Source organism: Bos grunniens, chromosome 7 (genome assembly GCF_055505025.1).
Source record: "Bos grunniens cultivar Pamir isolate PY7600 chromosome 7, Bosgru_T2T1.0, whole genome shotgun sequence".
Taxonomy (NCBI): Eukaryota; Metazoa; Chordata; class Mammalia; order Artiodactyla; family Bovidae; genus Bos; species Bos grunniens.
The window spans coordinates 57237309-57525666 of record NC_141171.1 but is presented as its reverse complement, the minus strand read 5'-3'; the positions used below and the strand labels follow the sequence as shown (position 1 = coordinate 57525666).

At 40.2% G+C, this 288358-nt stretch overlaps 3 protein-coding genes and 1 long non-coding RNA gene across 9 annotated transcripts; 2 read left to right on the top strand and 2 right to left on the bottom strand.

Annotated features, from left to right (window-relative positions):
• The first annotated feature begins 1685 nt into the window (after window positions 1-1685).
• On the top strand, window positions 1686-2548 carry LOC147369603 (uncharacterized). Its single transcript, XR_015168475.1, has 2 exons — window positions 1686-1804; window positions 2165-2548. It is a non-coding gene; the product is annotated as an uncharacterized LOC147369603 (long non-coding RNA).
• Window positions 2549-69723: 67175 nt separating this feature from the next.
• Window positions 69724-71512, bottom strand: POU4F3 (POU class 4 homeobox 3). Its single transcript, XM_086413673.1, has 2 exons — window positions 71121-71512; window positions 69724-70805 (listed from the first exon to the last, which is right to left on the bottom strand). The coding sequence occupies exons 1-2, from the start codon at window positions 71238-71240 to the stop codon at window positions 69909-69911; spliced, it is 1017 nt and encodes a 338-aa protein (XP_086269799.1). The 5' UTR covers window positions 71241-71512; the 3' UTR covers window positions 69724-69908.
• A 57659-nt stretch (window positions 71513-129171) lies between these two features.
• RBM27 (RNA binding motif protein 27) lies at window positions 129172-190131 on the bottom strand. Of its 4 annotated transcripts, none has more exons than XM_086413666.1 (21): window positions 189889-190131; window positions 177673-177791; window positions 175363-175487; window positions 170848-170939; window positions 169987-170180; window positions 168827-169090; window positions 167070-167357; window positions 162916-163050; window positions 155588-155752; window positions 153585-153734; window positions 151436-151580; window positions 150860-151013; window positions 148352-148648; window positions 146906-147046; window positions 142379-142498; window positions 141429-141503; window positions 141124-141288; window positions 139456-139560; window positions 139152-139343; window positions 134463-134573; window positions 129172-132560 (listed from the first exon to the last, which is right to left on the bottom strand). In XM_086413666.1, exons 1-21 carry the CDS (start codon window positions 189945-189947, stop codon window positions 132477-132479), a joined length of 3180 nt encoding a protein of 1059 aa, XP_086269792.1. In that variant the 5' UTR covers window positions 189948-190131; the 3' UTR covers window positions 129172-132476. The 4 variants fall into 4 exon arrangements, with proteins under 4 accessions (XP_086269792.1, XP_086269794.1, XP_086269795.1 ...); XM_086413668.1 differs by having other exon boundaries at window positions 168827-169087; XM_086413669.1 differs by lacking the exon at window positions 146906-147046.
• Window positions 190132-190218: 87 nt separating this feature from the next.
• Window positions 190219-287159, top strand: LARS1 (leucyl-tRNA synthetase 1). Of its 3 annotated transcripts, none has more exons than XM_086413665.1 (32): window positions 190219-190281; window positions 224222-224340; window positions 226618-226705; window positions 227099-227179; window positions 229286-229423; window positions 232166-232327; window positions 232965-233077; window positions 233733-233796; window positions 235390-235457; window positions 235556-235781; window positions 238786-238873; window positions 238957-239033; window positions 240257-240310; window positions 241393-241533; window positions 244770-244847; window positions 248430-248515; window positions 248609-248674; window positions 248906-248988; window positions 249384-249522; window positions 250426-250638; window positions 252026-252083; window positions 254830-254893; window positions 259245-259428; window positions 261137-261227; window positions 262479-262619; window positions 263637-263777; window positions 264018-264128; window positions 266299-266409; window positions 271613-271717; window positions 273693-273788; window positions 275236-275368; window positions 279933-281866. In XM_086413665.1, the coding sequence occupies exons 1-32, from the start codon at window positions 190219-190221 to the stop codon at window positions 280136-280138; spliced, it is 3588 nt and encodes a 1195-aa protein (XP_086269791.1). In that variant the 3' UTR covers window positions 280139-281866. The 3 variants fall into 3 exon arrangements, with proteins under 3 accessions (XP_086269791.1, XP_086269789.1, XP_086269790.1); XM_086413663.1 differs by lacking the exon at window positions 190219-190281 and adding an exon at window positions 209650-209811 and having other exon boundaries at window positions 279933-287159; XM_086413664.1 differs by lacking the exons at window positions 190219-190281; window positions 275236-275368 and adding an exon at window positions 209650-209811.
• Window positions 287160-288358: the final 1199 nt, after the last annotated feature.

Genomic DNA, 288358 nt, shown 5'->3' with positions numbered 1-288358 from the left:
TAAAGTGCCAGAGGTTATGCTAGGCAGTGGTAGACAGGACAGTCTTCTTGAAACTAAGTTGGCTGCAAAGAGCTATAAACCAGCATGTAACTAGAAGCACAGTAGTTACGGAAGTTCAGGGGAGGGATCCAAGCCTGAAACTGTGGAGCTGGATCCTGGTAGGTTTCCGGGAAAGGGTAGTATCTAAACTGAGGTTTGAGGAATGAGTAGGAGTTTGTCCAGGTCCTTCTGGAAGCCACTATGGTTGTGACTAATTTCAGCTAGTTTTTAGGTCCCTTCTCTGCCCTGCTACACTTTGTTCACTGATTCTACCGGTCAACACAAGCTATTTAGGAACAAAAGTGCTGACTTTTTAATTATCCATTGTAGCCATGAAGGTGTAGAAAGAATAAGTGGTCCATCTCATGATATAAAACTGTATCAGACAGAGGGACTGGATTTCAGGCTTTGGGCATTAAAGATACGGACAGATCCTACAGTCATTTTACATATTCACAGCTGTTTAATCAAGGGGAAGGGAGGAGGGTGAGGCATACTGCATTTGCCTGCTGGGCTGTGAACACAAAGGAAAGAAAATATTGTGAAGGGAAGAAGCAGGCTCCTCCTTGCAGTAGTATGTTTTTTGGTTGTCACACAGTAGACGGCAGAGCCAATAAGCCAGTCTGCAAAACTGCCAGCTAAAAAAACCAAACCCTTTGAAGTAGATAATGAATACACTCTTTTTAACTTACTCCGATCTCATCGCTGAGAGCTGTGCAGTTGCTCCTGGGCAGAAGTTTCACTAATGTAGGGATGTTGACTGGCCACTGCATCAAATATTTATCAAGTCACAGATGGGAATCTACAAAGAGTTTGCAGAGAGGTTTAGTGTCTCCCTTTGGTTCTAGGGGAAGCACGTCAGCACTGCAAAATGCAAGCCCTCAAATACACAACTTTAAGCTTAGGTGTATGGCTGCTGACCCATTTAAGCAGGTTAAGTGGAGCCCAATTTAAAGAAATCACTTTTTTTTTCCCCCTTAAAGTAAAAGTAGTACATTTTTACTGTAGAGATTTTTAGAAAATATCTTTACACACTAAAAGAAGAAAAGAGAACTTACCCATAATGTCACCATCCAGGTATACTGTATCTGTCTTTTAAATCAAAACTAAATCATCCTTCATCCAGTGTTCCATACCTGTTTCACTCTTCTGCTTTTCTCGTTTAACAATATATTCTTAACATCTTTATAAGACATTATGTATTCCTCTACAGCATATTTTGATATATTTGCACTATTTCAGTCTATCAATGTGCCATGATTTACCCAACCAATCTCTTGGGATTGGATATTCAAGTTGTATCTAACTCTTCACTATTTACTGTAAATGATGTCCTTTGTAAGTAGCCTTATAATTAATTACTTGTGCACAGTTATATTTTCCCAGGCAAATAAGTGGAAAAGGAATTGCAAGGTCGAGTTAGGCTGACACACCAGTTTGCATTTCCATCATCAGAGTATGAGAGGAAGTGGGGCTGTCCTTTTAAATGGGCTATCAGCTCGCCCATCTCAAGTGAGATGGCCTTTGAGGCCACTGAGAGCTACATATTGGTATAGGAGTTTGGGGGTTGGTTTATTTGCATATTTGTTTGTTTTTGTAACAGTCTCCTTGAAACTTGAACTTTTTTCTTCTTTAATTTAACAGCTATCTTATTTCGCTAATCTTCCATCTTTATTTAGTTACACTGGAGAGAAAGAAGGATCTCTTCAATGATAAACATCAGTGCCTGGGTTCAATAAGGATTTATGGCTTGCTGTTTTGCATTGTTAGTAACCACAACTATAATGCTGGACCTATCAATACCTTTTTCCTCTAACTATAGAAGGCAGGCTGTTTCCTGCAATTGAAGTCTCCTAGAGCAGAGATTCAGTGATATATAGAAAAAAAATACTGTTAAGATAAGACTGCCAGCTTTTTATTTTGCCAAGCAAAGCTATTAGAATAATTACAAGAAACAGTGGTCATCTACTATCATCAAGCAACCACTAAAGCATGAACATTTAACACACGGGCACTTGTACCAAGACAAGAACACAGTTCCAGAATAAAGTACTTTCTTACCTAAGAAAGAACAACTGGCATTCTTGCACTGACATATACATTGTCCTTATTTTTCTTCTCACAGAGGATTTGGAAACAGCATCTTGGATTGGCATCAGTCAGTGGACCCTGGCTTTAGAACCACAGTCTCCCAGGCTTCTATGGGCAGCAGGACCTGACCAAGTCCTCTTCCTCCCTGGAAGAGAAAGAAGCGAGAGAAACCCTGTAATTCCTTCTATGTGTCGCTTCCTACTTGCCTGGTCTATGGGGTGTTCTCAGGCTGCAGTAATTTGGATATTTTTCTCATGACTTGCCCATCTCCACAAACCACCTATATATTATTTATTTAGCATTTGTTTTAAAACAACACTCTCTTAACTTCAAATATAAATTTATTTCAAAGAAAAAGTTAATATCTTAAACATCAATGGAAAAACCAACACTGCTTGTAATAAATAAAGCAAAATAATGTTATTAGATTCTAGATCAAAAAAATTACCTGCCAAAGGTTCTGAGACAGAGTCCTACACCTCCTTGGTTTCAAAAGAGAGAGGTTAGCAAATGAAAGGTGTTATAAAGATATAAAGGAGACTTTGCCCTAGGCAGAACAAAAGGGATTAAAAGAGAACTGGAACAGAAATAAACTTCTTGCCAGGTGTGGTCATGTACTTTGATGCTCTGTCTGTGTGCCCCTGGTAGGGGTCCCATAGCTTGGAAAGCACCAGTAAAATGGAAATAGAGTTGGACGTGGTTTTGAGCCATGGCCTGGCCACTTGTTGATTAAAAATCCTCAGGCCAATCACTTCACCTCTTCTAAAAACCTCAGCTTCCCCAGCTATAAATGAAATGGTAATAATCTCTATCTAATAGGGATATAGTGAGGAATACAGGAGAATAGTTAGAGCATTTTGTAATTTCTGAAATACTATATACACCATAAAGGATTAGCCTCACTTGTAGTGTTTTTATTTATGGGGATCAGATATTTTTCCCTGGCCCAGGATATACTTCCAGGCCAGACATCGCACTATAGCCTAAAATACATAAGAGGATTCAGTTAAGTTCAGTTCAGTTGCTCAGTCATGTCCAGCTCTTTGTGACCCCATGGACCAGAGCCAGGCCTCCCTGTCCATCACCAACTCCCAGAGTTCACCCAAACTCATGCCCATTGAGTTGGTGATGCCATCCAACCATCTCATCCTCTGTCGTCCCCTTCCTGAGAATTAAAGCCTTTAAAAGTGAATTACTGGGTCCCAGATCATGTAGGATAAGTTCTAGTGAAACCGAACTAAGCATTCTTCAGAACTGTAATTATGGGACTTCCTTGGTTGTAGAGTGGATAAGAATCCACCTGCCAATGCAGGAGACATGGGTTCATTCCCTGGTCTGGGAAGACCCACATGCCGCAAATCAGCTAACCCCGAGCGTCACAACTACTGAGCCCACGCTCTAGTAGCTGTGAGCTGCAACTGCTGGGCCCGCATGCTGCAACTGGTGAAGCCTGTGCCCTAGAGCCCACGCTCTGCAACAAGAGCAGCCACTGCAAGGAAGAGTAGCCCCCCTCACTGCAACTAGAGAAAGCCCATTAGCAGCAGCAAAGACCCACTGCGACCAAAAATAATTCAATTAATTAAAAAGAATTTTAATTATATGATCAATGGCTCTAATTATCAGGAGGGCAGAACCTTGCTTGGCTTGTTCACTTCTATGTCCTTTGCACCCACTTCAGGGTGTGGTACCTCAAAGATGGTCAGTAAATGCTGTGTGAATAACTGAATGAGTGAATGAATGAATGAATGAGATGACATCCCTATGTTACACCTTCGTCTTTGCAGTAGCTATCTATCAGTGGCTTTTTATCATCCAGTACTGTATTCATCATGTCTTTACTGTTCTATATTTTATGATGCTTTGACATCTGAGGGCTTGTAGACCCAGGGAGGAACTGCCCCTCCCAGGGGTAGCTAATTCCTAGAGATAGCAAACAATTTACCAGTGAGTGCATCTTTTATCATGCAAACCAATCAATCCTGAGTCTCTATCCTTTCACCAGGCTCCTGCCTTCCTGGACACCATCCCCCTATGCTAAATCACCCAGGACTATGTACCAGACAACTAAGGACCACCTCTGTGGTCTACAGTCCTCCAAATTATTCAAACTCTCCAATCCCAAACCTGCTCAGCTGTTTACCCTTTCTAGCCCATCCCTTCCTGTGCAAATACAGGCTCTTACCCAAGCTCTCCCTTCCTCCTTCTGACTCCTGGTGCTTCGTTGCTGTGGCCTGGCCTGGCACGCCCCATCCTCTTGGGAACTCCAAGTAATAAACCATCTTTCCAATGGCAGCCATCTCCTGATGTGTTGGCAGCCGTCTCCTGACGTGTTGTCCATATCTGAACAAAAACAAAATCCTAAGTACATTTAAAGACAAGTTTCAAGCCTGAGAACCCATGCCAATTCCAATCTCAATTCACGATTTCAGAGAAGCTATTCTCACCTATGGCTCAGGTAGCAATACAAGCCAGTCAACTTGCCACCTCCCGAGTGTCTCAGAGATGGATCCATGACCACAATAAAGTTGAAACGAGTCTCGTACTGGGACAAAAACTTCTTGCTGTTTTTTTCCTGCTGGATTAGAAACCGCAAGAGTTTAGGTCCAGACCTATGCAGCCATTTTGCCAGCTAGAGGCAAACAACCTGTTTGAAATGGAATCAATCAGAAAAAGTTGAGCCAAATGACAGAGGAAGCGAAGTCAGTTCCTGACTTCACTGGAAGCATCACTGGAGGCAACCCCACTCCTGGACTTTGCAGTTACCCGTGTTTAAGCCCACTGATACTGGGTTTTCTGGACTTAAAAGAGACCTAACCTACAAGGTTTTCTTTCCCCTTTTCTTAACATCCAAAGCCACCTGTGGAGATATTTAAAACTGCAATGTGAATTAATCCAGTTGCACAGTTAGTGTGTGCCGATCACCGTGCTGGGCCCTCATGATGCTACATGCTTCAGTTTAGGTGGGAAGACAGACATGCAAACAATTCAGGGAGAGTAGAAGAAGAGCTTTCCCAGAGGCCCCAGCAAAGGCTGTGGAGCAGGGAAGGAGTAGTAACATCTGCCTGGAGGCCTGCCCTCCTCAACCCAGGATGAGTTACAGCCGTGACTTAGCCGGTTCCTATGGGATTGGCTGGTGCGGAAGGTCGCCGCTTCAAGAAGCATCAACTCTGATGAGTGCTGACACGAAGGGAGGATTTCCTGTGTCGCTGTGCCATGCTTATTTCATTCACTCTCTTCCTTTATAGGGCAGATATTATTACCCCCAGTTTAGAGATGAAAATTCCTCCATTCAGGGGCTTAGCTCAGGTAAACAAAATCTTACTCAACTCAGTGGTAGAACCCAAATGTAGGACATGACTCTGAAGGCCAAGTGCTTCCTTGCCAATCCACTCCCTTGTATTTGCTGAGAGCTCCTTGTGCACCAGACTCCACCCCATAATTGCAGAAGAGAAAGCAGCTCTCCAAAAGCATTCCTTACTTTACAAAAGAATTTGCCATACGATTCTTTTACTGTATTGTCATTGTTCTTACTTAGCCTCTAAGTCACGTCCTACTCTTTGCAACCCCATGGACTACAGCCTGCCAGGCTCCCTTTGCCCATGGGATTTCCCAGGCAAGAATACTGGAGTGGGCTGCCATTTCCTTCTCCAGGGGATCCTCCTGACCCAGGGATCGAACCCATGTCTCCTGCACTGGCAGGTGGATTCTTTACCGCTGAGCCACCAGGGAGGCTCCTTTTACAATACAGTACATGGACAACAACAGTCAACTTAGAAAAATCTTTTTAACACACAAGTGATTCTAAGGGCCATATCTAGTGAGTAAAATAAAGCCCACTATATGCATGCATTCTGGCTCAGGACTCCAGCCTCTCATTTGAGATGTCTCCACCTGGCCGTCCTCCGAGAGATGGTGCAGCCAGGTGCAGCGCTAAGTAGCAAAGACCCTCCTGGGCCCCAAGATCAGGATTGCCTGAGGTTGGAAGGGGCCGGGCGAGATCTCCAACTGACATGGTCAGTGAATTGTGCCTTTGCTTCCAGCAGAGCATGTGGGGCTTCTGAGAATTTCATCAAGCCTGATGGAGGCACCAGAGGCAGCCTGAGCCCCAGGCATATCGGCCACCTTGGCAGATTTCCTTTTTAAGCTTCATGTTGCCTTGTCAACCTCATCAGCCAAACCAGTTCAACAAACAATTTATTAGGCTGGCAGCCCCTCTGGATGCTGTGACTTTTCTTTAAGAGACAGTTGGCTTTTCCATTCCACTTTCATGATTGCCTTTCCAGAGGAAAAAGGATGCATCTTTCAGCTTGGGTAACAAGTGTATTATATGAATATGGACACGCAGTTCATATACTAGCTATGAATATTCATAGGCTCTCTTGGACATATCACATCAAATTTGTGTGAGGGAATAAGTATTTGACTTTAAAATCAAAGCTGAATAGGATGCTTTTAAATTGTCATTAGGTTCTTATTATAAATGAATGCATTTATATTAAATTTGGATTAGAATTAGATATAATTCACACAGTACATAATTAGATAACTAGCTTTCTTCCCTAAGTGGTATTTATCCAAGATCTTTTTATGATCATTTAATTTCCAGTCTTTTGAAACAGATCTGAATAGACAGATTGAATTTTGTAACACATTATTGCCTCTTTATTTCAAAATTGCTATTTTAGGTAAGAATAGCCTTATTTTTTTATGGCACTTTTTGCAATGGTCAGCAGGAAAAATTGGGAGGTCACTGCCTTGTTTTACTCTGCTTGTTCATAGATCTTCTCTGCAGTCAGTTTTCATGCCTGTAAAACTCTTTTATTGTTCACTTGTCACATGAAATATACAAGGCTCGATAATGACAGTCACTGCCATTTGCCAGTGCTCACCCTGTGCCATCCACTGAGCTACATACAGCATAGTATGTTCAAATCTCATCTGTAACCTAGAAGGCAGATATTATCTTTTCTTGCTTTATAGTTGAGGAAACCAAAGCTCAGAAAATTCAAGTTGTCTTGCCAAAGAAACCTAGCTCATGAGAAAAGGAGATGGATGGCCAATGAATGCCAAGTCAGTACACTTATCTTGCCTATTTATTATTTGATTTCATAGAGTTCTGTTTCTAAACACTGGAGAAACTCTGGGGAACAAGATAAAGACCCCTGTTCTCAAGGAGCTTGGGATCCACCATGCATCCCGATCCAGCCTGAATTCTAAGTCAGGACTCCCATCCACAGATGTTGTAGAGGATGCCTGTCTTCAGCATAACTGAATTCCCCAGCTGGTTTGAATCCACTGCTGAGCATGTCTCATTCTCGGGGGTTCAGGTTTATATCAATGCCTAACTCAGTGTCTATATCCTTATAAATTCTTAATAAGTAGTTGTTGCTTGACATTTAGGCTTCCAAAAAGAGGTGGGAGCAGGTTGTTTCCGATGAAAACACTTCCTTTAAATATCCCTTTTAACATGTTCCCTCTTTTACTCTTGACCTGATTTCTCTCATTCTTCCTTGCCTGCAAGTGCCTGAGATGACTTGGAGGATGATACCAAATGGACTGCCATCTTATGCCTCACACAGGCATTATTATTGCACCACCACCCCACCGCACTGCAACCTGAGGACCAGGGCGAAACTCCCCAGGCTGGGTCCCTCCCCTTCTGAGGCTGCCTGAGAGTCGAGGCCTGGCTGGCTTCCCATTCCTTAGTGCCTCCAAAAAAACAAGAAGGGAGATGAAAAGAGGTTTGCTACTGTCTCAGCCCTTGCCATCAGATTTATAATGCCTGCCTCTTGATCAGCCAAAGAAGGGGAGATGAAAAAGGCCCATCAGCCCCGCCTGCGCTCTCCTGTCTATGTCAGAACTGCTTCTTCAGCCTCCAAAGCATTTGGAGCTTTCTCACGGCAGGAAACTAAAATGCTTTTTTCCCAGACATGATCGCTTAGGTCCTCCCCAAGCAGTGGGACCTGCCTGTCTTCCATTGGCATCTTTCATCTTCGTTTACAGTCCCTCTTTTGGAGCTTCTTCAATTATTGATGGTGTTCTGAGTGGAACGTCCATGGCATCTGCAGGGTTGAATCGGAGTGTGAAGGATGGGGAAGAGGAAGGTGACATTGCTGTGGTCCCAGCCTCAGTGGTGGCCGGTGTCCTCTTCTCAGTACCCCTTCCTCCACTGCCCCTGCCCAGCACAGCGTCCGTGAAAGAAGCTTGCAATAAATGAGTTTCTCTGGATGCAGAGGCCCAGATGGTGATTCTTGTGTAAGTGATTGAGAGGGACTACCCTCAGAAGAAGACTCTAATAGGGTCAGGGAGAGGGGTTAGAAAGAGGGAGATTAGGCGACAGGACAGGAGGAGCTGGGCAAAGACGGGACTTAGGGAAAACCTAGCCTAGAAGCGATCTCCCTGGGATCTCTGTGGAATGAACTGCATCTCCGAGGTTATCCTGCCCAGGTAAAGGGGATGAACTGTCACACTGCCCGTCAATCAGCCAGATGCCATGCCATTCCCACCTCTGGAGGCATCTCCCACCATGTGGCTCTCTGCAAGTGTGGACAGTCCTTTTGAGCAGATTACAAATATGTGAGCCAGTAGCAGCCAACCTCTGCAGGGCTGGGGCATGGATATACTGGCCTGGTAAAAGGATCCAGGTTGGGTACCAATTGCATCTGCTACAATGCTCGAGAAACAGTTTTTGAGAATGTGAGAATGACTCAACAGTTCTGTTCGTGTTGAGAATATCTGTTAACAAGGCTCCCTCCCTCCTTTCCTCACTCCCTTCAACAGATACTTTAGTTAACTAGTCCTCAGGGAACTTAGAGTCTAAAAGTCAGACAGTGAACGAGGAAATGAATAAGCGTACAAATAAAATAATTCCAAATTGTTACCACCACCCCAAAGAAAGTCCCGGGATAGAGGAAAAGAGATAACGGGGACAGGCAGCTATTTGAGGTGAGGGGGTCACCGAAGGCTTTTCTGAGTAGGTAGGTGACATGTAAGCTGAAGCCTGAAGAGAGAGGAAGATGTAATTCTGAGAATGCTGGACAAGGCAGTTTCCACGGAGGGTGGCATCAACGTCATGTCCCGTGGCAGAAAGGTGCGTATGCGCTCAAGACTGACGGGAGAGAGGTGCGCATGCGCTCAGGGTTGACGGGAGAGAGATGCACGTGCGCTCTGGATTGATAGGTGAGCGGTGCACAAACTCTCAGGATTGACTGGAGAGAAGTGCATATGCTCTCAGGACTGACGCAATGTCAGACGTGAGTTATGGGGGAGTTTGACTTGGCCCAGATGATGCTGAGCCTTGTAGGCCACGGGAGGGAGTTTAGATTTAACTTAACTGCAACTGGAAACATGCTCAACTGTTTTTGATGTGTAAAGAAAATGTTTCTCTATTTCCTCACATGGATCCAATCTTAACTTTTTCCTAACTTCAGTAGAAACTTGACATTTCAATATTTATCGTGCAAACTAGTACAGCCACTATGGAGAACAGTGTGGAGATTCCTTAAAAAACTGGAAATAGAACTGCCTTATGATCCAGCAATCCCACTGCTGGGCATACACACTGAGGAAACCAGAAGGGAAAGAGACACGTGTACCCTAATGTTCATCGCAGCACTGTTTATAATAGCTAGGACATGGAAGCAACCTAGATGTCCATCAGCAGATGAATGGATAAGAAAACTATGGTACATATACACAATGGAGTGTTACTCAGCAATATTTATCGTATCTTGGTCTCAGAAAATGCCAGGAGGATTTGCCTCCCCTCCCCCACCAATGGCCCCTGAGGTATGGGAGAGGACAGACAAATCCTTGTGGGGGGGCAGGGGAGGGCCTTGGACCAAACGTGGGTCTTAGTTAGGGCCTCAGAATCTTTTCTGGAGAAGGCAATGGCACCCCACTCCAGTACTCTTGCCTGGAAAATCCCATGGACGGAGGAGCCTGGTAGGCTGAAGTCCATGGGGTCGCTAAAAGTCGGACATGACTGAACGACTTCACTTTCACTTTTCACTTTCATGCATTGGAGAAGGAAATGGCAACCCACTCCAGTGTTCTTACCTGGAGAATCCCATGGATGGAGGAGCCTGGTGGGCTGCTCTCTATCGGGTCGCACAGAGTTGGACACGACTGAAGTGACTTAGCCTCAGCAGCAGCAGAATCCTTTCTAGACTCTGCAGCAGGAATGGGCCCTTGCCTTCCTCTCCTTTCCTACCTGCTGCAGAACTGAGTGAGCATGCCTGTCTTACTACCCCTGGTGGTAAAGCCCCGACACCCCAGCCCATCTATACCAACTTCCATCTTCCTGGTACTACAGACCTTGCAGCCTGCTCTTGAGTCCCATTCAACTCTGGGTTCAGGGGTCAGCTTGCAATCCTTAGTTTTTCCATGGTCAATATGCTTTCCAAACCATTCCACTGCAGCCCTCCACAGAGCACAAGGGAGCTTCTGGATACTTTCTGTGCTATAAAGGGCCAAGGTTAGATTGTTTGTGATTTAACTCTATCATTCCATGCCCTTGGTTTTACCCTGAGTGACTCTTCCACATTTGGCATGGGCAAGGCGGTCTCCTCCCAGAGGCCAAATCAGAATGAGGAAGCCAAGTAAAAGTCTCCTTTCAATCCACCTAGCGGGAGGCAGGCACACATGTTTCACCATCTCTGTCCCCTAATCTTACCCCCAGGTCCCCTGGAATAGAGGGCGTCAGCCTCCCTCTCCCTCTCCTTCTCCCTCTCCCTTGGTGTGGACTTCCTGCATCCATTTTTCCTTCCTCCAGGACAGACATCCCCATTCACTCTCACCAGAAGTTGCGTGCAGTGGCAGATAGCTATTTGAGACTCTTCATGGGGAAAAGAATGGTATGTTAGTTTAAAATTTCCAAATTATTACTCCTGTTACAAATAGTATAAAAAAAGACACTGCAGTCGCAGTGTGGAAATGGAAGAAACAGTCGGAAGCCAGCTTATTGTTCTCCAGGGGAGAGTAGCCTGAACTTATTAGTAGCTTGAACTGGAGTTACAGTGGTGTTGGAGAGAAGTGAACAGATTGAATACATATTTTGGGAGTAGATCTGATCAACAGTCTAGTTAACAAGTCTTCATTGAGCACATGCTCTGAGCAAGGCCCAGAAAAGACACAAAGATGGGGAAGACATGGTCTCTGAATTCAAAATTCTTATAAAACAATAGGTAAGATACATTCTTTCCTAGCCACTTTGTCTTATTTCCAAGGGGGATGCCAAATAACTTGATAAATATCAAAAGTAATGAAAATGTGAATGTTAAAATACAGTAGATAAGAGAAGACATGTAATAATATTTTATGCTAGGTGAACACTAGAATTATATATAAGGAAGATCAGAAGTAGGAATTACTAATGGTAGACTTCCTAGGTCCAGTAAATGGTTAATGGGTTTTCAATACCATCATCCCCACAGTAGTTATGTGACCTTGGATGAATTACCTAACCTCTCTTAAGTCTTATTTTCCTACAGCCAAAAAAAGAAAAAAGGATGCACTAATAGAGTCTACTCACAGCGTTGTGTGAAGACTCGGTGAGATTATATATAATAGGCACTTTGGATATGCACTGACTCACAACATATACTTTTTTAGCTATCAACTTAATTGAGCATTAGTCACATACCTTTACTTCACTTCCCTGAAATGCACTTCCCCTGACTGGATCCTTCTCCATGTCGATAGGAGAGTTTCCAGACCATGCAGTCTTCCATGGCAAAAATGGCTGGTGTCAATCAGCTGCTAATATCCACCCAGCACTGTCTACCTAACACTTGCATAGAGGATGAGAACTGACCCGTTATGAAACCTCTGAGCTGATGGGAAATATTAGTCGTTAAATATGTGAATAAGGAACAACAAAGCAGCATGAGTGGCTTCCCTGAGGGCTCAGTGGTAAAGACTCTGCCTACTAATGCAGGAGACACAGCTTTGATCCCTGGGTTGGGAAGATCCCCTGGAGAAGGAAATGGCAACTCACTCCAGTATTCTTGCCTGGGAAATCCCACGGAGAGAGGAACCTGGCAGGCTACAGTCCGTGGGGTCACAAAAGGGTCAGACTCAACTCAGCCGCTAAACAACAACAAGGCAGCGTTACACTTAGTGATTCTTTCAACAATTACTTAAGGCATGTAGAATGATGGATAACAGGCTTATTCAATCCTCCCAGCTGCCCTCCCAGGAAGGCATTATCAACCCATTTCACAGATGGTGAAACTGAGGATAAGTACTTTACCAAAGATCACACACCTAATAAATGTCCAATGTCAACTTGACTCCAAAGCTCACACTTGAATATGTGTTACCAGCCAGTCAATAGATACTTGACTGTTCCACCCATGGACCAAGACACTGCTGAGCTCAGGGTACTCAGTTTGGGCAAACCTCCAGGCTGTGATATAGATACTCAGAGGATAGAAAGGTTAAATGTGTGTCACCCTGGATGGGAGGACACTGAAAAGGCCCAGAACAGCTTGTATGACTCTGAAGAAGGTTTATAGCATGGCTTAGAACCAAGCCATGCTTCCTTAGAGTTTAGAGTCAGACAAATCTGGGGTGAATTCTAGCTCTGCCACTTAACAAGCTGTGTGCCTATAGGCAAGTTGGCTTTACCTTTCTATGCCTCAGTTTCCTTATCAAGAAAATGGGAGGAAAATCTACTTCTTAGGGTAACTGAGAGCATTAACTGAGATATGTATGTGAAGTGCTTTGTCAGTGCCTCACCTAGAATCTGTGCTTTTAAATGGTAGTTGCTTTTTGATAGGGCTTCCCTGGTGGCTAAGACTCTGCCTGCAATGCGGGAGACTTGGGTTCAATCCTTTGGGTCAGGAAGATCCCCTGGACAAGGGAATGGCAACCCATTCCAGTATTCTTGCCTCGAGAATATTCCATGGACAGAGGAGCCTGGCAGGGTACAGTTCATGGGGTCACAAAGAGTCGGACATGACTGAGCAACTAACACTTTCACTTTTATATGATGTTGGATAAAACTGGATATAAATGATGGTGAAAATCATGTTTACAGCATTGCAGTGTTTCTTGGTACGACACCTGACCCCAGGAAAGCTTATATAACTATTTTGTTAAACAAGTTCATGGGATGTAATCACAAAGTAATTTAATGTTGACCCCTCTGTTCATTTACACCTGCCCTGTGGGGTGAGTTCTTCTTCCATGGGATAAATATTTAGGCTGGGTCCCATGACTGTTCTGTTTACTCTTAGGCAACTTATATTTACTTTAATTCATAAAACATGGTCTCAATTTGGTAATTAAGATACCCAGTCACCATGTAATAAAAAGTATATCTAATATAACTTAAATGTTCAGCTCCCCTGCCTTAGCGCTGGAGTTGGGGAATGGATCTGATAGACTTCTGTAAATACTTCTCATTCCTAACTCCACCTAATTCCTACAGGAGAGGCAGGCTGAGGAACAGAGATAACAGGATGTTGGGCTGGACCCCACAGGTCTGCAAGGCCTGCACTTGCCCAACTTGAAGACTGAGGAAACAGCCCAGATTCAGCAACACAGACATCAGTGATTTGATGGACAGGGAGCTTACATGTCTGAAGCAAGGTCCTGGAGCAACACCCCAGTGTGCAGTGGACAGTGGGCAGGACAAGGCATTAGTCTTCACTCCCTGGTGGGGGGAAAGAGATTGCCAGTTACAGGGAGAATTGACATCAGGTTGGCTCATTAGTTACCAGGGAAACCAGCAGAGGCGCACACGACTCACTGTGCTTTGATAAGAACAGTCACTAGTTGGGGCCTGGGACAAGTACATAAGAAGGTCAGTCAGTTGTAAGTAGGGTGTAGGAGAGGCAGGCTGGTCAGGCAGGGGATGTACAGAGAGCAAGAAAGAGCCATCTTGAGTGGCCTGATCATACACAGAAGAAGGAATCTTCTCCCTGGACAATGCTAATATTAGACTTGGCAGAAGTGTAAAGCTCACTCTCTTGAGAGGTTTCCTTGCATTCATTGAGACCCACATCAATGCAGATTGCTTGCTTAATGCCTCCTATTCTGTTCATTGCTTATGGCTCCACCCATCACCCCTGGGCATCTTAGATTTCACTTCCAGGTTTTTTGTCTACCAAAGCCCCCTTGCCTCTTCTGGTGGACTTTTGGGGCAGAATCTGCAATGGCCCCAAGCTGACTTTTTCTTGCATGTGGTCCACATCTGATCATGGGAAATACTCAGGTATCCTTTACTCCATTTAACTCTAGGAGAACAATGATTTCCCAAGTTTCAGACCTCCATCATCAGAGGCCACTAGGCCAACCTCATCTTCCTTAGATCTCTCTAACTTGGCTCACACCTGTCCACTGTCCACTAGAAACAGCAAGTGACTCATTTTAAGTTCTTTGATGGTCCTGAAGTCTTTTTCCTTGGGGTTGAGGTGAAGCGCAGCCTCCATGCCTCCCCTTGGGGTGAAGAAATCCTCTTCAAAACTCCTCTCATCTCCAACTAATGGCCCTTTTATACCCTTGAGGTGAGCGAGGGGTTTCTCAGCCACCCCCTTTGAAAATGTTTGTATCTTGTTCCAGCACCTCACTTTAGAATGTGCCTTGGCCAAAACTTCCCTTTTAATGTCCTGTTACACTTACAACTCAGTGAATGAGCTAATGACTCCTTCTCCCTCAAGGCGGGTGGGAAGGCGCCCTTAAACAGCCATTACCAGCCCCCAGTTCTTCTCCTAACCTCAGCCCAGTTTCTCCAGGTGACCTTGGGGCAGCCCTTTCATCGCTCTGGGTCTCAGCCTCTCCTCTCAGTGAAATGGAAATCAACTCTCTGTTCTGGCCCTCTCTCAGGGGAGGTATTGTGAGGAATAATAAGGCAATGCCTATAAAGTGCTTTAAGTACTTCGGGGAAAGACGTTGGCTAAATACCAAATGATAATAATAACGCCGTCATCATCATCCACATTATTATTCATGGGTTGAGAGGAGAAAGCGGTTGCTGATGGTGTCTTTGCTCTGTGGGAAGGAGGACTACAGGCCCCAGGATGTTCTATCGATAAGTCAAAGCCAATAAATACAGAGCGCTGAAAGTGGAAGTTATCTAGCCATAAAGGCTGAATGTACATGCCCATTTGTATTTGAAATGACAAAAACCGACTCCGTTTCTCATTTAGTATTTTTATAGTCAGTGCCCAGAGCAGCTAGAATTGAGGGGAAATTGCATTCCTTTTCTGGTAGATGAGGGAGCAAAGGGATTATATTCTTTTTTAATATCTTATATTTGACTACCCACGTGTTCTTTTTTTAAAAAAAATTTATTGGAGTATAGCTGCTTTACAATGTTGTCTTAGTTTCTGCTGTACAGCGAAGTGAATCAGCTATATGTTTACATATATCTCCTCCTTTTTGGATTTCCTTCCGATTTAGATCACCATAGAGCATTGAGTTGGAGAAGGCAATGGCACCCCACTCCAGTACTCCTGCCTGGAAAATCCCATGGATGGAGGAGCCTGGTAGGCTGTAGTCCATGGGGTCGCTAAGAGTCGGACACGACTGCATGACTTCACTTTCACTTTTCACTTTCATGCATTGGAGAAGGAAATGGTAACCCACTCCACTGTTCTTGCCTGGAGAATCACAGGGACGGGTGGGCTGCCGTCTTTGGGGTTGCACAGAGTCAGACACGACGGAAGCGACTTAGCAGCAGCAGCAGCAGCAGAGCATTGAGTTCTGCGTGCTATCCAGTAGGTTCTCATTAGCTACCTATTTTATACACAGTACTCACCCCTCTTCTTATCATATTTTTTTCCCCTATACTTCCCATATTTCTCTCAGCTCTACCCTCCAAGCCACCCACCCCTAAGTGGAAGTTCTAATCAGAGGCAGGGGAGGAGTCAGGTAGGGGAGAAGAAGCAGAGAGGATCAGAGGTGAGCCATATGGGGAAACAGACTTGAAGCGTGGGACAGAGAAGGAAGGGTCTCTCTCCTCTAAAGCTCTGAATCAAATTCATTCATTCTTTTGTTCATCAAGAAAAGAGTGTCACATTGTGTCACCCACATGTTAAGGGCCAGAGCTAAACCTAGAATAAGAGGCAGCCCCTGGCCAGATTTCAGCCCTTTAATGTCCTGCAAAATGTTCACTGGAGGCCAGGTAGGACAGCACAATTCCCCGATCTGATGATCTTTATCCAATAATGCAACTACGTGGAATTGATCATGTATTGCCTTCAGAAGCCTTTGCCTCAAATGATTCCCAAGTTTACGTTTCTGGTTCTCAAGGAAATTTTTCTCATCACCACTCCAAAGGAGCAGCATATAGTTTGAAATTCACAAGATGATTCCCAAGTGTGCACACATCTTAAAATATGTGGTGGTAAATGCTTGAAGACAAGTTTCAGGCAAAGCTACTCCTTACCTCCTACATTTCTCTAGCCTCAGTTTCTCCATATGCATATTGAGAATAAAGATGACTGCTCTGTATACTTCCCAGAGAGGCTGTGGGATGCAATGGATGAGGAAAGTAGTGCTATGCTGTGACTCTCTGTCCAGTTGGACGCTATTATCACTGAACTCTGGTTCACGCCACGCTAAGCACTGTGCTAAGTGAACTTGCCCCGTGAATTCTACACACCTGGAGATTTGACCACTAAGTTGCCTGGGCAGTTGAGAACTTGCTGTTTTCTGCTCTAGGAGTCTGTAGGCACTGAGGGGCTAGACACCCAGCTTTGTTCTTTTGTATTTTCAAAGTTTATACAGATAGCATTTTTGTGGTTACAATGCAATACATGGGGTCTTTGCAAAAAATTCAGAAGATAGAGAAAGATAAAAGGAAGAAATTTTAAATCCTTATGATCTTAGAACTGTGAATTTTAGGGAGTGTAGCTTGCTAAAGTTTTTGCTATGTATTCGCACACAATTTTTTTCCAAGGATGGGTCTTTTATATGCATTGTTTTGCACCCTGCTATTTGACCTCAAAAATATACTCTGGAAAGCTTTCCACCTTCCTTTGCTTCCAAGGCTTGCTGGCCAGATCTGGAGGTTTCTTATTGAGACACAGCAGCCCCTTTGAGCTCTTCCAACATCCTTTAAGGTCCCTTTGATGGTGTACAGTCACTTTCAGCAGCCACAAAAAACAAGGAACGTCCCCCCTGCTCAAAGCAATCCAGATTGGGTACATTTGCAAGCACCACTTGCTGGGTTCAGAGACTTTGACATCTTGTCATTTCCCCCCCTCTTTTTCAAATTTCAAGTTGAAGTTTGATGTTGAATTTAAAATGTTGCCAGGGGCTGCCTGCAGGGCCCTCAGGCTAAAACAGTGGCAGCATCTGCCAGGGGAGACCCACAGGTCCTTCTTCGGACCATGGCAACATACAGCTGGCATCTAAGCCCAGCAGAGAAGGGGAGAAACGTGCCTGTGCAGGGAAATTCAAGGATCACTGCCTTAAAAAAAATCAATCTTGGCAAGTGCTTACTCATTTCATTTGGGTTTTACGACTAAATACCTGTGGGACATTTGTGTTCAGATCTAAGAGTATGGAAAGGGAGCAGAAACTTGTGGCAGAGACACCAGAGCTCATTAAATGTCTCAGGACCCTGGATAAATGCTGTGAAGGGGACACACGTGCAGGTAATCAGCAGGTTTCCTTCACGCAGTTGGGCAGTTTGCTGAGATCAGGAGAGAAGATGCTCTCAATGTGGATGTGCTCTGGAAGCAGGAAGTGCTCTCCAGATGAAGTCCTGAATTCACCGACATGGCTGTGCAGAGGGACTGGAAGGACTCCCATGGAACTGGAGAGAGGAGTGTCTCTTAAGAGAGAAACTCAGTGACTGGGAGAAAGGAGAGGGAGAGAGACTTACTTCTCACTGTAGGTCTTTTTTTTTTTTTTTTAAATTTTGTGCCATAAGTATGATTTGCCTTTCAACTAAATAAATAAACAAGCTAAACGGAATCTTGACTCTGAGGACACATCCTTTAGGAAAAACATTCTGGTAAAGGCAGCTCTTCCTCATGCCTCAGAGCGTGTTAAGTCCACGGAGTCTTTTCATTGAACAGAATTGCTGGCCTCATTCTTTCCTGAAGAGTACTTTTCCTTTGAAAATAAAAAAGAACACTCCAATCAGAGAATCAGCCCAAAGTCTTAAATTATTATTGTCTCTATGATTTGATGTGCTATGTATTTTCTGACTGTGGGAAAGAAATGAGGGGCTCAGGTGGCATTTATAGCTGTCAATTAATGAGACTGACTTGTGCATGGGTCTTGTGATTGCACTGTATTACTTAATAAAACCTTTTATAAGTAACACTATATATAAGAGGGCTTCTCAGACGGCGCAGTGGTAAAGAATCTGCCTGCCATTGCAGGAGACACAAGAAATGCAGCTTTGATGCCTAGGTGGAAGATCCCCTGGAGAATGGAATGGAAACCCACTCCAATATTCTTGCCTGGAGAATTCTATGGACAGAGGAGCCTGGTGGGCCACAGTCCATGGGGTCACAAAGAATTAGATGCGACTGAGCATGAGCACATATTACATACTCTAATATATGCACATTAACATCCTTAGTCTGTCATTCCAGCTCATTCACACTTCCAGTTATGTGGCCTTGAACAAATTATTTAACCTTTCTGAGCCTATTTCTGCATATCTAGGATGGGGACTAATAGTAGGACCTACTTCCCAAGGCTGTTATGAATTAAATGACAATGCCTATATGGGCTCAACAAAATTCTCATTATTCGTTTTTCTTTTTCTTTTTTTAATCATTTACTGTCTTTGGACAGAATCAAATGTTGACACCTGAAACTGATTTCTAGGTATATTGAGAAGGAAAGATGGCTGTTCAGGGGAATGAAAGCTATACAGAAACAGACTCAGTGTCCCAAGGTCTATAAATCCTCCGAACAAATCCACAGAACTCTCATAAGCATACCTTCCGAGACAGTGTGCCTCTCTGTGTGTCTTTCTTCAGATGCCTAGTTTTCTTTTACTATCCTTAACTTTACACCTTTCTCTCCCACAAGTTGTGTTGCACAGAAACAAGAACAGAACCAGCCATTGTGTCCTATGAGTGTCTGGGATTTAGCTTTTACTGCTCAAGGGTGAAAGCTGCTCCTGTGATGACTGTGGTAAATTATGAATGCTGGGAGACACCACAAGGAATACATGGATCTAAAACTGCTCATCCTTTTTTCCTTTCTTTCAATGAATAATGATTGAATGTCAGCCAGGGGTAGGCACTCTTCTCTACCCTAGTTCCCAAGTGGGGACTACTTTGCTCCCCAGCAGACATCTGGCAATGTCTGAAGATGTTTTTTGTTGTCACATTTAGGGGAGCTATTGGCAACTAGAGGTCACAGGACATTGTTGTTGTTGCTGTTCAGTCCCCCAGTCGTGTTCGACTCTTTGAGGCCCCATGGACTGCAGCAAGCCAGGCCTCCCATCCCTCTCAATCTCCTGGAGTCTGCCCAAGTTCACATCCATTGCATCGGTGGTGCCATCCATCCATCTCATCCTCTGGTGCCTTCTTCTCCTTCTGCCCTCAATCTTTCCCAGCATCAGGGATTTTTCCAGTGAGTCAGCCATTCGCATCAGATGACCAAAGTACTGGAGCTTCAGCTTCAGTGTCAGTCCTTCCAATGAGTATTCAGGGTTGATTTCCCTTAAGATTGGCTGGTTTGAGCTCTTTGCTGTCCAAGGGACTCTCAGGAGTCTTCTCCAGCACCACAGTTCGAAGGCATCAATTCTTTGGTGCTCTGCCTTCTTTATGGTCCAACTCTCACAACCATACATGACCACTGGGAATACCATAGCCTTGACTATATGGAACTTTGTCAGCAGAGTGATGTCTCTGCTTTTTAATATACTGTCTAGGTTTGTCATAGTTTTTCTGCCAAGAAGCAATCATCTTCTGATTTCATGGCTGCATTCACTATCCACAGTGATTTTAGAGTCCAAGAAGAGTAAGTTTGTCACTGCTTCCACCTTTTCCCCTTCTATTTGCCATGAAGTAATGGGGCTGAATGCAATGGTCTTAGTTTTTTTAACATTTAGTTTTAAGCTGGCTTTTTCACTCTTCTCCTTCACCCTCATAAAGAATTTCTTTAGTTCCTCTTCACTTTCTGTCATTAGAGTGGTATCATCTGCATATCTGAGGTTGTTGATGTTTCTCCCACCTGTCTTTATTCCAGCTTGTAACTCATCCAGCCTGGCATTTCTTACGATATGCTCAGCATATAAGTTAAATAAACAGAGTGACAATAGACAGCCCTGTTGGACTCCTTTCTCAATCCTGAACCAATCAGTTGTTTCATAGAGGGTTCTAACTGGGCACTGCTTAACATCCTGCAAAACACAGAGCAGCAGCCCATCACAAACCTAAAGACCAACAGTGTTGCAGGTGAGAAACCCTGTTCTAGAGGCTTGGGAAAGTAATACCCCCAAACAGTCAAAGATGAATAAATTCTACAAGAAGTCAGAAAACAGACTGTTAAAATAATAAGTAAATTAGAAGGTGACAGGTACCATAAGACAAAAGATAAAGTTGAGCAAGGTAAAAAGAATCAAGAGAATAGGACGTGGCCCATATTATGAAGGTGAGTGGATGAGATCTGAGCAAACATTTCAGGAAGGTGAGGAAAGCAGGCAAATAATGTGTGGAAAGAACATTCCAAGAAGAGGGAACACTGACAGCACAGAGTGTTCTGGCACATTCACATAACAGCAAGGAGACAAGCGTTTAGAATGGAGTGAGCCCAGTAGAGGATGAGGACCAAGAGGGAGCAGAAATTTAGAGCACACAGAGCTTTGTGGGTCACTGTATAGATGTCAACATCTACCCTAAGGAAATGTCTTGAGTATAGATAGATATGACCCGACTTGATTTATATTAGCTGCTTTGCTGAGAACAATGCAAAGAGGGGCCAGCGTGGAAGCAGGGGAACCCATTTCTTAGGAGCTGCTGTATGAGAATGCTGACAGCCTGGGTTAGGGTGGTAGCCATGAAGGCAGTGGTGGTAGCCATGAAGGCAGTGGTGGTAGCCATGAAGGCATGAGAAATGGGCAGATATATTTCGAAGGAAGAGTTAACAGAATTTCCTGATGACCAGATATGAAGAATGACTAAGTTTTTTGACCTGAGCACCTGGAAGGATGGGATTACAATGAACAGAGATGGAGAAGGCTGGGGCTTCTCCATGGAGCAGATTTATTGAGGAAGATTAGGAGTTCTGTCCTTGGACATATTAAGTTTCAGGTGTACATCTGAATAGAGATGTCAAATCAGCAGTAGGATATGCAATTTTTAAATTCAGAAGAGAGATAGATGCTGGAAATTTACATGTGTGAGTCAACAGACTTGAGATGGGACTTGGTGAGATGGCCAGTAGAGAGCAAGTAAAGACAGAAGTCCAAGGACTGAACCTGAGGCACTGCAATTAAGAGCTGGGAGAGAAGAAGAGGAACCTCAAAGGAAATTGTGAAGGATTAACCTAAAGGTAAGAGAAAACCACGAGAATGTGTCATTCTGAGAGCAAAGTAAAAAGTGAATCAAAGAGGTGATCAACAGCTTAGATACTGTTGATGGGTTTAGGATGCTGAGGGCTGATTAATTAACCAATGAATTTGACCAAGTGCAGGTCATTGATTAAATTAATGGAGCAGTTCAGGTGGAGCTTGACTGAACTGGATGCAAGAGAGATGGAAAGTAGAGGAACTGAAGACAGGAAACACAGAGAACTCTAGAGAAGTTCTAATGAAAAGGGGAGCAAAGAAGTGGGACAGCAGTAGCTGATGAGGGGAATGGAGTCAAGGGAAGGTTTTTGTAAGATGGGATTAATATGCTGTAGAGAGCATAAATTGGTTATGTGGGGAGTATGGACAGATTTTTCTAATTTATTAATATGTCTTGGGGTAAGTGAGAGGAGAGAGGATTTAGTACAGAAGCAAAGGCATTGGCTTTGGATAAGACTATGGAAAGCTCCTCTACAGTAACAAGAGGCAGAGTAGGAGAATGAAGATGTTGGGAAGTTTAGGTGTGGTTGCTTGTTGCTTCTATTTTCTCAGTGAAGCATAAAGCTGACCTGCCAGTTGAAAATGAGGATTGTGGAGGAGGTATTAGAAACTGGGAGAGGACATGTGCAAAATAATTGTCTAGGATACAGGAGGATGAATGAACCAAGGGCAAGTGATATGATTGCCTGGTGGGGCCACTTTAGTTTCAAAGTCATCTTTTTAAAGTGAATCCAGTCAAGGGGGTGATGGGCTTTCATCCAGCACATTCAGTGGCATAGACACAGGCTCAGAGTGCATAGGTGTTAGACTGAACAAAGCTGGTGGTTTTCATCAACCATGAAGAAGTGACAGAAGAGCAAAGTGATTAAGGATATACAAAAAGGAAGCATTATAATGATTCCTCTCAGTACTTAAGCTATTTATCTTTTCAAAATGTGTATTTTCATAATGAAGGTGTGATCATGTAACATAGAAATGGGTAAAAAGCACTTTGTTGAGTCAGCCAGAATCCATATTTGCAGCTTTTCATGAAGCTTGAAGCTTCACCAACATGAAGATGTCACCTCGTCCCATCCTCTGTCTGCTTTCCTAAGCAAGTGAGACTCTCTTTTGTATTTTGTGTTTCCTAGGAAGATGCCACCATTCCCCAGAGAAAGCTAAGACTACTGTTTAATAACCCACACTTACAGAAATTTTCCCAAATAGCTTAATCAAACTTCCCTCGCTCCTTATTTCCCTATCTTGTATTTATGGTAGTGATAAAAAGTGAATTGCCAACTTTTCTTACATTATTTTATGTTATTAGTTAATTCATGAAATGTGTAATGAGTACCAGTGATGAACTAGATACTAGGGTAGAATAGTGGGACGCCATGGTCCTTTATCTCCCTAACTATACAGGCAAGTGGTTAAGTACAGGTGATTTCAATATGCTGTGATAAGGGATGTGACTGGGTGGAATGGAGTCTTATGTGACACATGACAGAGGCACTATTCTAACTGACGGGGAGAAAGAGGGAAGGAGAAGCACACGGATGGCTTCCAGGAAGAAGAGACATAGAAGCTGAGCAAGACTAAGTGAAAAGCAAAAGGGATGTGTATGAAAGGCTGAAGGAGAGAGAGAGAGAGAGAGCAGGGTGTGAGATGTTCAGTGTGCCAGGAGTTCAAGGAAGCAGGAGAGAAGCAACAAAAAGATGAGGCTGGCACGGCTGGCAAGGGCAGTAAGGAAGGGCTAGCCAAGAATCCAGACTTGATCCTAAAAGCACTGGAAGCATTGACGGGTTTTAAACAGAAAAATGACACCATCAATTAATTTATGCTCTGAAAGATTCACTCTGGCTGCCACACTCTGGTGTGGATAAAGAGTTGAAGGAAATCTCCTCTGCAGATAGCTGAACTAGCCGGAAGGCCATGCAGTGCGAGTTGATGGTGACTTGGAATAGGTGCATGGCAGTGGTGCTACAGAGAAAGGGATGGATTTAAGAGATGTTTTAGTTGGTTGAACTGATAGATCTTGGTGATTTATTGGCTGTGGAAAGTCAAGGAAAAGGAAGAGTCCAAGAGGATGCTCTAGTATCTGACCTGAAAAACTGGGTGGCTGGTGATGCCATTTGCTGAAATATGCTACACAAAAGAATACATAAATCAGTTTTGAAAATTTAGACTTGAGGTATCCATAACATATTCAAAAGAATATTCTCGAGGGCTTTTATACACAGGGTCTGGCACTCAGGGAGGTGAGAAAGAGAGATATGTACATTTAAGACTTATCTGCAAATAGATGCCAATTGAGGCCATGGCAGTGAATAAAACAACCCATCATCTGTGTGGAGTATGAAGAAAGGAGGACCTAAATCAAACCCCTGAAGAACACCAACATTTAAGGGATGGGTAAAAGAAGGAGCTTCCAAAAGTAGCTGAGAAGAATCAGCTGGAGAAGAAGGAGGGAAAAAAATCAGGAGAATGTGAACTCATGGAAGCCAAAGAAAGAGGTGCTTTAAGATGGAACGAGTGGTCCCCAGGGCAATACCTCCAACAGGCCAAATAAAATGACATCGAGAAAAGGCCCATTTGACTTGACTATGGCAGCTGTGAAGGTAGATACCAGACTGTAGTGAATTAAAGAGAAACATGGACATGAAACATTGCAGACAACAAATGTAAACAACCCTCTGAAGAAGTTGTCTCCATGGAGAACTGAGTGCAGATTTTCACACAATTTCTCTCTCTTTTTTTTTTTTTTAAATTTTGGCATTCTTTTTTTTTGAATTTTATTTTATTTTATTTTATTTTTTAAATTTTATTTTATTTTTAAACTGTACATAATTGTATTAGTTTTGCCAAATATCAAAATGAATCCTTAAAAGACAACTTGGTCCTGGGGGAAACATTTTCACATGAGTTTCCAATATAATTTCCTCAATCCTCCATCTCGTTAGGGAGCACAGGTTTAGTCGAAAATGGTTATTGTAAGTCAGCACAAATTTCCTTTCTTGGGACAAAATGATATTTCTTGAAGTGGGCCCCGCAAATCTATCATCTGCTAGTCGCTTTTGTGACTGTCCTCAGAATGCTTTGCAAATTTTTCAACTTTCTCTTTAACCACTGAAGCATCATGTAATGAAAGCTTTACATGGTATGGATTCATTAGCTAGGTGAAAAAAACAGACTGGTTAACTTAGGCCAAAAAGCGGGGAGCTTTTTTAACAAAAAAGCTATGGAGGAGCTCACACAAATACACAAAACTTAAGGAACTAGAAAGGGCAGAAACCATAGCAGTTTGGGGCATCTATGTGGCAGGAGCTGATAAGAACTGTCTCTTGAGGGTAGAACTCTCAGGGAAGAGCATGGCCTACCTGGGTCACAAACCTAGCTTGTCCAAGAGAAGCAAGGACACCTTGATTGATAGCTTTATCAAGAGGGGCAGTGGATGTTCCCCAAGGACAAATGAAGTGCTGGAATAGGAAATAGAGGAGGCACATTCACCACAGCCCTGGAAGATTCAAGTCCTGGAGAACCTAGCTGCACACAAGACCTAATATGTGCACGTATGCTAAGTCGCTTCAGTGGTGTCCGACTCCATGAGACCCTATGGACTGTAGTCTGCCAGGCTCCTCTGTCCATGGGATTTTCCAGGCAAGAATACTGGAGTGGGTTGCCATTTCCTCCTCCAAGGGATCTTCCTGACCCAGGGATCTATTATCTACCAAGTCTATTAAGACTTGGGTCTAATAGACCCAAGTCTATTATGACTCCTGCATTAGCAGATAGGTTCTTTACTACTAGTGCCACTGGTGAAGCCCAGGACCTAATATAGTTGACCCTTGAATAATAATTATTCAAACAGTGTGACTTTTCTCACCAACACTCCTTTGACTATGGTTTCCACCTGCCTCTTCTTTCTCTATCTCCTTCCTGGGCTTAAACATACAGGCAAGTCTTCAACACTACAGCAAAACATAATGTTGTCATCTCTCTGGCCAATCTTCCTCATTCCTCCAGATTAGAGTTTCAAATCTCCAAAGTCAGCCTGGGACATTGATAGATGGAGAATCTGAGCTCTGTACTTCTCTTACCTGGCTCATTTGATTATCAGAGACAGCTGAAATAGAAAATTCAGACCCCAAAGTATGTTCTGAGTCTGGATGATTCCATTTGGCTGAATCCCCAGACAGAAGAACTGGAGAGCTATCAAATACCCATTTTCCTTTGTGCTGGGCACATGCAGCCAGCTGAAGAGTCCTAATGCCTTTGTAGTAAATAACCTCACACAATTCATTGTTATCCCAGACTACAATTGTCCTTTGTATATCTCAGTCATCTCTTAATTGTGTGCAAAAAGAAACATCAAGATCTTTCTCTTTTTAGCTCAATCATGGAGAAAGAGTTGCTGAGAAAAAGGGTTATAGGCAGATAAGACTCCTTAAACAAGGGTCTTATTTTGCAAAAAGATGTATTTCTGCAAAGATACATGTAAATGATTTGAGGATTGTTTTGTTTTGTTGTTAAATTAACTAATACTCATTTTTCCCCTTGGCTGAGTTCAGGGGCTTCCCTGGTAGCTTAGCTGGTAAAGAATCTGCCTGTAGTGCAGGAGACCCCACTCCAATTGCTGGGTTGGGAAGATCCCCTGGAGAAAAGATAGGTTACTCACTCCAGTATTCTTGGGCTTCCCTGCTGCTTCAGTCAGTAAAGAATCTACCTGCAATGCGGGAGACCTGGGTTCAATCCCTGGGTTGGGAAGATTCCCTGAAGGAAGGCATGGCAACCCACTCCAGTATTCTTGCCTGGAGAATCCCCATGGACAGAGGAGCCTGGTGGGTACTGTCCATGGGGTCACAAAGAACTGGACGTGACTGAGCGACTAAGCACAGCACACCACCATGAGTTCAGACAGTTTCCTTGCTGCCCAAACTTCAGTCTTTCAAAGCATGATAATGTGACAGTAGTGTTCTGGCTTTTGAAGCAGCCAGCCCAAGAATCAACTCCACTCTTTACTAGTTACGTTCCCTTGAGTTACATTAACAAATGTTTCTGAATCCCGTTTTGTGTATGAAACAGAGTTTGTCCAGGTCTTAGCAAACAGTGCATAACAACACATAGTACCTGGCACAAAGTAAACATCCAATGAATGTTAGCAGTTATTGTTACTTTTAGCTCTTATTTAAATTTCTGTGCTCTCTTGCTATGCTAAACACTACTTGAAAACCTTTTTTTTTTTTTTTTGAGTAGAGATAGCTCTTTGGACAATTACCCAAGGTAGAATAAAAGCAGGAATGGGGGAGAATGAGATAGAAGAAGCATGGTCATCATTAAGATACCTGCCACTGTAATTGCTTTGGACAATGAAGGCGTGTTTCCATCAGAGTGTCCTGAGAAACCTCTCTACCTTGTCCCCAGAAAGATCTGGAAGCTGGCACATTTATCAGTAGTTTATATACACTCTTCACTATCCTCTGAGGATAGTATCTACTCTACACTTTGCGGCATAGCTTATGTTCTGCCTGAGCAAACTCATGTGGGCTGTGCTGGAGAAATTCTAGGATGAAAGATAAAACAAGAGGTGCTGTCAGTGTTAAGCGTAATTTTCCATGGAACTGTCCACCCCAGGTGTGACTAAATTTAGACGTTTGGACTTAACATCAGAAGTACTTGTGATGGAATCAGAAAGCAATTCTTTAAAAAAAGTTTTTTACTGTAGAATTAGAAAATGCTTGTTGTAGAAAACTTGGACAATATAGAAAAATAAAGAAAAACACAAACTAATGACCCTGAATCCCACCATGAGAGATAATCATTGGTAACACTCTAATGTTATCCATTAACATATTAATAAATGCCCTTTTTTGTACTTGGTTCTTCCAAGTATTAAAAGAGCTTTTAGTTAAAGGAACCTTGATCATATAGGTGAATCTTTTTTTTAAGGATTTAAATTTTTTTTTAAATTTTTGTTGAGATTTAATTATTATACCATAAAATTCACCTTCTTAAACTATAATATTCAGTGGGTTTTAGTATATTTTTCTAGGTTGTGAGACAATTACCACTAATTTCAGAAATTTTCATCATCTCCACCCAAATCCCATAACCTTTTCCTTACACCCCCAGCTCTTGGTAACCACTGGTCTACCATAAGGTAGACTGGATCATAAGGCTTCCTCTATTCTAGATATGTCATATAAATGGAATCTCACAATATAAGCCTTTTGTGTCTGGCTTCTTTCACTTAGTGTAATGTTTTCAAGGTTTATCCATGTTGTAACATAAATTAGTACTATATTTTTCTGGCTGAATAATATTCCATTTTATGGCTATAACACAATTTTTTTTATCCATTTATTAGATGACAGACATTTAGATTGATTTCACTTATTGACTTTTATGAACAATGCTGTTATGAACATTGATGTACAGTTCTTTTGTGGACATATATGGTGAATCCTTTGAAAAGTATAAACTTTTCAAAAATAAAGTAGGTCTCCAAAATGCTTTCCATAAATGGTGTTATGAATGATGTTTCCATGAATGGTGTCTACCAGAAAGAAGTTGAAGTCCTAACCACTAGTCCTTGTAAATGTGACCTTGGAAATACGGTCTTGGCAGATGATCAAGTTAAGACTGTGTGCTTATTTAAAGGGGATATTTGGACAGCGAGATAAGCACCCAGGGGGAAAGCCAAGATGAAGGCAGAGGTTAGGGTGAAGCATCTCCAAACCAAGGAATCCCAAAGACAGACAGAAAAGCACTAGAAGCTCAGAGAGAGGCCTGGAACGGTTTCTCTGTCACAGCCTTCGGAAGGAACCAATCATGCTGACACCCTGACCTAGGACTTTGAGCCTCCAGAACTGGGAGACGCCAAGTTTCTGTTGTTTAAACCACCCAGTCTGCAGTGCCTTGTTACAGCAACCCCTGGAAACTCATGCACACTGGAATGAGGAAAGATCAATGATCTGAGGTTAATGGATGTCAGCTTTGGCATCAATTTCTCTTCCCTTTGTCGCCATGGATATTTTTTAGTGTGGTTTTTTTTTTTTTGGCTTAGATGTGTTTTGTCTTTTAGATGTGTTTTGTCATTCTTTTTTTAGCTCTTTATCATTCTGCTTTTTGTTCTGAAGGCCTAATTCTAATCCACTGAGCCCTTAAATTTCCTTTGAGCTTACAATATTTGCATGGCACTTTTGGAAATTAGCTACTATTCAAGGTCACTCTTACCTTGTCCCTACTTAGTACGTTAGATAATTATTCCAGTTTCGGTGGTCAGTGACTCAAGCTATGTATGGGTATATATTAGACATAAATGGCATCATTGATTCTAAAGTATTCCTGGATTCAAGGGGAGAATCTTAGGGAAAACTTGCCTCCAGAAAGTCTGAGGGAAGAAAATATTAGTCAAGGGTATTTTTTTTCACCTAAATTTAATGCTTAAGAAATGTTGATCCACTGGGAAAATAATCCTGGGATCCTGGCATGTGCTCCTTACTAGAAAATCAAGTAGAAAATCCATAAAAGAAAGAATGAAGGGAGATTCAGACAGTGTGGGGGCTATCAGTAAAGCAAGGGAATTAGAGTGGCCTAATTATTATATATTTTTATTTTGAATAGCAATTAAAGAACAGAAATATCAATTATAGGATTCTGCTTAGCAGAATTCACAAATGAACCAGAGTTACATATAGTGACACAGACAAATCTCCAAAACAGGAAGTTTAAAGATACTAATATAGCAAAAAAAAAAAAAAGAAAAAAAATTTTTTTTTACTTTTACTGTGCATGGGTAAAATACACCCAACTTTAGCAGAACAGTTACTTCTGGGAGAATATGAGTAGCATAAAAAAATAAAACCAAATGTGGAAGCACTTGGATAGTGTTAAGTTAACAAATACTAACTCTGTTAGGTAAGTTTATATTCATCATCACCAAATCACCCCAAGAGTCTCAAGAGGTAGCTAATTTTATCATCTCTGTTTTTAAAATGAAGAAGCTGAGGCAACAAGACAGTTGGTAGGTTTCCATGGTCTCAACTGCTGGTGAGTTTCAACTCCAGAGTCTGTGCTCTTAAAATCTACTCTAGGGCAGGGGTTCCCAACCTCCAGGATCTAATGCCTGATGATCTGAGGGAGTGCTGATGTAATAATAATAAAATGCACAATAAATGTAATGCGCTCAACTCATTCCTAAACCATCCTCCTGCCCTGATCCCTCTTCTCCGTGGAAAAACTGTCTTCCGCAAAACCAGTCCCTGGTGCCAAAAAGGTGGAGGACTGCTGCTGTAGGACCATCTACAAATGTTAGAAATACTAGATTGCTGGGGATATTATTATTACAGATGGAAAGAGCAGTTTCAATTCTTATGCTAGAAACTCCTCTGGAAAATCAGGCAGTTTAAATGGATCAGATGCCCACTCAAACCTCAAATATTACACTTGGCTTAGAGGACAGCTAAGCTCTTCCATGAAGCTGGGGGAGGAGGGGTAAATGGCAGCATTTAGCTTCTGTGACTGAACCGTGCAGGCGTTGGAACCCTTCCACCCACTTGAAAAACGGTCACCCATCTGACATTAATAGAAAAAGACCATTAAAAAGCTTTATGCTATTCTGTTCTCCTGGTTCTGGTCCCTCTTTGCCTTTGTTGCTGCTGGCATTTTATAAATTATGGATGTGCCTAGGTGCTGCTGTTCCCCTGCTTCCTCTGTAGTGCCGCTCGCTCCCCGCGCCTGCATTGCATCCTTCCTCTGAGCAAAGGACCGAGCGGCCCAGACCCCACATCAGTGTAATTAGCGCGCCGCACACAGCTCGGGTGTCAGGACTGCTTCCACTCACTGCCAGCCCTTCGCCAGCCCCTGTCACTCACGCGGAAGTCAGCCAGGCGGCGGCAAGGCCAGCGGCGCAGGCCCCGCAGTGGGGAGGGGACGCTCAAGGCGAAAACTCGGGGTCTCCTGCTGCTAGCTTTGGTCCGGGGACAACTCTGGAGTTGGGCGGCTGCCTCTGACAATGTGGAAAGCAGGAACGTTGATATCTGCCCCTTGACCGGCCCAGAGGAAGCAGAGGAGGGAGTAGAAGGAAAGTGGGGAGAAAGTCTTAAGAAGCCCAGGGCTGGGATGGATTTGCGGGAGCCACCAGACCCATGTTTCCGGAAGTATGCTGCTGGCCAGATACCCAGTATCCGGTGGTAAGGAATGTTTGGGGGTGGTACACTAAGGAGCAGCTTTTATTTGAATGGTTTTGCATTTATTTTAAAGTTGATAAACAGAGATAGAGATAGAAACTGATGGACTCATCAGACCCACACTCATAGTTTCATGATTATTGTTAAAGCAGACATACTCCTGTGTTCAACTTTAAAAAAAAATTAAACTACACAGTTGATATGCAAAGATGGCAAACTTGATAAAGACACAAATAACAGAACTGCAGGGATTCTTAATAGTTTGGAGGGTCATGAATTCCCATAAGAACTTGATGGAAAAAAAAATTTTTTTTAACAATTTGATGAAAGTAGAGGACTTGCCTGCGCCACCACCTCCCCACACTGGAATACAAATACTCATAAATTTAGAGTGCAAACGCAAGGGTTTTGCAGGTCCCCTGAAGGCCCTTCTCTGACCACAAGGATTACATGGACCCCACACTGAGACCCTCTGAGCTATACTAGGAATTCTCCAAGGCAAGAATTGGGCCTTTTTCCTCACTGTATCCCAAATGCATCGGAAATGCTCCAAAATGTTTGCTCAAGAAATCCATGAGCTGTAGTTCAAATCCTTTTTCCCCCACCCAGAGGACCCCAGGAAGATCAATGGGCTTGTCCAAAATCACAAAGCTTAGGCAAAAGCCCTGTCTCCTGATGCCCAGCTACTCCACCAAGTGTTTCTGTCTCCTCCTCACTTTTGTCCCCTTTTTAATCACCCCCACTACTTCTGCCTGTGTCGCCTCCCAAGAATCCGTTACATTAGGAGTCCAGAGATGGACCAGAAAAAAGTAGATGAGAAGGAAAAGCAGGATAGATGCAAAGAGGATGTCAGGTTTGGTCCCAAGCCCTCCCTCCTGACACTTCTGCCCCATCTTCCTCCCAGGCACCTGTGGTCAATAGAGGAGGTACAATACAAAGAGGGTAGTGAGCTGAGGACCGCCCTCTGTGCCTTTTGTTAGTGATGGCATGGAAGAAAGATACAGGTATATAGGTTTATTTTCCTTGGAGTGTTCTACCTAAGTCCTTTCCCGGATAGTTATGAGTGAGATGTACAAAGTTTACATAAGAGACCCATTAATGCTCCATCTCTGGGGTTAATATTTAATTAGACAATTTTTTAAAATGAATGCTATTGTAGGGGAAGCTGCTTCAGTGCTTGTCTCTTTCCTCTGGGATTCAGTGCTCAGACACAGAATTCTAAGTCCCTCATGGTTCCCATAGAAACCCTGGTGACTCCAAGCCAGTCACGGCGGGCAGCAAAGGCCTAGTGGCGACCCCAGGTGTAGGAGACTTAAAAATACTCTTGAATCTCCTTTAAGGATGCAGTCAGAGACCATCTGGCTGACTACCTAGGTCCAGTGTCAGGGACACCACTATTCCAAAGGCAGTCTATCCAATATTGGGACCATTCTGATGGTGCAGGAGGCTTTTTGTAGATTAAGATCAGATTACTAACTTCTAGTGGTCTTAATTCACCAAGTTGTGGCCAAAGAAACCAAGTCTAATTCCTCTCTTATGTAGGATTCTAACTATCATTATTATTTGAGTACACACGTAGGTAGGTACTATGCTAAGCAATTTACATACACATCTCACTTAATCCACACACAAGCATGTGACATAGGTATCATTAGTTTTCTCATTTTTCAGATGACCTGCACAGGGCCATCAATAAACATCAGAATGGGACTACAACAAATCCAGGTGTGCCTGATTCTATACTCCATGCTTTCTGCCATCATGCTATACAGCCTCTTTCCACTTCCCCTATAATATAGCTCATGAGATACTTGAAGTAAGCACTCATGTTCCCCATTCTATCCTGACTTGCTGAGGCTTCTCTTCCTAGTCCCTTCATCCCAAAGTGAATGGTTTCTGCCTCCTTATCACTGGGAGCAAACACTGGTGATTCTCCTGTACCTACTTGGTCTATGTCCTACTTGAAGGGGGGTTGCCTACAACTCAGCCCAGCATTCCTGCTGGCTAGTTCATTCAGAATACCATGGCCTTTATACTCCCCACATTCAATGCAGACATTGAAGTGTGAAATAGAATGAAATTTCTTTTTTTTTCTTTAGATTTTTTGATGTAGACCATTTTAGAAGTCTATGGACTTTTGTTATAATATTGCTTCTATGTTCTGTTTTGGTTTTTTGGCCCCGAGGCATGCGGGATCTTAGCTTCCCTATCATAACCACTGGGCCACCAGGGAAGTCCCAGAATGAAATTGCTATTGGTTCATATTTTATACTGAGGCTTTACTCAACCCACATGTGTTTTGTTGCATGAAATTTTCTTTTGTTAAACTGTGTTTTCCAGGCCTTTTTCTTTGCAGTTGTTTGTTTGGAAGTATACATTTTTAATTTGCACTTCTCACTCTTTCAACCTCATCCTAAAAGTTGGTCCATCATTCCAACTTCTTGAGATGTTTCAGAACTTGACATTCATTGAATTTGTTCTCATCTCCCAACTCCATGCTGTTCCCACATGTGATCAGTTTCCCTTTCAGGTTTCTAGATCAGATCAGATCAGTCACTCAGTTGTGTCCGACTCTTTGCGACCCCATGAATAGCAGCACGCCAGGCCTCCCTGTCCATCACCAACTCCCAGAGTTCACCGAGACTCATGTCCATCAAGTCAGTGATGCCATCCAGCCATCTCATCCTCTGGCGTCCCCTATTCCTCTTGCCACCAATCCCTCCCAGCATCTGAGTCTTTTCCATGAGTCAACTCTTCGCATGAGGTGGCCAAAGTACTGGAGTTTCAGCTTTAGCATTGTTCCTTCCAAAGAAATCCCAGGGCTGATCTCCTTCAGAATGGACTGGTTGGATCTCCTTGCAGTCCAAGGGACCCTCAAGAGTCTTCTCCAACACCACAGTTCAAAAGCATCAATTCTACCGCGCTCAACCTTCTTCACAGTCCAACTCTCACATCCATACACGACCACAGGAAAAACCATAGCCTTGACTAGACGAACCTTTTGCTATCTAGGTTGGTCATAACTTTCCTTCCAAGGAGTAAGCGTCTTCTAATTTCATGGCTGCAGTCACCATCTGCAGTGATTTTGGAGCCCAGAAAAATAAAGGCTGACACTGTTTCCACTGTTTCCCCATCTATTTCCCATGAAGTGGTGGGACCGGATGCCATGACCTTCGTTTTCTGAATGTTGAGCTTTAAGCCAACTTTTTCACTCTCCTCCTTCACTTTCATCAAGAGGCTTTTGAGTTCCTCTTCACTTTCTGCCATAAGGGTGGTGTCATCTGCATATCTGAGGTGATTGAGATTTCTCCCGGCAATCTTGATTCCAGCTTGTGTTTCTTCCAGTCCAGCATTTCTCATGATGTACTCTGCATATAATTTAAATAAACAGGGTGACAATATACAGCCTTGACATACTCCTTTTCCTATTTGGAACCAGTCTGTTGTTCCATGTCCAGTTCTAACTGTTGCTTCCTGACCTGCATACAGATTTCTCAAGAGGCAGATCAGGTGGTCTGGTATTCCCATCTCTTGAAGAATTTTCCACAGTTTATTGGGATCCACACAGTCAAAGGCTTTGGCATAATCAATAAAGCAGAAATAGATGTTTTTCTGGAACTCTCTTGCTTTTTCCATGATCCAGCAGATGTTGGCAATTTGATCTCTGATTCCTCTGCCTTTTCTAAAACCAGCTTGAACATCAGGAAGTTCACGGTTCACATATTGCTGAAGCCTGGCTTGGAGAATTTTGAGCATTACTTTACTAGCGTGTGAGATGAGTGCAATTGTGCGGTAGTTTGAGCATTCTTTGGCATTGCCTTTCTTTAGTTGTTGACAAATATTAAATAGCAGAGAGAAGAGAGCCTGAAGTTGCACGTGTTTGGATACTGCAAGGGCTTTGTGTGCCCTGCCCAGGCCTTTGTCCACCTGATTTCAGCACAGAGTGTGGATAGCTCAAGGCACATGGTCTGCATCTAGCGCCCCCTCTGGTGTCTCTGCTCTTCTGCCTCCAGGCTTTCTTCCAAGCCAAGGATGACCACTTATTCCTGGCAAAGCACAGCCTGGAAGTTGGGAGGGAGCTGAAGTTTCCAAGAACAGTCCTCTGTCAGTGGTGCATGCTGCTGCTGCTGCTGCTAAGTCGCTTCAGTCGTGTCCGACTCTGTGCGACCCCATAGACGGCAGCCCACCAGGCTCCCCTGTCCCTGGGATTCTCCAGGCAAGAACACTGGAGTGGGTTGCCATTTCCTTCTCCGGTCAGTGATGCATAGGTGTGGATAAATGCCCAGCTTCCCATCTTTCAGAGGAGAGGGACCATTCAGCTGAAGCACAAATCACATGGTTCTCAGAGGTTTGCAAAGGAAGCTGAGCTCTGGTTGCTCCAGTGATAACCAGCTCACAAGTACACCCTGCGTGTATTAACTTTTCTTCATTGTGTCTCACTTTCCTCATTCTCTCAGTCAGTCTTTTGAGGATCACCTCTCATAGAAAATATCTGCTCCCAAGTTTGTATCTCGGCTTTCAAGTAACCTAAATGGAGGCAAGTATGAAGTTGGGCAAGCAAAGAGATGGAAGGTAGATCATCTTTGTTTGATTCAGGACTTTCAGAAATAGTTTATGTTTGAATTCTTTGTTAAGAAAAAATATATATTTAAAAATCAAGAAATTTTTGAACTAGAGAACTAAAGGAGGAAATCTAGCCACAATACCATACCACCTTCAGATTACTAGCCAATGTTTTTGTATGCTATATTTTTATGTAATTTTTTAAAGTACATTCATTTTATTAGTTAGGACTTCTTACACTGGTAGTACAAGAGCAATACAAGCATAATCTCTTTCTAAATTATGAATTATAGGCATCTTAATCCATTAATTTTCTCTTTTTTCCTAGTCCCACACATGCACTTTTTTTTCTTCCAGTTTTGTTGAGAAACAATTGACATAAAGCACTATATAGGTGTCCAGCATAATGATCTGATATACTGTATTTCTTTTCAGTCTTTCCAAAACCGTCCAGGGGCATGGGGTCTTCTCAGAATAGAAAAGCAACCAAAGGAGAAACATACTCCACAGAGTGCAGGCCATCTTCAAAGGTGAGAGGCCCATATCTTACATTTTTAACTTAATGTTTCCTTATTTGTTAAATGTCATCAAGTAGTCCAAAAACCATTACTTTCAATCGCACTCACTGTTTAATATTTATCAGTTTCCCCAGGGGTCCTTGACCTATTGAGGGCTATGCCTTTGTTTTATTTTTGTTTTTCTTCTGAGCACTAGCTCAGTGCCTGACACACACCTAAGTGTTCATTAAAGCTCATTAAATTAATGAGCAAACACATCATACTTTATTTTGGCCCTTTTGTATGGCTACACATGAATTTTTTCCAAATTTTCAAGACTTTCATTCATGCTGTTGTGTACATATGGTATTTAGAACATCTTGGGTTTTCCACCACCCATTCTCTCCCTGCATTTATATCAGCCTCATTCATATAATGAACTTTGGTAATCCACTTCAGATGAAAAGCAGTGGAGCGAACAGCTCGCAACATGTTACCTATTCCATTGATTCTGCAGCCCAAAAGCAGGAGCAGTTCAACTTGGATAAACAAACCAAGAAGGTAACCCTAAACTTGCCATCCCTATTGGAAATTTCCATTAGGGTTATTCCATGTTAAGTAGCACTCCACATTCTCTGAGAAGACACATGTCAATTTCTTCCACCGATCACAGACCTGAGAATGTCCAATTTATTTACCTGCTGACATCACTTAGCTTTATAAACACTATGCCAATGAATAAATGACAATTCAATAATAGTAATAGTAGATTAAATTCATTTTTCATCTCTAATATGCCAGATACTTTACATATGTCATCAATCACATATAACTGTCACAGTATTACTCTCTGAGGTAGCTGTTATTACTATCCCTATTGAATAAATGAAGAAATGGGGGGTAGAGATTAAACAAAATCTAATTGCCTGGGGTTACACTGAAGAATAATTTAAAATATAATTTAATGTTATAGAATAAAAATTTTTCACCAAGAATCAAATGTTAACAGCTAGAACTGGTTTTATTAATAGGGATAAAAGTTACATGATTAAATGGTATAACCTGAAGGATTATTAAAATATTGTCCTGACACCAGAACTTTACCTATCACTTTATCTTGCCAAAGAGATGGCAAGGTCTCATCTTGATGGGGATCCCATCATGAACTTACTTTTTGAGTTATGGCATTGCCTGCAGACCAGTTCTGAAGGAGAACCAGAACTGCCCTGGTTGGACCAGTATATGAAAACATTTGCATGTTAGATTTGGCATGTTAGATTGGCATGTTAGATTGGAATCCAAGTTAGATTGTCAGACTAGCTGGCCATGTGGTTCTCAACTCTGGCTACACATTATAATTATTATCTTGAGAGAGCTTTAAAATACACTGCAGCCCCGACCTCGGTTGTTCCCCTAGAGATTCTGATTCAACTGAGCTGAACTGAGGCACAGGCATGAGAATCCCTGAGCCAACTGGATACTTTATAAAACCATGAAAAAATGTAGAACAAGTAAGATTTGTTGAGAATGTCTATTCTATTATGATCTCAAGTAAAAAGGCAACTCTCCAGTTCAACATGTATGTGGAAAATACTTAAAAACAAAATGGGGATTGGAAGACACTAAAGATAAATCTTCTCTGTGTTTGCCTTAGGCCATCCTATTTTGTTAGAGCTTTGTCTTGGAATTCTCAGTACTTACATGGTTTCTTTGATGACAAATGGGGTCTTAGGCTCCACGCTAAATACAGGGTTCAAAGGCCTGGGCTGGGTGTGAAATAGGAACAGTACTAACCAGAGATAAACCAAGATGAAGCAGACAGTTCATTCAATTCAGGTCTCACTATGACAGGGGCAAACAGAGACTTAGGAATTTGGCCTGAAAGCAACAGGAAGGGAACTGAAGAGTTCAGAACAGAGAGGAGAAGTTGAACCGAGAACAGGTAGAATGGCCTGCAAAGGTTCCCTGGAGCACTGGTATATAGATAAGGAGGGCTGTTACAGGCACCTGTGCCATGACCTCAGGTAGAGAAGGAGCCATTGGTGGCACTGAGGCCACTGAGCTGGTAGAGAATTCTCCTGTCCTTGCAGGAAATTCAGTCCAGCACCTAAAGAAACAATCTTTCCCTTATCTTTAGAAGATGAAGCATTGTATTGCACTGAAGGAGTAGTGTTAGATATAATTAATTTATTGTTTGTCTGCTTTTTGCTGGTGCTCAAATTATTTCATTATCTCATTTAATCCCCACAATAAGTCTATGACACAGTTATTATTATTACTATTTTCTGGTCTAGATATGGCCAGTTACTCAGTATCAATTTCCATCTTCTTAAGGTAGCTTCCTGTTTTGGAGAGGCTAGAAAGCTAGTAATTCATTTCCAGACTCCCTTGCAGCTACGGTTCTAGATGTGAGATAGATTTCATTATGTAGATGCACTCAGGCAAGATTAAGAAGGCAGAAATAAAGTAAAGTGTCATTTCCTACTATTGTACTGTTTTCAGCTGGCAAGAAAAAGTATGGAGATGCTAACATCTCATCTCAAGCTTCCAAAGGCAGCTGTGGTGGTAGTGGCAGCTGGTTTCAGTGATCCAGTGTCCAGATCTGACATTGCACTGGCAATGGAGGCTTTCCTGAATCCTGGACAGCAGCCAAGATGGTGTGTTCCAGGCCTCAGTTGTTCCAGTGGTGAGCTGCCAATTACTCACTGCCAAGATTGTGACAAAGATTATAGCTCCCCTAATATTCTGAGAGTCATCCCTACATGTCCAATCTACAGCCTAAGCATTCAGCCCTCCCACCAATTCCATAAGTACTTCATTCCCAGTAATAAAACTCAGTGCTTCAAAATTCTTAGGGTGATTTCTGTTTCCTGCACTGAACCTTTTTTTATGGATGAGGAAACTGTCTTAAGGGAATGTAAATAGATGTTCAAAATTGCACAGCTAAGAACACATGGATCTAGAATTCTATACTTCATTCAACAGAAAGTATTTCAGAATTTAGAAAAACAAGAGTAAGGCATTCACGGGCTATATTTCTTATAGATTTGACAAAACCGAGTAATGCAAAGCCAAGTTCACATATCCTCTCTTCCCACTTTTAAAGCTATGAGTTGCACTTGTGATTGCGGTAAGCGCTTAACTTAATTGGTTTGCATCCATGCCGGGACCTCTGGGATGCCACTTACATAACTCATCTACAGGAGTCTGTCTTGCCAATAAGTACTTGCAGAGGCTCTCACTCAATCATAGCCACATAAAACACAAAGCTCAGTCCTCTGCAACTAGCTACTTGCCTACTCTAATTCTTGGGGTTCAGAGGAACTAAGGGCAAAGGAATGATAATAGCTGCCACGTAGTAGGCACTTCCTGTGTGCCAGGTACTATTCTGCTATTTTACATTATTCTGGTATAATCCTTACAACAGCCCTGGGAGGTCAGTGTGATGATGACCTGCAGTCTAAAGATCAGGATGCTGAGATGCACGGAGCTCAAGTCACTCACCCAAGGTCAGGTAGCCAGGGGGTGGCAGAGCCTAAATACCAGTTCAAGCACCCTCCTATTTATCATGCTACGCTGCCTTCCAGTCATACTGAGAGTGCTTTAATTTTGTGTGTAAACAGCATGAGATCCTCTCTGTAGGAAGGTCAGGAATGAACAAACAAACAAACGAATCATGAGTGATGGCTTCCCTTGGGATCAGCCCTCACGCTTGTCCCACCCCAGCCCCCTCAGGATGCAGCCTCTCCCAGATGCCACTGGTCTGGAGTCTCTAACTGCTCTGAATAAGTCAAACCGCACATGATCAACCTCACTGCAATAGATTGTGGGGCTACATTTGTTTTCTCCATCCTTCTCTCTGTCAATACGTTACAGCCATCTCAGACACGATGGTTTCCCTTTCCATAAGCATACAGGGCACAGATCTGGATAGTCAGAGCACAAATGTGTTGGCACAGAGAAAGAAATCAAAGATATTACTAGAAAATGGTTAGACCCTCGGCAGGCTCATGAAAGTTTAAAAATCAGAGTAAACACGAGGCTCTCTAATTAGATAGCCCTCTTTCTCCTGCCCAGCATTTCTACCCGATTCCCATTTCTCCTAGAAATAGATCTTCAGGAAGGCAAGCATCTTTTTAAAATTCTGTGCTACAGAGAGCCAGACTAAGATGGTTCTGTCGAAATTACAAAACACTATACTTTCAAATAGCTGCTGAATTATTTAGTGACTTTACACTGTCCAAATGCGGGGCTCTTTGGGTAGACAATGTCTTGGTTTCCCTCCTATTTCTTTTGTTATGACATTCAGTAAATGGAGAGATATTGCTCTTCTTAATAATTTATAAAATAATAATCCACACCAAGGATCAAGCTCCACTCTTAGGTTTGGGGTTTCGACTCGGGAAGCCAAGAGAATGAGAAGCTCAAAATTCTCTTCCAGTTCTGTAAAGTGATTGGTGCCAGCAGGCTCAGGCTTCACTTCTCAGGATTCTTTCTCATGTCAGTGTTTTCTCTTCCCTATAACTCTTCCTGTATCTTACTGTGACTTCTTGAAGTATGAACTGTATTTGCTATCACTTCTTCCTGGGAGCCATCTGATTTGGTCTTAAAGTGAAATACATACATTAGAAGCAGAAAGCAGGACAATGTGTTTTGTCATGCACCTGACATTTCAAAGATTCCTACATACTTTGGCAAAGTTGTTTTTTTCCTCACCTGTTCCAGAAAAAGAGAAAGACGGACAGAAACAGAAAGGAAGGAAAGATGAAAAGGAAAGAGAGAGGGAAGGAGGAAAAAGGAAGGAAAAAGGAAAGGAGGAAAAAAGAGAGAGAACGAGGGAGGGAGGGAAGGAGTGATGGAGGGAAGGAGGGAAAAAAGAAAAAAAAGAGAAAACTTATTTCAGATGAGGATGGGCTTGTTTACGTGCCTATTCTTTTATCTCTAGGGCACACGTACATTCCCTAACTTCTGTGTACAGTTCACTGCAAGGTTGACATGAATTCTGTGATGGTTATGGAAATGATTAAAATGAACAGCTATCCACTTATCTAAGATGAGAGAGTTCTGATAAGCTCTGTAATTCCCCAAGAGCAGGGATCCTGCCTTTTTTCTCACTGTATCCCCAGTGGAGTTTAGTATAGCACCTTGCACGTCCCTCCAGTAAATACTAACTCAGTGCTTACAGTTCTTACTGAGGACACACAGATGAGTATGACATGGAGAGTAAGTACATAAACAAACATGATTCCTGTGATGAGTGCTATACAAATGGCAAGTCGGGTGGGAGGCCAGAGGAAGGAGCTCCCAGCTGACTCTGCTCAGGAAGACAGGGAAGCATCACAGAGGAGATGGCCTTGAAGTAAAGACTTGAAGGGTGGATGGAATTATGCCAGGGAGAGGGAACAGCATGTGAAAGTTACAGCAGCAGAAAAGTATGACCCAATGAGGAAAAGGGATACTTCTGAATGTCTGAAGCAGAGAATCCATGCAGAGTCTGAGCACGTGGAGTGGAGGCTAACAGATGCGTAGAGGGACTTGTGCAACATGCTGAAGATGTCCTGGGAATGCCAGCCAGAGTGGGAGACAGAGGCATTCTCTCACAATGCTGTCAGGTGCATTCAAGGCACATGCTTTGTGGAGAACAAATTGACAATATCTATCAAAAGTACAAATGCATAGCCCCTCCAACCCAGCAATGACACATCTAGTAATCGTCCCAAAGAGATAAATGGTGACGTCACATAGGTACAAGGTTACCAATCATAGCATTGCTCATAAAAGCAGAAGACTGGGAAAAAACCTGCAGTTCCATCAATGGGGATTGGTTGAATAAATTATGATAGATCCCTAGAATGGAGTACAATAGGAAGCTGTAAAAGAAAGAGAGAGAGAGAATGAACTCCTTATATACTAACAGGGAATAAGCTCCATGATGTAAGTATAATAAGAAAAGCATAAAACAGTATACATAGTTTATTACTATCTTGAAAACAAAACACAGGAAAACACCTATTCATAAATACATATTTATACATATGCACATGTAAATAAGCCAATATATATGCTTAGAATTAGTCAACTTCCTCTAACAAGAGGAATAATAAGAGGAAATAATAATTTCTAATAAGAAATTGACAGTAGCTCTGGGTGGAAAGGAAGAGGAATACAAGGGATTTTTAACTGTATTCCATTTTGCATCTCTTCAATTTTGAACCATGTAAATGTACTGAATGTACCACTGAGTCCAACAAATTGAATATGATTAAAACTGAAAAAAAAAAACAAACAGGACTTTCTTGGTGGTCCAGTAGTTAAGACTCCATGCTTCTGCTGCAGGGGGTGCAGGTGTAATCCCTGGTCAGGAAAGTAATATCCCACATGCCACGTGGTGTGACCAACAAAAGAAAAAAAAATTACGAGGCTACTGACCCACGTACACATGAAGCAGTGAAGTCGTGGAGGTGAGCTTGGAGGGAGGGCTCAGGTGAATGTGATTTTACCTGTCCTATTTTGTGCATTTACTGACGCCAGGCACTTTATACACAGTGAATCATTTCCTCCTTCCTACCAGCATGGCACAGTGATAAAGAATCTGCCTGCCAATGCAGGAGACACAGGAGAAGTGGGTTTGATCCCTGGGTCAGGAAGATCCCCTGGAGGAGGGAATGGCAACCCACTCCAGTATTCTTGCCTGGAGAATCTCATGGACAGAAGAGCCTGGAGGGCTGCAGTCCATGGGGTTGCAGAGTCAGACACAGCTTAGCGACTGAGCACACACACACACCACCAGAAAAGATTTTACCAGCCCCATTTTACAGATGAAGAACCTAAAGTTCAGAGAGGATGCATGACTTACCAAAAGTCACACAGGCAGAGGAAATGCTAGAACCAGGATTCAAACCCCTACCCCCATGCCGCTCAGGAGGCTTCCGGAGCAGAAGAGCAGGTGATCAGATCTGGAGGCAACGTGCTGTGAACAGAGAAAGGGAGAAACCTCGGATAGAGCATGAAAACCTTTAGGCACCTCTGAAAGATGGTGCTGCAGAGGCTCAGGAGAAGAACCAGGGCAGGAACCTGGGTCTGTGGGCTGGAAACCTTGAGGAACAGATGGTTCCTTTGTCCTGAGACTGACTCTGACACACCAGGAGAAGCCCAGACAAACTCTCCCAGCTCACCATCCCCTGGGGTCTGCTAGGGGAACATGTGCCCCTCCCTCTCCAACAGGAAGCGGTTCCCTGGGGTGCCGTTTAGCTGGACCGGGCTCCATATTTTCCTCTCCTATCTCCCTGCGGTATCAAGTGTGTGACTATTGATTTCCTCCCTGCATTTGTTTTTGTTATCCATTATTTATGGGATCATTTTTCCATCCTTCGTGCATGAAGGCAAATTTTGTGTAAAAATCAATTGAGTGAGCGCCGCCAATGGCTCGTTGCATTTTCTTGGCTTTCATCTCTGAGGCACCAGTTCTCCGGAGAGGCAGAGCAGAACATGAGGGAGCATGCCAAGATAGGAAAGGGAGGTGGGGGACGGGGCAGAGTTCCGAAACCCGCTTTAAGAGACCTATTCTTTTGGTCCCTGGATCAACACACTCTGTTGAGCTCACCTGGAGTCTAAGTAAGGATTAATGTCTTCTTGCCCTGATCAGATCCCTCCTTCCCTTTCCTGTTTCCTGGACCAAAGTCTAGAAAAGGGTGGGGTCCCAGCTGCAGAACCTCTTCCATTTCATTTATATTTATTTCAATGTAGAACTCCTCCAGGATCAAGGCCTGGGGGCCTGCTCCCTAGTGGCTTAACCTCAGGACCCCAGGAAAGTCATCCCAAAAGAGTAACCGTGGAGGAGTGGTATTAGGACAGGACTGATATTTAATAAGCAGGCCAAGCAGTTCACATCTATTCTTTTTTGAGCTTCAGCACACTTTGTGAGATAAGCAGAATGAAAAAAACAGCAGAGCATCTGGTGTCAGAAAGTCCAAGTTAAAGTCCCTACTTTGCCCTTTCCTAGGCTATATGCCCTTGGGTAAGATATTTAACCCCTCTGTGCCAGAGTTTTCTCACTTATAAAATGATAAGGCCAGTGCTTACCTCCAGTGAGGTCCTGCATTTAAGTGCAGGTATCTGTTTCATGGTAAGGACACAATAAAATCATCCTCAGCTTAAATGTCAGTTATACAAGGAGCCCATCCCTTTTTACCCCAACGAAAGTGGGCACTTTCAACCCTGGCAGTTATTTTCCATTGTATGCATATCACACTTTGCAAGTCTCTACATTATTTGTGTGCTGCCTGTCTCTTCCTATGCTCCAGTTAAAACATAGGCTCATTCAGGGTGAGCACCTTGTCTGTACTAGTTGAGTGACCACACAGCACATAGTGGAGACTCAATGAATGTTAGTTACTTTTATCACCTTTCTCATTTTCCACATAAGTACAGAAAGGCTAAGCTATGAGTCCTGCCCAAGGTCACATAACCAGTAAGTGGTACAGCTGGCATTCATATCCACCTCTTTCAGACTGCAAAGCCTGTGATCTTTCCACTCTCTCCACTTTCAAGTTGTGCCTGAGGTCAAATTCAGGTTAATGGTTGGTTAAACTAGAAACCGACAAGGTGTCTCCTAAGGCACTGTTCTCCCTGCTGCATCCTCTGCCCTCTTCCACCTTGCCTACAGTTTAGCAGTGGCCAACATCTGGGGCTACATTTCTTAACAGGTGCTTCTGAGTCATCAGTCCTCCAGAGAATGTCCTCCTCCACTCTCCCGCATCCTGAAGCTGGAAAACCAGCTGCCCCAGAGTTAGCCCATCCACCCTCCACACTGGGCTCAGGACAGGTTTCGGTAGGGTACAGTGTTGTCAAAGCGACAGCTCTGCACATGACGATGAGGCACAGAAGTTTCAATGGCTCTGCTCCAGGCTGAGTCTCTCAGAGATTAGGAATGGATTTTTGTAAAACTTGGCATTATCCTTCATTTCTCCAAAAGCCTGAGCTATATCACCTGCAAATTGGCACTTGCCGTCTACCTTCACTAGGATCAAATTATGAGCCACTACAGCTGACCATCAATACACCCTGAAAGGAGTTTAGGGTGGAGACCAGGAATGAGGCACTCTGTGCTCTGAGGGGGGAAAAAACTGGCAGAACAGGTCTTTAGATACTTATTTTCAGGAAAAGATTTTATAAGCCCAATTCTTGTGTCTCCTCATACCTAGAAAAGCAATAAAATCCTTCATGGCAATGTATGCTCCTGGTGACTAGTAATAACCTTCACGAGACTAGCAGAAACCTACAAAAAAATATGTGCTTAATTGCATGTACTCCCCTTTCACCAAAATCACAAATACCCTGATCTTCCCCCTTTGGGGCAGTTTCTCAGAGCTATCTGAAATGCTGTCTCCCAGGCTATCATCCTGATTTTGCCCCAAATAAAACTTAACTCACACATTGTGCTTTTTGTTTTTTTTAGGTTGACAGGGTCAACCACAAATTGGCACTCACCATGGATGCTTGCCATCTATCTCTACAAGGATTAAATCATGTGCTGCTGCAGCTGCTGACCTCCACCACCCCCTGAAGGAGTTCACGGTGGAGAGCAGAAATGAGGCACTCTGTGCTCCAGCAAACTGGCAGGATAGGTCTTTAGATAGTTAGATATTCTCAGGAGCTGATTTTATGAGCCCAATTCTTGTATTTCCTCATATCCAGAACAGCACTAAAATCCTTCATAATGATGACTGTTTCTTGTAACTAGCAGAAGCTTCATGAGACCAGCAGAAACTTTCTACAAAAAAATACGTTCTTGATTGCATATACTCCCCCTTCACCAAAATCACACATATACTGTCTTTCCCCCCTGCCTCTTTGAAGCAGTCTTGTAGAGCTATCTGAGGTGCTTTCTCCGGGGCTGCAGTCCTCACACTGCCCCAAATAAAACTTAACTCGCAACTCTCCCATTGTGCACTTTTTTTAAGTTGACAACAACAACATAGAATTTCTCATTCAACCCAAAGTTTTGTTTGATAAGATTCTGTCCCACTTCTTTTCTAGATGAACAAGATATTCTCTTTTTGAAGGGACTTTTTAAAAGCAAAAGGCTCAAGATTTGCTGGAGGGATGCTCTGTGAGCCGCAGAACTTTTTTAAAGTGAAAACGCTTTAGGATTTTCCAAGACCAAGATGTCTCCCAAAGATCACTCAAGGATGTGTGTATGATTCAAAGGGTAGGAAGCAAACCATTCAGGAAGCCTCTAGAAGATCTAAGAATTGCCAAATATTGGGAAAGATTTTTTAGAAAAGACCCAGAAAAAGTCCAGGAGACCCTGGAAGAAACCTTAGGCCAAGGGTCAGGAAACAATGGCCTGCAGGCAACATGCAGCCCACTGCTTGCTTTTATAAGTAAAGTGTTGCAGAAACACAGCCATTTGTTTCTATTTTACCTGTGGCTGCCTCTGCATTACAATGGCAGAGTTAAGTAGTTGCAACAAAGACTGCACAGAGGCTACTGCTGCTGCTGCTAAGTCACTTCAGTCGTGTCCAACTCTGTGCGACCCCATAGACAGCAGCCCACCAGGCTCCCCCGTCCCTGGGATTCTCCAGGCAAGAACACTGGAGTGGGTTGCCATTTCCTTCTCCAATGCATGAAAGTGAAAAGTGAAAGTGAAGTCACTCAGTCATGTCCAACCGTCAGCGACCCCATGGACTGCAGCCTACCAGGCTCCTCCGTCCATGGGATTTTCCAGGCAAGAGTACTGGAGTGGGGTGCCATTGCCTTCCACGCTGTTTCCCAAACTGGGTTATAAAGAAAACTGCTGCTAAGTTGCTTTAGTCGTGTCCGACTCTGTGTGACCCCATAGACTGCAGCCCACCAGGCTCCCCTGTCCCTGGGATTCTCCAAGAATCCCCACTGGAGTGGGTTGCCATTTCCTTCTCCAATGCATGAAAGTGAAAAGTGAAAGTGCGACTTCAAAAAATTCTGCAGTTAAAACAGAAACAACAACAACAAACCTGCTTGAAAATTTCCCAAACTTATTTTACTTTCTGATGTGATACTTTTATATTGAAATAGTATTTTATGAATTACCAGTGGTATGTAAGACCACAACTTGATAAAAATCCATATAGTCCCTTGTTATTCACATTTCAGTCATTTGCATGACCTTTATGAAATTTGTCCTTTGTATATACCAACCATATACTATTTATTAAACATTTACTAAAAAATTTTACTAACATTTCTTTTTAACTAATTTCCTTTTTAAACTTGATCTCAGCCAGGCAACAGTATCCATGAAATCATGGGCTTGGGGGGTGTGTGTGTAGAGAATAAGTGTCGCTATAAATGCAGACTTGTTTTTCAGTCTTAATTATCCACATGTCACCCACAAAGGAAGACAAAACATACTTTAAGATATATTGGTCTATCTCACATTGCCTAATTCACTAGCCATAGTTAACTTCTAACTTTAAATTTAGCCCTTCAGTCAAATTAGCCACATTCCAAGTACTCAGTAACCACACGTGACTAATGGCACACAGACAGAGAACATTTCCATAATCACAGAAAATTTTATTGGCCAGCACTGCACCTTTCAAGAATTTTTTGAAATTCTTGTTTCAAGTCATTGTTGCCTCCTTCTCAATCCCCACTCCTGCCCAATTTTATATAACTCTCCCAGCAAACTCTGAGAAGTATACTTATGGGGGTCAAAGTCAACACTCTCTGTTCATCTTATTGCCTCACCAGAGTCCTTTCCTCTCTCCCTTCATACTCTACCTCTCCCTCTCACACATACACACTCCAATGCCATCAGCTCCCACCCTTTGGTCTACATTCAAAAGACCCAGGGCTGCCCACAGAGATCCAAGGACCAGTCTAGAACATTCTCCTGGGTAATAATGACACGGGAGCTTCATCATTCTGGGCAGCTGGATCCTAACATGCAAAAGAAGATTGTAGTAGATCAGATATCACAAACTGGCGCTCTGTGAGCTAAATCTGGTTGTATGTGTGTTTGGTTTACTTGATTTTTTTTTTTCACCTTTACTTTAAAGAAGGAATGACAAGGAGATATCACATTTTAGAAATCTAGCATTCCAAGGAGTTCCCTGGTGGTCCAGGGGTTAAGAATCCACCTGCCACTGCAGGGGACAGGGGTTCGATCCCTGGTCGGGGAAGATGGCACATGCTGCCAGACAACTAACCCTGCACGCAGCAACTACTGAGCCCTTTTGCCTAGAGCCTGTGCTCTGCAATAAGAGAAGCCACCATAATGAGAAGCCCTCCTACCACAACTAGCGAGTACCCCCGCTTCCCAAAACTAGTCAAAGCCCATGCAGCAACAAAGATCTACCACAGACAAAAACAATTTCAAAAAAAGTCTAGCATTCCAGCTTCTCTTGGAAAATCAGATTTGCTGACCGTACATGGGGCTCATTTCCCACATGGCAGTCACTGGCTGATGCTGAATAACTTCTGCCCCCTTTAGTGGTGAACTGCCCTCCAGTTCACCACAGTTTCCACATTCTCTGCCACCTTGTGTGGGGTTCATTGTTCTCCATGGCCTTCTAGCATTTGAGTCTGTTACTCTGAAAGGATCATTTCAAAGGTTTCATCAGTTACTTTCCACCTATGATTTCAAACATGTGGCTGTTCTCTCCTCAGGGATAGTGCAATGTTTCTTTACAGACCTAGGACAAATGGTGTAATGAATAGGAATGAACTGGTTTTCAAGAAATGTCCAGTCTGTGGAAACTTCATCTACTAGCAACATTGACAAGTTTTGGGCTAGTCTTAAATTGAAGAAAATAGGGAAAACCACTAGACCATTCAGGTATGACCTAAATCAAATCCCTTATGATTATACAGTGGAAGTGAGAAATAGATTTAAGGGCCTAGATCTGATAGATAGAGTGCCTGATGAACTATGAAATGAGGTTCATGACATTGTACAGGAGACAGGGATCAAGACCATCCCCATGGAAAAGAAATGCAAAAAAGCAAAATGGCTGTCTGGGGAGGCCTTACAAATAGCTGTGAAAAGAAGAGAAGCAAAAAGCAAAGGAGAAAAGGAAAGATATAAACATCTGAATGCAGAGTTCCAAAGAATAGCAAGAAGAGATAAGAAAGCCTTCTTCAGCAATCAATGCAAAGAAATAGAGGAAAACAACAGAATGGGAAAGACTAGAGATCTCTTCAAGAAAATCAGAGCTACCAAAGGAACATTTCATGCGAAGATGGGCTCAATAAAGGACAGAAATGGTACGGACCTAACAGAAGCAGAAGATATTAAGAAGAGATGGCAAGAATACACAGAAGAACTGTACAAAAAAGATCTTCATGACCCAGATAATCACGATGGTGTGATTACTGACCTAGAGCCAGACATCCTGGAATGTGAAGTCAAGTGGGCCTTAGAGAGCATCACTACGAACAAAGCTAGTGGAGGTGATAGAATTCCAGCTGAGCTATTACAAATCCTGAAAGATGATGCTGTGAAAATGCTGCACTCAATATGCCAGCAAATTTGGAAAACTCAGCAGTGGCCACAGGACTGGAAAAGGTCAGTTTTCATTCCAATCCCAAAGAAAGGCAATGCCAAAGAATGCTCAAACTACTGCACAATTGCACTCATCTCACACGCTAGCAAAGTAATGCTTAAAATTCTCCAAGTCAGGCTTCAGCAATATGTGAACCATGAACTTCCTGATGTTCAAGCTGGTTTTAGAAAAGGCAGAGGAACCAGAGATAAAATTGCCAACATCCGCTGGATCATGGAAAAAGCAACAGAGTTCCAGAAAAACATCTATTTCTGCTTTATTGACTATGCCAAAGCCTTTGACTGTGTGGATCCCAATAAACTGTGGAAAATTCTGAAAGAGATGGGAATACCAGACCACCTGATCTGCCTCTTGAGAAACCTGTATGCAAGTCAGGAAGCAACAGTTAGAACTGGACATGGAACAACAGACTGGTTCCAAATAGGAAAAGGAGTACGTCAGGGCTGTATATTGTCACCCTGTTTATTTAAATTATATGCAGAGTACATCAGGAGAAATGCTGGACTGGAAGAAACACAAGCTGGAATCAAGATTGCCAGGAGAAATCCCAATAACCTCAGATATGCAGATGACACCACCCTTATGGCAGAAAGTGAAGAAGAACTAAAAAGCCTCTTGATGAAGGTGAAAGAGGAGAGTGAAAAAGTTGGCTTAAAGCTCAACATTCAGAAAACGAAGATCATGGCATCCAGTCCCATCACTTCATGGGAAATAGATGGAGAAACAGTGGAAACAGTGTCAGCCTTTATTTTTCTGGGCTCCAAAATCACTGCAGATGGTGACTGCAGCCATGAAATTAAAAGACGCTTACTCCTTGGAAGGAAAGTTATGACCAACCTAGATAGCATATTCAAAAGCAGAGACATTACTTTGCCAACAAAGGTCAGTCTAGTCAAGGCTATGGTTTTTCCTGTGGTCATGTATGGATGTGAGAGTTGGACTGTGAAGAAAGCTGAGCGCCGAACAATGATGCTTTTGAACCGTGGTGTTGGAGAAGACGCTTGAGAGTCCCTTGGACTGCAAGGAGATCCAACCAGTCCATTCTGAAAGAAATCAGCCCTGGGTATTCTTTGGAAGGAATGATACTCAAGCTGAAACTCCAGTACTTTGGCCACCTCATGCGAAGAGTTGACTCATTGGAAAAGACTCTGATGCTGGGAGGGATTGGGGGCAGGAGGAGAAGGGGACAACAGAGGATGAGATGGCTGGATGGCATCACTGACTCGATAGACAAGAGTCTGAGTGAACTCCGGGAGTTTGTGATGGACAGGAAGGCCTGGCGTGCTGCGATTCATGTGGTCACAAAGAGTCGGACACGACTGAGTGACTGATCTGATCTGAATATTCTGCTGAATATGAATATCTCCAAGCCTATGCCATTTTCACTCAATGTAACATATTCTTGGCTTCTAGAGAAATAATACTTAGATTTTGAGGTCACAGATCACCTTGAGAATCTGATAAAAGCTAGAAGGAAATGGCAACGCACTCCAGTGTTCTTGCCCGGAGAATCCCAGGGACAGTGGAGCCTGGTGGGCTGCCGTCTATGGGGTCGCACAGAGTGGGACACGACTGAAGCAACTGAGCAGCAGCAGCAGCATATATAGACTCAGTGGTCTTCCCTGGTGGCTCAGTGGTAAAGAATCTGCCTGCTAACGCAGGAGAGTCAGATTCGATCCCTGGGTTGGGAGGATCCCTTGGAGTAGGAAATGGCAGCTCAATTCATTATTTTTGCCTGGAGAATCCCCTTGGACAGAGGAGCCTGGCCGGCTACAGTCCATGGGGTGGCAAAGAGTCAGACACGACTTAGCGACTAAACAACAGGGTGGAAATATACACATAAAAACACATAATTTTGCATATAGTTTAGTTTCATGGGGTACAAGATTCTCTTTAGGAAAACCTATCCCTGATTCTTTGAGGAGCCCGGAGACCTTAGTTCCGAATCCCGGTACTGGAGACTTCCAGTCAAAATAGGAGACTGCACACAGCACACAGCTCCATTCTCTCTCCGAATCTAACCTTAAAATGATGAGTAGGGACTTGCCTGGTGGTCCAGTGGTTAAGAATCTGCCTTGCAATGTTTAAGGGACGTGGGTTCAACCCCTGATTGGGGAACTGAGAGCCGACACTCCTGGGAAGCAACTAAGCCGGCGCGCCTCAACTACTGAGCATGCGCACTCCGGAGCCCTCGCTCCACCATCGGAGAGTCGCTGTGCTCCAGCGAAAGATTCCCGGTAGCACACGTCACTGGAGTTAAGACGAAGATGCAAGTGGATGGCTTGGTTGAGAGTTTATTTCAGAAGCATTTAGACTCTCAGTTTACCTTACCCACTTGGCACAGGTAGGCAACTGTCTCACTGAACCTGGAAGAATACTGGTTATTTATTCACTAGAAAAAAATGTTTGTTTATTTTTTTTAAGTCATTGTATTTGAGATACCAGCCATACTTAAGGGTTGGAAACCATACTGAAAACAGAGAAATTAAGTAAAATTTTACATTCTAAATATTAAAAACCCCATTCCTGTTCCCTCACTGAGCACCTTGAACATCAGCTGCCTGAGGTATATCCTCCAAATAGGAAACTGGGAGATCAGCCATTCCAAAATAAAAGAAAAAAAAAAATCTGCCATTAGACAATCCCAAGATCCCAAGGAAACAGCCCAGCCATGTTACTATAGATAGAACCAAAATGAACAAGGCCATCTCAGATGTGCAGAGCTTCCTATCAACTTTTTACCTAATTAACCGAACAATATCTAATACAAAGCACAAAAACCAGGGTAGTTCATACTGAAAACAAAAGCACTTTGGAGGAAATAGATTTTGAGGGAAGAAGAAATTAAAGAGAAACTATTACCAATATTAGAGATATAACTGAATAGAACTCAGAGCTCCAACTAAAAAGATAGCACTCATAAAATTAAAAAAAAAAGATTTTTTTCCCCTTAATTTAAAGGAAAAAGACCTATTAGATTTGTTTTTAATGACAGGATAAATTTAAAACTCAATAGAAGGGTTGAAATAAAAAATTTAAGAAAACATCACACAAAAGAACAAAAAGACAAAAACAGTAGAGAAATGATAAATCAGGGAACCAATTCAGATGGTTCAATATCAAAACAATAGGCATTCAGAAATATGAAAAAAAAATGGGAAAAAAACAGAAAACTTCAAAGAAATAATGCAAAAGAATCTCCCAGAATAAAAATTGTGAATATCAAGATTGAAAATTGCTCAGCAGAATAAACAAAATGAATATGCTGTATGTAAGTTTCCAGAGAGATAAAATAGGTTTCTTACAAAAATCAAGAATGTGAATGGTCTTGAATTTTCTATTGTAACACTGAATGCTAGAAGGCAATGGAGTAATCTCTCTAAAATGGTTCAGTTCAGTTCAGTTCAGTCGTTCATTCTTGTCCAACTCTTTGCGACCCCATGAATTGCAGCACACCAGGCCTCCCTGTCTATCACCAACTCCCGGAGTTCACTCAGACTCTTGTCCATCGAGTCAGTGATGCCATCCAGCCATCTCATCCTCTGTCATCCCCTTCTCCTCCTGCCCCCAATCCCTCCCAGCATCAGAGTCTTTTCCAATGAGTCAACTCTTCGCATGAGGTGGCCAAAGTACTGGAGTTTCAGCTTGAGCATCATTCCTTCCAAAGAATACCCAGGGCTGATCTCCTTCAGAATGGACTGGTTGGATCTCCTTGCAGTCCAAGGGACTCTCAAAAGTCTTCTCCAACACCACAGTTCAAAAGCATCAATTCTTCGGCGCTCAGCTTTCTTCACAGTCCAACTCTCACATCCACACATGAACACTGGAAAAACCATAGCCTTAACTAGACAGACCTTTGTTGGCAAGGTAATGTCTCTGCTTTTCGATATGCTGTCTAGGTTGGTCATAACTTTCCTTCCAAGGAGTAAGCGTCTTCTAATTTCATGGCTACAGTCACCATCTGCAGTGATTTTGGAGCCCAAAATAATAAAGTCTGCCACTGTTTCCCCATCTATTTGCCACGAAGTGATGGGACCAGATGCCATGATCTTCGTTGAGCTTTAAGCCAACTTTTTCACTCTCCTCTTTCACTTTCATCAAGAGGCTTTTTAGTTCCTCTTCACTTTCTGCCATAAGGGTGGTGTCATCTGCATATCTGAGGTTATTGATATTTCTCCCGGCAATCTTGAAGAAACTTGTGCTTCTTCCAGCCCAGCATTTCTCATGATGTACTCTGCATAAAAGTTAAATAAGCAGGGTGACAATATACAGCCTTGACGTACTCCTTTTCCTATTTGGAACCAGTCTGTTGTTCCATGTCCAGTTCTAACTGTTGCTTCCTGACCTGCATACAGGTTTCTCAAGAGGCAGATCAGGTGGTCTGGTATTCCCATCTCTTTCAGAATTTTCCACAGTTTATTGGGATCCACACAAAGGCTTTGGCATATAGGGAAAGTTAGTTCTAACCTAGAATTCTGTCCCTGGTCAGATAACCATTCAAGTGTAAGAACAGAATAAAGACAGTCTTTGATGGCTTTCAAAAATACTGTCGCCATTGCACTTTTTCTCAGAGAACATGTGTACCACCTAAATGGAGCATAAACCTAAAGAGAAGATAGAGACTTCTGGGAAACAGAGGATTCTATACAGGTCCATCTAGTCAAAGCTATGGTTTTTCCAGTAGTCATGTATGGATGTGAGAGTTGGACTATAAAGAAAGCTGCTGCTGCTGTTGCTAAGTTGCTTCAGTCGTGTCCGACTCTGTGCGACCCCATAGACGGCAGCCCACAAGGCTCCCCCGTCCCTGGGATTCTCCAGGCAAGAACACTGGAGTGGGTTGCCATTTCCTTCTCCAATGCATGAAAGTGAAAAGTGAAAGTGAAGTTGCTCAGTCATGTCCAACTCTGTGCAACCCCATGGACTGCAGCCTACCAGGCTGCTCCATCCATGGGATTTTCCAGGCAAGCATACTGGAGTGCTTTCTCCATTGCCTTCTCCAAAGAAAGCTGAGTGACAAAGAACTGATGCTTTTCAACAGTGGTGTTGGAGAAGACTCTTGAGAGTCCCTTGGACTGCAGGAAGATAAAACTAGTCAATCCTAAAGGAAATCAGTCCTGAATATTGATTGGAAGGACTGATGCTAAAGCTGAAGCTCCAATACGTTGGCCACCTGATGCCAAGAACTGCCTCCTTAGAAAAGACCATGATGCTGGGAAAGATTGAAGGCAGGAGGAGAAGGCGACAACAGAGGATGAGATAGTTTGATGGTATCACTGACTTGATGGACATGAGTTTGAGCAAGCTCGGGAGTATGATGGAAAGGGAGGCCTAGAATGCTGCAGTCCACGGGGTAGCAAAGAGTTGGACATGACTATGTGACTGAACTGAAGATCATGGTGAAGGGGGATCCCAGGATGACAACTGTCAGCAGACCTGGAGAACAGCTAGCTCATCCTGAGGCAGGTCAGAAGACTCCAAGAGAGGTTTCTTTGAGGAGAATACACTGATAAAACACTTTAGGTGTTTGAAAGTTTTGAACAGAGGTTTGTATAAATGGGGAACATTTGGGGTGCATTTCTGAAACAGATGGGAATACCAGACCACCTGACCTGCCTCTTGAGAAATCTGTATGCAGACCAGGAAGCAAAATTTAGAACTGGACATGGAACAACAGACTGGCTCCAAATAAGAAAAGGAGTATGTCAAGACTGTATATTGTCACCCTGCTTATTTAATTTATATGTATTGTACATCATGAGAAACGCTGGGCTGGAAGAAGCACAAGCTGGAATCAAGATTACTGGGAGAAATATGAATAACCTCAGATATGCAGATGACACCACCCTTATGGCAGAAACTGAAGAGAAACTAAAGAGCCTCTTGATGAAAGTGAAAGAGGAGAGTGAAAAAGTTGACTTAAAGCTCAACATTCAGAAAACGAAGATCATAGCATCTGGTCCCATCACGTCATGGCAAATAGATGGAGAAACAGTGGAAACAGTGGCAGACTTTATTTTGGGGGGCTCCAAAATCACTGCAGATGGTGACTGTAGCCATAAAATAAAAAGACGCTTATTCCTTGGAAGGAAAGTTATGACCAACCTAGACAGCATATTCAAAAGCAGAGACATTACTTTGCCGACAAAGATCCATCTAGTCAAGGCCATGGTTTTTCCAGTAGTCATGTATGGATGTGAGAGTTGGACTATAAAGAAAGCTGAGTGCTGAAGATTTGATGCTTTTGAACTGCGTTGTTGGAAAAGACTCTTGAGAGTCCCTTGGACTGCAAGGAGATCTAACCAGTCCATCCTAAAGGAAATCAGTCCTGAATGTTTATTGGAAGGACTGATGCTTACGCTGAAACTCCAATACTTTGGCCACCTGATTCGAAGAGCTGACTTGTTTGAAAAGACCCTGATGCTGGGAAAGATTGAAGGCAGGAGGAGAAGGGGATGACAGAGGATGAGATGGTTGGATGGCATCACCGACTCAATGGGCATGAGTTTGAGTAAACTCTGTGAGTTGGCGATGGACAGGGAGGCCTGATGTGCTGCAGTCCATGGAGTCACAAAGACACAACTAAGCGACTGAACTGAACTGACCTGAATAATAAACATAGAAAACAAAATTTTAAAATGCAATGATTATTAACATCTCCCCAAATTAAATATTATGCAGGAAAGGAAAAGTAACTATAGTATCTCACATGGCTCAGCAGCAAAGGATTTTGAGAGTAAAACAAATGAATTTTGATCTACTCAAATTTGAGATTTAACTATATTGGAATGGTGGCAGAATGAGAATTAGAGTAGGGAATGAGAGACAGCTTAATCTTCATCTCACTACAGGGAACTAAACAATAAAAAGAGAACAATATAGACATGATATTTAAAGATAGTGAAGTAAATAGCAAAAGAACCAGTTTCAAGGGTTGAAAGTGATTGCCCTGGGGAATCAGGGCATTGGGGAGGAGACTTGGGGGACAGCTCTTTATCAAACCAAGCCTTCCTAAATTATTTGAGTCTTGGAACAATGGAACTTTTATTTCTTAAAAAAAGTAAAAAGAAAATAAATCTTGCTTTGACTCTTGGGAAAAACATAAGCATCACCAAAAAAAAACAAAAAACAAACGTAAAAGTGTTAGTTACTGAGTCATTTCTGACTCTTTGTGACTCTGTGGACTGTAGCCCGCCAGACTTACCTAGCCATAGATTTCTCCATGCAAGAATACTGAAATGGGTAGCCATTCCCTTCTCCAAGGAATCTTCTCAACCCAGGGATCGAACCTGGGTCTCCTGCATTGCAGGCAGTTTCTTTAACGTCTGAGCCACCAGGGAAGCATCACCTAGCTCCTAACTAATCTCAATGCTAGAACACAACCTCTGTTCCCTGTTGGTATCAAACCTTTCATCCTTCATTTGAAAAGAAGCACCTCTTCTCACACTGTTCCCAATTTAGAAAACCATTTAAACTGGGTTTAAACTCTGAGGAGTCCAGCTACATTACATACAGGTCAGCAGTTGGTTTACTCTGGAGAAGAGGCATCCATCTCAGCACAGCATGTACAAAGAAAAGGGCCACCTAAAAGCTGGATTCATGCAACAGGGGGCCCACAGAGGGGCACCATCATTGTCATGATCCCATGCAGCTGCCAGGAACACACACCTTCTGCTCCACTTGACTATTTCTTCCTCTTATCATTTTTTTTTCATAGTCAAGCTCCACAATTTGCGACCAACCACTGTGATGCACACTCACCAGGCTTCAGAGGTTATTTTCTCTCTCTTCAGTCTCCCATTTCTCCCTGCAGAGGAGGGCAAGGGTGGGGGAAGTAGAGAGCAGTATTAATAAGGTTAAATAGTCTGCTAACAGAGATATTCAGAAACATTAGCACTAGTTCTCCCACACTACAGACAAGTAAAGGTCAGATGAACCTGGCCAACTGCTCACAAAGAAATTGGTCCCGAGTCCCAGAAATGAGATATCCTAGTCCCCAGTCTGAGTGGAAGCTCTTTGCGGGAGGGGCCTGAGTCCTGAGTTCTTTGCTGAATCCCCAGTGTCTTGAATAGGGCCTGTCACAGAGTAATAACATAACAAATATTTGTTCAACTAACATATTTCTAGACCTCAGTTATTTCCTTTTTATTGAAGTATAGTTGATTTTACAATGTTGTGTTAATTACTGCTGTATGGCAAAGTGATTCACTTATACATATTAATATATATATGCCTTCTCTGTTTTATAGTCTTTTCCATTATGGTTTATCACAGGATACTGAATACAGTCCTCTGTGCTACACAGTAGGACCTGCTGTTTATCCGTCCTATACATAAATGCTTAACATTTGCTAACCCCAGTGTCCCACTCCATCCTTCCCCTAAGCGCCCCTCCTTGGCCACCCCAGTCTATTCTCCATTAGACCTCAGCTATTCCTGATGAAATCAAACATCTACATGGAAGCCAGAAGAGACCTCATTCTTCTTCATTCTTTAGTGTACTTGTGCTAGACATAGTACAGTATTCATAAACACTTTTATAATTGTATTATAAATGTTGGATCAAATGAAGATCTTTAGAGGCTTGAAACACTGAGTATTTTATGTTACCTGTCCTTTCCGTATGAAATTTAAAACACTACCTCATAAAATACATGAGAGGAAGTTCAGCACCATTTTGAACTTGATAACTAGTATACTTTTTTAAATACCAAATACTGAGGTCTTCCAAAACACCCTTTGTTATGTTGGGGTTTCTTTCCTTTGCAAGTATGCATAGCACATGTTTAGACTGCCTTCTGGTAACTGAGCCCTGGCTCAGAGGGTTCTCTTTAGCCTGTTGCTTCTGGAGCATTCAAGGATCCAAATGAAAAACTTAAAACCAATAGCCAGTCCTCATAAGCACTTTGACGCCATGATCAGGGAAAGGAAGACAGGGAGGGAAAGAACTGAAGGATCAAAAGAAAAGAAGCTTTTTCTTAAGGAAGAAAAGATGGGAGAGAACACAAAGCCTGTAGGCAAAAGGCAGGCAGGGCCCCCAATCTAGTCCCTAGGCTAGAAATCCATTTTTAAATAACAGCTCCTCAGGGATGCTCCCATTCTTCCCTGAAGTCTCTAGTGACTCCCTCTGCTCACACTCAGTGAGTCATCTGTTGTTAGATTCTTCTAACATAGTAAGTTGATAAAGGAGCAGAGCTCAACATTTTAATTTTTGTTAGTTTCAAGTACATTATCTTGGCCTTCCAAAAGGCAAATGCAAAGGACAAATATTTTTAAACAATATTTGCTTCCCATGCTCCTTTAAGGGAGTTGTGCATTTTTTTTTTAAATGAGATAGTTCCTTTATATTTTTCAGTGGAGGGATCCAGGAATGAACAACCATCTAGAGAGGAACTGGCTCTCGGGTCAGAAGGAGATGTCACCTCTTTGCAACCACGTGTCTGAACTGAAATCTACTCTCAGTGTCATTCACTAAAATCTCTGTTCAGGTCCTCCACTCAAGAACTCATAGTACAGCCCCCTCCTTAGACCATGGTCACAGCCAGAGTTTTCTTTTTCCTATGAAAATGAAAAATTTCCTCTCTGTGACTTTCTACTAATTGTACCCTTTGTGCCCTACAGAACAAGAATAAGGCTTCTTTCACATAGGAGTCCTACAGATTTTACCTGAAAAACATAAGTCCATCATCTTCTGCAGGAGCAAGCATGGTATAGTGCACAGAGTTCAGTTCTAGAGGAAGACAATTCTGGGCCTAATGCTAAGTCCTTTCACTTATTAGTTGTGTGACCTTGGACATTCATAAAATATGGGTTAAACTGGGTTTGTAGACCATTTTAGAAGGGGCAGTGCATTGAATGTAGGAACATTCCATACCTTAAAATTTCATCCTTGGGATTTCCCTGGTGGTACAGTGGTTGAGACTCAGAGCTTCCACTGCAAGGGACATGGGTTCAATCCCTGACTGGGGAACTAAGATCCCACATGCCATGCAATGAAGCAAAAAAAAAAAAAAGAATTTCATCCTTGCCTTCAGTCACCTTTAAAGTGAAGGGATGTGGTCACGAGAATAATAAGTAAGAATGGCTCATTCATGCACTCAGTGTCAAATGTTTGCTAAATCCCTATTATTCTAAAGTGATCAGTAGAGATATTGCTTTGTATTGTTGTATACTAAATACATTTTACACTATATATTTACTAAATTTCTTTTAGGTCTCATTTTTGCCCTACAGCAAAGAGGTTGCATGAGATTTATTTTCAAATTAGGCTGCCTGTCAGTCTGCAGGGAGTGAGTGGTTGTAGCCAAAGGTTCTGGGTGTTGCAACAGTTTACTCTGTGATAAGTAAACTCCCAGAGCAATGGTCTGGAGGCCAAAACAGTAACAGCTGTGTTGCGAATGGAACACAACATTTATACCACCTTTAATGAAATAAGAATTGAATTTTGTGTTTCAGGCTATATTCTCAAATTCCAGGGTGGGGGCATTTTGGGTAGAAAAAAAAAATACTGTAAGAAACATCTTTCTAAATCTGAGCAAATAATCAGAGACACATGGAGAGATGGTGAAGAACATAGATTCCTGGGCCCCTAGAATGACAACACCATATTCTTCAGCCAGTGAATCTCTAAGAACTCATCTCGGCTCACCTTCTAGGATTCCATGGGTGACAATGACAATATAAAGCATTTGAGTAAATATTATTAACACTCTTTCTTTGTGATGGAAAAAAACCCTACTGCGACAGTCGAGAAATACGAACCTTCCCCTCAATGACCTACTAGAATTAGTAGAAGATCAGAGCCATACTACACAATGCCCTAAGTTACAGTAAAGAACTGACAGTGAAAAACTCAAGAAGTAAAAGCTTGGAATTAGGAGAAGGTGGTCAGAAGATTCAAACTTGCAGTTATAAGATAAATAAGTCCTGGGATATAATGTACGGCATGATGACTAAACACTACTGTGTATTATTCTAGATTTGAAAGTTGCTGAGACGGCAGATGCTAAAAGTTCTTACCACAAGGGAAAAATATTGGAACTATGTAAGGTAATAGAATCCCAGGGACAGGGAAGCCTTGTGGGCTGCTGTCTCTGGGGTCGCACAGAGTTGGACACGACTGAAGCGACTTAGCAGCAGCAGCAGCAGCAGCAAGGTAATAGATGTTAACTAATCTTAGTGTGGTAATCATTTTGCAATATATATCAAACTGTTATGCTGTACATTCTAAACTTACACAATGTAATATGCTAATTGAATCTCAGTGAAACTGGGAAGAGGGGAGCACCATAAAATCAACTGGAGAAATTCTGGTTAAGTCAGAAATGGAAGAGTTGAAATTGAAATAATGTTTCTATCATTTCACTTGAGCGATGTGACCAGTAACGCAGACCCTCAAAAGCTGAGTGAGCTCACAGCTGCAAACATTAATTCAAGTCAGAAGGCAGAAAAAAGTGAAGATCCAAGAGCAGAGAACAGGAGCTGATCATCATTCTCTTATTTGTGGATTCGGGCCAGAGCTGTGATAGGCTTCGGTGCCCTGCCCAGCCCACAACAACCGCCTTCTGCTCCCCACTGGGCTGAGTCTCCCCTGGCCTTCCAGAACTATTAGTCTAACAAAACGTTTTAATTTCATCCGGCCTCCTACTCCCACCCTGCCTTTAAAATTTAAACTTACAAACTGCTGTTGTTTTTATTTTTCCATTAAGAAGTAGAAGTTGTGTTTCTGCCACATGGTTTTAGAAGCCTCAGTGCTTGGGAACCCAGAAACTTGGAACTAACTTTTTGTCCATCACCACTTTTTTACAACTATCCTTTTGAAAACAAAATAGAAAGATAAAATAAGCTGAAACAAATACCGAATATAAGACATGCCAGGGTCTTTACACATAAGCTCACATAAAGTGAGCAGTGGCAGCTTCAGAAGTCATGTGGTCCAATCCTCTCATTTTACTGAGAAGGAAAGAGGGGGCCAAAGAAGGGAAACCCCCAGCTCAAAATCTCAATTCTAAGTGTTAAAAGGTTGGTTTAAAAAAAAGGCCTAGATTTTGACCCCTAATGTAGTGCTTTTTTTCACTCCATCACATTACCTCTTGGGAGACTGACTATTGATCTGAAAAATAATTTTGCTAAAGCCATTTGGAATCTTTATTGACAATTGGCTCATGGTCTAATTAACACTTTATTTTTGCCTTCACTAAAGTTCTTTCCAGTTTCCTAAACTGATTTCAGTGTTTATGGGTATTTGACTATAAATTCAGGTATACAGTCACATAAGGAAAAATCTTTAGATCATCTAGTCCAAGAGGTCTTAACCTTGGATCCAAAGCCTCCTGGGTTGAACCCAGGGATTCCAGGGTTGAACTCTAAGTAAAGTTAGCAGAACTTTTGAGAGCACAGATGTGCATTTTTCTGGGTTAGGAGAACAATTTTCCTCAGATTCTCAAGGAAGACCGTGAACCCTCACTAAAACTGAACTATTATCTAGGTCAATTTCTTCAAGTTAGAGTTGTGGAAACTGAGAAATGAATAGAGTTACCAACACCATGTAGAACAGAATAAGGCCTGGAATTCAGACCTTTTTGTGCACCCTCCAGGAATCATGTGACCTGTGGTCTGCCTGCTGACCAGAGATGATTCCCATTCTCCCCGTTAACTCTCTTCCAGTACAAGCTTCTCCCTACAAGAGGAATTCATTGAGACAATATGCAGGACTCGATACAAACCCACCCTGCCCTGGAACAATGGTTCCCAGTACCTCTCCCAGCAGCCAAGCAGGATCACAACCTAGAACTTCTGACAGAGACAGAGTTCGTATCCCAAGGCACTAGGCTGTCTCTCATGTGGGTGCTCAGCTGGAGTTTCTGCAGTCTGATGCTCAATCCCTAACCTTAGGTAGATTATTAAATGCTGTCATCCACATCATCCCCAGATAGACTGCTTTAAATTCTATTTGGAAGGCTAGAACTCAAATCCACCTATATGCATGCTTCATCCTCACAGGCAGTTCTTATGTATTTGTGATGTCCACACCTCCAAATTAGTTTTTGCTCACAAAAAAGAAAAAGAATAAGAATTTTCAACTGCATACACAGTTCATATTTTTAATTATTGATTTTATACAAAACTTCTTAGCATACTTGGTGTGGGGAGATTATTTAGGATTATTGTATCTCTAGTTCTCTGATATCATAGCAAGAAGTTAATGCACAGTGACTAAGAAGGACAAATCAAGAAACAGTGGCTCATAAAACATCTCTGGAGTATATACAAGAAATTGATGTTATTTGCCTTGAAGAAAGGGAACTGTGTAACTTGGGTCAAAGGTGAGAGAAAGATTTTCCACTGCAAATCTTCTAATTATTTTGAATTTGAATCATTATTTAATTAAAATCTTAACATTTCTTAAAATTCTTAACAATCTTAATATTAAAATAAGCCTTGCATTGAGAAATAGTGCCAGCAATATATATTTTGATATGATTTATTTCCAAAAAAAAACAACTAAAAGTGGCTGAAGGAAAGCCTTGGTCATGTGGCCCTTCTGTATTCAACTTTTTAAACTATGTGCATAAATCACTTTGACAAAATGTAAAACTAATTTAAAAAGAAACAAAAATCATCCCAACCAACTTGTCTTATATGTAAAGCCACAGGGGTGGGAGAGACCAGTTTCCCAGGGTGGTGGAGCTGGGATAACCACTCAGGTTGCTCTATCTCAGGCTGGACCTTTCCTTAACATGAACAGACTCTTGGAGTAGCTGGTGTCTACTTTTGCATTCTTTTAATTATTCTTAAATTAAGACATTTTTAGAATATTTGAATAAAATTGACCTCTCCTCATTCTGATCCTCTGTGCTAATAATTGTACCCTTTTTTATTCATTCAATTACAAGCAAATTGACAGGAGACATTTATATGAGGCAGCTTAAACCCCAGCTAATGGAGTGCCTAATGACTAATTGATCAGATCCCAACCCAGAGAGCAGCTCTGAGTGGCCTAAAGGAATTTATGCAATTAGTTTAGGTTTGGTAGAAATTGAGTGCATATGAAAGCAAGCTTTTTATGGTCTTGATTTATGAGGGCTGGGCATTAACTATATCTGCCAAGAGGTGAGCTGCTTAGCAAAGCCTCAGGCATTGGGGGCCACTGAGGTGGGGGGGGATGTTGGGTCGGAGCTGGGTTGATGGGGGCAGGGGGGTTGTGAATATAGGAAAGAGATAGTGGCCTCAGGAATGGGATTCGGGCAGAGGGCTCTTGAAATTATGGTGGTCCCCACTCCCGATGTAATTCAAAGTAGAATCAATATTAAATCCTAACTATGTATAAAGAAGTCCAATGAAATACTGATTTTCCCAGGATGAGCAGTAGGATTTGTGTGTGTGTGAAATTCTGAAACAAACTCAAAACAGAGGGAGTACTATTTCGGAACCAGTTTACCTCCCGCGTCGGACTGGGTCGGATTGGGCCTAGGATGGCGCAGAGGACTGATGGAGCAGAGAACTGATGTTTTTTAGAGACAAGTCTCCACGCGTGGAGGACCGGAAGCAACAGTGGGAAGGACTCCCTGGAGGGGCCAGGGACCCGCGCGTAACCCTCTCTCCGAGATGCTCCTCCCCAAAGTCCGAGGGGGTGGGGCGGGCTCCCGGGCGGGAACGCAGCGGAGGGGAAGCCCCTCCTGAGGCGCCAGGCGGAGCCGGGCGAACCTTGACCCCGCGGGGGAACCCGGGGAGCCGGGCGGGTGCGGAAGCGCCGTCACAGGGCGGAGGGAAACCTGACCTGATCGGAAAAGAGCGATCGAAGGCGAGGCTAATTTGTCCGCTGGGGTCTTCACTGGCTCCGTCTGCCCGCCGGGCGGGTTACGCGGGGGCTCCCGCCGCTCCAGGGAAGAGCAGAAAGATGGGGAGAGGGCTCTGTGCGCGCCCTGGGGACGCGGCCCGCCCACCCCTGCACTTTGGGGCCAGACTTTCGCGCCTGAGAGGTCAGAGGGAAGCTGAGAGAGGGTTGTGTGAGAGACCGGTAACAGAAAAAGGAACAGAGATGTGAGAGGCGCGGAACGGAGACGGGAAGACCTGCAACCCGGCGAGGACAGCGGGCATCCTCGCCTTCCACCACCTCCCCAGATCGTCCGGCGACTCCAGCCTAATATGACACGACTGCTCCGCCCCCATTCCTGGAGGCTCCCCTGCCCTGCCCCTCGCCAAGGGTGAGGCGAAGAAGCCAGTTTTTGCCAGCTCTCTTCACCAAACTGCCAAGTTCACGATCCGCCCTGGGAAAGTTACAGAAACACTCAATGCTTCCAAGTTCTCATCTGTAAAATGGGCTTAAAAAGGATACCTGCTCATGGTGTTGTTGAAGGATTAATAAATTAACGCACATGAAGTGCTTGGAACAAAACCTCACATATAGGAAGACCTCAATACATGTCAGATACCATCATTATTCATTTATCCAACGAACACTTGTAGAGCGCTCACTCTGTGTGTGGCCCTGCGCTTGATTCAGGGAGGCAGGAGGGAACTGGGTCTACGTGGTGCTTGCTCGCCCCAAGTGCTTTTATTGCTGAGTAAATAAACAGGGTGCTATCAAGGAGTGATAAGACTAAGACAGAAATTCTACAAGGTAGTCTGATAAAGGAAAGAACGATTTAAGATAGAAAGAGTCGGCTAAATCCCTCCTCCCTTCTCTGGGCCTCAGTCTCCGGGCTCTGCGCTCCTCATCCATGCTGAAGCAGTCTAACCCCGGGCCCGACAGTGGCTGGAGGGCGGAGAGAACAAGCCCGGTACCCCATACCCGGCTCCTCCACTGCCCGCTGGAGCCCCACCCCTTCGGGTGAAGCCTGCACCGAGTTTTTGTCACTGACAGTTGATGTTTGCCAGGAGTCTACAGAGGAGCAAGGCTTGGGTCCAAGGAGCTGTCAGAGGGTCAAGCCTGTAGTGGGAACTATATATACATTGGCACCATGGACTTCTGAAAAGCGAATTCCTCCTTCCTTTCTAGCTAGGATGCACAGAGTGCAAAGAGATTTCTTTTATGCTTTCTAGCTTGCCTCGGACAGACACAGCTCTCACTACTCTCATTTTGTACATGATCAGATGGTGGCTTACAGAGGGAAACTGTTGATCCCACCTGACTCCAAATCTGGCAATTTGCCCCTGCAACATAGCCTCTCATTTTTCTGAGTAAAAGTAATACTTTAAAGAGAGTATCCAGTAATGCCTACTATGTGTCAGGCCCTGGGCTTATGTGATTTCATTTACTCATCAAAGTAATCCTGAAAGACAGTCTTTTTTTTTTTTTTTTTCCAATTTGACAGATGAAGACACTGAGGCTCAGAGTGTCAAGTCACTTAACCAAGTAAGAGATGGAGGAGATATTCCACCCTAGGTCTGTCCACTCCAGAACTGGAGCAGTTTATATCTTAGCAGGAAAGTAAAATAATCCAGGCATAAAGTAGGGCCAAGAGAAGGTCAGGCACACTCAATAGGGCAGGGGTCACCGCCCCCCATCCTGGAGATTCCTCTTCAAGGTTCCCAGGGCCCATGTCACAGAGGACCCCATCTCTACCCATGATCAAAACAGAGGGAGGCAAAGCCTCTTCTAATTTAAACAGGAAGGAAACATTGTCTTTGAATGGAAGCTTGATATGTAGACCACCACCTTGGCCCTGGCCCTACTCCTGACTTGTCTATTCTTGATGGTCTCTGTTTCTCCTCATAGTCCCCAGAATCCAAAGAGGATTGTGCTAGAGAGGTCCTTTCATTTACAAAACTTCATTCATTCAGTTATTCAACAGATATCAATTGTCTGCCACTCTGGGCCAGATCCTGAGCTGGCATTGAGCTTGTAACAGACAAAACTCACACTACCTGAGGCCAGAGGAAGTTCCTGGCCAGAGATCACACAGCCTGGACCCAGGAGCCCAGAGTTCCTACCTCCACATTCTGATTGTCAGGGCTTCAGCCATGCTGACTTGTGTATGTCTGGCTCATTGCAGGTCAGGCCCTGGTTCCAGCCAGGCAGGGGCCTAGAAGCCTTACTCTGGTCCACAGGCAACTCTCAAAGTCCCACCAGGAGAGGCCAAATGCAGCTTTCCATACAAAAAGCCCTGAGAACTGGCCTCCCCTTCTCTTGGCACAGGCTAAAGAAACCCCTAGCTGGGCCTTTGGGCAGTGAAGGCCTCCAAGTTGATGGGACTTGGGAAAAGCAAATTTGCTCCACAATGCTTTTCAACTACTCTTCAAAAAAATTTTTGTGCGGTTTTACAGCCATCAGCAGAGCCTTAGAGGTGATGTGACTTGCGCAAGGTCATACGGTTAGGAAATGATCCACCAGGATGCAAATCGGGCCTGCTTGAACCCCAAACCGGCTGGTACCCGGACCACCCCCCACCCCCACCGCGTCCTGCTCCCGGCCACACACTCACTCCACCCTTCAAGAGGTCTGTGCCTCCACCGGACAAATAACAGAGGCGACTGAACAATTCCGGAGAAACCGCAGCTCCCAGTGCTTCCTGAACAAGCCCAAAGAGAGAGGCAGCGGCGCCGGCCGGGCGCACTCGGGGGGTGGGAGAGGGTGGGGCGCGGCGTGGACCGGGCCGCAGCTCCCGCCCGCAGGTAGAAACTTGTCAAAAGTACGGTGCGCATACCGTCCAGGACGTCTGAAGCCGCTGACGCACAAAGGCGCGGGTCCCACTCAACACCCCGCCGGGCCAAGACTGACACAGACCTTGCATTCAGGCGACTCATCGCGCCCTCTTCAAAAAAAGTCTCCCAAACTTTTGATGTCATTAATACAACAAACAAATAAGCAAATAAAAAACAGCAGGGAACTTTTCGAAAAAGGAGATGGAGGCGGATATCGAGTTCTTCCCCCATCCAAAAAAGCCGAAGGCTCTTACCTGCAGGAAACCTCGCAGCCCGCAAAGGCGCGTCTGTCTGGAACGCTTCGCATCGGCGCGGGACTTTCACGGCCGCCTGCTCTGCAGCCCGGCTGGGCTCCGGCCCTGTGTTTTATACCACTATAGGCAATTAATATTGCATCAGCCGTATTTTAAATTTTCAAAACCCACAATATAATGTAATGGCATAAGGGCATTTATTATTAAAGGACACCCGATGGAGGGGAGGTGGAGGAATCGCTGGGGCTGTTGCGCAAGGCGGCGGCGACGAGCTGAAGTCCAGGGATTGGGGGCGATCCCCAGGTTTGCTTTTGCAGTAGGGGGGGCGTGCTGCGCGGAGGGGAGACCTGCTCTGCTTCGAATTTCAGGCTGGACGCGATGACCCAGAGTTCTTTGCAGACACGGTGGGGAAATGTACAGAAGACTTCTGGGCTTGGAACATTCATTTTTAAATCATGAAGGTGTTTCTGCGGCTCACAAATAAGATTTCTTCCCCCTTTTAGAGTGTGTCGAAGAGAGAGTGAGAAGGAAACCGGCATCTGTTAAGCACCTTTGTGAACAAGCACTAAGATAGGATCTTTGCGGAAGGTATCTTTTTACCACCGCCACCCCCATACACCCCCCATCTCCCCACCCCTCCCACCCTCCCCCCCACAGAAACCAAGATAGACGCTGGAATAACCTCCTGGACGATAATTTCAAATGAATTTCTGAAGTAATCCCAAAGAAGTCCTAACGACTCTGTCCCAGCAAAGAACACCTTCCTCTTTGCATCTCTCTGTTCACCTCCCATCTAGCCGTTTGAATCTTTTAAAATAATGTTTCCTACTAAGAGCCAAGCACCACCAGACGGCTTAAATAAACAATCTTACTCAATCCTGACAATAACCTTGTGATAAGTATTAGCATCTTCATGCTGCAGACAATCAATGGAGACTCAGAGAAGTTTAAGAAACTGGATTCAGGATCATTCAGCCAATGAGTGGAGGTACTGGGGGGCTCCTACTCCCATTGCTGCTGCTGCTGCTAAGTCGCTTCAGTTGTGTCCGACTCTGTGGGACCCAGAGACGACAGCCCATCATTAGTCAGGCCTAAAAGTTTTCGGTCTGAGTCAAGTTGAACAAATAGAAGCTGACAGATTTGCACTTGGGGAAGTGTAGAGGAAGGATCTGGAAACTCTGAGGTCTAGGGAGGGTCTGGGTGAGAAGATAAGGCACCCAGGGAAAAGGAGCAAGGAGAAATAATTGCAGGAGATTGACCTGCTAGAAACGATAGTTCAGCCCTTCTGGGTTCTCACTTCTAAATGCTTTCCGAGACTAGTACTCCTTAACCTCCGAGAAAGTAAAGCACCGCGATTCGGGTTGAAAAATAAAGCATTTATTTTAGAAGTTAATTCAAGGGGTAAAGAGAGAAGGAAACAATATTTTATTTGCATCTATTCGGACAACAAAACCAAAGGTCACACGGCAACACACAAATTACATGAAGCAACGAAAGATAAAATGTGACGGGGCCAGAGGCACTGGGGTGAAAAGGACTCAGGCCAGTGGTTTGGCCCCACAATCAGCTCAAAACTATGAGTGAACCTCCACCAAGAGGTTGGGGGATGGAAAAAAAGTGGCGGTAAATAAATAATAGTAAACAATGATGCGAACAGTAATAAAAGCGTAACGAGGTGAGCCTTGTTAGAAGGACTTGCATATGCTCCGGAGAGTTACAGTTACTTTCGTTCGGGCAGCCGCCTCTACGCTGCTCTGAGAGTCTGGCTGGAACAGTGAGCAAGGGTCAGAGAGTCCTCAGTCCGACCGGAAAGCTACCAATCCCCCGCCTTCCTTCAGGCAGTCTTTACCCCTCGAACGGCCAGCAGATCGTGGAGGATGGGCCACAGCAGGGGCTGGCTGCTGCTTGCAACCCAGTTACAGGATTCCAGCATTTTCAGTCGCTGAAAAGGGCCCACTTTTTCCGGAGCCCACCCTATGGCGGAGAACAGCTTGGAGCCGGCAACTCTCTGCACATTTTCCCTGAACCTAATTCATGCTACCTTAGAGAACGTACAGCAAACCAAAGGATGAGATGGATAGAATTTAGGTGGAGAAGGGAATATAAGGCTATCCTTTGGAAACATACGTGTATTTTATATACTCTAAATAAATCTCCAGTACGTTTGTACCCCACTTAGACTTTGTATTATTACTTATCACTTCCTTCCCATCCCTTCACCCCTTGTCTAATCACGCTAAGCAAACTGATGCCTTCAAGCCAGAGTCTTGCAGTCGGGCTAATTGACTATCCCTTACTTTTGGGCTCCTGCCCTGAGGTCGCGCAGTCCTGGGCGCGAAGGAGATTTTCAGCACCACGGAGAGCACAAGTCCCTCCAGGCCTGCCTTTCCTGAATTTTTTTCTTAGCGCCCAAACTTTTCTGGTGGGAACAGAAAGGAAAGAAGGGAAAGGGAAGGCCGGGAGGCAATTAATTAGGATAAAGGGGAAAGTCTGTGACTTCGGGGGTGAGAGCCTGACCTGCCAGGAAACGTCTTGGAGCCCCCATACCGTTCCCCCCAACTCCAGGGGGACATACACTCAGCTCTCCCGGCCCCGGACGATGTGCCCCGTCGCAGTCAGTGGACAGCCGAGTACTTCATTCGTTTCTGTTTCTGTCTCTGGTTGCAGAACCAGACCCTCACCACGTTCTTTTTAAGGTCCAGTTTCTCGGCGATGGCCGCGATCTTTTCGGATGAGGGCCGCGGCTGGATCGCAAAGTAGGCCTCCAGCGAGCGCTTCTCCGGCGCCGCGATGGACGTGCGTTTGCGCTTCCGCTCACTGCCATTGAAGAGCTCCGGCTTGCTATTTTTCTCTCGATAGGCGGCCTCGGCTTCCTCCAGCCAGGCCTGGAGTACCGGCTTGAGCGCAATCATGTTGTTGTGCGAGAGAGTGAGAGACTCGAACCTGCAGATGGTGCTCTGGCTGAGCGAGCCGACGCCGGGGATCTTGAGGTTGGCCAGGGCCGCACCCACGTCCGCCTGGGTCACCCCTAGCTTGATGCGCCGCTGCTTGAAGCGCTCAGCGAAGGCCTCGAGCTCTCGCGGGTCCGACTCCACGTCGCTGAGGCAGGCAGGCATAGCGCTGTGAGGCGCCACGGCATGTGGGTGGCTCATGCCCATGGCTTGATGCAGGTGGCCCATGGCGCCCAGGTGGTGCGGGTGGATCTGGGCCGGCATCACCGAGTGCTCGGGGGCGCCCAAGCCGCTCACGCTCAGCGTGGGCGAGATGTGCTCTAGTAAGTCGCCCTCGAGGCCCTGGTGCACGGCGTGATGCGGGTGCGAGGTGAGCGCGGCCGGGTGGGAGATGGGCACGGTGGACGAAGTGGACGTGCAGGGCACGCTGCTCATGGTATGGTAGGTGGCGTCGGGCTTGAACGGATGGTTCTTGCCGTGGGAGACGATATCCACCGCCGCCAGAGCTTCGGCGCGTGCCAGCAGGCTCTCATCAAAGCTTCCAAATATATTACCCTGCAGCTGCAAGCGAGAAGGCGCACAGCACGGTCAGTGGGGAATACTGTCAACTCAGGATTAAAACACATTTTCAGGCAACCGAGATGCCTCTCCTCAAAGCCCAGGTCATAAAAATTAATACGGAGACAGAGGCTCTGCTGGAACAGACGTGTGGATCAGAGACATGAATGAGAGAGAGAGCGCGCCGGGAGAGAGCGCGGGGGAGACAAGGAGAGGGGTTCAGACAGCGGCGATTGTTCTGGGCGACATGAAAAAAACATGAAGCAAGTGCCTGTCAAAAAATGTGCCTTAGAGCGGTAATTATGCTCCACTACGTACCTGCGGGGCTGGGAGACAGACTCGGCGCATGGCCTCGGAGCCGGAGTGCAGGCTGGAGAATTTGGGTTCTTGAAGCACCGGGTGCATGCCGAAAGGCTGCTTGGCGTTCATGGCCATCATCTTTGCGCGCCGGGCAGGGAGGCAGCGAGGGACATGGATCAGGCTCTTCTCGCTGGCTCGCCGCGCTCCAAGTGAGCGCCGCTCAGCGCCCGCGCTCCCCTCGCCCTCTCGCTCGCTGCCTCCCCTCTCCCCCACCTGCTTCTTCACTCATCTTACAAGCAGCCTGCCAGGAAGGGCCCGGGCGCGCGCAGGCGTGCTCACGCGCCCGAGACTCGCAGGGGCGGCCCGGGAGGCGAGGCCAGGCGGCCGCTCTCCGCGCGCCTCTCTGCACCGGCCCCCGCCGCCCCCGCCCCAGCATTTATACCCCTGCCGGGCCGGGCCTCCCCGCGTCCGCCCCGCCCCGCCCGGCTCCAGCCAGCAGACCTTCCGGAATCTTACTTCTTCTTTGCGGACTTTTTCTCCCCTAAGTCCCAACCTTTCCATCCTGTCCCAACTCGCACAAGCCAGACAGAAGGGCAGCCGTGGGCCAGGAAGCTGACCCTACCCCAACCCACCGCGCGCACGGGCGCGCGCACACACACAGACACACTCACTCACTTTGTCGGCCCGGCTGCCGCCAAACTGCCCATTTCCAGGGCGCTCCTGGCCACACGCCCGAGCGGTCCACTAGAGTCCGGCCCAGCCGCGCAGCGAAGAGGCGCCTCCAAGCGCCCAGACGGGCTCCGGGGAGGATGAGAAACAACCAGGAGGAGCCCCCAGTGACCTCCACCTCCCAGTCGGCCGCGCCGGTGCATGTGGGGAATGAACTGCCTGCCCAGGCCAGGAGGCCTGAGGTCTCCTCCCCGCACTTAGCTTTCTTGCCTTCGCTTGAAAGGACAATTTGCCCCCCAGCTCCGTCTCCCCAACCAGCGGACCTAAGGACAGCTGTATTTTTTAGAGTGGTCACCGTTCAGGACTGCCCACCGGCCTTGGGAGTGGGTGAACAGACTTTTCTTGGGCCGATGACGCTTACAAGCCCTATTCCCCAAACAACAGCTTTCACTTTTAAGCTCCTACTATGTGCTGGGCAGTTTTGCGTGTTAGCCCCTGGTGTCTTCACACCCTGCAGAGCTGGGCTGTGATGCCATTTTACAGACGAGGAACACGCGTGTCGGTGGGGTTTGTGCCCAAGGCAACACAACTGGTTGGGAGCTGAGCCATTCACTCACTTGTTCCGTGCTCGTTATACGTTTTCCACATGTATTTACTGACAGCGTCCTATGTGCCAGGCGCCACGTCTGACGTCCCAGGCTCCTAACCGCTTGGTACTTTGTCTTCCTTCCCGAAGTTTCCTTCCCGTGCGCCCCGGGGTTAGTGTGGCCCCGCCCCCTCCCCTCTGCTCCCGGCTTCTTCCCTAGTTTCTCCCCGTCTCTCCTCGCCTTTCCCCGCGCTAGTAAACAGCGTGAATAATGCATGGGGAATCCTAGGCCCGCGGCCGCCCGCGCCGCCCTCCGGGTTGGGAGAGAAGCCCTGTGGGCCCAGCTGAGCCCACCTCGCCGCCGCCTCCACCGCGGGGCGGCCTTCGGCTTTCAGTGATGCTGGAGGCCGCGCCTCAGGGTGTGAGTCGGGGTTCCCAGAAGGTTAATGGAGTGGGGGTGGGGGTGGCGGTGGGGTGAAGGGGCCACCCCCAAGCCTAAGAGGAAACGCTGCCAGGTCCGGCCTCCCCCACCTCCGGTCCTGCCAATCCGCCATCTCCGAATCGGAGCCTGTCTCCTGGCCTGGATCCCGTCCTCCAACCCCAGAAGCCACGTGCCGCCCTTTTACTAACCCTTTCTGGGCCTCGGTTTGCCGAGCTCTAAAATGGGAGTTGCCCTGCTGTTTGTTTGCCTTCTGGGTTCTGGTGAAGACGCTTCCACCTGGAGTAGAACGTAAAGCATTCAGTCAACTTCCTGACTGCCTGATGCTTTGGGGCGCAGGCTCTAACCTCGGATCTTGCTGGTGGAGAGTCCAAGAGCCACCTTAGAGTCTGCATATAGCACTTTCCTCATCTGTTACTCTCCTCCTCTGATAGTTGTGGGGAATGCACAGATAAGCATTTGGTACCATGCTTGGCACACTGAAATCATGGACTGAATGCTTGTTCCTTTCTTCTTTCTCCCTCAACTTAGAAATCTGTTGGGAGCAGGAGTGGCCTAGGTTCTCTGTGGAAAATGGTTTGTCTGCAGGAGCAAACTGGTTCCTTGCTGTCCTCTGTTCATCTGCTTTGCACCACACTCCATGGTGAGGGCTGGGACACAGATGCGAATCGGACACCATCTCTGCCCTCACAAAAGCACCAGTCTAAAATCCACTTCAGGAAATAGTCTGTCTCATGCACAAGAAATTGACTGTCTCAGCCACACAGAGCAAGGCTGATGGGATTCTTGAAGTATAGAGTACACATAAAAACCATGGGCCTCGGGAAGACCAGGCGTAGGATAGTATTCAAACACTGGATGGATGTGACCCTGGCTGGGCCTCAGTTTACCCAGGAGAGAGGGCTGGACTAGACCATTGCTAAGCTCTTCCAGCTGAAGCAAAAGACTACTGTTCTGGTTAATTTAAATGCAACACATTGTGAGCAAGTCAGGAGCTTCTCTCCAGGAATTCTCAATTCCTTAGTAGCTAAATGTAGCATTATTTGATCACTCACCAGCATTTAGGACCACTTGTTCTTGTTTTCTGCACAATACTAGAAGCCAAAAGGAAAAGGGGAGTGGGAACCTGGGGATACTGGATCCTCCAGGGAAAAGAATATATAATTTGCCTGGCCTTATGGAGAAGGAAATGGCAACCCACTCCAGTGTTCTTGCCTGGAGAATCCCAGGGACGGCGGAGCCTGGTGGGCTGCCGTCTATGGGGTCGCACAGAGTCGGACACGACTGAAGCGACTTAGCAGCAGCAGCAGCATGGTGCCCTGAGACCCTAGTTGTCTGTGAAGTGGAATCCCCTCCCCAGAAATGGAGGGAAAAGCCCATCTACATCCATTCTTCCCTGTTTTGTTTCCCAGGGGCCTGGGACATGCTGGCCAGGGTCGAGGTCAAGCAGAGGTCAGAGAAAGAGTAAAGCTAACTAGCCCTCTTAGGCCTCCAGTGCAGACCTTTGGCTCACCAACCCCCACTCCAACATCCTGAGGCATTAGAATCACAAATCAAAAGCCACGCTTGCATCAGGCAACCTGTGTTCCCTGGGTTTTTCCCACTCTGCTCTTCAGGAGGGTCTACCAGCAGCTCTAGGCGGCCAGCAGTAAGATGACACCCATCCTCAGGGACCAGTCTTACTGAGAAGGCTCTGGAGACAACAGACTCAAGAAGAAGGAAGAGACCATTTAGAAAGCAACTGGAAGGAGAGCCCCAGAACACAGTCAGTAACATCATCTATACTGTACAGAATTTGCAAATTTAAATTGTCAGGGGCAAGTCTGATAAAATTAATTAGCTGAGTGTATAAAAGGGAGATTATGATTATGATTATACAGTGGAAGTGAGAAATAGATTTAAGGGCCTAGATCTGATAGATAGAGTGCCTGATGAACTATGGAATGAGGTTCGTGACACTGTACAGGAGACAGGGATCAAGACCATTCCCATAGAAAAGAAACGCAAAAAAGCAAAATGGCTGTCTGGGGAGGCCTTACAAATAGCTATGAAAAGAAGAGAAGCAAAAAGCAAAGGAGAAAAGGAAAGATATAAACATCTGAATGCAGAGTTCCAAAGAATAGCAAGAAGAGATAAGAAAGCCTTCTTCAGCGATCAATGCAAAGAAATAGAGGAAAACAACAGAATGGGAAAGACTAGAGATCTCTTCAAGAAAATCAGAGCTACCAAAGGAACATTTCATGCAAAGATGAGCTCGATAAAGGACAGAAATGGTATGGACCTAACAGAAGCAGAAGATATTAAGAAGAGATGGCAAGAATACACAGAAGAACTGTACAAAAGAGATCTTCACGACCCAGATAATCACGATGGTGTGATTACTGACCTAGAGCCAGACATCCTGGAATGTGAAGTCAAGTGGGCCTTAGAAAGCATCACTACGAACAAAGCTAGTGGAAGTGATAGAATTCCAGTTGAGCTATTTCAAATCCTGAAAGATGATGCTGTGAAAGTGCTGCACTCAATATGCCAGCAAATTTGGAAAACTGGCCACAGGACTGGAAAAGGTCAGTTTTCGTTCCAATCCCAAAGAAAGGCAATGCCAAAGAATGCTCAAACTACCACACAATTGCACTCATCTCACATGCTAGTAAAGTAATGCTCAAAATTCTCCAAGCCAGGCTTCAGCAATATGTGAACCGTGAACTTCCTGATGTTCAAGCTGGTTTTAGAACAGGCAGAGGAACCAGAGATCAAATTGCCAACATCCGCTGGATCATGGAAAAAGCAACAGAGTTCCAGAAAAACATCTATTTCTGCTTTATTGACTATGCCAAAGCCTTTGACTGTGTGGATCCCAATAAACTGTGGAAAATTCTGAAAGAGATGGGAATACCAGACCACCTGATCTGCCTCTTGAGAAATTTGTATGCAGGTCAGGAGGCAACAGTTAGAACTGGACATGGAACAACAGACTGGTTCCAAATAGGAAAAGGAGTATGTCAAGGCTGTATATTGTCACCCTGTTTATTTAACTTATATGCAGAGTACATCATGAGAAACGCTGGACTGGAAGAAACACAAGCTGGAATCAAGATTGCCGGGAGAAATCTCAATCACCTCAGATATGCAGATGACACCACCCTTATGGCAGAAAGTGAAGAGGAACTCAAAAGCCTCTTGATGCAAGTGAAAGTGGAGAGTGAAAAAGTTGGCTTAAAGCTCAACATTCAGAAAACGAAGATCATGGCATCCGGTCCCACCGCTTCATGGGAAATAGATGGGGAAACAGTGGAAACAGTGTCAGCCTTTATTTTTCTGGGCTCCAAAATCACTGTAGATGGTGACTGCAGCCATGAAATTAAAAGACGTTTACTCCTTGGAAGGAAAGTTATGACCAACCTAAAAAGCAGAGACATTACCTTGCCAACAAAGGTCTGTCTAGTCAAGGCTATGATTTTTCCTGTGGTCATGTATGGATGTGAGAGTTGGACTGTGAAGAAGGCTGAGTGCCGAAGAATTGATGCCTTTAAACTGTGGTGTTGGAGAAGACTCTTGAGAGTCCCTGGGACTGCAAGGAGATCCAACCAGTCCATTCTGAAGGAGATCAGCCCTGGGATTTCTTTGGAAGGAATGATGCTCAAGCTGAAACTCCAGTACTTTGGCCACCTCATGCGAAGAGTTGACTCATTGGAAAAGACTCTGATGCTGGGAGGGATTGGGGGCAGGAGCAGGGGATGACAGAGGATGAGATGGCTGGATGGCATCACTAACTCGATGGACGTGAGTTTGAGTGAACTTTGGGAGTTGGTGATGGACAGGGAGGCCTAGGGTGCTGCGATTCATGGGGTCGCAAAGAGTCGGACACGACTGAGCGACTGATCTGATCTGATAAAAGGGAGAATTGGGACTATGGTAAACTGGAGAGCACATGTCCCCACTCTCACCCTCATGGCGTTAAATTACAGTTAAAGTACTCACACAGTCAAACATCATGTATGGACTAAACAAAACCTGTCTGAGGGCCAAGGAAGGACCACATGGCCATTTACACAAATGGGGGGCATAAATGGGGGCATTCCTTCATTGTACAATCATTTCCAAATACTTGCTGAATACATATTGAATCTAGAAAAAGGTACAGATGAACCTATTTACAAGGCAGGAATAGAGATGCAGATGTAGAGAAGGGACACGTGGACACAGTGGGGGCGTGGGGGCAAGGATGGGGAAGGTGGGATGAATGGGGAGAGGAGCACTGACATATATACACAGCCATGTGTAAATGCACAGATAGTGGGAAGCTGCTAAATAGCACAGGGAACTCAGCTCAGTGTGGGGAAGGAGGCTCAAGAGGAAGGGAATATATGTATACATATATTAATAGTTGATTCACATTGTTGTATGGCAGAAACTAACACAACACTGTAAAGCAATTATATGCCAATAATAAAGTTTAAAAATAATAATAATACCTGCTGACAGCTGGGCCTTGTGATAGGTTTTGCAGGTATAGAGCGCACTGCTGGGGGGCTTAGAGTCAGTGGGGCACTAGAACTGCTACATGTAACTCTAAGTCAGGACACAAAGCACTATGTTCTCTGGAAGGACTAGCCCAAGAGGAATGCTGGGAAGGGCAAGGGAGGCATTTTCCCTGCTGGTCACTAGTTTTCAGCTTTACTGTGAGTAGGAATCATCTGCGACCTCTTAAAATACAGCATCCTAAGACCACACGCAGAGATTTGACTACAAGGACTAAGGTGCTTTTTAATAGACATTCATGATTTGCATACAGATGTTCTGGGACCGTCAACTCAAAAAACTTGCTCTGGACACTTGTTATCTGATGAGGATGGTGTTAAAGCCCTGACATAATTAAGTTTGACCAAGATTCCAACAGAGAGTGTTCCTTCTTTCAGTCTTTTGCATCTTCTTCTATTATATCTTGGGAAGAACATGATGTTTTATGGTCTCTGCTTCTTGAAGGACCCTGGGACTTCTTTGAAGATGAATCTTATTTGTCACTGTGTTTACAGGTACAAGGCACCACGCAGGATCTTAATATAATGATTTGTGTTGAATGAATGAATGCATGGATAACATCCTCTCCAGGCCTCTGGCCTGTTATGATGGTGACAAGAGGAACCACACAAGAGGTTCCTTGTGTGCCAGGCTGTTGGCTAAGTGCTTTAGAAGTATTGTACACTGAATCCCCACATCAAGCCTGTGAGGCTGATGTCATTATCTCTATATTACAGATGAGAAAACTGAAGCTCAGAGCGATTGAGTTGCCTAAAGCCAGTTAAGCATGGCAGAGTAGGGACAGGAACTCAGGTGTCTGACTCCCAAGCCCATGCTGAAAGTTGACTAACATACTGGGCTGGCACCACCCCAGCCCAGGGGTTGAGGGAGTGGGGTGAGCTGGCCTTCACTTCTTTCTCAGAAGGCCTTGCTTCCAGAGGCTCAGAGTCTGGCCCTGCTCCAGGCATGCTTCCGCTGAGGCCAAAGAGAAAAGACAGCAGCTACCCCCTCCCACCTCCATCTCTGGCCAAGCTCTACCCTCCAGAGTTGGGGAGAGACAAAAGGGATGGAATGGGAGATGGCCCCGAGAGGGTGGCCCGAACTCAAGATGCCATCGCGGGGAGGCAGCTGGCGGGGCTGCCTGGCCAGGTGTTCGCAGCCGCCCGCCTCGCCTGCCTCTCTCTTTCTCTCATCTCCTTTCACAAAGTTCTCACATGTACCCGCCGCCTGCGCAGCTGCTGCGGACTCACCTGTCGGCCGCTCACCTCGCATTGTCTGTGCGGACTCAGACGATCCGAGATGCCCAGAGGGACTCAGGAGCCTGGGGCCGAGCAGCCCCTCCTTGAGGGACCAGCACGCGCCTGGAGCCCTCCCTTGCCCCTGGGGTCCACACTGCAGCCAAAGCGCTGGCTGTCAGACTCCAGGCAGGGCCTCAGTTTCCTTATCTGAAAAATGAGTGGACCAAGCCAAGGGATCCCCAAGAGCCCTTCTCCATCATGCATTCTTTTGGATACATTTATTGAGTGCCTACTATGTGGCAGCCACTACGTTAGGAGACAGGAATTCAGCTGCAAAGGAAACAGTCCCCAGCTTTCATTTACGACCCCTACCACCCCTACCCACCACCAGCTGATGCTTCAGCAGAAGATGAGCAATAAATAAAGAAAGCCTTCAGTAGTGAGAGCTGCTACAGAGAAAATAAACCAGGGTGATGGAACAGAAAATGCAAGGACAGAAAGGGGAGGAGTAGCCTTTGAATCAAGACCTGAAGGAGAAAATAGAAGATAATAGGGAACAGTGTATGTGAAGGTCCTGAAGTGGGAGCAAGTTGGGGGCATTCAGGGAAGAGCAGGAAGGCTGGTGGGGGGTGGGGTGGAAAACTGAGGAGGGACATGGAGGATGGCAGAAACAAATAGCAGCTGCTGGATTTTACAGCAAGGTTGGGTTTTGCTCCAGGGAGAGTGGGGAGCCACCCGAGCATTGAAGCAGGACAGTGATAGGATTTGAGGTCTACTTCTGGTTGTTTAGGAATTGGGTGCAGTGATCCAGAGTGGAGGAAAGAGATTCCAAGTTTTCTAGGTTTAATCCGTGGCTTTATGGGGAATCTGGGTCAATGGTTTGCATCTGAGGTGCCATTCCCTAGGGAAATCTCCACCACTCCCCACCCCCCATACCCAGTGTAGTTCCCCTTTGTCTTCTTTTTTGAGCTCCAGACACTGTCACATGTGTTGTGAGCAGCATGGCCAGCTCTGTTTGTCCTTAGGAACCTGGACTCAGTAAACACATGGGGACTTTCCTGGTGGTCCAGTGGTTAAGTGCCTGCCAGTAGAGGACACAGGTTCAACCCTGGTCCAGGAAGATCCCACATGCCATGGGGCAACTAAGTCTGTGTGCCACAACTACTGAAGCCCACACACCTAAAGCCTGTGCTTTGCAACAAAAGAAGCCACTACAGTGAGAAGCCCACACACCACAACTAGAGAGTAGCCCTGGCTCACTGCAACTAGAGAAAGTCTACATGCAGCAATGAAGACCTAGCACAGCAAAAAATATATAAATAAAAAGTAAACACATGGTCCTTGCACATGAGGACTGGATTTGCCTTCCTCTTTTCCAGTTCATAGGTAACTCAGAGTTCAAAGTCATAAAGTCAATTCCCCCATGGCCTGGTTGGTTGTCATCTCTTCCAATGCCAAAGGATTAGGCCATTTCTCTTACCCAACCAGCTTGGCTGTGAAGAGGCAAGGGGTGGTGGACAGGGTACAGGAGATGTGTATTCGAACGTGAATATATAACTAACCTGCTGCATGACCCTGGACAAGTCACTCTAGGGCTCTGGGCCTTCTCACTACAAGAGGGTCAGGGCTGAAACAAGTGATCAAGTGAAGTTGCTCAGTCGTGTCTGACTCTTTGTGACCCCATGGACTGTAACCCACCAGGCTCCTCCATCCATGGAATTTTCTAGGCAAGAGTACTGGGGCTGAAGTTAGGCCTTTTCAGTGTAGATGTGTCAAGGTTGTAAGTGTAGATCTTGGAGAAAGTGTAGAGGCTAAATCCATCGCCATGAATAGAAACCACATTCTGATGGTTCTCCATGTGCTCTGTAAGCAAAGCAGGGGCCTCCATAGCTTTCTGTATCCACCACATGCTTGCTGAGCACCTACCAGCTGTGCCTAGAATGTGCCAGGCCTGGAGATATGATGATAAACAAGGGATACATGGTCACTGCTTCAAGTAGCTTGGCGTCTACTGTTATCTTATTCAGTCTTCAAAATACTCCCTAGAAAAAAGCATCATCCCTCTCCCTTTTCTTTCTCCGTAAGGAAACTGGCTCAGAGAGATGAAGTAATTTGTCTATCAGTGCACAGTTCAGTGTTTCTTACTCAGCCTGGTTCTGTGCATTATGTCACTTAGTCCCCACAGCCACCCTCTTTAAGAAGCAGGTACTAATTTTACCCCTGTTTCTCAGAGGGGAACCCTGAGGCTCAGTCAGAGAAGTTAAGTGTGTTCCTCGAGGTCACACAGGAGTAAGTGGCAGGACAGGAATAGGATTTGAACTCAGGTCTGCTGCCCAGAAACCACAAGCTTTCCTGCGCACACTAGACTCTCCAAGAAAATGGGTTGATACTTTCTGTCACTTGTTTACTTTAAGTCCTGGACACAGCAAAGAGAAATGGAGCCATTAACCAGCCTCTGTAAATTAAAAAAGAAAAAAAAAGGAGAAGGAAAAGAAAGGTAGAAAAGAAAAAGAGGGAAAATAAGTGAAGGCTTTGCTCCCATCAGGGGGGAAATCGGCGTCTTGTCGCCTAGCTCCATGCCCTGATTTATGATAAAAAATTTAGAGGAAATCATTTATATTTTAAAGGATCTAAATAGCTGCATGAAAGTTTTATCTAAAGTGCCACTGTATTTATAGGCAGTTCTTCCATGCTGGAGGTAATTAATAGATGTATAAATCGCAGGGCTCCCGGCTCTCCTGCCTTCAGGGCTGGATGGCGACTCAGGCCTTGGCACTTGGGGACCAAGTGGGAGGGGGCAAGGCGGCAACTGTAAAAAGACGTGCTCCAAATAACAACCCCCGGCCACATCCCCTGTTTTTGAGACCTGTTTTGAGACTGGGACCAGGAGCTATTTCATTTTAGACTGGCAAATGCAACTTCAAGTTGGGCTACAGTTCCTGGCCACCTGATGTCTAATCTCTTTTCAGGACTGTCCAAAAAGAGCTCAAAGGTTCAGCCCCCTTCCCTCTTTCCTGCCCTGGGGCCAGCGCCAGGGGATAGACTGCAGCTTTCTGGAGGGCTTATAAGTCCGGAAGGTCCTGGCGAATGAAATCTTGGGATCCCTCGCTCCCCCTCCCCAGCTTTAGCCAGACTCCCATTTCCCTGTGTGTGCCCCCCAGCTCAAGGACACCAGGCACTTGTTCTGGAAAAGGAAGCCAGTTGCGAGAGGCCCGAGGCTCTCGACTTACTTTAATTAAGGCCCTGAAATATTGATGGTTTTGGCTCTCTCTGTGGCTGCCACACCTTACAAGCCGGGAGAGAAGCCCAGGGATGAACAAGTTAAGGAGAGCCAGATGGTTTCCCTTCAGAAACACCATACAAAACTTACAGAGGTGTCACCACCCTAGTTTAGCCTAGAGCCCTAAATAATTGATGGATCTCCTGAATTCGAAAAGAAAAATCCACCAAAGTGGAAATAACAGTGATGACTCACTCAAGGTTGAATCTTTGGGACTGGGGAAGGTGTGCTTATCTAGTGGCTGAGAGTGGACAGCCTGGGGAACAAAGAACAGTCCCTGTGCCCTCTTCCTCCATTTGGGTTCCTTCCAGTAGCGCCATGTTGAACAGCTTTCTGTCCAAAGGTGGGACAGATAGAACCTTCTCCATCTAAACACCCTCTTTTCTTTTCCTTGTGAGACCAAGGGTGGCCTTCTTTACTGAGGACAAACTGTCTGACTCCCTTTTGAAATCTCTCTAATGTCCCATGCTCTGATAATGTACCCCCCAAAGGTGGACTTAAAAGAAACTCACACAGTCATCTATTTACTCCACCATTAAATTTAAGCTGGAGGATAAATATGTGTCTGTGATTTTTTTTTTTTTTTGCTTGTCCTGTGGCTCTAAACACAGCACAATTGAAAGGGTTGCCATCCTAGGGCATCGAGAGTATCTTCACCAAGTAGATTCACCTATGAGATTTAGAAGGGGAGTGATGTTGATGCTAGAGGTGGTGGTGGTGGAGACCTTGTCTTCCAAGGCCCATGTCTTCTGAACTGGGGTCAAAGGTTACCTCAGCTTTCAACATAATTTGATCTTGCCATTGACATATTTTAGTATATTAGTCCAGAAGGGTTTTACAGATGGCTGCTTTCTCTTTGCTAAAATTCATAATTTTACAAACAATGCAAAACACTATAAGCAAATACTATCCCCTTCCACTTCTTCCTGTGTATATTTATCTATAACATTTTATTTCTTAGTTTTTCAATATAACAAAACAAGGAAGGTCTGACCTTATGAATTGGTTTAACATCCGAGTTCTAGTAGGTTAGAAATATCACTGGTGGGTCAGCCGGTAAAGAATCTGCCTGCGATGCAGGAGCTGCAGGAGACGCAAGAGATGCCAGAGCTGAGGGTTCAGTCCCTGGGTTCGGAAGATCCCCTGGAGTAGGAAAAGGCAACTCACTCCATTATTCTTGCCTGGAAAATTCCATGCACAGAGGAGGCTGATTGTCTACAGCCCATGGGGTTGCAAATAGTAGGACATGACTGGGCATGCACACACACACACACACACACACACACACACACACACACATACACACTCACACACACACACACACACAAAGAAATACAGGTAACCTGGAAGCTCATTTCTACTGTTTTTTCAGAGGTTTTTTTTCCCTCTGAAAATGGCAGTTCATCCATTTCTTCTGCTCTTGTGTCCTACTTCCTGAGCAGCGGCGTAGAGATTTTTGCATGCAAATGGGGTCTTTTAAAATTTAAAAGCAGGTCTGGTGGTAAATAGAAGGATCTGAAAGTGAATGTCATATTCTAAAGGTCTGTAAGTCTCACGATAGAGTAGGTGGGTCCTCTGTTACATTTCATTTCACATTTATAACCTGCTTATTCTCCAAAGAGCATATTATACATAATTGGCCAGATTCAGTGCAGTAGGAAATGACTACATCCTTTGTGAATAAGTGGTAGGTCTTCCAGATAGTTGAGACTTTGATAACGACTATGAGTGGGAAGTGGCCATGTGATAGGGAATGGGCAGAGGATTTGGGGAGTCATGGAAGCCTTTTCTGAGTTGCTAAGACCTTAATGAAAAGAAGGAACCAGTTATATGAAAAGCTCTGGGGAGAGTTTCTAGGCAGAGAGAGCAGTAAGCTGGGGATGAGTGTGCACGTCCAAAGACCAGGAAGGAGGCTACTGTGGCCAGAGCCAATGAATGAGAGGGAGGAAAGGGAGAGGAGTTTGGAGAAGTAAAGGGGTTAAATAGGATGTTGTAAACCGTGCTTAGAAATGTGTGCTTTTCTCCAAGTACAGTGGAAGGTTTGAAGGAGGAGAGTGATACATATTGATAAATGTCTTATAAAAGGGGACACAACCCAGGGTAGAGGGAGGCTGGAGGCAGGGAGGTTGTCCAGAAAAAGGGGGGTACTCTTGCTGCCTCCTCTGTCTGGCATGCTCCTCTTTGGACAGTCACAAGGCTCACACTCCCTTCAGGAGGCAGCTCAACTGTCCTCTACTCAGTGAAGCCTTCCCTGATGTATCTACTTAACATTTCGACCATCTTGTTCCCCCCTCATTTCCTCTGCCCCTCCTGGCTTTATTTGTCTCCATAGCATTCATCAGGCTTCCCTCCGTAGCACTCATCGGGTAGCTCAGCTGGTAAAGAATCCACCTGCAATGCAGGAGACCCCTGTTCAATTCCTGGGTCAGGAAGTTCCTCTGGAGAAGGGATAGGCTACCCACTCTAGTATTCTTGGGCTTCCCTGGTGGTTCAGATGGTAAAGAATCCACCGGCAATGTGGGTGGCCTGGGTTCAGTCCCTGGGTTGGGAAGATCCTCTGGAGGAGGGCATGGCAACCCACGCCAGTATTCTTGCCTGGAGAATCCCCATGGACAGAGGAGCCTGGTGGGCTACTGTCTGTGGGGTTGTGAAGAGTTGGACACAACTGAGCGACTAAGCACAGCACAACACAGCACATAGAGTTCATTATCCTCTATATTTTACATAAGATATGATTACTTTTTATTATTTTATTGTCAATTTTTCAAATAGAATATGCTTGATGAGGGCAGGGATGTGGCTTTAGTCCCTTCTCTACACCTAGTGTCACAAACACATGCTCAGTAGATATATGCAGAATAAATGAATTAACCTGATGTGAGTTTTGATGGCACCTGATTATATAGATGAAGATGACTCAGTCTGCACCACCAGTAAGGTATGTATTTTGAAAAAGTTAGCTTCATCCATATCCCTCATTCAGGCTCTCATATCTAAGGGGAGGCCACACAGTTTTTTGTGATCTTGAAAGATATCAAAGGTGGGGGGCATCAACCTCACCTCATACTTTGCTCCCCATCATTCTGCTGTAGCCCCATGGCCTTTCTTTGTGTCCCTCAGACATGCTAAACCCATTCCCATCTCTAAACCTCTGCCTTCATGATCCTCTATCTAGAATTATCTTGCCCCATTTCTTTCTTTTTAAAATATGATTATTTACTTATTTTTGGCTGTGCTGGGTCTTTGATGCCGCACAGGCTTTTCTCTAGTTGCGGAGAGTAGGGGCTGCTCTCTATTAATAGGCGCAGTGCACAAGCTTCTCCCTGCAGTGGCTCCCCTTGTCGCCGATTACGGGTTCTAGGGCACAGGCTCAATAGTTCTGGTGCATGGGCTTAGTTGCTCCACAGCATGTGGAGTCTTCCCGGATCAGGGATTGACTCTGTGTCTCCTACATTGGTAGGCGGGTTTTTTTCTTTTTCTTTTTTTTTTAACCAATGAGCCAACAGGGAAGCCCCTCTTTCCCCATTTCGTTACTTGGCTAGGTCCTTGTTATTCAGTTCTTAGCTCAGATGTCCCCTCCTCAGAGAGAACTTCCCTGACTTTCCCTGACCATCCAATCACAATTATTTCCCTCCATCTCCTTCCCTTTACTGGTCACGTTTTTATGCCTTTACATTTGTACTTTTCAACCTAGCTCTCCAATTATCTGAAAATGACTCGCTCCCTTATTTGTTTACCTGTTTATCACTCATGTACTTTCACTGGAATGTAAGCTCAGTGAAAGCAGACAAGGTCAGCTTTGTTTTTCATGGACTGTCCAGTGCCTGACGCATGGGAGGTGCTCAAAATGTGTGTTGGATGAGTACATAAATGAATAAATAAGTCAAACAAGCTAGGCTTGGCCTAAAGGTGAGGAGTAAGTGATTGGCATTGCCTAGGAAATCCAATTCCCATTCCCTCCTCCCCTTTAGACCACATTGCCTCCCCGATGTATGTGGGAAAAGATACCTGAAAAGATAAACAAGAGGGACTGAAACTATCCTCAGCCCAAACTCCAGGGGAAATGCCGAGCTCTTGCACAGGAAGGAGGAAGCAGGTCCCAGCCTTGGGAGGATCACAGCCCAAACTCCAGGGGAAATGCCGAGCTCTTGCACAGGAAGGAGGAAGCAGGTCCCAGCCTTGGGAGGATCACTGCTTCCGTTGTTCACCTGAGCCTTTGGGTCAAGAAAGCAGATTTCTGACATCATAAAACCGATTAGGACAAAAAAAAACAAAAAAACTCAACACTGGCTATGACATGACTGTTCCATTGTACAATCTGATCGAGGAAATGTATCTAGGATTACCCAGACAGTCAATTATTCATGAGCTAAACGTCCAGGCATCAATTACCTGGCCTGATGCTCTTATTCATTAAGGAGATTGAACAGCCCAACTTAACAAAGCAGGAGAAAGTTGCTAAGTAACAGAAGTTACCTGACCAGCTCACAACACTGCAACCTCCACAATATGAGTCTTTTCATGGCAAGAAAGTGCCTAGGGATCACCAGAACAAGAGATCAAGTGGTAAACGCCACTGGGGCTAGTTTCAGCTTCAGAAACAGGACGGGGGCTGAGGGTAGATGAGCTGGATTTAGAGACAATGTACAAGACAGAAGCTAAGTTCATTTGCATCATTTTTTTAGATTCCACATGTAAGCTATATCATATGATATTTGACTTTCTCTGTCTGGCTAACTTCACTTACTGTGATAATCTCTAGGTCCATCCATGTTGCTGCAAATGGTATTATTTCATTCTTTGTTACGGCTGAGAAAACATAAATAGACTCACAGACATAGAAAACAAACCTACAGCTACCGAAGGGGAAAGGGAGGGAAGGATAAACTATGAGTTTGGGAATTAAAGTATACACACTACTATATATAAAATAGATTAGCATCAAGGACCTACTGTATAGCACAGGGAACTATACTCATAGTTTTGTAATAGTCTATAATGGAAGAGACTAAGAAGAATATATATATGTATAATTGAAACACTTTGCTGTACATCTGAAACTAACACGATATTGTAAATCAACTATATTTCAATTAAAAAAAAGTTTTTAAAGACGTAAGCAAAGTTACCTTTTTCCAAATGAGAGTAATATTTACCAGGAAGAGTAAGAATATTTCACAATACACATTGTTAATATTTTAGTTAAAAGTCATAGATGCTTATTTCAAATATAATTGAGCAAGAATAGACTATGAGCATAATTTAAAAAAATCCCCTGGGTGCTACAAAGTCTTGGATTTTTTCCTCTTCAGGCATCCATATGAGACTGGGTCTAAAAATCATTGTTAAGGACAGGGAAATGTATAAGGAGGATACAAAAGTTTATATAAGATCTATACATGCAACATAATTAACTTTCTCCCTATAAAAAGTTGTTCTACTATAGATAAAAATATAATCCTCTCAACTGCTACTCCAAGTATCTTTCTGTGTAACTTTTGTAATCAGAAAGAAAAATTTAAAAAGGACTTACGGGGAATTCCCTGGCAGTCCAGTGGTTAGGATGCCAGGCTCCCACTGCTGAGGGCCTGGGTTCAATCCCTGATCAGGAAAGCTGCACAGTGCAGAAGAAAAACAAAATCAGATTTGAATACCAGGATTGTAAGGAAAGGAGCTTGTGATTCTGGCTTTAGCTCATATAGGGGTTGATGCAGGATTATAAAAAAATTAGGACGCTCCCCCTATCCACTGCATTGTTCCAGGGCCTCATGTGGTGTAGACAGGACCAATTACATAATTTTGGGGGACCAGTGAAAACCAAGAATGTGGATCCTCTTGTTCTAAAAATATGAGTAATGTCAAGATGGCCACTGCAGAGCATTAAACCAAGCACAGGGCCTTTCCAAACAAGAGCCTTGGACAACCGCTCAGGTTACACACCCTTGAAGCGGGCCCTGGGTTGCAGGTTGCTCAGGCTTCAGAGTGAGACACACTCTGGTGAGGCCAGGCTTCACCTTTATCAGCTGTAAGGTCTCAAGGAGCCTCCATTTTCTCAGAGGTAATAATGGGGGCCAAATGAGGATTAAGGGAGACTTGCCTGGCTCATACTGATCACTCCTTTGGAAATAACTACCTTTAATGCTGTGGAAATGTTAATGACAAGTAGTGACAATGGTGGAGAAGGCAACGGCATCCCACTCCAGTACTCTTGCCTGGAAAATCCCATGGATGGAGGAGCCTGGTAGGCTGCAGTCCGTGGGGTCGCTAAGAGTCGGGCACGACTGAGCGACTTCACTTTCACTTTTCACTTTCATGCATTGGAGAAGGAAATGGCAACCCACTCCAGTGTTCTTGCCTGGAGAATCCCAGGGACAGGGGAGCCTGGTGGGCTGCAGTCCACGGGGTCGCTAAGAGTCGGACACGACTGAGCGACTTCACTTTTCGCTTTCATGCGTTGGAGAAGGAAATGGCAACCCACTCCAGTGTTCTTGCCTGGAGAACCCCAGGGACGGGGGAGCCTGGTGGGCTGCCGTCTATGGGGTCTCACAGAGTCGGACACGACTGAAGCGACTTACCAGCAGCAGCAGTGCCAATGGAGTGGACCCTCCCAAGCCTGGTGCCAAGTGTTTGCTGGAGGCACGCAAAGAGACTCCACAACAAGGCAAACCACTTTCCCTCTGCACTTGAGTATCACTTGGTCACAAGGTTCAATGGAATTCCTTTCTTCTCACAGCTGTGAGCACCTGAGAAGGCCCTGATTTGGGTTGATGTGAATTTTTCATGCAAAGTGCAGCTGTTACAAGAGTTTGATGGCTGAGGTTCATTCTGAACCAACCAACATGGCTGTTTCATTCACTCAGTGAGTGTGGCTGTGAGCAAGAGATACACGGTCCCTAACCTCAGGGAGCTGACCTTCTAGCAGGGAAGACAGACATGACAGCAGTCCATAACGACTTATGTTTAATCATTAAACAAAAATAATGAAAGGCATTGCAATGAAACATTACAGAGAAAAGCAGTGTGATGAGAGTCTGTAACAGGGAGAGCTGCTCTGGTCTGGGGATTAGAGAAATCTTCCCTGACTTTCAAATCAGTCCTAAAAAATCCATCACTTTATGTCAAAAATTAACTTTAATTTTGTGTACTAATTGGGGAAAAATTCTCACATATATGTTGACAAGTTCAGTAAATCCATTCCCAGAAAGAAACATTTGGTTTGATGCCATTTATAAAGCATGCAAAATATTATTGTCTATCGATACAAACATATAGCATAATGGCATGCATGGGAATGAAAAACACCAAATCAGTGTAGTGAATCCCTTGGGGATAGGGGTGAAGGTTGGAGTAAAGAATATCACTGGGGAGATTGAAGTGTATTTATGATATTTTATTTCTTTTATTTTATTTCTAAGTGTATTTATGATATTTTATTTCTAAGGATAGATACATGGGTTAATTTTATTCTCTATGCCTTTTCATATTTTTGAACTATTTCAGTTTAAAAACATAAAGTTAACTGAAGTCTGCACAAAATATTTTTTATTAGTTCTCATTACCACAGAAGAGATGGTAACGTCTATTCTCCAAGAGAGTATAGGAAATGGAAATACATATGTGATATCAATTCTAGCACATATTACAGAGTAAATAAACTCTAAGCCCATAAAAATGGTTATTAGGTCAAAAAATTTCCTGGGTCCTATAAGTTCTTCCCAGAGATCCTGTATATAAAACACAATGTAAGTAAAGAAAAGAAAGGCAAGTTTTAGAAAACCAGTCCTTGGAAAAGCAACTGTTCTTGTAAACTAAGATTCTCTGATGACTGTCTGGACCTCTTGAGAATTTCCTTTATCTTTATTTGGGAAGGAGGCAACTAGAAGGGAAAGCAATCCAGGGAAGGCAGAAGTAACTGGAACCTCAAGTTCTCATCAACAATACCAGAGCCAAGGCGCCAGAAGACAGCACCCTGATCAATGACTAAGTGCATGGGAATGGCCCAATCTCACCCCCATTGTAAATGGCTTTCAGGGGTACCCCTTGGAAGGGACCCCTCAACTTGCACACGTCCCTGGGCTCTGAGACCGAGGTCAATGCTGGAATAGGAGAAACAAGGAACTTCCTTGATCAGAACATTGCCTTCTGAGTCCGAGGTGGGTCTCTGTGACAGTCCTTAAATAGCCATCTAGGAGTAACTGGACTGGCAGCCAGTTATCGATCATTCAGCAGAGTGCTACAGCTGTCATCAGGCCAGAGTAATAGAGAGACCATGATCCTGCCCTCCCCTGGCCGAACACATTTCCCCCAAATCCTTATCACGGACCCAGAACTAAAAGCCCTAACTAATTTGCTACCTCAGCATCACAGTGTCCAATAATAACCTCTGATAAATGGAAATAAATAGTGTTTGGAAGGTGGAAAGTGCTTTCCAGATTGACAGCCCAATCCTAGGAGACACAAAGGCGTCAAGCCATCATCCGAAGTAAAAGTCTATAAAACCATCAGCAGTAGAGGCTCTTTCCCACCCTGGGCCTGTTTCTATGGGCCTACTCAATTGGTAAATCCATCTGTCCATCCATCAAAGCATGGCTCAATGTCTATCTGCGTCAGGTTCCGTTTCAGGTTATGGGATATGAAAATGCTCAGGATTTTGGCCCAGAAGAGCACACGATCAATGTTGACCACATACCCACTGGAAATAGGTCCTGGCCTAAGGTTTCTAAGGAAAGATCTTCCCTCCAGTTTTGATATGCCAAGTGAATTAGCTAATGAGATGAACAATGAAGGCCAGATAGTCTGGCCCAGGAATGGCCAATAAGTTTGCTATATTCCTGTGTCATTTATACTCAGCTGGTGATGCTTGTCAGAGTACTGTGATGAGAATGACTCTGAGCACACACTCAGCTGGTTGGAGAGAATCTGACGGTTGATTAGTGATGTCTGTGACAAGTGACAAGTGAGACAGCTGCTGCACGTTTGCTTCTCTGGTGCAGTGAAAAGGCACTAGAAGACTCTAGGTAGAGACTCTGGTTTTATTTCTAAAAACAACTGTGTATCTTAGGCAAGTTAGTTGCTTTCTCTCTGTTTTCCTAATCTATAGAACTATAGATTATCTATAGCAGGGGTCCCCAACTTGCAGGATCTAATGCCGGATAACCTGAGCTGATGTAATAATAACAGAAATAAAGTGCATAATAGATATAATGTGCTTGAATCATCCGGAAACCATCCCCCTCCTCTGTGGTCCATAGAAAAATTGTCATCCATGAGACCAGTCCCTGGTGCCAAAAAGATTGGGGACCACTGAATAGGATGGTGATGTATGCTCTGCTCTATCTTCCTCTCAGGTTTGCTAGTAGGAATTGAATGAAAAAAAAATATGAGAAAGTATTTATCACCATATATTTATAATTACATTGTAGGTTCATACTGTACACAAATAATTAGGCTTTAATTGGGGAGGATAGAAGGGAAGCAGGCAGAATATTTCCTATTTTTATAGATTTAATTTTGGCTTTCTGTTCTGTCCATACTACGGAAAGCCCTTGCACAAGGCTGGTCTTTTTGATGTCAAGTAACCTTCAAAGTAGGAGAAGAGCACCAGAGAATTCAGATGACCATTTTATCTACTACTGTGGGCAAGAATCCCTTAGAAGAAATGGAGTAGCCCTCATAGTCAACAGAAGAGTCTGAAATGCAGTACTTGGGTGCAATCTCAAAAATGCTAGAATGGTCTCTTTCCGTTTCCAAGGCAAACCATTGTAATCCAAGTCTATGACCCAACCACTAATGCCAAAGAAGCTGAAGTTGAACAGTTCTATGAAGACCTACAAGACCTGCTAGAACTAACACCAAAAAAAAAAAAAAAAAAGGTCCATTTCATTGTAGGGGACTGGAATGTGAAAGTAGGAAGTCAAGAAATACCTGGAGTAACAGGCAAGTTTGGCCTTGGAGTACAAAATGAAGCAGGGCAAAGACTAACAGAGTTTTGCCAAGAGAACGCACTGATCATAGAAAACACCCTCTTTCAAAAACACAACAGACATGGACATCACCAGATGGTCAACACCAAAATCAGATTGATCATATTCTTTGCAGCCAAAGATGGAGAAGCTCTATACAGTCAGCAAAAACAAGATGAGGAGCTGACTGTGGCTCAGATCATGAACTCCTTGTTGCCAAATTCAGACCTAAATTGAAAAAAGTAGGGAAAACCACTAGATCTTTCAGGTATGACTTAAATCAAATCCCTTATGATTATACACAAACAAATTCAAGGGATTAGATCTGACAGAGTGCCTGAAGAACTATGAACAGAAGTTCGTGACATTGTACAGGAGGCAGTGATCAAGACCATCTCCAAGGAAAACAAATGCAAAAAGGCAAAATGGTTGTCTGAGGAGGCCTTACAAATAGCTGAGAAAAGAAGAGAAGCAAAAGGCAAAGGAGACATGGAAAGATATACCCATTTGAATGCAGAGTTCCAAAGAATAGCAAGGAGAGATTAGAAAGCCTTCCTCAGTGATCAATGCAAAGAAATAGAGGAAAACCATAGAATGGGAAAGACTAGAGACCTCTTCAAGAAAATTAGAGATACCAAGGGAACATTTCATGCAAAGATGGGCACAATAAAGGACACAAATGGTAAGGACCTAACAGAAGCAGAAGATATTAAGAAGAGGTGGCAAGAGTACACAGAAGAACTGTACAAAAATGATCTTAATGACCCAGATAACTACAATGGTGTGATCACTCACCTAGAGCCAGACATCCTGGAGTCCAAAGTCAGGTGGGCCTTAGGAAGCATCACTACAAAACTAGTGGAGGCAATGGAATTCCAGCTGAGCTCTTTCAAGTCCTAAAAGATGATGCCGTGAAAACGCTGCACTCAAGATGCCAGCAAATTTGGAAAACTCAGCAGTGGCCACAGGACTGGAAAATGTCAGTTTTCATTCCAATCCCAAAGAAAGGCAATGCCAAAGAATGTTCAAAGTACCACACAATTGCACTCATCCCACATGCCAGCAGAGTAATTCTCAAAATTTTGCAAGTGAGGCTTCAACAGCATGTTGAACTTCCAGATATTCAAGCTGGATTCAGAAAAGGCAGAGGAACCAGAGATCAAATTGCCAACATCCACTGGATCATCGATAAAGCAAGAGCGTTCCAGAAGAACATCTACTTCTGCTTTATTGACTATGCCAAAGCCTTTAACTGTGTGGATCAAAACAAACTGTGGAAAATTCTTAAAGAGATGGGGATATCAGACCACCTTACCTGCCTCCTGAGAAATCTGTATGCAGGTCAAGAAGCAACAGTTAGAACTGGACATGGAACAATGGACTAGTTCCAAATTGGGAAAGGAGTACATGAAGGCTGTACATTGTCACCCTGCTTATTTAACTTATATGCAGAGTACATCATGGGAAATGCCAGGCTGGATGAAGCACAAGCTAGAAAAGATTGCTGAGAGAAATATCAATGACCTCAGATATGCAGATGACCCCTCCCTTATGGCAGAAAGCAAAGAGGAACTAAAGAGCCTCTTGATGAAGGTGAAAGAGGAGAGTGAAAAAGTTGGCTTAAAGCTCAACATTCAGAAAACAAAGTTCATGGCATCCGGTCATATCACTTCATGGCAAACAGATGGGAAAACAATGGAAACCATGATGGATTTTATTTTGGGGGGCTCCAAAATCACTGCAGATGGTGACTGCAGCCATGAAATTAAAAGACATTTGCTCCTTGGAAGAAAAACTATGCCGAACCTAGACAGCATATTAAAAAGCAGAGATATTACTTTGCCGACAAAGGTCCGTATAGTCAAAGCTACGATTTTTCCAGTAGTCATGTATGGATGTGAGAATTGAACTATAAAGAAAGCTGAGCACCAAAGAATTGAGGCTTTTGAATTGTGCTGTTGGAGGAAACTCTTGAGAGTCGCTCGGACTGCAAGGAGATCAAACCAGTCGATCCTAAAGGAAATCAGTCCTGAATATTCATTGGAAAGGCTGATGCTGAAGATGAAGCTCCAATACTTTGGCCACCCGATGTGAAGAACTGACTCATTGGAAAAGACCCTGATGCTGGGAAAGACTGAAGGCAGGAAGAGAAAGGGATGACAGAGGATGACATGGGTTGGATGGCATCACTGATTCTAAGACTATGAATTTGAGCAAACTCAGGGAGTTGGTTATGGACAGGGAGGCCTGTCGTCCTGTAGTCCATGGGGTTGCAAAGAGTCGGACATGACTGAGTGACTGAACTGAACTGAACCACAGGATTCCTTACAAGGAGGGAATAAAGTTCTCACAAGGACCATGCTCCTGGAGACTGGTCCCTAGTTCAAGACAAGGGAGTTGGTTTATGATCAAACACACCCTAAGGCCTTTCAGCAACAGGTGTCTGAACCCCCACATCATGATAACTCTCTCATGGTTACTCCTTTTCATGATGCTGGTGATGATAATGATGAGAAGGATAAAGATAGCAAGTGATGCTGTGTCAGGCACTTAAGCACAAACTTCCTTCCAACTGTTCCATGAAGTATTCTCATTTTATTTATTTATTTTTATTTATTTACTTATGTGGCTGTGTCAGGTCATAGTTTTGGCATGCAGGCTTATCCCTAGCTGTGGTACTGGGGCTCAGTAGTTGTGGCTTGTGGACTTAGCTGCTCCACAGATGTGCGATCTTAGTTCCCTGACCAGAAATCAGACCTGTATCCCCTGCATTGCAAGGTGGATTCTTAACCATGGGACCACCAGGGAAGTCTTAAAGCACTCTCGTTTTAGAAAAGAGTTGAACAAAATCTTAGAAGGCTGAGTAATATCCATCACAACAATGTTAGCGAGGGCCATCTGAAAGCAAAATCTGTTGAGGTCTCACTCTTTGCATTCTATTGCCACCTGTTCTGGAAGTCTCCAAGACAGATGACATAACCCCCAACAAAGAGGAGTTCATACCCGAGGCTAGAAGATGGACTAACAGCCCCGAGTGCCTCATTAAACTGGGATTTCTATGATTCTAAACCCAGGAACACCTGTGGAAAGGACCATCACTTTAAGCAGAAGGGTTATTTCTCAGGAATAGGCAACTTGAGCAAGTCAAGGTGAGCACAATTAACCCAGGGATGTTGTAGTTCTAGTATTCATGATTTTTTAATAAAGTACTTTGGATTAAGTTCTAGCAAGGCAGCAAAAATTAGAATTTTCTCCCATTTCACTCACATCACCTGTTTCTGTTCCCAGAACTCGTAAAATTTCCATTTTCTAATATCATGTTTTACAGAGCCCTTGTCCATAATGTAGACCACATCCTTTTAGCATTTACATCCTAGCAGGTAAATAACATTAATTTTAAGAAGTTCCCATCATATGCTTCTTAAGAACTAGCTAAAATCTATATATAGTGCAAATGCTTGGGCCTGTCTAGACCACCAAGAGGAACTACTCTGTCATAGAACATGGGGTGAAGTTTGTTGAATTGACAGCCCCATCCTATTCACTGATTTCAAAATGTCTTGTGGAAACTTCATGTCTTAAATTGTGTCTATTTTGCTCACCAAGTGGTTACAGGGACTTATGGGTGGGGAGCATGGCCAGATGGCACTCAGCTATTCAGTCTCAAATCCAGCTCAGGCTTAGGAGCTAGACAATCGTACCCTTAGGTAGGAAAGCTTCAGAGAGTAATTCATCTGCATTCAGAATATGGTGTTTATCAATATAACAATCATAAGGTTGTTTTAAGAGGAAAACTCAATCCACGTGTACAAAGTGCTCAGGGTCTAAAACATGTAGGTCTTCATTAACATCAACACCTGCTGCCCTTGTTCTGGTGGTGATGGTGGTTATCATGTCTATCTTTGCACTTCAGTACATAAAGCTCTGTCTTAGTCCTTTTCATGACTGTATAGTATTCCATTCTAAGAATGTTTTGTGATTGATTTATTATCTGTATTTTCTCAATTTCTGTATTTTCTGAACTTCTTATGCTGCTGCTGCTGCTGCTGCTAAGTCACTTCAGTTGTGTCTGACTCTGTGTGACCCCATAGACGGCAGCCCACCAGGTTTCTCCGTCCCTGGGATTCTCCAGGCAAGAACACTGGAGTGGGTTGCCATTTTCTTCTCCAATGCATGAAAGTGAAAACTGAAAGTGAAGTCACTCAGTTGTGTCCGACTCTTAGCGACCCCATGGACTGCAGCCTACCAGGCTCCTCCATCCATGGGGTTCTCCAGGCAAGAGTACTGGAGTGGGTGAACTTCTTATAGGTAGCAACAAAAACATTTTTGAAGACTACTACTTGCAGGTCATACCTGAATGGTCTAGTGGTTTTCCCTACTTTCTTCAATTTGTCTGAATTTGGCAATAAGGAATTCATGATCTGAGCCACAGTCAGCTCCTGGTCTTGTTTTTGTTGACTGTATAGAGCTTCTCCATCTTTGGCTGCAAAGAACATAATCAATCTGATTTCGGTGTTGACCATCTGGTGATGTCCATGTGTAGAGTCTTCTCTTGTGTTGTTGGAAGAGGGTGTTTGCTATGACCAGTGCATTTTCTTGGCAAAACTCTATTAGTCTTTGCCCTGCTTCATTCCGTATTCCAAGGCCAAATTTGCCTGTTACTCCAGGTGTTTCTTGACTTCCTACTTTTGCATTCCAGTCCCCTATAATGAAAAGGACATCTTTTTTGGGTGTTAGTTCTAACAGGTCTTGTAGATCTTCATACAACTGTTCAACTTCAGCTTCTTCAGCATTACTGGTTGGGGCATAGACTTGGATTACTATGATATTGAATGGTTTGCCTTGGAAATGAACAGAGATCATTCTGTTGTTTTTGAGATTGCATCCAAGTACTGCATTTCGGACTCTTTTGTTGACCATGATGGCTACTCCATTTCTTCTGAGGGATTCCTGCCTGCAGTAATAGATATAATAGTCATCTGAGTTAAATTCACCCATTCCAGTCCATTTGAGTTTGATAATTCCTAGAATGTCGTCATTCACTCTTGCCATCTCTTGTTTGACCACTTCCAATTTGCCTTGATTCATGGACCTGACATTCCAGGTTCCTATGCAATACTGCTCTTTACATCATCGGACCTTGCTTCTATCGCCAGTCACATCCACAACTGGGTATTCTTTTTGCTTTGGCTCCATCCCTTCATTCTTTCTGGAGTTATTTCTTCACTGACCTCCAGTAGCATATTGGGCACCTGCTGACCTGGGGAGTTCCTCTTTCAGTATCCTATCATTTTGCCTTTTCATACTGTTCATGGAGTTCTCAAGGCAAGAATATTGAAGTGGTTTGCCATTCCCTTCTCCAGTGGACCACATTCTGTCAGACCTCTCCACCATGACCCACCTGTCTTGGGTGGCCCCACGGGCATGGCTTAGTTTCATTGAGTTAGACAAGGCTGTGGTCCTAGTGTGATTAGATTGACTAGTTTTCTGTGAGTATGGTTTCAGTGTGCTTGCCCTCTGATGCTCTCTTGCAACACCTACCATCTTACTTGGGTTTCTCTTTCCTTGGGCGTGGGGTATCTCTTCACGGCTGCTCCAGAAAAGCGCAGCCGCTGCTCCTTACCTTGGACGAGGGGTATCTTCTCAACACCGCCCTTCCTGACCTTCAACGTGGGATAGCTCCTCTAGGCCCTCCTGCGCCCACGCAGCCATTACTCCTTGGAAGTGGGGTTGCTCCTCGCGGCCCCTGCCCCTGGCCTCCAGCGTGGGGTAGCTCCTCCTGGCCGCTGTCCCTGGCCTCAAATCCCTTATGATTACACAGTGGAAGTGAGAAATAGATTTAAGGGCCTAGATCTGATAGATAGAATGCCTGATGAACTATGGCCTGAGGTTCGTGACATTGTACAGGAGACAGGCATCAAGACATCCCCATGGAAAAGAAATACAAAAAAGCAAAATGGCTGTCTCAGGAGGCCTTACAAATAGCTGTGAAAAGAAGAGAAGCAAAAAGCAAAGGAGAAAAGGAAAGATGTAAGCATCTGAATGCAGAGTTCCAAAGAATAGCAAGAAGAGATAAGAAAGCCTTCCTCCGCGATCAATGCAAAGAAATAGAGGAAAACAACAGAATGGGAAAGACTAGAGATCTCTTCAAGAAAATTAGAGATACCAAGGGGACATTTCATGGAAAGATGGGCTTGATAAAGGACAGAAATGGTAGGGACCTAACAGAAGCAGAAGATACTAAGAAGAGGTGGCAAGAATACACAGAAGAACTGTACAAAAAAGATCTTCACAACCTAGATAATCACGATGGTGTGATCACTCTTCTAGAGCCAGACATCCTGGAATGGGAAGTCAAGTGGGCCTTAGAAAGCATCGCTACGAACAAAGCTAGTGGAGGTGATGGAATTCCAGTTGAGCTATTCCAAATCCTGAAAGATGATGCTGTGAAAGTGCTGCACTCAATATGCCAGCAAATTTGGAAAACTCAGCAGTGGCCACAGGACTGGAAAAGGTCAGTTTTCATTCCAATCCCAAAGAAAGGCAATGCCAAAGAATGCTCAAACTACCACACAATTGCACTCATCTCACATGCTAGTAAAGTAATGCCCAAAATTCTCCAAGCCAGGCTTCAGCAATACGTGAACTGTGAACTTCCTGATGTTCAAGCTGGTTTTAGAAAAGGCAGAGGAACCAGAGATCAAATTGCCAACATCTGCTGGATCATGGAAAAAGCAACAGAGTTCCAGAAAAACATCTATTTCTGCTTTATTGACTATGCCAAAGCCTTTGACTGTGTGGATCACAATAAACTGTGGAAAATTCTGAAAGAGATGGGAATACCAGACCACCTGACCTGGCTCTTGAGAAACCTGTATGCAGGTCAGGAAGCAACAGTTAGAACTGGACATGGAGCAAAAGACTGGTTCCAAATAGGAAAAGGAGTACGTCAAGGCTGTATATTGTCACCCTGCTTATTTAACTTATATGCAGAGTACATCATGAGAAACGCTGGACTGGAAGAAACACAAGCTGGAATCAAGATTGCCGGGAGAAATCTCAATAACCTCAGATGTGCAGATGACACCACCCTTATGGCAGAAAGTGAAGAGGAACTAAAAAGCCTCTTGATGAAGGTGAAAGTGGAGAGTGAAAAAGTTGGCTTAAAGCTCAACATTCAGAAAAAGAAAATCATGGCATCTGGTCGCATCGCTTCATGGGAAATAGATGGGGAAACAGTGGAAACAGTGTCAGACTTTATTTTTGGGGGCTCCAAAATCACTGTAGATGGTGACTGCAGCCATGAAATTAAAAGATGCTTACTCCTTGGAAGGAAAGCTATGACCAACCTAGATAGCATATTCAAAAGCAGAGACATTACTTTGCCAACAAAGGTTCATCTAGTCAAGGCTATGGTTTTTCCTGTGGTCATGTTTGGATGTGAGAGTTGGACTGTGAAGAAGGCTGAGTGCCGAAGAATTGATGCTTTTGAACCGTGGTGTTGGAGAAGACTCTTGAGAGTCCCTTGGACTGCAAGGAGATCCAACCAGTCCATTCTGAAGGAGATCAGCCCTGGGATTTCTTTGGAAGGAATGATGCTCAAGCTGAAACTCCAGTACTTTGGCCACCTCATGCGAAGAGTTGACTCATTGGAAAAGATTCTGATGCTGGGAGGGATTGGGGGCAGGAGGAAAAGGGGACATCAGAGGGTGAGATGACTGAATGGCATCATTGACTCGATGGACGTGAGTCTGAGTGAACTCCAGGAGTTGCTGATGGACAGGGAGGCCTGGTGTGCTGGGATTCATGGGGTCACAAAGAGTCGGACACGACTGAGCGACTGAACTGAACTGATTACTTGCCGAGAGTAATTCATCTGCATTCAGAATATAGTACTGTTACTGTCAATTACTTGTCCCTGCTACTAATTAGATATTGAAAGTCTTATTAAACACACATTTGTAGATAAGTGCTATATTAGAGTTGTTGAAGAAAGTCTCACCTAGCTGATCTTTAAATAACAGACAAATCAATTTTCCCATATCGCTACTAATTAAGCATTCTAGAGAGACCTAGCACATACATTTTAGAGGTATCTAGATGGCATCCCTCTATTTCAAGAAAATTCCATGTGTTTATTCTTTGTGATGTTTAACAGTATTCAGATTGCAAACATTCAGGTTATGGTCAGCTAGTTAAATGTCATTAAGAATCTGAGTATGAATTTCAGCCCAGCAGTTACATAAGCATGATGTTCCAGACAGTGTCTCCTATTACACTGCAATGGGCAAGTGCACTGCCTAAAAATCCCACATTCACATGCAAACAAGTATATACATACATACACACACATACATATATGTTCTTTTTCACATTATTTTCCATCATGGTTTATCACAAGATATTGATCTATATTTGTGCTATAAAGTGTCTTATGTATTTTAAATGTGTAAACACACATATTTAAAATATTCCTTGATGGTCCAGTGGTTAAGAAGCCACCTGCCAACTCTGAGGGCACTGGTTCCATGCCTGGTCCAGCAGGATCATGCATGCCAGGAGCAACTAAGCCCCTGCTCCACAATCACTGAGGCCCCGCCCTAGAGTTCCTCCACTGTGACAAGTGGCCCTTGCTCACTGCAACTAGAGAAAGCCCTAGAACAGCAACAAAGACCCAGGGCAGACAAAAATTCATTAATTAAAAGATTTTTAAATGATTAAAATGGAAAAAATACATCACATACACTCTTTGGACTTCCCTGGTGGTCCAATGGTTAAGATTCTGTACTTCCTTCCACTGCATGAGGTATGGGTTCAATCCCCGGTGGGGAAGCAGTGAGCATGGCTTAGCTCCCTGTGTGTTGTGAAGTGGCAGCCATGCGTGGTAGCAGTAGAGCAAGTGCCTTGAGTCTGTCCCATACAGCAGAACTGGATGAGAGAGAATTGATGTATCCAACTCCCATTAAGAACTTGTGGCATGATAGTAACCTCCAAAAAGTCTTTAAATCCACAGACTTGGAAAACAAAATGTTTGGATAAGCACTCCTGGATCTGCCCCTGCTTAGCCCACAGTAATGGCCAGTGCTGGAATGGTGAGGTGCAGTTAAGACAGCGAGTCAGGCTCTGGCCACGATCTGAGGTTAGGAAGTGTTCCATCAGCACGTGTTTGCAACAATCAGAATGGCAGCAGGTAACAAGGAATACACTTTCCTAAACAGGGACCCAGAAGATGCAAGCGAAAGACAGCATGCATTAGATCAGCCGGGAGTCTGTGTGCAATAATGGCTTAAGAACACCAGCATTACAGACAGAGGGACAGGAGCTGGACTCCTCGTTTTGCCTCTTCTCAGCAGTGTGACCTGGGACAAGTTAATTAATCACTCTGGGCTTGAGTTTCCTCATTTGTAAAATAAGGATACTATTAGTACCTACCTTCCAGGGTCAGTGTGAGTGCTCATTACAACAAGTACCAAAAAATAGGCAAGTCCCCGTATGAGAAAGTTATCTTCCCTTGTTGTTCTTGTTGTCCAGTCACTAAGTCACGTCCAACTCTTTGTGACCCCATGGACTGTAGCCCGCCAGGCTCCCCTGCCCATGGGATTCCCAGGCAAGAATACTGGAGTGGGTTGCCATTTCCTTCTCCAGGGGATCTTCCTGACTCAGGGATCGAACCCACATCTCCTGCATTGCCAGGTGGATTCTTTTTCGCTGAGCCACCAGGAAAGCCCTTTGATCTATCTGTTCAGTTCAGTTCAGTTGCTCAGTAATGTCCAACTCTTTGCGACCCCGTGAACCACAGCATTCCAGGCCTCCTTGTCCATCACCAACTTCCGGAGTTCACTCAAACTTACGTCCACTGAGTCAGTGATGCCATCCAACCATCTCATCCTCTGTCGTCCCCTTCTCCTCCTGCCCTCAATCCTTCCCAGCATCAGGGTCTTTTCAGATGAGTCAGCTCTTCGCATCAGGTGGCCAAGTCCCTCCCAAAACTCACATGGGATAACAACAGCAACTGTAAGGGTAGCCAGCATTTACTAACATTTATAAAGGGCGGACGTCATGCTCAGCATTTATGGCACTATTGAATTTGATCCCTACAGCAAGCCTAGGCAGCTGGTATTATTTCTCTCCCCACTTGCCAGAGTGAAAATAGAGGCACATATTGTTAAGTAATTATGGTAATGGAGAGAGGAAGTATCAGAACCTGGACTTGAACCTGGGGCTGAGTGACTTCAGAAGCTGCCCTCCTGAGGACACTGCATCCAGCAATGAGGAAAGCCATTAGAACAGGCAGAGATAAATTCATGCATAACTGGCGGGCTCAAGCATGTGCTAGGCTTATGCGGTTTTGTAGTTAAAAATTCATTTTTACTATGGAAAATATTATTTCTATAAATAATACTTGCTCCCTTCAATTTCTTCCTTCTCATGCCATAGTGATCACTGACCTGGGAATATTTCACAGTGAGTGAGTACTGCTGAATGAGAAAATTACAAATTTTAAAATGTTACAGAATTGGTGAGGGCTATCAGAGAACTTTGCTGGACTTCCACAATCCCCTAGTTATAAATGGAAAAAAACGCAACTTATCTCTAAAAAAATGTTTTCTCGTTGTGTGCACATTATAGAACCATTAACAATATAGAGAAGCAGAGGCAATAAAAGCAATTCACAACCCACAAATACTCTTTTTAACATTTTAGTATATGTCATCCTGCCCTTTTTTATCTTCTAGTCATGTTCATTCATACAACAGTTCATTTCTACCATCTTTCCCCTAAGTTCTCCCCTCACTCAATTCTACCTGTGCCCAAAATAGTACCATCATCTGTCTAGTTGCTCAGAACAATATCTTGGAATGACGTTTGATTCCTCTCTTGAACACCCCACCTCCAACCCACTACCAATCTCATTTCCCACTTTCTAAACACATCTACTTCCAAGGTCATCATGTCTAGACCACAACCTACCCTTGCCTTCTAACTGACCTGCTGACTTCTGCCTTTATCTCCCTGTCTTTCTAGTTAAGTCTCCAAACAATAACCAGAGTAATCCTTTTAACCCTGGAGAAGGGATAGGTTACTCACTCCAGTATTCTTGGGCTTCCCCGGTGGCTCAGATGGTAAAGAATCCACCTGCAATGTGGGAGACCTGAGTTTGATCCCTAGGTTGCAAAGATTCCCTGGAGAAAAAATAGCATCATCATATCATACCTTTGCTCAAAATCTTTCCATCACACTCAGAATAAAATCCGAAGACTTATCCAGGGACCTACAGAACCTATATGACCTTCTCCCTTCCCCCACTGCCCCTACAATCTTCATCTCCACCCCTTCCCACTCTCCACCCTGCTTCCTGCACCCCAGCATCAGGAATAGCAGGACCTCCCTCCTCTCCCCCAAATTCACTCATCCATCTGTCTGGAGCCCTCCACTCTCAAACAAGTGTACTTGACTTGTTTTCATGCAGATCTCTGCTTTATTTTCTCATGATCTGTCTTTCCCATCAGAATGAAACTCCATGAGAGCAGGGGACTTTGTGTACCTCGTTCACTGCTGAGGTTCTATGTTCTAGGGCAGTTCTTATGTCTGTCAAATAAGAGATATACACATAGATGAGACTAAAAACTATGCAAGCAAATGTAAAACTACACCTACGATAAGTGCATGTACTAGTCAGGATAAACATGGTTATGCTGCAATAACAAATAACTCTCACCTCTCAGTCATCTCAAATAACAAAGAATTGTTTCTCTCCCACATTCTGTCCATCCTACTCCAATGGGGATGGGAGGTGGTCTCTGTCCGGGTCACCTCACTCAGCAATAAAGGCTGAGTTTTTACTATTGGACAGTTCCAAGCCCATGGGAAGGAAGAGAGATTAGAGCAAACCAGACTGTTTTTTAAAGGCTTTTAAAGGGAATTGGTGCATGTTTCTGCTCCCATTTCTTGGGCCAAAACAAGTCACATGGTCACATTTAACTCCATGGAGGCAAGGGATGTGTGATCCAAAGGTGTCCCTAGGTGAGGGAAAGCAGAAGTACAGGGTGTCTGCAAAGTCTGAAAACACTGAAGAATCATAATGAACAGTTTACTGATATCATCATTTGTAAGAGATTTATATTTTCTTGCCTCCAGATTTCTGAATACCTTGTATTTGGTCAGCAGCACTCATGACCCTCACCACGCTAGGCAGAAAATGTCCTTTTCATCTGTGGTGACTCTGAGAACATAGAATGGGGATCTGATCCCTATTTGTGGGAGAGGTGATATTTGAGCCAAGATCTGAAGGATGTGTAGCTAAGGGAGAAGGAAGATTTCTTGGGCATTAGGCCTGGGGTAGTGGGAGAAGAGTAGGAAATGTAGCAAGAGAGACAGACAGGACCACAGCCCTGCGTGACGTGCATTTGTGTGTGTGTCAGGGGTGCACATGCATGTCGTATTTTTACAAAATAAGTATCAAACTCAAATTGTTTAGTAGCTTGTTTTTTAAAATTTAGTTTTATATAATAAACAACTTTCCTTGTTATTATAAACACTAATACAACTTGTGTTTAATGACAGATAGAATAGCATTATACAATCAACTCATAATTCATTCAATCCATCTCCTATTGTTGAGCTCTGAAATGACTTCAATTTTTTCACCCCTGTAAATGACACTACAGAAAAGATTCTTGTAATTCATTCTTCACACTCCTCCACCATTATTCACTTTGAATACGTTACTCAAAGCACAATTGCAGGGTAAATGCTAAGTCACTTCAGTCGTGTCCGACTCTGTGCAACCCCATAGACGGCAGCCCACCAGGCTCCCCGTCCCTGGGATTCTCCAGGCAAGAACACTGGAGTGGGTTACCATTTCCTTCTCCAATGCAAGAAAGTGAAAAGTGAAAGTGAAGTCGCTCAGTCGTGTTCGACTCTTAGCAACTCCATGGACTGCAGCCTACCAGGCTCCTCCATCCATGGGATTTTCCCGGCAAGAGTACTGGAGTGGGGTGCCATTGCCTTCTCTGTGCAGGGTAAATGGGTACACACAATTTTTAATCATTTTTTTAATGAATTGACAAATCATCTTCTGAAAAGCTTCTGTCCCTCTGTACTCCCACACACAACCAGTATGGCTTTAAGCGTTCAGACCTTTGAAACTTCTTGTATTGCACTATTTTCTAGCACAGCACATTATACCAGAGTCGAGGGAGAGTTGGGAGGAGAGAGATCTCCAAGTGCACAGAGATATTTCATTGAGACAAAACAGCCAAAGTCATCTATCAGACAATAGTTTCCAGTAAGTACCCATCATCGCATCCACAATATAGATCTCTCTGGCAGCAAACATTTAGGGGCCATATAATTCAGGAGTCATTGCTGAAACAGATCAATGGGTCCAGCACATGATAACAAGCTTTCACCCGCAATTGAGAGCGGGGGCGTCTGTGCTTCTCTTGACTGAGTGACCTGGACTGTGAATGGTAAATCACCATTCAGCCGTCCGCGGGAGGCACTTTCTTTTCCCAGCCCAGCCCTGAAGCAGCGGAAGGGGAAGCAGTGTGGCTTTGCGGTTTCATGAGAGGGCTGGGCCATTAGAACTTCATGTCCTCTTTGGGGCTCTGCTGGTGACTTCTCCCCGAGTCTCCATACTGTCGGTCTCCTTTTCCTTAGTGGTAAAATAGAGACAGAGATGCCAGCCTCTCCCACAGAAAGAAAACACACAAGTGTTTAAAGACTTTTAACACAAGTGGGCATCCAGAAAAGAAACTTGGGTGCCCAGGGCAATTAATTAATTTTTCAAAAACACTATTGTGTCAGAGATTCTGTTGTGTCACTTTAAAAAGAATCTAGGCTTCATGGTCACATAAAGAGGGCAAGTCAAAATGAAGGCACTGATGGAAAATAAGGTATGTATGGAACTTCCCCGGTGGTCCAGTAACTGAGACTCTGCACTTCCAATGTAGGGGGCTCAGGTTTGATCCCTGGCCAGGTAACCAGATCCACATGCTGCACCTAAGAACTGGTGCAGCGAAATAAATAAGTAAATATATTTTCTTAAACCCTATATTTGTATATATACATACACATACACACATATATCCACACATATAATAAAGAAAAATACAATATGTGGCAAATTTTCTTTGTGCCACAATGAACCAGTAAGCAAAATGATATTAAAATAAGAAGCTCATTAGATGTATGCAAACAATGTAGAAAAAATACTATTTATAATTATGGCAAGATAACTTATTACTGAAAGAAAAAGATGATGAAAGCGGCATGATCCGCATGATTTTTATGTTTTAAAATTTCGAGCATCCATATATGTAAATACATGAAACACAGAGAGCAAAACTCTAGAGGCACATGCACACAACTATCAAGTGGTTGTCTGTGAATTTTCACTTTCTTCCTTTTGGCCAATCTCTATTTTCTGATTTTTCTACAACACACATAAATTACTTGAGCACTAAAAATTACTTTAAAGTAAGTGATGAATATTTTAGAGGCCAATGATCTTTGTGAACCTAAATAGCAAATAAACCGGGAAGCTTTCATATTATGTATATGGACACAATCCAAAACTGAGTAATATGAAATATCTGTTTTCATTGGAAAGATACAAGTAAATCAAAGGGAGAAGGCATTTCCTGACTCGAAGTAGACATATTCAGGGACCTGATTAGGAATAGTTATTGACTTTTGTTTCACCACTTAGAAAACTCTGTCTCCAAATATCCTTATAGATCAGAGTCTCCTTCCCTGCCGATGATGCAGAATTTAGTCTCAATCATAGAGCCGATTCTCTCTCCTTATTAGCAGCAGTCATCAGTCTGACCCCCAGTACCACACTGTCCCATGTAAGTCTGGAGGGGTCTCATGGCCCATCAATGCATCCATGTGCACCAAGTACAAGCCTACTGTGCCAAGTAACACTAAGTGCTAAGAGCAGTGGATCCATGACTACGACTATAGATGAAAACAAGACTATATATGGCGGCTCCTCTTGTGGACTGCTGGGGAAAGGAGACAGTGAAATGTGGAAAGAACAGGAAGAGCCAACTCTTACAAACCTGATCATCTTCCATCACTGCTTCGGTTGCTTTACACTTCAGCTTTGCTTTGGGGAACTCACCTTTCCTGAGTGGATACAATCTTGGTGGGACTGTCAGTCAGGAGTCCTGCCCTCTTCTGGCTGATGGTTTGGTACAGGACTCCAGGAGGGCTGGGCATGTGTTCTCTACATGGACACTGAATGGATTGATAAGGGCTAAGGAGCTCACTCACAACAGCTGCAACACCCCAAAGTTGAGGCTTTTCCTTCCAGTTACCTCAGAACTGCCTAGTCTCCCACTCCTCGAGATTTTCAGGCTTTCCTTCAATTCTGTATGCTACTCTATATTTCCAGTAGTTCTTTTTTTGTTTCAGTTAACCAGATTTAGTTTCTATTGCTCACAACCAAGGAACCAAAGAGATACAAAGCCCCCTTTTCATGGACCACTTTCACATCCAGTCTTCTGAGTCTTTGAAAATCATGAGATGATACGGGATAATGATAAATGTATGCCTGGAGTCTGGTGACAAGTGGTCATAAAATATCTATTATTTTATAATTATATAAAATAAATACAAATACACACACACACACAAATATATATATAATACAGTGCTCTGAAAATAGTACACTTTTGAAATTAAGCATAGTCCACCAGCACCATCTGCTCTAAAAAGAAAAATATTCTGATTTACAAGTAATGCAAAATAAATTGAAATCCTGGAAAACATAACCCAAAGCAATGATGACAGAGCAGCAAAAGTTTTGTGACCCCACCAAGTCAAGAGCTCTGAATGGGAGAGGGGGATAAAAGAAGCAAAGATGGGATGACATAACCTACGAACTGCTCTAGGCTGAGAATCAAAAGAGCTGGTTGTTAGGATGGAATGATAAAGCCGATGACTCCAAGCATTTCTAAATGACAACACCAAGGTCTAGAAAGGAGATGTCATTATTCCTCATCCTTCTCTGTCTTTGTCCAAATCCCAAAAAGACAGTCTGGCCAATTCTGCCAGCAGAATCCAGTGACTGCTTTTCTCTGGGTCAGGTGTCCATCTATGGTTCAATCACCTGCGGTCACAGGAGAACAAAGTTATGTCACAGAAAAGAAAGACACAGAAGCCCAGGCCTATGGGAGGAAAGAACAGTTATGCAAGGGGAAAGGTATTGCTGGATCATACGGTAACTCTATTTTTAGTTTTCTGAGTAACCTCCACATTGTTTTCCATGTGGCTATGCCCTGGTGTTTTATTTTTATGAGATATAAAAATTTTATTATTATTATAGCAGAAAAAATGTAGTTATGAATAAAAGCACTTCTTTCTCTCTGCCTGATATCAGTTTCCCCCCTAAACTCATAATCTGATATCAACTTTTTGCAATATCAATCTGATCTTGGAAATAATTCTTCATTATGATGAGTTCTTAGGCTAAAGCAGAATGAACAAGCCAGAAATCCCTCTTTCATCATATAAGCATTGATAATTGATTTTTTTTTTAGGTGATGAGAGAAAAGGGAGCACAGTGCTCACTAAACCTTGATTCATACAATGAATATTAACATGAAGCAACCTCCTCCCTTTAGCTCCCCTGCCTCTGCCCCCACAGCCTGCCTCCCTCCCTCCTTCCTGTGTGCATATCCCTAACATTGTCCCAGCTTCTGTGATGTACCCTCCCAGGACCATCTTCAAGAGCCAAAAAAAAAAATACACTTTTTATTGATTTCATTTCATATACATTTATGCTGTTGGTTGGCTGCTTTTATGTTACATGCAACCTTCAGAATTCAGGCTGGATATGTCGTGCCACGGTGTGCAGGGGCCCTGCAGAGAGAGCGCCCCTGGACTTTAATGGGAGCCGAGTACATTCAAAGGAAGAATTTTGCTTTCAGTGTATTTAACATTGTTTGCCTAGAGTTCTGCCTCCACAGGGGCTGACATCTGTGTAAGACAGCAGGGAGGGCAGCTCCGGGCCTCGACCCTGCTGAGAACAAAGCCAGGACACCTGAGAATGAAAGGGCTCGCGTCCTTCAAAGCTTTCCTAAGCCGGCATCGGTTCTCATTCCCTTGTACCTCTTGACACGCTTAACCACCTACGTCTGCCTCACTAGACAGCTCATCTGCAGCATCGCTGTGCCAGTTTACAAACTCCCTATAAATGGCATCATATTGTATGCATCCCACTGCCCCTTGCTCTTGTGGATCAACATTCTGTTTTGGAGATTTATTCACATCTCTCAAGTTCATTCATTTTAATAGCTATGGGGCACTTGATTGTTCATCACGTTTTATTTCTTAAGCTGAGTGATGGGTACCTCTGGTGTTTGCTGGATTCTTCTCTCAACTTTGGAGGAAGTCAGCAATATTTCATGGTTTAAGAAGAATAAAGTGAGGGCTGAATTGTGGGTTCTCCTGACATATAATGCTGCTGGCAGTAACATGGGGCTGTCCTGGTAGACAGCAGAATGCAGCCGTCCACTCACCCACTCTCCTGACTCTGGAGGCTTGAGTCCAGCAACTCATAGTTTTATAATAACACCTAGTTGTGTTTACTGAATGTGGATGTGGTACCAGGCACTGTGCCAAGTGATGTGAGAGGCTTATCTCATACAATACTATGGCTTCAGGGGTGTCATTATTATCCTGTGTGTATAGCCTGGAAGTTTGGTGACTTGAACAACATGTGACATGTGGGCAGATATGGAGCCAGTATTTGAAAGCAGGCCTGTCTAGGCACTTCCCTGGTGGTCCAGTGGCTAAGGGGCTTTCCAAGTAGCACTGCTGCTGCTGCTGCTGCTAAGTCGCTTCAGTCGTGTCCGACTCTGTGCGACCCCATAGACGGCAGCCCACCAGGCTCCCCCATCCCTGGGATTCTCCAGGCAAGAACACTGGAGTGGGTTGCCATTTCCTTCTCCCAAGTAGCACTAGTGGTAAAGAATCCGATTTCCAAGGCAGAGAGACTCAAGAGACTCAGGTTTGAGCCCTGGGTCAGAAATATCCGCTGGAGGAGGAAGTGGCAACCCACTCCAGTATTCTTACCTGGGAAAGAGCAAGGACAGAGGAGCCTGGTGGGCTACAGTGCACAGGGTTGCAGAGGTGGACACAATTGAGCGACTGAGCAAGCACATACACACCCCGCAGTGGCTAAGACTCTGAGCTCCCAAGGCAGGGAGCCCAGGTTTGATCTCCAGTCACGGGACTAGATCCCACATGCTGCAGCTAAGAGTGTGCATGTCACAAGTAATTATTCCACATCCACAATGAAGATTCAGCATTCTCAATGAAGACCAAAGATCCTCTGTGCCACAGCTAAGACTTGGCACAGCCAAATAAATAAGATAAATTATATAGATAAATAAAAGAAAGCAGGCCTTTTTGATCCCAGGATTTGTTTTGTCACCACTATCCTGTATTTTTCCATAGTTGGGAGAGGCCATCGGCTTTTCCCCCCTCAAGAGACTCTCACTCAGATGCCACGGGTAGGAAGGAAGGATTAAAGTAGCCATGGGATTGTAACTCTGCTCAAGCCCTTCTTCACTCTAACAATAAGCTGCTTTGATCTATTGATACATAATCAAAAGGTTCAAAGTGCTTCCCTGGTGGCTCAGAAGGTAAAGTGTCTGCCTATGATGCAGGAGACCTGGGTTCAATCCCTGGGTTGGGAAGATCCCCTGGAGAAGGAAATGGCAACCCACTCTGGTACTTTTGGCTAGAAAATACCATGGATGGAGAAGCCTATAGGCTACAGTCTATGGGGTTGCAAAGAGTTGGACATGACTGAGCAACTTCACTTTCACTTTTCACTTTCACCAGATAACATCCACACCCGCTCCCACGCCACCAAACACAGGCCTGTGCCCAGTGTCTGTCCCCTGACACTAAGGCTCAGCATCTACTCCATGGCAGGCCAAGAGGATCCTTTGGGGGAAGGGGACCTTTAGATATTCACGATTTTTCTCCAAATAAGCTTACACTGAGAGTTATTGCAGGTTTTCTTTTCCCTCTTCCTGTCATTTCTTCCTATTCTTCTTCCTCTTCTTTAAATGCTAAAGCATTTATATTATTTAATGTGATAATTTAAAATATTCTGACTTCATATTCTCACGTTGGTACTTCTTTTACTTTCTAATACAGTAGGGCCCTTAAAAACAGGGCAGTGGCTTCAATGCTGAGAAGCCTTGCTTAGCCCCGGGGGAAGGGGAAGGCCAGGGTCTTATAGGTCACTTGCCTGTATGCTGGCAATCCCCTCCGGTGCTGGGAAGAACCCTCAAGATGTTGCAACTACCACACAAAAAGAAGCCTCTGCATGCTTCTGTACTCACCATCTGTAGAAGGCCTGATAGAAGGTACCGTGGAAGATGCCTGGATTTGTTTCCTTGTTTGTTTTTACCATATGTTCAGTCAAAATCAACACTGGGTGTAGATGAGCAGCTACTGAAAATTGCTGTTGCAGGACTAAGCTGACAAGTGACACCTCTCAACTGCAACCTTCCCCCCAACCCACTCTGACAGCCTCGCAGCTACTAATTCTATTTTGTGGCTGTGCTACCAACCTCCAAACCTCTGGGTGACAAAAGGAAATAAACTTCACGCCTCTGAAAAAAAAATCAGCATTTTATTCATCAATCAGTTGGACAAGATTGCTTCCTAGTCAACGATCTGACCTGCTGTTTTAATAATTCCAAATGTCCTGAGGAAGACCGCTGCTTCCTCTATAAGACGGCTGTAACTTCAGGCGCTTGCGACAAAATCTGGGTGGATTATTAGACAATTTCACGCTGGTTTGCAGAGTGATTAAAACAAGTGGCCTTGAATGATAGCATATGTTATAAAGAGATGGAGCCTTTCAGTTATAAAAGATGTATCCATCAAGGGAAAGCAAACACAAATTAAAGTTTGATGAGCAATTGGATATTAATTGGTACTAACTCTGCTTTTTATGTCATTTTGATGTGGAGTGGATCGTAAACATGGTAAGCGATGCTAATAATGTATATTCACTTCAATACAACTTTATGGTGCCATTTATTATAGAAACCAATATTGCAATGGAGTTGTGAGAGCACTGGTGTGCACTTCTCCTGTCGTGCACCTTCACCTAACTCTTGCCAAACAGACTCTCAGTCACAGCCTGCTGGCTACATGGCAATTGGTTAGACAGCTGAGAGTTGTTGCCTGAACGGTGAACCAATTCTAAATTACAGTGGAAACAAATTTCACAGAAAACTGTCTTTATAGATTTCCCCAGAATTTTTCAACAAGTTGCCTACTCTTTTCTGAATTTAGACAGCAAGCTCAAAAAAAAGGAATGGCATCTCAACATCATTCAGTTCAGTTCAGTCGCTCAGTTGTGTCCGACTCTTTGCGACCACATGAATCGCAGCACACCAGGCCTCCCTGTCCATCAGCAACTCCTGGAGTTCACCCAGACTCATGTCCATCGAGTCATTGATGCCATCCAGCCATCTCATCCTCTGTCGTCCCCTTCTCCTCCTGCCCCCAATCCCTCCCAGCATCAGAGTCTTTTCCAATGAGTCAACTCTTCACATGAGGTGGCCAAAGTACTGGAGTTTCAGCTTGAGCATCATTCCTTCCAAAGAAATCCCAGGGCTGATCTCCTTCAGAATGGACTGGTTGGATCTCCTTGCAGTCCAAGGGACTCTCAAGAGTCTTCTCCAACACCACAGTTCAAAAGCATCAATTCTTCGGTGCTCAGCTTTCTTCACAGTCCAACTCTCACATCCATACATGACCACAGGAAAAACCATAGCCTTGACTAGACGGACCTTTGCTGGCAAAGTAATGTCCCTGCTTTTCAATATGTTATCTAGGTTGGTCATAGCTTTCCTTCCAAGGAGTAAGCATCTTTTAATTTCATGGCTGCAGTCACCATCTGCAGTGATTTTGGACACTAAATAGATACTGTAGTGCAGTCCTAGGGCTTTCCTGGTGGCTCAGTGATAAAGAACCTGCCTGCCAATGCAGGAGACTCAGGTTCAACCCCTGGGTCAGAGAGATCCCCTGCAGTAGGAAATGGCAACCCACTCCAGTATTCTTGCCTGGGAAATGCCACGGACAGAGGATCCTGGTTGGCTGCAGTCGGAGTCAAAAAAGAGTTGGACACAACTTAGCAACTAAACAGCAACAACAGAGTGTAGTCCTATAAAGAGCCAACATGCTTTATGTGAAATATAACCCAACACAGTTTATCTCAAATGTCAAAGCAATTTTTTGCACTTTTTACAAAAGTGATAAACAGTAAAAGAAGAAAATAAAAACTGTCTAAAAAAAAAAGTTTAAATGGGAGCTTACTAGATAATCAGTTCCATGATGTCTTTTTCTCCTTTAACAATCCATTTGGACACTTTTATTTCATCTTACCTGGATTCTTAGGCCAGCTCTGCCATTTCTTCACTGTGTGACCCTAGGCAAATTACTTAATCTCTCTGTACTTTAGTTTCTCATTTGTAAAGTGAGGCTTTATTAGGATGCACCTTCAGGATGATTGTAAAACTAAATGAGATATTTTTTTTTTAATGAGATATTTTATAAACATCTTTAAAGCTATTATTTAATACTTAGTGCTTGTTTAATGTGCTCAAAAAGTTAGCTGTTTTTATTATGATAACATTATTTATAATGGATGGGGTCTATTAAGCTGTATTGCCAAACTATAATTTATTTAATTAAACTACTAATAATGCTGGTCTTTCAGGTCGACACCAACATTTCTCATCAGTACCTGGCACTGTTACTTTGGGATACATCTTCAGAGGCCACATGGCTAAGAAAACATCTAACAAACACAGCTTTTCTTGCCTGCAATGGTTGCCATTACTTAGAATTTTAGCACAGCCCTACAGGAGAGACACTTTATCAGTACATTGGAGGTACTTACTTCCGTATTATTCTACTAGCTTTAATGTTTTTAAATCAACCACAGTTTGCCTTGGTTGGGTGAAGTATAGCTAGTTTAGAGCTAGTTTCAGCCAGTTTAGAGCTGGGCTGAATAATTTTTTAAGATCCTGGGTACTTTGTTGATATTGGGGTAGGAGGACCTTTGCCTATTTTGGGTGTCAGAACCAGGCAAACCCTGATGTGCATTAGATTTTTTTTTTTTTTTTGCATAGGAGGAAATCTAACTATTAATTAGGCTAAAGTGCTCAGGGAAGTATTTCATAAGTATTTTCACTGAGCTATTTGCTTCAGAACCTATATTTTTACTATCTGCCAACTAATTTGAACAGATTATTTAAAGTGCATGTACATGAATAAATAGCAAGGGAGGGAAATAAAGGTGAAACTGGGCTGAGGTTCTACCTGTTTATTCACCAAGAGGGAGCCCCCAGCAGGTAATGACTTGTGGTTGATTCACAGTAAAGAAGGAAGAGGATCAGTGCAGAGACAGAGGGGACCTTTGGGTTTTGGGTTGGTTTGATGAAAAGGCAAGTTTGCTGTAATATTGTATAACTATTTCAATACAATACATAGTTACTATTTGCATTAATTTTTTTTTAAAACAGATCTGCATGGAAATGAGGGAACAGATCACAAAACAGACACCATGTGATGGAAGGCCCTTAGCAAACAAAAGATGCTTAGCATCTCATTAAAAGAGGTTTTGTTTTGTTTTTTCTTGCCATGGATGGACTCACATGTCATAATTTCCCTGCATAAGTAAATGGCCTGTTTTCAAAATAGGCAGAGAACCCCTGTTCTTTAGATCTGCCCTTAATTCAAGAAATATATCTAACTGCAGTCTAACAAGAGTCGGTTTCAGAAGAAATTAATGAGGAGCAGCCATTTATTATTTATGCTCTGAAACAGTAGGTCTGCTAATGTTCTGCTAATCACCAAACTGAACAGATGTATCTTCATAGAGACATCCTGAAGAATAGAATGAGTATAAAAGAAGCACAAATAGAAAAAAAATACATATATGACAGGAAACAAGAGCAGTGAATGTATCACTTGTCCCCGAGACAATGTGTGTTCAAACTGCAAGGCACAATAAAACTATCAGAGCGAGTTCTGTTCATGTTTTCGAACATTTAAGGATTATATTAAGCAATAATAATAGAAGTTGAATGTAGGGGGCTACACTAATACTGGAGAATGAAAAGAATGAGCCTGTTACTCTTGAAAACAGCATTTAGCAAACTACCCAATTGCCAGAAAACATTCAAAAAGCAGCCTCTTTTGTGGAGGTTATGTAAGTAGTAAGGTTGTAAATTCTGAAATCATTATATCCAATTCTGAAATGATTCAAACCTTTGTTTTTTTGCCTTCATACAAAAATCTACTGGTTCCTCCTTTGAGTTGAAAATGTTGAGTGAAGCAGTTCCTGTAATTCCATGAGCCACAGTCCCAGAGTCACAGTTAGAGCGGGGCCTTTTCTGAGAACTAGGATATCTGGATTTAAATCCTGGCTCTTCCACCTAAATAGCTTTGCAATCAGGCAAGATGGCCTCTCAGTACCTCGATATCCTCCTTGGCAAAATGGAATAATAAGATGACCCACCTCAAAAGGTTATAAAATGAATTCTCAGGGCAGCCCAATATATGGTGGTTCAAGACTGGGTCTTCTATTATATTGGCCAAAAGTTTCTTTTGGGTTTTTCTGTGACATCCTATGGAAAACATGGAATTCACATTCTATCTGGTCACAGCTTCCACGATGAATGAATAGTGACCGGCTCCACCTTGCCTCCTAACTCGTAGTCTCAGTCATGCTGATGTTTCTCATTCTTCCAGTAGAACACAGTTCCTCACATGTTCCACAGAAGGTTTACAAGATGGATGTATCAACATACGACCAAAATGGGAGCTGATAGCAGATGGGTCTGCTATCCATGTCCTTTTTCCACTGTTCCTATTCTGGCCCACCCTGGAGACTAAAGATTAGAACTTTCCAAAGACATTTGTAGCACTCAGAGCTTGTATCCAAAGAATCACAGGGGGACTTCCCTGGTGGTCTTGTGGTTAAGAATCCTCTTGGCAGTGCAGGGGATGCAGGTTCGATCCCTGGTCAGGGAACTAAGACCCCACATGCCCAGGAGCAGCTAAGCTCACAGGACACAGCTAGAGAGAAGCCCATGCACAGGAACAGAAGATCCCTCACGCCACAGTGAAGATCCTGACACAACCAAATAAATAAATAAGTTTTTCTTTAAAAAAAGAGTCACAGGGAATGACTCCTCTTTGAGATATCCTGCTTGTGGAATTACATGCCATCAATACAGGGAGTGATCTCACGCTGCCTGCTAGAATCACTTGGAGAAGTTAACAAAATTAAAAAATTTTTTAAATTTTTAAATAATTTTATTTGTTTATTTTTGGCTGTGTTGGGTCTTCATGGCTGCGGGAGCTTTTCTTTAGTCATAGCAAGCGGGGCTACTCTCTAGCTGTGATGCGTGGGCTTCTCACTGCAGTGGCTCCTCTTGTAATGCAACATGGGCTCCAGGGCACTTGGGCTTCAGTATTTGCAGCACATGGGTTCTGCAGTCATAGCTCCCAGGCTCTCCAGCACAGGCTCAATAGCTGTGGGGCATGGGCTTAGTTGCTCAGTGGCATGTGGGGTCTTCCCAGATGAGGCATCAAACACGTGTCTTCCGCATTGGCAGGTGGATTCTTTACCATTGAACCATCAGGGAAGTCCTAAAATTGAGATTTAAAAATATATTTATATTGAATGTGTGTACATACTCAGGTTCCTCTCTAGGACTGTGGAAATAGAATCTTTGTAGCTGGAGCCTAGGAACCTGCATATTTTAAAGTTCCCCAGAACCTCTGGTGTGCACTCAGATGTTGGAGCTACTACTCAAACTCAAGGGCAGGGATTCTAAACATCCTGTGTCACAGCATAGTTGCAGGTCTCGCATCATTTGCTGTGATTTAAAGAGTGTCCACGTTTATGAAACGTCATAAATTAGGGTGGATGTGAGGTTACCCACCCTCCATAATGAAGTCACTCTCCCTCACTCATGGTTTCTAATGTTTTGTTGCTTGGAGAGAAGAGGGAGTTATATGGCTGGTGCATAAGCCAGTATCCTGTCCCATCTTTGCAGGAGTCTCTAATGAGTGAGTGCCGTTGATGGGCCCTTAGCCAATGTGGTTGAAATATTGCTTTGCTTACCAGAAAAAATAGGGGTGGGCTGCTATTTTCAATCGCTCTTACAATACACTCAAGAGTGCCTGCTGCTCAGGTGACTATGCATTACCCACCACGTGGGGCAGGGCAGACGCTGCCCTCTCCTGCAGCTGACCAAATAGCATCTTCTCCTGTGGCCAGAATGACTCTCTCTCCTTTCACACAAGAACCTCTCTCAATGGCGAGAGTCCACCCTGCCTCCATAATCAACCTCTCCTTAATATGTTTTCCCCTCTGTGCCTACTCAGCTGAGACAGCTTCAGGCAAGGACCCACACAAGACTGTCGAGGAAACAGACAGGAAACAAGACAAGAATGACCGATTCCTGTAGTATCCATCCTCCCACTGCTTCCCACCGTCCCGTGCACCTACTCCTTTAGTAACTGTGAACCCTGGACCAGTCATCAGGTTATGGAACATCACTTCATAGCAAATAGATGGGGAAACAGTGGAAACAGTGACAGACTTTATTTTGGGGGGCTCCAAAATCACTGCAGATGGTGACTGCAGTCATGAAATTAAAAGACACTTGCTCCTTGGAAGAAAAGCTATGACCAGCATAGACAGCATAATAAAAAGCAGAGACATTACTTTGCCAACAAAGATCCGTCTAGTCAAAGCTATGGTTTTTCCAGTAGTCATGTATGGATGTGAGAGTTGGCCTATAAAGAAAGCTGAGCGCCAAAGAATTGATGCTTTTGAACTGTGGTGTTGGAGAAGACTCTTGAAAGTCCCTTGGACTGCAAGGAGATCAAACCAGTCAATCCTAAAGGAAATAAGTCCTGAATATTCACTGGAAGGACTGATGCTGAAGCTGAAGCTCCAATACTTCAGCCACCTGATGAGAGGATCTGACTCCTTGGAAAAGACCCTGATGATCGGAAAGATTGAAGGCAGGAAGAGAAGGGGATGACAGAGGATGAGATGGTTGGACGGCATTACCAACTTGATGGATATGAGTTGGTGATGGACAGGGAAGCCTGGCATGTTGTGCAGTCCATGGGATCACAATGAGTCAGACATGACTGAGCAACTGAACTAAATTGAACTGAATCACAAAGAGAGGAGAGCTTATTACCTAAAACTAAGCTCTCTGGAAGTAGCACATTAGCTCATTTATCCAAATGTGGGGAATATGTGGGTGGCTCAGGTAAAGAATCCGCTTGCCATTACAGGAGCCACAGGAGCTGCAGGTTCAATCCCTGAGTCGGGAATATCCCCTGGAGGAGGAAATGGCAATCCACTCCAGTACTCTTGCCTGGAGAATTGCATGGACAGAGGAGCCTTGTGGGCTACAGTCCATGGGGTTGCAAAGAGTGGAACTTTACTAAAGCGACTGAGCACACACGCATGGGGACAATATGCAGGGACTGGAAAAAGCCGATGTGCCATTAGCTGTACTAACAAAATCAAACCCACGTGCCAACAAAACTTTCTGTGTCACTTCTATGTTTTATTAAACAACATGACCTGTCAGGCTGTGCAACTGGCACTGCTTTCTGTACACACACCAGCTACATCCGAAGAGCCACTCAGGTGTACGGCAACAGTACACTTAAGTCTTTTGACCCACGCTGGTCACATTTCCATTTCTCTCTCCACAAAGTTCTAACCTGAAAAAGCGAAAGTGTTATTTGCTCAGTCATGTCCAACTCTTTACAACCCCACAGACTGTAACCCACCAGGCTCCTCTATCTATGGAATTCTCCAGGCAAGAATACAGGAGTGGGTTGCCATTCCCTTCTCCAGGGGATCTTCCCCACCCAGGGATGGAACCTGCATCTCCTGCACTGCAGGCAGATTTTTTACCATCTGAGCCACCTTCTAACCTGAAGGCTGTGCTTATTTGCCATGTGAGCTGTAAAAACACATAAACTCTGAGTCCAAAGGAACACATCTGACACAAATACTTTATAAACCATAAAAATGAAATAAAGTAGAAAGAGTGAAAAGAGAAATACATTGCTAATTACCAAAACTGGCAATCCTCATATGTTTTGTGCCACACTGAAGCAAACTTTTCTAATTTACCTATGAAGCTACTCAGAATGACAATTTCCAACCTCTCTTCCACTCCAGTGATTTGCACAAGCTTCTACATAGCATTTTTACTTTCTAGGAAACATACTATCAACTTTAAAAAGCAACATCCAGAATTACACTCATTACTAACATATCTGCAGGATGTATGTCAATAACAATTAAACCAGCTAGTGGGAGAAAGGAAGAAAATTAAAGAGCTATTCCAGAATTTCTCTTCCTGGTGTTGCCAGCCTCTAATTGCTTGAAAAAAGCAGGTAACTCTTATAAAAATCTGAGCTATTAAGGTTATGCAAAAATTAGCTTATATGAGTGGAAAGAATATTCCCTCCGTGTTTATTTTATAAATTAATATACTCCTTAAACAAATGGGCAAATGATACTCATTTGTTTCTGATGCAATGCAGTGGGTGACTAAGTTCTTCAAAAATTCTGTAAGTTTGTTTTCAGTACTAACCACCAATGCACAGAGTGACAATAGTAAATGATCTTTTCCTCCATGAAGCCTCAGCTTCTTTCATAATCTATTATTGTAGAGTGGAAAGTAGTATAACATTGTAAAGGTTTGAATGATATCATTAATTCTTAGGCTTGTTGCCTGAAAAAAACTATGTGTGAGCTATAAGAGAGGCTCATTTTTATTCTGCGCTGTTTTTCCTTTGGGGTTACAGCGTAGTACTAGAATGGAACCCACAGGTGATATTCATTACCAGTGGGAAAGCCCCCTTCACCCAGTGTCCCAGATCTAGTGCAGATAGCTGCTGCTGCTGCTAAGTTGCTTCAGTCGTGTCCGACTCTGTGCGACCCCATAGACGGCAGCCCACCAGGCCCCGCCATCCCTGGGATTCTCCAAGCAAGAACAGGAGTGGGTTGCCATTTCCTTCTCCAGTGCATGAAAGTGAAAAGTGAAAGTGAAGTCGCTCAGTCGTGTCCGACCCTCAGCGACCCCATGGATTACAGCCTTCCAGGCTCCTCCATCCATGGGATTTTCCAGGCAAGAGTACTGGAGTGGGGTGCCATTGCCTTCTCCGAGTGCAGATAGAACCAGTACCAAAAAGTTCACAGCTGCTAGCCCCCTGTTTTGATTTTACAGTTGAAGTGCAACTCTGCCCCTGGGTTCTGGGTATTCACACTAGGTTAGTCATTCCAACAATAAGAAAGAAAAAGGCAGAAAACAGAGGGACTCCCAGTGAATTAAGCATGGTGCCCCCAGCAATCCCTGAGAGAAGCATATTGCTATAACCTCCTTTTTTCCTAAAAGGGAATCCTTTGCTACAGGGAATGGGTTGTTTTTTGTTTTTGTTTTAAAGAAGACAAATTCCTGCAGTTTTATGAATAGAGAGGTGATATCTTGAGGAAGTGTAAAATAAAACAGAAAGAGACTCACAGACCTAGAAAACAAACTGATGGTTACTAAGGGTAAGGATTGGTTTGGGATGGATATGTACACACTGCTGTATTTAAAATGGATAACCAACAAGGACTTCCTGTATAGCACAAGGAACTCTGCTCAATGTTATGTAATAACCTCAATAGGAAAAGAATTTGAAAAAGAATAGATACATGTATTGATAGATGTATAACTGGAATTATTTGTTGTACACCTGAAACACAACACTGTAATCAACTACTCTCCAATATAAAACAAAAAAGAAATTAAAAAAAAAGAAATGTGAAGAGTCTCAAAGGAGAATACCTCCATCTGGTCACTTTAATGGTGTGGTTAAATCTGAAGTAAGGAGGGGAAGCAAGCAGAGACAAGGTCCCATTTTCTCCAGAGCAAAATATGTATCTATTTTCAATCTGAGTGTTTAAAACACTTTTATTTCCAGAATGTTCAATAAATCAACATGTTTGTTTAAATAATTACAATAGAAACCGAAAAAGAAGTGTGTAAGAGTTTTAACCTGATCCTTTTCACAGTGTCTATCACCTCACTGAAAATTTTACAAAGAGATGGAGAAAATGACAGCTTGCTTTTAAATATATTCTGCCTTCTATGCTGAAACACAAAAGCCATGAACAATTGGTACAGGTATTTCACATAATTTGTACTAATGATATATCTATTCAAGAGCTAATTCCAGTATCCTCCAAATATATTTGGTATGGAAAATAGTTTCATTAATTTTTCCATTTTAAATATTTTCCTTTGGCCACACTCTAAAGCATAATTTACTGACTATGATGTACATACACTTCACGGAATTGCTCAACCAAGGAAAAATCTCATTTTGTTGAAGAGGTTCACAGTTCTTTGGTGGAGGCAGATCATACGGCAAACAACAGGACAGCCAGTAAAGGTGGTTGTGAAGTGTGACTGTTAAGCAAATTCCCAGTCAGTTCAAAGGGCTTGAGACTTTGGGGGAATACGTAGGCTTTTCTGTGGTACATTACATAAGCCCATAAAATACATTCTTCTGTGAAAGACTAGACAAGAAACCAAGCCCCTTCACCCAATTGCAGTTTGAAGCTTCATGGGTGAAGGATAGCCATGATCACTTCATGGCTATATGTAATATTCACTAACAATTGGTAAGGATTACAAAATATCATTATCTAGTGTCTGGTGGTCTTTATCTCCTTGATTAATGTGACATGTTAAAGAAATATAAAGGTGCAATCTCAGATATAAAGTATTCACCTCTTTTTTCTCCAACATTGCTAAGCATATTTAGGTGATTCCACAAGATTTAACAACCAAAGTAGGAAATTCAATTGTAGTTGAAAACAGCTCCATTCAGCTCCGAACAGCTCCAGGACAATCTGATGAAGCTTTGAAAATCTGCTAATACAAGTTTGCATTTCACGAGGTACTTTCAGAAGTATTATCTCATTTAATGCTTATTGCAATCCTGCAAGCAATAAAGGGGTTCTGATATTATAAAGCACATTTTATGAGTAAACTGAGCATTCAAAAGATTAATTAACCTCAGCTCATACAGCTATTGGGCTTCTCAGGTGGCGCTAGAGGTAAACAACCCACCTGCCAATGCAGGAGACGTGAGATGCACAGGTCGGATCCCTGGGGTTGGGAAGATGCCCTGGAAGAGATCATGGCGACTCACTTCTTGCCTGGAGAATTCCATGGACAGAGAAGCCTGGCGGGCTACATTCCATAGAGTCTCAAAGAGCTGGACACGACTGAAGGGACTTAGCACGCAACGTACGCATGCACGCACACACGCACGCACGCGCACACACACACGCAACTACTAGGACGTTAACACAGAAGGAAGCAGTGTTAAAAGCTGTGCTGTGGGGGCTTCCCTGGTGGTCTACTGGTTAAGAATCTGCCTGCCAATGCAGGGGACACGGGTTTGATCCCTCTGGGAACATCTCACCACATGCCACGGAGCAACTAAGCCCAGGCGTCATAACTGCTGAGCCACTGCTCCACAAGAAGCCACCGCAATGAGAAGCCCGCGAACCACAACCAGAGAGTAGCCCCTGCTCTCCGCAACTAGGGACAGCCCCTGTGCAATCATAAAGACCCAGCACAGGCAAAAATAATTTTTTTTTTTTTTTAAGCTGCGCCTTGAAGTCAGATTGTATTGTGGCTTCAAATCTTGGCGCTGTTTTGAGACGATGACTGGTCTGTGCCTCAGCTGTCCCTTGGATGGAAAGGGGAGAATCACAGTATACCTCATAGAGTAAATGAGAATGTTTGAAAACACACGGCACAGAGTCACGTGATGAGCACTGAAGTGGTGTCCAATCCAGTCTGACACCACGCCTGGGGCTCTCTCGACCCCTGAGAGGCTAAGGAATACCCCATCTGTAGGAGAGGAACTTCCTTCATCAGACCTGTGGGTCTTCAACATTCTGCTCGCCATCCCTCTCTGACTGGGAATAGTGGAATAAAAGTACAACACAAAAAATGGTACTATGCTTAAAGAAACCAAGACTGAAATTGAAAAGAAACGGACTTATAAGAAGTACATCACTGAATAAAAATAGCCTTCACATTTTCAAGTTTACAATAATTTCTTTTCGGCATAATTAAAATAGTGGTGAAATGAAACAAAAATACACTAAATAGAAGGCAGAAAAGGGTTGTTCTTTATGAGACTTCCCTAGTTCTTCAAGTCATTTTTGCAACAGTTATTAAAAGAACTTCTACTTGCAGGCTATTTTACCTTGTCAAATTTTTAAAAATTTCTTATTTATGAAATAAGAAAAAAACCCATTAGGTTTCTGGGCAAGGCTGGGTGGTCAAGGATTACCGTACAAAAATGTTGAACACTATCAAAAGTCATTGTCATTTTCTTCTAAGTGTGCAAATTTTCTTTGGATTCTGACTCACGAAAGTTACAAAGAAAGGAAAACAAGTGACACTCTCTACTGTAACCTGTTCTTACGCTCTGAGTCTGTGAAGTATCAAGTTATGTGATGATCACAGAAACCTTGAAATGAATAAAAAGGCAGTCCTCCTGGACCATACAGCAGGAGAGACAAAATAAACTGTGTACTGTTTTACAGACAATGTTCAAAGCTCTCTGGACATGTTTGAGTGTACCAGTAGGGTTCTTCAGTTTCTTTTTCCTAGACACAGCCTTTTCTGAGAAAGTGATAGGTGCCTACCACTCTTAAATAGCTTTCCAAAAATACTATGAGCTCAGTACAAAAGCTAGCCATAAAAAGAATCCTTACTTAAAACCTTAACTGCTACATAGATTTTAATCATTGACTTCAATCTTTAAAGACTTTTGTCCAGCTTTATCTGATTTATCAATAACAGTCACTGGAAGATATGAAACTAAGAATGGCTGAAACATCTTTGACGTACTGTGTCTCAGGAGGCAACACAGCACCATTCTATTGCGATGACTCCAAATAATTTTCACATGAATGGCTAAAGTGCAGAAATGTATAATTTATTAAGATTTAAATAAATCACAGGGAGAGAAGTGCCTTAACATAATTGGTAGAAATTTTTCAAAAGATAAGAAAATAAATAATTCTAAGAAATTAAGTTCTATGTATAAAATTCTTCCTCATCTTTGATATTTCAAAGCAAAATGTGTTCATAATGCTTTAAAAAGAACATGTATGCTTTTTTAGCATTTGATGTTTTTTTAAATGACTTAATCCAAAATTTAGAGGAAATGCCTTTCTAAAAAACTGTTAACCTGCAGAATGTTATAATCATTCTTTGTCTTAGCAATTTCCCAGATACAGTTCCCATACTGGAAATATTCCTAATAGCTGCTAAATTTGTCAAGAATAAAGTTTTTTCTGTTGAATCTATTAGAACATGTCTACTTTTCTCATGGGCTGTTGAAAAATGAAAAACTCCCTTTCTCCCAGGGGTGCTAACATCTTTTCCTTTTTGCCGATGACAATTACTACCATATCATTAGTAGCCAACAAACACCTGATGGTTGCCAACATAGCTAAAATTAGAAATCCACAGGATTCAGAATGACATTACTAAAACAAGAAATCTGAACATGTAAAAAAAATAACTCCATAAACAATAGAACAGTGACATGAACATCAGTTTTATTCACTGAGAATATACTCTTTTCAAAAAATCTATGGCATAAACATAACTATGAACAAACACTGCTATTCTCAGCACTTTCTGTCTAGAAGATTCAGTATACTATATGAAAACATCATTAAAGCATATAAACTTATTTATGTACACCATGATTTTTTTAATGCTAAGGTTAAAAGGAAGGCACTAGAAATATTGAAAAAACACAAAGAAGCAAGGTAGAAACACTCCAAGATTATCATAATTCTGTTTGCCACAGGGAAAATATTTAAGATAAAATTGAAAATAAAATAAACATAGGTTATGATATAGCCAAATTATTGTCAAATGTATCAAATTGGCTGGCTGTACATTATGGAGGTCACAAAATTATTACTTTAAAATGCTTCCCCACAAATTAGCATCTATAAACACTATGCTCTGTGGTTTCCAATATACTACCTAAAAACAGCATTGCTCCCCAAGGGAGCCTGGTTCCAATCCAAGGCAGATGAGCTAGATGGAGCCAGAATGGCAGTATTTGACAGACACTAATAAAAAAGACCAGTGACATTCCACAGACTTGCAATATCCCATTTTATTAGAAGCAGCAGAGCAGAGAGGTTAAACACATGCACAGGGGGGTCAGACCCATGTTCAAATCCTGGTCCCACCACTACAGGCTGTGTGACCTCGGGGAAGCCACTTAATCTCTTATAAACTCAGTTTTCAAGGCCCAAGGGGACAAGGGAGCACCTTTTTCAAAGGGCTGCTTCAAGCAGAGTGCAGGCAAACTACTGAACTATGATCCAGTTCACAGTCTGCCTTCAACACATCTACTGAATTGAATTCACTGAAGTGAATAGTTTATCAGCCAGTTTAATAGAAAATAATTACTTGGCACCACTTATCAGAGAAAGTCAAGTTTTATTGCTTAAGGAATCCAAAAAGGATTGCACAGGGACAAGAAGGTAGAAATACTGAAATGTACCAGTAAGGTATTTTCCATGATCTGTGTTGATTTCATTACTTTGCAGATAATGGTTTTCTTCTATGGATTTCTGAAAACATGGCAAACTTCTCACTGACATGTTCTCCATCTTTCCCTTTATGCTTTAGGAAGGCTCAGACAATTTGTTGTTTCTGTTGTTCAGTCGCTAAGTCGTGTCTTACTTGCCCGGCTCCTGTCCATGGAATTTCCCAGGCAACAACAGCAGAGTAGCTTGCCATTTCCTTCTCCAGGGGATCTTCCCTACCCAAGGACTGGTCTCTTGCATTTCCTGCAGTGGCAGGCAACTTCACTGCTGAGCCACAAAGGAAGCCCCACTTCTTTCTTAGATAGGGGTTTATCAATATTTCCTACTTCTTATGAACCTACAGGAGAATATGTTTTAAAAGGGTGAAATTCAATTCCAAAATTCAATTTTGGAATATGTACAGTTTTCTCACAGAGCTATCAAACCTGGTTTGTTTTTAATGATTTTTAGCTAAGGCGAACTCTCAGTGCAAAATTAAATCCAAAGCCAAATAATCTTTTCTTGATTCACAGACACTAAGTATTTGTAGTAATATGGACTTCATGGGCAGTTTTGTTTTTAACATAATTAATTCTTGAAAATTGCTTTAAATTTCATAAAAAGTAGCACCAATATTCTAGTATTCTACTTCGTTCCCAGGGTAAACAATGACAAAAATATAAAACTACAGGAAAATTTTAAAAGTCACTCATAGTTGTCTATTACAAAAATTAAAAACTATGAAGTAATTTCATGCTCAAGAGCACCAAGTAATCAATAAAGAGACTGATGTATACATTATTTTCACCTTCATTTTGTAAAATTTATTTTTGGCTGCACCTTGAGGCATGCAGGGTCTTATTTCCCCAACAAGGATCCAATCCATACCCCCTGCTGTGGAAGTGTGGAGTCAGAACCACTGGACTGCCAGGGAAGTTCCTTTTATCTTTAATTTTTAGACTAAAGGTCAACTTCAGACCCCAGACTACTTTTCCAAACAAAGCACAGAAGGTAATATTTTATCATTTATACTCAAAATCGTATTGACAATGTCACAGGAAGAGGGATTTAAAAATGCAATTCACCCTGCCACTTAATAGGCTAGTGTTTTCCAACTGCAGTTCTGAAAGCAAAATAGTGGGTCCTGACAATAGAAAAAAATATCAGGTGCATATAAAATTGTAAGGGCAAGCACTGTCTGGTGAACTTTTTGATTGGCATGTATGTACATATATATTGGGTTGCCCTGCACAATGTTTTCCACTCTTGAATTGCTATGTTACTGCTCTAAAGCTAACTAAATTTTGCCTTCTGGAGCCCCCTACAGGCTTTAAATGTTAAAATCTTGAGTTTTACAGTAAATAAATACAGTAAGCCTTTCGATGGAGGGTGTTCAGGAACTAGAACTTGACTGTTTATAGGAACAGTCGCTTATACAGATAAATCAGCAGCCTTTGGTCTAAGAACTGAAACTAAACATGGGCACAGCCTCAACCTTGAAGTTATACCAGCCTCAAAAAAACATTAACTTGGCAAGGTCAACCTTAGCCCTTCTTGTTTAATTTAAAATTAAGAGAAATAATCAGTATCTCACAAAAGCAGCTGTTTGGGGGCAAACTAAGAGACAGAATCACAAGGACTTTAGTCTTGTTAACAAGACATTCACTTTTATGAGATTTTCACAAAGCAGTGTTGAAAACTCAAATTAACAGAAATGCAGCCAGGCAACTAAAAGGCTTATTCCCATAATCCTACTCCCCAAGAAAGGTTTGAGTGAAGAGCAAAAAATTTGAACAATCAAGTACTAACCATTACCTCAACTCAACTGTTTTAAGAACTAAGGGGTCACATATCAAAGTAATAGAACTCTATGAAGTGATTAGAAAACTCAAGTGCTGTAGGTAATACAGGCTTCTATTGAGAACAAACTAATAGGCTACTAGGCTAGGGCATTCTTTCCTTGCTCCTCCTTCATAAAAGGAAAAATATAAATACAAAGAAAAAGTAACAATGTTTATCATGCTTCCTGATTGCTGCTGCTGCTAAGTCGCTTCAGTCGTGTCCGACTCTGTGCAACCCCATAGACGGCAGCCCACCAGGCTCCCCTGTCCCTGGGAGTCTCCAGGCAAGAGTACTGGAGTGCGTTGCCATTGCCTTCTCCTGACTACCACAACTCAAAATAAAAATTTGAAGGAAAAAAAAAAAAATCTTTGCAGATTTTTTGCAGAAGCCTAAGAGGAGACTAAAACCACAAATATCCTGCGAACAATCATCAAACACTATTCTGACCTTAATTTCACCTATATCAGGTCACCCATCTCAGAGTGTTTGGGATGGTTTAGTAAACCTAAGGTTGATTACAGAACCAGGTAAATGGTAGATGATCCTGTAGAAAGGAGATCACTTGGCAGTAAATCAATTTAGCATAAATGAAGGTGATTCATAACACATCAATTAGAAGCACAGTTTTGGTTTTTTTTTTTTTTAGTCAGTGTAGGTTGGCTCCTCAAATAGATCTTGGAGACTAAAAGTGATACAAAATGGACAGGTCTGACTTGCAAAATTTTGGTTCATTTAAAGCAAACCTGGCGCATCTTAAAATGATCCCATGGGCTGACATACACACTCATTTTTATTGGAACATAACTAGACCCAGCCTAGATACTACAATGGGGTTTGCAATTCAAAATGTATCCTTGGCTTTAGAATAATTTACATCGAAATTAGTAAAAACTTCAAATAAAGCCAGTAATTTAATGAGAGCTCCATTTTAGTAAAATGTTTGACTTGTTACTATTAAACAAATTTAACTATGTTCAGAATTATGCTTGCCCTCTCCCAAAAGCCTCAGACTAGTGTTTACCATAAACATATACTGGATAAATTATAATCTATTCAAAACAAATGGCAACACAGCTTATTTGCTACTTAATTCATAAAATATGGATAAAACTGTTTATTTGAAAAGAAGGAAAATGAAATTTACTCCCATTCTTTAGTATTTTCCTGTATAAACTGAGATTTGAAGAACGACTCTTCTTGGACAATGAATAAACATTTGGAGGGAACTGTATACAAAAAGCAGTTTTTAAAATAAGAAAATGGGAGCCCAAGCGATATACTTCCTTTTCCCATCACCACCCAGTCCTCTTGATTAAGACCACTCCTTCTCTTGTTATTCCTCACTAAATAGCCATCACAATTACTATACTGTAAATTCAAGGTGTTCTTTCTTTTCTCTCTATTGTGCTTATGGGAAATATCCTTCCTACTGTTTGTTGGCATCTTGAATATCCTCAAGATAATACTAAAATAACTGCTTTTATAAAATAGTTTGTGCTTTTATCTGGGATACCAAGACCCATTCATGAACAGAGAACTATGCTATCAAGTTTACTTGTAACACTTTAATGCCCTTCCCTTTTGTTTGCAAGACCACTCTACCTATCAAAGGAGTTATTCTACTGAATATTTAATAGCCAGTGATTTTGGTACCCAAATTCAGATTGAGTGACATTCTCCCATGTACATGAACTCAACATAAAACACACATACATATCCATCACTCATTCATTCTCACTCGAGCAAGCATACACACACATTTTCTTTCTTTCCAGAACAAGCCAGAATTACAGCTCTTTTGGTGATTGTTATAATTTTTGGAATGGTTCATAAATTTTGCAAATTCTTTTAAATTTGTAACTTTTAGTTTTTTTCTTTCTTTTTTCCCAATTGTGAACCATTCCATATTGCATCTTTATTGCAAAAGTCAACATGCTTCTTAGAAATTCAGATTGTAATTGATAAAACAAACATTACATATATGAATTTAAATGTATAAACAGTTAGAAATTCAACAATATCTCCTATTATACTATTACACAAGTTCACAATTTTGTAAAAACTATAATACAGGCATACTATACATCAAGAGGAACCACTATTCCTTTTCACATGATTTTTTTCTTTTTTTTTTTTTTTAATAATGATCCATACCATGGACCTTTCTTTTTCCACCCACAAGACGTTTTCCAATTTATCACCTTAGCTAGTGACAATATTTTCTCAATGTTACAACATGAAGAAATTGAGGGAAATTCTACATTCCCCGGGGTTAGCTTTTTAAGCCTGGGCAGTAAGCCACTAGTAAAACCAAGTTGACCAAGCCAGGTTGGTGGTTGTTATTGCTTAATAGCTACTTAGAAAGATGTCATACACATTCAAAAGAACAGAATTTGCCTCAGATGGTATGTGTTATTTCTGTAAGTGAAGATGCCAAGAAAACAAATCATGTTTACTCGCTTTTAAGAGAAATTCTAATGGTTTGGGACCTCAGCCCTAAAGGAAAACATACATACATTCAACTAGTTTATGCTAACCTTAAATTTTCCAATATTCAATGCATATTTTGAATTATTTTTGAGAGTCAAACATTAGAAATGACATTTTGAAAGCGTTTTAGTCCTATTTAAGGTGTATCAAAAACTAAGTTTTAAAGGGCTTAAAAACTTACTGGAAAAAGTGTCTATTTATTCTTCACTTTAACATCCTTCTCTTTCACCCCCCCCATCTCCCCCAAGAACTAAAAATCAAACAAATCCTTAACTCTGTCTGTACTGAGAGTGTAATAAGATGTCAATTTTAGGTTAAAAAAAAATCATATGAAAAGGAATCTCATTCTGCTGAACTGTCAGTCTACTGAAAATTTTCTTACAGCTCCATTAATTTACTGTAATTTTCAGTTTCCAAATACAAAAATACAACAATTCTTATTGAAATCTATACGCTGGTAGTTTTAGTACACAAAAAAAACCAAACAAATTATTTACAAAATTATACAGTTTAAGAAAAAACTTTGTACAAAAAATATATAAATCCTTTGTTCCCTCTATCACGTTTAAACTGTCAGGACTCAAAATATTCACCACAATGAATCTTTCAAAATATATACTGACTGAGCCACAGACATGAAGAAAATTTCATTAGAGATGATGGAGGAAGAAGGAGCAAGATTGCTTATTCTAGTACCCCATTGTGATGTTTTCCTTCTCTTATAAGCTTTGTGTTATCAGAAATATAGTAATAACCTAGAAAGAGGAAGTCCATTATGAAGGGAAAATTACATAAAAACGATCCTGGTTTGACACATCATTCCAGGAAAATATACAGAAGAGGAAAGATAATCAGCATGTGGGATTTAATTTCTCATAGCCAAAAAAATCTAGAGTCCTGATGGTTTTAAATTTCTTAGTGAATAGTTTCTACTGTGAGAAAGTCTTTACCTCAGGAAACAAAATCCTTGACATGGTGATCACCAAGAACCTTCTGAAGCCAACAGAAGGTTTCAAATTTTCACACCACACATATTATAAAAACATAGATGTGTATATCCTTGAAAAAGTGATATCCTATTTACATTAATAATTTTATTTCCCCAGGGGTCAATGCAGTGTAGTGTTGCTCCTCTGCTTTCCCATCTAACATTCAGAACACAAGGACATAAATTTACAGATATATTTTACTTAACAGATACTCTACTCTATACAGTGTACAGTGAAAATGCACACAGTGAAGGAAACTGTCTACTGAAAGATGCTTATGTTCATGAATAGCAACAAGCTACAAAATTATGAAAATATAAGGTCATCTGATCAAAGTCAAGTTATGACTCCCATTTATTACTAGCATAACCATCCCCCTACCCCATCCCACCCCCAACCTACCCCCAGTCACCTCACCATCATGGTTTAAATTTAGGAAAAGCATTTCAGACACTTTTAAACGCTTTTGCATAACTATTAACTGAAGTGAAGCTTAAAAAAAAAGCTGGTGACTCTCCCCACAAATCCTTCCATCATTCTCATCAAAATATCACTTATTTATCAAGGTGCTGGTTTAAACTTTTTATTGGGGACTGACTTTTCATGGCCCCAAAGAATCACTTATCTCAGTAATGGGTAAGTCAGGCTATTAATAAAAAGACAGAAGAAAGAAAATGGGGATATGGGGATGAGAAAGGGGCAACAGATAAAAAGCCTTTTTTATAGTCTGAAAACATAAAAAAAAAAAAAAAAAAAAACACAACTGAACCAATGCTTGATAATTTCAAAGCAAACTAAAACTCAGTAGCAGAAGTTCAGAAGAGTTAATGTGATGACAGAATGGAAATACCACAGAGCCTGCCTAGCACTGAAGAACAGTTATGATTAACACTAAAATAGTACTCACTGCTGCATATTAAATCCCCCCAAAATTTAGACTGAATATAAGTCGGGCTCCACCTCAATAAAAAAAAAAGTAAATTTACTTTTCTTCCAAGACAACTCTTGAAAGCCAAAGGGTATTTTAATTACAAGTATCTCCTACTGTCTGACGACCCATCCATAATAGCTGAGAGTTAAGAGATTCCAGGCGATTTGACATTTAATGAAATTTTATCAGCAGATTATAATCCAAAATAAAATTTCTGAACACCCTGTCATTTACATCATAATCCAACACCAATAGAAACAAAAACAGGAGGGGGAGGAGGCCCGGGGCGCCCGCGACTGAGGCGGGGCGCGGCGGTAGCAGTGGCGGGCGCCGGCCGGCAGAGCGGCCGCTTTGCATGGGCTGGGCCCCCGCGCCGCCCCACCTGCTCCAAGAAAAAAAAAAAAAAAAAGAAACAAAAACAGGTGGTGTGGAAAATAAGGCTCTAGAGATTATCCATGTCATTCCTGTGGATCTTCACAACTGTGTAAAAGTCACTAGGCCTTTGGTGCTTTAATATCATGAACAGTTATGAGATGTATTTAAATAGCAAACTTGCTGTCCTTACACCTACTGTGTTGAAAAGAAAAATAAAAAAAAACATTTTTTTTTGGCTCATTGACTTCTTTAAATAATTTTAAAAAGTTGTTCTTCTAAACAATATTCCTAAAAATTATACAAGTCGCATCAGATTTCATCTTCGCCACGAACGAGACTCATATTCATCTTCGTCTTCGTCGTCGTCATCATGCAAAAACAAATCCGAGGTTTCTGTTTCCTGAAAAAAAGAGGGTAAAATCTGCTCAGTGGCATAAGAAAACTAAGTAGAATACTTTTTAGGCCAAAGAACAAACAGACTAGTATACAATGCCCAGACTGGATTTACAAGTGATAAACTCATAGAGTATCTTTAGTAAGTAAGTAAGTAAAGTCATTCAGTGTGTCTGACTCTTTGCGACCCCATGGACAGTAGCCTACTAGGCTCCTCTGTCCGTGGGATTTTCCAGGCAAGAGTACTGGAGTGGGCTGCCATTTCCTTCTCCAGGGGATCTTCCCAACCCAGGGATTGAACCTGGGTCTTCCACATTGCAGGCAGATGCTTTACCGTCTGAGCCACCAGGGAAGCCCAAGTATTTTTAGGGGCAAGAAAAACTAAAAATGTTATTAAAAAAAAAATATATATATATATATTTGTCTCTCTTGTTAATTTTGTTAGTTTAATAGGAGAAGACTTCCATTCTAATATCATCAGGAAAATTAAAAAACATATAAATGTTGAGTTGGGGGTGGTATCTATGACACATTTTTGATTAATTTTATTCTATTATCTTAAAAGTGAGAAAAATAAATAACCACCTGAACTTCTGAATTTTTCCTCTGCTGCTGCTGCTGCTAAGTCGCTTCAGTCGTGTCTGACTCTGTGCGACCCCATAGACGGCAGCCCACCAGGCTCCCCGTCCCTGGGATTCTCCAGGCAAGAACACTGGAGTGGGTTGACATTTCCTCCTCCAATGCATGAAAGTGAAAAGTGAAAGTGAAGTCGCTCAGTCGTGTCCGACTCTGTGCGACCCTGTGGACTGCAGCCCACCAGGCTCCTCCGTCCATGGGATTTTCCTGGCAAGAGTACTGGAGTGGGGTGCCATCGCCTTCTCCAGAGTTTTTCCTCTAAGAGCCAATTATTTGTGAGGGAAGAATATAACTTTCCTATGACACTGATATTCTAAATCTACCATAAAAATCTAAAATCTTATAAACATTACAAAGTATCTACAGACATTCCCAAAATACCAAGATTTTTCTGTTCTTAACAAAGGAAAAGTTTCTGCTTTTGTAAAATTTTCTGCTGTAGGTAAAATTACCCATTTGGTCAGGAAAACTCTTGATCAGCCATAAATGCTTGCTATCTTTTAAAACCAAAATTACAACGAATGAGGAATAACTTGCAATGCTCCCTAAAGTGTCTACTTTAATAAACTAACTAGAAATATAGGGGTAAAAAAGCAATATTAGTTCCCATTGTTTTAAGAAGCTGATTAATTACCCATTTGGTCAGGAAAACTCTTGATCAGCCATAAATGCTTGCTATCTTTTAAAATCAAAATTACAATGAAAGAGGAACAACTTGCAAGCAATGCTCCCTGAAGTGTCTATTTTAAGAAACTAACTAGAAATATAGGAGTAAAAAAGCAATATTAGTCCCCATTGTTTTAAGAAGCTGTTTAATATTTATATATTTAAGTCCATGGTTTTGCTATTCTTTCCTCTTATGTCCAACTTCTTTACACTCTCACTTTAATGAACTATACATAGAAAATAAGAAACTCAAATCTATTACTTATGGAACTTGAATAAGTGAAAACTAAAACAACCAGATACAATTTAACTGTTCCCTTAATCCACATCTTTATTTACCAAAATAAAAATGTCCAGAGCCCCAATAAAGCCAAAATAAATGCAAATTTTAAAGAATAGTTTCTCCTACAACAGAAAATAATCCCCAAAAGAGCTTTTTCATTTCTGCACCTGTCCTGATTCTTTAATAAACTTCTAGACTAGTGTTAATCACATGCATGAAAAAACTCATTATGTATTTTAAAATTTATTTACTTTAATGTCAAGAAAAGCATATAACTGGAAAACAATCTAATTCAACTCTTTTATTTTCAGTTGTTAAATTTACCTCCTCCTTGACTTCTTCTTCCTCAGTCTCAGTGGATACAGAAGGCACCTTGGCCTTGTGCCATGATATTTGTAGCCGACGGTCTTTGAATTTTGACCCTTGGTTTGCAGGCTAAAATAGATTTTAGAACACAAGAGTTTGTTCTCACATTTACTAATGATTTCTTCAAATTGTGTACTATTAAAAGTTTAATCTGGCACAAGATTGCACAGCTCAGTCAATAAGACAGGTGTTCATATCTAAATAGTCCAATTTCAGAGCTTAAATATTATGAAGTACAACTTCTTCAATGTAAATAATAAAGTAATTGCCTATCTACCTGTTGACACAGATACACATATATTTAAGATATAAAGCTGAATAAAGGCAGAGGAACCAGAGATCAAATTGCCAACATCCGCTGGATCATGGAAAAAGCAAAAAAAAAAAAAAAGTTTAATGATTATTTGAAGGGAAAAAAATCTGTTAAAATGGATCTACAAATAATCTCCAATGAGAGCTAGAAAAAGCGATGTTCTTTTTAATTAGAAAAACATGTCTGGCTTTCCCAGGATAATCCATAATTAATGCTGATGCCACATAAATTTTAAGATTTGTCTTGGTTTGGAAGATGAATTATATACAGTCATTCTACTTAGAAAAATCACGATGAGGACAACAAATACTGCCTTAATATGATTACTGACCTTTCACATTGATAATTACAAATTTAGAGTACAATCCTACAAATGTAAGTAATTTATTATTTTTTTTAAAATGTAAATAATTTAAAAATCATCTATTCATCTCATGACATCCCTTCTATCCCAATCCATATCTGATAAACTGTTTCCACTTCCTCTCCTGAAATGCTATACGACGACAAACACTCCATGGCACATCTGTGCATCCCACAAATGCTAAACACGATCCTGCGGTTTTGCTTTTGTTTGCTTCTGCAAGCGTGCTCAATTGTGTCCAACTCTGCAGTCTCATGGACTGTAGCCAGTCAGGCTTCTCTGTCCATGGAATTTTCCAGGCAAGAATACTGGAGTAGGGGATCTTCCTGACCAGGGATCAAACCCAGATCTCCTGTGTCTCCTGCACTGGTAGGCAGATTCTTTACCACTGAGCCACCTGGAAAGTCAAACACTATCCTACCTACCTCAGGGTAAAATTACTCAGTTTCAAATGTATTTCTTGTTACTACCATCTAAACATTTTTTTCCGGGACTTCCCTGGTGGTCCAATGGCTAAGACTCTGAGCTCCCAGTGCAGGGGGCCCAGGTTCGATCCCTGGTCAGGGAGCTAGATCCCACATGCTACAACTAAGACCCAGAGCAGCCAAATAAATAAATAAAATTTAAAAAAAGAAAACAAAACAAAACAAAACATTTTTTTCCTTCCCCATCAAATTTCAATAAGAGAAAACAAAAAACCTGTGGGACATATTAAAATGAATATCAGAATTACTCATTTTAGTATGTCCCATGAGTCAAAATGTTTACATTTACCATCTTTTCAAAATTAGGTAGTTACTAAGTGAGTAGATATTAAAAGTTCTTATCACTAGGAAAAAATTTTTTCTCATGTGAGGTGACGACAGATACTAACTAATTTTAGTAATCATATATGTATATCAAATCATTATGTTGTACATCTGAAAATAATACAGTGTTATATGTCAATTATATCTTAATAAATCTTGAAATCAAGGCAACTTGTGTAATTTGTTGATTTGTTGTTGTTATTATTCAGTCACTAAGTCATGTCTGACTCTTTTGCGACTCCATGGACTGCAGACAGCCAGTCTCCACTGTCCATGGAATGGAGTGGGTTTCCATTTCTGTTTCCAGAATGATCCAGATCTTCCCGACCCAGGAATCGAACCTGCATCTCCTGCATTGGCAGGCAGGCGAATTCTTTAGCACCAAACCACCAGGGAAGCTCCTAATTTGTGTAATAGACATCCCTTACTCTATCCTTTAACATATAATACGACCAATTATAGAGACTTTATCAGTATTCTGTTCATTCCTATATTATTTAAATTCTTTCCAGTTTTACTGAAGTATAACTGACAAAACTGTAAGATATTTAAAGTGTACAATGTGACGATTTGAAACACTGGGAAAAGATACCCTTCCTCCTTTGATGAACACATTCATATCTCACAAATTTAGCCTTTAGGGAGGCGGTTGAAGGAGGGGGCTAGAACATTTAAGTTCTAATCTCTTAGCAAAGTTCAATTCTATAATACAGTCTAATCAATTGAGGTCACTGTTCACTATTAAGTTCTTAGACTTTGTTATTTCCATTTTAAAATAAAGATACGTTGCTTTTACTAGCAAGAAAAAGCAATATAAAAATTTTAATCTGTATTAACTGGGTTGCTTTCCAAAGAAGGCAGTAGTTCTATCCTCCAGAAAGAATTTTAAGGCATTAAATGTATTATATTTCTATTAATATTATTGAAGGAAGAGGAGAAATTTAATTTTCATGTAGCCAGGAACTAAGAATATAAAACTCCCACTACCTAACTTGCAACAAATAAGATTAATAAGTAGAATAAAGATGTATTTTAACATCTTTAAGTTCAAGTCAGGAACTCTCATACAACACTGATGGGAATCTAAACTAATAAAATTGATGCAGTTTACTCAATAGTTTCATCTACATCAACAGAAATATATACATATATTAAAAGACATCTAAAACAATGTTCATTGCAACACTGTTCATAAAAATGAAATGGAAATAATCCAAATACCTATCAATAGGAGAACGGAAAAGTAAATTGTGGTATATTTATACAACTGAAAACTATACAGAAATAAAAATAGCCAACTACTGTTACATGTAATAACATGAATAAATCTCAGAAATATAATGTTAAGAAAAAAACCAAATAGACACAGTTCAACATAGCTTCACTAAAACCCATCAACCATCTTTTCATTCAGATATAGCCACTCATGAGCTTTTCACAATCATTAAGGACTGAAAGGATACTGAAAACATACATTTTACTTTAGCCTTTGTGAGATATGAAATATCAAAGAAGAGCTGCCCTGTCAGTTTGTCAAATCTACTTTCAATAACGTCTCAGGCATATGTATTTCTGTATTTTTTTTTTTTCCAAAGAAAGCACACTATACTGCCCAAGTACCTCTTATCAGAGTTTTTTCTAGCACTCAAGACTGTCTGATAGCACCCTGTCAAAACAAAAAACAAACTACAAAACACCATCAAAACTAACAGTAGTGTCTCGTTCTTTAAGTTGCCTCGTGTGCCTTGGCTTTCTTTGCTCCTTCCCCAAACGTCTGGACATGTCCCATAATGCACAGAGTGTTCTATTTCAGACTTAAAAAATGTATGTATGTAAAAGTTGGTTATTATAAATACTCTGTAATGACTCTACTTATGAGAAGGGCAGAGAGCCAATTGAGCATGACTTCTGGGTTAAAACTTAACATTTACATATACATCTCCAGTAACCCTCAGGATAGAGCAAAGCAGCTTCCTACCTCACAAGATAACCTCCTTTTTTAACGAAAACTTTCTGCAGAGCCAAATTTATGAAAATTCTGCTTTATATTATCTAATGTCACCTCAGCAGAGCTGGCCATGGATCTAAACGCCCAACTATTTGGCAAGGAGATTCAAATGTTATATAATCGACACTGAAGGACAAAAATCAACGTTCACCTGGGCTCCAGAAGAACACCCTGCACACGTACAGTGCTCCTCCACCTGTTACCTTCTTTACTCCTAGAAGAAGTCTCTTAAAGACAATCTTCCACTTTGCAAAAAAAATAATAGTCAGACTAGTGAAAGAACTGGCTCGAGTGTACACAGGCTACAGCCAAGATGGCTCTCAAATCTGGACATTTTATAACAAGCTAGCATTCTCCAATGGCCAGGGCAAAACAAGGTTAATGGGCATCAAACTAATGAAACTATACTGTGAAGTCTTGCTGTGTAAGATTTCCTTCACCACCGTTAGGGCTGAAAATGTTTTCTCTCAAAAAAGTTGTTTGAGGAATAGGGATTTTGGATGTTAATAGTAAACTGTGTATTATCACCTTGGTCCTGCATGATCTCAGTTGACTTTTTTAAGCTTCACTTTTCCCATCTTTACACATGGGATTTTATACATACTTTATTTCATGCATGAAATATGAAAATGCTCTAGCACAAAAAACACTCAGAAAATATTCACTGAATGAATTAATGAATGGTTAGAAAGAGAATATATGCAAAATAAAAGAAACATTTACCTGTGGCAAATATTTATTCAAATGTTTGTCTAAAAGTAAGTGGTCATAGCTGTATACAGAATTTAACTAAGCATGACACTTCTAACAAATTTTTCCTTTGGATTTCATCTCCATCCCAGACTATTTTCATTGATTGATACCTGGTAAGCCATGTAAACACCTGGTAAAAGATGTAATAAACCCTAAAGCAAAAATCAAATACACCTTTGGAGCAACTTTTGTCACTACAAATGCATTTATGTGAAATATTACGGAATATAGCATGAGGTACTTCTTGACCTTCAAATATATTAACAGGAATGTGCTAATATCCATGACTTTACAATTTAATTTTCTAATCTATAAAACATTTGACATTTATCCAGAAGGCAGCAAGGAAATGCTGAATACAATGATTTTATAGTTAGCATTTAGTACTTTAAAAACTTACTGAAAAATGCTGAAGTAAGTCATCTTTCTCCTCCTCCATGAAGCCCCCAACTGTGAGTGCTTTGGGGCGGTGGTCCACCACCATGTGATTTAGTGAACCCCTTCCTCTCCCTCCACGGCCTCGGCCTCTCCCTCGACCTTGAGAGGACATGGTCTTTCCTCGACCCACAGGTAAAATACCTAATCGTGCAGCCTGAATAACAAAAGACAGAATATAATATACAATGTCAGACTAAACCTTGGAAAAGAGAGGGAAACTATTTTTTGAGATGTTAACTGTAATAGGTAATTCCTCTTAATCTCACCTCAACCTGTAACTGATTGAGTTTTTTCCGTAACTCTGTTGTGTCTTCTCCTGAGGATAGCCTCTTGTGAAGGTCCAGTTCAGTATCTAATAGTTCTTTTTGGGCCTGTGGAAAATTTAAGAGTAAAAATGTATTTTTTAGACAACTTACAAAATCTTGTTCAGAATATTAAACTTTTAGAATGACACAGATCTCTTCTGGGTAAATGTGAAAGCATGAAATCTCTTCTGGTGTTTTAAGGAAAGTAACTTGACAGATATAATATTGAAAACATGTAGAGTATAATGTTATCAGTAATAACAATAAAAAGTATTACTGCTTAATAAGCAAGTAGTATTACAATATGCTTAAGATGGCCTAAAAATCAGACACTGGAAACAGTCATCTGAGATGAGGGAGTTGAGAATGATTATCACATAATAAAGCATCATAACTGAAACACAATGGTATAAAATAAATTATATGGTAAAAATTCACTAATAATACAAATATAACAGTTATAATCATTGCTTTCAGATCTGAACCCTATAACTATTGCCACTCTTTTTCTTTTTTAAAGGAACAAATTATCAGTCTTTAGCTGGTGTGACTTTGAGAGATTTTCTTCCCCCATATTCTCTTAAATTTCTATAATTAAATGTTCTTTCCATAATTGGGGAAGCTTCAATTAAAAATAACATTTTTATTACATATTTAAAAAGCAAAAGCAGTCTTTTTTTAATCATAAGTTAATATTTTAAACAAAATTTTATTGGATTATAGTTGACAATGTGTAAAATATAATCTTAAAGAAACAATTCACATTCTTTTACTAACAGAAAACCAAAAAAAAAAAAAAAAAAAGAAAACCATTTCAAATGCAATATAATGCTGTATATAAAAATTTACATTCTATATATGTGACAAATTTATTCCCAGTTCTCAAGTGAAGTCGCTCAGTCATGTCCAACTTTTTGCGACCCCATGGACTGCAGCCTACCAGGCTCCTCAGTCCATGGAATTTTCCAGGCAAGAGTATTAGAGTGGGTTGCCATTTCCTTCTCTAAGGGATCTTCCTGACCCAGGGATTGAACCCAGATCTCCCGCATTGCAGGCAGACACTTTACCATCTGAGCCACCAGGGAAGCCCTCTAGTTCTCAAAGGGCTGCAGATTTACCTAAAATCCTACTACAGACCTGTAGAATAATGATAGAACCTCAGTGTAAAAGCAAACATTCTCCTACAGTAAGGAAACAAATAGAAATTAACAAAATTAGACTTAAATAGATCTAGAACTTTTGACTATTGTTTTCAATAAAAAGCCATATTTTTACCCATACTAAAGTCAATGCTATCTTCGGACTATTAAAAAAGATAGCTGTATTACAATGTAATTGAAGAATTATGGAAAGAATTGATGAAAAGAGGAAATGTCTCTTTGCTTGTCATCACTCTAGCAGTTACATCCTCAGCATGAAGAACAAAAACATTTCAGTTAAAAATATATCTTTGTTCAAACTGGGTAGTATCATTTCTTTCAAAGGGAGTACATAGCATTTACAGAAATATTAAAAAAAAATTGTTGCTAGTGTCTCACACTAGTCACTTAAGGTTCCACTGTACTTTCAAAGTTGCCAAGCACACCACAAATGTTCAATAAGCCTATACTGAAAGAAAAATGCAATTACCTCTGTTTTTGTCTTTACTTTAGATGGTGTGGAGACTGCAGAAGATGTTTTTAACTCATCTTTCAATTGTGAGATCTTTTCTCCAAGCTCTTTCAAAGTCTTCATTATATTTGCTCTCTCTTCTGGTTTCATGTTTTTGTTTTTTTCTAGCTTGGATATTAACATCTATAAAATAAACAAAAAAAAGTAAAACTATGCTTAGTAAATTCTAATACAAATAACCTTGAAGATTTTGGGGGGAGTATCTTTGGAAAATTCATTCTGTACATCAATTCCAGCAAGCAAATAATGAATGTTTGTCTTACCTTTTGGCATTCTATTTGTTTCTCTAACATTTCTTGCCTCTTTTTCCTCATATCTTGTTGTAGCTTCATTGCTTCCTGTATGGACAGGTAAGTTTCTCATTACTAATTTTTTCCTTAGAAGTTTGCCAATGATACATAAGGCTACTATAATCTCAACTCATCTCCCATGAGTCATCCCTTACACAAGACAGCCCTTCCTCCTAATCAAAAAATAGCTGACCAGATATGAAACCTTTAAACCTATTTTAAAGGTTTTTTAAATTTAATTGTACTTTAACATTTCAAATACTGAACACAAATTAGCAGTATCTATGAGGTTTATTCACTTAAAAGACCTGAATGCATACACAAAGAAAAACAAGAGCTGTTTTCACCTCCCCATGTAATAAGTCAAATCCTTATTTTTGAAGTTTAAAGTCTAAAAATGTGAGATGCAGCTCTAGGTTAGAAATTATAGCAAAATCTATCTGGAAAATGTTGTCTCTGACCCCTCTGTTAATTAAATCTTTAATTATACTTAGATAATATATATATAAACATCTATTTTATTTGAAAAACTATGTGAGTTTAAATCTAAAATGATAATTGTTATACTTCATGTGAAACTTTATCTAGTGTACAAAGCCAGACAGAAATTAAGAGAAAATAATGAAACAAAAATATGTTTCTCGCCCTTTTCTCTCCCTTGCAGGAAAAAAAGAAAAAAAAGGTCAACTCACTCAGTGTCTTTAATTTTTATATAGAAAAAAAAATTCTTTCCTTGTGCTTGATGTAGGTACTAAGGCAACTAACTGCAAAACATTTTTCAAGTATACAATGCATCAAGCAGCAGTTAAATAAACATTATAGTAGTTCCATAACAACACTGAATTGTTCAAGTTATTAATACAATCACTTAAGAATTCAATAGATCCTTTCCTTTTGAAGAGAGGAAAAATCAAGATTGTTACCTGCTTCTTTTTAAGAACTTCTTGGACATCATGAGATTTTGATCCTGAACAAAGTTTTGAAGGTGTCTTTAAGTTTGTGGAGCTATAAATCATTTTTGGATGGCCTGGAGTTGGAAATATCTAGGAAACACAAATATGATTAAATCTTAGCAATGCCTTAAAATAATTTTTTAAAAAGACTGCATAAATTTTTTTAAGGAGTAAAGTTTTGGCTATTTTTACATTTTAAAACTCCATTTATGAAACAAGTTCTTTATATATAAACTCAATTATCATTCAAATACAAAACCTTTTTAGCAATAATGTTGCATTCCTGAATATAAAGAAAATTTTCTTTTCTTTATATTTTTTTAATTGGGAGAAAAAGAACAACTACTTCTGACATCTAGGAGCCAGACTGCCACTCAGAGCTGGGCCTCAGTGTTCCCTTGTTAAACATGAACTTCAGACAAGGCCACTCTTGTGGATCATGGTGATCAAGGCAAAAATAAAATCATTCCATGACTAAACACAAAAAAACCTGTAAATACTACCCAAACCATAAAATGACTAAACTCTACCCTGGCTAATATGAATGACTACAGCTTCTTTACCAAATACAGTTTTGGCCTAATTCTGGTCTTCCCTCCTTCTAGGTAAACTTCTTAGGAAATCTGATCATAGCATTACTACTCTTTCTTTTAACCTTCCCCCAAATTACCTAACACAGCCAATGCTAAAATAAGCCCATGCTGCTGCTGCTGCTGCTGCTGCTAAGTTGCTTCAGTCGTGTCCGACTCTGTGTGACCCCACAGATGGCAGCCCATGCTAACACCCTCTAAGTGACAGGTCCCATGGTTTCACTGTGTATACTTTCTCACTGAATAATAAATTCAACTTGCTCAACTAAAGATGTGTTTGTGGAGGTCTTTGGTGGGGGTTGGGTGGCTAATGTCATTAAGCTATCTTCCACAAGTGTCAAATAAAAACCCATGTTTCTAATAATTGCAAACCCTCCTAAGAAGTAAGGTTCTTTGCAAATATTACAACCAACCATAAGACAAGTAGCCAGCTCACATATCTAATGCTACAAGCAAAATGGTGTCCGCCTTTACTCTGCTTATCTTGCTATTTAGATTCCTTTATGAACAGATGACTCCAGACAATCTTCCCCTCTTTAAGGCATACCAGGGCAACATACTATACTATAATCTCTCTGGTCAAGTTTTCCCTAACATACTCCACTCTTATTTTTAAATTAACTTTGAATATATCATATAAGGGACACAGATAAATGTGTATAATACTAAGAAATTATAAACACTTAATATAATACTAAGAAATTTGTAGAAAATTCAATCATGTATACATGCATACATGTATACAAATACAAAACTTCTCTCAATCAAACATTTAATTGCTCTAAAAATTAAACTATTTTAAATACATAGGAAACTGAAATACTGTAGAAATCTGCACAGATGATGTTCATGTCATTATTATTTATCAAAATAAAAATACCAATAGCTATAATTTACTGAGCACTTATCTTCTTTTGTGTTTTACCAACACAAAATTTTTTAATCCCCACAGCAACTGAGTTTATTGAAAGGGAAACCAATGCTTGTCAATTATCTAACACAGCTATTAAGAGTCAGTCAGCACTGTGTGACTTCAAAAATTGTGATTGTTTTTGTTTTCCCATCTTTTAGTATTGATGATTTTTTTTAAATAAACAGAAGTACAAAATCATATATATATATATATATAAAATGATGCATCCATCACCAAGCAGCAATGATCAATTTACATTATTTTATGTAAAATAACATTGTTATATTTAAATCCCCAACAATATCCTCATAACAAACACCACATATTATTTTATCTGTGGTTTTTTGTTTTTTTTTTTTTTTGGCTTCACCATGAGGTACATGGGATCTTAGTTCCCTGAAGGGGGGGGGTCAAACTCATGCCCCCTGCATTTGACACGTGGAGTCTTAACCACTGAACTGCCAGGGAAGTCCTTGTATTTCAGTTTATCTCTAAAAGATAAGGACTCCTTTCTTTTTTACATAAAACCACAATACGATCATCACACTAAAATGGTAACAATTCTTTAAAACCATTAAATATTTACAACTCCAGATTACATTATAATTTTCAAAACATTTTCCCATATTTGAATTAGGATGTACTAAAGTCCAGGACGGAGAAGGCAATAGCACCCCACTCCAGTACTTTTGCCTGGAGAATCCCATGGACGGTATAGGCTGCAGTCCATGGGGTCGCTGGAGTCAGATACGACTGAGTGGCTTCACTTTCACTTTTCACTTTCATGCATTGGAGAAGGAAATGGCCACCCACTCCAGTGTTCTTGCCTGGAGAATCCCAGGGACGGGGAAGCCTGGTGGGCTGCCGTCTACGGGGTTGCACAGAGTCGGACACGACTGAAGTGACTTAGCAAAGTCCAGGAGGAGAAGGGGATAACAGAGGATGAGACGGCTGGATGGCATCACCGACTCAATGGACATGAGTTTGAGTGAACTCCCGGAGTTGGCGATCGACAGGGAAGCCTGGTGTGCTGTGGTTCATGGGGTCGCAAAGTGTCAGCCACGACTGAGCAACTGAACTGAACTGAACTCAAAGTCCATATAGTATAATTGGTTATATTTCTTTAAAGTCTCCTCTAATTCTGTTTCCCTCTCCATATTTTTGCTTTAATAAAGAAAAACATTAATTTGGCTCCACTGGGTCTTAGTTGCAGCACATGGAATCTAGGTCCTTGACCTTGGATCAAACCTGGGCCCCCTGCACTGGAAGTGTGACGTCTTAGCCACTGGACCACCAGGGAAGTCCCTCCATATCATTGTAAATCACTTGTTGAAGAGACCAGGTCACTCATCCTGTTGTATTCACCACAGGATTCTATGGTATCCTTTAACATGTTTCTCTGACCTCTGAATTTCCTTTAAATTGGTGAAGAGTTCTAGAGTCTTAATGACACTTTTTCACTCTCTGAAAGGACGCTAGTGATCTTTGACAAATTCTTTGCTTTCTGGTTTGACAAAATATTCTAGGGCTCATCTGGAACACTGTCAGCCCCAGATTTGGGAACAGACATTTCTTTAAGGATCCCTGGTTCCTTTCAATGCTGGGGACGGTAGTGTCGGGGTCATTACCCATCAGGCTGGGTTATTGTTTCCAGACCTTTTTAGTGGACAGAATTGAGAGATGTTCTGGAGGTTTTTCAAGTTGTCTAGTTTCCTCTATCCTTGCCGTAACCACCAAGATTTAAATTACATGGATTACTTTTTGTTCTTTTTTTCTGTTATAAACAAATACTTACATGTGTTCACTGCCCCTACTTTCTAACAATGGCTGACTACATTTTTTGTTCCATTTTATTTCTTTTACTTAACGTATCCTGATAATCACCTCATGGTATATATAAAGATACTCCTCATTCCTCTGCAAAGTACACATATGCGTTTGGGTGGATGTACTACATTTTTAGTAACCTATTGCCTACTGATTGATATTTGGACTGTTTGCAGTCTTTCACTATTGAAAAGAGTCTATGTTTCCTAGTCTTGCTCATATGTCTTTCCATAGTTTGACAAGTACATCTTTGGCATAGTTCTTAGAGGAGGATTATTGGTTTAGAGTAAATGCATACATAATTTTAAAGCATAATACATAGACAATGCCAAATTTCAAGGGGGTTGTACCATTTAGCATCTCTGTCAGCATATAAATTTCAGATCCTTGTAGAAATTACCCTGGTTTATTAGGTAATTTTAAAAATGGATCTAATTTTTTTTTCCAATCAGGCTATACAGTCATCCTAATACCATTCACCAAAAGCCCATACATTCCCCGCTGATCTCAGATAACGTGTTAGCATATAATATATCCCTATTCTTTTTTTTAATATAAATTTATTTTAATTGGAGGTTATATATCCCTATTCTTAAGTCTATAAATCTCAGTCTCAGATTTTGTTTTAGTGCTCTCTCATGTGCCAGTATCAAATTGTTTGAGTTGTACAGACTTCACAGTGTTTTTAATATCTAGGAAAGCTATCCCCACTTGTTCTTTTTTAGTTTTCCTAGCTCTCTTGGGAAAAAACAATCACCATTCTAGAGAGTAGCCATATAGATATATTTTCAAAAGCAAAGGAAACTAGTTAAAAACGTATTTCAAAATTTGACTTTTCAATTGATTATGACTGAATCCCCTTCATCATGTTAATTAAACATGACAAATGATTAAAGAAATGGATTAATAAAGACATCTATTAATAAATGGCTAAAATTCTCAAATTCCCACTTAGCTTTGAATAGGGAAAGAAAATTTAGCAAATTTCTGGCTCAATCACTGAAATTTAGGGAAGTTGACCAGCCAAATTTAAAATTAGATGTCACAACTATCTTGATTGAAGAACGAAGACATTACAAATCTGGGTGATAATCAATCTGTTAATTTCTTTGTGTCACTGAACAACTCCAATTCTAAATATATTCAAAGGTTCACAGAAATATATACCTGGCAATCATCTCCAGCACCACCTGACTGATTCAACAAGTGTGCTGCATCACTCTGGTTACCACTGGCATGTCCAAGACGATGTTTCACAGGAACTTTATTAAGAACATATGCCCCTGATGTCTGTGGTTTGCTCATTATCTGCATATACAAAATAAATACATTTGTGGCAGAAGTTTTTTAAATGCCTAGGAATGATACAAATTTAGGACTGATTACCCTGGGGAGGAAGACACAGGAATGTGAAGGTAGAGTGCTTCTATTATTTATAAGGTTTTTTTTTTAAGTGAAGAGGGAGACATATAAATGACTGTTATTATCCATACTCTTTTGGATGTCTGAAATATATCACAACATAATGCAAATATATGTGTATGTACTCACAAATAAAATTAGTAATTTTTCAATGATCCCTTCAATTATGTAATGCTGAAAGACTTATGGGTTTTGACAGTTTAATAGGAGTAACTGTGATAAGACCACCCTAAAAACATAATACAATCTCAGGCTGCATTAACAGCACGGGGTCTAATGGATCACAGAGGTGACTGTATTACTTTTATACACCATTTAGCCAACACCTAGGGAAAGCCTTTACCTTCAGGACCTAACATGAAATGGGACAGAGACAAAAGAAATGAAAACTTAACTGCAAATAAACAGGATGGTGAATGGAGTTAATACTAGGTTCTGTTAAGGAACATGCTTCTTATTTTATCTGAGTATATTTAATTCAAACAAAAGAATGCCTAGGAGATTATCAATATCATCAATGTCTGAATAGTTCTACTGCAGGGTGATTTGCTCTTTCCTTCGTTCATCTATTCATTCAAATATGTTTAGAGCACTATGTGCCAGGCCTTGTTTTAGGCACCAGGGATAGAACAAATAAAACAGACAAAATCCCAGTCTCCTGGGCTCCCATTTCAGTTTTCAAAGAAACAGAATATTTCTATATGAGAAAAAATAGGACAAGAGGGTGGGTATAAGAGTGATTGATTCTAACACAAAACAAAGAAGTTGTTCTAGATTCAGGGTTGTTCAGTGGTGGATGGTTATTGTAACTGAGTGTTGAGAAGATGGTATTTCTTAAACATGAAGATTTATGGGCCTTGTACCTAGAGACTGACTCTGTAGATCTGAGAAGGTAAGACCCAAAAATGTGCACCCAGGTATGTGATTCTAGCACAGTGCTTCTCAAACTTCAAGGTACCTAAAAATCATATGGACAGCCTATTAAAACAGATTACTGAGCCCTACCCATTCAGTAAGTTGAGGTGAAGCCCAAAATTACATGTCTAATAAGCTCCTAGGAGATCAGATGCTGCTGGCCTACAAACCAAACTGGCTGGCTCTGATGTAGAAGACCAAAGACAACAAATTGAGAAACAATGATCTAGAGGATAGGCCAAAAGGACCTTTAATTCCCTGTGAACCCCAGATTACCTTCTGAATCCCTCCATGTACTGATGAGGGAGGAGACTGGGCCACCAGCACCTGCTGCTGATGAAGGTGCTGTGGCAGGTGATGGTGCTGCTGTGACAGATGACTAAGTGTTTGTTGTTGCTGCAGGAGTAGCTGTGTTGGAGACTGTAGTGCTGGTTGCTCATTATTTTCCCTGTGCCATAGGACTCGAATGAATCGGTTGTTTAGAACTGCTTCAGTACTAGAAATGGCTTTTCTGGCCTCTTCATTAGTAAGATATTGGATGAGGGCTGCTTCTGGATCTCCCTTAAAAGCAACCTATAAGAAAAAACAATAGCAACAACAAAACACAGAAATGAGTGATGATAGGCAAGTAAATATATAAATTACTGATAAAGAATTCAAAAGCAGAAAACAGCCTGCTGAAATCCATTGTGAAGTATATGTAAATAAAGATAGTTATCTCTTATAAGGTAACATATGTATTTCAATATTATATATGAACGAATACTAGATCATTTAATAAATAATCCTAGTGATGTTACATAACCACTTGAGAAAAGATATAATAATTCCTTCCTGATATCTTACATCCAAATAAACTTCAGAGACAGAAAATGTTTTACAATAAACAAACAAAATAACCCACAAAAACCCAGGGAGAAGAAGTGAATATCTGTATACTCTGAAGGTCTGGAAAGCCTTTTTACAACACATCTATAAACGCAGGACCATAAAGACAAACAGCAGATTTGACCAAATAAAATCTTAAACCACTGTCAGTCCAAACAAGCCAAAAACAAAACAAATGACAAAATGAAAAAGTAATTTTAATATATATAACAAGCAAAGGTTTGGAAAAGCATTATTATACTGCCTTCACTTAAAAAAATGAGCAAAGACAGTGGATAGGTAAATGCAAAAGTACTGCAAATGGTGTATATAAATTAGAGTCTACGTAGGAATAAAAACAAAGCAAATTCAAGTAAGTACGATTTTTCACTTATGAAACTGGTCTAAAAATTTTTAATGGATCTGTATTATAGTTTTGATGAGGCCTCATAAATTGCATTTGGGAGTATCAATTTGGCTGTTCAAATAAAGTTTTAAAATTTCCTTAATTTCAGCAATGTGTCATTAAAAAAAAAAAAAAGTTTATCCAGAAAGAGCCTTACCATAGCATTGTTTCTATTAAAAAAAAAAAAAAAAGTAAATTTCCCCAGAGAATAGTGTTTATATAAATTATGGCCTACTGCTATGGACTGAATTATGTCCTCACTAAACTCATACATTGAAGCCCTAACCCCCAGTGTGACTGCCTCTGGACACAGGGCTTTTAGGAGGTAAACAAGGTTAAATGGTATCTAAGGGACAGGACCCTAATCAGACAGGACGAGTGAATTTACAGGAAGAGATCTCTGTCTCTTACCCTCCCTCTCCTTCCAACACGTAAGCACACAGCAAGAAGGTGCCATCTGCAAACCAAGATCCATATAGGCTAGTACCTTGGGTTCCAGGCTATGGTATTTATTATAGCAACCCAAGCAGACTAATATACTCATCTACATTAAGCTACCTATTTTTTCTAAATGCCATAAAGAATAATGACCTAGAACAATTTAAGAGAAAAAAGGTAGTTAAGAGATAGGTAAACTATATTTTGATTTGATGGCAACACTAAGTAAACTGACTGAAATACCAATTTAAACACATCTTCTACTTATTACCCTCAATTATAGCAAAACACTCAACCACCAAATTGGTAAATTCAAAAACTTCGCAAGCACATAGCAAAATATAAAAGCTATGATTTACCTGATGTTAAATTTTAGTATCTAAAATTCTCACAATTAGAACCATGTTTAATCAATTAATATTTCACAAAAGCCAGTTCAGTAGACAAAAATACAATCTTAGAAACTACCAAAAATCTCACTACCTAGTTAGAATACTAAAGCAGGTAAAAAAAGTCATTTGTCCAGACATAAAACTATGAACAAAGATACAATAACCAGCCCAATGTCTTTCAGGAAGAGTTTCAGAAAGAAACCAAATGCATTCAGAGGACAAATTCAGCACAATTTCAATGTAAAGTTGGGCATACAAATACATGGTGGGATTTAAAACACATAGCAGAGATGATCAAACTAATCACTGATTTGCTTAAGCAAAAGTGAGCTGTTTCCAAAGATACATTATGGTCTAGTGGTTAAGAATCTGCCTGCCAATGCAGGGAACACAAGTTCGATTCCTGGTCCAGTAAGATCCTATATGCCACAGAGCAACTAACCCCATGTACCATAACTATTAAGCCCAGGTGCCACAACTATTGAAGCCCATGTACCTAGAGCCTGTGCTTCACAACAAGAGAAGCCACCACAAGGAGAAACCTGCACACCACAACAAAGAGACCTACACAACAAGAGAAAGCCCCACACAGCAATGGAGACCCAGTGCAGCCAAAAAGAAATAAATCCTTAAAAAATACATTATATATATGGATTCTGTCACCAACATAGCCACACCTACCTGGATATTAACAATAGTTCCAAATTTGCTGAAGTGTTCGTTGAGCTTGGTAATGTTGTTCAATTCCTGAGGGATTTTCTTGACTTCTAATTTGGTGTTTGTATACTGATTCTTTCTCAAGAATCCTGGTTTACTCTGATTGTTATTCCCTTGTCTGAAAGGAATATTAACAGATCTGAATAATCTCCTACATTATGCCCTAGGCAAGAGATAATCAGCAAAGAATATAAGTTTATATTTATTCAACTGTCTTTTATAAGCACTTAACATCCTTCAGATATTAGCAGGTAACTTTCACATTATCCTTATTACATAAGAAGAGAACAGGTGCAAAGAAAGACTGATGTCTCAATAATTATAAAACTGGGCTAGGCCTAGAAATTATTAATATCTGTTATCAATATTCTGTTGACTTTTTAATATATAAGACATACTAATGATGCCTCTGGGAACCTTAGCTTTGATACACATAGAATGAAAATTAATATTAATGACAACTCAATTCTACAAATTTACTAATGCAAGCAAAAAGCCAAAAACATCAATTAGATGTTACTAATAGGCAAATTCTCTTACTTTCCCAACCAAGGTTTCTTCGTGAGTGGCCCTTCCAAACCACTCATAGCTCTTTTCCGGCTATCAGGTTCAAGAACTACTCGGGTTATGTTACTATTAATTGAAACAGGAACCGGTGGTTCAGTCTGGATGACAATGTTAGCAGCTGTTGAAAACAAAAATTAACATTACTGGCAATGCATTATATTTGGGGAATTTCAAATGATTAAAATATTTAGTCCAAAAGTTAAAAATCACTGTGAATAGTACCTAATACTACCACTTCCTTTTCAGAAATGTTTAACAGTAAGAATAAATTATCAATTGCCTCCCTTTCCTCCTTTTTTAAAGATACAATATATATGTTTAAAAAGTCCTAGCCAACTCTAATGACTGAGTCAAGCTAGGATCATAAATGGAAAGGGGAAAAAAAATCAGTTTAACAGTGTTGGAGAATGAGATACTTAACCTGATGCCAAAGTACCACTCTACAAATTATTTACTTTACAACAGAAAGCTAAACAATTACTGCTCTAGGTAAGTGATCAAATTTATTAGATCATAAACAGAGTGGAATATTTATCTTCTTATATGATTCAATAAGAGGTTCACATGGATAGGATATTACTATGAAATTACGATTTTCTTATATGTGGCAATATTGTGATTATATAGTACTATGTCTTTTTCTCAGATGTAGACTAATCTCCAAAATTTACTTTCAAGTGATTCAAGAAAAAAAATGTAAAGGGAGAGGGAAGGAAGGAGAGAGGAGTGCACACAAGTGAGCATTCATGCCCAAAGCTGATAAAACCTTAACAACTGGTGAATCTAAGTCAAAGTATCTAGGTGCTTATCGCACTTCTGATTTGTAGCTTCATAATTATTCAAACTTAAAAGCTGAAAGGAAAATTCAAAGCTAGTATTATAAATTAACACATTTCATTCACAATAGTTAGGACTAATAAAATATTGGGTTGGTCATAAAGTTTGTTTGGGATTTTCCATAAGATATTAACTTTCACCAACCCAACACTGTATTAACACACTGACCTTACAACAGGTTGTCAGTGGAAAGAGGTATGCTGAACAAAAAAAGCAAATACCGACGCAAAACTACACATGTTACATTCTGAGTATTCTTCATGACTTTTAGCAACTCCACCAAAAGTAAAATTAATAGCAAAGAATAACAACTGTGGGGCTGAAACCCATGATCTTCCCACTAATTTGGTAACAATATATGCCTTATAGCACAGAAAGAAAGAGCCTATTCTTTGGAATTAAGATTAATGAGCTAATTAATCTAGCCTCTCTTAGTTGGCCTGAGTGTCTTTAACTGTAAAAAGAAGAGTAAAAATATTAATAGTACCTCATTTAAGAGTTGGTGGTAAGAAATACGAGAGATAATAATGTATTAAAAAGCATTTGGTTTAGTCTTGTAGAGTTCACCTGTAGTGGCAATAGTACTATTAACGGAAGTAAAGAACAGTAAACAGAATCAGGATAAGTAGGTAAGAACAGGAAAATGTCTACCAGATAAGTAAATCTGGAAAATATTATCAGGATGGCCCATGGCCAATCATTCAAACTGAAATTAAATACCAGAAATCTGACTATAATAAGTAAGAAACCGGAATCTCATCAAACTCTTTAACCAAATTTGTTTTGAGTGGAGATATTAACCCATATTAAAAGCAATACTTGCATTTAATCTTTTAAGATTTGTGGCTATACTTTATAAAGGTCCTAACATACGGTTATAATCATGAACACTAACAACAGTCAAAGAATAATTTTATTACAGTGTTTTAAGTTCTGTGTTATTAGTACGAAGCATAGCTCTTAAAATACAAAGTAGGCCATTAAATGATTTTATTCCTGGAGGAAGAGGGATCATGTCCTCTTTCTACATCTAACATCCAGCACAGTGCCTAGAATAGCCTAAAGTCCTACAAAAAGAGCAATTAGTCAACATTAGTATTACTTTTACTTAAAAATAAATATATTCTGCTTAAAGCTTTAAAGTAATATTTGGATATAGATATTCAAAAACATTTATGAGAGATCATTACATAATATCCTTCAGAGATAAAGAATTTTTAGACCTCAGTGAGGTCTAAATGCCCAAATGACATTTAGTATGACAAAAAGTTAAAGGCAGTATCACCTCTTGGATTTGCATCCATATCTCCAGATGTTAGGCCAATCAAGTTTGGGCGCTGTGTCTGCGTTCTTGAAAAAAACTGTCTATATTGAGATCTACCAGAACTGGTAATACTAGGAGCTTCTGGATTATAACCATCAGGTTCATAGGTATCTGAGGGAAAACAAAACAACAGAACACGTAAAAATCAAGAGTAAACAATTTATTATAAAATAACCACAAAAATGAATTTTCTTCAACAAATAAAATTATATCAACCCACATGTATTTCTCTTTGAATTAAGAGTAAATCCAGTCACAAAATACAGACATGCAAATCCATTCTGAATTATGGATATGTTTCTGGATTCATTTACCTAATGTCATTTTTGTCCTCTATAATAATCACATAATTAAAACTTCACTGCACATTTTTAATAGAAATGTTCACATATACAAACACCATATACAAAAGACTGAGTTTCCTCTGTACTCATGTCTCACCACTTTCTAGGTATTCTTTTAATTAAAAGAGAAACAATAAATCTATTAACTTGGTTATCTGCATTTTTTTTTTTGGCCACACTACACAGCATGTGGACTCTTAGTTCCCCAACTGGGATCAAACCCATACCCACTGCATAAGGAGTGCAGAAATCGTAACCAGTGGACAGCTGGGGAAGTCCCTGGCTATTTGCACTTTAAACTAGAGAAAAGAGTCAATTTCATATGTAAAATATATTTTAAATGTTGTATTTCAAACAGCTAAATAAGCTAAATTTTATATTTACAAATGTAATCATTATCTTACTACCACCTGCCTCATCAACACATTTTTATCATCTTCTCTATATTTTCTCTACAACTGAATATTTAATTGGGTTTTTTTTGGCCACTCTCTGCACAGCATGCGGGATCCTAATTTCCAAACCAGGGATGGACCCCAAGCTCCTGCTGTGGAAGCATGTAGTCTGAACCAATGGACCACCAGGGAAATTACTAAAAATTTAATTTCTAAAATTCTAATGTTAAATAAATATTTTATAAGCATTGAAAAAGCATTCTGAAAGTGTTCATCTCCAAAACATCCTCTGCATCCTACACAGAATCAAAGAAAGGTTAAGATGGAGTGAAGACATTCTCTCAAATGCATTTATAAATCCTTGCAGCTCTTTTTTTTCTTAACGGAAAAATTCCTTTGTGGCTCATATTAGATTTTAGCTACAAGACAAGGTACCTTTTACATTTTTATTACTAGCCAATCAGTTCTGTAATTCAGAGTATAAGATCAGCAAATTATAATTAAAAAGTTTCCAGTGATTAATACAATTTGGTACTCCTGATAGAAAAATCTCCTACATTAAGGCTGCAAAAAGTTTTAAAGAAGATATATAATCAAATAGCCTTGTGCTAATAATTCCTGGGACCACACAGAACCCCAAGAAAACTGAAGGTCCTTTAGTTAATTATGATGAACTGAGATCTAAAGGCAAAGTGAAAAATGTTAAAAACCTCATGAGACACCCTCAAAGCACTCCACGTATCTTCAAAAATGTCAATAGGAGGGAAGAATTTTCAAGAAATCATTATACACAGTCATTCCATACAACAGGGGCAGAGGGGAAAAAACACATGTTCATCCATGATCAGCAAAAAACCACGTTTTGTTTTGTTTTAGAAAAAAATTAACCTAGCTTTTCTTGTAACATATAACTGATTAGAAAACATTCAAGTAGATACTGTTCCTATCTGCTGGATTAAAAACTAGTTCAAGGAACTGCATGACCTTAGTTACTGAAGCACAGAAAGTAAATACAAAGGACACCGGAGATGACAGACACATAGGAGGCCTAATCATCTAGGGGCACTAGGGACAAACCAAAGGAGCACAGAAACAGAAAACAAAACCACCTGGGAGCTTTAATGGGAATCTGTGAGAGCAGATCAGGATACCAGGTCACCTCTTAGGTTGGCCAGTTTATGGTACAAAAGATCAGAGGTGGATGGCCATCTGTAGCAAAGCTTACCTGGGACCAGAGGGGTGGGGCTGGAGACTGAGGTATGGTACCCAATGGAGGATCCCATGAGGTTTCGAGGTGGCACCAAACGAGCTGCCAACAGAGGAGGCGGTGTCCCCAACTGAAGTCGCTCAGATGCAGCAGCACCATGTTCACGAGAGTACATGGGCTGTCCTACAGAGGAAAGAACAGGAGGGCAGCTGGGATTGAGAGTCACAAGCTTCTCTAAGTAATGATCTACTTCCTGAGACTTGAGCCAAGAACAGAGAAAGTACACCAATGGGAATAGTACTTGAGAAAGATGCTATTAATATTCCTTCTAACTCAAGAAAGAGACATGCAACTGGGTAGGATGCACTGAGGTATAAAGAAAGGGTACGAATTAGGTAGTGTGACTGCATAATGTCCGTTTTTTATCATCTTAAATGGAATAACTACATGCTGATCTTACCAGAAACTGATCAACTATATCAAGTTATTGACAAAGGAGCCCTGAGCTATTATTCATGTAGAGTTTAATATTCAGGGAGACGTGGTTATAAAAGCTGTCATATCCATTTAAAAAAGATAAAAACACTCCTCCCAAATTCATATAATTTCAGGTATGCACAAACTATTCCCCTATCTGGGAGCAGAAAAAAAAAAAACACGTAATAAAGGAATTAAAAAAAAAAAAAATACCCACCACAAGCATACTCTCACAGAGAATAAGAAACATTCAAAAGAAAAACATAAAGACAGTGAAAATCTGCTATCCTGTAAGTAGGTGGACAACAAACAGACAAGAGGACAAAATCCCACAGGAACAGACTAGCCACTGTACACATAAAATATCTCAGATATTACAGACCACTTTTGGAAAGAAAGCACATTTAGAATTTATAGATGCAAAAATGGCAGAAACAATGAAGCCAAATTATATAGAACAAGATTAAAAAAGACAAGGTATCAAGGAGCAAAACCTCTCTTTGGTTGGTTATTTAATAGTATCTTTTTCATTTACTACTCCATATGAGACCTATTTTTAAGATTTACTCAATATTTTGTATCTGAAGTCAGACATTCACTATGTGACACAAGACAAAGTAAATTTAGATTTTTTAATATGATGAAATATCGTTATAAAGTTGTAAAATTCCAGAAGACTTTTAATACACTTTAATAAGAAGTCAAAAGCAACCACTTGATTTCACAGTAAACGTAGAGAAGAAATGGATATGGTATACTTTCCAATACATGGAGAAAAGGTGGCAAATCATATTGTATAAGGGGACCACATAATTGTGTGCTTAGCACCAATCTTTTCAAAATTTACATGAAAAAAGATCAATCATTACATTGCAAATGCAATCTAACATATCCTCAATGATCTGAAAATAGCTGAAGCATGATATACTGCAGAGAATTCCTTGCAGAATGAAGTCATGTGCTAAAGAGAAAAATGGGAAGTACAATTTCAGTTCATATGACTAGCTTAAATTTATGATAAAGCATTTCATATAGCATGTGTATTTAATTAATAACTATCTCAAAGTAAATGAGAAACTAAAAGGCTAGTTTGTACAATGTCTTTTTAAAATGAATGACAAAGAACATGCATTCCTACACTTCAGAAAGATGGCTGTTTATTCAAATGAGGCCTGATTTTCTTTAACATCTATTCAGATCTCTAAATACTATATGAAAAATAGAGTTCCTTAGGTAAAAGGTTGATTCTAGGTCTGGATAGAAAACTTGTACGATGAGTCTGGTACACCTTCATATAATGCTCCAGAAGCAAGATGGCTACCAAACACCAGCATGTAAAAAATACAACAAAGCAACCTCCAGAAGCCAACATGAAGAGGCTTCCCATGGTCAAATAAGAGCCAATCTGAACACCAAAAAAGGCCACAATGGGGTGAAATATACCAAACATTAGAAATCCATGAGTTCATAATGATACTTAGAAAAAGTACAGTGGTCCCTCTGGAAGATACTTGGAAACAAACTCATTTTCTGAAAACTGATAAATTAAAGGACAGAAGCATTTATCCTGTCTTTCCTGTAAAAAGTACATTTCAGGTTAACCAAATGGTGAACACTGCCAAGTTCTACTTTGTAGACTGTCAGCCAATAAATGTAGAAGAAATCACAGAACTCGAGTATCACATTTTTATAGCCCCCAATGAAGCAAAGAGAACTGGGCAGGGATCACAAACAACCAAGAGCAATTTTTTGAAAGGATGGATCAGGATGAAAACACCTGTACACAGTGATCAATATTTGTAACACAGAAAGGAGACAACTTGATATTGTACACCAGGTATATACTGCAGTAGGAAGTACAAAACCCCATCAGTACAACATTCATGCAAAATAAGGAGGAAAAAAACCCTAAATGTGACCCTATTAATCTACATCTAGATAAATCTCCAATTTCCAGAAAAAAACAGGGAATAGAGGAATGCATTAAATGTCACCAGCAGATGCAAGATACGCCAAGTCTAGATTATGGTAAAATTCTTTAGGACAAATTATCTGCTCCTTCAACAAGTAAGTGTCAAGGGAGAAAAAAAGAGGTAGGAGAAATTGTTATGGATTCAAAGGCTTAAGAAACACATCAACTAAATGTAAAGTGTAACCTTGCTTGGATTCAGCTTCAAATGAATCAGATATAAAGGAATGTCTATGATACAACTGGGAAATATGAGCACTGATTAGATACTTGACAATAATACCTGTTATATTTTGGGACTGTGATAAAGTATAGTAATTGTGTGTATTTATCCCTTATCTTTCAGAGATTTATAGATGAAATGGTATGTTTGGAACTTGTTTTTAAATAATCAAGTCAGGAGTGAGTTACAGATAAAGCAAGGTTAATCATTACATTGATAAATGTTGAAACCAGCAACTGAGTAATGACGATTACTACAGTGTTTATTCTCTTAGGTATATTTGAAATTTTCCATAATAAAAAGTTTAAAAAAATCAAGTTGGTTATAATGATGGTGAAGATAAGCCAGTCATAATTTAGATTCATTCACTTTAGTTTTTTCTCAAACTTTTATTGGAATATATTTGATTTACACTGCTGTGCCAATTTCAGATGTACAATTTGACTCAGTTAAACATAAATATAGGTGTGTGCATATATTCTTTTTCAGATTCTGATTCAATTTAGTTTTTATCAGTGTAGAGTGACTGAATAATTTCAAAATGCAAGTCTCCTAAGTTCATGCTCCTATTGTAAGTCATTCATGTATCTTATATGTCTGATTGATAGCAATATTTTCATTCTTTAGAGTCAGATATGACTGAGCAACTAACACACACACACACACACACACACACACACACACACACACACAATGTTAACTCTAGTCTTTTGAAGATAGTCTTTATTCAAACTAAAATTTTAGCTACTCTTTGTAATTCTCCTGACTTTGTCTTCAAGTGTATTCACAAGGGAAAAAAAAGTCTTAAGATGAGTTTTAAACTGAAAGCTCAATCAGAAGAAAATAGAAAGCTATACCTTCCAATTATTGGCCATACTTGTTATGTGTCCTCTCTATTAGAATCCAAGGTCCCTGGCATACTTTTTAAAGTTTCAGGGTCTAAATGGTGCCTAGCACATAGTAGGAACTCAATACTTAACACAATGGATGAAAGTTTATTTACTAACTGCATCCCAATGACATTTAAGTGTTTCTTAGGATGAATACCTTTATTTGATATTCATCAGACATTATTTGAAATGGGCAATATGACAACTAATGCAAAACAAATCCAAGTAACACATGAAGGGAGAGAAATTCTAGACAATATATGACTCTATAGACTGACTTTTCTAGACATCAAAATCTGTGACTGTGCACAGAAAAATGTTATGTACTTCACAGAATTAAATGAGGCATCTCAAGTTTAAGAATATGATGTTTTAATAATCGTACACAGCTAATAGGAAATATATTCTCTGAAAGATAAAAGTAATTTATGTAAATTCACCTGAAGACTGACAACTGCCTTTAACCTAAGAATCAATCTTTAGGCTGTTATATTCTACCACTAATCTTTCACACACTCAATACAAGGAGCTTAGCAGGTACAAAATATTTCTATTACATCTTCTTCAAAGAAGCAAAAGAAACAAGTCAAATTTAAAGAAATATAATTTAAAATGGTTCTGTCCTGTGAAAACAAAGCAAAACAAAACCTCAAACCCCAAAACCATACACTGAACTGGCGACTCTGAATTTGGGTAAAAATGCTTAAGTATGTCAAAGGAAATAGTTGTTTTTAATAGGTGTTTTTCCATACACTTCCAACTGTATTTCATTATTTAAATCCTTTTCAGAGTATCTGTGACACTTTAATTCAACAAAAACCAAATTTCATGTTTTTTTCTAAATTATAACCATACCTGCCATTAAGTTTTAAATAGCATTGCCAGGAGCCCCATATACCCTACACAGTTATACAGTGGGGAAATTCTTTTTCTTCTTTTAACATCCAATTGTGCTCTTCAAAACTGAGTGACAATTAGACTAGATGAAGGTTTTATTTCGGGCAGAATTAGTTCCTTTGTTACATGTATTTCTGAGGCACTCTGTTGCTTTATTTTTAACACCAAAATACACTGTAATTGGTTTTTTGTGAGTTTGTAATTTTTGACATATTTCTTTCCCACTATTAGATTTTTAGCTTCTTCGGAGAAAAATCATCTCTCACTCATATTCCCAGTACCGAGCATTGAACAGACCCTATTCCTACCTCTACAATACCAGATTTCATTTATCTATGTTTATTTGGGTCCCTATTGATTAAATTTTCACAACTATCATATGATATGCTGTTCTTCACTTATACACACTTTCTATGCTGTGAATATTAATGATAATTTTTTTTAACTACAATTTTTTTATAATATTTTTTCATTAAAACCAAAAGGGAGCTTTTGTCATACTAAGTCAAGTAACTGAGACAGAGAAAGACAAATAATCATGTGCTATCGCTTATATGTAGAATCTAAAACAATGGTACAAATGAAATATTTTGTTTTGTTATCTACAAAATGAAATATTTTGTTTTGTTATCTACAAAACAAACACTCACAGATATAGAAAACAAACCTATGACTATCTAGGGGAAAAAGAGAAGTGTGGGACAGGGAGGATAAACTGGGAGACTGGAATTGCCATATACACACTACTATATACAAAATAGATAACGAGTAAGGAACTAGTATATAGCACAAGGAACTCCAGTCAATTCTCTGTAATGACCTATACAGGAAAAGGATCTAAAAAAAAGAGTGAATATATGTATAAATGTAACTGATTCACTTTGCTGTACATCTGAAACGAACACTACATTGTTAATCAACTATACTCCAACAGAAATTTTTTTAAAAAGCTGAAAAAAAAAAAGCGCTGGATTTTGTGCCACAAAATTAGATATACATCTGAAGTAGAAAATAAAATCTAATGTTGGAGGAAAAATTCAAATGGAATCACAATGTTAAATTTAACAATATCAAAATAAATCGTAATTGCCACTTTTTTTATAAATTAAAAACAAAATGAAAGTTTTATGAGTCAAAATGCTAAATTTAACAATATGAAAATGTGTCATCTGCAAAAGACTTTCAGATAAATAACCCATTTTTCATATTTACAAGTCCAAAAGCACTAAGAAATAATGCTAAGAGCTGATTTAGGGAGGGGAAAGATGAAACAAGATTGGTAACTGTTGAAGCTGAGTGATGGGAACATGGGAGTTTATTATACTACCTTCTTTATTTTTATATATGTCTGAAATCGCCCATAATTAAAAAAAGAGAGCAGTAAAATAAGCACCGTAACAAGATACTATAGTAATTAGAAGACTGTGAGACACTAAAAGTAAAACAAAATGGCTAGTTATTTAACTATCATATATGGTTTCTGTCCTGAGAAAGCATAGCGGAACACAGGAGGAACAGCAGCACTGAAGAATTCTCATAGGAACTGTCCTGGTTGGTTCTCTCAGGCAACTAGCTTAGCAGCATTATATGGTGTAACGTGGAGGGAAAGTGGGAGTAAAATATATTGGAGTCAAAAAGATTGCAGCAATAATAAAAATGTGAAGTGATTCAAGTGTGGATGAGGGCAGAAACCATAGCGGGAAGAAAGAGAAAAGGATGCATCTAAGAAAAAGAGGAAGAATTTTTCAATTAACTAGAAATAAAAAAGCAAAGCAATGAGTCAGTCATGATAGGGTTTTCAATTCTAAGTGATTAGGTGGGTGTTATTTACATTAGCAAATAAAGACAGGGATTGTGGAGGTAATGGAGACTTAGAGGAAAATAATAGGTTTTGATTTCGGAGAGGCTGAAATTTATGGAGACAATCATAACTACAAAACTATAACAATAATTCCTTATGTATAGCTTAAGGTGCCAGATACTATTCTAGATGCTTTATATGTATTAACATATAACATGTTTCCCCAAAATAACCTTAATGAGGTGAGTAATGTTACTATCATTTCTATTTTTTACAAAAGAGGTAATTAGGATGCAAAGAGGTTAAGCAACTTGCCTAAGGTCATAGTGACGTAAATGATGGAACTGGAATTTGAATCTAAGCTTAATTACTTTCCTGAGTTGCCTCCCTAGGTCATGACAGAGATGAAGAAATGTTTATGATAAACACAGTTACAAAAAAGGTGAATTTATAAAGTTACCTAGCTCTGTAAAGAAATTCTCACAGTCTGACAGTTTTAACAACCAACTACTTTATTTTTAGGTTTCTGAAGAAAGAAATTTTTCTTTTAAGCCTTTGTAAACTAAAAACAACAGTAACCAAAACTATGAAAAATAAAAGACAGGATTCAAGAAAAACATATTATTACAGTTAAGCATCAATGTTACAAGATAGTCTAACCACTAAATACTATAGTTTAAATGATGCTATGCTCATTTCAGCATTACAAGTTAAATAATTAGGTGTATTTTATGCGATCTTTTGTATGCTCTTAGGAGGTAAGTCTTAGGCTTTGGAAATTCAATCAGAAGAACAATTCTTGAACAGAAGCTTCAAAATATAATTCCTTTAGCAGAAGAATGTTGCTACACTATAGCAGAGCAGACTTCTCCAATACAGAAGGCCTTGTCCTTCTCTCCCATCATCACACAAAATTAAAATACAGTTACAGAACATAACCACACAGTAAATTGCCCTGTAAACATAAGTATAATTTTGTATAGATAGTCCTTAAAATAGAAATTAACTGTATTTTTTTAAGTGTTCTGAGAAAACGTCTGGCTTTTCTATGCCCTAACAATTTTATTAATAAATCAAATGTGTACTTACGTTCTGACACTGTATAAAGGAGGTTCTGGGGTAAAGGAGGAGGTAGTCTTGCTCCTACTGGTGCAAGATTGGGCACTGCACTTGTCCCAGGCTGGTCACGGTTGTTGATCAAGCTTGACTGTGTTATGGGTGGTCCTACAGACAACAAAAAGTGAGAGCTAGAGCAGTAATGTTTGCTACATAATAAAAACACTCACTACACCAAGTACAATAAGGATATTCACATATAAAATACCTACTTTGGTTTAGAACAGAATAAAGAAATTTGATATGAGCAGGCTTGAGCACTCAGAGGATTGTTAATTTAAATGACATTTTAGTTCTGTAATAGACTAATCTAGGGTGGAAAAAGGGCAGAACTGGTTGCATCTGGAGGCTGGGAGTAGAAAATGGCCAAGAGATTTGAACAAACTTTCTGGGATGATAATAAAGTTCTATAGAACTCTTAAATTAATGATAAATATATTTGAGTATATCTATGTCTAGAATGTACTGTGAAATGCATTAAAACTAAAAATGGAGAGATGGAAAGATATATGATGACACAACATGAAAAAGAAAGTGTGAATCACTCAGTTATGTCTGACTCTTGACGACCCCATGGACTGTAGCTCAGCAGGCATCTCTGTCTATGGAATTCTTCAGTCAAGAATACTGGAGTAGGTAGCCATTCCCTTCTTTAGGGGATAGTAAAGTGCTAACTGTAGAAGCTAGATGGTATTTGTTTCCTTGAAATTTTTCTTGGCAAAGTGTTCAGGGGGAAACAACACTCTTAGATTTAACTTTTACACAGATATGTTCCCCCAAATGACGTAGGATCTTTTATTGTGAGAATTTCTGTACATCAAAGATGCCTTTTTATCTGAGAAATTAAATCTCAACTTGAGCTTTACAATTATACCATTTATGTGACAATATTAAATACTCACAACCCACTGTTAAAAGAACCATATTGCTGTTGACCAAATCTATGCATTAAATGTATACAAACCTTTATCAATTTTAATGAAATGTGTTCTACAAAGAATTTTACTGCAGGAAAGCTATGCAATGGGTACATGATGTCATATTAAACTATTTTTGCAACTTCCAGTGAGCCTATAATAATTTTAAAAATTAAAAATTTTAAAAAGAATTGAAAAAGTACCACTTAAATAAACTGAATGGTAACCATTTTTTCAAATAATTTGCCAACTCTTAAAACATTAAATGTCTTCAGGTAGGTATTTTCTTATACCTCTGTACACATGTAAAAAAAAGATCTTCATGATCCAGATAATCACGATGGTGTGATCACTCACCTAGAGACAGACATGCTGGAATGCGAAGTTAAGTGGGCCTTAGGAAGCATCACTACAAACAAAGCTAGTGGAGGTGATGGAATTCCAGTTGAGCTATTTCAAATCCTAAAAGATGACACTGTGAAAGTACCTCACTCAACATGCCAGCAAACTTGGAAAACTCAGCAGTGGCCACAGGACTGGAAAAGGTCAGTTTTCATGCCAATCCCAAAGAAAGGCAATGTCAAAGAAAGCTCAAACTACCGCACAATTGCACTCATCTCACACGCTAGTAAAGTAATGCTCAAAATTCTCCAAGCCAAGCTTCAACAGTACGTGAACCGTGAACTTCCAGATGTTCAAGCTAATTTTAGAAAAGGCAGAGGAACCAGAGATCAAATTGCCAACATCCGTTGGATTATCGAAAAAGCAAAAGAGTTCCAGAAAAACATCTATTTCTGCTTTATTGACTATGCCAAAGCCTTTGAGTATGTGGATCACCACAAACTGTGGGAAATTCTTAAAGAGATGGGAATACCAGACCACCTTACACTCCTCCTGAGAAATGTGTATGCAGGTCAGGAAGCAACTGGACATGAAAAAAGGACATGGAAAAAGAGACTGGTTCCAAATAGAAAAAGGAGCACGTCATGTCCAGGAAGCAACTGGACATGAACTGGACATGGAAAAAGAGACTGGTTCCAAATAGAAAAAGGAGCACGTCAAGGCTGTGTACTGTCACCCTGATTATTTAACTTATATGCTGAGTACATCATGAGAAACACTGGGCTGGAGGAAGCAAAAGCTGGAATCAAGATTGCCGGGAGAAATATCAATAACCTCAGATATGCAGACACCACCACCCTTATGGCAGAAAGCCAAGAAGAACTAAAGAGCCTCTTGATGAAAGTGAAAGGAGAGTGAAAAAGTTGGTTTAAAGCTCAACATTGAGAAAACTAAGATCATGGGATCTTGTCCCATCACTTCATGGCAAATAGATGGGGAAACAGTGAAAACAGTGACAGACTACTTTGGGGCTCCAAAATCACTGCAGATGGTTGACTGCAGCCATGAAATTAAAAGACACTTGCTCCTTGGAAGAAAAGTTATGACCAACGTAGATAGCATATTATAAAGTAGAGACATTACTTTGCCAACAAAGGTCTGTCTAATCAAAGCTATGGTTTTTTCAGTAGTCATGTATGGATGTGAGAGTTGGACTATAAAGAAAGCTGAGCACCGAAGAATTGATGCTTTTGAACTGTGGAGTTGGAAAAGACTCTTGAGAGTCCCTTGGACTGCAAGGAGATCCAACCAGTCCATCCTAAAGATCAGTCCTGGGTGTTCATTGAAAGGACAGATGTTGAAGCTGAAACTCCAATACTTTGGCCACCTGATGCGAAGAACTGACTCATGTGAAAAGACCCTGATGCTGGGAAAGATTGAAGAAGGGAGGAGAAGGGGATGACAGAGGATGAGATGGTTGGATGGCATCACGGACTCGATGGACATGAGTCTGAGTAAACTTCGGGAGTTGGTGATAGACAGGGAAGCCTGGTGTACTGCAGTCCACGGGGTCACGGAGTCGGACACAACTGAGCGACTGAACTGAACCGACACACGTAAAATGACTGCTCCAGAATTTTCTCAGTTATATTTTAAAAATTCAGTCTTATTTCTGTTTTAGCTCAACTAGCAACTGTTTTTTTTGAAATGATCATTTTTAAACATTTCTCCTAATTTTGGTGAATTTGATAACAGCATATTGACCCCCTTTTTTTTGGAAGTCTTTTATCAGTAAAGAGATTCATACCGAAGTACATACTGGTGAAATGCTCTGATATCTGAAAAATACTTCAGGGAAAAAAAGTAAAAAAAATTGTGTGGGGCAGGCAAGAAGAATAAATGAGACAAAAACAGATGAATATTAACCATTGAATTTAGATGATGAAACATGGTATATTATTATTCTACATCTGTGTGTATTCAAAAATTTCCATAAAGGGGAAGAGAAATTGGATGAAGGCAGTCAAAAGACACAAACTTCCAATTATAAGATAAATAAGTACTAGGGATATAATGCACAACATGATAAATATAGTTAACACTGCTCAATGTTGTATATGAAAGTTGTTAACAAAGTAAATCCTAAGAGTGCTCATCGTAAGAAAAATAAAATTTTTTACTATTTCTTTAATTTTATACCTATATGAGATGATGGATGATCACTAAACTTACCGTGATAATCACTTCATGATGTATACAAATCAAATCAGTATGCTGACACCTTAAACTATACAGTGCTGTATGTATATAGATTAATATAACTGGAAGAAGAAAACCCAGAAAAGTCCCATAACAAAATGTTTTAAAGAGTATTTCAATATTCTCTTAGAGATTTTCTTTAAAGATGCTGCTGCTAAGTCGCTTCAGTCGTGTCTGACTCTGTGCGACCCTAAGGACAGCAGCCCTCCAGGCTCCTCTGTCCACAGGATTCTCTAGGCAAGAATACTGGAGTGGGTTGCCATTTCCTTCTCCCCTTTAAAGATGGAACTTTCACTAAACTACTGGCATACTCTTTTTTTTCTGACCTCTTCAAAATGCTGGCTTTCTATCAACGAGCAAGATTTTGACTCCAGGTCAATATAGGTTAGGGCACTACTAATAAAATTTACACTTGGAGGTACTATAAATAATGCAATAATGCAATATGACACTGGGTAGAAAAAAGGGAAGAACATCTTAATTATGGGAATATATTCCAAATTCTATTAATAATTTATTTTTCAAATTCTTAAAATCTAGTGTCAAGTTACATAAAAGGGATGGATTCCTTTAAATATTCTTCACTAAAGAAACTATACATATACTTACGTGGTATGGGAAGCACAACAGAAGGTGGAGGCTGGCCATGTCCTTGGGGAACAGGAAGTCTCATGCTGTGGCCAGGGCCTGGGCCTGGGCCTGGGCCCGGGCCTGGACCAGGGCCTGGGCCAGGGCCTGGCATTGGAGGCATTAACATTCCAGGAGGCGGTGGAGGAGGAAGCCCAGGAGGAGGTGGAGGGAAAGGAATCATGCTTGGTAGAGCAACTTCATCAACAACCAAGGGATCATTTCCATGATCAAACTGACAAAGGTCACCAAGTACACAGAATCCTCTTTCTGTAAGAATCAAAGATAAATTTCACTATGATCTACACTGAGTTCAGCAAACAATTCCCTGAAACATCCACCAATCTGATTTATGGAGTGCTTTTTGTGCAAGGAATTTAAAGCCTTCTTAGTGTTATTCTGTTACCATTGCATATTCCTGAGGTAGGAACAGGTGTACTCTCTACTTGCTATACTGTGACACTATGCTTTACTGAGACAGCAAATAATCAGGTCAAAAGCAGGCTACCAACCACTATCAGATTAACCCATTTGCTACTGAGTTTTCGTAATAAAAATTCAGATATTTTAAATAACTTAACAAAGGTAGAGAGGATAAGGAATGTGAATTAGATGACCTACTTTCAACTATCTACTTTCATGATATTATTCTAAAGCAACAATTTTTGCTATAAGTTGAAACTTTAAATTATTCAACTGAGTATTATGTTCCAGGTTATTCACTGCAGAATTGTAACAGCAAAATATCTGAAACATCCCAAAAGTGTCGTAAGTTTAAACACATTTTTGTACATAGAACATACAAAGAAGTATTAAAAAAAAAAATGCTGAAGAAGCTCTTTATAGTTACTATATTTACATAGGATGACTGCCAGGAAATAATGTTAAGTGAAAGAAAAACAAAATGCATAGTATGAATGAAGTATAAATAGTATAAAGTACAATACCATTTATGTTAAAAACAGAGTGGGGGAGAATATGTTTTTATGTACACATGCATAGATTAAGTGGAAAGATACACAAGAAACTGACAACATAAAATTGGCTTTGAGAAGATCTTTGGGGCTGGGAGACCAGGGTAGGGGTGAGTTAATGCCTGAATCACGTGATTCTATTCCCTACTTAAAAATAAATAAAAAGAAAAAATATATACATTCTATATTTAAAGAAAAATGTTATGATGTCTAGTCATTTGCTATAAATAGCCTGGGAGCTGTGGAAGTATACATGAAAACAAGACTGCCTATGAGTTGACAACTGTTGATATGAGGTCACAGATACGCTAGGATTAATTATATTACCTTGTGAATTTTTGTCAATATTTAAAATATTCCCATAATAAAAAACTAAAATAAATGCACACATTAACACCAATCCATTCATTCAAATGGAAAGTTAGCAAGTTAAAACTGTAAGTAGGTTATACATGCTTAACAAATCCCCAGGGTCAAACAGCACACAAAAAAATGACCATTCCTAGTGTCTACCAAATTCTGCAGTGTAATTACAGTGTCGGAAGTAAAGAGGAAAACAAAACATAAATTAAAGGGTCAAATCTGAACACTTTGTTAACAAGAGCCAAACTATTACATCCAACAAGTAAAGAAGCATATGCCAAAGAGATTCTCCTCCTCACTCATCCCTTTTAATAACATCCAGACTGTAATGAAATGGTATGTACTACTAGCAACATTTACTTTACTAGTACTCTGGGGTACAATATAAAAGAGAAGTTTTACCATCATAATCTCTGCATCGCCTCTTTGGTGGTGGGTTTCGACCAAAAGAATTGGAAGAGCTATGATTATTATAGTAATTAGACCAACTCTCCGTTGTGTTTTCAGAGTGGTGCGCAGGTGCGATCACAGTCACAGTGCTGGGAATAGACTGCGCCCCCGAGGAGTACTGCTCAGAAGAGTTCGGAGCCGGTGCAGACACAGGCGCATAGGAGCTCTCCAAGTCATTCCTTTCACTCTTAAACTTTGATCTTTCTCTATGTTCTGCTTTGGAGACAAAGACAAGAAACAAGTAAGACCAGATTTCTATATTGTTAAACTGTATTTTCTCACAGAAAAGGCAAGATGAGAATACTGAAGTAAATTTACCGAGCTGTCCATATTTTAAAGTGCTCTCATTATTACTATAGTCTAAAACCAGGAACATCAACAATGTGATGGGTCTTGACCAAGTAACTTGTATAAAATCATCTTTTACAACAACAATGTTGATATATCAACATCAATACATAATGAAGAAAGATCAGTTTCTCTACTGACTTAGTAAGAATGCTAAGAACTGACTTTCAAACTGATCTACCGCAATTTTTTTCTTTTTAAATACTCTAGCCAACCTTAAAGCAAATCAATTATTTTCAGGCAGGGGGTGGGGGTGTGGGTACAGAAAGAGACAACCCTCTCCCACCAGTAATAGTTTTGCTGATTAAAGGACACATGTTTCAATTATACAAAATGACTTAAATTTAGACATGTCCTATGATACATGAACAAATGGCTTCTTTTTAGACAAACTCCTTTGACTCCACCCTGAGAACAGAGCCCTGACTTTGTAACAAAAATCAAGTTTTTGTGACACAATTCCAGATTTTACATTGCTCAGATGTATTAAAGGTTGCTTGTTGGTGTTCAGTCCCTAAGTCATGTCTGACTCTTTGCGATCCCACGGACTGACTGCAGCATGCCAGGCTTGCCTGTCCTTCACTATATCCCGGAGTTTGCTTAGATTCATATCCATCGAGTCAGTGATGCTATCTAACCATTTCATCCTCTGCCGCCTCCTTCTCCTGTTGCCTTCAATGTTTCCATCAAAGGGATTCTGACACCCCTGTGATACAAGAAGACAAGCAACTATGGAGTTTTAGGGGGAAGCCACTTGGACTCACCAACACTCCTATTTGGATCCCGGTCTTTGCTGCGCCCCCGGCTTCGACTCCGACTTCGACTCAGGCCTCGGCTCTTACTCCGGCTCTTACTCCTGCCTCTTCTCCAGTCATACTTCTCACGGTACAGTTCATTCCGCTCATAGTACCGGTCGTAGTCTCTCCACTTGCCATCTTCTCTTTTCTTCTCCCGTGTCCTGTAATATACAGATATGAAAGCCATAGGTACACTACAGAAACCAGGACAGAAAACAAATCTGGAATATGAATTATCCTCTGTGATTCATCAAAATTCGTAACTTCTAAGCTTTTCCAGAGAGCCGTAAAACCACTGCGTAATTCCTCTAATCCATTACATAAAAAGAAAAAACATTCCCTTCAAGTATACTGGGTGGGGAGAAATAAAAAAAAGAGGTGAATCCAAAGCATGGGGAGGGGTAAAAGGAAAAACATATTTAAAACTAGAAAAGACAAAAAGTTCAAAACAAAGAGTTCCTAAACAAAAACTAATTTTTTGATGGTAGGCTGATGAATCAAGATATAAACTGCACTACTTGTAATATAAAATGCTATGGACAATTTTAATACTGAGCACCCCTAACCAAATGGAACATTTCATTAATATTCTCTAAGGAGACTGCTCCCACCTCTGAGCTCCTGGGGAAAGCACATAATGATTATTGTTTATAAAAGAAGAGAAAGTATGACAAAGACAAAAAACACAGGGAATGGAAAAAAAAATTACGTCTTTAATCATTTTACAATGAGAGGAGTAGGGCATATGTCAAAAATCCTGCTAATGTCCTTATAAGGTAACTGGAAAGTGAGTTATCAATGTTTTCCTAATTAAAGATAAACACAAACCTTCGTTCACTAGATTCTGAACGAGTCTTCTGGGGACTAGGGTATTTCTTTTTTCTGCCATCTCGTTCTTCCTCTGCTGGCTCCTGAAATACCTACAAGAAAATATTCATTAGAAACAAGAACAGTTCTTCCATAAACTATAAAACACATCCACCTGATAAATCTTTCTGGCCACAAGAGAGGGCATAAATATATTTAAATACTACAATCAAATCACATCCCCCAAAGTTGGCCAACAGGAAGAAGTAAAAAAAGATGTTGAAATTACTTTAACAGCAATATGTTAAATTTTAAATCTCACCCTAATAGCAGTGTAGGAGGAAAACTAATTCATTCTTTAAAATATAACAGTAAAAATAACAAATCTCTACTTCTAAGTATCATATAGTAAAATGGTTTGTGTGTTTTCCTAATTATAAAATATATTCACAATATAATTCATTTGAGGAGAACTTTAGATTTATTTCACAGACAAAGTTTAAGGAACAAATGGTTAATTTAACCACTGCTATAAAACTAAGTATTTCGTGTGAATTATGGAAAAATGGTATCAGAATTATTAGAAATGTTAAGGCTTCTTTTAAAACTTGAAGTCAAGATTGACCAGAAATACAGAACTAGTGATTCTATTAAAATTTTTTAAACACAAGTTAATCTCAAAACAAATACATGGGACGTCCCTGGTGGTCCAGTAGTAAAGAATCCACCGCCAATGCAGGGGACGCGGGTTCAGTCTCTAGTCTGGGAAGATCCCACATGCCTCAGGCAACTAAGCCCATGCACCACAACCACTGAGCCCAGGTACTGAGAGCCTGTGTTCCACAACAAGAAAAGCCATCTCAATGAGACACCCACATACCACAACTAGAGAGTAGCCCCTGCAACTACACAAAGCTTACATGATCAACGGAGACCCAGCACAGGCAAAAATAAATAAGTAAAAAAATAAATATATGGCCTTTACTAGAGGGAAATTAAGACAAATGAAGACATTTGGAAGAGCTAAACAAATGCCCATCTAATGAGAGGCTCGTTTAAAAATGCACAAATCAGGAAATGAGTGAATGGAACAGAAGATAACAATTTAGTAAAATCCAGGCAACATAAAATGGCAGCCACAATATGACAACCATATGTTGCTGACAAAAACATTCTACAATTATTAAACTATATTTAAAAATCATTTTCTCTACCAATTCACAGGAAATACAGAGGATGCAATCAGCAAAATCCAGAGTAAAAAACTCCAGCGTCTGGAGCAAACGACTCAGTTTTTTGCTGAGCAAAATGACTTGCTCAGCAAATGACTGAGTTTCTTCAGCAAAATAAAATTTAAGGGAAAAAAGGGGGTGATGAAAAGAAGAGAGTTATATAAGTAAGTAGGAAGCGGGGGGTTAAAAGATATAAAGAGACTTAAAAGATATCAACTTGGAGAACTTTATCCTTCTTTTTGCTTTTGTATATTCTCTAAAGTTTTTTTTAATGGACATCTATTAATTTCCTCTTTGAATTTTCCTAATTTTAGGGAAGTAATTTTCTAAACTAATAATTAGTTTTTCTAATAGGAAAACCTATTCTTCAAAAGTTAAAGGACCCAAAATAATAAAAACATAAAGCCAAACAAAAACCTGTGCATGAATGTTCATAGCAGTATTATTTATGATAGATAAAAAGTACTAACTATTTGCCTATTAATACAAATATCCATCAACTGATGACTGGATAAAGAAAATGTGATATATTCATAAAATGGAATATTATTCAGCCATGAAAAATAAAAGAGGTCCTGATACATGTTACAATGTGGAGGAACCTTTTAAGTGTTATGCTAAGCAGAAGAAGCCAGCCACAGAAGATTACATACCACGTACTTCTATTTATACGAAATGTCCAGAATAAGCAGATTTAATGAGACTGAAAATAGTTTAGTATATGGCCTGGGGTGGGGACTGGGACTGGAAGACCTGGAAGTAATGGCTTAATGAGCATGAAGTTTCTTTTTTAGATGCTGAAAATGTTCTAAAATGGACTATGGAAATGGTTATACAATTCTGAATACAATGAAAATTATCACATTTGTATATTTTACATAGGTGAATTGTAAAGCTGGTGAATTACGTATCAATAAGCTGTTTAAAAAAGTCAAAAGGGCATGCACAATACTAATGAATCTCATGTAAAAATAAGCTAAGGAAGCTAGACAAAAGAGTGTAAGACTTTTACATCCAGGGAGCATCCAGTAGGTTAAGGAAGTTAAATTAATTATTCCTATGGGTATGGAAAATATACAAAGAAATCCAAAGCAATATGGGTGAAGTCTTATTCAGCATCCTGCAGTACATTGTCAAACATGATTTTTAATCTCAAGTATATTTAAGTTGAGAACAAATGAGTGCTTTCTTGCTATATAAATAAAATGCTTGATTTGTATAGATTTTTAAAAAAGTCTGTATGATTCTTATTACATAAACTGAAAAAAACAAGAATACACTGTATCCCTGGTAGTTCAGACAGTAAAGTGTCTGCCTACAATGCAGGAGACCTGGGTTCGATCCCTAAGTCGGGAAGATCCCCTGGAGAAGGAAATGGCAACCCACTCCAGTATTCATGCCCGGAAAATCCCATGGACCAAGGAGCCTGGTGGGCTACGGTCCATGGGGTGGCAATGAGTTGGACACGCCTGAGCAACTTCACTTCTTCATACTGTATTAGAAATAAGAGTAGCAGTAACCTTGGCATGAAGGAAGTGAGAGGGAATATGTAAGAAGGAATTAAAAAAAAAAGTGACACTTCAGCCAACTTGATTATTTAGATCTTGACTCAAACAAATGGGGAAAAAAATGGACATTTACGAACAATAAGCAATTTAAACACTGGGTATCTGATATTAAGGAGTTATTGTTACTTTTATATACAAGAATATTTGGAGGCTTTAAAAATATAACCTTTTAGAGATACCTACTAAATATTTATGAGGATGGCAAGTGGCTGAAGGTACAAAAAAGACAACTTCCTCCTTTCAATGTTATCTAACAATTACTTTAAACTATTATATGTACACACTATTCTACAAGCTATTATTTGTCAGTAATAACAATTAAGTTATGTATAAAAGCTAAGAAAATGGAAAAAATGCCAGACATTTGGGGTAGTATACATAGAAGCTGAAATCCATTTTCCACAATTTTCAAAATTAGGATTCACTGCAAAGATACAAAATGAAATAGTGTAACAATTTGGTTTTTTTTCTTTAACTGTTCTTTCAAAACTCAAGATAATGTAATTTTCCTCACTCAAAGGAGCTATCTTTCAAACAGACACTTTCAATCCACTGACCTTCAGTGACTCTAAAAAAGGACACATGCTGCAAAAATTTTAACTTATTATACAAAGATGTAACCTATACCTTTTTAAAAAAAATTTCCCTGGCCAGGGATTAAACCAATGCCCTCAGCAATGAAAGCACGGAGTCCTAAGTGCTGCATGCTTAGCTGCTCAGTCATGTCCGACTCTTTGCGACCCCATGGACTGTAGCCTGGTCTGGAGCCCACGAGGCTCCTCTATCCATGGGACTTTCCAGGCAAGAATACTGGAGTGGGGTGCAATTTCCTTCTCCAGGGGATTCTTCCTGACCCAGGGATCGAACCTGCATCTTCTTTCCATGTTTCCTGCATTGTAGGCAGGTTTTTTACCCACTGAGCCATCGGAGAAGCCCTAAAGTGAAAGCATTAGTCACTCGGTCCTGACCGACTCTTTGCGACCCCATGGACTTTAACACACCAGGCTCCTCTATCCATGGAATTCTCCAGGTAAGCATATTGGAGTGGGTTGCCATTCTCTTCTCCAGGGAATTTTCCCAACCCAGGGATCAAACCTGGGTCTCCTACATTGCAGGCAGATTCTTTACTATCTGAGCCATCAGGGAAGCCCAAGGGCATGTTGCCTTCCCATTAGGGAAATAAACCCTGGGCCCCCATGACAGGTGGGGATACTCACCACTATACTAACAAGGACCGCCAGAATTCCCTAACCTATAACTTAAACCAAAAATTATACATTATCCAACATAGAAGAAAAGTTTCTTTGTATTTCCATTACCTGAAAAAACATACTGGGAGCCCATTCTTTTTTTTTAACTGATGTGTAGTTGATTTACAATGTTGTGCTAATTACTGCTGTACAGCAAAGTGATTCAGTTACATATATATACACACACACACACACTTTATATTCTTTTCCATTATGGTTTATTATCACAGGATATTGAAAATAGTGCCCTGTGCTGTACAGTAGGACTATGTTGCTTATCCATTCTGTATATAAAAGTTTACATCTGCTAATCTCAAACTCCCACTCCACCCCTTTCCCAGTCCTCTCCCCCCGTGCAACCCATCAGTCCGTTCTCTATGTCCAATTAAAAGAGAATAACTTTTACAGAGGTCAACTACCAACTGAGGATGATACTGGTAATAAGAGCTAAGAAGTCCCTGCAAGCAAAAGAAAACTTTACATTACCTCTTCTTTAATTTCTTCTTTTTCTTGGACTGGTGGTTTTGGCTCAGGCTTAACTGGTTCCAAAGGAGGAAGGTAGTTCTTAGTATAGAGACTTTCAAATAGCTTATCCACAAAACCTGAAGTTTCTAAGGAGAAAATATAATATGTAAGTGTTACACAAAGGGAAATGAGGAATGACTAGTAGGTAACCAAACGTTTGACAACACACTCTATTGGCAAAATTGAGGAAAGTGGGACATCTCATTCAAAGCTGGTGGAACTAAAAATGAGTTTAACCCTTACGGGGGAGAAACCATTTCTGGGGTTTAAAACCCTTTAAAGATACTTGCACATGTACAAAATGATTTATATGCAAGATTGCCTGTTTGAGTATGTAAAAGATTGGCTACAACCCAAATTTCCATGAATAAGAGACTAAATCATATGACAATCAAACAATAACACACAGAGGCTATAAAAAGAATAAGTACTGATAATATCAACGCTCCAAGATATAAAATTAAATATTGTATTCATATATATTTGCATTAAAGAGAACTCTGAAAGGACACAAAAATGACAAGGTAATGTACTAGGGGTGGGAAGGGATCAGATGAGGTGAGAAAGACTTTCATGATATACCTTTATATTGTTAGATTAACTAAATTGCATACTCAAATATTTATTTTTAAATTAGTTGAAAAATAAATTTTGACATGAGAATGGTATGAAAATATCATTTTGTGTTTTAAGTAAAACATGAAAAAGGCTGCTCTATTTTGTAACTTTTTCAGACTCTTTAATGGGGAGAACCAGAGGAAGTTATTAAAAATTAAATGTCAAGATATTTATATTATGTTATTTAAACCAAATTTAAGTCACTTCCAAGGGTCCTACCCCTCAGGAAGAACTAAAGAGGATATTAAAAGTATAATACAGATTCTGCTTACACCACAACTGTTACACGTTTTATACAAATAACTATTTCTAAAATGTCAAATTTTTTCTTCAGAAAAGCATCTTTTCATAAACTTTTTAGGTTATTAATTTGTGCAGTAAGCATTTCCATGATTATAAAATGGTAAGCTCTTCTTACACATAACTTTAAGACAAATTAATCAGACCATTTGAAAGACTTTATGATCAGAAGACTGTTTTCACATGCATCTGTATTTCTAAAGCACTTTTTAAAACATGTATTACTTTTGTAATTTAAAAGATACACACATCATTACTATCTTTAGTTAAAACTAAGCAATATTAATTAATACATTTAGAAAATACTCATCTGTACTGAAAGAATCCTATATTAATTTTGTATAAAAAGCCTTAAAAATGGACAAAAAATATGTAATCCTTAGTTTCAGACTGAGAAGTCATATGACTATCTTTTCTTTTTCAGAAGATACTTGAGCTAAAGGATCCTTTCTCATTACTAAATATAAAATATCCACATTCCTGTTTGTCCATTCAACAGTATTTATTGAGTATCTTCTATATGTCAAGTCTGTAGGTTTCGAGTCTCCAATTTTAACAAAGGAAAAGACAAACGGGAGGTGGAGAGAGACACACACAGATAAACAGGCAGATTAACATATAACATGACAGGGAGTAACAAATGCCATGAAAAAATAATAAAGCAAAAATGGGAAGAGGAGAGAGAAACCACCCTGAGAAGATGACATTTGAGAAGAGGCCAGAAACCATGAGAAATCGTGTTTCAAGCAAGGGTAAAACAGTGTTCAAAAGCCCTCATTTGGGAACATGTTTGCCATGCTGAACAAAACAGCAAGGTGGTCCATGTGGCTAGAATGGAACAAATGACAGGGAGTGGTAGGAGATGAGGTCAGACAAGCAGCAGGGAGGCCCCCAGGAAGCTCCGCAGACTAGGAACAAGATTTTGCTAAGAAGATGAGAAGTTAAAGACACACAGAGAAGAGGAGCATGCCCATTTCTTCTTGCATATCAAGAAGCCCCAGTCAAGAAGGAGAAAAAGTTACCTTCATTGTCTTAATAAACAGTAAGAATAAGAATCTTTAAAATTGTTACTCTTTAACCATTAACTAGGCTCTACCACAAGCTCCAAGGATTCATTCACTTAAAAAGTACTTGAATTACAACTGCCTCAATATCGGAGAGGAGCAGAGTAGGAAAGGGAAAAAAGTTTTGCCGAATACACAATAAATAATTAAGCATGAATAGGTATATTCAAGTATTTAAAGAACTCTGACCAATTCATTTCCTTTCAAGCTTTATCTTTAAGATTTTATCAGGAAGTTTTAAATTTAAAATCTCTATTCAAATACTTGGTTGAAGGCCTATAATAATTACCTTTTTGTAAAAATACGTCAAGTTGATCAGCACAAAAGGCTTTCAATTCTTTCTCAGGTTTGTCCTTCTTGACCAGTGCTACAACATAGTTGGCTAAGGCTGAAGGGTCAGCATCACATCTAGTTAGACAAAGAGAAAACAAGTATTTTTAAACATTTTTTTCAAATACTGATGTCATTAACGAAACCACCCCTATTTTGGAAGGCTTCAATAAAAAATTTTATTTTAAAAAATGACTGCAAACACAGGCAACTATCGTTAACAAAGAACATATTTATAAATATAATACAGTTAAGTTTTTCTTTTCCTGCTTATTTTTATAAAATAATGTGCCTCCTATTTTTAATGTTCCAATTATACTCAGAACTTAGGACTGAATCTACATTTATTTGCTCTTAGTGGTAATAGGGAAAGGATGGCAATGGACTCTTAAGGTGCAGCTTGACTCCCAGGCTGTAGAAGCGCTGTACATCTGCTCAGGAACTCTCTGTTCTGAGTGATCAATGAAGCAGGGGAAGTGATGGGACAGTTTTCCATTCTCTGTAATGCCAAGCACCAACATCTAAAAATGGCCATTTCTACCTCTAATCTTCTCAGTGAGTATCTTAAGGATCATTTTAAGACAAAAAGTAAGAACACAAAAAGCATGTCACCTTAAATTTTATTGGCAAACACTTCAGCAGCTATTAGGAAGAAAGAAAAGATTGGGGCGTTAGAACAGGAAGGATAAGAGAAGTGGTGAAAGCGCAGCAGAGATAACCTTTATTTACATCACTTTTTTTTCTAGTCAGTAGTAACCTGACTTTGACATTCTAAGTTATCTCTTATGCCAGGGCAGCACAAGATCCTTGAGTTGCCAACTCCTAATGTACAGCAATCCGCCAGACTTAACATTTTATATATATTACAAGTAATAGCAAGTTTTCTTCTTATAAAAAATATACATACACACTCTTATATATTTATATTCTATTTTCCCCATAAATGTACATTTAAGTATCACATATCCTTTGTGGCTTCACAGTACTGTTGTGAAGATAAAATGAAAAAACTCAGAATGACAGGAGGTAAAATCATTATGCAAGCAAAATGATTATATCCCTATAAAATACTAATCTTATTCTATGATCCTTGGGCCTCTACTATAAATCAGAAAGTTAAAAAAGTTTCAGCTCAAGGTATCAATCACATTTCCAATAATGTATGAAATTAGTAAGTAAAAAACAACACCAACACCCTTACTTCCTTTCTAGTGTATACTTTTAAAACATTTATGCACCAAATTCTGAGAGCAAATTTCAATTCTACCAATTTTACAAAACTCAAAACTAATTAAAAAAAATGATGGGCAAATGTCAGAGTGCACTAGGAGTCTAAGTACACAGATGATGAGTTATGTATTAATTAAAAGAAAACTGGGATCCTTAAATAAAACGATTGTATTTTGGAGAATTATGAACAGATTACCTTAATAAATCCAACTGCTAAATTCTAAAATGGACATATAGCATCTCCAATTATATTCTAAACACAGAGAGAAAGGATTTTTTTATTTAAATAACTAAGAATAACAGAAAAGAAGCAATGTTATTTTCCCTGATCTTATGGGAACCTTCGAGGAGTCTCACGACCTAACAGGTATAACACTGGGTAAGAATATGAGGTTTCCAGTGAGAAACAGGCAAAACTCAGATTACTGGAAAATGAGGTGAGTTAAACAAATCCAGGTATCTTCTACATATGGTTAGTATTCAGACTCTAAAAAACAAATGCAGAATTAGGTTGTTTCTGATGAAATACATTTTGATGTAACACTGATAAAACTCAAGATGAATAGTTATAAGAAGGTAAGAGTAGACACCAAGAAAAGATTATAGATTCTAAATATTTGTTTAATGTGAGTGAACCAGTGATTGTTAATAAATGATAGTTAGAATTCTGCACCAAATACAAAAAGCATGTTTACAGCCAAAGGAATGGGACCATTTAAATTTAACAGCTCCTATGCAATCTCAAAAACGACAGAATGATCTCTGTTCGTTTCCAAGGCAAACCATTCAATATCACAGTAATCCAAGTCTATGCCCCAACCAGTAACACTGAAGAAGCTGAAGTTGAACGGTTCTATGAAGACCTACAAGACCTTTTAGAACTAACACCCAAAAAAGATGTCCTTTTCACTATAGGGGACTGGAATGCCAAAGTAGGGAGTCAAGAAACACCTGGAGTAACAGGCAAATTTGGCCTTGGAATACGGAATGAAGCAGGGCAAGAGTAATAAGAGTTTTGCCAAGAAAATGCACTGGTCATAGCAAACACCCTCTTCCAACAACACAAGAGAAGACTCTACACATGGACATCACCAGATGGTCAACACCGAAATCAGACTGATTATATTCTTTGTAGCCAAAGATGGAGAAGTTCTATACAGTCAACAAAAACAAGACCAGGAGCTGACTGTGGCTCAGACCATGAACTACTTATTGCCAAATTCAGACTGAAATTGAAGAAAGTAGGGAAAACCACTAGACCATTCAGGTATGACCTAAATCAAATCCCTTATGATTATACAGTGGAAGTGAGAAATAGATTTAAGGGCCTAGATCTGATAGATAGAGTGCCTGATGAACTATGGAATGAGGTTCGTGACATTGTACAGGAGACAGGGATCAAGACCATCCCCATGGAAAAGAAATGCAAAAAAGCAAAATGGCTGTCTGGGGAGGCCTTACAAATAGCTGTGAAAAGATGAGAAGTGAAAAGCAAAGGAGTAAAGGAAAGATATAAGCATCTGAATGCACAGTTCCAAAGAATAGCAAGAAGAGATAAGAAAGCCTTCCTCAGTGATCAATGCAAAGAAATAGAGGAAAACAACAGAATGGGAAAGACGAGAGATCTTTGAAGAGATCTAATTTTCTTGAAGGAAAATTAGAGATACCAAGGGAACATTTCATGCAAAGATGGCCTCGATAAAGGACAGAAATGGTATGGACCTAACAGAAGCAGAAGATATTAAGAAGAGGTGGCAAGAATACACAGAATTGTACAAAAAAGATCTTCACGACCCAGATAATCATGATGGTGTGATCACTCATCTAGAGCCAGACATCCTGGAATGTGAAGTCAAGTGGGCCTTAGAAAGCATCACTATGAACAAAGCTAGTGGAGGTGATGGAATTCCAGTTGAGCTATTCCAAATCCTGAAAGATGATGCTGTGAAAGTGCTGCACTCAATATGCCAGCAAATTTGGAAAACTCAGCAGTGGCCACAGGACTGGAAAAGGTCAGTTTTCATTCCAATCCCAAAGAAAGGCAATGCCAAAGAATGCTCAAACTACCGCACAATTGCACTCATCTCACACGCTAGTAAAGTAATGCTCAAAATTCTCCAAGCCAGGCTTCAGCAATATGTGAACCGTGAACTTCCTAATGTTCAAGCTGGTTTTAGAAAAGGCAGAGGAACCAGAGATCAAATTGCCAACATCCGCTGGATCATGGAAAAAGCAAGAGAGTTCCAGAAAAACATCTATTTCTGCTTTATTGACTATGCCAAAGCCTTTAACTGTGTGGATCACAATAAACTGTGGGAAATTCTGAAGAGATGGGAATACCAGACCACCTGACCTGCCTCTTGAGAAATTTGTATGCAGGTCAGGAAGCCACAGTTAGAACTGGACATGGAACAACAAACTGGTTCCAAATAGGAAAAGGAGTACGTCAAGGCTGTATATTGTCACCCTGTTTATTTAACTTATATGCAGAGTAAGTACATCAGGAGAAACGCTGGACTGGAAGAAACACAAGCTGGAATCAAGATTGCTGGGAGAAATATCAATAACCGCAAATATGCAGATAACACCACCCTTACGGCAGAAAGTGAAGAGGAACTCAAAAGCCTCTTGATGAAAGTGAAAGTGGAGAGTGAAAAAGTTGGCTTAAAGCTCAACATTCAGAAAACGAAGATCATGGCATCTGGTCCCATCATTTCATGGGAAATAGATGGGAAAACAGCGGAAACAGTGTCAGACTTTATTTTTGGGGGGCTCCAAAATCATTGCAGATGGTGACTGCAGCCATGAAATTAAAAGATGCTTACTCCTTGGAAGGAAAGTTATGACCAACCTAGATAGCATATTCAAAAGCAGAGACATTACTTTGCCAACAAAGGGCTGTCCGTGTAGTCAAGGCTATGGTTTTTCCTGTGGTCATGAATGGATGTGAGAGTTGGACTGTGAAGAAGGCTGAGCGCCAAAGAATTGATGCTTTTGAACTGTGGTGTTGGAGAAGACTCTTGAGAGTCCCTTGGACTGCAAGGAGATCCAACCAGTCCATTCTGAAGGAGATCAGCCCTGGGATTTCTTTGGAAGGAATGATGCTAAAGCTGAAACTCCAGTACTTTGGCCACCTCATGCGAAGAGTTGACTCATTGGAAAAGACTGATGCTGGGAGGGATTGGGGGCAGGAGGAAAAGCGGATGACTGAGGATGAGATGGCTGGATGGCATCACTGACTCGATGGATGTGAATCTGAGTGAACTCTGGGAGTTGGTGATGGACAGGGAGGCATGGTGTGCTGCGATTCATGGGGTCGCAAAGAGTCGGACACAACTGAGCTACTGAACTGAACTGACTATGTATCCATAAAGTGCACTAAGAATGAAGGAAATCACCAGTCTGAAATAATGATTCACATCAATTGAATGGTGAAACAAATACATTGGGAAGTTTGTTGCTGTGATTTTTTTTGTACCTTTATGATTGCTCTTATTTATTCTTTCATCACCACTTACCATACTCTTTTAAATCTGACAATTAAAATATTATAGTAGCTATGATACCAATAGTAGCTATAATAGCTACTATAATAGTAGCTACTATTATAGCTACTATTATAGTAGCTACTATTTTAACTGCTATAATATTATAGCTACTATTATAGTATAGCTACTATTATAGTAGCTATAATATAGCTACTATTATAGTATGGCTACTATTATAGGTACTATTATAGTATAGCTACTATAGTAGCTATACTGTAATAGTAGCTATGGTAGTAGCCATACTATAATAGTAGCTATGGTACCAACTTTCCTGGACAAGGAAAAGGCTACCCACTCCAGTATTCTGGCCTGGAGAATTCCATGGACTGTATAGTCCATGGGGTTGCAGAGTCGGACATGACTCAGAGACTTTCACTGACACGGACATGATACCAATACTAATAGTAGACCAAAGAGAATTTCAGAAGTATGTCACAAAAATATGAGCATGACTAAGACCCTTGATAGGTTACAAGACAAATGCAGGGCCACTTCCTACTTCTCTTACACAAAAACAGTACCCAAAGAGTATTAAAATCATTTCGCTCTTGGGACTTGCGCGGTTGTCCAGTGGCTAAGACTCCAATCTCCTAATGCAGGGGATCTGGGTTTCAATCCCCGCTCAGCGAACTAGATCCCACATGCTGCAGCTAAGAGTTCACATGCTGCAATGAAAGATCAAAGATCCCATATGCTGCAGTTAAAACCCAGTGCAGCCAAAATAATTAATTTTTTTAAAAAATCCCTTTTAGCTCTCATTTATAACCAAAGCTATGGAAATTCATTTCTGCCTAACTATAGGGACAAAGTATATCTTGGAAAGAGGTTTTAAAATTATGGGGCCATGGCCATGTTAAACACATGTTTCTAGACAAAAAGGGGCTTCCATTATAACAAAGAGATTAGGAAAGGTAATAATATCCACCAAAAAGTACTATTCTATAGTCTTTAAAAGGTCTTAATAGCATGTGTGTGCATGTGCTAAGTCGCTTCAGTTGTGTTTCTTTGCAATCTTATGAACTGAAGCCCAACAGGCTCCTGTGTCCATGGGATGCTCCACACAAGAATACTGGAGTGAGTTGCCATGCTTTCCTCCAGGGGATCTTCCCAACCCAGGTATCAAACCCGCATCTCTTATGTCTCTTGCACTGGCAGGTGGGTTCTTTACCACTAGCCCCACCTGGGAAACCCCTTAATACCATGATCAATTATTATTCATTTTACAGATGCCTAAATTTGTAAATATGTAAAGACAAATCAAGTGATCCATTCAAAACCAGGGAGACAGCTTACCTGTGGAACTAAAACTCAGTGTCAATTCCATGCAAGTAAAATCTATCACAGCATATACATTTTTTCTAATGTTTATCTGCACAACAAATTAATGTATTCTAAGCCTCATCGGTAATCACCTTTCAGTTAAAATAAATAACCATAAGAAGTTTCCTAAAGTTTAATGGAAGTTACAAATGAGGATTCTTTAAAATTCACATCTTGCATACTGTTCTACAAACATGTTTCTATTATCTATTTTTATTTAAAAGAATAAAAATTGCTTAGAATGAATTTTTATCACGAGAAGTTAATAGAAATATTGCCCAGGAATGTCTTATCTGTAAAAATCTCAAATCTGTCTTTTTTCTTCTTAATGAAATCACGATTGCGGGTATTAACACATCCACTGAGCTATCAACTCAGCCTTGCAGATACTTTTAGTAATCTGATTTTCTCAATGTGCCTAGCTGCTGGCTACTGCACTACTACTATTGTGTAGGAAACAAAAATATTGGTACTTCCACGTCTTTTCAAATGAAAGCTTTCACATTCCCCATCATTACTTAGGGGCTTTCATGAATGAAGATGATGTGGAAGAAAATACCCCTAGATTTATCTGGAGGGGAAAAATAGATGTTACTCAGTTGCAGACACCATTGCGATACCCTGGCACAGTAGCCACCAGCTAAGCACACTCAGAAAATGAGACTACTTTAAAAAAAAAATCATACTTTTCTAATTGTGACCAACCTAAATACACATGAGGACATTAATTAGACATTTACTAAATGTTAAGGAAATGCCAACCTTCTTGCTGGGTAATGGAATTACTTTGAACAAGACAGACCTTGCCCCTCAGTCACAAGGAAATGAAAAAATAATAATTATAGTACAAAATATCAAATGGCTAAACAAAGAGATTAATAATGAAGTAACAACACTGTGAGAGGATGAACAAGACATTGGTAGGAAACAAGGCTATGAAGGCAATATATGGCTCCTAGCCTACAGCAAATGGGCCAGGGAGAATGAAGTCAGAAATATTTAGGAGTCACACCAAAGAACATAAGAACAAATACGTTCCTAACTTAGTATACTAAAACTTGCCAAGAAGTGTTTGTGCCAGAGTAAGTCTTCTATGAAATAGTGAGTGGTCTTCTTAAACACGTCCCACAGAACTTTAGAGGGACATCAATTCTTTGAATCTACTACATATGCTTTAGAAAATTATCAGTACTTTTCAGTCTTAAGAACATACCTACAAAATACTCATTTTATCCTTGCAGTTCATTTATCAAGATGTGAGATCTAACAAGCTGCTACATGGTGATTCTTCTTCCCATTTGAGCAACTGCAGAGATTTCTAGTCAAAATTAATTTGGTATGGATTGCAAATGTACAAACAGCATGTAAACTTTAGAGTTCAACCCAAATACACACCCCCTGACCACTGGGTCAATAGAATCATCCCAATGAACATTATTGTGTCTTTTCCATCATACTCAGAAATGACATAAAGTCAATGTTTTACAGCTTTTTTTTTTTTTTTTTAACAAAGACCTTGATATGACCCAAACTCACAGAAACTGCACATCAGGTTGATGGGTTTCTCTACCAATTCTTGTCTAGGGCCTGCAATGAGAATCTGTCATGCACTAGACTGATTATTCTGTAAGCAGCAGAAGGACTTAACACTAGTATTAAGAAGTATTTTTGCAAAAAGAGTTTAATATATTTTCACATTTCAAAAACCATAAAATTCATTTATATTTAATGATTCTGGTACATAAAATACTTTTTATAGTCTGCATTATTGCAAGATAGGTAAAAGGTTAATATAATTAATTGTTTAACACAGAAAGGTAAGAAAACTCTCCAAAGTCAGTGACTCAAATATAGATCTAGAAACTAAATGCCCTGCATCGCACAATGATGCTCTACCGAAAGATGACAGATAAACGGATGAATGCAACTGTTCAGAAAGTATTACAAACCCTATCACTCTCTTCAAAACATGTATCAAGGCAAGTTTTTTTGGTTATTCATAGCTTTTTTTTTTCTTTCAGTTTGAGATATAATTGAACTATGTATGTCTGAATTGTACAGCATTAATAATTTTACTTACATATATGAAATGTTACCATGATAAATTTAGTGAACATTCATTTTACATAGATACAAAACAAAAACAAAAAACACATTTTTTCCTTGTCATGAGAAGTCAGGATTTTATCTCAACTTTCATATGTAACACACAGCAGTGTTAATTATATTAATCATGCTTCACATTCTTAGTACTATATATCTTGTACCTGGAAGTTTGTACCTACTTACTATCTTCATCCAACTCTCCTCCTCTGGTAAAGACAACCCCACCTCTGGTAATCACAAATCTGATCTCTTTTTCTATGAGTTTGTTTGTTTGTTTTTGAAGTAAAATTGACTTAAAACACTTATGTTAGCTGCTGGTGTACAACACTGTGATTTGGTATTTTTATACATTACAAAATTATTATCACACGACAAATTTTTACAATAAACCTAATAAGCAGCAGTGAATTAGATGTACTTATATATATTCAATATATATAAAATAAAAATAACTTAAAACATTCCTCATTAAAGACAACATTTTTGGTAGAAATGCATGTTTGTTATTTTAAAATGCTTGCTTGAATGTTTTCTAAACTTGTAGAAATTTCTCCACTGGCTGATTTATCCTCTAAATTTACTTAGAACCTTATCTTTAAGGAGTCCAGATAGTTCAAGTGAGCAGTTATTTGTAATAAAAAGAAATCATGACATGGCCTACTCATGTATAATCCCTACATAGTCTCTACAACTAGGATATCTAGAAGATTTTGAAACAGAAGGAAGATGAGGACCCCAAACAAGATCTGTGTTCAGTCTGTTCATACAGCAGTAGGAAGAGAGATAAACTCCTGGACTAAGATGGTTTCTCTCCCTTTTACTGCACTGCCAATGAAAATGGTACTAGGTGGCCCACAGCTAGTTCAGGAGTGCTTTCTTCTAGTCTCCCTCCCCCTGTCCCTCCTCTAATAAGGTAACAGATATGCCCCACATCTACAAAAGGAGTGGAAACAGATAAGCTCTAACAGTATGAGATTTCTAATTTGTCTATGGGGCACAAACACATACAAACTAGACTGGTTTCATAATATTTTGTTACCTGACTTCATTTCACTAATGACAAGGTGGACCACACTTAAAAATCCCTAAAAATCAAAACCTTTTATAATTCAGTTACTTTTTTTTGGGGGGGGGGGGGGAGCATCCATGTGGCTTGCAGGATCTTAGCTCCCAGAATGGAGATTGACCCAGGTCCACGACAGTGAAAGCACAGAGTCCTAACCACTGGACCACCAGGGAATTCCCTAAATTTAGAAAATTTTAAATTAAGCTAAATAAGAAAGTGCAACAGGAAATCATGTACATAGCTACAGTCTGATTAAAACATATCCACTGCAACTACATTATATGAAAGCCTGACAACTGCTCTGAAATGCTGTGTTGTAGCAACATGCCAATCTCCCATGAAAATTTTCTTGAATCTGGAATATGCAAAAAGTAAACTTACAAATACAACCCACTTCAGCATATCATTTCTTACATTTTAGGATGTCTAAACAAAAAATACTCTCCCATGACAACATACTAAGAATGAGAATATATGTGACATTTCCACTTGTCTTTACTGCTTATTATTAACACTTTCACCCAAATCCATTACCTATAGGAGTTAAAAATAAGTATTTATTTTGTAATTTTGTAGTTCTAGGAAGATCATCTATATTATTAAGTCTAAGCAGTGATTTTAGATCTTTCTTAACACTAAAAAAGTAACAAAAATAATATTTAAAAGAGACATGATGTGACCTTTATGTTGAAGATATAACTCAAAACAAGTGGGGAAACTAATCATTTTGAAAGATAACTTTTACCCATAAAAATTACAGAATATATATGAATAAAATCAGTATAAATAGTCCAAAAAAACTGGTGAAAGCACCCTAGGTAGACTTAAGTTCCCAAACTAAATTCTGACAATAAGAAAAAAATCAAAAAATATTACCCAGACCAAAACATTTTAGGGAGCTTTAAAAAAATAACTATAATATTAAAACTTGTCACCTTCTTCTGAAGACATAAAATACACATTTAATACTTTCAAAAGTACTACCAACATTTAATACTTTCAAAAGCATCTACCATCCAACTAAAAACACAAAGGTTCTCCTGTTCTATATTTTAATAGACCTTTTTCTATTCTTAGCCTCTTCCATATATGGTCAATTTCACTAACTCTACTTCATGATTTCCCACCTTCATCACAATCCATTTCCACCTTTGTGCTCCAATCTTGATACTGTATGTAAGAAAAGTATGATGCACACTCAAGAGGCCCATATTCTTCAATAAAACTTTTAAGTGTGCCCAGAAGTCATTTGCATATTACTTAGACCATCACTAATGTAAAACTCAGAAGCCCTTAGTGTACATTCATTCATACCTGTGCTCTAGTCATATACATATCCTCAGAAAGCAAATACCACTTCAGACATCAAAATTCCCTTAATGCTGTCTCACTTTACCATCCTACCATCTTCACAAGGCTGACACACTGGACTACAAATGAGTCTTCCTAGGTGTTACCATCCCAACCCAAGAAACAGAAATAGCAAAACATCAAAAGTTAGTTAACAGGATTTCTCAGGAGCACAAGGAAAGAGACAAACAGGGAAGCAGCAGTCTCCTAACAACCAACTTCACCACACCTCCCGAATTACCCTTTATTTCCACCTCTGCAAAAACTCAATTTTTCCACTAAAATTATCTGATCTAATGAATCAAAGCCTGCTCATCTCTTCTACTCCTTTTCTTTCAGCCAGAAAGCCCTCACCTCCAGTAGGAAGAAAAGTATTAAGTAGAAATGACAAAGGGGCAGCAAATGATTCCTTCCCTTCCCATGCCTTCTTTCCCAAGAGAGTCAGTTATCACCTCCTCCCACCCTCCCTCCAGCTTTTCCTCTTCCCTCACTGAGATACCTTTCAGAGACTACCTATACCCCAGTGTCCCAAATTAACACTTCACCATCTCATCCCTTTAAAACGGTTACAAAACCAACAGAAAGTTCATATCTTCGCTATTCCTTTATTTCAAGGGTCCCAACAATATTTCCACCATACTACTCCAGATATCAGAAACAAGCCACTCACCAATAATCCTACACGGCAATCCTCAGTAGTTACAAAACTCTTTCTTTCCACTACCCGTTTCATTATTGCAATACCTGCATCTAAAAATCCCTTGGTGCTGCCGGTATACCCCTTTCAGCCTGTCCTCCAATAATATTAGATACTCGAGTAGTCCTTTCAACCCCCAGTCAAACTTACAAAACCTTACTTTTCCCAACCCCTAATGGTATTTAAAAATCATCAGCTCTCTTGGCACTATCAACTCCTCAATAATAGCATCCCTTAATAGGCTTATCAAATTCCTAATAATTCCCAAAACACTTCAGTGTCCACAAATCCCTATCCACTACCGTATTTTAATTCAATATTCTTGAACCCTTAGAACTCATCAGTAATCGCTCTAAAGCCCTTAATGTCCCTACTCTCCTTTTCTCCCTTCATGCTTCCAAAAGGTCCCCAATACTCCGCTTCTAGATCGTTTAGTCCCGGAATAATATTGTTTGTAAAACCCTTGATATCCTGCTACTCCCTTCAAGATCCCGATATTCTAAAATCCCTCAAGAGCCCCGATTACTCTCTCAGTTCTAAAAGAGCAGTATTTTAAATTCCCTCACTTCCCGCTACCCTTTTGAGCACCCCAAAATGTGTATTTCAAAAGCCCTCGCTGTCCTCCCCGCCTCCCCCCCCCCCCCGCCCAGTTCCCAGAGCCACACCGCCTCTACGTCCCTTGCTCTCCTCCCCCCACCCCCCCACAATGGTGATAGTACTACAGAGAAGACGTCGCCAGGACCTCCCGACCGCTGCCCCTCCGCTCCGCCCTCCCCCACGCCGCTTCCCCTCCCCCCACGCCCCCGCGGGCCCCCAACGCCCACGTTCGCCAGCCCCGGCCCAGCCTGCCTCACTCACATCGGCTCCAGTAACTTGGCCAGCCAGGACTTGAGGGCATCCACATCCTCTATGAGCATGGTGCAGGGAAGGCGGGCTCGGCCGCCGCTCTTGTTCGGGCCTGCCGCGAGTCGCCCCCCGCCGCCTCCTCACGCCTTCTTCACAGCTCCGGGTGCCTCAGCCCACCGGGCATCTTAGAGGACTTCAATCTACTCCCCCGGCCGGGGCCTAACAGGAACTAACCCAAGAGCCCTCGCTCAACCTAGCCCGACGGCACAGGAGAGGGGGGAGATAGCGTCGAGTGGCGAGCGCTGGAACCAATAGGAAAGAGAGGGCCTGCGCGCAAAGCCAATGAAAAGGCTCGTTCGGCCCGCCCGCCGGTCGTACCCAGTAAATGAGGAGGGATTTAGCAAGGTAGGTAGAGAGCTTACGTGAACTCCTGGTGCAAGATGGTATCTTAGAGAAGGTGCTGTGGCTCTTAAAGGGGCCGCGGCACTTTTTTTTTTTTTTTTAACCACGCCGCCGCCCGCCGCGGAAAACCGGTGTCTGCTGCTGGGAGTGCCTGGGGGAACCCGGTGAGCCCCTCAGCCTGGTTCCTTCCTCCCGTTTTTTTCCTGGAAACACACACTAGTGTCCCGAAATGACTCAGCTGTAGTAAATCTGCAACATAACGTGCAATACGTTCACGTTCGACACTGTGCACAGAACGCAAAATTTTACTTTTTTCCCCTCACACGCTCTTTTTGCTCGGCACGCATGCTGGTATCTTTTGCTGCTGTGCTTAAATTATGCACAATGCTATGGCAACCCTTCCTTGGACTCCAATAATCGTCATTTTAAAAACGTGGCGCAACGGTTGCAAAAGACAGAAGCCATTTCAATTTTATCAGTATTTTTAGTATATTCTCTATAAGGGAGAAAAGGGATTCCATTTTTTAAAAAATTCTCTTTTCATTGCTTCTCTAAAGTTCGATGGGAATTTTGTGCAGGGAAGATGTTGGTCAGCAAAAAAGTTTTTTAAAATAATATTTAAAAAATGGAAATCACTGAAATTGGCAAATTGGTTTGTACCAGATGAAAAATTCCCTTTTGGAGTTTTGAAATGACTGGCTTGGCACTGGTGTTAGAATGTTTATTCAACAACGATTACTGAGCACCTGCTATACACCAGCACTGTGTAAGGCACTGGCATTCCAGTGGTGAGCAAAACAAACAGTCCTTCCTCCTAGAAAGCCGGACAGTTTATGAGATTATGCATTGTAATCATAACATTATGAAAAATACCTGATGAGCATACACCTCATATAAAAGAGATGGGTCAACCCAAAATAAGCAGGCAGACTGTAATATATATATATGTAGCAGGTGTAGGCAAATTTTTTTCTGTAAAAGGCTCAGTTCAGTTCAGTTCAGTCGCTCAGTTGTGTCCGACTCTTTGCGACCCCATGAATTGGAGCACGCCAGGCCTCCCTGTCCATCACCAACTCCCGGAGTTCACTCAAACTCACGGTGCATCGAGCTGGTGATGCCATCCAGCCAACTCATCCTCTGTCGTCCCCTTCTCCTCCTGCCCTCAATCCCTCCCAGCATGAGTCTTTTCCAATGAGTCAACTCTTCGTAAAAGGCTAGACAGCAAATATTTTTTGGTTTTGGGGGCTATGAGGTCTCTGACAACTACTCAACTATGCCCTCTTGGCATGAAATAGGTCATAGGTAATATGGAAACAAATCAACTGTGACTGTGTTCCAATAAAAGGTGTATGAAAATTTCAATGTGAGAGAGTTTTCATGTGTCACAACATGTTATTGATTTTTTTTCTCCAACCATTTAAAAGTGTAAAAGTTATTGTTACCTTACAGGTGTCCAGGAACAGGTGCCAACATGGTCTGGCTTGCAGGCTAGTTTGTGGACCCCCTACATGTGTGTGCACCCAACTCTTTGCAACCCTGTGGACCCTAGCCCACCAGGCTCCTCTCTCCATGGGATTCTCCAGGCAAGAATACTGGAGTGAGTTGCCATTTCCTCCTCCAGGGGACCTTCCTGACCCAGGGATAGAAGCCACGTCTCCTGTGTCCCCTTCATTGGCAGGCGAATCTTTACCCCTGAACCACTTAGGAAGTGAGGTGGCATTAGTGGTAAAGAACCTGCCTGCCAGTGCAGGAGAAGTAAGAAACCTGGGTTCCATCTGTGGGTAGGGAAGGTCTCCTGGAGGAGGAAATGGCAACCCACTAAAGTATTCAGTTCAGTTCAGTTTAGTTCAGCGGCTCAGTTGTGTCTGACTCTGCCACCCCATAGTCTGCAGCACGCCAGGCTTCCCTGTCCATCACCAACTCCCAGAGCTTACTCAAACTCATGTCCATCTAGTAGGTGATACCATCCAACCATCTCATCCTCTATGGTCCCTTTCTCTCGCGTTCAATCATTCCCAGCGTCAGGGTCTTTTCTAGTGAGTCAGTTCTTCACATCAGGTGGCCAAAGTAACGAAGTTTCAGCTTCATCATCAGTCCTTCCAGTGAATATTCAGGACTGACTTTCTTTAGGATAGACTGGTTGGATCTCCATGCAGTCCAAGGGACTCTCAAGACTCTTCTCCAACACCACAGTTCAAAAGCATCAGTTCTTCGGTGCTCAGGTTTCTTTATAGTCCAACTCTCACATCCATACATGACTACTGGAAAAACCACAGCTTTGACTAGACAGACCTTTGTTGGCAAAGTAATGTCTCTGCTTTTGAATATGCTGTCTACGTTGGTCACAGCTTTTTTTCCAAGGTGCAAGTGTCTTTTAATTTCATGGCTGCAATCACCATCTGCAGTGATTTTGGAGCCCACAAAAATAAAATCTCTCACTGTTTCCCCATCTATTTGCCATGAAGTGATGGGACCAGATGCCATGATCTTAGTTTTCTGAATGTTGAGTTTTAAGCCAATTTTTTCACTCTCCTCTTTGACTTTCATCAAAAGGCTCTTTAGTTCTTCGCTTTCTGCCATAAGGGTGATGTCATCTGTATATCTGAGGTTATTGATACTTCTTCTGGCTGTCTTGATTCCAGCTTGTGCTTCATCCAGCCCTGCATTTCGCATGTTGTACACTGCATGTAAATTACATAAGCAGGGTGACAATATACATCCTTGAGGTACTCCTTTCCCAATTTGGAACCAGTCTGTTGTTCCATGTTCTGACTGTTGCCTGCATACAGATTTCTCAGGAGGCAGGTAAGGTGGTCTGGTATTCCCATCTCTTTAAGAATTTTCCAGTTTGTGGTGATCCACACAGTCAAAGGCTTTGGCGTAGTCAATAAAGCAGAAGTAGATGTTTTTATCCTTATCTGTCAGAGGGCAGACAGGATGAAAATCACAATCACAGAAAATGTCAGTATTCTTGCCTGGGAAATCCCCTGGCAGGCTACAGTCCATGGGATTGCAGTCAGTCAGACACAAGTGAAGCACACACACATGCACCTGGGAAGCCCGGACCCCTTACGTAGCGAACTAATAGGTGAAAGTAAAAGCGAAACACACTTAGAAATTACCTAGTGAACTTCCGTCACTGTCAGCTCCTCCCCAGCTTTGCAGCTGAGTCAAGTCCACAGAGACGAAGTAACATCTGGATCTTCTAACAGCAAGCCCAGAGCTTTGACACATTCAGCTGTTGCCTTTTCTTCTCTCTCTCCTCCTCTTCTTGCTTTATCCTTATCCTCATTTTCCCTTCACTTCTTTCCCCTGCAGAGATGAAGTATTACCCACAAATGATAGATATTTTAAAAAGAGAAATGTAAAAGTGATTTGCTTAGGCCTGCAGCTAGGCAAGAACTTGATAGCATGATTGATATGGAATAGGAAATGCCTTTTTCACAATAAATCACTCTGCTGCCAGAATTTCAAAGTACTTTTCAAATGTAATATTTATAGAACAAATTTTCAAGCCTTACTTCAGAGGTGAGGGTGCCAAGATACTGGCTTTCTAGTGGCCGAGGGCATCATTTAATCAAGACTATTACAGGGAATAAAACAGACATGATTACGATAGTCGTATTTGGGTTTGCGGACCATGGATAGTTTTTTCCTTTTCCCTATTTTTTCAAGTTATGATGTCATTACTTTTCTAAACTGAGTAGGATAGCATTTTGGATAGATATAAGCTCAGTATTTGAATGTAGATGTGAAACTCCAAACCATACCTTGAGAAAGTGGCATCTATGGAAGAGTCGCTTTTCCAGAAGTGGAATACAATACGATGAATCCCACTCTCAAGCCTCGCTCACTCCATTTCCTAGATAGTTGGTTCAGATTTGGTCTGTAGCCATGGTCCAGAATTTTCCTTATACTTTATTTGTTGTATGCATAGAACTGACTCATCTGAAGTCCATGAATGAATGAGGTACTGATTTCAGTCATTCAGTTATTGGGCTACCCTGAAGACAGTGCATACACATATGTACTATTTCAACATAACCTATATTAAGTGCTGTGCAAGGTACCAGATTCTGTGTGCTGGGCTAGGGCAGAAACATAAGTTTGAAGAGTTATATCCATTCACTGGAGAAGGCAATGGCAAGCCACTCCAGTACTCTTGCCTGGAAAATCCCATGGATGGAGGAGCCTGGTAGGCTGCAGTCCATGGGGTTGTGAAGAGTCGGACACGACTGAGCGACTTCACTTTCACTTTTCACTTTCATGCATTGGAGAAGGAAATGACAACTCACTCCAGTGTTCTTGCCTGGAGAATCCCAGGGACGGCGGAGCCTGGTGGGCTGTCTATGGGGTCGCACAGAGTCGGACAGGACTGAAGCAACTTAGCAGCAGCAGCATCCATTCACTGCCTTTGGGGAGCTCAGATTCTGGTGGTCTGATATTCAGGCATTGGAAATAATAACCAAACCCAAGGTTGTTGAATACTTACTCTCTGCTGGCCCCATGCTAAATATCTCACTGTATTGTTGCCTATCTGGCTCAGAGTAGCCCTGTATAGTAAACAATATTCATAGTCAAGAAAATTGCATCCCAGAAAGGTCATGAAGCTGGAGTGAAGAGGCCCAGCCCTGACCATGTGTGTTAGATTCCAAACCCCACACCTGTAACCTTCACTTAATCACCTCACTGGCAAACACTGAAATATGAGGTTCATTCAGCAAATACATATTGAACCCATTACCATATCTTAGGCACTGCTCTTGGATAATACAGAGTGAAACTGATTTCAAATAAATGTTCTTTCCTTAGTTAAGGTGGATGTTAACATGAATACTTAACAAATATTGACTTTTCTCTCAGTTTATTTGCACAGAGGAGAAAGAAAGAAATCAAAGGAAAAAAGAGATTATTAACATGGGACATTGAAAAGAGAGAGTGACTACAAGAAGAAAAGACATGCTTATTCTGACCAAGTTCTCTTCCTAGGCTTGAGGGCAACTGTGTGTTCTTTCTCCACCAGGAAGAGCTGTCAGTGGGTGATTTCGCACAAGTGTTGACAGGGATAGACAGGCTTTGCAAAATCAGATTGTGTTGTGCCTACTTTGGGGCAGGAAGGCTGGGGAAGGGGGATTGGTCCTTATTCTCCAACCTATAAGAATGTCCCAGATGGCAATAAGAGAAGTGGAGAGTCATCTTTGAATTTTCTCTGTGACATTTACAATGATAATAGACTTCCTTTACATGCGCTAACTGTTAAACTTTGGTGGAATTTCAAACTAGAAAGCTCATGCTTACTAACAGACCCTGTCATGTCTGTATATTTGTAAATAATCAGCTAATTGAACAGCACACCCATCAAAATGTCAGTCTCTCCTAAGTTTAGGTCCCCTGCAGCAGCCCATCTGGCTCAGAGATAAGTTGCTTTAATAAAAGTCTTTCGAATCTTCCTTATACAAAGTCCAGGTGAGTGGGCGGCCAAACTGCCAGTCAATCAGAATAGCCTCTTGGTAATGGAAATGTAGATTGTTTTCCTAGGAGAACTATGTTAAAAGGTTTTGTTTGTTTGTTTGTTTGTTTGTTTAGAAAGTTGCTTCTCTCTAAATACCTGTAAGATTGGCTAATATATATATATATAAGAAAAACCTGGCAATGCTGAATGCCAATAAGGATGCAGAGAAACCGGATCATTCATATTTTGCTGATATAATGTAAAACGGTACAGCTACTTAGAAAAACACTTTGGTATTTTCTCTAAAAACTAAACATGCAACTGCCATATGACCCAACAATTACACTTCTGGGCATTTATCCCAGAGAAATGGAAACTTATGTTTACGCTGAAAAACCTGTACTCAAATGTTTAGAGCAGCTTTATTTATAATAGCCCCAAACAAGAATCAGTTCAGATGACCTTAAACAGGTGAATGGTTAAACTCTATGATATAACATACCATGGAATGGGACTCCTCGCTTCCCTCCAGCAAGGAAGGAACTGTTAATACATGCAACAATTTGGATGAATTATGCTGAATGAGGAAAAAAAATGCAATACAATATGTAACCCATCCCCAGAGGCTACATATTGTGTGGTTCCATTTATATAACAGAGGACAGAGATGGGGGTGTGAAGGGAAAGTGGCTATGAGTTTTTAGATTAATGAGTTAATTTTTGGCTGCACTGGGTCGTCATTGCTGCATCCCGGCCGAGAGCGGAGGCAACTCTCTAGCTGAGGTCTGTGGGCTTCCCACTGCCATGGCATCTCCTGTTGCAGAACATGAGCTCTAGGGAGTGCACGCTCAGTAGTTGTGGGGCACTGGCTTAGTTGCCTGTGACATATGGGATCTAAATTCCCCAACCAGGGATCAAACCCATGTCCCCTGAATAGGTAGACAGATTCTTAACCATTGAACTACCAGATTAGCCCCATGAGTGTGATTTTAATATTTTTTTAAAATTTTAATTTTATTTATTTATTTGGCTGTGCTGGGTCTTAGTTGCAGCATGTGGGATCTAGTTCCCCAACCAGGGATTGAACCGAGGTCCCCTGCATTGAGAGTATAGCATCTTAGCCACTGGGCCACCAAGGGAGTCCCATGACTGTGGTTTTAAAAAGGCAACATGAGGGATCCTTGTGGAGCTGGAACTGCTCTGTATCTTGACTACCAGGATGGGTACAGGGAACTACAGGTATGATAATGCTGTAAAGAATTTTGCGCACACACACACACACAGATGTGCACAAATGATTACATATAAAATGTGTCAATATCAATATTCTGATTATGATATACCATAGTTTTGCAAATGTTACCATCGAGGGCAATTAGGACAAGTGTGCAAAAGTTCTCTCTGTATTATTTCTTACAACTGCTTATGATACTACAATTATCTCAATTTTTTAAAAAGTTGCTTCACATGGAGAGAGCCATGTCAACAGGGAGGAAAGGTTGAAAGTGGCATCTCTGGATGTGTGGACCAGAATTAGTTCATGTGCTATTCTCCAAGAGTTTCACAGGGGCCTCAGTCTGCCATCCTTCCTTGCAGATTAGAAAAACATCCAGGAAAAATATGGGAAGCATTACAGCAATAATAGTGACTTTATTTTTTCAAGCAGGAAATAGCAACAGTAGACTGACTCTAATTCCCTCTGGTTATCTCTCTGATATTGGAAGACAACTGCCCTCTCTTCCTTGGGTTGAAGAAGCCCTTTGGGATTTGGACACAGCAAGTAATAATAACTCATACTCCTTGTGTGCTAGGTACTCTGCCAACCAACTTTGCATGTATTAGCCTCTTTTGGTTCCTGGATTTGGCCTTTCTTCCAAGAAATATTGATTGACAACCTATTGTAAGCAAAGCGCTGTAATAGGCCTTGGTTCAGTGAAGAAAATATGCATTGTCCTGGAGATCTGTTTTAGCATCAGGAGAATGGTGGCAAGTAAACAACTATATCATATAGCCAGATACATTCTATAAAGAAATAAAGCAAAGTTAGGGGCAAGAGAGTGATGGAGCAGTTAAAAGGACTGAGCAGTGATCTGAAAGCAGTGGTCTGACAGTTTGAGGAAAGGAGGAAAGCAATGGGATGAGCCGAGAAGAAAATAATGGTTGAAGAGATTAAAGGGGTAGTAAGAAGCCAGATCATTTGTTGGTCATGGTAAGAACTTTGAATTTTTGTTCTGAGTGAGACTGCAAGACACTGAAGGTTTTAAACAGAGGAATCAAATTATATGATTTAATGTTTTATTTTTAAACACTAGCTATGATTATGGCTATGGCTGCCTCATGGTTATCAAACTGGAGCAGACATAAGTGAAGGAAGGGAAACCAGTTAGGAAGGAATAATCCAAGTGAGAGATGATGTTGGTTTGGACCAGACTAGCACTGAAAGAGAGAGTAAGAAGTTAAATTCTGGATGTATCTTAAAGGTAGAGTCAAGGAGTTTTACTGACAGAATAATTGTTGGTGTGAAACACAAAGAGAAGTCAAGGATAAAACCAAGGTGCTTGGCCTGAAGTGGGGAAAATGAAGGAGGAGCAGATTTAGAGACTGGCTGGTAAATCATGAATTCAGTTTGGGGCGCGAATTAGACATTGTCTTAGACATTAGACATGGTGGTGGCCATTCTCCAAGATGGCTGCCAACTATCCTCAACTTGTAAGGATCACGCTCATGTGTCCTTTGCTCCCACACTGGATCAGGGCTTCTCTGTATGATCAACAGAATACATTGAAATGACAGTCCTTTCCATCTAAGTCTAGGATAAGAGGTATTGTAGCTCCTATTTTGGACCTCTTGTTCTGGGGAAAGCCAGTCACATGTCCAAAGGCACTCAATTAACCCTTTGGAGAGGCCCAGATTGAGAGGAACTGAGACTTCTTACCAACAGCCAGGACTAACTTTCTAGCCTTGTGAGTGAGCCATGGTAGAAGTAGATCTTCCAGCCCCAGTCACACCTTCAGACAACCACAGCCCTGGTCAGCATGTGACTGCATTTTCATGAAAGCACCCAAACCAGAACCATTTGGTCAAGCTGCTTCCAAACTTCTGACCCACAGAAACTGTGAGTGATAATAAATGGTTATTGTTGGGAATTCCCTGGCAGTTCAGTGGTTCGGACTCTACACTTTCACTGCTGAGGGTATGGGTTTGATCCCTGGTAGGGGAATTAAGATCCTGCAAGCCATGCAGCATGACCAAAAGTTAAAAAAAGTCATTTTAAGCCCCTGAATTTGGGTTAATTTCAATGGCACCCCACTCCAGTACTCTTGCCTGGAAAATCCCATGGATGGAGGAGCCTGGTAGGTTGCAGTCCATGGAGTCGCTAAGAGTCGAACATGACTGAGCAACTTCACTTTCACTTTTCACTTTCATGCATTGGAGAAGGAAATGGCAACCCACTCCAGTGTTCTTGCTTGGAGAATCCCAGGGACAGGGGAGCCTGTTGGGCTGCTGTCTATGGGGTCGCACAGAGTTGGACACGACTGAAGCGACTTAGCAGCAGCAGCAGCAGCTTAGGCAAGACACATAATATAAAAACCCAAGTGGAGGGAGTTCCCTGGTGACCTAGTGGTTAGGTTCTGGGCTTTTACTGCCATGGCCTGAGTTCAGTCCCTGGCTAAGGGACTGAGATCCTACAAGATGCAGAGTGTGGGGAAAAAAATCCAAGTGGAAACACCAAGTAGACAGTTGAGTCTAAGAGTCTGAAGTTCATGAGAGGTTGGGCCTGGTGTTTAAAACGGTGGATCCATCAACATCATAAAGTGTGTTGAAAATCATGGGCCTGGAAAAGATCATCTAGGAATTTAGTGTATCTAGAAAGAAAGGCCGTTAGGGCATACTACTATTTACAAGGAAAGGGACTAATATGCAGTAAATTGAGAAGACTTGGCCAGCGATGAAGGAGAATAGAGAAATAAGAAATGTGCCTCAGGAAAGATGGAGTTTTCAACTATGTCATGTAGTTCTTGCATCAAGTAAGATGTTGTTGTTGTTGTTGTTTAGTTGCTAAGTAGAGGCTGACTCTTTTGTGATTCCATGGACTGTAGCCCACCAGGCTCCTCTGTCCATGGGATATCCCAGATAAGAATACTGGAGTGGGTGGCCATTTCCTTCTCCATCAGGTAGGATGAGGACATAGAATTGACCATCAGATTTGGCAATATGAATGAGGAGGTTATTGGTGATCTGAACAATTCCATGGAATGGAGGAGGTGAACACACAATTGGAAAGAGTTTGGGAGAGAAAGAGAAGAGAGGAATTGGAGATAGTATGACAGTTCTCTTGAAGAGTTTTATTGTAAAAGGGAGTAGAACAATGAGGGTATCAAAAGATATGATGGGATAGGGAGGATTTATTTATATTTTGTTCTGTTTTTCTTTTGCTTGTGTTAGGTTAGAAATGTATGAAGGTAGATGGGTGTGATCTGGTGGGGAAAGAAAATTTGATGATGTGGAAGGTGAAGTGGGCAACTGCGGGAATAAAATCTCTTAGTAGGAAAAGACAATGAGATTTAGTGTACAAATGGAGTTTAGGTCTTAATAGGAGCCCTGATTATTCATGATAAGTAGAAAACAGAGCTCATGATAAGGGGCGGAGGTATAATGGTAGATGTAGTAAAAGAAACTCATGGGAGTTCTTTACAGTTTGCTTCTATGTTTTCAGTGAACTAGGAAGGAAGCATCAGTTGAATGTGAGGAAGGGGTGCTGGATGCTTGAGAAGAGAGGTGTGAGGACAAAGCATCTTAGGTTTCTCAAACATTTCAAGCTCCTTCTTACCTCAGGGCCTTTGTATTTGCTGGCCCTTTTGCCTGGAACTTAAAAAACAATTTTTTTTTCCAGTTTTATTGAGATATAATTGACATGACATGTGTGTGTGCTCAGCTGTGTCTGACTCTTTGTGATCCTATGGACTGTAGCAGGCCAGGCTCTTCTGTCCATAGGATTTTTCAGGCAAGAATACTGGAGTGGGTTGCCATTCCCCCCTGCAGGAGATCCCCCCGACCCAGGGACTGAACCCACATCTCCTTCGTCTCCTGTATTGGCAGGCAGTTTCTTTACTGCTGACCCTCCTGGGAAGCCAAGTCTGGAACTCTTTTCCACACATCTTTTTTCTTTTTGGCTGTGTTAGGTTTTAGTTGCAACATGAGGGATTTTTGTTGAGGTGCGTGGACTCTCTTGCTGTGCCACATGGGATCAGTAGTTGTGGCACAAGTGCTTAGCTGTCCTGTGGCCTGTGGGATCTTAGTTCCCCAACCAGGGATCTGGGATCTTAGTTCCTGGACCAGGAATCAAACTTGTGTCCCCTGCATTCAAGGTGGAGTCTTAACCAGTGGACCACCAAGGAAGTCCCTCCACACATCTTTTTATGGTTGACTTTTTCTTGTCAGCTCAAATATCACCTCCTTAGGAAGACTTTCTCTGACCATCCATCTAAATTAACACTACATTTCTCTTAGTGTTATTATTATTAGTGTTATAGTTATTCTCTGCTACATAATCCTGTTTTATTTTCATAGCATTTTTCATGGTCTGAAACTTTTTCATGAGTTTATTTTCTTTACCTCATCCTAACTAGAATTTTCATGAGGTCAAGGATTTTGTCTTCCTTGTTTGCATTGTATCTTTAGTGCTGAAAACAAAACCTGGTATATAATAGATGTGCAATAAATATTGATGAATAACTAATATAATCATGAAAACAATATTGCTAGGTAAGTACTCGGAGAAGGCAATGGCACCCCACTCCAGTACTCTTGCCTGGAAAATCCCATGGACGGAGGAGCCATGAGGTCGCTAAGAGTCGGACACGACTGAGCGACTTCACTTTCACTTTTCACTTTCATGCATTGGAGAAGGAAATGGCTACCTACTCCAGTGTTCTTGCCTGGAGAATCCCAGGGACTGGGCAGCCTGGTGTGCTGCTGTCTCTGGGGTCGCACAGAGTCGGACACGACTGAAGCGACTTAGCAGCAGTAGCAGCAGGTAAATACTATTATTGTTGCTATGTTATGGGCCTAGGCAGATCAAGTGATTTGCCCAAGGTCATACAGCAAATTTGGAATGGGGGTGTGCTTGATTCAAAGTCAGGCAACCTGGCATTAGAGCCCACATTTTCAGACGCTACCTCGAATGGCATCTAGAGGAAGATACTGACTTCTGGCTGCATGGAAAATGGGGGCCTGGCTAATTACTAGCGAAAAAAGGTAAGACCATGATTGTGCTCCTAATTTACATATTTGAACTTAGGGCTTCCCAGGTAGCTCAAACATATAGAATTTGCTTGCAATTTGACAGATCTGGGTTTGATCCTTGGGTTCCATGGAGAAGGACATGGCAACTCACTCCAGTATTATATTTAGACCAGTCTGATTTCACTGATACTGTAAAAATAGGAATCCCAAATGTAGTAAATGCACCAGCTAAATTTTAAAAATATAGTCACTGAAATTTGAAACTGTGTAATAAGTGATTGGCTGTCTTTACTTGCTCGTTTTTTCCTTCTCCCTTTCTTTCTTCTTTTCCATCTGTCTATCCTTCCCTCTTTCCTTCTATTGCATGTATGCATGTATGTGTGGCTGCCCTGGGTCTCTGTCGCTGTGCATGGGCTTTCTCCAGCTGCGGTGCTCAGGCTTCTCATTGTGGTACTTCTCTCATGGAGCATGGACTCTAGGCACGCAAGCTTCAGTGGTTGTGGCCCACCAACTTAGTTGCCCCGAGGTATGGGGGATCTTCCTAGACCAGGGATCGAATCCGTGTCCCCTGTGCTGCCAGGCAGATTCTTAACCCCTGGACCACCTGGGAAATCCCATTCCTTCTATTTCTGGAGGCCCTTGGACTGCTCCACCATGGTTATGGAAATGCTGGTAGCAGTTTGGATAGGCAGGTTATTTAGGAATCACAGGCAGTGTTTTGATGACTCAGGTGTCACATTTCCCATATGACCCTGTGACACCCTGGCAATGCTCTGTGGAATGTTGACAAGAACAGGCTGAGGCATGTGGATCCTGAGTCTGCAGTGGGATGACATGAATGAGTGACTTCCAAGTCCTAAGAATTACCAGTATCACCGCTTTAGGAGAAATCTAGGCAACAGGGGCTTCTCAAAACTTTGGTACCTGGAAGTGCAACTTCTCTAATTTGGTTACATTTGTCTTCTTAATTAATATGGCTAGTTGTTCCTAGCTCATGTCAGTCAGATTCAGAATTCCATTTAACTGAATGACTATCTTAGTTCATTTGGGCTGTTATAACCAAATACCATAGATTGGGAGGCCTATAAACAGCAGAAAATTTCTCATGGTTCTGAAGACTGAAAGCCTGAGGGCAGGGTGCCAGCATGCCAGGTGAGGGCCCTCTTCATGTAGAACACTTCTGTTTGTATCATCACAAGGTGGAAGAGGGTAGGGAGCTTGTGGGCTCTCCTGTATAAGAACATTGCATGCGTGCATGCTAAGTCACTTCAGTCGTGTCCTGTTGTTTGTGATGCCATGGACTGTAGCCCTTCAGGCTCCTCTGTCCATGAGATTCTCCAGGCAAGAATACTGGAGTGGGTTGCCATTTACTTCTCCAGGGGAATCTTCCAGGGATCAAACCCATGTCTCTTCTGTCTCCTACATTGGCAGGCAGGTTCTTTACTACCAGTGCCACCTGGGAATCACATATAAGCACATTAATCCCTTCAAAAGGGCTTCATCCTTCTAACCTAAGCACCTCATAAATCTTAATACTATCACATTGAGCATTCAGATTTCAACATATGAATTTTGTGAGGACCCAAACATTCAGACCATGACAATGATCAAACTGGCTTCCAGTCAACCACTTTTCTTTCTCTATAATCTTTCTTGAGCACTTAGATCATAAACCACACTAATCACCTTCTTCGATATAAGTCATTTTAGTTTCACAGCAAGCATAGGAAGTAGGTTCTATCATTACACACACACGTGTGAGGACCTGGAGTCCCAGGGTTGAAGGAGCGGAGCTAGCACAGGACAAAGCTCCAAGTCAGACCTAGACGTCTTACTCAAAAGCTTGTGAGCACCATACACATACATACACTTTCTCTGTTGCCCATTAACTGTTGGAAATTGGACACAGTGCAACCCCGGGATCAGCTAAAGTCCATAAATCCTAGATTATCTTTCCTTCTCTTTATATTAATCACCTAGACTATAAAAAATAATCAGTCCATCATTCAGGAAACATAAAAGTAAAAGCAGAACACTAATGTCAGAAAACAAAATCATTTAAAAACAAAGGATGAGGGCCTTCCTTAACAGTCCAGTGGCTAAGACTTAGCTCTCCCAATGCAGGGGATGTGGGTTTGATCCCTGGTGGCAGAACTGAGATCCCACAGGACATCAGATAATGCCCAAATAAATAAATACATTAAATAGCCTAAAGAAAAAAAAAAGGTGTCTAATAGGGTAGGGAAGTGACAACCATATTTATTGCATGCCACATTTGTGAGACAGAAGTGTGAAAATAAATGCCCACAATTCCTTCCTTGGCCCGTGTCATATAAAGGTTGGGAAGTTAGGTAAATAAGCATGAAAAACAAATATAAAGGGACTCAGAGACAAGCCAAAATTAATTATAGTTTTATGGATCTCAATTTAGAAATGCTGACTCAATTGAATCCAGTAGAATGACCAGTGAGATGGATTTGGAAAACAAAACAAAATGAAATGAGCTCTGTTGTGGAATTTTAAAGAATGAGTGCAAATGATCTGACAGTTGGTGAAGGTATACCACACAATTATATGGTGATAACTAGCTCAGTCAGGCTAGGAAAGAGATTTATCATGGACTGCAGGCAAGCTTTTTCTATTTTAATCAGATTAGTGTTTATAGACCAATTTTCCTAAAATAATAATAAAAATATCTGATATTTTAAAGTGTTTACTATATGCTGGGCATATATATATATGTATATATATACATATATGTATATATACACACACACACACACACTATATGCTGGGCATATATATATATATATATATATATATATACACACACACACACACACAGGGTTTATATCTATATACATATTATTTCTTTAATCTTCATAGCAATCCTGTGAGGTGCTTCCTATTATTACCTTTAAACCAGACTGGTTAATTGAACTGCCTGAGGTCACCCAGCTAATAAATGATGAACTTGGTTTGATTCACAGCCTGAGCTCTTAACCACTCTGCTACCTTTCTAATTTCATTTATCTAGAGAGGGTATTCCACATAGCAGAACAAAGAATGGATGGGTGTGTGTGTGTGTGTGTGCGCACGCACTCAGTCATATCTGACTCTGTGACCCCATGGACTGTAGCCCACCAGGTTCCTCTGTCCATGGAATTTTCCAGGCAAGAATACTGGAGTGGGTTGTCATTTCCTTTTCCAGGGGATCTTCCCAACCCAGGGATTGAACTAGCTTCTCTTGCATCTCCTCCATTGGCAGGCAAATTCTTTACCCCTGTGCCACTTGGGAAACTCAAAGAATGAACACTTCCCATTCAAAAAGCCATATTATCAAGTTGTGGCAATTTTCATTTTCTAGATATTTCTGGACTCTGTTTACTTTTCTTCACCTTGATTGTCACCACTATAGTCTGAACTACTATCACCTCTCACCTGGACAATTGCAACAGCCTTCTGCTTCCACTTTTTATTCCTTTCAACCCTTCTTCAGAAAGATCTTTATGAAACACAAATAGGACCATGCCCCTTCCTCACTTAAAACACTTACTTCCATGGCCTCCCATTGCTTCAGTGTTTGCCTCTTCCACTAGAAAGAGGTGACAGCGCCTGTCTTGTTCAAGTGTTGTATCTCCAGCATCTAGGACAGTGCATTGGTTATACTATAAGTGAATTAATTTTTTGTTGAATGAATGAAAACCAATGACTCTTGAAAAAATATCACTTAGATAAGAAAGTTAACAAGGATGCAGTTGGATGCGTGGAGGTAGGTTTTTCATAATTTTCACAATTTTCTATCACACAATTACTTATTTATTTTCTTCTTTAATGGTTCTCACCCTTTAGACTGTAAGCTCCATGAAGGCAGGGGCCATGTCTTTCTCCTTACTATATCCTACCTCTATGTCATGTTCATAGGAGATGATTAATAAATATTTGTGGTATGAACAATGTGGACTGGAAGCTGATGAATCAAAGATGACAAATAGTACTGGTTAGGGCAGAATTGGAACAGGAAAGCCTAACCATAGTTATAAGAGCTATGGAGGATGAGGATCCTGTCTTTCATTCATTCAGTAAATGTTTGTAAGACACCTGCTATGTGCCAGACACTATGCTAGGCAGCTTCTGCTGTCATGGAGCTTATGTCTAGTGAGAGGTCAACAAACTATTAAAATTTGGTGAGATAACTTTCACAAGGGAGGGCAGGAAGGAGCTGCTTTGGGGAACATCAAAAAAGGGACATTTAACCCAGACTTGGGCTGTCAGGAAGTGATGTCTAAATGGTTAGTAGCTAAAGGTGGAGGATAAAGGGGAGTATTTTTGTGTGTAAGAGTACAGAAGCAAGGGAACCACTGGTAAGTTCTCTATAACCTAAAGTTATTTCTTGGTTCTCTATAACCTAAGGTTCCTTCTTTAACTTCTTCAGCCACTGAATTTTCATTGAGCCCATACCATGCTCCAGGCATTGTGTTATGCCAACATTAAATTTATATTTCAAAACTAGTTGTTGAACAGTGTAAATATAATGTACATTATACATATATAATTTAAATTTTATTTTTGTTAAAATTTTTATTAATCTTCTTTCCTGTTATTTTTTTCAGTTCAGTTCAGTCGCTCAGTCGTGTCCGACCCTTTGCAACCCCATGACACAGCATGCCAGGCCTCCCTGTCCATCACCAACTCCCAGAGTTCACTCAGACTCACGTCCATTGAGTCAGTGATGCCATCCAGCTATCTCATCCTCTGTCATCCCCTTCTCCTCCTGCCCCCAATCCCTCCCAGCATCAGAGTCTTTTCCAACGAGTCAATTCTTTGCATGATATGGCCAAAGTACGGGAGTTTCAGCTTCAGCATCATTCCCTCCAAAGAAATCTCAAGGCTGATTTCTTTCAGAATGGACTGGTTGGATCTCCTTGCAGTCCAAGGGACTCTCAAGAGTCTTCTCCAACACCACAGTTCAAAAGCATCAATTCTTTGGCGCTCAGCCTTCTTCACAGTCCAACTCTCACATCCATACATGACCACAGGAAAAACCATAGCTTGACTAGACAGACCTTTGTTGGCAAAGTAATGTCTCTGCTTTTGAATATGCTATCTAGGTTGGTCATAGCTTTCCTTCCAAGGAGTAAGCGTCTTTTAATTTCATGGCTGCAGTCATCATCTGCAGTGATTTTGGAGCTCCCCAAAAATAAAGTCTGCCACTGTTTCCACTGTTTCCCCATCTATTTCCCATGAAGTGATGTGACCAGATGCCATGATCTTCGTTTTCTGAATGTTGAGCTTTAAGCCAACTTTTTCACTCTCCACTTTGACTTTCATCAAGAGGCTTTTTAGTTCCTCTTCACTTTCTGCCATAAGGGTGGTGTCATCTGCATATCTGAGGTTATTGATATTTCTCCCGGCAATCTTGATTCCAGCTTGTGTTTCTTCCAGTCCAGCGTTTCTCATGATGTACTCTGCATATAAGTTAAATAAACAGGGTGACAATATACAGCCTTGACGTACTCCTTTTCCTATTTGGAACCAGTCTGTTGTTCCATGTCCAGTTCTAACTGTTGCTTCCTGACCTGCATATAGATTTCTCAAGAGGCAGGTCAGGTGGTCTGGTATTCCCATCTCTTTCAGAATTTTCCACAGTTTATTGTGATCCACACAGTCAAAGGCTTTGGCATAGTCAATAAAGCAGAAATAGATGTTTTTCTGGAATTCTCTTGCTTTTTCCATGATCCAGCGGATGTTGGCAATTTGATCTCTGGTTCCTCTTCCTTTTCTAAAACCAGCTTGAACATCTGGAAATTCATGGTTTACGTATTGCTGAAGCCTGGCTTGGAGAATTTTGAGCATTACTTTACTAGCATGTGAGATGAGTGCGATTGTGCAGTAGTTTGAGCATTCTCTGGCACTTCCTTTCTTTGGGATTGGAATGAAAACTGACCTTTTCCAGTCCTGTGGCCACTGCTGAGTTTTCCAAATTTGCTGGCATATTGAGTGCAGCACTTTCACAGCATCATCTTTCAGGATTTGAAATAGCTCAACTGGAATTCCATCGCTTCTACTAGCTTTGTTCGTAGTGATGCTTTCTAAGGCCCACTTGACTTCACATTCCAGGATGTCTGGCTCTAGGTCAGTGATCACACCATCGTGATTATCTGGGTGGTGAAGATCTTTTTTGTACAGTTCTTCCAGGTATTCTTGCCACCTCGTCTTAATATCTTCTGCTTCTGTTAGGTCCATACCACTTCTGTCCTTTATTGAGGCCATCTTTGCATGAAATGTTCCCTTGGTATCTCTAATTTTCTTGAAGAGATCTCTCATCTTTCCCATTCTGTTGTTTTTCTCTATTTCTTTGCACTGATCGCTGAGGAAGGCTTTCTTATCTCTTCTTGCTATTCTTTGGAACTCTACATTTAGATGCTTATATCTTTCCTTTTCTCCTGTGCTTTTCACTTCTCTTCACAGCTATTTGTAAGGCCTCCCCAGACAGCCATTTTGCTTTTTTGCATTTCTTTTCCATGGGGATGGTCTTGATCCCTGTCTCCTGTACGATGTCACGAACCTCAGTCCATAGTTCATCAGGCACTCTATCAGATCTAGGCCCTTAAATCTATTTCTCACTTCCACTGTATAATCATAAGGGATTTGATTTAGGTCATACCTGAATGGTCTAGTGGTTTTCCCTATTTTCTTCAATTTCAGTCTGAATTTGGTAATAAGGAGTTCATGATTTGAGCCACAGTCAGCTCCTGGTCTTGTTTTTGCTGACTGTATAGAGCTTCTCCATCTTTGGCTGCAAAGAATATAATCAATCTGATTTCTTTAGGAAGACACATTTCTGGCTTGGGCACACCTCTCTACCCCTCCCAAGTGCTCTGTAGAATAGATGCTTAATGACTGTTGACTGAATTAACAAAGGAAAGCATGTGAGAGTAACTAATCTGACATCCAGAAAGTAAAAGCCTTGGATCCGGTTTTTTTCAATAGATCTTTCTTTGATGATGGAAATTTTCTGTATCTGCAACTGTCCAGATATGATAACAACCGGCCACATGACTTTTCAGCACATGAAAAGTGGCTAGTGCAATTGAAGAACTAAATGGCCATATGTGTCTAGTGTCTAGTACCTAGACAGCTCCATCTTGGTTGGTGACACAGATGAAACAATCTCAATCAGGCACTGGGACCTGGAGAAGGTTTCCAGCCTCTCCTTTAATAAATTGGAGGTTGTTAAAAAATGCCTTTAAAATGTTTAAATTCTCGACTTTTGAATGCCACCACCGACAGTCATAAATATCTGTGCACAATGGCAAGTCATAATTAGCACTTCAGTTACTGAAGACGAATACACTTTGCTTCCTGGCATCCTGACAAGACACCCAACCCAGCTATGTAGGTTGAAAAGGTTGAAGGCCCGGAAACCCTAGGTGAGTCATAGCGCGCTCGCGGCATCAGTGGCCTGAACTGCATCATGGGCTTTGTAGTTAGACCTTTGTAGGGCAACTTTTCATGACGTCACTACCGGCGCCCCTTTGAGTGGCTTATCGATTAGACTTCCGGTAATCTATTGTTCTCTGGGAAATGTAGTCAGTATATGCCTGCAGGACGTAGGTTTTAGGCGTCTGAGAACTACAATTCCCCGAAGGCCAGGATATACCCCCGGAGGTAGTGCGCCAGAGATTACCTCAGCAGGCCTGCAGTGTGTGCTTTAGTGTCGTGTTAGGCCTGGCAGTCCCGAGAGAGAGGGGAAAGATAGTAACCACTCCTTTGTGGGGATCACCGAGGTCAGTGTCGTGGATTTGCACAGTCTGCTGGGCGGCGCCATGGCGGTGAGTTTTGGCGGGAAGAAAGTTCGCTTGGCTGGGGCTTGGAACCCGTCTGTCTGCTCTCTCCAGAGTTGGGGCTCCATGTGGTAGCTACTGTCCTGAAGGGAAAAATCATTTTCTAAAGAAAGGCGGGTGGTGGGGGGGCGGGGGGGGGGCGGGTTGCCTCTCACGTTTAAGGCTTGGCTGTTGTGAGGATTTGCCTTTTCGTGCTGGCTGATGAGCCAGGCCCTGGTATCTTTAACTTTACAGATTACTTCATGTCACGTGTGTTATTTCACCAAAGTTTCTAAAAGCTGATTTGTAGAAAGAGTATGTAACATTGATTCCTCCTTCCAACACAAGTTGTTGAGCGCCTTCTTTGTAAAATAGACAAACGTTTCTGTATTCATGGTGTTTACGTGTGCGCGCGCTACATTTTAAAGTATGCGGTAAAATGTCAGGTGCCGGTAAGTGCTATAAACAAGAACAGATCAGCAAAGAGGATCAAGAGTGTCTTTGCCAAGGTACTGCTGCTGCTGCTGCTGCTAAGTCGCTTCAGTCGTGTCCAACTCTTCGCGACCCCATGGACTGCAGCCCACAAGGCTCCCCCTTCCATGGGATTTTCCAGGCAAGAGTACTGGAGTGGGGTGCCATCCTCTTCTCCGTTTGCCAAGGTGACAATGTGGCAAAAGGGAGGTAGGAGAGCAAGCCATGCAGTTATATGAAGGAAAAGATTTCCGAACAGAGTCAACCGTGTGAGTGAAAAACAAGGAGAACTGTATGTTTCAAAGGTGGTGGTGGGGTCTTCCAGGGGAGATGGTGATGATGCTGATGGTGTTTGTGTGCTGGTGGTGGTGGTGGTGGTGGTGGTTGTCCGATGATTGGATGTAGTTCATGTAAAGCCTTGTAGGTCCTGACTGAATGAATGGGAACTTAGCGTTGCCAGGCAGAAGGGAGTTTGGGATCCATATTCACACTGCTGTATTTAAAATGGATAACGAGCAAGGTCCTACTGTACAGCATAGGCAACTCTGCTCAGTGTTACCTGGCAGCCTGGATGGGAGTGGAATTTGGGAGAGATACAGATCAGATCAGATCAGTCCCTCAGTCGTGTCCGACACTTTGCAACCCCATGAATCGCCTCACGCCAGGCCTCCCAGTCCATCACCAACTCCCGGAGTTCACTCAGACTCACGTCCATCGAGTCAGTGATGTCATCCAGCCATCTCATCCTCTGTCATCCCCTTCTCCTCCTGCCCCCAATCCCTCCCAGCATCAGAGTCTTTTCCAATGAGTCAACTCTTCACACGAGGTGGCCAAAGTACTGGAGTTTCAGCTTTAGCATCATTCCTTCCCAAGAAATCCCAGGGCTGATCTCCTTCAGAATGGACTGGTTGGATCTCCTTGCAGTCCAAGGGACTCTCAAGAGTCTTCTCCAACACCACAGTTCAAAAGCATCAATTCTTTGGCGCTCAGCCTTCTTCACAGTCCAACTCTCACATCCATACATGGCCACAGGAAAAACCATAGCTTGACTAGATGAACCTTTGTTGGCAAAGTAATGTCTCTGCTTTTGAATAGGCTATCTAGGTTGGTCATAACTTTCCTTCCAAGGAGTAAGCATCTTTTAATTTCATGGCCGCAATCACCATCTGTAGTGATTTTGGAGCCCAGAAAAATAAAGACTGACACTGTTTCCACTGTTTCCCCATCTATTTCCCATGAAGTGATGGGACCAGATGCCACGATCTTCATTTTCTGAATGTTGAGCTTTAAGCCAACTTTTTCACTCTCCACTTTCACCTTCATCAAGAGGCTTTTTAGTTCCTCTTCACTTTCTGCCATAAGGGTGGTGTCATCTGCATATCTGAGGTTATTGATATTTCTCCGGGCAATCTTGATTCCAGCTTGTGTTTCTTCCAGTCCAGCGTTTCTCCTGATGTACTTACTCTGCATATAAGTTAAATAAACAGGGTGACAATATACAGCCTTGACGTACTCCTTTTCCTATTTGGAACCAGTCTGTTGTTCCATGCCCAGTTCTAACTGTTGCTTCCTGACCTGCATATAAATTTCTCAAGAGGCAAATCAGGTGGTCTGGTATTCCCATCTCTTTCAGAATTTCCCACAGTTTATTGTGATCCACACAGTCAAAAGCTTTGGCATAGTCAATAAAGCAGAAATAGATGTTTTTCTGGAACTCTCTTGCTTTTTCCGTGATCCAGCGGATGTTGGCAATTTGATCTCTGGTTCCTCTTCCTTTTCTAAAACCAGCTTGAACATCAGGAAGTTCACAGTTCACATATTGCTGAAGCCGGGCTTGGAGAATTTTGAGCATTACTTTACTAGCGTGTGAGATGAGTGCAATTGTGCGGTAGTTTTAGCATTCTTTGGCATTGCCTTTCTTTGGGATTGGAATGAAAACTGACCTTTTCCAGTCCTGTGGCCACTGCTGAGTTTTCCAAATTTGCTGGCATATTGAGTGCAGCACTTTCACAGCATCATCTTTCAGGATTTGAAGTAGCTCAACTGGAATTCTATCACCTCCGCTAGCTTTGTTCGTAGTGATGCTTTCTAAGGCCCACTTGACTTCACATTCCAGGATGTCTGGCTCTAGATGAATGATCACACCATCGTGATTATCTGGGTCGTGAAGATCTTTTTTGTACAGTTCTTCTGTGTATTCTTGCCATCTCTTCTTAATATCTTCTGCTTCTGTTAGGTCCATACCATTTCTGTCCTTTATGGAGCCCATTTTTGCATGAAATATGAATAGATAGATGAATATGTATGAGTCCCTTTGCTCTACAGTTGAAACTGTTACAACATTGTTAATTGACTATATTCCAATAAAAAATGCAAAGCTTTTTTGAAAAGAATGGAAAGAAAGGGAGTGGAGATGATGAGTATAGACCTCTTCTGAAGAATTTATAGAGACCAAAAAAAATGGGGTAATAGATGAAGATTAAAAGAGATTTTCTTTTTTTTGAGGACAGGAGAAATTATATTGTGCTTGTTTGCTTATGGAAATTGTCCTGTAGAAAGGGAAAATGGATATAGAAGAGAGAAGTCATGTTCCTGAATAGAATAGAGAAAGTGAGATCAGATCTACTAAGAAGTAGAATTTTAAATCTTTTGGTTCCATTCTGGAGCTCATTCTCTTAATCATTGTACTATCACAGTTGTAAACTAATGCGGAAATTTCTTTTGCAAGCTCACTCCTATAATGAAAGTTTTCTAACTCTGATAGAACCCTTATAATAGTAGAGTGTATAAGATAATAAACATGGAGTAGCATGGATGTAAAATTAGTTTTTACTTTATAATTGAATGGTGAAGAGTAAGCAATATAATTTTCTTCATATCATAGAAGTATTTATTTTATAGAACTTTTGAAAGTTTTAATCCCTTTTAGTTACATGGGGATGTGATGTAATAAAGATAATAGTCAACTTTGAAATTATTTTTAAACTTTTCATTTGGAAAATTTAAATAGTGAACAAAGTAGAGATAATAATAGTATTATGTATTTCCATGTACCCATCACCCAACTTTAGTAATTGACAGTTTAGGGCCAGTCTTGTTTCTGTTTTATCTTCCCCAGAACGTCCACTTCCCCGTCTTAAGATTCATTTTAAGCAAATTTAAGGCACTGTATGATTTCATCCATACATATTTTAGTAAGTTTTTAAAAATATAATGAAAAATTCTCTTAAGAGATAACCACAATGCCATTTTGACACGCAACAAGAAGTATATGATGTCCAGTTGTCTCTCTGTGATAATGGTTAGCATTATTGGGCATTTACCATAGGTCTGGTACTATGCTAGGACTTCCCTGGTGGCTCAGACGGTAAAGCGTCTGCCTACAAAGTGGGAGACCCAGGTTCGATCCCTGGGTCAGGAAGATCCTCTGGAGAAGGCAATGGCAACCCACTCCAGTACTCTTGCCTGGAGGCTCCCACGGATGGAGGAGCATGGTACGCTACAGTCCACGGGGTTGCAAATAGTCGGACGTGACTGAATGAATTCACTCTCCACTCTGGTACTATGCTGGGCTTCCTAATTCGCACTAGTGGTGAAGAACCCATCTGCCAATGCAGGTAGATGTAGAGAGACGTGGCTTCGATCCCTGGGTTCCAAAGATCCTCTGGAGGAGGGCATGGAAACCCATTCCAGTATTCTTGCCAGAATAATCCCATAGACAGAGGAGCCTGGCAGGCTGTAGAGTCCATAGGGTCACACAGAGTCTGACACACTGAAGCTACTTAGTGTGCACGCGCACTGGTGCTATACTAAGTCCTTCATGTGTATTATATCTTTTAATCCTCATAGTAATAGTAGAAGGTAGATATAATTATTACCTATTAATCTCATTTTATAGATAGACAAATGGAGGCTTAAAGAGGTTAAGGATCTTGTTTAGGTTCTATAACCAGTGGCGCTAGGATATGGCCAGAGTACTAAGAGAAAGTGGAAATATAAGTGAGAAGATGAGAGTTTTTGTCCAGTCTGACCATTTGCTGGCATAATGATCTCTGAGCTTCAGATTCGTCATCGTTGAAATAGTAATACCTGGTCTGCCCATTTCTTAGGGTGATTGTTTTTTTTGTGTGTGTGTGTGTAATAAAGTTTTATTAAAGTATAAAGGAGACAGAGAAAGCTTCTGACATAGGCATCAGAAGGGAGCAGAAAGAGTACCCCCCTGCTAGTCTTCAGCTGGATGTTATATAGTCACTGCTGCTGCTAAGTCGCTTCAGTCGTGTCCGACTCTGTGCGACCCCATAGACGGTAGCCCACCAGGCTCCCCCATCCCTGGGATTCTCCAAGCAAGAACACTGGAGTGGGTTGCCATTTCCTTCTCCTTAGGGTGATTGTTGCCCATCTCTTAGGGTTGTGGTTAAAATCAAAGAAGTTAGGGTTCAGGTCAGGTCAGGTCAGTTCAGTCGCTCAGTCGTGTCTGACTCTTTGTGACCCCATGAATCTCAGCACACTAGGCCTCCCTGTCCCTCGCCAACTCCCGGAGTTTACCCAAACTCATGTTCATAGAGTCCGTGGTGCCATCCCGCCATTTCATGCTCTGTCGTCCCCTTCTCCTCCTGCCCCCAATCCCTCCCAGCATCAGCGTCTTTTCCAGTGAGTAAACTCTTTGCATGAGGTGGCCAAAGTATTGGAGTTTCAGCTTCAGCATCAGACCTTCCAATGTGCATAAATGTTTTAATAACTGTACAGTGCTATACATATATGACTGGAGAAGGCAATGGCACCCCACTCCAGTACTCTTGCCTGGAAAATCCCATGGGTGGAGGAGCCTGGTAGGCTGCAGTCCATGGGGTCGCAAAGAATAGGACACTACTGAGCGACTTCACTTTCACTTTTCACTTTCATGTATTGGAGAAGAAAATGGCAACCCACTCCAGTGTTCTTGCCTGGAGAATCCCAGGGACAGGGGAGCCTGGTGAGCTGCCGTCTATGGGGTCGCACAGAGTCGGACACGACTGAAGCGACTTAGCAGCATACATATATGACAAAGTTTATTATCTAGTTCAGTGGTTCTTTACTGGGGGTGACTTTGTCCCACAGAGAACAGTTGGTCTGGAGACTCTAGAACAGGACAGTTGGAGGTATGCTACTGGCAGCTAGTGGGTAGAAGCTAGGGGTGTTCCTAAATATCTGGTAGTGCACATGCCAGTCCCTGAAAACAGAATTATTTGGCCCCAAATGTCAATAGAGCTGAAGTTTAGGAACTTTGCTCTCATTAAATAGCCAATTGTTGGAAATTCCCTGATGGTCCAATGGTTAGGACTCTGTGCTTTCAGTGCAGGGGACAAGAGTTCGATCCCTGGTTAGGGAACTAAAATCCCACAGGCTGCGCAGCATGGCCAAAAAAACCCCAAACAAAACCAAAAAACCCCTGGTTGTTTAGTTGAGTAACCAATGAAGAAACAGACTCAGCTTGATCAAGTGACTTGCTCAAAGTAATACAGCAAGTTGGTGATGGGGCCGATATCAGATTTCATTACAATTGACCTTGGAGGTTTTGAGAAACAAGGTTTTCTGAAAAGCAGAGACCTCAAAGAAGAGCTTTCCTGCATTCAGCATCCTCAGTACAGTGAAAAGAAACAGTACTAAGCAATTTGTGAAGACTATTGCTTTCATGTCCTTCTTTAAAGTGGGTGACATGGTCATTTTTAGGCAAAAAATATTTGTCATGTGACTTCGGGCCTGTTAGCATTGTATGTGGTGCTGAGCTGAGCATAAAAGTTCTATAAGACGCTGTCTGCCAGAAGTTCACAACCCAGTTGGGTAAATGTCAGGAATTATTCGGTTGCATGCAGTGGAAGCCAACTCAAGTTGATTTAAGGAGAGAGGAATTTAGTAATGATATACTGGGATTTCATATGACCCATAACCCTAGCATAGAAAGTACAACTAGGCTTCATGGGGTCTTAGATACTTTTCCTTTGTGAACCGCTTCATGGAAAAGAAATGCAAAAAAGCAAAATGGCTGTCTGGGGAGGCCTTACAAATAGCTGTGAAAAGAAGAGAAGCGAAAAGCAAAGGAGAAAAGGAAAGATATAAACATCTGAATGCAGAGTTCCAAAGAACAGCAGGAAGAGATAAGAAAGCCTTCTTCAGCGATCAATGCAAAGAAATAGATGAAAACAACAGAATGGGAAAGACTAGAGATCTCTTCAAGAAAATCAGAGATACCAAAGGAAAATTTCATGCAAAGATGGGCTAGATAAAGGACAGAAATGGTATGCACCTAACAGAAGCAGAAGATATTGAGAAGAGATGGCAAGAATACACAGAAGAACTGTACAAAAAAGATCTTCACGACCCAGATAATCACGATGGTGTGATCACTCATCTAGAGCCAGACATCCTGGAATGTGAAGTCAAGTGGGCCTTAGAAAGCATCACTACGAACAAAGCTAGTGGAGGTGATGGAATTCCAGTTGAGCTATTCCAAATCCTGAAAGATGATGCTGTGAAAGTGCTGCACTCAATATGCCAGCAAATTTGGAAAACTCAGCAGTGGCCACAGGACTGGAAAAGGTCAGTTTTCATTCCAATCCCAAAGAAAGGCAATGCCAAAGAATGCTCAAACTACCGCACAATTGCACTCATCTCACACGCTGGTAAAGTAATGCTCAAAATTCTCCAAGCCAGGCCTCAGCAATACGTGAACCATGAACTTCCTGATGTTCAAGCTCGTTTTAGAAAAGGCAGAGGAACCAGAGATCAAATTGCCAACATCCACTGGATCATGGAAAAAGCAAGAGAGTTCCAGAAAAACATCTATTTCTGCTTTATTGACTATGCCAAAGCTTTTGACTGTGTGGATCACAATAAACTGTGGGAAATTCTGAAAGAGATGGGAATACCAGACCACCTGACCTGCCTCTTGAGAAATTTATATGCAGGTCAGGAAGCCACAGTTAGAACTGGACATGGAACAACAAACTGGTTCCAAATAGGAAAAGGAATACGTCAAAGCTGTATATTGTCACCCTGTTTATTTAACTTATATGCAGAGTACATCATGAGAAACTCTGGACTGGAAGAAACACAAGCTGGAATCAAGATTGCCGGGAGAAATCTCAATAACCTCAGATATGCAGATGACATCACCCTTATGGCAGAAAGTGAAGAGGAACTAAAAAGCCTCTTGATGAAGGTGAAAGTGGAGAGTGAAAAAGTTGGCTTAAAGCTCAACATTGAGAAAACGAAGATCATGGCTTCCGGTCCCATCACTTCATGAGAAATAGATGGGGAAACAGTGGAAACAGTGCCAGACTTTATTTTTGGGGGGCTCCAAAATCACTGCAGATGGTAACTGCAGCCATGAAATTAAAAGACGCTTACTCCTTGGAAGGAAAGTTATGACCAACCTAGAGAGCATATTCAAAAGCAGAGACATTACTTTGCCAACAAAGATTCGTCTAGTCAAGCTATGGTTTTTCCTGTGGTCATGTATGGATGTGAGAGTTGGACTGTGAAGAAGGCTGAGCGCCAAAGAATTGATGCTTTTGAACTGTGGTGTTGGAGAAGACTCTTGAGAGTCCCTTGGACTGCAAGGAGATCCAACCAGTCCATTCTGAAGGAGATCAGCCCTGGGATTTCTTGGGAAGGAATGATGCTAAAGCTGAAACTCCAGTACTTTGGCCACCTCATGCGAAGAGTTGACTCATTGGAAAAGACTCTGATGCTGGGAGGGATTGGGGGCAGGAGGAGAAGGGGATGACAGAGGATGAGATGGCTGGATGGCATCACTGACTCGATGGACGTGAGTCTGAGTGAACTCTGGGAGTTGGTGATGGACAGGGAGGCCTGGCATGCTGCGATTCATGGGGTCACAAAGGGTCGGATACGACTGAGCGACTGATCTGATCTGATCCTTTGTAAAAAGAAAAAAAAAATTAGAAGTTATATTTGACAGTTGTTTTGGTATAAAGACACATATGAATATTACATATTAAAAGAGTTTTCTTCTATCCAAAAATTTGTTTTTTCTCCTGATTTTAAAAGATAATAAAATGTTTTGATGAGCCCCTGGAAGCATTATGGGCCCTAAGCAGTGTGCCTGTTCCATCTGTAGGTTAAGTGGCTGTTAGGAGTTATACAGGCTGTTTTAAGGGCTGGGCGGAAGTGATTTACTTTCTTTTGCTCAAAACAGCTTTGGCAGAACCCAGAAGCATTGTTCCTATCTGAATTCTCCTGGAACCATATGCTTAACTGCCTCTGATGTTAGTCACTCAGTCGTGTCCGACTCTTTGTGATCCCACAGATGGTAGCCCACCAGACTCCTTTGTCCATGGGACTGTAGCCCACCAGGCTCCCCTGTCCATGGGATTCTCCAGGCAAGAATACTGGAGTGGGTTGCCATTTCCTTCTCCAGGGAATCATCCCGACCCAGGGATTGAACCTGGGTCTCCTGCATTGCAGGCAGATTCTTTACCATCTGAGCCACTAGGAAAGCCTCTGATGCACTACCCTAAATAAGACTAGGCTTCTGTTGCTGAAGAAGAATGGGAAGGAATGGATATCGCATAGGCAAACTGCCATCTCTGCCATAGCTTTTTTTCAAATGATAGTCCTTGTATGTTAGAATTGAAAATTGGTCAGCATGTATAGGAATAGAGACTTATAGGTTACTTGTTAAAAAGAGGATTTTGCAGTAAGACGGGCAAAGGAGCTGAGGTCTAGATGAAGTCTTTTAGAAGTCCTTCAGAAAACAGTGAATCCATGGAGGCCCTTATTCTTTCTTGGAAAAGGAAATTTCCAACTGTGTTATACATGCACACTTAATTTTATGGAAATTCTTAGGAAAGAGTTCAGATTGTTTAGCATCTTGATTCAAATATGCAACCCAGGTCTCTGTTATTTTCTATGGCCACAGTATGCAAAAGGTGGCAGTGTGTTGCTCACTTCTCCTTTTGTTTTATTGTATTTTATTTATTTGGTTGTTCTGGATCTTTGTTTTGGCATGTGGGTCTAGTTCCCTGACGAGGGATGGAGCACTCGCCACCTGCATCGGGAGTGCAGCATCTTAACCACTGGGCCACCAGAGAAGTTCTTCACTTCTCTCTCTCTCTCTTTTTTCCTCACTTCTCTTTTTAAATCTTTAAATTTTTGACGGATACTTGCGAGCCTGCTATAAGCTCATTACTTCATGGCAAATAGAGGGGGAAAAGGTGGAAGTAGTGACAGATTTCCTCTTCTTGGGCTCTAAAGTCACTGTGGATGGTGACTGTAGCTATGAAATCAGAAGACGTTTGCTTCTTGGCAGGAAAGCTGTAACAAACCTGCTGCTAAGTTGCTTCAGTCGTGTCCAACTCTGTGCGACCCATAGACGGCAGCCCACCAGGCTCCCCCGTCCCTGGGATTCTCCAGGCAAGAACACTGGAGTGGGTTGCCATTTCCTTCTCCAATGCATGAAAGTGAAAAGTGAAAGTGAAGTCACTCAGTCCGGCCCTCAGTGACCCCATGGACTGCAGCCTACCAGGCTCCTCCGTCCATGGGGTTGTCCAGGCAAGAGTACTGGAGTGGGTGCCATTGCCTTCTTCATACCTAGACTGTGTGTTGAAAAGCAGGGACATACTCTGCTGACAAAGGTCCGTACAGTCAAGGCTGTTGTTTTCCCAGTGGTCATGTACAGTTGTAGAAGTGAAGTGAAGTGTTAGTCACTCAGTCGTGTCCGACTCTTTGCAACCCCATGGACTGTAGCCCACCAGACTCTTCTGTCCATGGAATTTTCCAGGCAAAAATACTGGAGTGGATTCCATTCCCTTCTCCAAGGGATCTTTCCAACCCAGGGATTGAACCCTGGAGTCCTGCACTACAGGCAGATTCTTTACCATCTGAGCCACATGGGAACCCCCACAGTTGTGAGAGCTGGACCGTGAAGAAGGTGGAACACCAAAGAATTGATGCCTTCGATCCATGGTGCTGGAGAAGACTCCTGAGAGCCCCTTGGACAGCAGGGAGATCAAACCAGTCAATCCTAAAGGATATCAGTCCTGAATATTTATTGGAAGCACTGATGCTGAAGCTGAAACTCCAGTATTTTGGTCATCTGATACAAACAATGACTCATTGGAAAAGTCCCTGATGCTGTGAAAGATTGAGGGCAGAAGAAGAGGGCATCAGAGGATGAGATGGCTGGATGGGCATGAACTTGGGCAAACTTCGGGAGATGGTAAGGGACAGGGAGACCTGGTGTGCTGTAGTCCATGGGGTTGTAAAGAGTCAGACCCAATGGGTGATTGAACAAACAAAATATAAGCTTAGATGTTGAGGATATAATGAGAAATGAGACACAGTCCCCACTGTGAATAAACTTACAGTCCTGTGGATGATAGATACTGATACTGTGTGATGAATGCTATCATAGAGGTAATACTGGTAGGTAGGGACATATTAAGAATAGTACTTGATCCACTCTTGGGGAATCAAAGTAGGTGATTAGCTGAGAACTGAAGGATGAGCTAGCTAGGCAAAAAAGATTGGTGGGATATGAGGGTGGAGAGAATAGCTTGAACAAAGGCCCAGCGGGGACGGAGGAAGCGTGACACATTTGGAAAAGTGCAGGTGGCTTGATAGGCCTGGAGTGATGATGAGAGGGGAGAAGAAGGGGCCTGGCAAGGATGAGATAAGAAGGGCCTTAAGTGCCAGGGTTAAGAGTGTGGACTTTGTCCAGAGAGCAGTAGAGAACCTCTGAAAAGGAATTGCATTGATCATATTTGTATTTTGATATAATTTCCACGCATGGCAGTTATGATCTGGTCAGGATTTATAGAAATAAAAAATTTACTTATTTTTATTTTCCTTCGGTTATTAGAGAAACTTATGTCCATGATGTTTCAAGTGTGGAATTGTTTCTTACTTCCTTTATGCCTTTGTGGCAAGGTCCTTTTAATCTATCACTGTACCTCCTCCTAGTAATTTGACGTTTCATCTTTTCTGTTGCTTGTCCTCTCCTGTCTTAAACTTACTTAAAAAATAAAAAGGAATAATAAACCATCCTTCGATTTAAAATATAGAAAACTGAGGAAATTCCCTGGTGGTCCAGTGGTTAGGACTCTGTGCTTTCAGTTCCGAGGGCTGGGGTTTCATCCCTGGTCAGGGAACTGAGATCCTATAGGCAGTGAAGCACAGCCAAATGAAAAAAAAGAAAAAAATATATATATAAAGTTGAAAATAGTAAAACAGAGTTGACAAATTTATGGTAGATTTATACTGAATCTTACCTAATTTTAATACTTTTATTTTTATCATACAATACAGAAGGTATATTTAAGATAGTTATTGAAGAAATAGTAATACTTTTTTTTAATTGCACAGAAGTACTGTTTGCATCATTACTTCAAATTTATGTAACCATTTTAAAAAATAGCTGTCTAAAAATAGCAGCATATCTGTGATTCGAGTAGAAAGCATGTTTTGAGTTGTTGGGTGGAAGTACAGAGGGAGACGTGACATGACTTGGCAAGGTTACCTGCCTAGTAGTAGAGCCCAGGTATTTTCCCATTTAAAAATGATGCAGAATCTGGAAACATTAGCATATAAGAAGGGGATGAAAATATAATTTTGGTTCAGATAATTTTGTATAAGAAAATAAAATTCTAGACACTAATGTTGTTTTCAAAACGAAAAGTATGGTATCCAGCTTTCACACTTGGCAGTTGCATGAGTGCTGTGTTCTTCAGCACACCTGCTTTTAGCAGCTAATTCTTTTTCACAGAGTCACAAACTGAGAGGGAAGTGATAGCCCTTGCTTTTCAGAGTTAGAGTGATCATGTGTATTTTTCCTGTTTATTTTCATCCAAGGGTGGCATAAGGAATGATGGGAATGTTGCCAGGTAATATCCAATATGCTGAAGGCATGCTTGCCATTTTGTTTCTTTTTTTTTTTTTTAATATTTACTGATTTATTATAACGGATATGAATCAGAAACAACCAAATGGAAGAGAGTTGGAGGGCAAGGTGTGGGTGGGGACAGAGAATTCAAAGAGCTTCCATGTCCTCTTCAGGCGGCCACTCTCCCAATACCTCGACACGTTCACCATCCAGGGAGATGAGTCTCCCCATTGAAGAGTTTTTATAGATCTTAATCTTCAGCACCCTCTTCCGCTTCCCCTTCTTAAAGATCAGTAGCCTGAATTTCTAACCCTCTAACTACTTGATCTTTTTGATGATCAGCCCCATCCTAAGGCTATCTTAGGGTCTCAGTCACCCCATTAGCACAAACTCAGGTTGATCAAAAGCGGCTCGTTAGGAATAGCGAAAGATACGCCCATCACTCAGGAAATTCCGAGGGTTTAGGAGCTCTGGCCAGGAACACAGGACAAAGACCAAATGTATTTCTTAATATGCCACACTTTTTATCCTCTGTCTAGTAATCATTTTTGGTTTAAAGGCTATATTTCCTAATCAATATAGTTATATCAGCTTTCAGTTAATTCAGTTCAGTTCAGTTGCTCAGTCATGTCTGACTCTTTGTGACCCCATGAATCGCAGCACGTCAGGCCTCCCTGTCCATTACCAACTCCCAGAGTTCACTCAGACTCAAGATCATCTAGTCAGTGATGCCATCCAGCCATCTCATCCTCTGTCGTCCCCTTCTCCTCCTGCCCCCAATTCCTCCCAGCATTAGAGTCTTTTCCAGTGAGTCAGCTCTTCTCATGAGGTGGCCAAAGTACTGGAGTTTCAGCTTTAGCATCATTCCTTCCCAAGAAATCCCAGGGCTGATCTCCTTTAGAATGGACTGGTTGGATCTCCTTGCAGTCCAAGGGACTCTCAAGAGTCTTCTCCAACACCACAGTTCAAAAGCATCAATTCTTTGGCGCTCAGCCTTCTTCACAGTCCAACTGTCACATCCATACATGACTACTGGAAAAACCATAGCCTTGACTAGACGAACCTTTGTTGGCAAAGTAATGTCTCTGCTTTTGAATATGCTCTCTAGGTTGGTCATAACTTTCCTTCCAAGGAGTAAGCATCTTTTAATTTCATGGCTGCAGTCACCATCTGCAGTGATTTTGGAGCCCCCAAAAATAAAGCCTGACACTGTTTCCACTGTTTCCCCATCTATTTCCCATGAAGTGATGGGACCAGATACCATGATCTTCGTTTTCTGAATGTTGAGCTTTAAGCCAACTTTTTCACTCTCCACTTTCACTTTCATCAAGAGGCTTTTTAGTTCCTCTTCACTTCTGCTGTAAGGGTGGTGTCATCTGCATATCTGAGGTGATTGATATTTCTCCCAGCAATCTTGATTCCAGCTTGTGCTTCTTCCAGCCCAGTGTTTCTCATTCAGTTAATTAGTATTAATTAATTAACCAGTTTTTAGTTAGTACTTGCCTAGCATATATTCTTTTAATTAATAATATTGTTGTATAATTTTTGTTTCATTTAAATTTCATATTAATAGCCTGCTCACCATTTTGGGGAGAAGTTCTTCATCAACTTTCTTGGAAAAAACAAAACAAAACATGTAGATGACTAATCCTCCTGCAGCCTGTATCCACTGGGCCTCACCGTCCTCCTTTGGTGGCAGTAATTGTAGCTGAGCAAGCAGGCACTGTTCTATCCTATGCTTTTTTTAAGTATTCACCTATTTTAACTAAATAGGAATATTTGAAATCAGTGTTTTATTTATTGTAGTATCTAATTAAAAAGAACTTCAAAGCTTTTTAATGTATTTAAGTAAGTCTTTAATCATCCCTTTGAATTTGAAGTGGATAACCCTATCAGGTCATGATAACCCTAATTTTTAATCTTAACTCATTTAAATTTCAAGATAACCATGGAAAGATTATCAGTAAATGGCTCACTTCTGTGTGAACCCAGATCTTTTTTAGCTTTTTTTTAAACAAGTCTACTGAAATATAGAGTGGATTATTCTGTATCTGTTGTGTCTAACAGGAAAGAAAAGGAACAGCCAAAGTAGACTTTTTGAAGAAGATTGAGAAAGAAGTCCAACAAAAATGGGATGCCAAGAAGGTGTTTGAGGTCAATGCATGTAATTTAGAGAAACAGACCAGGTGAGCAATCATTTGTGAGGTTCTCCATGTCATACTTCCATAACCATTTGCTCAGAAACGGCTGTGTGGCAGGAATAAAGCAGATTGTATTTATAATGTCTGAAATAGGCTGAAGGAGGTGACTTCCATTTTCTCTATTTCAAATTAGCATCCTCTTTCCTGTGGAATTCTTAAAGGATTTTTTCCTATGTAAAGGTTTTTTAAAAAACTATTATTTCTCATAGTTAGACAAAGGAGAGTGTTTTTAAGTTTTGTCTTTGTTGACTGATAAAAGGATGTCGTTCTGTTACAGAGATTCATATTATAGTGATAATTATCTCCAAAGGCACAGAATATAAATTTTTAAGGGTTTCTGTAATCTTATTTTATAAATGTATATTGCCTTGATGTTAAGAATTGATAGTAACATAATTAAATGATACTGAGGAAAAAACCAAAAGTAACTGCTGCTGCACAGTACCATGGTAAATATGTGCATCAATTATAAGTTGAGTTGCAATTTCAGATATGTTGGAATGTAGCACAATGTGCTTCTTAGAATTGAGGATATACATGGACAATAGAAATAATGCTGCTAAGTCGCTTCAGTCCTGTCCAACTCCGTGTGACCCCATAGACGGCAGCCCACCAGGCTCCCCCGTCCCTGGGATTCTCCAGGCAAGAACACTGGAGTGGGTTGCCATTTCCTTCTCCAATGCGTGAAAGTGAAAAAGGAAAGGGAAGTCGCTCAGTCATGTCTGACTCCTAGCGACCCCATGGACTGCAGCCTTCCAGGCTCCTCCGTCCATGGGATTTTCCAGGCAAGAGTACTGGAGTGGGGTGCCATTGCCTTCTCCAAATAGAAATAATAGTAGTTATTATTGAACAGTTGTTGTTCAATATGCCAAGGCAGTAGGAAATATACTTTTTTTAAACTGTGTATTCTTGTTTAATCTTCTTAATAATGCTTTAAGTTTACCAATATTTTAATTCTTGTTTTATTGATGAGTATACTAAGACAGAGAGGTTAAGTAACTGGCTTAAGGTTGCATAGCTAGGAATTGACAGGGCTTGGACTTCTTATCAGGACTTTCAGATTCCGAAGTCTGTCTTTGCTGTTAACCTGTACTCTAATGGAATTCTTTTTCTAAGAGAGGAGGGTTTGCTCTAAGACAAAGTTTCTGATGTTATACTTTATTTTTTCCAATTAAAAAAAATTATTTATTCATTTGGCTGTGTTGGGTCTTATTGCAGCACTTGGGATCTTCGATCTTTGTTGCTGCATATGCACTCTTAATTGCGGCTTGTGGGATCTGGTTCCCTGACTGGAAATGGAACCTGGGTCCTCTGCATAGGGAGCATAGAGTTTCTCTGGTGTTATAATTTAAACTAGAATTTGAAGCTTCTATTTGGTTCTAGAATTTTGGTCAACTCTAAAGTAATTTAAAATAATCTAACATGAATTTGAAAGCTCTTTTGCTCAGTGAAAGAAAATGCACTGAAGAAATTTAGAAATATAACATTGAGTGAAAAAAGTGAATTGAGGAATCTTTGTGAAGTAGACCATATTTAAAATAAAGCTCACAAGTGAGTGAAACTAAATGATGTTTAAGGGCATAGACATATGTGCAACTTATTAAAAAACAAAGGAATGTCAAAAGTAAATTTCAAGATAATGGTTATTTCTGGTGGGAGGATGGGGAGGAGCACACAGGTAGCTTCAGTGAATTTATAAGTTGGATAGTGTGCTTACAGGTGTTCGTTGTGTTTTATAACTTACATATGTCTGTTTGATATACTTGATTCATTAAAAAAAAGAATAAAACATAATTAAGCAGCTTTTAACAGGTGCTTTTTTAAGTGAATTTGCCACATATGCATTTTGAGGATGTTTTGTTTTACTTGAGGGACTTCAAATTGCTTTATGTATATTTAGTGAAAGCATATCTCATTTAATCAGTAAAACATTAAGGTTTTCTATTAATTTTTTTTTGTATATCTTTTTTACTCAGTGTTTTAGCTTAAGTTAAACCCTGTTAAATCCTATTTGCTACAAGGATATTTATTTCTTTAATAGCCACCTATAAATATCTTATTTTTTCCTAAATCAAAAATATGTTTCAATTTTAGAGACCTTTTAATTTCTGGATTTATAAATTTAATTTTCGGTATATTTTAAATAACTAAAATTTAAGCAAGTTACTTACAGTAAAGTGTTCCCTTGGCCCCACCCTTAATTGTTAAAGGAATTTAACATTTTTTTTTTTGTACTTTCTTTCTTACATGATTCTTTTGCAGCAAGGACAAGTACTTTGTAACCTTCCCATATCCATATATGAATGGGCGCCTTCACTTGGGACACACGTTTTCTTTATCTAAATGTGAGGTAAAGCTTCCTTTTTGTTTAATATAATGGAATGGAGGGTCTTTAATGAATACTATTTTGAAGAAAATGACATCTATAGAATTTATTTCCTGTTAAGGGAACTTAGAGTTCCTTAATTTTAAGCATGGTTTTTATTTTTAAATAATTTAAGTTTTCTGTTTTCACATGCTGTATGTGTGTGTGCACAGGGTTCTAGGTATGTGTATATGTTCAAAAGTAATTCTTAGGTTGGTGAAGACATAGAAAAACGTATAACTCTTGAATGACTATAACATCTAACTGGTGCTCTAAAGGAAGACGGGAAGAGGAAAACAAAACTAATTGTGAAAAGTCAGAATTTTGTATTCATCTAGCATTTAAATTTGTAGTTTAAAATTAATTTTCTCTCTGTAGTTTGCAGTAGGGTACCAGAGACTGAAAGGGAAGACTTGTCTGTTTCCTTTTGGTTTACACTGTACTGGAATGCCCATTAAGGTAAGATTGCTTGGGGATTGTTTTGTACTCATTTTAGCTTAGAGCTAATAGTAATATCCAATTCAAGAATTTGAAATAGGGTTTTCAAATACATACTTCGGTACTATGTTAAAGTGTTTTTTTGAAATGAGTTGAATTTATTATAGTAAAAGTTAATTTTTAGAAAACATTTGAAGAAATGCTTAAAGGGCAAACATTAAGGTCCAAGTGATTTCTAACTAATTTTGATATCTTTTGGTTACCTTATATATTCACATTTCTGTTTAGAATTAGATAATGACTACTAACAAGTACAGTGGACACTGTTTTGTGCATGCATGGCATATATAGGCTGTTGGCCTAAAATAATGAACAGTTCTATCTGTTTTGGTCCATTTTTGTAAGTGTCTTCAATTTGTCATAAATTTATATTAAAAATAATTTTTAATATAAAATGGGTAAGAAAACTACATTTGAAAGGATTCCCTAAATCCTTGGGAGTTGGGAAATTTAACTTACTTCTTTTTATGCGCCAGTCTTTTATTTTGAAAAATGTCCTACCTATAGGGAAGGTAAAAGGATGGTACAGTGAACAGCCAGATACCCTTCGCTTATAGTTACCAAATATTAACATTTGCACAGTTGCTCTAGTTCTGTCTCTCAACATACAATACATGCACGCTTTTTCTTTCTTTGTCTATGAACTCATTGAAAGTAAGTTGGCAGACATCATGGCATGTCACCCCTAAACACTCCAGCTTTTATCTGTTGAGAACAAAGCCATTCTTCTACATTGTCACTATCCCATTATCCTCTCCAAGAAATTAATCATTGATGTAATATTATCATTATCTAATCTATAGTCAAATCTCCCTAGCTGTCCCAAAATGTCTTTTCTGGAAAGTTTTTACTTTTTATTCTTCCCACTTTTATTCTTCCCACTGTCTGACATCAAAAGCCATATAAGTTAACTTGTATCATTTTAGTGATATTAATAGTGTCCATGTTTCCTCATCCTAAAGTTAACTTTTCCTTTTTCTCATTAAAAAGTAATTTATGGAATGATCCATTAAGACCCTTTGACTATCTGGTTATCCAATAACTCAGTGGTTTTAGCATCCTTTCATGATCCTCGTCTTTCAGTAGTTGAATTTGTGGTTGTAAAATGATGACTTTCTAGTTGTCTTGTTTTTTTCCCTGTTTATTAACTGAAATTCTTCTTTTTAGAAGCAACCTTTCCCTTTTTGAAAATTTACAATTCTATATTTGTATTTTTTTTAAACTTTAACACTGCATGCTGCTGCTGCTGCTGCTGCTAAGTCGCCTCAGTCGTGTCCGACTCTGTGCGACCCCATAGATGGCAGCCCACCAGGCTCCCCCATCCCTGGGATTCTCCAGGCAAGAACACTGGAGTGGGTTGCCATTTCCTTCTCCAATGCATGAAAGTGAAAAGTGAAAGTGAAGTCACTCAGTCGTGTCCACCTCTTATTGACCCCATGGACTGCAGCCTACCAGGCTCCTCCGTCCATGGGATTTTCCAGGCAAGAGTACTGGAGTGGGGTGCCATTGCCTTCTCCATTAACACTGTATACGTGGTGTCATCTTTGTTTGTAACAGTGGACCCATTATGGGGTACACTTGAAAAAAGATGAAGTTGAAAATGTAGGTTCATGTTATAATTCTGTAGCTCACTAGCTTTATAACCTTGGATAAATCACTTCATCTTTCAGTGTCTGTTTTCTAGCATATTATCTCTTGTCCTACCTACCTAGTAGCCTTGTGATGATGTGACAGTAATCTTTAAATTGAGAAATGCAGTTTTTAGAGTTGTTTTCAATATGATAATACTATATCTTTATCTTTGTACTTCTGACACCTAACATAAAGTATACTGCATTGAGTAGTCTGGGTACTGAATAAGTCATTGCCAGGTAAATGAAGTAAATTAGTGAATTTTTAGGTACATGATTTGTATCATATGAGTTTTCTGTAATGATCTACACATCTGTAGATGTATTGCTAAAAAGTTCAGAGTCAGTATTAGTTGGCCTTAGAAACAACAAAAAAACTCAAAGTGTTTCTACCTTGGAATTTTTAACTTTACTGCCTCTAATGTGTTTTTTGTAGGCATGTGCTGATAAATTGAAAAGAGAAGTAGAGCTTTATGGTTGCCCCCCTGATTTTCCAGATGAGGAAGAGGAAGAGGAAGAAATCAATGATAAAACAGAAAATATAATAATTAAGGATAAAGCTAAAGGAAAAAAGGTTTGGTGACTTGATGATATTTATTTTGGTTCAAGTTTTATTTATATTTGTCAGATTTATATGTACATTCCCAGAGTAACAATATAGTAGTATCTGACACATAAAATGTACTCATTAATGTTTAAAAAGTAATGAGGCAAAAATATCTTTCTCACCTTTTGATTGCCTTTTTCCCCCTTTTTACTTTATTTTGAAATAATTTTAGACTTACAGAAGAATTACAAGATTGCATAGGGTTCCTTTACATCTTATATAACCATAGTACAGTCCTCAAATCTAAGAAACCAACATTTGAACAATGCTGTTTGAAAAACTACCAACTTCATTTGGTTTCACCGGTTTTTCCTTAACATTCTTAGTCTGTTCTAAGATCCTATCCAAAATCCCATCTTGCATTTGCTTGTCATGTCTCTTCTGTCTTGTCTTCCTGATCTTAGCACTTCTGAAAAGGACTGGTCAGATAACTTATAAAGGATCTCTTCTTTTAGGCTTGTGTAATGCTTTCTCATGAGTAGATTGAGAGGTGATGTGTCTTCAGTGAATCCAATCAAGGAGTATAAGATATTGATGTCTTATTACTGGTGATGTTAACCTTGATCATTTGGTTTAGGTGGTATCTATCAGGTTTCCTACTGTGAAGGTTTCATTTTTCCCTTTGTGATTCATGTATGTTTTGGGAGAGATACTTTGAGACTATGGGAATAACATCTTGTTTTTTTAAAAAATCTATATTTCCTCACTAATTTTAGCATTTTTCAGTGGATCTTGCCTGCAGTGGTTATTGCTGTTTTGTTCTAATGTTGATTTTCTGTTTCCCTCATGTAGAGTTCTTCTGTTTCTTCTTCATTTACTTATTTCTTTTTTGTATCAGTGTGGATTCGCGCATATTTATTTATTCTTTGAGTTATAATCTAATACTACTGGTTTTTGTTGTTGTTGCTGCTGAGTTATTGTTATTGCTCAGATTGTTCTAGCATTGGCCATTCAGGGACTCTTTAGGTTGGCTCCTGTGTCCACTTGACATGCCCCCATTTTTCTTTTATTCCTTTTTTTTTTTTCTGAGCACTTTTGTACTTTCAAGTGCCATAAGATGCTGCAAGCTCATTTTCTATTCTCCCTATTTTAGCCCTGGAGTCAGCCACTTTTCCAAGGAGTCCTTTTTCCTTTTATTGAAAAATGGTATTTAGAAACTAAATTCTGAGTGCTAGGTATGCTCATTGTTTCTAGGTCTTCTCAGTAGAAAGAGCAAGGAAATATGTGTATGTCTACTAGCCCCTGTGCATGTATGTGTCTGTATTTACTTCTTTGTATTTTTTTTAAATGAGATTTTTTTCTTTTTTTTTCTTAATGTAAGCACTTTATTTATTTTTGGCCACACCAACCAGGGATCTTAGTTCCCTGACCAAGGATCAAACCCAAACCCACAGCAATGAAAGAGCCAAATCTTAACTACTGGATTGACCGGGAATTCCTGTATTTTTTCTTTATTTAAAATATTTTTTCCTTTTCCGTTATTTTTTTTTTTTTTTTTTTACAGCATATTGAATAGAGTTCCTTGTGCTATATAGTAGGACCTTGTTGTTTATCCATCTGTGTATAATAATTTAAATCTGCTAATCCCAAACTCCTAAACAACCCCTCTCCCACTCCCCTTGTCTTTGGCAATCACAGATCTATTCCCTATATCTCTGAGTCTATTTCTGTTTCAAAGATAAGTTCATTTGTGTCGTATTTTAGATTATCCACATATAAGTGATATCATATGGCATTTGTCGTTCTCTTTCTGTCTCTATTTTTTCTGAGTGCATACTGATCCCTCTGGCTCTATTTTAGCACCACAGGGTTCATTCTAGCATTCTTCTTTGCTTATTTGTGACTTCTTTCTCCAGCAGTAGGAAACCTAGCTCTCATTATTTACAGTATATCTGTTATTTGTTCAGTTGTCTACCAGTAGTTACAGAACAGTTTTACCAACTAAAATACATTGGTTGTGTATAGTTCATTTTGTCTTTAGAATCTAGCCAACACACTATTTTCCAGTTACTTCTAAAGTTCTTTCTTTCCTACCCCTTTAGTGTGGTTATATCATGCATTTGTAATACAGTTAGATAACTTTGTCACAGTCTGCTTTCTATCTTGAGTTCCTCCAACATCCTGGTCAATTTTTTTTTTTTAATTTACATGCAGTAAAATTCACTCGAGTATATCATTGCCTTGGTTTGACAAATGCATAGAGTCTTGTTTCTGCCACCACGGTACATAGAGATCGGTTTCCTTAGTCCCAAGATTCCTCCTCCTACCTTTCTATAGTTTCATGGTCCAGCACCTTGGCCCACCTCCAGTGCCTGGCATGTGGTTACTTTTTTGATATTGATAAATATTGGAAAAGAAGGAAACTCTTGTTAGTAGTTTATTCATAACTAAAAAAGATGCATGTGGTATTTGAAAAAAGGAAATAGAGAAGGTTTGGTGCTAAGAACTTATCTTTGTGATGATAATTATTTTATGGTTCCAACCATTTACTTACCTTTGGTGTCAGAATACAGGTATCAGACTGTATGGTTTGGCACATAAAACAGTACCTCCAGATTCAGCAGTATTCCTATATGTCAGTAATATTGTTTTAGAGTTTAAAAAAACTACCAAATAGGATCATTCATTTAAAATTATTGTGGTTCTGGAGTTTGTTAACTGGTTGTTAGTTGTTCTTTGATGGAGTTTGGTTTTGCTGGTTATTTTCAGAGTAAAGCTGCTGCTAAAGCTGGATCTTCTAAATACCAGTGGGACATTATGAAATCCCTGGGCCTTTCTGATGATGAGATAGTCAGATTTTCTGAAGCAGAACATTGGCTTGAATATTTCCCACCACTGGCTGTCCAGGATCTGAAGAGAATGGGTTTGAAGGTATGCTGGCTACCTCTGTAGCTTAAGGCAATGTGAAGAACCTAGTTATATTTGTGTGACTGTACGAGATTTGGTCCACCTCTTAATTTAAAATAATATATTCCATCAGTATTCCACGAATGGCTTGGTACTGTTATTTTCTGATTAGAACCACATGGGCCTTGAGGTAAGCAATGAAGTACTTTAATGTTTGTTGTTTTGGAATATATATAGATATACTAGCAATTAGTAAAAAGGAGTACTGTTCAAGTGAAGAAACCCACAACATTGTAAATTAACTGTACTTCAATAAAATTAAAAAAAAGAGATTTCGAAGAAACCCAATGTAAGCTTAAATATTTAGGGACACAAAAAGATGTTGTTTAAATGTTCCTTCTTAATTTATTATAATTCCTATATGTTTAATATGTAAATATATATGTTTAAAAGCTTACATATTAAGCATAAATTAATGTGATAATTATGATACATATTTAATAGATGGAACTTGAAGTTTTTTGGTTTGCTTTTGATATTTGATATAATTCTACATTGAAAAGTTAGAAGTAGGCAAGTAAATAATTGATTCATGGGAATTCCTATTTATAGAGACTATATAAATTTCTAAAAAATTACCATTTCCTTTCTCCTCCTATAGGTAGATTGGCGCCGGTCCTTCATCACCACTGATGTTAATCCTTACTATGATTCATTTGTCAGGTGGCAGTTTCTAACATTAAGAGAAAGAAGCAGAATTAAGTTTGGGAAGCGGTGAGTTTATTGTCCTTCAGTTTAATAAAGCAAAAATCATATAATTCCTGTATTGTAATTCAATGTGCCCCAGAGCCTACTTTTTTCCATTATCTTTTCTCTTTTTATAATTCCTCTTTTTGTTCTGTTGGTTTCCTTTTTGTCTGGCCGGTGTCTTAATTTCTTTGAGCTGCTTAGTGTTTGTGACAAATAGAACCAGGGAGAATAGGGGGTCTCACTAAAGATTCTCTTTTTATGGTCTCAGGAAAGATTCTCTTAAGTATTCTAGCCAAGTAGAAAAATAATTTTATTTGTGTTTTAGTTTATCCTTTTGCTCTATAAATTGTTCTGTAAAGTTCTCCCTTGATCATATGGACTCGTTAAAAGGTAGTTGCATTTCAAAAGCTTATTTATATTCTACAGTCTTCTGTTTCATACCACAAAGCCAAGATCAGTGAATATTTTTCAGTGGTATTACCTTTGATGAAGGCAAAAAGCTTTCATTGAGTAACTGTGTTGGCAACAAAATTCCGCATAAAAGCATAAAAAATGATGTAGACATTTACTCAGAAGTTTTAGTTAGAAGAAATATTGTGAGATGTTAGGAGCAACACTGACCAATCCGTTAGGATAAAACTTGTACATTGTAATGTTTGTCATTTATTTCTTGTTTTAGGTATACTATTTATTCTCCAAAAGATGGACAGCCTTGTATGGATCATGACAGACAAACTGGGGAGGTAATTATTTGTGACATAGAATAGTTGTTGTCATAATTCTTAATATAGTCATAGAGTTTAAGAAATAAATCAGAAACCTAAAAATAGCTTTATTCCAGTATTGAGGTATAAGTCATGATACTCTGGTGGCTATTAAGAGGGAGGCAGGTAGTCATCATAGGTACCTGTATCTTCTCTAGAACCTTGTCTAGAACCTTGCTGGTAGGTTTAGCTGCATCAGCTTGTGCTGGAAAAGCACATTCTTGGATTTTTTTTTTTTTTTTTGTCACTTAGCTTGGCTTGCAGGATTCCCAGATCAGGGATTGAACCTGGGCCCTTGGCAGTGAAAATGTGGTGTCCTAACCACTACACTGCCAGAGAATTCCTAGAGAAGTAGATTCTTGAACCTCACCCCCAAATTGCTAAATCAGAAGCTCTGAGGGTGGAGCCCAGGAATCTGTCTTTTAATGTGTTCTCTGTGTGATTCATATGCCTGCTCATGTTTGAGAAGCACCACTTGGAGAGTGCACTGTTCTAAAAAGAGACCATGAGGAAAGGTAATGAGATATGTGGTTCACTCATGTACACAGATTCCATTTATACGCTTTGGTCACATGCCTACTTATTTTCAAAGTACTTCAAGTCATGCATGACATCAGTTCATTCTGCATTCCTGGAGGACACATTAGTGACATTGTTCCCTGTAATACTTGAATGAAGCAAGGGAAAATCATTCGTCTAAAGCCTTGGCACAGTAAATCAACAACAATGAACTTTGTAGTCCCTATGAGTGTGTCATTCTCTGTTACCACCTTTGAACGCATTCATAGGCTAGTGACTACCTTTCAAAATCAGCCTTCAATTATGATGTAACTTACATGACAGAAGTGAGAGTTGATCAAAATTTTGAAAGATTTGAGAGCCTTCAGAAGGCCAGTTTACTATGTTAAGCTTTAATATAGTCAATGATAGCAACATCTTAAGTTTCAATAGTACATCATAGTTTTTCAAAGCATTTTGTCATTATCATTATGTGTCATTATCTTACGTGTTCCTCAGGACAGTCCTGTGTGAGGCACAGCACAGTTTTTTATTTTTAAAATGTTTAATTAATTAATTAATTTTATTTTTCATGAAGAAATGAAGGTTCAGAGTGATTGTGACTCCTTGTGGCAAGCCACAAGTGAGGGCCGAAGCTAGGTTTTGAATACACATCATTTGATCCCTGGTCCATCATATGTCTGTGATGACTACTCTGTAGGATTGACATTGATTTTATCTTCTAACTCCCATTTTGGCAAACACTGTTTTGGCTGATTAATCCAAGTCATTCTCCCCTTGTTTTTCCCTCTCAAGAGAGCTCTTAGCAAACCTTACTCAGTCTGGACCTCCTTGACCAGTTCTGTCTAGTGTGGGGTAGGATGGTGGTCTCTCAAGTCATTTCTTACACATTAGGCTTCCATGTGGTCAATACACCACTGACAGTCTTTTCATTGGAAGGAAGAATTATTCTAGCGATGCAAGAACCCGTCTTAGAAATTTGAATCAGATCTCTTGCATAGATTAGTAGGTTTAATCCAACTCTTTTCTCTTTCAAATTTTTATTTTGTTTAGGGTGTTGGACCTCAGGAATATACTTTAATCAAGTTGAAAGTGCTTGAGCCATACCCATCCAAATTAAGGTAGGTTTGTCAAAGAATTGTGGCTTCATCTTTTTGAAACATCAGATAGTTGTGATAAAATCCATAACATTTTCCATAAATGTGTGCTTTTTTCTTAGTGGCTTGAAAGGGAAAAATATCTTCTTGGTAGCTGCTACTCTCAGACCTGAGACTATGTTTGGACAAACAAACTGTTGGGTTCGCCCCGATATGAAGTACATTGGATTTGAGACAATGAACGGTGATATATTCATCTGCACCCAAAGAGCTGCAAGAAATATGTCATACCAGGGCTTTACCAAGGACAATGGAGTGGTACCTGTTGTTAAAGAGTTAATGGGAGAGGTAAGTTGGGTAGTGGAATTAGTTTAGAGCATACACTTAGAGGAAAATGTCAGAAATGAAATTTGAGAAAAGAATGTTTAAAAAAACATTTTAGTTGAGGTATACGTACAGTCAAGCGTGTAAGTCGTAAGTGTGTATTTTGGTATATCTTCAAACGTTATGCATCACTCAAATCAAGGGATGTACAGTTGGAGCACTCCAGAAGGCACTCTCATGTCCATTTCACATCCCTTCTTCTGTAGAGGTAACCACTACCGTGACTTAAGTCACCAAAGATGAGTCGCTCTTCATGAACTTTACATAGTGAAATTGTATAGTCTGTACTCTTTTATGTCTAGCTTCTTTGGCTCAATGTGATGCCTGTGAGATTCACCCATGTTGTATATGTAGTAGTAGTTTGTTCTTTTTGTTTGCTTTTTAATTGCTGTGGTATATTCATTGTGTGACCATATCAGTAAAACAGCATTTTTATTTATGTATTTATTAGAAAAAAATTTTTTTTGACCATACTGTGTGGCTTGTGGGATCTTAGTTCCCCCACCAGCGATTAAGCCACAGGCCCCTGGCGGTGGAAGCATGGAGTCCTAACCATTGCATTATCAGAGAATTCCCTAAAATAGCATTTTTGAACCTTACGTTTCTGCTCAGTAATTATCTGATTGAAAAATACAGTTCTCCTCAAGAGATTTAGTATAGCTGCAGTTGACATTATATTACTCCTTCTAAAAAATGGGTCGTTTTTGCTGTGCGTGGGCATTGTCTCGTTGCAGTGAGCAGGGGCTGCTCTCTAGTTGCGGTGCTCGGACTGCTCACTGCGGTGGCTTCTCTTGTTGCAGAGCATAGGCTCTAGACACATGGGCTTCAGTAGATGCGGCACATGGGCTTAGTTGCTCCATGGCATGTGGGATCTTCCCTGATAAGGGATTGAACCCATGTCTGCTGTATTGGCAGGTAAATTCTTAACACTGGACGACCAGGAAAGTCCCGATACTACTTTTTTAATAGGATTAACTGCATTCCTGGTGTGCAGTAGCAGCTGCTTTTTTTTTTCTGGAAAGGAAGTCTTGATCTTAACTAAATCCCCGATGGCTCAGCTGGTAAAGAATCTGCCTACAATGCAGGAGACAGGAGACTTGGGCTGGATCCTTGGGTTGGGAAGATTCTCTGGAGGAAGAGATGGCAGCTCACTCCAGTATTCTTGGCTGGAGAATCCCATGCACAGAGGAGCCTGGTGGGCCACAGTCTGTGGGGTTGCACAGAGTCGGACATGACTGTGCATGAGCACGTGTAGTATCCTTAGAGTTTATTTTACTTAGGTTTATTTTACTTTTACTTATTTACCGGCGTGTTTTATTCCCTTTGGTTAAGTGCTGATCTTTGGTATCTTAATAAATAATCTTTTAAAAGAAAAAGATGAGTAGAATACCATCTCAATTCTCCTTTTGAATTGGACTTTTATTTCTTATTTTGTAAATTTATTTTTTGACTAGATTACTAAATATTCATAAGACTCAAAATTTGAAAGACAAAAAGAAGGGATTCCCTGGTGGCCCAGTGGTTAGGACTCTGATTTCACTGCCAAGGGCACCTGTTCCATCCCTGGTTGGGGAACTGAGATTCTGCAGGCTGTGCAGCCAAAATAAAAAACAAAAGGTACACAAAATACTCCCAGTCACTCAGTTGTCTCTTCCATAAGCAGTCAGTGAAACCAGTGTCTTGTGAATCCTTCCAGAAGTATTTCATGTATATACAAGCAAATACATACATATATATTCTTTAGCCCTCTTTTTTTACACACAAACGGCAGTGTATTTCATCACATTGTTCTGTGTTTTACTTTCTTTTTTACTTAGCTATTTCTTGGTAATTATTTTGTCAGTAGATAAACATCTCCTTGTTCTCGTTCTTTCTTTTTTTTGTCTGTGCCATGTGGCTTTTAGGATCTTAGTTCCCTCACCAGGGGTTGAACCTGGGCCCTTGGCAGTGAAAGTAGAGTCCTAACCACAGGACTGCCAAGGAATTCCCTTTGTTCTTATTTTTTACTGTTACACAGTATTCCATTGTTTGGCTATGCCACAAATTATTTAATGACTCTGTATAATGGATATTTGAATTGCTTCGTCTGTTATAAGCAGTCCTGCCACATCTCATTAGTTCCTGATGTTAGAGTTCTGTCTGAGAGGTTTTGGGGAATGGTATTAATGACACAATTTTTTTTTTTCTTGCTCTTACATGCAACTTCTTTCCTTGTTAATTTGAGCATATTCTGGTATGAGGGAAATGGGTGGTATAATAGCTTTAAACTGTTAATTGATATTTAGCCTTTATCAGTATGGCTCCAAATTCTATAAGCAACTTACGTATATGGGTAAAGGAAACTATATGGAATTGAAAAGTGCATTTCTGTAGCTAAACAAACAGCTGCAAGCTGCTTATTCATATATAAGAATATGGGTCCTATATTGTTGGGGCTTCTTTTTTTTTTTATTTTAAAGAGAAACTAGATATGTCTTCTTAACTGTCTTTCTAATTATTGTTTAAAATAGAAACACAGAGATATAATATTCTATCTTGTTGATGTCTCATATTTTATTAAGTGATTTTTTAAAAAAAAATCATTTAAAGTCTTAGTTGTTTCCAGGTTTTGCTAATGTAGTTAATACAGCATTGGGAAGATTCTCAAAGAATCTTTTGAGGTAAATTCCTAGAATTGGATTGCTGGGTCCAAGCTGTGTGAACATTTTTGTGACTCTTGCTGTGGATTCCTATATTGTTTTCCTCAAGGAGTGCAAAGTTAAAAGCAATATGTTAGTGTACTAATTTCCTCACAACATTACAAGATTTGGGCTTTATAATTATTTTCAGTTATTTCCAGTCTTGTAGGTAAAAAAGAATGAGTATTGTTGATTATTAGCTTCTCGTGGCTTAAAATGTAAACATAGTTTTAAAATTTAATGATTAGATTAGGTTACTTCCTCTTTATACTGATCTTTTTCTTACATAGGATATTCTTGGTGCATCACTTTCTGCACCTTTAACATCGTACAAGGTGATCTATGTTCTCCCAATGCTCACCATCAAGGAGGATAAAGGTAAAGAGTTTATTTCTTTGTAGGAATTCTTTGGTGTACACATTCTGGTTGCTATTAGTTAATTCCACACTTTCTTTTATAAGGCACTGGTGTGGTCACAAGTGTTCCTTCCGACTCTCCTGATGATTTTGCTGCCCTCAGAGACTTGAAGAAAAAGCAAGTGAGTTTCTGTGTTTCATGTTCACATTTCCTCTTTATCATCTCATTGGTTAGGTACCACTGAACTGTTGAATTAGGCTGAAAAACTATGCAGATATCTTTTTAATGCTATCTTTAACCTGTTTCTTGATATTTATATGTTTTCCTGTGATTTGAATTTTAAATATAGTATTTCATAGAACCTTTTTTTTTGGCTGTCTCATGAGGCATGCGGGATCTTAGTTCCCCAACTAGGGATTGACCCTGCGCCCTCTGCTGTGGAGGCGTGATGTCTTAACTACTGGACTGCCAGGGAAGTCCCCGTAGAATCTTTTTTAAGACTTATTTTCTTAGGACAGTTTTAGGTTCATAATGAAAATAGAGAGGAAGGCACAGAGATTCCCATGTAATACCCCTTCTTCAACACCTGCATTGCCTCCCCCATTATTAGTGTCACTCACCGGAGTGGTACGTTTTTATCAAAGATGAACCTACATTGACGTCATAATTGCCCAGAGTCCATAGTTTACCTTAGGGTTCATTCTTGGTATTGTACATTCTGTGGGTTTATGCAAACATTTAATGACATGTATCCATCATTATGATATACAGAGTAGTTTCGCTGCCTTTAAAATCCTCTGTGCTCTTCTTGTTCATCTGTCTTCCCTCCCACTCCTGGCAACCACTGATCTTTTTAATTGTCACCATAATTTTACCTTTTCCGAAAGTCATGTAATAGTTGGATTCATACGGTATGTAGCTTTCTTAGATTTTCTTTCAGTTAGTAATAAGCATTTTGGTTTCTCATGTCTTTTCATAGCATCATAGCTTGTTTCTTTTTAGCACTGAATAATATTCTGTTGTCTGGATGTATGTTTATTTATTCACCTGCTGAAGAGCAACCTGGTTGCTAACGAGAGAAAGTTTTGTAAAAACAAGTTTTCTGATACTTGCATTTTCATTGCAACTGAAATGTGAACTTCATTTTAAGTGATATGTGTGTGTCTGTGTGAACTTTTGCTTTTGACTGTATAGTTTCAACATTTAAGCTATTCAGTCTAACTTAAACTGTTTAGTTTTTAAAAGTCATGCATCCCTTCTTGAGAGTTTTGTCTATAAAATTAAAAAATTGTTCTTTATGGAAAGAAGAAAAATACTTAAAAAAAAGTTTAGAGGGTATTTCTCTTAATGATAATACCAGAAAAATACTGATCATTAGTGTTAACTTCCTTTTTGTTTTTGTAGGCTTTAAGAGTGAAGTATGGAATTAGAGATGACATGGTCTTGCCATTTGAACCTGTGAGTACATAGATGATTCAGAATATTAATGTCCATCTTTTCATTAGAGGAAGAAAAGAGCTAACACTTGTAACAGAATTAAATAATTGGTTCAGTTCAGTTCAGTTGGTTAGTCGTATCTGACCATTTGTGACCCCATGGACAGCAGCACACCAGGCCTCCCTGTCCATCCCCAACTCATAGAGAATGAAAATAAGAGAGAGTTTAAGAGTTTATTTGCTTTAATTTGATATCTGCTGGGATGGATAAGAGCAAACAAAAGACTTTAACAGTAGGCATTTTCTTAGCACCTGGCACCTGCAGTTCGAGAAGAAACAAATAGTTTGCCTTTTAGTATCACCAATTCTGTAGTAACTTATTTTCTAGTGTGGCAGATTTCCAGGCTTCTAAAGATAAAATTTTGCCACATTACTCTTGAAAGTTTATGCTTTCATGTGAGTGTCTTTAGAAATGTAAATTACTAGTGAACAATTTTCATGGAGACTCCAGAAGACTTAATATAAATCAGAAATAAGACCGTCCATAAATTCAGTTGTTTACATCATTTCGCTGGCTTCCCAGGTGGCGCTAGTGGTAAAGAATCTGCCTGCCAATGCAGGATACATAAGAGACTAGGGTTCAATCCTTGGGTCTGGAAGATCCCCTGGAGTAGGAAATGGCAGTCCACTCCAGTATTCTTGCCTGGAGAATCCCATGGAGAGAGAAGCCTGGCAGGCTACAGTCTGTAGGGTTGCAGAGAGTTGGACATGACTAAAATGATTTAGCACACATGCATGGATCATTTTGCCAGTTTTGAACATTATTCAGTAAATTATATGCCAGTGAGGGCTTGAGAGCTGTGGAAGCTATATGTGTAGTGAGGAAAGGAGAGTGTGGGGGTTGGTGCAGAAAATTTGGCTGGTTCCTATGGACAGTAGGAAGATAGATTGACATCTGGATGTTTTCCCTAATGTGTGGAGCTGACCTAATGATATATAAAATCTCATATGACTTTATTGGACAGTGGAGGCAAAGGACTGTGCCCATAAGGCTGTTTTTATGTTCATTCAGTGTGAATAGTTTTACATTTCTCTTTTTTGCAGGTGCCAGTCATTGAAATCCCAGATTTTGGAAAGCTTTCTGCTGTAACTATATGTGATGAGTTGAAAATTCAGAGCCAGAATGACCGAGAAAAACTTGCAGAAGCAAAGGAGAAATTGTACCTAAGAGGTTTTTATGATGGTGTAAGTAATATTTTTGTTATCATTTTTGTTTGATTTACGTACTCCATGATCTTTGGTTTTCTTCTTACTGATTTAGGAAAAAATATAGAAAAATTTAATACAATTTCAGCTGTGTCCTGATTTGAGAGGGATTACTATAAGATATGAACAAAACTAGTGGAGGTGATGGAATTCCAGTTGAGCTATTTCAAAACCTAAAAGATGATCCTGTGAAAGTGCTGCACTCAATATGCCAGCAAATTTGGAAAACTTAGCAGTGGCCACAGGATTGGAAAAGGTCAGTTTTCATTCCAATCCCAAAGAAAGGCAGTGTCAAAGAATGTTCAGACTACCGCATAATTGTATTCATCTCACACACTAGCAAAGTAATGCTCAAAATTCTCCAAGCGAGGCTTCAACAGTGTGTGAACCGAGAATTTCCACACGTTCAAGCTGGATTTAGAAAAGGCAGAGGAACCAGAGATCAAATTGCCAACATTCGTTGGATCATTGAAAAAGCAAGAAAGTTCCAGAAAGACATCTATTTCTGCTTTATTGACTATGCCAAAGCCTTTGACTGTGTATCACCACAAACTGTGGAAAATTCTGAAAGAGATGGGAATACCAGACCACCTGACCTGCCTCTTGAGGAATCTGTATGCAGGTCAAAAAGCAACAGTTAGAACTAGACATGGAACAATGGACTGGTTCCAGATTGGGAAAGGAATACATCAAGGTGGCATACTGTCACCCTGCTTATTTAACTTATATGCAGAGAACATCATGTAAAATGCTGGGCTGGATGGAACACAAGCTAGAATCAAGATTGTCGGGAGAAATATCAATAACTTCAGATATGAATATGACACCACTCTTATGGCAAAAAGTGAAGAGGCACTAAAGAGCCTCTTGATGAAAGTCAAAGAGGAGAGTGAAAAAGTTGGCTGAAAACTCAGCATTCAGAAAACTGAGATCATGGCATCAGATCCCATCATTTCATGGCAAATAGATGGGGAAACAATGGAAACAGTGACAGACTTTATTTTCTTGGGCTCCAAAATCACTGCAGATAGTGATTGCAGCCATGAAATTAAAAGACGCTTGCTCCTTGGAAGAAAAGTTATGACCGACCTAGATAGCATATTAAAAAGCAGAGACATTACTTTGCCAACAAATGTCCATCTAGTCAAAGCTATTGTTTTTCCGGTAGTCACGTATGGATGTGAGAGTTGGACCATAAAGAAAGCTGAGCGCCGAAGAATTGATGCTTTTAAAGTGTGGTGTTGGAGAATATCTTGAGAGTCCCTTGGACTGCAAGGAGATCCAACCAGTCCATCCTAAAGGAAATCAGTCCTGAATATCCATTGGAAGAACTGATGCTGAAGGTGAACTCCAGTACTTTGGCCACCTGATGCAAAGAACTGACTCATGTGAAAAGACCCTGATGCTGGGAAAGATTGAAGGCAGGAGGAGAAGGGGATGACAGAGGATGAGATGGTTTGATGGCATCACCGACTTGATGGACGTGAGTTTGAGTAAACTCTGGGAGTTGGTGATGGACAGGAAAGCCTGGCGTGCTGCAGTCCATGGGGTCTCAAAGAGTCAGACATGGCTGAGCAACTGAACTGAACTGAAGATTATAAGATTATGTTCTTCTCTTTCCAAATTTCTCTTTTTTTAATCTGTTTTTGTCCAGTAGTATTACAGAAGTTCCATTTTTGTGCCCCTAATCTCTGAGTGAATTTCTCAAGAAGATGTTTAAGGTTAGTTCGTCGTACTGTGCAGTACACGCCAAAGGTTTATTGCATGGACAATACCCGATCCCTTTGCTCTCTTATTGAGATGAAATTTTAAATAAGCAGTTTCATTCAGTTCATTAATTTACTTGTTAATACAACTACTACATGCCATCTTAGCACAATTTTTGAACCTCTCTTTTCTTCTTAATTGTACATATGTTAATGTGGCTTACATTTCCATGGAAAGAAGGTGAAGCTAGTGAAAGTAAAAACCCAGTCAAGTTGTTAGTGACTTGAGGTTGAAATGAAGATTTTGAAGGCTGTAAATGAGAATGTTTTTTACTTTTGCTTTCTATTTCTCTGTATGACCAAATATTGTTTATATGTCTTCTTTAAAACTCAACTCATCCATGTTTTGGATGACACTAAGAGCCAACACTAATATAGCACTCACATATTCACTTACTTACATCTCAAAATGACCTTGCAAAGTAGGCACTTATTCCCATTTAACAGATAAGGAAATTAAGGTACTAAGATACTAAGTAATTTACCCTGTATCAGCCAGATAGCTAGGTCAAAGCAGAGCTGGAACTCAAACTAGGCAACTTGGCTCTAAGATTTGTGCTGTTAACCCCTGTGCTATGATGATCAATAATCTATAATTTCATAATGATGAATTAAATAGATGCGGAGCATTTTGGCACGTTAGAGGATTGAAGGTGAAAATAGAAAACATGTCTTTCCACTTAAGGTAGAAAGTATTGGGAATTCCCTGGTGATCCTGTGTTTAGTACTCTGCCTTCTCATTGCTGAAGGCCCAAGTTTGATCCCTGGATTGGGAACTAAAATCCTATAAGCTGTGAGGTATGGCCAAAAATAAAAAACCCAAAACCTCAAAAGGATAAAACCTTATAAATTCCTGTTGAAAGAGTCAACAGGAATTAGATAGATAGAGGTCAGTATCAGCCAGAAGGGGATGGTATCTTAGCTCTGTGACAGCAATGGGCAAGGCAATACTTTGCCCAAGAATTAAATCTCCCCATTACATAAAAGGCAGAGTTGAGAAACCATAGGCCTTCCTCTCAGAGCCAAGTTTATCACATGGCCAGGCAAAGGAGAATGCTTGCTGGCAACAGATGGAGTTGAAAAGAGAAGCCTAACTGGGGCTGAGCTGCATTGGCTCAGTTCCTTCCCCCAAAGCCTTTAGGAATGATGGGAATTAGGGCAAAGGAATTCTCTCCACATGGAAACCTAAGAAGTGGGAAGGAAGTGAACTTTTCTTTGTAATCATGTTCATAATACATATTCTAGTTACACTAAAAGAAAAACAAGTGTGTTATAAGTATTAGTTGTCCAAGCTGTGCCAAAATAAAGATGTATGGTTATAAATGTGATAAATTTCACACTAAAAATATCCTGGTTGTTTGTGGAGGTAAATTTAGGTAGGAGAAAGTTTAAGGGGGGACCCAAAGCAAATTTTAATTGTGTGTGTTTTTACACTTCTTATCCTTTAAGGTAATGTTGGTGGATGGATTTAAAGGACAGAAGGTCCAAGACGTAAAGAAGACTATTAGAAACAAGATGATTGACACTGTATGTAATAGACTATCCCCTGAAGGCTGTTTTAGAAGTGCTTTTGGTTCATAGACTTTACAATGTTAATTAGCAGTTTTCTGTAGTAGAACCTGGAGCTGTATTAAAGATATAATTTTATTTACATATAAAATTGAAGACCTGTTTAATAATAGCAATTCATTTAACCTGAACATCCCACCTGTAATGTTGATGAAGGTAATGTTCTAAAGTTGGCATGTGTAGATTACATACAGTGAACTTTAATGATGCTTTCTGGCAGTGACCGTTTGCAGTAGAGGTAGTTAACAGTTCTTTCTGTAGTGCTTTACTTTTTGCTTTCATCCTTTCCCCCCCTCTTCATTTTTGTTATAATTTTTTTTTTGTTGTTGAGTTACTTAGCTGCTGAACTTTTGAAACTGAATTTTTGTTTTTGATAGTTACGTATACCTGTAATACAGAGAGACTGTGGTCTGTAAGACTTGTTAAAAAAAGGCAGCAGTTTCCTCTCCATTCATCCACATCCTCTTAAATTTCTCTTCCTTGGACAGGCTTACTTTCATCTGTTTTGTTATTTATTTTAGTATCTCCACCTCGCTTACAGATCTCTAAACTCTTATAGTGTAATTTAAAATTTTTTCAGTTTTAGGCATTAGCTATTGATTTCCTGCTATGAAAGATCAAGATTTAACTCTTCTCCAACCTGTGTCTTCCCCTCTAACCTCACATTTGTATATACTTCTTCACCCCACATCTTCCTAGTATAGGTATATTATAACTTAGGTTAGAGAGGTAGTCAGTGTATTGAGACATGGCTGATCCATAAATAGTGTACAGTGAGAACTTCTCTTCCTTAGCTTTTGGTTTTCCTTGGAGTTAATAACTGTCTTTTTTTTCTTTCTCTACTTTTTTTACTTCTAAATATAATTATAGACACTTCATCCCCAAACTCTGTCCAACTGTTTATTTTTCTTTTCTATACTTTGAAACATATCAGTGTGCTATTGTTTACATCTTACAGAAAGTTCTCCCAGAGCCTTCCAGCCTGTTGCAGTCATCCAGACTGGTTGCTTACTGTAGGCATGCACAAATGTCATCTGGGATGTTCCTCCACTGTTACTTAGGATTTCCTTAGTTTTTCTTGATTTGGATCTCCTTGATCCCATGGCTGCTTCTTTCTTATTTACTTTCTTGTTTTGTTGAAGCTCTGCGTCTAGAAATGTTCCTGGAAAAGGGTACCTGGAAGGTAAATTTTGTGACTTTTTATATCTGAAATATCTGTATTCTGTCCTCATACTTGAATGCTTAGATGTAGGATTCTGGGTTGGAAATAACTTTCCCTTAAAAATTTGAAGGCCATTACCCATAGTGTTGTGGTTCAGTGATGCTGTTAAGAAGTCCAAAACCGTTCTGGTATGGCGTGATCTATGTCTCCCCTCCCCACCCAAGCTTATAGAATCCTCTCTTTTGAAATTTCATGATGATTTATTTGGTGTAGATTAGTTTTCATTCATTCTTCTGGGTGTAGGATCGGCTCCTTCAGTCTGGAAACTTACGTTCTTCAATTCTGGGAAGATTTACTTTTTGTTTGTTTTATCCCTTCTTATTCTTTATTTTTGTTTTTGGAATTCTTACTATTCAGATATTGGCTCTATTAGACTCTGGAAGTTCTTTTGCTTTTCTCTCTGGGGGAGTCCCTCAACTTTTTCTTGCTATGAGTTTTTGTGCGTTTGTTTACTGTGTGTTTTTTATATCAGCTCCACGTGTGCTTGTGCACGTGTGTATAAATATTCCTAAAAAATTACTAAATTTTTTTCTTTGTGTAGAAAATTTCAAACATAAAAAAGTGGAGTAGTGTAATGAATTCCTGTATACCTCTTACTCAGCTTAAGCATTTACCAACTCATAGCCAGTTTAAGAACTTGTTATCTGATCTTTTGTGATAGGATGCTGCAATTCTTATTTCATGAATATGAATTTTTAATTTCTTATTAGTCTGAGGAAAACTATTGATAATTTAAGAGTGCATACAAAAAGATGATTGGAACCTTTTTGGATATAGGTAGGACTTGTCACTGGGAGAGATCTGGAAGTTCCATTTGGACCAGAGGAAAGCCCTGATGTTAGCTTTGTTGTTAATTAGGGCTTTGTGGTTTGTTAGATTCCCCTCAGAAGATTCTTCAGTTTCTGCCTTAAAGGGTCTAAGCTAAGTGAGCATTCTGGGAGTTAACATGAAGGAAGATTGCTAGAGTGGGTATCAGCACCCATGTGCTGACTTTCTCTTAATCCCCCTCTTTTCACTCTGAAACCCATTCCCTCAACTTTGTCCTCTGGTTGGGAGACTCTGTCCTGTCTGGAGTATAAACCCTCATTGCTCTGCAGGCACAGGGAGAGGCAGCTGCCTGTCTGCATAGTGTGGGATTAGGGTATCTGGTTCTAACTTCTTTAAAAGACTTCAGTAGCCTTCCTCTTTCCAGCCTCATGTTACCTCCTTTTCCAGAGCTGTCTTGTGCCACAAATCTCAAGTCTTTTGGAGGTTCTGTAATGCAAGTGAAGTGAAGTGAAAGTTGTTCAGTCGTGTCCGACTCTTTACAACCCTAGGGACTATACAGTCCGTGGAACTCTCCAGGCCAGAATACAGGAGTGGGTAGCCTTTCCCTTCTCCGGGGGTTCTTCCCCACCCAGGGATTGAACCCAGGTCTCCTGCATTGCAGGCAGATTCTTTACCAACTGAGCTACAAGAATTCAGCTCTCTCGTCTGTGGGCTTAGGATTCAGCTAGCTTCCTTTGGTCCACTAATACGATTGTCAGTCATTCTGCTTTTTAGTTTCCAAAATTTGATGCTATTTCTTCTCCCATTCTTGTCTTTGTAACTTCATACCAATAAAAAAAAAACCTCTTTGTTGTCATTTTGTTCGAATTTTGAGAAGGAGCAGAGTTAATTGAATGTCTGTTTTTAATTTACCATTGTTAAACCAAAGCCCTACCTGTTTCAGTATGAAGAACTTGCGTTAAGTACACAGAGCAGTGAATCATTTTATGAATAACAATGCTGAATTATTTTAAAAAATTATCCTAATAAGCTTGGGATTGTAACACCCTAAGAGATATTTGTTTTAATATTAAAAAAAATAAAATTTATGGTCAGTTTTCTAGTGGGAATTTTTCATGATACTATAAATCTTTAGTAATGTTATTTTCCATATCTAGTTTTCATGCATGTGTTTTTTTAAAGGCAGTTGTTCCATGCATTTAGTTTCCAATTTTTATGTTTTTCTTATAACAAAAATAGAAGGCTGCCATAGCCTTCAAACCATAGCAGTAGAAGCTGTTAAACATCTTTTACTCTGCAAAGGAATAAGCTGTACCTAGGGAAGGTGATCCACCTGATTGATAAAGATGCAGGCCTTTTCAGAAACAAGTGATATACAGAAAGAAAGGCAAGTAACTTCTACTCTGGGAAGAGGGAAGATATAGTGAAAACTTGCAATGTAGTTATTGGTGGTAGAGCATTTTTTTTTAAAGTTACTTCTTTTCTTATCCTTGAGAAATAGAGATTGCTTTGCCATGGTATCTGACATATTTTTATTTACTTTCATCTAGGGAGATGCATATATTTACATGGAACCAGAGAAACAAGTTATGTCCAGGTCTTCAGATGAATGTGTTGTGGCCCTGTGTGACCAGTGGTTAGTTTCTTTTATAGATGGCAAGCAGAAATTTTCTCCCGTCATTTTGCTTATCCCTGACTTTTTTTTTTTAATCAATTTGTCCACTCCCAGGTACTTGGATTATGGAGAAGAGAACTGGAAAAAACAGACATCCCAATGCTTGAAGAACCTGGAAACGTAAGATGGGAGAAGGTGCTGGGGAAGGGGAAGTGTTAGTGGCTCAGTCATGTCCAGCTCTGTGAGTCTGTGGACTGTAGCCCCCTAGGCTCCTCCGTCCATGGAATTCTCCAGGCAAGAATACTAGAGTGGGTTGCCATTCCCTTCTCCGAGGGGAAGGGGAAGGAGATGAGAAACGGGGAAGACAATGAAGCCGAAGAGGAGAGACACTTTATATTCTGCTCTGTCCAGGTACTGTGAGGAGACTAGGAGGAATTTCGAAGCAACCTTAGATTGGCTGCAGGAGCATGCTTGCTCGAGAACTTACGGCTTAGGTAAGCAAATTTCAGGTTTCCGTGTGAATGACTTTGCCAGTTACACAGCAGGTTAACCCTTCACCATTTTCCCTTCTCTTCCATTGTTTTTCTGAGCTGGAAGTGAGAGGATTTTGGTTAGAGGGTGAGAGAAACTAGTATCTGGTCCCCACTCCTATTCACCTGATGGCAGAAGTATCTAACCCATATAGTTTTATGGTGCAGTTATTTTAAATAGAAAATTTCTAGTGCTTCACCTTTTAAAAAAATTTATCAGTTTATATTATTCAAGTAAATTTAGGAACCTACAAAAGTAGCTTTGTCAGTGCTAGAGACCTGCTTTTGAAAATGTGAATTCTGGGGATGAAGTGTCTCTTAGATTCATCTTGCACAAATTTTCTTCCTTTTACTTACAGGTACTCGTTTGCCATGGGATGAGCAGTGGCTGATTGAATCGCTCTCTGACTCCACTATTTACATGGCATTTTACACAGTTGCACACCTGCTGCAGGGAGGTGACTTGCATGGACAAGCAGAGTCTCCGTTGGGCATCAGGTTGGTAAATGGATAGGGGAAGAAAGGTGATTTGTTAGCATGAGATATAATCTTTTGATTTATGTATTGAAATGCTTTTTTTAAAAAAAATTAATTTATTTTTGGATGCATTCGATCTTAGATGAGGCAATATCTTTGTTGTGGCATTCCAGATCTTTAGATGCAGTGCAAGGACTTTTCAGTGCTCAAGGTTTCTCTCTAATTGTGGTGTGCAGGCTTCAGAGCGCATGGGTTCTATAGTTGCAGAATGTGGGCTTATTTGCCCCTTGACAAGTGGGATCTTAGTTCCCCAATCAGGGATTGAATCCATGTCCCCTGCATTGGAAGGCAGATTCTTAACCCCTGGACCACCAGAGAAGTCCCTGAAAATACTTTCTAATAATTTGTTTTTATAAGAATTCATTTAGTGGAATTTTGTCATGATGGTTTTGTTTTTGAATTGAGAAAAAGTAATAAATAACCCCTCTGTTATTCACTCTTTATTCTTATGGGAGTCTCTTGTTCTCATTTGTTACTGTAAAACATTAAGAAAGCGATTTCTGGGACTTCACTGGTGGTCCAGTAGTTAAGAATCCACCTTGTAATGCACGGGGTGTGGGTTCAATCCCTAGTCGGGGAACTAAGATGCCACATGCTGAGGAGCAACTAAGGCCGAGTTGTGCAACTACTGAGCCTGTGCCACAACTGAAGAGTCTGTGCTGAAATGAAAGACCTGGCGTGGTGCGGTGACAATCCCCTATGCACGGCTAAGACTCAACACAGCCAAACAAATGAATAAATAGAATAAATACTTAAAAAAACCTGATTTCTACTTCATGGTTGGATTAGAATGCTGGTTTTTTTCAACGAAACTATATATATATGTTCTGTTGTTGTTTATCCGTTACTTTTATTTTAATACAGACCACAGCAAATGACCAAGGAAGTTTGGGATTATATTTTCTTCAAGGAAGCTCCATTTCCTAAGACTCAGATCCCAAAGGAAAAATTAGATCAGTTAAAGCAGGAATTTGAGTTCTGGTATCCTGTGGATCTTCGAGCCTCTGGCAAGGATCTTATTCCAAATCATCTTTCATATTTCCTTTATAATCATGTGGCTATGTGGCCAGAAGAATGGTGAGTGCTAAAAAAGCTGTGAACTACATGTATTGATTATTGACAAGGGTTCCTTGTGGCTTTAAATATACTGATGTTATTGTAGAGGGTAAGGTTAGATTTGCCAATACATTCTTTTTCTTACATTAAATGTACTGAAGGAGAAAGCACACCTTCTCCTATTATATCCAGAAATTCTCATACCTGCTTTGGGCTGCCAAAGCATTTCACATTTCAGATACTTTGATGGTCAATCAGTAATACGCTTGACCTATTACATGACTCATTTGACCTGTTAAGATGCTGAAATAACAGGCAATTTCAAACAGAGCCTAGGTCATTAGAATGGGAAGGAAACATCCCTTTAGAGCTGAGAGCCCCAAATTTCCAGTATTAAGTCATGATGTTCTGAATAAAATCTGGATCAGAGATGCATTTTTAATACCATGTGCTCAACAGTATTCTTTCTGTCATCTTTCCTTTTGACCCAGACATGCCCCTGTGTCTTTCTCTCCTGTCTTCAAGTAGCTGGAGAAACAAACCCCTCCCACTGTTCAAATTTTATTTTGCAGAACCAAAGCAGTCTCATAGAACTTCTTGTATTTAGGGTGAGATTGCATTTAGAATGAGATTACATTTTCTTTCTCAAGAATAAAAGGTTTTGAAGAAGAGGAATAAAATAAATCTGATTGATCTGTCATTCAATTAGTTTTCTCTATTGGTTTAAATGTGTTTTTGGAGAAATCAGGTGTCTTAGAAGTACTTGTTAGTAACATGGTTGAATATTTATCCCATTGCATCAAGTTTTGGACATATATGAGGGTGTTAAAATTATAGATAAGTGGTAGCTTCAGGTGCTTATGCTACCACTGGTAAAATCACTTTTAGTAACTCATGTAATTTTCACTGCAACTTTTCGTGGAAGATGATCTGTCCCTGGTGGCACAGTGGGAAAGAATCTACCTGCAATGCAGGAGATGTGGGTTCAGTCCCTGGGTCGGGAAGATCCCCTGGAGAAGAAAATAGCAACCCACTTCAGTATTCCTGCCTGGGAAATCCCATGGACAGAGGACCCTGACGGGCTGTAGTCCATGGGGTTGCAAAAGAGTCAAACACAGCTTAGCGACTAAACAACAAAGATCTTTTTATATCTATATATATAGCCTGGCCTGTATTTTTAAGATAGTTCATAGTATTTCATCGTATGCCTGCACCATAATTTATAAACCAGTCCTTTTACTAATGGATACTTGTTTTCATTTGTTTCCTGTTATAAATAGGACTCAGTAAATATCCCTGCACATTTGCCTTAAGAAACGTTATGACTCTTAGCATTTACCTCAAGTTTTTAAGGCTAAACCATAATCTTTAAATTTTATTTTCTATCTTTACACATTTACCTGTCAAGTGATAAATGGCCTGTAGCTGTGAGAGCCAATGGACATCTCCTCCTCAACTCTGAGAAGGTAACGCTCATTACCTCTTGAAACGTTAGAATTCTGCAGAAATGTTTTTCAGATTTAGGATGTTGTACTTTCTTAAATTAAGAATATGAAAATCAGACAGTTAAAAATCTTGCATTAAAAATTTTTAGTACTCAAATTAAATTAAATTAAATTAAAACATTTTAGTACTCAATTAAAAATTGAGTGAGTGGAGTAGATAGTATTAATTGAGAGGAGGGATGGGGAAAACTTTCCTATATAATAATTGTCTTAGAGTTAGAGTGGCAAAGAGTGACAAATTGTTACCAGAGAAGAGACACAGAGAAATGGACAGGAAATATAAAGATTCCAGCTTTGTGACCCTGCATCTTTCTCATTAAGTTGAGAAAATAATTTGGTGGTTTTTGCTTTTTATTGTGACTAGCCACTAAATTAGAATAATAGAATTTCGGAGCCTGTAGGATTCTTAAGTGTTATTTAATGCTTCTGTCTAGACAGTATCTCTCTCCCTATACTACTGCAACTTCCCCTATTGCTGCTAATGATACTACAATTATACTAGTAGTATCACAGTAGTATAATCATAGTACATATATTAATATAAATGATTTTTTTAATGCTTCATAATATCTGATTATTCAGTATCCTCAACAGGAGTTATGCCAACCTCTTGACAAGCGCTTTTTTGCACCTATAATGCCTTTGTGCACATGAGAAAGGTCCTGCTACCGCTAAGTCGCTTCAGTCGTGTCCGACTCTGTGCGACCCCATAGACGGCAGCCCACCAGGCTGCCCCGTCCCTGGGATTCTCTAGGCAAGAACACTGGAGTGGGTTGCCATTTCCTTCTCCAATGCATGAAAGTAAAAAGTGAAAGTGAAGTCACTCAGTCATGTCAGACCCTCAGCGACCCCATGGACTGCAGCCCTCCAGGCTCCTCCGTCCATGGGATTTTCCAGGCAAGAGTACTGGAGTGGGGTGCCATTGCCTTCTCCGGAGAAAGGGGCACGCTTCCTCAACTAAACAAAAAAAAATTTAATTGCAATGTTACTTATTTCTCATTAATAACAATCCTAACAAGTTGGACTTGTTCCAACCATTGAATCTTGCTATATCTGATGGAATATTAATGATCAAAGAATATTCATTGCTATATAATAATGAAAATAGTTATAGATTTAAACAAATAGCAGATGATATGAATTGCAAAATGAGATTTATTTTTTAACCAGTGCCCTAATGGGGAATAAAAAAGTTCATTTAAGATAACTTGTACATTAGGCTGAAAAATAGCTACTTTATAGATTTTGTTAAATCAGCAAGGACTTTTGATTGTTGAACTCATTTTTTCTTCGTAGGTCAAGGTGGAACTGTATATATATATATATATATATATATGTATATATATATATATATATAAAAGTATATAAATATATACAGGAACACATAAATATATATATATAGGTCAAGGTGGAACTGTATATATATATATATATATAAGTATATAAATATATACAGGAACACATAAATATATGTATGTGTGTGCATGTGTGTATATGAGAGTACAGGTATAAATCCTGCTATTAATATAACATGATGTTTCCTTTGGTCTCCACATTGTTGTGTTATGTATACACTGTATGTCCCTGGTAGAGGGCTTTCTGGTGGCTCGGACAGTAAAGAATCTGTTTGCAATTCAGGACATCCTGGATTCAATCCCTGGATCAGGAAGATCTCCTGGAGAAGGGAATGGCTACCCACTCCACTATTCTTGCCTGGAGAATTCCATGGACAGAGGAGCCATAGGGTTGCAAAGAGTCGGACATGACTGAGCGACTTACACTTTCGCTTAAGTTTCATACTCATTTTATTACAAGATTTTATTGCTCTGTAGTAGAAACTTGATAGAATGGCCGCTTCTCTTTGGTGTTAGCAAAGTTACCAAGCATAGAAGTTTTTTAAACAATAAAGATTGCTGGGCTGTGCACAGTGCCTACTTACTTGTGCTGACCTCAGGCAGAGCACAACTTGAGTAAGCAACTATTGTGACCCTAATGACAAGAAGTTTCCTAAAGCCCTAATTTTGACCTAATGAGCTTGTCCATTCTTTTCTGAATGACTCTAATTGTTATAAAGCTCTTATAACCAGCTGAAGTGTTCCATAGTTATAGTGTAATCATTCCACATCTAAACCAATTCCCAAGCAACAGTATCAGTTAATGGAAAGAGCCATGGACTGAGTGTCACACAGGAGATGCTGTCCTAGCTTTGTCACTGACTAGATTAGTTACTCGGAGAAGGCAATGGCACCCCACTCCAGTACTCTTGCCTGGAAAATCCCATGGACAGAGGCGCCTGGTAGGCTGCAGTCCCTGGGGTCGCTAAGAGTCAGACACGACAGAGTGACTTCACTTTCACTTTTCACTTTCATGCGTTGGAGAAGGAAATGGCAACCCACTCCAGTGTTCTTGCTTGGAGAATCCCAGGGACGGGGGAGCCTGATGGGCTGCTGTCATGGGGTTGCACAGAGTCGGACACGACTGAAGCGACTTAGCAGCAGCAGCAGATTAGTTACTCAGGCAAGTCATTGTGTTGACTGGATTTCAGTTTTCTCCTCTGTAAAATAAGTGTAAAGTGTCTTTTCCTTTGCATGTTTCTAATCCTTTTTATCTTTATCTAGTTGTAGCCTGCTCATTTAATTTGATGTGGCTGATCTGGTTTATTTATATATACTCTTACTAAAGCCTTATCATTAACTTTCTTTTTCAGATGTCAAAATCCACAGGCAACTTCCTCACTTTGTCCCAAGCTGTTGATAAATATTCAGCTGATGGTGAGTATATGTTTTTTTATTGCTGTTGCTTAGTGTCCCCAGTTCTCCTCAGACTGCAGAAGGCAATTAGCATTCTTGTTTCAGTTTCATTGCTTTTCTCTTTAGCTTTTACCAATACTGTAAAATATTCATGTTTTCTTTGTGTACAAGCAACGTAATTTTTAAAATATAAGAATTGTTAAAATGATCTGTTTAGAAACAAATTTAAGCTAAGATTATTAGAGTCTTCTTTCAAAGGAAACACACTGTTAGTGCTACCTGATTTGTTCCTAATTTCATGCTGGGGTAAGTTGCTTCAGTCATGTCCAACTCTTGGCGACCCTATGGATTGTAACCACCAGCTCCTCTGTCAGTGGAGTTCTCTAGGCAAGAATACTGGAATGGATTGCCATGCCCTCGCGAGGGGATCTTCCCAACTCAGGGATTGAGCTCACATCTTTTATGTCTCCTGCATTGGCAGGTAGGCTCTTTACCAGTAGTGCCACCTGGAAACCCTATTTCATGCTATTTCTAAAATAAAATAGTTTGTAGAGACGTTAAGCATATAGGAAGCTTTTTCAAAGTATTTCCTCCATATTTGATATAGATGAGTTGAACCTAGAAGCCTTCATTTTTTTGAAAAATATGTTTCCCCTGGCTTCATTACTATTTCATTTAATCATTACTTTGTCAAGAGAAAAAATGCACCATCTAATCTGAAGGAGCCAGTTCTTCCTTATGTAACCTAGCCTTTGGTCATCATGGCACTTCTTTTTGTTGATCAAGACTACCACACTTTGAGACTGTACTGAAAGGGATGGGGAAAAACTAACCTAAATTACTTAGAAAAACAGTATTATGACAACATAGCAAGATGAAAAGAACTGTACACAATATTGCAGTTTTGTTTTTTTTTTTAAAGAAGTGTATATTAGCAGTTCTGAAACTTTTATATGTTTACTGGGATTGAACAAATATTGTGGGTGAGAGCTCAGTATCAGAAGCTATAAATAAGTTAAGAGGAAATGCTCAAATGAACTCCCTGGTGTTGGATTGGAATTGGCAGTATCAGCATAAACTCATGGGTTTTATTTTTTATACAGACAGACATAAAAATAAACATAGGGACTTCCCTGGTAGTCCAGTGGCTAAGACTTTCTGCTCCCAATGGAGGGGACTCCAGTTCAATCCCTGGTCAGGGAATTGAATCTTACATGCTGCAGTGGAAATTGAAGTTCCCGCATGCTGAAACTAAGACCCAGTGCAGCCAAATAACATAAATATTTTAAAAATAAATAAAAATAAATATAGATTTATGTGTGGGTTAGTCATGCATTTATTTCCTAGTTTTGCTGAGAGAGCCTGTGGATACTGAAACACTAGTTAACGGTGAAACACCTGTCATTCAGATCTTGGTTTCTAAATACCATTCTCTAGTAAAAGGAACTAGGGTTCCTAGGAGCAGGGATTGATTTGAGTCTGGAGTAGAGAAAATACAAAATGGGCATGGAATATTTTATGATGCCAGAAAATGAGAAAATGTTTCAGAAAGGATGGGGACAATTTGAAAGGGCACAAGAGCCAGCTTGAAGGGGCTCCCAATTGCCCAAGCAAGAACTTTTTGAGAGATAAAGTAAATAATGTAGTATTGAATTATAACTCCTTGCATAAATTAAATATTCATGAACTCATAGGGATATATAGTAATAATTGAATAAGTAAGTGGGGGAGTGGGGACTGTTCTTCTTTTCAGAAGAATTCCAAGTAATAAATGTGGAAGAATTGAATGAAATATAAAATCATCATTAGAGAAACATCATAGTAATATTGTCAAAGACAAGATCCATCAGTTCAGTTCAGTTCAGTCGCGTCCGACTCTTTGCGACCTCATGGACTGCAGCACGCCAGGCTTCCTTGTCCATCACCAACTCCCGGAGCCTATTCAGACTCATGTCCATCTAGTTGGTGAAGCCATCCAACCATCTCATCCCCTGTCATCGCCTTCTCCTCCCGTCATCAATCTTTCCCAGTATCAGGGTCTTTTCAAATGAGTCAGTTCTTTGCATCAGGTGGCCAAAGTAAGAGTTTCAGCTTCAGCATCAGTCCTTCCAGTGAATATTCAGGACTGATTTCCTTTAGGATGGACTGGTTTGATCTCCTTGCTGTCCAAGGGACTCTCAAGAGTCTTCTCCAACACCACAGTTCAAAAGCATCAATTCTTCGGCTCTCAGCTTTCTTTACAGTCCAACTCTCACATCCATACATGACTACTAGAAAAACCATAGCTTTGACTAGACGGACCTTTGTTAGCAAAGTAATGTCTCTGCTTTTTAATACGCTGTCTGCTGCTGCTGCTGCTGCTAAGTCACTTCAGTTGTGTCTGACTCTGCAACCCCATAGACAGGAGCCCACCAAGCTCCTCTGTCCCTGGGATTCTCCAGGTAAGAACACTGGAGTGGGTTGCCATTTCCTTCTCCAATGCATGAAAATGAAAAGTGAAAGTGAAGTTGCTCAGTTGTGTCCAACTCTTCACGACCCCATGGATTGCAGCCTACCAGGCTCCTCCGTCCGTGGGATTTTCCAGGCAAGGGTACTGGAGTGGGTTGCCAATGCCTTCTCCAGTATGCTGTCTAGGTTGGTCCTAACTTTTCTTCCAAGGAGCATCCTTTAATTTCATGGCTGCAGTCACCATCTGCAGTGATTTTGGAGCCCACAGAAATAGTCTGTCACTGTTTCCATTGTTCTCCCATCTATTTGCCATGAAGTGATGGGACCATGATCTTCGTTTTCTGAATGTTGAGTTTTAAGCCAACTTTTTCACTCCTCTTTCACTTTCATCAAGAGGCTCTTTAGTTCTTCTTCGCTTTCTGCCATAAGGGTGATGTCATCTGCATATCTGAGGTTACAACAAGATCCATCAGTGGTTGCCAAAATCAATGGATGAAAGTTTAAAAAAAAAAAACCAACAGGTTATTTGCATATTCTCAGAGTATCTATCCCAAGATACTTCTTTATCACAAAGGGAAAAATAGTAACTTTACAGTGGAGAGACTTGGCAGACACTACCTGACCACATGAGGTGGGTTTGCAATAGCAATAGTAAGTCATATCAATATCATGTACCTCCCTGATCATGATGCACTGAGAAGACATACAGCATCACTCTTGTGATATTCTTGCCAGAGGTTCATAACCTCCATCTAATCATGCAAAAACATCAGACAAACCCAAGTTGGGAGAAATTTTGTTAAATTCCTGACTACCCATCAGTAGTCAAGGTCCAGGACAGACTGAGAAACTGTCACGATTTGAAGAGACTAATGAGATAAACAATCAAATGCAAGGTGGTTTTCTGGATTGAATCCTAGAACAGAAAAAGGATATTAGAGAAAAGGCTGGTGAAATTTTGAATTAAGTCTGTAGTTCAGTTAGTAGTGTCATACTGATGTTAACTTCCTGCTTTTTTGAAACTGTGGTTATGTAAGTTGTTAACATTAAGAAAGTCTGGTAAATGGTGAAACATTTATCCTTGTCTTTTGCATCCTTGCTGTAATTGTAAAATTATTACAATATAAAAAGTTAAAAATGTGTTCAGCTTCTTGGGTATTATAAAGGATATTTAATGCATACGTAATTTGATATCACATATTCTCATCTCCTTCTTTAAGGTGCAGATGGTAGCATACCATCCATACTACTCTGAAATTTGCCTTTTTCACTTATGAGTTCATATTTGAGGTCACTTCATGTGGATACATTAAAGTTTCCTCACTCTTTTATAGCAGTATCGTCTTCCATTGCAAGGATGTCCTGTAATTTAATTGATTAGACTCTTACAGATGGGTGGGTTGTTTGTTTTTTTTTTTAATATTTTAGGATGAAAGATTTTGTTTTAAAAATTGTATTTTGTTAGTAAGAAACCTAGAAGAATCTGCTTTTAGAAGTAAGAAAATATGTATTTGTGCACAAAAGGTAGCACTCTGTTTTCTTATGCATTAAAATAATTGTAATATTTTGCTGCCTTTAAATGAGGCTGAGATGTTGATAGGGATATCTTTCCCAAGTTTATCATTTTTTCCTCTGCCTCATTAAAGATCACTTTATCTCATTAGCACAACATGCCTGAGAAGAAACGGATATTGATGCTGAGTGTATGCAAATCAATATAGAAAATTCAAATATTTTAACAACATCATTATGGATTCTGCTTTTGGTGATCTTTATTTTTGCTGTTGATCCATGCAGTGGTTTAAAGCACTTGCTGTTTCTTAATTTGTACGTGGGCTTGGCAGTGTACCCACCTGCACACATAGTTCATATTCAGTAACTACATTTTTAAATCATCGATTAATTTTTTTTCTTCTTCTTCAAGGAATGCGCTTGGCTCTAGCTGATGCTGGTGACACTGTTGAAGATGCTAACTTTGTGGAAGCCATGGCAGATGCAGGTATTCTCCGCCTATACACCTGGGTGGAATGGGTGAAAGAAATGGTTGCCAACTGGGATAGCCTAAGAAGTGGTCCTGCCAATACCTTCAATGATAAAGTTTTTGCCAGGTAATCTATAGTCCCCAACCACTTTTACTTTAAGGAGTTGCTTAGTCCTGGTGTATTTTTAAATTTTCTTTTTTTTTTAACTCTTAAATTTAGATGTTAATAATAGCCACTCTTCATTGAAAACTTACTTGTGCTGGGAACTATGCTAAGTACTTTGGATCCATTGTCTGATTTTAGCCTTATAGCAATTTTATATGGTAAAAATACTATTAGCTTTCTTTCTTTCTTTATTTGGCAGTGTTGGGTCTTAGTTGCGGCATGTGGGATCTTTAATTGCAGCATGCAGGGTGCCTTATTAACAGTTGCAGCATGTGAACTCTTAGTTGCAGCATGTGGGATCTTGTTCCCTGACTAGGGACCGAACCCGAGCCCCCTGCATTGGGAGTGCAGAGTCTTAGCCACTAGACCACCAGGGAAGTCCTCACTTCAGTTCAGTTGCTCAGTTGTGTCTGACTCTTTGCAACCCCATGGACTGCAGCATGCCAGGCTTCACTGTCCATCACCAACTCCCGGAGCATCCTCAGACTCATGTCCATTGAGTTGGGGATGCCGTCCAACCATTTTATCCTCTGTTATCCCCTTCTCCTCCTGCCCCCGATCCCTCCCAGCATCAGGGTCTTTTCCAGTGAGTCAACTCTTCACACGAGGTGACCAAAGTACTGGAATTTCAGCTTCAACATCAGAACTTCCAATGAACACTCAGGACTGATCTTTAGGATGCACTGGTTGGATCTCCTTGCAGTCCAAGGGACTCTCAAGAGTCTTCTCCAACACCACAGTTCAAAAGCATCAATTCTTCAGCACTCAGCTTTCTTCACAGTCGAACTCTCACATCCATACATGACTACTGGAAAAACCATAGCCTTGACTAGATGGACCTTTGTTGGCAAAGCAATGTCTCTGCTTTTTAATATGCTATCTAGGTTGGTCATAACTTTGCCTCTAAAAGCATCTTTTAATTTCATGGCTGCAATCACCATCTGCAGTGATTTTGGAACCCCAAAAAATAAAGTCTGACACTCTTTCCACTGTTTCCCCATCTATTTCCCATGAAGTGATGGGACCAGATGCCATGATCTTCGTTTTCTGAATGTTGAGCTTTAAGCCAATTCTCTCACTCTCCTCTTTCACTTTCATCAAGAGGCTTTTTAGTTCCTCTTCACTTTCTGCCATAAGAGTGGTGTCATCTGCATATCTGAGGTGATTGATATTTCTCCCGGCAATCTTGATTCCAGCCTGTGGTTCTTCCAGCCCAGCGTTTCTCATGATGTAATCTGTACATAAGTTAAATAAGCAGGGTGACAATATACAGCCTTGACGTACTCCTTTTCCTATTTGGAACCAGTCCGTTGTTCCATGTCCAGTTCCAACTGTTAACTCCTGACCTGTATATAGGTTTCTCAAGAGGCAGGTCAGGTGGTCTGGTATTCCCATCTCTTTCAGAATTTTCTACAGTTTATTGTGATCCACACAGTTAAAGGCTTTGGCATAGTCAATAAAGCAGAAATAGATGTTTTTCTGGAACTCTTCCTTTTTCGATGATCCAGCGGATATTGGCAATTTGATCTCTGGTTCCTCTGCCTTTTCTAAAACCAGCTTGAACATCTGGAAGTTCACGGTTCACATATTGCTAATATATGTGGAAGTTTTTTTTATACCTATATATACTTGCCTTTAAACTCAGTTACCTTTTTTCCATACTCCGTAGTGAAATGAATGCAGGAATTATAAAGACAGATCAAAACTATGAAAAGATGATGTTTAAAGAAGCTTTGAAAACGGGTTTTTTTGAATTTCAGGTAAGCTGTTAATTCTTTTCATAGCTATAAAATAGTCAATGTGAATATTATACATTTCTTTTTTTTTCCTCCTGCTATAGCATAATGACTCATCTTTTAAGTGGAGAGTGAAAACTTGTAAAGTCTTCAATAAATTATGATTTTAAGTAGTTTTCTTGGGTACTTTTTCTATTATGTTCCTTTACATAAATAATTCCTTAATATAAATAATTCTGTTTCTAGTTGAGCTGTGAGTTAATTGAGGTTAAATCTGAAAATTAGTCATGTTTTCCAGAAAAGCATTTTAAAATTGATTTAAAAAAAGGGGCCTAATTGTAAACTAATTGCTGTTAGTTTGAAAGCAAATGTTTTCTGAGATTTTTCCACAAGGTGTCAGTATATCCTCAAGTTTGACAGTCCAAGAGCTTAAACTAAAAACGTAGCTTTTCTCAGTTTTGTAGAATATCACATTGGGATTTATGTAATTTGGTTTTCAGAAATGTGGATAAATAAGGATAAGTGCTGAGCATATCAGTGTATCATATTTACAGGCTTTTTAGTCTTAATATATATTACTTAGAGCATTCACCTTTAGTACCCAGTTTAAATTGTTCAATTTTTATGTCCATTACAAAATGTCTTTTTCAGGTATTTTTTTTTGAGAATTAGTAATATAAAAGTGCAATATTCTTTTGTTAAGATTGATAATTTTTTTTTTTTTTTACTGAAAAACAGGGTTAATCAAACATTTATTTGATCTTGTAATTAAAAGATTTCCTAATCATAAAAACAAAAGAAAGGAATAATCAAAAAAAGACTGATGAATTTGGCAACACAGATAAGAAAATCACAACTGAAATCATCTTAAAAATACGGTCAATTGGAAAATTATTTACAGTCTGTATTTCAGGATTTTTGACACATCAAAAAAAAAAAAAATACAGGTATCCAAAGAAAAATAACCAAAGGATGTGAACAAACAATCCCCCTAAAGAATCCTAAATGGCTAAGAAGTGCTTAAAAAGAAATGGTTAATAGCAAAGGTCATCAAAGATGTACAAATTTAAACAATTTATTGTTATGGACGTAAGGATTGATACACATTTGTTTTCAGAATCTTAAAAATAAAGCAAAACCTTTTCAGAAATTATGAAATTTTTAAAGACTAAGTACTTAAAAATGCATTAAGATAGAGATACTGAATTTTTTTCCTATAATTTTATTTCAAAGAAGTAGGGGGAGAGAAATGATAAATAATTCCAAATTTTGTAGGCCGCGAAAGATAAGTACCGTGAATTGGCCATAGAAGGGATGCACCGAGACCTCGTGTTCCGGTTTATTGAAGTTCAGACACTTCTCTTGGCTCCATTCTGTCCACATTTGTGTGAGCACATCTGGACACTCCTGGGAAAGGTAGCATTATGCATTTAAGACGTTCTGTGTGGTTTTGATTTTGGTCTCATTAAATAAATGTTGTGGTAATAATGTTACTTACAAGAAAAAGACTGAAAATGAGTACTGTTAAATATAGTGTTGGGTTCATCATCTCATAATTATTACAGCAGCTTAAATTGAAGCTGTCTCCTTTTTAGATAGAAACATCATGTATGAGTCTTTATATACACACTACGTATATTTTAAAAACATGTGACTTTGTATGTGTTGGTTATCACCTTCCTATTAGGAAATGTTACAATACATTTGAATACATTCAAATATATATTTTAATATATGTATAACTAATATTGTTTTTCTAGCTGTTTGTTTTAAAAGGTGAAAATATTGAAAGATATATATAACTGTTATGAACTGCTTATAAACAAAGGTAGAAGTGTGTATTTGCATAAATATTCTTGTTTTATATAAAATTTCTGGCATATATACGGCTGCATATTCAGGGATATTATATTAGCATTCTTACTGTGAAGGTAAATTTAATTATTTCTCCCAGGCTTGCAGATAAACAGATTGGTTGGTTTAATAACTCCTTTCCAGCCTTATTAGCCAAGCTCTTTTGTATTTTTCAGTGTATGAACAATGCAAAAATGTGTTCATGAAATATATTCCAAATAGCCATACTTTCAGTACTAGATGTATTAATAGGGTAAAAACTGAGAGTGTGTGTAATTTATATAATAATGATTAAATTTAGGCAAATTAGCATTACATAATTTTCTTTGAAAGTGAGCATATGTGTGTGGGTGTTAATATGCTTCTACAAATGTATGCTAATTAAGAATGTAGAGTCAGACTTCACAGCTTGAATTCTAGGGAACATTAGATCAGGGGCTGAAAGTGTGTTCTGTGTAGTCAGGTTTGAACTTTGAGCACACATTTACAGATTGGTAGCCTTGGTATGAAACTGTAACCAAGAATCATAAAATAGTTGTGTTGTCTAATCTCAGTGAACCTTTTTTTTTTTTTTTCAAGCCCGACTCAATTATGACTGCTTCATGGCCTCTGGCAGGTCCTGTGGATGAAAGCTTGATACGTTCCTCACAGTACCTCATGGAAGTAGCACATGACCTTAGATTGCGACTCAAGAACTATATGATGCCTGCTAAAGGGAAGGTGAAGTCATTTTTTTTAAAGAGTCATTACTTAAAAGTTATTGGTCAAATAACATCTAATAGTGATGAAGATAAAGATAACTTTCATTAAAATGTACAGGGCTATTTTCATTATAAATGCAGTTCTATAATATGATTTTTTTTTATGTTAAAGGGAGTAGTGGTATACACTAGAAGTTTATTTCATTTTTGGTGTATATAAAAATAAGTAGATGTTTTTTTCCTTTCTTCTGCCCTGTAGAAGACTGACAAGCAGCCCCCTGAGAAGCCTTCACATTGCACCATCTATGTGGCAAAGAACTATCCATCTTGGCAACACATCACCCTGTCAGTTCTACGTAATCACTTTGAGGTAATTCTCTCAGTAGACATTCCCCTCCGAGCAGTGTTGTGTACTGCTTATGCTGTTTTTGTTTTTAGGATGTTGGCAATGTCTAGGGAAGGAAGAACGGCATCTTTGTTTAATTACCTTTAGATGTGGAGTGTCATTTGTGGCTCTTAAATGGATGCTGAGTGAAAAGCTGTTTCATTTCAGAAACTTTCATACAAAAATACTGGATCTAGTAGTATGTATTAAGAGATGTGGAACTTTTTCATATGTTGGTTAAAATTATGAAGCAAAAGAACTAAGTTTGCCTTTTGGTTTCATTGTACCTTGAACACTGGGATTCATGAAATCTTAACATTATGATGTTTGAAAAATTTGAAGCTTGATGCTTGAGTAATTTAAAAGAAAGTGTCCAGTTTGATAACTACCAGTAGAAGTGGAGAGTTTGGTGTTTCTTTTTCTCTTTTTAGACTGTCAGATAAATCGCTATTAAATATGATAGTTATATTTGAAGGAAACTTAATATTTAAACTTAATTCTAGGTTTTCCTGAAAAAAAGATTTACCTACCTTTTTCCTTTCATGTTCAAAATATGGAAACAAAGTATATGTTGTGGAATTTTTGCCTAGGTTATAAAGAATAGTTATTGGTGGACAGAAACCATTAAGGTGCACTTGAGAAAGAGACAAAATAGGGATTATGGCCAAAGCATAAAGTGATAATATAAAGGAGAAGTCCATAGCTTTGATTTTTCTAGACCTTTATTGCAATTTTGTCTCACTACTTTTCATAGTTACCCAAGAAATACTTATGAGAATTTTTATATTTGTAAGACTTGATGGAAAGAGAAGAGCAAGTGTTTTCATAATCTGTGTGAACCTGATTTTATGGGGAAGTATTTCTTCCTTTGATTGTATGTAATAGAAAGAGAAAGTAGCTTTTAGAGTCTGCTTATAGATTTTTGACTTATGGTAAATAAAAGAGTAAAAGCTACTTTGGTAGTCAGAAAAATGAAATTGTGCCTCAGTGGTTTATATGTTCGTTATCAGCATTTTCAAGGAAGCAGCAGAATTCAATATGGTATGGAATATCCCAGGTATTAAAAAAGACCCATCACCACTGTTCTTTTAGAAGTTATACTTTTACTTATATTCATTGACTAAATTATATACTTTGGAATCAACATCATCTTTTGACATTATTTGGAATGACCAGCTTCCTTTAAAATTATCATTTGTTTTTATCCTAAAGAACTAAAAGAGTGTCAGTTTATAATCCAGAAGAATGTTCTTATGTTTAGTATGACACTTTTTCAGTGACATAGGGAAAAGGAATGTGTCTCACCCTCTTCCTTTTCTCTTCCTTATGTATTTCAAAGCAACATTTTTGCCAGTGGAGAAAATATTTTTTCCTGTGTACTTTAGTAAAGGTTAGAATTGAATGTCAATAGATTATTGGAAATCTTACTATATGTTACTTTTCTTTTGGATTTATTCCCAACCCTTGGCTTTGGTGCTATGCTTTTATAATAAGGAGAAAATAGGTCATCCAAAACTCTGAAAAGGCCACTTGCTTTATTATTCCTCTGTTGATGTTTGTAGGAGTCAATTTAAATTTAGGCAGCACATTTGGGACTTTGTGCATATTAGTGCTTATAATACTTTTAGGTAGAAATTATTATTATTTTAATTATATTATTATTTTTATTATTTTAAAGAAATTATATTCTTTTTTCACATTTGTGGTAACAGTTTATAAGAAAGAGTGCTCAAAAACAGAAATTATATACATCTTGTATGATAGTTGTATAATATTCATTTTGCTCTGACTAATGAATTGCTTTTAGAAGTTTAAAGACAAATGAGATCTTTATAGACCATTTTATCACCAGGTAAGACTAATGATATGATCCTAAAAGTGTCATTAACATAAGGAAAAATTAAATACTCTGCATCATGCACATGCTTTTCTCCTCTGTCCTAAAACACGTGTGTCCTTTGAATTTAGAGGAAACAGGAGACTTCATTTACCTCTCACTTCCCCATGATGCTGGAGTTTGCCCCCTCTTCTGTTCTTCTCTATCAGGCTGGTGGCCACTGTTTCATTTCTGGCCAGCTTCTTATAGGCATATCTACTATCTTACATTATTTTAAAAATATTTTTCCTCATATTCCTCTCCCACTCTCTTTTTTAGAGCAATAGTGGAAAGTTGCCTGATAACAAAGTCATTGCTGGTGAACTAGGCAGTTTGCCAGAATTGAAGAAATATATGAAGAAAGTGATGCCATTTGTCGCCATGATTAAGGTAAGCTGTGGATCTTGTGCAGCTGTGATCACATGGGTAATGGTTAGCTAGGATAGTAGAAGGAAGAGGAAAACTTTGGGCAAGATCTCTCTTAGGAAATCTGCTAAAATAACACTTTTCAATCAGTGGTTGTAGAAATGAATGATCATATTTGGGTTTTACCTGTGAAATTGCTGAGTGTGTTAAAATATGTATTGTGGAAGAAAAATTGGTTTAGAATTACTGCACTAAATGATTCTCTTCATGTTCTACCTGCCCTTCTTTTCAGTTTGAGGAGGAAGCATATTCTTTGGCTTCCATTAGGGTCTTTTTACTAGATGCTATTACTGGAAACAGGATTCTACATTTTATAACTAACACCCAAAAAAGATGTCCTTTCATTATAGGGGACTGGAATGCAAAAGTAGGAAGTCAGGAAACACCTGGAGTAACAGGCAAATTTGGCCTTGGAATACGGAATGAAGCAGGGCAAAGACTAATAGAGTTTTGCCAAGAAAATGCACTGGTCATAACAAACACCCTCTTCCAACAACACAAGAGAAGATTCTATACATGGACATCACCAGATGGTCAACACTGAAATTAGATTGATTATATTCTTTGCAGCCAAAGATGGAGAAGCTCTATACAGTCAGCAAAAACAAGACCAGGAGCTGACTGTGGCTCAGACCATGAACCCCTTATTGCCAAATTCAGACTTAAATTGAAGAAAGTAGGGAAAACCACTAGACCATTCAGGTATGACCTAAATCAAATCCCTTATGATTATACAGTGGAAGTGAGAAATAAATTTAAGGGCTTAGATCTGATAGACAGAGTGCCTGATGAACTATGGAATGAGGTTCGTGACATTGTACAGGAGACAGGGATCAAGACCATCCCTATGGAAAAGAAATGCAAAAAAGCAAAATGGCTGTCTGGGGAGGCCTTACAAATAGCTGTGAAAAGAAGAGAAGCAAAAAGCAAAGGAGAAAAGGAAAGATATAAACATCTGAATGCAGAGTTCCAAAGAAGAGCGAGAAGAGATAAGAAAGCCTTCCTCAGCGATCAGTGCAAAGAAATAGAGGAAAACAACAGAATGGGAAAGACTAGGGATCTCTTCAAGAAAATCAGAGATACCAAAGGAACATTTCATGCAAAGATGAGCTCGATAAAGGACAGAAATGGTATGGACCTAACAAGCAGAAGATATTAAGAAGAGATGGCAAGAATACACAGAAGAACTGTACAAAAAAGATCTTCACGACCCAGATAATCACGATGGTGTGATCACTCATCTAGAGCCAGACATCCTGGAATGGGAAGTCAAGTGGGCCATAGAAAGCATCACTACGAACAAAGCTAGTGGAGGTGATGGAATTCCAGTTGAGCTATTCCAAGTCCTGAAAGATGATGCTGTGAAAGTGCTGCACTCAATATGCCAGCAAATTTGGAAAACTCAGCAGTGGCCACAGGTCTGGAAAAGGTCAGTTTTCATTCCAATCCCAAAGAAAGGCAATGCCAAAGAATGCTCAAACTACCGCACAATTGCACTCATCTCACATGCTAGTGAAGTGATGCTCAAAATTCTCCAAGCCAGGCTTCAGCAGTACGTGAACCGTGAACTTCCTAATGTTCAAGCTGGTTTTAGAAAAGGCAGAGGAACCAGAGATCAAATTGCCAACATCCGCTGGATCATGGAAAAAGCAAGAGAGTTCCAGAAAAACATCTATTTCTGCTTTATTGACTATGCCAAAGCCTTTGACTGTGTATCACCACAAACTGTGGAAAATTCTGAAAGAGATGGGAATACCAGACCACCTGACCTGCCTCTTGAGAAATTTGTATGCAGGTCAGGAAGCCACAGTTAGAACTGGACATGGAACAACAGACTGGTTCCAAATAGGAAAAGGAGTTCATCAAGGCTGTATATTGTCACCCTCTTTATTTAACTTATGTGCAGAGTACATCATGAGAAACGCTGGACTGGAAGAAACACAAGCTGGAATCAAGATTGCCGGGAGAAATCTCAATAACCTCAGATATGCAGATGACACCACCCTTATGGCAGAAAGTGAAGAGGAACTAAAAAGCCTCTTGATGAAAGTGAAAGAGGAGAGTGAGAGAGTTGGCTTAAAGCTCAACATTCAGAAAATAAAGATCATGGCATCCGGTCCCATCACTTCATGGGAAATAGATGGGGAAACAGTGGAAACTGTGTCAGACTTTATTTTTGGGGGGCTCCAAAATCACTGCAGATGGTGACTGCAGCCATGAAATTAAAAGACGCTTACTCCTTGGAAGGAAAGTTATGACCAACCTAGATAGCATATTCAAAAGCAGAGACATTACTTTGCCAACAAAGATTCGTCTAGTCAAGCTATGGTTTTTCCTGTGGTCATGTATGGATGTGAGAGTTGGACTGTGAAGAAGGCTGAGCGCCAAAGAATTGATGCTTTTGAACCGTGATGTTGGAGAAGACTCTTGAGAGTCCCTTGGACTGCAAGGAGATCCAACCAGTCCATTCTGAAGGAGATCAGCCCTGGGATTTCTTTGGAAGGAATGATGCTCAAGCTGAAACTCCAGTACTTTGGCTACCTCATGTGAAGAGTTGACTCATTGGAAAAGACTCTGATGCTGGGAGGGATTGGGGGCAGGAGGAGAATGGGACGACAGAGGATGAGATGGCTGGATGGCATCACTGACTCGATGGACATGAGTCTCAGTGAACTCCGGGAGTTGGTGATGGACAGGGAGGCCTGGCGTGCTGCGATTCATGGGGTTGCAAGGAGTCGGACACGACTGAGCGACTGATCTGATCTGATGTGATCTGAACTTATTAACAGGATAAATGTTGTTTATAGCGGTTAGACCAGGGTTTCTCAGTAATGGCTCTATTTGTATTTTAGATTGGATAGTTCTTGGAAGGCTGTTCTCCGGTGCACTATAGGATATTTAACAGCGTCTTGACTTCTACCCACTGGATGCCAGTAGAATTTCTCCCTCCCCAACTCAAGTTATGACACCTAAATGTCTCCAGACATTGGAGACATTTATCTCCTGGTTGTCTGCTCCCCAATTCCAGCTTCCCCATTGAGGGCTTCCCTTGTAGCTCATTTGGTAAAGAATCTGCCTGCCATGCAAGAGACCTGGGTTTGGTTCCTGGGTCAGGAAGATTCCTTGGAGAAGGAAATGGCAACCCACTCCAGTATTCTTGCCTAAAGAATCCCATAGACAGGAACTTGGCAGGCTATAATACGAGATCGCAAGAGTCGGACACAACTGAGCGACTAAGCACACACACATTGAGAACCTTTGGGTTAAACTCTTAGTTTTCTTCATATAGATAGCTGATCTATTTCTTGAAACCAAAACAAAACTGAATGTTGCTTAAGATCCCAGACTCTGGCCCCAATCCTGTTTTCTGTTACTTCTTAGTTTGGAGGCCTTAGATAAATCACTTGAATTCTCTGGGCCACAAGGTTTTTCATCTATAAAATAGGAAATTAATAAAATCTACCTTTTAGGAGTGTTGTGAGAAGTAAATGAGTTAATACATATAACACATTTTAATACTACCTGTCAAAAAGTAAGCTCAGTAAATTAAAAAAAAAGTTAATCAGTGTCTTCTGCCCTATTAAGCATGTAATGATTATTATGCTTTAGATTAATTCTTGAATCTTGGAGGCTATAGATGCCTTCCTGATAAGAAAGCAAAACTCATAGCTTGTCCTGTATTAGAGTAAATTGCTTCTAGGAGAATTAAAAGGCTTTCCTAAGGACACGTAGTCAACTGTCTGAGCCTTATGGTATTTGAAGTTTCAGAAATAATTGAGAATCTTGGCTTGACCTATACTAATCAAGTTATGTTTGTGGGTATACTCATAATTCATTGGTTCTCAGCTAGTGGCATTGGTCCAATGTCAGATCCATTGTCAATATGGGAATCAACAAAATATCCCATTGTTCATTGCACAGGCAATAAATTTTGGTGACATGCTTTACAGAATCCAGTAAAACCGATTCTAAATAATGTTAGATTCAAGGGTTGGCTTTTTGAAAAACCAGTGTTAGAATTTTCAAGTAGTAAAATATTTTTTCACTAATATTGGTGATTTGCCAGGCAAATTAGTAGTTTGTAACTTTGAAAAGTATTTAATAAATCTGGGAATAAGAATGGTTTTCTAGCACTTTATGGGAAAAGAAACAACTTGGATGATAAATGAAGGTAGTGAGTGTCAAGAATCGTGTCAGGTCACTTTCATATAAATAAATGAAACATGTTCTAGGCAGGCTAGCTATATTTGTGCATTTGAGCTTAGGTCTTGAAGGTTTCATCTTGAGCAGCAAATATTTTATTTAATGTTAAAGAAAATTAAGAATAAGGAAATTTTTTTTTAAGAAATGGTTTTTTATGTTTTAGGATTATCCGAGTACCCATTTAAATCAAGTTTTTAAGATATTTTAAAATATATAGGGATTTTTTTGTTTGGTTATTTATTTATTTCATTTTGGTGCTCTTATTTTTTTTTAATATTTATTTTTAATTGATCAATGATTGGTTTATAATATTGGTTTGATTTCTGTCATGTATCAACAGGAATCAACCATAGGTGCACATATATACCTCCCTCTTAAGTCTGTCTCCTGCCTCCCACCCATTCCCACCTCTCTAGGTTATCACAGAGCCCCAGTTTGAGTTCCCTGAGTCATAAAGCAAATTCCCATTGGCTTTCTATTTACATATGTTTGTATATGCATCCATGCTACTCTATGTCTGGTTATTATTAATTTACTATTCCTTGAAATAGTCTTATTAATGTGGTACCTTAGAAACTTTTAATTTTTTTTTTTTAGTTAACTAAGGAATATTTTAACACACTTGTTTGATTCCTTGTCAAAGCAAGTTCTTTGGATCTGCTCTTTAAGTCAGGCTAAATAAACAACGATGAAATCATATTTCTTTTATAAATCGGAAAACCTGTCCTCTAGTCTTTTCCATGCTGTCTTAATCTTATCATACTTTAAATGATAATTACTCTCAGCTAGTAATTTCATTAGCGAGCAAACATAGATAAGGGAAACCATGAGTCCAAGGCCTTTCCTTTAACTGTTCAAATTTGAAGATTTTATCACTTGAGAGACTGATTGCTTTGGCGGAAATATGTTCTTTTCAACATATTCTTAATGTGATTTTGTTTTTCAAAACCATTTTGGCTGTTAGGAAAATCTGGAGAAGATGGGACCTCGTGTTCTGGATTTGCAATTAGAATTTGATGAACAGGCAGTGCTCATGGAGAACATAGTCTACCTGACCAACTCTCTTGAGGTAAGAGGGGCCGGGGTTATAATAACTAACTGACTATAGTAAACAATCCAGTTCTTTTGTTTTATAATAAGCCTTTTTAAAAACTTCATCTTCTGTGTTTAGTACCCTTGCCAAATATACTGGAGGGGGAAAGAGAATGGGTAGTACAGAAGTTACGGGAAGAAGAAATCATCTCTTACCTTATTTCACTTATCAGTTATTCTGTATCTAAAATACTAACTGTATATGCCCAAGTTTTCTCTTCAAAATGAGGAAGAGACCTTATAGTCATATACTTTCAAAATCTCTTATATTATGGGATGCTCTGAATTGCTTCTTTTTCCTACTTCCCTTTAAGACCTCAGATTGACAGATTTGGATTAATTAAAATGCTTGATTCATGGTATACTGTCAGTGGTCCATGTTTGGCCCTTTTTTTTCCTAGTTAGTAATACATGAACATCCATGAATCTACTGCCCAACTCAGGAAACAGAACATTACCAGTAGCTTTCACATATTTGAGTTTCTCCCCATCCCATCTTCCTGCACCAGTGACTGTTTAATATATAGATTCTAAAAATGCTGTCTCTCATTCAACTTAGGAAGAAGGAAAGATAATTTTCTATAGAAAATTGTATTAGAGGACTCAAAAAGTGGTTCTAATAATAATGAAAACCTGGTGGCTCAGATGATAAAGAATCCACATGCAATGCGGGAGACCTGGGTTCGTTCTCTGGGTTGGGAAGATCCCCTGGAGGAGGGCATGGCAACCTACTCCAGTATTCTTGCCTGGAGAATCCCCATGAACAAAGGAGCCTTGCAGGCTAAGTCCATGGGGTCTCAAAAGAGTCCGACACAACTGAGCGACTAAGCACGAAAACAGAACAGGTTTAGATTTTAATAAAATTGTTTTATGAAATATGGGAATGAAAGAAACGATCATTTCTAAGTAAATATTTTATGTCATGTAATTATAAGTATGTGGGTTTCCCAAAGAATCTGTCTGCTAAACAGGAGTCACAGTTTCAATCCCTGGGTCAGGAAGATCCCCTGGAGAAGGAAATGGCAACCTACTCCAGTATTCTTGCCTGGGAAATCCCATGGACATAGGAGCCTGGCAGGCTACAGTCCATGAGGTTGCAAAGAGTCAGACATAATTTAATCACTAAACAACAGGAACAACAATTATAAATGCATAATTAAGTATTAGTAGACATCTATTTTTTGTATTTCTAAATGTTCAAATGTATTCATGGAAGTCAAAACACTGCTTGGATATTTTCATTGGGACAGTGGGAACAATTTTTATTTAGGGTTATCTTATATTCATATATATGCAATTTGCTACATATCTTGAGCTTTTCCAGGCTTCCCTGGTAGCTCAGCTGGTAAAGAATCTGCCTGCAATGCGGGAGACCCCAGTTTGATTCCTGGGTTGGGAAGATCCGGTGGAGAAGGGATCGGCCACTCACTCTCATATTCTTGGGCTTCCCTGTTGGCTCAGCTGGTAAAGAATGTGCCTGCAATGCGGGAGACCTGGGTTCGATCCCTAGGTTGGGAAGATCCCCTGGAGAAGGGAACGGCTACCCACTCCAGTATTCTGGCCTGGAGAATTCCATGGGCTCTATAGTCCATGGGGTTGCAAAGAATCGGACACGACTGAGCTACTTTCACTTTGAGCTTTTCCATTTATTTGAGTGAAAGCTTTTTATCCTCTTTATTGTTTTCTTGTAGGCAGCAGGTAAATGTCAGATTTCCATATAGAAGATGGTAAACATGATTATATAAATAACATACTATGAGACATCCAAGATGAGTGTTAAATAATTGATTATAGATTTCATTTAATCTTTATATGGAAAATAATAAAATGGCACAGATCATTTCATGTCAAGTGGAGAACCTAGTTTTGCTATTTGGTGAAATGAGGTGATGATTAATTTCAATCATATTAAGTGATACTAATGACTTGCATTTTTTCCCCTCTCTATTTAGCTAGAACATATAGAAGTCAAATTTGCCTCTGAAGCAGAAGATAAAGTCAGGGAAGATTGCTGTCCTGGGAAACCACTTAATGTTTTTAGAACAGAAGTAAGTTGAAAGAATCTCACTGAATCATTGCATTTTAAGGCTGGAAGAGACCTTAGAGAGCTTTACATCTAAACCCATCATTTTGAAGATGGAAGCAAAGTGAGGTCCAGAGAAGTTAAATGATTAGTTTGACTTAGGCCACATAGTTGGTCAGTAGTGGGACTGGATTTCAGGTCCTCTAATTCCCTAGTTAGTCCAGTCCTCACTTTTCTTTACACTACTGTTACGGTTAGCATCAGATGTTGCTTGTGATTTTAAAATCGAGAATATGATTTTTAAAACGTGACTTAAAAAAGATAGTGGACATTGAAATGTGAGACTTTTAAACAGAGAGAGGGAGCTTTCATATTTCGGGTGAGTTTTAGTTTGATAATGTTATTTAAGACTTGTGGCTTCTGGCATAAACCAGATTGATGAATCATTCCATATTTTGCTTGTAATGCTTTTTAAATTTCTTATTTTGGGGCCATTATTGGTGAAGATAAATAGGTTTTGGAGTTTGAGGAGATTGTATTTATTAACTCTTAAAGAGTCCATTCAGAATGGCAGCATTTGGTAAAGTCTGGTGGAGTGCCTTTGTGAGAGTCCATGAAATGCCCTACTTTTCTTAATAAGCAGAAGACTTACATAGATCCTGCTACTCTTACCACATTTCATCAAAAACCCAGCAAACAGAAAAGGTCTCTTTTGAAAGAATGAGGCAATGATGATCATGCAGACCTCCTGAGTTTATCATCAAATTATAAATAGTCTCATTACATTAAGATATGGTGGCTTTAAAAGTACAGTCATTTGAGCCATGGAGATAGGTACATGAAATAGTGTTCCCTATACAAATGTGTTTATTTCAAGCTACTTTCAAGCATTCCCTTAAGCTACTCTGTATTTATGTTTCATAACTCTCAGTTAACTTCTTTCACTTAAAATAATGAGCATTGTCTTTAACTATATAGCTTATACAATGTGGAAAGCATATGGTATAGAACTTAGTTTATGCTCAGTAAATGTTAGGCTCTGTCTCTTTCTGGCTATGTGACCTTGGGCTGCATTATTAATCTTCCTGGTTTTCAGCTTTTCATCTGTGAAAAGAGGTCTTAAGGAACTATTTTTCAGGATATAGGAATGATGTCTATAAAGTACCATCATCTGGTACCCAGTAGGAATTCAGTAAACAGTGGTAGTTGTGGAAGAGAAGATAGAATTGTTGTTACTATCCATCATCAGTATAGATATGTGTATTCATGGTCACTCTTATGTAGGCATTTGGTTAAAAGCATGAGCTTTTGTACATCTTTTCTTTCATACTTGAGTATCCATTGATCTTGATTTTAAAATATCAGAATTAAGTCTGTATTTCCTTGGACATTAAAAGTCTAGCAGACACTCCTCTCTCAGCAGTATTCAGATTTGACTTCTAATAATAGTCATTTTCTCTTTATTTTCTTAGCCTGGTGTATTAGTTTCCCTACTAAATCCTCAACCATTCAGTGGCCACTTCTCAACCAAAATTGAAATCAGGCAAGGAGATAACCGTGATTCTATACTCAGGCGTTTAATGAAAGTGGACCGAGGAATCAAAGGTAAATGGCTTTCCTGAAGTGCATGTTTGGCACTAGCTCATGGATTTGTGAGCAGTGGGAAGAAAGAAGAGTGACTGGCTTGCTTAGGGACAGTCATGTAATGTGGAAAGAATATTGGACACAGAATCAGGTCTCTTTTGCGACCTTGTGACTAGGTAGCTTGGTGACTTGGCCATGTCACTTAAGCTCTAAATTGATTTCTCTTTTCATAAAATGAGAGCACTGGATTACGTGTTTTTCCAGGATTCCATCTAGCTTTATTTTGAAAAATATTGATTGATTGATTTGGCTGCTCCAGGTCTTAGTTACACCATGTGGGATCTTAATTCCCTGACCAGGGATTGGACCTGGGCCCCCTGCATTGGGAGCATAGTCTTAGCCACTGGACCAGCAGGGAAGTACCAGGATTCCATGTAGCTTTAAAATTGTAACAAGCAATTTCCATCTGTCAGAGATATTCAAAATTAAGTAACATATTCCCTTAATATTCCAAATTAACCTGCTTAACTGAATCTGTTCCTGGGGAAGGAAGAGAAGAAAATAAAATTTTTTGTGTGTCTGCCATGTGTTAGTCATTTAATCCTTTTACAACTCTCTAACATTGAGGGTATTATTCCCTTTTTGCAGATGATGAAATAGAGGTTTGAATGGCTAAATAATTTACAAAGTTCATACAGCTAGTAAATCTTGGAGCTGGAATTCAAACAGTTCAAACACAGGTCTCTTTGTCTGCAAAGCTCATATTCTTTCTTTTAGACAATATGCCTTTGAGTAAAATATGTAAATAATCTTAATTTATTAGCAAGATTAAGTCTATATCTTTTATGATTAGATTTGATATAATAATTTATAGTTCCTTTTTTAAATCACTCAGCTGATCTTATGCTGAGAAGAGTGTGAAGGGAGTTAGTGTGTTTCTAAATTATTTTTCTTCCAAATTATGAAGACAAATTAATGTTGAGATCCCTGTTTTGCATGATCCTCCCTTCTCTTCTTGATGGCAATCAAGAGTTAATTGGGGCCACATACCATCAGTATAAAAATTTCCTGAAAAGATTTACAGATCCCATACAGTGACCTAATTTTTGACCTTGTATTCAGGGTAACAATATTCCGTTTACATAGAAGACTTAAAATAGCCCTGTGGAATTCATTCTGCCATGAATTTTTTGTTCTCTCGAAATTTTTGAGAGACTATTGTGTTTGGTGTGTGTGTAGAGATAAGTGTGTATGTAAAGACTCCTGTGTAGGTACTAAGGGTTTTGGGGAGTCCACAAAGTACTGTTCACCAGGAGACTGCATTTCCTGAAGGAGTAGGGGACTTAACTATTGAAGTACATAATCTCTAAGGAGAAACTGCTGAGTACAGTAAGAGAGGTACAAATACCATTTATAGCAGAGAGAAAGGTGAGCTTATTTGTTTCCAGCTCTGGTGATCAGGGGTGATTTTATGGAGAAAACATCATTTGGATGGGCCCTGTGAGGGGGAAGGGAATGTGTGTGCTTGCACGAGGGAAACACTGACAACATGTTTCACTGTGCACCAGCAATATGTTAGGACTGGGAATGTTTTGTTTTTTGTAGACATTTAAAAAAATTGTGGTAAAATATACAAACCATAAAATTGACCACGTTAATCATTTTTTTAAGTGTGTAGTTCATTAGCATTAAACATTCATATTGATGTGCAACCATCACACTCTCCATTTCTAGAACTTTTTCATCATCCCAAACTGAAACTCTATCCATTAAACAATAACTTCCCATTCTTCCTCCTCCTAGTCCCCTTCTAGCAAGAGCTCTTTTATTCTGTGTATTTGACTCTCCTAGGTACCTGTATAAGTGGAATCATGCAATATTGTCCTTTCGTGTCTGTCTTATTTCACTTAGCAAAATGTTTTCAAGGTTTATATATGTAGCCATTTAGCATGTTCCCTCAATAAACCAGGTACTGTAGAATGGTAGTGCCATCCTTGCAACTTACAGGCCACAAAAAGCAGAACTTGAAAATTTTGAAGTGTGAACATACAGGAAGCCATTTTGTGGCCTTCCTTTTTGCTGTTTTATATTGCATATATTAGTCATGAGAAAATTTTCTAACGGGAAGAACTCTTAACTCTGAAGAACAATAAAATAGCTTCTAAAGAAAATAGGTATTTGTGTGCACCCACTGGATAGGATAATTATGAGGTTGTAGTGCATAAGAGGCTTTATTCGTGTGTTGGAAATTGGATTATATAATATAATGTTAAACCTGATTTCCCTTTAAATACTCTCAGATACAGCACTGACTAGGTTCTTTGGAACTGTACTGGTGTGTTTTCTTCAGCTTGTCTTTTCTCACTGAGCTTTTGGCATAATTCTTACTTCGTTATTCTAGCTGTGAATAATGTTATCATAAAGTGCTTTAAGTTTGATATTAGTAGCTGCTGTGAATTTTGGAAAATAGAGAAACATTAGGGGGAGTTTGCAATTGATATTGCTCCAAGTATCTACAGAAGAGCTCTAAACTTAAGACTTTTCCAAAAGCCCTCAGGATACTTTGATATCTAAGAGAACTGAGTATGTGAAATGAAAAAGGAGTGAAATTCAATAACATACTTCTCTGTCTGCTATGATAGCCAGCAAGTTGTCCAATTAGTGCCAATTGTATTGAGGGTGATTATGATCTAGGTCCAGGAGGAACTAGGAGCTAAAATCATCATTTCACTCCACAAAGGCTGTGGAGTAACTATTTGATGATAATGACTTTAAATCACTTAAAACCCATGCCACATATGAACTAATAATTTGGAGGTGAAAAGCTCCATTTCGCATTATCAATCCCTAAGGACTTTCAATCATTCTCATCTTTTCTCTAAGTGCCTTAAATCTTGTGTAGTTGCAGATTTAAATTTCAACATTTTCAATGATAAGACAGGTCTGGGATAAGAAAAGATAGTAAAGCCACTAAGAAAGCCCCAAGAATTTTATTTGCAGTAATGAAGTACATGGGGAAACATCAAAGCAGATGTGTTTTGTCACTTAGGAGCCTGATTGGGTATTAAGGCTTCTTTGAAATAGTTTGATTCAGAATTGCTTGGAATGATGAGGGAGGTCTGTTTCAGAGAGATTGAGACAGAGGGACAGAGGCATATCTGCAGTAAAAAGCCTTGTGCATAAAATCTGCTGGCAGGACTTGTCATTGCTTCTGTAAGAAAATAATTTGATACCACCGATGTGCATGTTGAATTACAATAGCTATTAAAGTGAATTGTATTCTTCCGCTCAAATAAGACCATGGCTGTCATGAAGATTGGGCCTGCTCCTTTCTCATTTTAATTTTCAGGGCTTGTGCTGTATCTAGGGATAGATTATGTGGCCTCTGCAGAACCTCTGTAAAGACTCTGAGGCAGGATTGCCTTCATGGTAGTTGCAGGTAATTGCTCTGTAAACCCTCAGATCCCTACTCTAAGCTTGTCATCCTTTAGTCTTTGTTTCCCAAGGATAATAGAATGCCTGGATAACTTGTACTCCTCGAATAGCTGCCAGCTGCATTAATGTCTCCTTTTATCTTTTTTTAAAATCTTATCCCTCTCATGCTAAGAGTCATAGTCTCAAGGCAGCATGAGGGAGTATAGCTCACGGACCACCCAGCAATCTACTTTAGAAAAGGGTGGGAAATAAGTCAGAAGATATCTTCAGTTTCTGTAGATCAAGTTAAGCATAAACTAGCCATGCTATGCTTAGAATGAGCAATAAGCCCAGAATCAGCATTTGTAGTCATTTATGGTGTTTTTCCACCTTGTAAAATAAAGCCATTTGATGTTGAAAAGTCTCAGAATTGCTGAAATAAATACATTTCTTTTGGGCTCAGTTGTTGGCAGGATTGTTGCATCATAAATTTGTTCAAGGGACAAGCACTTTCTTTGCCAGGAGCCGTCTTATCAGCTTGCACAAGAGCAGATCAGGAAAATCTCAAGCAGGGGAGGGTTGGAGCTCATCCAGAAGCTCAAAATTCTAAAGTCTGTGCCCTTTCCCCCTGTTCTTCTCCTTTCGTTGTCTCTCATCAGCTTGTTAATACACTTTTCATCATTTAAGCAAAACAAGAATCTGGTAATGCTGTTTCTTAGAGTAGTAATTCTTTTTCCAAAATTATCTTCCAAAAGAAAGCTACAATTCTTGCCCTTTTAAATATTCTAAGAAGCAAGATAAGAAAAGGAAAAAAAAAACTTTTAGGTTTTTTAATGTTCTGAAAAATGGTTAATTGAAGTGTATTAAAAGTGATTTGAGAGAGCATGTAGGATAATGCTCAAAAATATACTCAATCCCTCCCCTTGGTTTATAATTCCAGATGTGTTATACAGAAGTTCTGCCAGTTTTTGATCTGGGTAAAAGCCGACAGAGGATGAAGATTTATTAGATTTATCTTTGCTTTCTGAGTTTGGGTCCTGTTTAATAACCTGATGAAAATATTTTTTAAGATATAATGAGTGTGTTTAAAACATGAATTATGAGACTCAGGCATGGGTTTGAGCCGGTGACTGTAATTAAATGTTCGTATTGCTACTTTATTTTGCTGTAGACCTTTCCAAAGTGAAACTGATGAGATTTGACGATCCAGTGTTGGGGCCTCGGCGAGTTCCTGTCCTGGGAAAAGAGCACGCTGAAAAGACCCCCATTTCTGAGCATGCTGTTTTCCACGTGGATCTCATGAACAAGAAAATTCATCTTACTGAAAATGGGCTACGGGCAGATATTGGTGATACAATGATCTATTTAGTTCATTAAACAAAGGCACAGGAGATTTACCCTGGTTTTTGAGGATATTACTGCTATGATTGTGCCTATAGGTAGGCTCTGAGAACCTTAGGCTGGACCTAAATAGATTTAATTTCTGACCATCAAATTCTGCATGTACTCGTAACTATACCAAGTTTTCTTCAATTCCTGGACCTAATAAATTTTTTTTCCTTATTGAGGCCTCAAATAGAAATAGTTTGTACCATACTTTGTTTTTTGTTTTTGTTTTTTAACAGATGTTTGCTGTTTGCCAGAAGCTGTGAGTACTTCAGGTTAATGCAAAAGTGTCAGTATGCTTCTTGTATGAGCTGTACTTCATGTTATTTATGAGGGGTAAGGAGTAGCTAGCAACTTTTTTATTACATCCATTATGGAGTTAGCTGTTTTTCTTTTTTAAGAAGAAGAGTAATTAGATAATCAGTTTTCCTTTTTAAAAAGAACTCTGATGATGATTTTAAAAGAACAAATGAGAATATTTTGATTTGATTGTGATCACTCAGTATTTTGTATAAAGAACAAATAGGTCTTAAAATAATTTCTTTTAGCTTTGATATATTCAGTTAGCCACCAACAATATTTTTTCAAGGCTAGTATTGATAATTTATAAATAGTTATTTGATTATACTAAATTTGGGTGTTTTAAAAGAAGAGAATTTTTTCCGTCCTCAGAAATCTGCATTTATCAGATTTACCTTTAGTCCAGTTGTGTTTAAAGATCAAGCCAACAGTATTGCATATTTATTTTTTTTATTCTTTCTGGAATGTCTTTAGATATTGTCTGTGTCATCTCTTTTCATATGAGGAAAAAATATTAGATATTGACTGATAGCAAGAAAACAATTGCATTTCTTGAAGGATTTCATGTGGAGAAAGACCAATTCTGATAATCCTAGGAAACCTGAACTCTAACTTTCAGATCATATGAAGAGATTTTATTGCGCTTCCTTAGTTTGCTTCATACAATTTGAGATTACAGGGCCTAGTTGAATGCTTTATTACAGATTCATTAAGACAAATCATAGAATGTTAGAACTGAACGATCCTTTAGAGATCATCAAGTACATATCATTGTTTATCTGCTAGGAGCCGGCAGCATAGCAGAGTAGATAAGATTACATGCTCTGAGGTCAGACTAGCTAAGTTAGATTTCCATTTCTTCCATTTGCTACTTGTGTGCTTTTGGCCAGTTACTCAACCCATTTCTTCATTTATAAAATGAAACTAATAATGTACCTACTTTTTAGGCTTATTGTGAGATACTCAGAGGAAACAATCGAGGAAAATCTTACATATATATTAATAGCATAGTGCCTGGCAAGTGGTAAACCTTCTGAAATGCTGCTGCTGCTGCTGACCTTCAATGATTGGTACTGAATACTACTATACAACTATATCAGGGTATAGTAGTAGTAATAATAATTGACTTAGGACTAATAGGATTACTATGGCTGATAATGATGTCATATTTGTTTGGTTCTTTTGGGGCAACTAATTCGTTTGCCTTCCATTAGATTCTTTTGTTGCTCCCTCAATCTTCATAGCTGTAGTTACTCCCTAATCAAAGTAAGTAATCCTTCCTAAGGCCTAAACAAAGGCTACTTAGGTGTAACTTGGCAAATTAAATGAAATGTGCTTGGTCAAAAAAAGAAAAAGGAAAATAATTATACTATTGTGAGTGATTGTGCCTGTTTTAATAAATGAGCCTATGAACCTGTACTTCCTTGGATTACAGGTGAGTTGGGATTCATGGATTCTCTGTTCCCTCAGTCTCAATTCTAATATCTCTCTCCTAGAATAGATGTCTTGCTAGACTGAATATGTTTTTTTTGTGTTTAAAGATATGTAAGTTTTGCATAAGGAAGCCTCTAAATGTAAGCCTATTATTTTATTTGATGTGCAACTGAAAAAAACAGCAATTAATTGAAATACTGAGGGAAAAACAAGTTGCTTTGGGCTTATTGTATTAATATCATAGGAGGTAGTTACCTTCCTAAATGAACAATGAAACAGAATTCATCAACAAAGGAAAAACCTATGTAATCACCTCACAATCAAGGAATAGCACAATGTCAGCACCTCAGAAGCCTCCACCCTTAAAGACAAACTTATGGCCCAGTGTATGAACAGTCTTTATACATGTTACATGTGAGATTTTAAAGAATGTTTAGTCTGCAGTTGTGGAGTTCTGCATACGTGCATTAGGTCATAGATGCAGATTGAATTGTCCAAATCTGTATCCTACTCTTCTGTTTTCTTAGTGTACTCTCCATTTTGGAGACGTACTAAATCTCATGACCCCGGATTAATACATTTCTCTTCTAGTTCAGACAACTTTTGTTTTATATATAATATTTTATGCTGTGTTTGATGCTATATATAATATTTTGATCTATATAAAACAGTTTTTGTTTTATATATATTATGATGCTTCTGATGTTATTCAGAAAACTGAATAACAGTCTTCTTTTGGTTAGTGTTCATATAGAATATCTTTTTCTATCCATTTACTTTTAACCTTCCATAGCTTTGTTTTCTTTTTAAATTTTATTTTGCCAAATTTTAAACCTATCTAAAAGTTAAAGTAATCAGCCAGTAAACACCCATCACTGAGATTTATCAATTTTTAACATTTTGTTTCATTTGTGCTCTCTCTTTAAACATACATTTTAAAAATTTTATTTTGGGATAGTTTTAGCTTTATAGAAAAGTTGGATCTAATGTATGGAATGGCAAGGCGATGGCACCCCACTCCATTATTCTTGCCTGGAAAATCCCATGGACGGAGGAGTCTGGTAGGCTGCAGTCCATGGGGTCGCTTAGAGTCGGGTACGACTGAGCGACTTGACTTTCACTTTTCACTTTCATGCATTGGAGAAGGAAATGGCAACCCACTCCAGTATTCTTGCCTGGAGAATTCCAGGGACACAGGAGCTTAGTGGGCTGCCATCTATGGTCGCGCAGAGTCGGACACGACTGAAACGACTTAGCAGCAGCAGCTGCAGCAATGTATGGAAAGTTCCAGTACACCCTTTATTAATTTCCCCTAATGTTAACATTTTATGTAGCCTTGATTCAGTTGTTGCAAGTAAGTAAGATTGGTACGCAGCTATTAACTAAAGGCTTCATTAGGACTTTACCAGTTTTTCCACTAATGTCTTTTTGCTAATATAGGATCCTATCCATGATACCACCTTGTACTTAGAATATACTTTTTAAAAATTTTGAGCCATTTGACAGTAAGTTGCAGAAACCATGACAATTCATTTTTCAATACTTTAGCATGGAACCCCTAAGAACTAGGACATTCTCCTGTATAAAACACAATATACACATATCTTGCCCAAGAAATGTAACATTGGACATGTATTTTATATGCACAGTATAGTTTAGCAATATTAGGTAATAAGCATTCCTAATACATGAAGTAATAAAATTTCCAAAATATCTCATCAATAAATTTTTTTCAGCATCTATCCAGAGATTAAGCATTACATTTTGTGTTCATGTCTCTTGGTCTCCTGCACACTACAGCAGTTTCTCAGCTTTTCTTTTTTAGTCTTTCCTCACAGTAAAATTTTTGATGGGACTCTATGCCAGTTGTTATTAAGTTTGCCTCACAATCTAGATTTGTCTGTTTTCTCCTGGTTGAATTCAGATTTAAGTCTTGACAAGAGTACTACATGAGTGATATTTCCCATTGCATAATGTATTCATGATTGCTGGATTCATATATTGTTGGCATATTCCTATTACTGATGATGCTAAGTTTGATCATTGATTAAAGTAGCATCTTTAGATTTCTCAACTGAAAAAGTGAGCTTTCCCGTTTATTATTAATAAATAGCCTATAAGGTGATATTTTAAAACTTATGTGAATATCCTGTTTGCTGGCAAACTTTCAGGAAATGGTAGCACTCATGGATCATTTTTCTGCCAGTAACTACACTGGTATGAGAGTTCTTAATTTTACGATTTTTTTTTTCTCCATTTATTAGGTATCGTTCTTCTGTAAAGAAGAGATTTCCCCTTTGTTTCCAATTTTTGTCTTTCTTCATTCTTTACAAACCACTATGGACTGATGGATTTTTTTTTTTCATATATGCCATAACCTATTACTATCGTTATGCTTTGACTGCCCAAATTTTGCTGAGTTGTTACCCAATGGGAGCCCCTTCAAGCTGGTTCCTATGTCCTTTTGCTGTCTCCTCATCAGTCTTGGAACATTTCTTTGCTTACTGGTACAAGAAGTTTCCAGCTCACCTTGTATTGTCCTGTCCCATAGGAGGAATCAGTTTTTTTCTCCTGGGAGCCCTGCTTCATTTTAATGGAGAATGGTATTAAGAAATCAAGATCTGGGTGTTTTGTGTGCTCATTGCTCCTAAGTTTTTTTTTTTTTTAGGCCTTTCCAGTGGTCAGAGCTAAGAAATATATGTATACATATTTTTAAAATCATAATTTTATCTAATGCCACAATTCTTCCTTGCCTTCTTCCTGAAAATATTTGTATGTTTCTTCTCACAGAGTGAGAACTCTGGTTCCCAAGAACCTCAGTATATTTACTCATTTGGTCTGTTAATAATTTTGAAATTACCAATCCAGGGCTACTATGAACAACAAGTTTACTAAGTAGAGTTCAATATAGATTTTTTTTTGAAAAATTTTGCAGTTCTTTATGTCCTTAAAATGTTTCACACTAAAACATATAGACAAAGCATATAGACAAAGTTCAAATGTTACCTGAATGAATTCCTTTTCATTTGTGGTTTTAATACAGTCATTTGTTTCTCTTTTCATTCAATTTTATGCTGTGTTTTTTCCCTTTCTATTTATTTTTTGAGTAATTAAAATACTTAACACTGTTCAGAAGTCAAAATTACATCCATTCAGAGAATTTTTACTTTTTGCACAACCTTCCCATATTCTGTAGCTAACCGTTTCATTAGTTTCTAGATATCTTTCCTGTGTTTCTTTATCCAAAAGCAAGCAAATGTTTATTTTTATGTACTTTACTTACTCTTTTATCATTAAAAAGTCAATATTATAATTGTTTTATACCTTGCTTTTTTAACAACTTTATTTTTGATTAATATATATGTAAATATCTTTCTATTTTAGTTCATGGAGATCTCTTTCTTTCTTTGTCCTCCTCCTTTTCTTCCTTTGTCCCCTTCTGTCCCTCCTCTTCTTTCCTCTGTGTTGTAGTATTATAAAGGTGTACCATAATTCATTCAACTAGTCTCTTATGGATGGGCATTTAGGTTGTTTATAAATTTCTGATGTTTTATAGAATCTGTATAGAATTATATAGTGGCAAACTTTGTGGATATGTAGTTTTGTATTTGTGGAAGTGTATCTTAATAAATTTATAGAAGTGTTATAGAAGTGAGCTTGTACATTCAAGAGTAAATGTGTATATAGTTTTGTTAGCAGATAATCTGGGCAAAACATATTAGGCAGAGGGTACAGCAGGTGTGAAAGCTCTGAGGCAGGGGCATGCAGTGTGTTCTAGGAATAGAAAAGATGCCGCATGAAGAACAGGCCTCAGGAGAGCAAGTGACCTGTCCATATCCCATACACCAGTGGCAGAGCTGAGTTAGAGTCCTGGCCTCCATGTCTCCAGTCCGTTGCAGCACACGTATTAGACAAGGAATGCAGGCATGAGAGACAAGAATGCATTTGACCAAGGCCAGCGATGTCAGGGCTGTTAGGTCAGAAGAGGGAAAAGTTTGTTGGATTCGAGTCAGATAAGACTTCACAGATGAGATGGGACATGAAGGGTGATTAGGATTGGAGTAGCAGCTAGGAGGGAGAAGGCAATGGCACCCCACTCCAGTACTCTTGCCTGGAAAACCCCATGGGCGGAAGAGCCTGGTAGGCTGCAGTCCATGAGGTGGTGAAGAGTTGGACATGACTAAGCGACTTCACTTTCACTTTTCACTTTCACGCGTTGGAGAAGGAACTGGCAACCCACTCCAGTGTTCTTGCCTGGAAAATCCCAGGGACGGGGGAGCCTGATGGGCTGCCGTCTATGGGGTCGCACAGTCGGACATGACTGAATCGACTTAGCAGCAGCAGCAGTAGCAGCAGCTAGGAGAGAGCAGAGCCGTGTTTCTAGCTTTTAGAACGATGTGTGGATGACTGCTTGGAGGTGAAAGCAAATGCATGGCTTGTTTGGGAGATGATGCCAGGAATGGAATGTTTATCTTGGCAGAATGAGAGAGAAATTGGAAATAGATAAGTTAGCAGTAAATTGGGCCTTATAATGATTATTGGATTCTAGGCAGATATTCGAAGTTGATTTAATTACCTCAAGAATCATTGCAAATTTTTGAGGTGGGAATAAGATGACATGTTCCTTCATGTCTTTTACAGTTTGTGGTAGTTGTGTCTGCTTTTCTCTTGAGAAATTCATTCACTTAGTCATTCTAATGACTGTTTACTAGTTATCTATGTGCCTGGTTCTCAGAATTAGCTGATACTTTGTTCTGCTGTTCTCTCTCACTTTCTTTGGACATTACTTCACGTCTGTCTTAGAGAATACTCAGTTACCACCCAAGATTTGTAGCATCAATTAAGTTTTCTAATTGCTCACTGCTCTCCTTAGAACTTAATTGGTTTTAAGGTAGAGAGGAAAAACCTTGCACACTTGAAAAACAAACAGGATAGGACATGATCCTTGCTCCTAAGTACGGGCTTGAGGAATGTGACAAAGGAGTGCTTCATGTCTTTCACTGTGGAGAAGTCAGTGGTAGTTTGTTGTATCCCTTGTTTGCCTTATACTGGAGTTAGGTCTAGAACTGTGCCGTCCAATCATGTGTCTATAGAGGACTTGAAACGTGAGTAGTCTGAATTGAGCCGTGAGGTAAAAGCAGAGAATACACTTCAGATTTCAAAGACTTACTGTGACAAAGAGAACATAGAATACCTCAATAATAATTTCTTTTATGTTGATTATATGCTGACATAATATTTTGAATAAATTGGATTAAATAAAATATATTAAAGTTAATGTCATTGATTTTGTTTTACTTTTTAAAAAAGGGCTACTGGGAAACTTTAAATTGCATATGTGACTTGCATTTTATTTCTATTGGACAGCATGGTCTGTAGATAATGAGGTTGAGGTTAAACATTACTTCCTGTTGTCCCACTCTTAGTGATGCTAAATTTTATAATTTCTTAAACCCTTCATTTTAAAGATACATTTTGATTTTGATCACTTGCAGAACTTTTCATTATAAAAGTACGTATTTTTAAAATCACTTTCAGAATTTTTGTTTTAAAGATACATTTTGAGTATTTCTCCAGAGTTAAGATCGGTTATTTCTTTTACAAATGCAAATCTGTAGAGTGATGATTTGGCATCTTGGGAATATCCTATTCTCAATTTTTTGTCTCATGGTTTTATTACCCCAATGCTTTCCTGAATACATTATGTTGGAGACTGTGAAAAATGGTGATTTTCTAATGCCAAAATATTACCAAACCAAACTTGGGTTTGCTTGTCTGCTGTGCAGCAAAGCCAATTTACTGACACTGGGTTGTGGTGAAGGGAAGTACAGCATTTATTTGTGGGGTGCCAAGCAGGGTTAATGGGCTTCCCTGCTGGCTCAGATGCTAAAGAATGTGCCTGCAGTGCAGGAGACCCAGGTTCGACCCCTGGGTCAGGAAGATCCCCTGGCGAAGGGAGTGGCAACCCACTCCAGTATTCTTGCCTAGAGGATCCCATGGACAGAGGAGCCTGGTGGGCTACAGTCCATGGGGTCACAAAGAGTCGGATGTGACCATGTGATTAACACACAAGCAGGGATAATGAACGGGCAGCTTGTGCTCAAAAGACCGGAACTCTGATGGCTTTTAAGTAAGAGTTTTTAAAGACAACATTTGGGGTGAGGGTTGTAGCTCCTTCAGTTTCTTCTGATTGGTTGATGGTGAAATAACAGGCTAATGTTTGAGGAATCTTACTCTTCAGCTTTCTCATTCCAGCTAGTTTCAGGTTTCTATGCTTATAATTAGCAGATAATCACCATCTTCTACCAGGTTGGTGGAGGAGGGGGCTTAGCTTCCGCAGAAAAACTCAAAGATATGCATCAGATTGTCAGGTATATCCTTTGAGGAGCTAGGCCTCTGTTTTCTCACCGAACTGTTTGCTTTTCCTTTGTTTTTGCATTCCCTCACTTTCTAATTAGTAATTGCCTTAGTTACTTA

Excerpts from the sequence above, each read along its gene's own strand:
- POU4F3 (XM_086413673.1), bottom strand. The coding sequence starts at position 71,240 with ATGATGGCCATGAACGCCAAGCAGCCTTTCGGCATGCACCCGGTGCTT. Across the intron at positions 70,806-71,120 it reads TCTGTCTCCCAGCCCCGCAG|CTGCAGGGTAATATATTTGG; the intron begins GTACGTAGTGGA and ends TCTCGCTTGCAG.
- RBM27 (XM_086413666.1), bottom strand. The coding sequence starts at position 189,947 with ATGCTCATAGAGGATGTGGATGCCCTCAAGTCCTGGCTGGCCAAGTTA. Across the intron at positions 142,499-146,905 it reads GTGCTGGAGATGATTGCCAG|ATATTTCCAACTCCAGGCCA; the intron begins GTATATATTTCT and ends TGTGTTTCCTAG. Across the intron at positions 141,289-141,428 it reads AACAAATAGAATGCCAAAAG|ATGTTAATATCCAAGCTAGA; the intron begins GTAAGACAAACA and ends TTTATTTTATAG.
- LARS1 (XM_086413665.1), top strand. The coding sequence starts at position 190,219 with ATGAAAAGGCTCGTTCGGCCCGCCCGCCGGTCGTACCCAGTAAATGAG. Across the intron at positions 229,424-232,165 it reads ATAAAGCTAAAGGAAAAAAG|AGTAAAGCTGCTGCTAAAGC; the intron begins GTTTGGTGACTT and ends GGTTATTTTCAG. Across the intron at positions 248,675-248,905 it reads TGCTTGAAGAACCTGGAAAC|GTACTGTGAGGAGACTAGGA; the intron begins GTAAGATGGGAG and ends TGCTCTGTCCAG.